We start from the raw sequence: 236,329 nt of genomic DNA, 5'->3' as shown, positions 1-236,329 counted from the left end.
CTACTACCAACGTGACAAAGCACTTTATCACATCTCATACAGCTTCCATTAATCTTCATATAACACTTGACATTTGAGTATCATCTCATGTGACATCTGTGAAGAAAATCTTGTGAAAAAGTACGTTATCTTCAGAATGCATCACACACGTTCTGTCCCACCACACTGTGGCCATCAACACCGAGCTCTTATAGACCATTACCGCTTTCTTTATGGCTGTGCGCATGAGAGAAAGACGTAAGATGGAAACCACCAGGCTGAAGCGACTGTGGCACTATTCAGGTTCTCTATCACATCATGTGACTCGAACTGTGAGGTGTCAGCAGATTATTCTCTCTCTCTGTCTCTCTCTCTCTCTCTCTCTCTCTCTCTCTGTCTGTCTGACTCTCTCTGTCTTTGCTTCTCTTTCCTCATATTTGTGCAAGGCTTCCTGTCCATTAATGTAACAGGGCATCTTCATCGGGGGGAGGGGGAGAGACTGTAATGTGTGCATAGTGCATATTACTCTGGATTACTCAAGAGTACTTGACATTACAATCACAAAAGTAAACAAAACATTAACAGATGAAACATCTGATTTGAGTTCGGTATGATTACAAAACATTTCATTTGAACTACTTCTTTTTTTTCTTCTTTCAAAACAAGCGTAACAAAGTTTAATACCTTGCAGTATAATCTCAAAATGAAACAAGACAAACTTTAAGCACTTACTTTCAGTGTTTTCTTTCAAAACAAGATTAGCAGAAAGTGTACACTGCTCTTTTCCATACAATGTGAAAGCGGATGATAACCAGGGGTTGTCAATCTCCAAAAATGACCAAATGCACCAGAAAAGTGGGCTGTATGAAACTGGGTCTTCTGAGGCTACGATATGCAATAGCTTTGCAAGAGCAAAAACCCAAAATGTAAGATTCTTTTCACTGATAATATTTTCCCTTATGCAGTTCTCAAACCTCATTCATGTTTACTGTATATTCAAACATGGCACATCGATCACAGGTTTAAGTCTATGCCATGGATATTTTCTTTATGTGTCTCACATTTGCGTGAAAAAGAGCTGTGTGAACATCTTGCTTATTTCTTTATTTGTATTTTTTGACTATAAATGATGATAGAATTTTCATTTTGGAGGCAATTGTTCCTTTAAATATCTGTACAAGGTCAGAAAAAGGGGGGAGGGGGTAAGCTTGATTCTGGGGACAGCTAAGGTACCAACAATAGCTTTATTCCTTATCTACCCTTAAAAGGTGCAAATTAGTACTTTAGAGTAGTAATATGTTCCCTTAATGGACCACTATTAATTAAGGCCTGTTCACACCAAGCATGATAATTATAAAGATAATGATATAGTTCTAAAAAGTGTTCTTAATATTAAAGAATAGCAGAGTCCACACCACAGCTATAAAGGCACAAAGCAACAATATTGTTGGGATCACTTTCAGAACAGCTGATGAATGATAAAAACACTGACACCCAATCAGAATCATTCCCACTATCATGACCTTGAGAATTTTAAGTTGTTGGCAAGTGCATGCTTGGAATAAACAGACAATATTTTCCGCTGGTGTGGACGATGTTCTAGTTATCTTTATAGTTATCATTCTTGGTGTGAAATGAGCCTTTTGAAAGGTTCAGGGTATACTGCCAAAATGACAAGCTGTTTTCTGAGAGAGTATTACTGTTTTCAGTGTACAGCTGCAATAAAAGGGAACTTGCTCCATCACGTCATGTTTAAAGAACTTTCATATTCTTGTACCTTCAATGTACATCTAATATACACCCAAATGCTGACGCATAGCTGAAGAAGAAGTGTGCTACACAAGTCACTTTCCTTTCAGGATCAGCGGTTTGGACAAAAAGATAAATTCATAATCTAGCTCTCAACAGAGCCTTTCACACTGTACATCTACATTTCTCTGCATATAGTTGACAATTGCATTGGTTGTCCTCTTCATACTTTTGGTTAGCTGGGTTAATTATTGATGTTGTATGAAAAAATGCACTGAACACTCCTACAATACCACATATACACCTTTTTCATCTCTTTTGTGGTAAAAAATAAGAGGTTTTGGGGCCGTGTGAAAAAGCCTGCTGTTCGGCCTCCTCTCTAGCTCACTCTCTCTGAGTTTTTAATGTGCACAGAATGAGGAAGTTCTCTCTCTTGTGTTTGTGGCAGCTTCCTTTTTGCAGCTTTCGCCCTTCTAACAGGAAGAGCGAGAAGCAGCGAGCCTAGAGCCAGACAGAGCAGGAGCGGCTATCAGTTCTAACAACGCCATGAAACAAAACATGAGACTCTAAAGGTGGCCTCATGTGGATCTGCTCTTGAAAACTTGCCGGGGCCAAAATAACCTGGGTTACTTCAGACCGAGGAAGGGAGAAGTCTTTGGAAAGGATGTTTTCTCAACAGCCATGGTACCATGGCAATATCACTCGGTCTACAGCAGAGGACCTCCTCTCCAAAGCAGGCAAGGATGGGAGCTTCCTCCTGCGGGACAGCGAATCCATACAGGGAGCTTATGCCCTCTGTGTTCTGTGAGTATTGTTGCTGTTCATCTCAGGTGGAGGGGCACATATGCTGTCGCTAATATTATAGATTCAAGTTTTACATCTTTAAATGTGTTCTAGTAGGTATGCCGTTTAAATTTGCAGTGTGTTTTGGACGATTTGCATGAGATGACAATTGAGTCAGTCATAAATGCATCGTATAAACATGCTCGGTTTTGCACCATTGGCCATGCAACCTTATTTGGATCATATATATAAATAGCTTTTGAAATCACATATTTTACAAAAGGCTTCCTCCTTCCTACTTTGTGTGCATATCGTCAAGTTAATTACCAGGTAAAATGTTCTTTCATATAAACTCTTTCCAGAAAACTTTAAACGTGCAAGCCTTGCATTTCAGGTTCGGGTGAAGTGTGATTTGCAAATGTTTTTTTAAATCATGCAGTGAAAAAAGTTGGCGTTTAAGCCCAATGTGATTCCTTGTATATTGAAATTTTAACAAACAGTGTTGACTGAGACTGAAGGAAGTTGTCAAGGGGTTTCCCATAATTGTTGCTTCTTTGCAAAATGGCTCTTTTCAATGTTTATGTTCAATTTGTGATTATGTATATAAGTGTGTGTATATATATATATATATACAGACACAAATTAATGTTCATTAATCATTCTTTTGCAGATACCAAAACTGTGTGTATACATACAGAATATTACCAAATGAGGACAAAAAACTATCAGTCCAGGTAAGAAATTCTCCATTTAGTACCTGGTCGAAGTAATTGAGAATGTTTCCTGCAGTTGCTCTGCTTTCATACTCGCACAGACAGGTGTTTCGTGTGCGCCGGAGGACTATTCTGAGTTGTGCACTGAGGCACTTCTGCTTGTGACGTCAAGTATTCGAAAGTTGCCCGAATGGTGCGTTTAGTTGTTTTAGTGAATATAAAGCTTTCATAGTCTGCCTGAAAACGTATTTGGACACTTTTGGAAGCATAATAAACAGTTTAAATTATGTAATTTCATTTATTAGCTACAAAATATCATATCATAAGATCTCATAAGAGATTTTATCAAATCTAACTTCACTTTTAATCCATTGTTCCACTCAATTTCACAAGTAAACCACCGGTGTGATTCATTACGTCTATGTTCTACTGAATTCTGACAACTCAAAAATGAACGACTGTGAATATATTGTTTATTAAATTATAAGGATATTGATTAGTTATTTGGAAGCTTCCTAAGTGAAATGTGCTGCTTTTTTGTTTTTGAAATCGCTATTTATCTTTATCTACAATTTACATTTATACTTTTTTTTCTTATTTGACTTAAGTGTTCAGTATTTATTTATTTCTTTGGTCAACCTATTTATTATTAGTGTATTTTAATTATTTGAATTTATCTACAACACCATTCATTTCCTGGTTGCACTAAAATAGTGAAAAAATAATAATGAAATAAAACCACGAGACAAATATAATCAACCCTCTGCTAATTATGTGCTGTTGTCATAGTCTGCTGGTCACCTGACAAAACACTGTCCATATTTGTGCCTAGTTGCATAGAACATCTGGCATCCTACAAGCCATTTACTATCTTGTGCTTGGTAATGAATGTGTGACCTTGTGACAGTTAGCTCTTCAGCTGCTGAAGACTCCCCGAGACCGTTGTGTAGGCGTCTTGTCTGTCAGGCTAGTATCTATTATGTCCACTGCATTAAAGCAAGCATTGGTGACAGTGCAGCTGCAAAACCAATGGTGGTTTTATTCGAACTGTTAAACATGTGACAAACGAAATAATGAAAGCAAAATGGGTGACCTTTGGGTGACTATAATTTGCATTGTTCTCTCTCAGCGTTACATTTCGAAGTAACCTGCACTCAAGGGACAGGGCTAAACCAAATCTGTAGGGTTGTACAATGCCCTTCAATTTCTTTCTACCACGGTTCTTCCTCTTTCTAGCCTGCGTTGCAGCAAGCCTCAGTTTTAAATTATCCATCAGCGTGGGTGTTAAGCAAGCCACAGGGTTCCTCTTACACTCTGCCTTGAATGGAAAGCTTTATATTGTGTCATATTATCGAATTAAATTTGATCAATTCGATTTAAATACACCATTTGTGCTGACCTTTAAACCATAGTACGAGAATGTGGGAGGTTTTTATGCTAAGTCTGCGCTTGTCGCCTGTTGTCAGTCGGACATCTTGTGATTGGCCATGCTAAGATGGATGACATGTTTAAATTATTTTGTGTGCAATGCTAAAAACGCTGCCATTTTCCCTAACATTTCTTCCCAGCCAAATGTATGAAGAGGGACTATAAGTTTTATTTTATGTCAGGGGCATTTTGTTTTTTTAATAAGAAAGCTTTCTATTGATGTATGGTTTGTTAGGATATGAAAATATTTGGCCAAGATGCTAATATTTGAAAATCGGGAATCTGAGGGTGCAAAAAAATTAATAGAAAATAAAATAAAATATTGAAGGTATATATTTACAGTAGGAAATTTACAAAATATCTTCAAGGAACATGATCTTTACTTAATGTCCTAATGTTTTTTGTCATGAAATAAAAAACTAAAATTTTGACCCATACTATTTATTGTTGGATATTGCTACAAATATAAATAAGAGATTTAAGACTGGTTGTGTGGCCCAGGGTCATAAATATGTCCTGAATTTTGATACTGTGTGATTTTCCACATCAAATACCAATTATTAGATCACTGTTTTTGGTAGTTGTTGTTACTTTGCATTAGTTTGTATATACTGTAATTGGGTCAAAACATTTGCTGAGCATTAAGACGTACTGTAAGTCAAATCAGGTGATTAAGAGCTTATATTCCAAAGTCCTTTGGCTTATTAAACCTACTCGGCTCCAACCAAGCACTTTTTGTAAGAGAAACCATGCAAAATGCAGAAATGCAATGTAATGCTCTTTGACAATGGAGGAGAGGAAGAAAGTCACTGGAAGTATTACTGGGGTTGTTGTGCATGTTTAAGCGATTGAGGATTTTGTAAAAGGCCATGAATCTCGTACATCTTGTACAGTCTTCAGAATAGCAGATCTTTCTTGTTCATCTTGTTGCAGGCTTCAGAGGGAGTGCCAATTCGGTTCTTCTCTCTGCTGCCAGACCTAGTGGAGGCATATTATAAGGAGAACATGGGTCTGGTCACACACCTTCAGTATGCTGTGCAGAAAGAGGAGGAGCCAGAGGAAGAGCCAGGTAAGTCAATCACAATAAGCTTTCACCATAGGTTCATGTCCGTGTTTTGAATTTTTCATTATTTTTTTATTATAAATGATTTCATTTTATTTTTCTTAGAAATTATTATTACAGACAATATTATTAGCATAACAATTTGAGTGAAAAGTTTGATGAAAGAATTAAATCATGTTTTTTTTTTTTTTTTTTTTTTTTTTTTTTTATCAGAATTAGTTTTTGACCCCATTCTACATTTGGTTACTATTTCCCAGTAAATGTAAGCTTTGAATTGAAATGGTCATTCAAGGACAATATTTGGTCAAATCTCCATTTCCACAGAGCCATTTAGTTTGCCGCCTCAGTTGCCACCCAGGAATATCACATGTAATGAATGTAAAGACGGCCATAGTGAATCGTCCAGAGGAACCGATAGGGGAACAGAGCTTGCCCGCCCCTCCATCTCAGACACCTATGTCCAGCGTTTGCAGCAAATCGACATATCAAAGTAAAATGAGATTGATCTTTATTCAGTACAATCCCTTGTTTAACACACTATGATTGAATGACTGTCAATTTAGAGTCACTGTTGTGAGTACTGTACTTTTGTTGTGGCGTGCTAATTATTTTGATGTTTATATCCAGTTTACCAGAGGACCATCAGAAGTCCATCCAGGAATATTTCCGCTCATCTCTTTGTCTAGATGCAGAGCAGGTGCATAATGGCAACCCGACTCTTCCCCACTTTAAAAAGCTCACACAAAGTATCTGCAAAAACCTAAACAGGTGCAAAAACCCTGAAAAATATACAGTGCGAATCCTGGATACCTTCATGAATTTTATCCAATGTGCATTTAATTGATTTTCCTACTTTTCTGTAGTGAAATTGCCCGCACACTTCCGAGTCTTGAGGTACTGCAGAAAGTTTTGGATCAACCGTTGTCTCCTGGAGTGGGGAGGTTAAGGAGTCAGGTCAGTAAGAATGAATCAAACCAGGACATTTCATTCCGGATTTCAAATGTCCAACCTCCCGAGGTGACAGTAGATGCTTGTAAGTCTCTGTGTAAAAATATTAAGAATTTACGGAACAAAAAAATAAAATAACTGGATGTAAGAAAATACAATTTATTTGATATAAAACAAGTACATCTGTGATTTAATGAACAACTGTGTGTGTGTGTGTGTGTGTGTGTGTGTGTGTGTGAGTGAGTGAGTGAGTGAGTGAAAACTCTCCTTGGTAGTGGGATAGCTTGTAACAACAATTTGCAATTGACCTTTTACAGATTTATACAGTTTAGGGGTAAATGGTAGATTTCAAAATATGTTCTGTGCGTAGCTGATAAATATTTGAATATTACATCCAGGTTTGAGTAATAAACCCCTAACACACTGCCATTTCCCCTGCATACAATAAGTAAAGAAATAATGCAACGAGAAAAAAAAACAATCATATTTAGTTTGTTATATTGAGTATTATTATTTTCCCCCTCCTAAAATATGTTGGTTTTACTTCTTTTTCAGCTTTCTGGAGATTCAACTCAGTCTGTGGCTTTCAAACTGGAACAACTGACTAAGCTTATATATTCAATAGAAGACAAGGTGTCATTGTTCTTTGTTTATGGATCACAACATGACAATCTAATATATAGAAATGAAATTCCTATTGAAAACTTTATTGTAGACTAACATCAACTCTTATTTACAGACCAAGAGTGCTGTGTTTGATTCTGTGGGATATGATGGAGGACACAGAAAGTCACTTATTCCTCCTGTGACATTCGAAGTAGGAAAATCAATTCAACAATACATAAAATATATAAAGGATTTATTTGCTTAGTAGATTAATATAAGCATATGCAAGAATGTATATATATAGAGAGAGAGAGCACTTTGATCACTGTACATATTCAAAGTGAAAGTCATAAACTGTTACTCCTTCCTGCTCCTCGTAATGATGTCATCATAACGAAAGCATTGACGTTTTCACTGCTACTGCTGTGCTCTCCAAAACCACATGCAAATTAGAAAAAGTCTAGTTTGCCTATGTACTAGATAAACGATGACGTTTGTGTTGGTTGCCTCTGCACACAGTCATCTCAGAGAACCTTTGTAACACTTTTTTTGGGTACAGCACAACAAAAATGCTGCACTCCGTTTTACTGATGTGTTTTGTTGTCCTTTTCTGTGCTAACAGGTAAAATGCGACTCCCTTGGTATTTCAAACAAAATGTACCTCAAAGTAGATGTGGAAGGAGGGAAGGTTTACTTCAAGAAGTCCAAAGATGGACCTGAGGATAAATATTATGTGCACAATAAAAGTACGCTGAACCATTCCATCACTAATATAACCACACACACAAATGAAATTAGTGACAGTGTTTTAATATTAATAAGTCAGCAGGCCTTTAAGGAAAAATTAAGGGAAACTATGGCTTCAAGTCAAATATAAAGTTTAGTAATGGTCGTTACACGTATTATTTAAAGGGGTCATATGACGTTGCTAAAAAGATCATAATTGTTGTAATGCAATGTGTTTGTGGTTTAAAGTTAAAAAAACACATTATTTTCCACGCACTGTACATAACCGTACGTGTCCCGCCTTTCTGTGTACATTTTGACAAAGCTCATCGTTCTGAAAAGCGAGGTGTGCTCTAACTGGCCAGCCTTGTGATTGGCCGAAAGTCTCAGGTGTTTGATGGAAATGTTACGCCCCTTAACACTGTGATGGCATCTCCCAGCACGATGAGACAAAACCAATAAAACCCATTACAATGAGGAATTTGTTGCATCCAGTGGGGACATTATTACTGATTATAATGACTTATACTGTGTTTTTAGGCATTGCATTTCATATCACGCTGCGTAAACATAAAACCATTTCTGCATTTGTGATCAGAGAAACAACAAGTGCTACTCTACACTGCTCAAAACTTGCGTTTGAATCATCAGTGGCAAATACTTTACATATAAAAACTTACTTCTGGAATAGTGCTGTAAATACAGCTTAACCACTGATTTCTATTTGTGTCCTCTTTTGGAAGGCCAAACAAAGCTTTGCTTTCACCACGAAACACGCAGAGTCTCCACAACATGGCATTAGCAGCAACAGCCAGAATAAAAGTTACGCCTTCTTTCTCTGCGTGAATATTTGGGCGGTGTTATGCAAATCTTCCCACACAGTGATGTAGACATGTGGGGGCGTGTAAGAACGAGACGTTTTAGGAGGGCGTGGTTGACTTTGAACTTTTAGAAAAAATATCTCTTTGGATTTGAAACTTTAATCTTTGCAATTTTACAGATCTTCTTTATGCACCAAGAGCTTGTAACACACCAAAGAGAAAGGAAATCTTGAAATCACATCATATGACCCCTTTAAACACAGAATTCTTTGATGGACCAATCAATTCCAAGTAATTCCTTGGAGCTGTGTAGCCAAAATTTGTGAAAGCACACATTAAGCAATAAATAATGGGAACATGCCGAATTCTTAATTTTCAGTCTTGCAGTTGGTGAAGTCACAGAAGATGCATAACAGACTAGCATTGGTGGTAGAGACAGAGAAGGAAAAAACTCAGCGCAAAGACTTTGTCTTTGATGACACAAAGGTAAAAATCCCACTGCTAATATGACAATTGTTACAATAGGGATGACAGGTTTTCACGTGGAAGTTTTTTAGAGAGCCATGATATATCCGTTCCATGTTTTGCATATGTTTTTAATGTGTCCTTGTGTGTAACTGTGTATCTCCAAATACATTTTTAGAAAAGAGAAGGCTTCTGCCAGCTTCTACAGCAGATGAAGAACAAGCACTCAGGAAAACCTGAGCCGGATATGATCACCATCTTTGTTGGCACCTGGAACATGGGTAAGATGCATTTAGCCTTACCTTTTAAATTTAGTCATTCCAACAAAGCTTCTCAAATATTCCTGAATTCAGACTCTTTTTGGAGCTGAAGCACAATTTTTTTTTTTTTTTTGAAAAAGTGTTGTTACACTTTTTTTTTTTTTTATCTCACTAGCCTATCCTTGTGAAAAAGAACAACACTTCAGCAGGTTTTTAAAAAGAGTGTTACTTAAATAATACACTAAAATGATATATTCAAATGTAAACTAAATGTAATATTTTTAGACACTTAATTGCATTTTATTTACAAATAAACAAAATGTATTATAGTTGAAATGTATTAAATGCAATGAGCTTAATGCATTTTTGACCCCCTTAAGCATATAGAATTACTACTGAATGTACTAAAAAGCATTTATGGTAAACAAAAATACAGTTTAATTGTGTTCATTTCTATGTTTTATCATGCATTTAAATATTTGTAGCTATATAGCTGCAAGTTAGAACATTTAAAATATATCACCTATAAGGTAATATCAAAAAACTATAAATAATAAATTTATAATAGAATACTTTACACATGCTTAAGTGTGTGTCAACACTTCAAATAAGTCTACTTCTTTAAAGCATGACAAAAGAATTTCATCATGATGATGATGCTGATGACTTTTAATTTGATGCTATAAATATAGACTATTTAAAAATGTAAATAAGGGTGTTACATAACTAACTCTCTAAAGTACACTTAGGTCGGCTTTTATTTCATTAATATTGTATTATCTGCAAATACGGTTATGTATATACTTTTAAGATTTCAAGCACACTACTAATAAAGTACAGGCCTTGTTTCTTCCTCTTATGTTCAAGTACCGACATTTGTATGGTCTAAAATTTGAAGTTTACAGTAACTAGAGATGAAGTGAAATGTGAACTGAAGTGAAGTTAACTGTCCAATCAGGAAATGCGAATCCACCACCAAACATCACTTCCTGGTTCCAGTCAAAGGGTCAGGGAAAAACCCGCGATGACACAGCCAGTCAAATCCCACACGATATCTATGTGATTGGGACACAGGAGGACCCATTGGGAGAGAAGGAGTGGATTGAAACAGTTAGGGGAGCCCTTAGGGATATAACCAACATTAGCTTCAAACAAGTAAGTGGCACAAAACCCCACAGGAAGGCTTCAGGTGCCTTATGTTGTTTGTGTACTACTGCACCGCAGACCATTCTTTGTCCTCTGTGGAGAAATGACATGTATGTTATGACACTTGACAAAATGTTTGAATGTGTCGAATGACCTAGCATATAAGCTGTGTGTGGTTTTTGACAGATAGCCACTCAGACACTGTGGAGCATAAGGATTGTGGTTCTAGCCAAGCCGGAACATGAGAACCGCTTCTCTCATGTCTTCTGTGACAGTGTTAAGACTGGCATAGCTAATGCTTTGGGTTTGTTTAAACCTCTTTTTCCTTTTTCAAAATCATTAGCAATTGTAAAGCTAGCCATTTACCACTCTTCCTTGTACATTGAAAGCTGATTGTGTGTGTGTGTGTGTGTTTAAAGGGAATAAAGGAGCAGTGGGGGTGTCTTTTATGTTTAATAGAACCTCCTTTGGGTTTGTCAACAGTCACCTGACCTCAGGAAGCGAAAAGAAACTGAGGTAAGCCACAACCCAAAATCCTGTTATTTTGACAAATGAGACATTGGCAATATAGGTTAATACACAAGAATGATAAATTATTAAGAACTTATTACTGTACCCTTTCTAGACGGAACCAGAACTATGTTAGTATTCTGCGTTTTCTGAATTTGGGAGATAAGAAACTTAATCCTTTTGACATCACACATCGCTTCACACACCTCTTCTGGTTGGGGGATCTGAATTATAGGGTTGACTTACCATCACAGGTAGGTTCAAATGAGTGTGCATTAATGCCCCCCCCCCCAAATATACTCAAACATTGCATGTTTTAAAAATGTTTCATGTTTTTTATTTTTGTATAAGTCAAATAGATAGCAAAGAACTCTTTTTAACTAATTATTTAATGCATGTCAAATGCAAACACAAGAAAAATAATCTGGTCATAAAAAAATATATAAAGCTGACATGTCTTGTAGTGTTTACCAGTTCTTTTATAGTTATCATGTTTCCTTATGTATGAATTGACAGAATACTTGTGCTTTTACTAATTCTTTTTTCACACTTCAGGACCATTTATAATGGTCTAGTGGAAATACTTTTATATATTACAACTTAGAAATAAAATTCCACTGCAATTCATTCTAAACCATATGAACAAGTTCCTTAGCATAGTCCTTTAGAATAAAGAAAAGAAAGTAGTCCCACAAAAATAGACGAATCTCTGCCATAAGCTTGCAAATCATATTTTAATACAATGTTTCTAAACGTTATGCATCAGTTACCCACATTGATACTTTGAGGCTTAAACTGCCTTTGTGGTTTGGAGAGCGAACTTCTATTCAGAGCAGGCAGTTCCTCTATTAAGACCAGAGCTGGCACGTACAGCAGCTCCTGACGTCAACTGACAGGAAGAGACAGAACTTTTGCATAGTTGTTTGCTTCTTGCAGGAAGCTGAGAACATTGTAATGAAGATCAAACTGCAGCAGTATCAGGACCTCCTGGCCAGAGATCAGCTGAACATAGAGAAGGAGGACGAGAAGGTCTTCTTAGACTACGGTGAGAGCACATGTGCATAATGGACCTGTTCATTTTCATTGCCAGAGATCCACAGTGTTTACACTTCCACCTATGAATGGCTCACTTATAGTTTCTCTACAAAGATGGGATGGAATAGGAGAGTATTTTAAGTATTTCAGTACCCAAAAAATATCACAAACGTTAACAGAACCATATTTTGAAGTTTAGGACCTTATGCTGTTAGCTGGAGGTTTAATAACTTTAATCCAAACCAGGCTTTGAGGATTTCTTATGTTAGTTTGTATTATCATTAACCACACTACCTAAGATCAAACTACAATATAGGTTTTTATCAACAAAATTCAGAAGGAACATACATTAGTTTGAGGTTGGTATTTTTATTTTTTAAGGGTACAAAACATACACAGTTTCACCTAATCTCATGTTAATCTTGAGTACCTATAGAGTAGCACTGCATCCTTCATATATCCGAAAAAGTCTTTAGTTTTATCACGTTTATAAAAGAAAAATACAGTTTTACATACAAATACGGAGCTCCTGGAGGCGTGCGTTGGGTGGAGCTATAATACTAGTTTTTCCATTAACATATATTCACTTATGTGCTGATTTCCAACAAAAGACAGAAATCTGATGCAATTGTACTTACATGAATGGAGTCTCCATGTTTTAATAGCAAACGATGTGCAAATCCAGCGTCGACCTGGGCCTTGTTTATGAAACTTTTGTCACTGAAATGACCAGAACACACAAAGCACTTGATACACTCCGTTGCTGTCCCGGAAAAACAACCTGCATCAACTGTTCATGTAAAGCTTGGTTCTTGGTGAAGCTGAACATGGAAAACTTTCCCTCACATCCAAAAACGCAGTTATTTGGAGACATTCTTGAACAAATCCTATGCAGTGCTGCCGATGATCTCCCGAGGAAGAGCGCTGATGTGTCTCGCTCTACTCTGGTGAACGTGTGCACGGCTGCGCTTTTCCGGGAGAAATGCTCATATTAGGAGTTCCGCTCTCGTCTATGTCATTAGATCCACGATCTAAAAAAACCCAGCTGAAACTGGTACCAACCCAAAAGTAAGATTTTCAGCACAGAAATTCTCTGTCATTCTTCTAAATTATTTTTTAAAACTTTGGCCATGTTTAGCATGAGAATCCATCTCTTTAACAAGTCAAGTCACCTTTATTTATATAGCGCTTAAAACAAAATACATTGCGTCAAAGCAACTGAACAACATTCATTAGGCAAACAGTGTGTCAATAATGCAAAATGACAATTAAAGGCAGTTCATCATTGAATTCAGTGATGTCATCTCTGTTCAGTTTAAATAGTGTCTGTGCATTCATTTGCAATAAAGTCAACGATGTCGCTGTAGATGAAGTGACCCCAACTAAGCAAGCCAGAGGTGACAGCAGCAAGGAACCAAAACTCCATCGGTGACAGAATGGAGAAAAAACCTTGGGAGAAACCAGGATCAGTTGGGGGGCCATTTCTCCTCTGACCAGACGAAACCAGCAATTCAATTCCAGGCTGCAGCAAAGTCAGATTGTGCAGAAGAATCATCTGTTTCCTGTGGTCTTGTCGTGGTGGTCTTCTGAGACCAGGTCTTTACAGGGGATCTGTATCTGGGGCTCTAGTTGTCATGGTCTCCGCTGTCTTTCAGGGCTGTAGAGGTCCTTTCTAGGTGTTTTGGATTTGGATATTAAAAGCATATTAGTACGTTAAATCTAAGCCACGTTAAAGAGATGGGTCTTTAATCTAGATTTAAACTGCAAGAGTGTGTCTGCCTCCCGAACAATGTAAGGTAGGTTATTCCAGAGTTTCGGCGCCAAATATGAAAAGGATCTGCCGCCCGCAGTTGATTTTGTTATTCTAGGTATTATCAAATTGCATGAGTTTTGAGAAAGTAGCGGACGTGGAGGATTATAATGTAACAGAAGCTCATTCAAATACTGAGGTGCTAAACCATTCAGGGCTTTATAAGTAATAAGCAATATTTTAAAATCTATATGATGTTTGATAGGGAGCCAGTGCAGTGTTGACAGGACCGGGCTAATATGGTCATACTTCCTGGTTCTAGTAAGAACTCTTGCTGCTGTTTTTTGGACTATCTGTAGTTTATTTACTAAGCGTGAAGAACAACCACCCAATAAAGCATTACATTAATCTAACCTTAAGGTCATAAATGCATGGATTAAAATTTCTGCATTTGACATTGAGAGCATAGGCCATAATTTAGATATATTTTTTAGATGGAAAAATCAAATAGCACACATAGGTTCCTTACTGATGACGAAGAATTGAAAGAGCAGCCATCAATTCTTAGACAGTGTTCTATGTTAATACATGCAGAGTTTTTAGGTCCTATAATTAACACCTTTGTTTTTTTTTTCAGAATTTGGCAGTAAGAAATTACTTGTCATCCAGTTTTTTATACCGACTATGCATTCCATTATTTTTTCAAATTGGTATGTTTCGCCAGGGCCGCGAAGAAATATAGAACTGAGTATCATCAGCATAACAGTGAAAGCTAACACCATGTTTCCTGATGATATCTCCCAAGGGTAACATATAAAGCCTGAAGAGTAGCGGCCCTAGTACTGAGCCTTGAGGTACTCCATACTGTACTTGTGATCGATATGATAACTATACCTCTTTATTCACTGCTATGAATTGATGGCGATCATATAAATATGATTTAAACCATGCTAATTCATTTCCATTAATGCCAACAAAGTGTTCAAGTCTATGCAAAAGAATGTTGTGATCAATAGTGTCAAACACAGCACTAAGATCCAGTAACACTAATAGAGATAAAACCACGATCAGATGATAAGAGCAGGTCATTTGTAACTCTAAGGAGAGCAGTCTCAGTACTATGATACGGTCTAAATCCTGACTGGAAATCCTCACAGATACCATTTTTCTCTAATAAGGAATATAATTGTGAGGATACTAACTTTTCTAGTATCTTGGACAGAAAAGGGAGATTCAAAATCGGCCTATAATTAACTAGTTCTTTAGGGTCAAGTCGTGTGTTTTTTTTTTTTTTATAACTGCCAGTTTTAAGGATTTGGGGACATATCCTAATGACAATAAGGAATCAATAATAGTCAGAAGAGGATCTATGGCTTCTGGAGGCAACTCTGAATACATGAAATACCTTTGTACCCCCCCTGTTATGTTTATGAAAGAAGTCCCTTATGCACATAAAGACTGCATTTATTTAATCAAAAATACTGTAAAAACAGTCATATTGAGGAATACTATTACCATATAAAATATTTTTTTTTTGTATTATAAAATGCTATTTATTTCTATAATCGCAAAACTGAATTTTCAGCAGCCATTACTCCAATCTTCAGTTTCACATGATCCTTCAGGGTTCATTCTAATATGCTGATTTGGTGCAAGAAATATTCATTGTTATTTTTATTATACATTTAGAAAACAGTTGTGCAGCTTTATATTTTTTGTGGAAACCATACATTTTTTCAGGATTATTTTTTTGAATAAAAAAGTGCAAAATATTTTTTGTAACATTAAAATTGTCAGAATAAAAGTATTTATTTACTTATTTATAATTTATTTGCCAAAAAAATTATTGCACCCATTTTTCTATTCCTCATGTTTTTACACTCAAGAAAACTTACCATCATTTTTAATCCATTTTTTATTTTACAGTGGAGGAGGAGATAACATTTGCCCCTACTTATCGTTTCGAGAGAGACACACGGGAGAGATATGCCTACACTAAAGCCAAAGCCACAGGGGTACAGTGTGAAAGCCATGATACATTTCAACAACCTTCCTCATGGAGCAGATATATTATAAAATAGAAATTTGTATTTGTCTCATTTAATGATGAAAATTCTGTTTACATGAATATTTGATCTCACAAACAGACAAAGTACAACTTGCCTTCATGGTGTGATCGTGTGCTTCGCAAGTCCTACCCTATAGCGCATGTGGTTTGCAACTCATATGGTTAGTTCATTTAATATAAAATCCAAGTTCCAGTAAACTATCAATGCAGTTAAAATTACATTAACCAACATTACTCTTTCACATTTCAGGATGCACCAATGACATCATGACCAGTGACCATTCCCCTGTATTTGCCACATTTGACGTTGGTGTGACTTCTCAGTTTGTCTCCAAAAATGGTATGATCTTGTAAACATGACAGGAATCCTCCCTTAATACATGTAACTGTTACATCCTCCCAGCTTATGCATTTTTTTGCTCTTTACAGATCTCTCAAAGGATGCACAGGGTGCTATAAAAATCATGAATTGCGTGGCTGTTCTTCTGACTAAATCAAAGACCAAGTTCTTCATTGAGTATCACTCAAGCTGCTTGGAGAGTGAGGAGCTATATTTGTTATTCTTTCAATCATTATATCATAAATGATCACAAATCATTTAAACCCTCCACCTTGTTCTTTGTAAGATCACATGAGCTACTGTAAAAAGATAACAGTGAAGTTAATACTTCCAATTCATTTTCTAGAATATGTGAAAAGTCCTGAAGGAGAAAACCAAGAGAACACGGAGGGCTCGATAAAAGTACGATTTAGCGGACAAGTTGAGGTAATATTTTATTTATTAAAACATTATACATGTTAAAGCTCAGCCACCATGTTTACATTGTGTTTTGTGAAATCGCTTTGCAGCTTACGCCCATCATTGCAGACCCAGAATACCTCCTTGAACAGCACATTCTCATCTGCATTAAATCTACGGATTGTGATGAGTCATATGGTATGTTGACCTAAAACGTGTGAACTCACAGTTGAGCTGGCGTGGTAGCTCTCATTATTGCTCAATGACCACTTTGCAAGCGCATCACTTTCTGAATATGGTTCATATTCTGTTAAATAGTGATGAGTAGTCGAGGTTAATGCAGAAAAGAACCATTGTTTTTGACTGCATCTAAAATCATTTACTTGATTACTCATTCTCCAATGGTGCATGGCAATTGATTGCACTAGGCTGTATCACTAGCAATGAACAAAATGAATGATGTATGTAATATCTTAAACAATCCTGTCCGAGCTGTTTTTTGCACCTAAAGCAAGAGAAATAATGAAATATGAATACTATTCAACCAAGGTTATTTCTTGTGACTTTTACCTCTGTAAAATGATTAGGTATTAGCAACATCTATTTAGCGATGTTGCAGGTAGGTAGCATTTAGTGTAAAATAATGATTGCAATTTTGTATTATATTTCTGATGCTGTTTTGATGCAAAATAAATGGAGTTGAGAAGCCGATTGAATCGACTCCTATGATGGGAATAAGGAATTGGAGTCGACTCTGAAAACCTGGAATCGAACACCCTTAGTTTAGAAATGTTTTAGGGAAACTATATTTATATGCACCACAACTACAGGAATATTCCTGTAAACATGGCATCCTAATATTCCAAATAAAGTGAATTAATGTTGAATGTTCAGTCAAGGCAAATATTGATCAGTTACCATGAGTATTCCGAATAATCTGTAAACTTGACTCAAAATTCTGATTAATGCTTCAGTATTACGCCATTTGTCATATTCGGATTCCAAGAAACTGGAATATTGACTTAATCTTAATAGCATGTGTGTTCATGATGCTTACATAATTTGCAATAAGACAATGTTCTGATTAGTATTGGAATATTCCTATGCATGTACACAACTACGCTGTGCTCTGCCTGTAGGTGAGGGTTGTGTGGCTCTGCGTTCTGCTGAAAGCTCTTACACTGAGTTCTGTATCAAACTCACACATCATGGTGAGCGCACAGGTCTGCTAACAGGGGGCATACAGCTTCCCAAATCAGATGGAAAACAGACAGAGAAGCTGTATGGTGAGTTCACAATTTGTTTCTGGACAGCAGTGCCTGTTCAGAAATGTTCTGTAAAGCTTTCAGTGTCGAGGCCGTGTTCTTTTCCTCAAAGTTGTTTCTTTATTCCAGATTTCATTAAAGTTGGAGATGACCCAGGAGCTGGTAAAGGCAAATCAGGAGATAATTCCAAAATGTAAAATATTTCATCTTCCCTCTTTGCTGTTCACATTTCTTCATTTATCAGATGCTTCTATCCAAAATGTTCTTTTGTTATTTTATTACTTTTTAAATCAGTTAAATGTTATATTTACTTATTTACTTTGACATTCTTCACAAAAATTAGATTTTCTTATGTTTATACAAAAAAAAATAATAATAATAAATTCACACATTCTTTAACAGATCTTCAGTCCTCGCCACTGACATTAGTAACCCCAGTTATATGGGAGTAGGCTACAAGAGCAATAACCAGGCAGACAGGGGCCCCAGCAACATTATATCCCCAAGAACAGGACCATCATCTGGGCATTCAACAAAGGACATGACGCATGGGAATATCTCCCCAAAAAAGACTAGTTACGACCATGCTACACCCAGCCCAACTACAAAGACATCAAACCCTGTGTAAGTATCCACATTATGTTTGATGTAAGAGCAGGTACAGACCTTTGCAACTTGAATGTGCCAGGGGCCTCCGGTGTTCTTCACTTCCAGTTATTTTTTGTGATACAAAACAGCTTGTTATGCTGCTTATTAGTGCGAACTAGTATTTCATATTATATTATTTGACTGTATCATCTTAAATGTAAACACTAGTTTGTAGAAGAAATAATTTTAGAGTTTATTGCACTATTATACTCGTTGTCATTAACCTACTGAAGTTAATGGAAATCTGACATTAGAAAAAAATTGCTTAATTTACAAAATAAGGTGGATATATAGACATATTTTTATCTCCTTTACTTCATCAATATATGTTTTTTAATTAAGTCAAATATAAGGAAGGTTATCTGCCCATATTAGAGATTTTTTTATTTATCAGTATCAGTTGATATTAGATATTTCATGCTCATTTGCTTTTTTTTTTTGTTTGTTTGTTTTTGTTTTGTTTTTTGCATTTAGACTATCTTTGCCACTATGTAACACGAACTTGGTCAATAATAACACTATAAAATTTAATCTTTGGCATAACTCAAAATTAATTATTTTTCATGTTGTATATTATAATGTTGTGATGCCTAAATTCGCTTGTAGCATTTAGAACAATTTACTTTAGTTTTAAGTGTTTACATTTTTAATTTCTTTATACAAAATAGTATAGAACTTTAAGATCTACCTTTGAATAGTTGTCAGAAAAAAAAACTAATGGTATAAGCCACAATAATAATAATGCATCCCTAATATTTTTGATGCATTTAAACTAATGTTTATACAATTTTCTGTTTGTTTGAATTTTGCTTTGTTATTGATAACAATTAAAATATTATTTCTTATGACAAAAAAAAAAAAGTGTAGGCCTACAAATCAACACTGCTTGTTATAAGAACAACTGACAGTTTGCATCTTTTAAAGCGTTTCTATACTAATCTACTAGATTCAATTTTGCGTGGTTATTTTTGCTTTAGATGTGAGGATGGGCAGACTCCAGAGATGTTTGACAATCCACTTTATGGCTCAATGAGTGCATCACGAGGAAGTAAAGACCATCTCCCTCCTCCAGATGCTCACTTCGCCTTTTCCAAAACAGACCTTGATGCTGACCGTCACCCCCCTGTTCCGACCCCTCGCATCCGCTCTTTCACCTGTTCAGAAACCAAACCCCAGCCATCATCAGCCACAAACACCACAAACAGTGGTTTACAACCCCAGAACATCACCAAGAAGCCAGTGGTGCCTTCTCGCTCTGAAGGGGGCATGATTGGGCCTAATAGACCTCCAGTGCCTATGAAGTCCCGTCCCGGTCAGCCACAAGAGCTTCAGCCAAAGCCCAGAGACTACAGGGACAGTTCTGAGCTCCCAGCCAAGTTTCGGCTACAAACCAGACCAGGCCAACCAAAAGATGGTATGATAACTATTGTTTGTTCTCCGCATTCCTTCTTTGTCGAAAACACTAGATCGGGCATGAAGATATTATAAGCTTAAGATCATGATTTTCAATGTGTGATATGAATAGCGCTATGTAAAGTTGTCTGAATATTTAACATTTATTGAAATATCGCAATGTCTGTCCTCAGGGCATAATGAGACGCCACAACTGAAGATGGGTCGGCCTTTAAAATGATTTCCTATCAGCTATCAACGTTGGTGTGAGCTTCATATCTGATACTTGAGACTCTGTAGTACTGGGCATAAGAATAAGTGTATAAAAAAATAGCAATAAAAAAACATGGATATTGATTTTTAAATGATGAATGTTTCACAGTTTGAATGTCACTGCATATAGTAACACAGAGAGCAATCATTTCTATTAGTCTCTGTTTAAACAATTTATTTTGCTTGAAATATTTTTATTAAAGGTAGAAGAGTGAAAAGTTGTAATCTTATAATAAAATCAAGTGTTGTACAGTCATTGAATTGTTCTTCTTCTTCTTCGTAAAATGCTTTTTATCAGTCAGTTTTACTGATATGTGTAATATATATATATATATATATATATATATATATATATATATATATATATATATATATATATAATATATATATATATATATATATATATATATGTATGTATGTGTGTGTGTGTGTGTGTGTGCGTGTGTGTGTTTGGCCTATGGTATACATATATATATACCAGCGGAACACTATATTTTTTCAGCACATTTTTCAGTTGCTAATACACTGCTTTCAAAACTGATAAAAGCACGTTCAAATCAGACAATGACAAACTCTGGCCATTTCTGTAGATATTCTATGGAAACAAAAAATCTTTGCAGAATCATTTACTCACTGATTCTTGAGAAGTGGGACAAAACAGGAAGCAAAATTGAAAAAAATAAAACCTTGTACACAGTCACATGAAACTACATTTATGCGTCTTGTATGTGCTAAGCTACAGAGCTATGCTTTATTCAAACTCCCTTTTCTCTTTTTTTTTTATTAAAATGTGCTTTTTTACCTTGGACTGTGCAATATAACTTCAGCTTTTTCTTTAACAGCAGTCAATATGTTTTTAACATTTCGATATACATTCTCATGTTAGCAGACAGATTACACTTTCACATGTGACTAACAATTCAATACAAATATAAAATATCATTATTAAATATTATTAAAATATTCAACTGACAGAGGTGACAGAACTGACGGTGGTGAAGAAAACCTGAACTGGTAGTCATTTTAACTGTTCAATTCAATTCGATTGATTGAATCAGTCAATTACTGCATTAAAACAAACACAAAAAACTGTATGTTATATTGTTTTTAAAGCTTTTATTCAAGAGTCACATTTAAGTATTTCGATATATCATTGGAACGCAAAATCTTATGGTTTTGACATCTGACTGTGTTGACAACTATGGCATTTCCTTCATAAAACAAATGTAGTTCATCTAGTCACCATTTAGTTTTTTTTCTGTTGATGCTAGATGCTAACAGAACCTGATTCAGGAGCATAAAATTATCGAAATATTTCTAATTATTTGTTGTTTGTGACACTGGAAATATTAACATTAGGATTTAAAATGTTCTAAAACTATAAAACTGACCAGAGCCTGTCTGACACTGATGTACTCTGACTGAGGTGAACTGTGGAAAGGTGGTCCTTTGGAGTGACAGCTGCCCCTGATATTCCCTGAGCTTATTACATCTTAATAAATGTCTGATGGTGTTATCAAAAAGTGGGGACACAACTTTGACACCTAATGAAACACGAATGTGTCGCTGAAAAAAACAACCTTTTTTTTGATAAGAGATATTTATTAAGAGTTTCTTTTGATAAAACAAGCTCTTTTTCCTCATCATCATCAAACAATTTTTTGTTTTAAATAATTTTTATAACATATGAATAATTGAACCCTTCTCTGTGGACACAATGTTTTAGATGAAGTGAAAAGACAATAAGTATCATAGATTTCACATAATAATGATAAATTGAATTAAAGGGAATGGTTGTGTTAAACACATTCTATTATTTATCCCCCATAACATTTGCAAAAAAAAAAACTAAATGAAGAGCACAAATTTCTGCGTATGCGTCACCATACTTGGCTACGCGTCACTTTCACTTTCACTTTCACATATGAGACTGGCTGCTACCCGTGCTTTTTTAAATATTTGCCCCCATCTGCTGGTGAAAGATGTGTATTACCAGAGATTCTCCTATTCAAGGATGGCCTATGGGAAAACGGTATGTAAGTTTGCTACCATCTGAACACAGTGAAAGTGCATTCTCTGGCATTAATTTCACACACACACACACACACACACACACACACACACACACACACACACACACACACACACATATATATATATATATATATATATATATATATATATGTGATTTTTAAAATAACATGTTAAAGATATTAATTTAAATAAAGATATTTTTTCTTAAATAGACCATTTCCTACAGTATTTATTACGCATTTGCGAGATGCATACAGATGACGCAAACATTCCTCCGCCAATGGGAGCGTTACGTCTTCATTCGTCTAGCCAATAGAAGCAGGAAGTTTTTTTTTTTTTTTTTTTTTTTTTTTTTTTTTTTTTTAATATTCATTTATTTTTTTAGCATACATTGCATAACATTTATCAACAATACATCCAAAGTCAACAGAACTAATGGAAGAAAAGGAAAGATACAAAAAAATAAAATAAAAAAATAAAAAAAATAAAAAAAAATACAGCAAATCAAGTATTAATCATTGTACAAGAAAGATCTCATCATATCTCCTCAAAAAAGAAATACATTTTTTGTTATTAATTATTCTTAGTGATTTAATTAAATATTCTACTTCACATAAGAATTCTATAAAATTAGGTTTTTTCTTAAGAATTCTTTGTTTGTGAAAATAGAATTTTGCTACAAGGATAAGAAAGTTAACAGATGATTCTAAAGATTTGTTTGGGTTTTCAAAAAAACAAACAACATCCTTAATGAGTAAATTACAATTCATTTTAACTTTAGAAAAACAGTAAACACTCAAATCTTTCCAGAAAAGTGATGAAACATTGCATGAGAAAAATAAATGGCAACTGTCTTCACTCTCTTTTTTACAGAAGGTACATATATCAGCTACATCACAGAATTTAGACACAAATGCATTGCAAGGGTATATATTATGCAGAATTTTAAAGTGCACTTCTTTCACTTTATTCGGTATGCAGTACTTATATGGTAATAACCATGTTTTTCTCCAATTAATATTAGCTATTTTAGAACCCCAAAAAAACTTCCCTTTTGGAGAAATTGAGGTTCGAGATTGAGAAAGTTGACGAATAAATGTATTATTACATTCTTTACTTAAAAGCGAAACTCCTCCCAAACATAACTGTGAGAGTTGTTTTGTGCATGACTCATAGGAAAGGGAAGCTTTCATTAGACACATTGAACCAGCAGGAATCATAGACAGTAAAAGAAATGGACACAGCGACCCCATTGGAACTCAATTGAGACAAATGAAGCCCAGTTTTAGCGTTTTTTAGCACTTCCGTTTCTGACGCGCAGACTCAAACGAAGCTTGACGACGTCAGCAACCTGTCTGACAGATGTAAATCTTCTAGTAGCTGTGTGTGCAAACTGCCATCGTTAATCTTGCAGAGACGGCGAGCTTGAGTGGGGAGTTCTTTGTCGTGAGTGAGCAGGAGTAAGTATTCTGATTAATTATTTTGTATAGTATTTTAAAATGTAACGCCAGTACGCCATATTAAGTTAATTGCCTGCGAGCTTCTCCACCTGTCTGTACGGTAATGCGACAGAGAGCCGAGTGGTTATGACGCAATCGTTAGCCTATTTTTTACAAAAACTGTTTATACGGGGCCATAATGTAACATAGAAGGTAATGGAGCCCTTTATACATTGTCGTGTATCTTTAGAAATAAATAATGGACAAACAGAGTCTTTAAACGCCTCAGATGTAAAGTTATTCGCTGTCAAAGTGACGCCAAAATGAATGGGAGTCAATGGGAATGCTAACGCAAGTGAAGTTCTGCTAAAAGATGGCAGCCCCCATCCGACTTCAACTTCCGGTCGAGTTCCTTGCCCCTTGGCAGGAATCGCAGGAAGTGAGGAACCCGGCAGCTCTTTGATGACGTATGTGATCTGAAGCACAAAACCGCGTGAAAATGGTAAGCGTTGTTATTTAGCAATAACAAACAGTGCTTTCCGTTTAAAAAAAAAAAAAAAACTTTGCAGAGACCTAATTAATCGGTTTGCAATATTTACAATGTATTATTGATTACTGCTCACTACTGTTGGTGATGCATTAATAATAGCCGCATCCTGCTAACGGCTAGCTAACCAGTCCAATCTCAGACTAATTTGTATTGTTATTTTTTTTATTTAATTCCAAACAGAAACAATTCCTTTTGACACCGGATATTTTTTATTGCTTTGGTATTTTTCTTATCGAATAGAGTAATTTATAGCCAATGTAAACTGCTTTTGGTGTATACAGTTAGATGGCTTCTCTCATTGTGAATGACGTTGTAGTGTATTTCACTACTTAAGTCACATCTTCATTCATTTGATGAACTTTTGTACTTACATCAGGCCTTAATTTGAATATAACATGCAGACCTTAAATTCCTCAGCTCTTCTACTCGTTCTTCAAGTCCTTGGTCGGCAAAGATGTTGTGGTGGAGCTCAAGAATGACTTGAGGTAAGCGCTTTGCTTTTAATCTGTCATGTACTTTTAAAACAGTAACGTTAAGTTACTGTGTGCACAGTATCATTTATGTGGTATCTCATTACATTTTGAATGTCAACTTTGCAGTATTTGTGGAACATTACACTCAGTCGATCAGGTATGGCTGCACATTCCACTTTATTCAAATGTAAGCAAATATTGAGTGAATTTCATTTAAAAATTAAATAACTTCTCCCTTCACAGTATCTGAACATCAAAATGACTGATATCAGTGTGACCGATCCAGAGAAATATCCGCACATGGTGAGAACAAGTCAAGAATGTTCCTTTATTAAAGATTAGAGACCGTTTAAACCTCAATCACTCAATAGATTGATAAAGAGAAGTAATACTTCAATAGCAGTGAAGGACACTTGTTGTTTGCCTGTGCCTAGTACCTCAGCCACTTGAGTCTGTCATGTGTGAACGGTCATATTGAGTTTGAGCAGGTGTTTAGCAGACGAACACCTTCATGAGATGTGTGTCTTTATGACTTTTAATTGTTTTGTTTTAGTTGTCGGTGAAAAACTGCTTTATCCGTGGATCAGTAGTGCGGTACGTTCAGCTTCCTGCGGATGAGGTGGACACACAGCTATTACAGGATGCTGCACGCAAAGAAGCTATGCAACAGAAGCAATAATGTTTACATCTGAGCATAGCTTTTTGTTGGACTGTTCAGAAGCATCATCTGTGGAGCTTTGTAGATTCAATGTTTTTCCCCCTACCTGAAGCTTTTATGTAAAGTGGTGATTTTTTTTTTTCTTCTTAATTTCCATTTTTACCTCTGTTGCAATGAGGCCCATTACGGAAAGGGATTTACTTTTTTTTAGTAAATTGTGGTTGTGTGCTTTTAATAATGGTTATAAGGTTCTGTATTGCATCCAGATGACTTTTGTTAGAAGTTCTTCAGACCTACTAATACAGGAATAAAGTATTTTCTTCCACTCTCTGCTTTTTGTTATTTTAGTTCAACCATTGACAAAATAACATGCTGGCTGTTTTCGAAATCGCGTTCTGTCTGAGTAAATATGTCCTTTGAATAAGTAATTACTTTATGACTTAAAAGATATTTTTCATGTCTTGGGTCTCCATCCCTGCTCCTGTGCTCCAGAGTTCAGCTTCAACCCCAGTCAAACACACCTGAACCAGCTACGCAAGGTGTTCAGGGTTATTTGATCATTGCAGGCAGGGTTGGAACTGAAGTCTGCAGGAAGGTAGTTCTCCAGGCCCAGGTGGCAGACCCTTAATATAAAACTTTTTTTTTTTTTTAACTGGTAAATCATATGAATGTATTCCAGATGTACAACGTCTGTTGTGTTTTCATTGTCTTGTGACCAAGCCGCGTCAGTTGGGTGTCCTCAGTGTCATTCACCAATCAAATCCTTTCCCTTGGCCTCATGGGATAGTTCAGTGTCACCTCAAAATCTCACAGTAGATTGCTTTTTGACTACTGCTTTATAAATACTCTGAATTTGGACATTTCATTTGTCTCACATACTGTTTTTCACATACTATATAGAAGGCAACTCTGATTTCAGATGTGACCAGAGTGTATGTTGCACAGCTTAAAAATGTTTATATACCGGTTAAGGTGTAGGAACTGTGTATGACAAGTTAAACATGGGTGTGACACTAAAGTTTTTGTATTTAATGTTTATTTATTTTTTTTGCTATGTGTAGTGTAGTGGAGTTCTGTAGCTATTTTAAATGGTGAGGAGCCAAGTCATTTGTGCTTTAAAAAAAATTAAAGTCATATGAGATCTTGTTTTTAAGTAATTTATTCATATAATGTGTTCATTCGTCTTTATCAATTTGCACTGCTTATCACAATGTTTTAAAACGAGCCACTAAAATTACTCCAGCGTGTCAATGGATAAGATAATTTTCAAATATTTTATGAATTCTCTTGCTACTAACTAGTTTCTACGTAATACGGTGAAGCATTTTGAACTGTATCTGACAAATTAAAACTAATATATAACAACATTTGGCTGAAATTAAGACAAATTGCTATCATGCTTGTTCCGTTTTCATTCCAGGTTTTACTGAAGCTCTCGCTGGCTATGCTTAAATTAAACAGATAACGGGTTTAATGAGAATGGTAGGTGTTATTTCTCCTTCTCATAACAGAGTTGGTTCTTTCAAAACTCGAAGACAGCCCGTTTTAACCCTCACGAGCGTTTCAAGTCATTTCGACCTCAGAACGCGCCCACGATGTCCTCAAAACTATATTTTGTATTTAATTAATTTTTTTGTAGTATTATTATTATTATTTTATTTATATTTTAATATGATATTATATTTTGTCTACTCGTGTTTATCAGAAAAGTTTATTTAAATTACCCTGTGTCATCTGAAAAGCATATGGGGGACTTATATAAGTCATGAATTGGGGAGTGTATTGAATCATAAACACTGAAACAGGGCTGTTCTTAGCTGATGCGGGTCCGGTGTGAGGTAGGGAGCGGGGCCCTCTCAGTCTGTTTGCCACAGGAGCCCCTCAAGTGCGGGGCCCTGTGCAGCTGCACTATTTTGCACCCCCTAAGGACGGCCATGGAAGAGCACCAGACGGGATCCAGTGCTAGTCTGTGTTTTCAGGAGAAATGCATGAATAAGAGCTTTGAAATGGAGGAGTGTTGCTCTAGATGAAAAGGTAATGTTTTCTAAATAGTGGCTTTGTTACTTTTTTTTCTTTTCTTCTGATATCCATGATTTTCTCTTGCTTAGATTTCTACTCCAAGGAAGAATCTTTAGATACTTGGCCCTGAGGACCTCAAATTATAATCTTTGTTTATTATTTTGAGATTGACAAAGCAGCCTGAGCTTTTGTGTTAATGCCTACATGGTTGTGCTTTCATCTGTGAATAAATATTGCAGGTGAAATTGTGTTTTTTAAATACTTTGTCACCTAATAGTAAGTTGTTAAAAAAAAAAAAGTGTGCATGCGCACGCATTCCAAATTATCCTTACTGAAAAAGTGAAACCTGTTGAACACTAGTGAGTCGGACTTTCCTAGTTTAAAAGCTCAGACTAACATACAGCATATTTTGGGGACAAAGTTATACCTAGATTTGATAAACTGAAGAAGAAGAAAAAAAAAAAAAATTAGGTGTGTCCACATTTGTAAAAACGGGATAAAATTGAAACAATGTGGAAGGTTTCAGTTAGGATTACATTATAGCCAGTATACATGAAAACAATAGAAGTTTATTGAATAGACCATTATATGTCGCTAAGTAAATGTATAGGTCTGTGAATCCGGTTTTGCCTGTATTGGCCGGAGCACACTACTGTCCCCACATAGAAAACTCACCAAACAATTTGAAAATGGGGAGAGGTTTGGTTGAGCAGATAGACAATGCTGGCTCAGTATAAAACCAACAGAAGTCAATGGAAATTCCCCACCACAGTAGGAAAAAAAAAATGTATGTTTGTATTGCATTCTGAGATATATTGTTGCATTTTTGTGTTATATTGGTTTTGAAGAAGGAAGCAAAAGAATCTCGGGCCTGTTCCAGAGTAACACAACAGGATCTGATACTTATATGGTTTGTAACTGCATTACAAGCCATAAAAGTTTGTAATTGCAAAAGCCCAAGAATGGCGTTTCAGGCTTGCACTATATGGCCTTGTTGAACTGATTAAAAACTTTTAGATGGATGATATCTGTATAATACTAGAGAGTATGTACAGAATAGTACTATAATGTGCGCACCATAGGTCTGAGCATTAGTTAAAATAATTTTGGCCATTACATTATATATGAGCATGTTGATGTCGTATATTTCTGGTGGTTGTTTTAGACGGTCTTGTTAGTCACAAATTAATTTGTAAATTAGTAGTACCTGTGTAAAATAAAGTAAATCTCAATGAAAACACTATATCTGAATTGTTCTGCAGTTGTAAACTCCTACTGTGGTTCATTCATTCTTTATGTTACTCTAATCCTGTTTAAGGAATTGATACAACAAAAGTATGGAGCTTCCAGCATCGCTTTTCACTACCCCAAGCTTGTGGTGATTTGGTTCCCTGATTTTCAGCTTGACTCTCTAACAATTCTGCTATTGTTGTAACATCCAAATCTTCCCATAATGCTAAGCTTATGTGTTCACCTGTGTGAACATGCCAAAGCCCTGCTGCAGGGAGGCATGAGGACTGCAGATGTGGCCAGAACAAGGTCCATAATAGAAGATGCTTAACAGAGAGCTGCAGGGAGACAAGAAAGGACAGTCGATCGTCCTTGCAGTGCCAAACCAGGTGTAACCATGTGTCTCCCCACACACGTCCCAGAACTTGCAAGTGTGTTGATGGAAGAGTGAGGAAACGCCTCACAGCGAGAACTGGCAGATCTGGTTTGGTCCATGAGGATGAGATGCACCGTAGTACTGAAAGTGACCACAAGATACTTACTGCGACCTTTGTTCAGGAATTTATTATTCAATTTCTGTTCATCAAATGCCTGTGAAATATGTTCCGTTTGTGTCAGTTGTTTAAAAACATTTGCACAATAAATTTGCTGGAAATAAAAGCAGTTTTTTTTTTTTTGCTTTTTTTGATCAGTTCAGAACAAAGAGGCTTTGCACAAATGTTAGACATAGAAATCCAATACTTTTATTATACATTCATACATCTATATTTTACAGTAAGCTTAATGCATTTCTTTTATTTATCAATTGTATTTTTTTAAAGCCCAATCCCAAAACAAGTCCTGAAGATGTATAGCTCACGCAACGGGTTGCATTTTTTTTTTTCTTGATGTGTGTGAAAAGCATTTATAAAGCTCACATGCGCGCACACACTCTTCTGTCACAAAAACATTCTCACAAGTTTTCTCGCTCAAAAGGGGAAAAAGGGACACATGTTGCCCTTCATTTGTACCTTAGTAGAGCTGGACTGAATGAAAAGAAATTCAGACACCATTGAGAAAGGCACCTTGAGTACACAGTGTATACACAGACAAAAAGAAAAGAAAAGAAAGACAATAGTATAACCTTTTTACGTAGCTTCTAGAACAACGACAAAACTGTAAACCTTTACTTGCAAAAAGAGAGAAAGAGGAAAAAAAAAACTTTTCTATACAAATACATCTGAAGCAAAACATCTCCTTGGTAATAGCAGTACCTTTTCTTTTATTATTATTATTGTTATCATTATTACTTTTGAATGCATATGTTACCATGTAATTCCAGATCGGCTCTGCCAGCAGAGAGCAATCTTGATGTAAAGTAATTACATTGACACAATATTTATGCAGTTGCCTAGATGGTGAAAGTTTATCAGTTGCGACCCACCTCATGCATGTTTTCCATTTGAGAGAGCAGCCATTTTTCTCAAAAGTACACGTCAAAAACCAAGAAAGATGTTCAATGCTATAGTCACAGTCAGGAGTTCCTCGTACAAGAGGTCATTCCAACATAGTGTAACCTTTACATTTACATATAAAAATCTATAGAGACACAATTCTTTGCTTTGCGAGAAATGTGATTTGACTTAAAATATTCCAACCGCAATCAAAAATCAACCTTCAGAAAAGTTTTTTTTGTTTGTTTGTTTTTGTTAGAAAATACTGTATTTTTCAAAAACTGGATTTAAATGTTTTACATTCCATCCTTCTTCCAACAAAATAAAGCTTTCATATATATATATATATATATATATATATATATATATATATATATATATATATATATATATATGTATATATACACACATGTATATATAATTCAAAACGTAAAAACACTTCCAACATTAATATATATATATATATATATGTATGTAAATATAAACAATAAAGTGACTACAAGAGACCATATTGTGGTTCTATATTCAAATGTAGAGGAAACCCGTTTAGACTGGCAGTCCTTGCCAGTTTTTTTTTTTTTTTTTTTTTTGTCCGAATAACACAGTGTGGCACACAAATTTTGAATGATTGTACAAGTCAGGTTGTATAATGCCATGGTCAGGTCTGCCACTAAGTGCCTGCTCAGCATGCCTTCATTAAGTCAGTTGGCAGGTCTGTCGAGGACATGCGATACTGGATCTTGGTGTTGGTGACTGCGCCGTGCTTTTGCCGCAGGTGTAACCGCAGCTGACTCTTGTGGCGAAAATGCAAGTTGCATTTCTCACACTGAAAAGCAAATGGGAGAACAGTGTTAAGTTAGGGTGAGAATGAACGCTTTTGCACTTTATTGATATAGTTGGCGTCGCTCTATATATGCTTACATGATAGGGCTTTTCTCCCGTGTGTATTCGCAGGTGACTTTTCAGTGTCTGCAAATGGCGGAAACGAGTGCCACAGATCTCGCATGGATATGGCTTCTCTCCAGTATGAATCAGAACGTGAGCCCGAAGGTGAGCAACCTGTGCAAAGAGATCATGTTGGTCTTGCAAATATTTTTTATATATATATATATATATATATATATATATATATATATATATATATATATATATATATATATATATATATATATATATATATATATATATATATATATATATTTTTTTTTTTTTTTTTTTTTTTTTTTTTGTCCAATTGACTGGAACTCAAAGCACTAACCTGCACAAATCTAGCGCCGCAGGTCTCACACTTGTATGGCTTTTCTCCTGAGTGAATTCGTGTGTGGGTTTTGAGGTTAGCTGGTCTGTTGAACTGAGCCCCGCAGATATTGCATCTATACGGTTTCTCTCCTGCAGCACGAATGAAAGGAGGTTAAGCAAAACATTGCAAGTTGCAGCCAAAGCGACATTTGTAGCAGCGGCGGTTTATTTTTTACCGGTGTGAACTGTTTTGTGACTGGCAAGGTTTCCCTTGTAGCGGAATGCTGCTTGGCAACGGTCACATTTGTATGGCTTGTCGCTGTGGACCTGAAGCATGTGGCGTTTCAAGGCTTCCTCCTCTGCAAACTTGGAGTCGCATTCATTACAAAAGTATGTTCCATTTTCTGTGAGGCAAAGGAGAAATGGTTTTAGGTTGGTTTTGGAAGACGCGAACAGGTTTTTAGGAATCTATTTAGAAGTGTCTCTCACCACAGCTGGAATCAGAGTACTCGGAGTGCATCTCAGACATTTCCTCGGCCAGACGTGAGGTGGATGTGTTGGGACAGACGTCAGAGTGCTGTGGAGACTGGGAGCCACAGGACGAGCATTTCAAATGGCTCATACAGAGCGAAGAGTGGCTGCCACTTTTCCTCTGCGATCCCTCTAGAGTTCTGCTGAGGAAAACAGCACATTTTAGGTCTGCATAGGAATTCACTCCAATTTTTATAGGATATTGAATGTATTTCACACATTTCTGCTAAGAGGTAAATCCTCTGTGTGCTCTAAGAGGATTGGAATGGATGAAGAAAAATTCAATCTGGGTTTGTGGAGGTGGAGGGTGAAAAACCGTTCCACAAAATGCTCACAAACCCGCAGTTCTGAACTTAAATGCATTGGGAAACAAAATCTTCTAACAGAGGATGACACTTTTTTGGTTGTTCGAGAGTCAGATTTCCTTTGGAAAAACTCACCTGTTGATGATGTTGTTGAGGCGACTGGCCTGAGGCACTGTGAAGTCCTCGCCTTGCTCGCTGATCTTCGTCGTCGCCTTCGAGTCGGGATGTTCAGAATCAACATGGTGAAGAAAAGCAGACAAGCCCGGCCTCTGCGGGGAGTGCATTCCAGGGTCATGAGGACTGGTCTCCTCCTCCTTGGAACTCTGATTGAGAACAATGAATTTGTATTTCTTCCAGTTACGAGCTTTAGGGTCTGGAGTACCTTGAGAGGTTGGGGGTTGCGAGACATGCGTAAGGGCAGCGTTTTTGCTGCTGCTCGATTCCGTTGGGGAATTGGGCTGGCAGTCTGATTTAAGGGGGCTCTGAGGGCTGCTCATCAAGGTCTTGCGTCCATTAGAGGACATGCCCATGGAGTAGTGTTGGTGGCTCAAATGTTCCTCTGCCAGGGAACTTTGCTCTTTCCCGGTCTCCCTCTGCTGCTCCTGGGTCACACTGATGAAGCTGTGCTTTCTGGAGCTCATCCCAATCGAATGGACCCCTCCCTCCAAGGTCTCCCGCTTCATTTCCTCATCTCTTCCCAGCTCTCTCGAGGAGTGTGAGCTGGCATGGCAAGCGGTGGCGCTGCGGGTGAAGTCGGCCAGGATGGGGTTGTTGCCATCAGCCGGCGAGCAGTGTTTGTGATGGATGATGGCTCCCTTTGAGAAGTCTGAGAAAGTGTTTTTGGGGTCTGTCAGCTTGCAAAGGGGAAAGGGAAAACCTTGCATGGGAAACTGACTGTAAAGGTACGAGCTGTTAGGAGCGCTGACCCCGTTAAACATGCAGACACCATAGGGTCTCCCATCTCTGAAAGTAGCTGACCGTCCAGGAACGTTTTCCATCACCTCATGTGGTCTGTAGCTGTGAACGTCTTGAGGTAAAAGCAGGGGGCTGACAAGAAAGTCCTCTCTGGAAAGTTTCATGGAGGAGTCACTGAATGGAGATACGGAGCAAATTAAAGAACATCTGCTTTCTATCATTCAAGTCTGGCATAATATCTAATTAATGTTGTATAATTGAGACCTAATGTGCCATTTATGAACAAAGGAAAACAATACCTGGACTTTATGAATCTGTGGCAGGTGTCAACAACGTGGTCCATCTGTAAATAGATGGCTGTGTTCATGATAGCCATGATGAGGCTCTCCTTCAGTGCGAGACGTGAAGTGTACATGAACTCCAGGAGGATTGCAAAACCCTCTGGGTCGACCTTAGGGTCCAGACTGATGGCGTTCAGGTTACATTTGTGTGAATCAGTAAAGATTGAGTAGAAGAGCCCACTGTGGAGAAATTATGATTTAAGTAAACTTCAGGGTTCTCAAATTAACATATTTCCACTACAAGAAAGCATGTGACAAATCCAAATAGTCTTAAATTGCACCTGCATGCCATAAGGACCGTTTTGTGTGCTCGAAACTGTTGCCTGTTGACCAGAATCGTGACATCTGTAAGGATATCTCTGCTACGCATTCGGTTCAGGTTGAGCAGAACATCACTTGCATGACGCGTGAATTGGATGCAGCTGTCGGCTGCACAAGTCATTTTTTCGAGATCTGTTAGGAAACAAAGTGAACCGTGAGTTATGTAATCGGTGCTCACTTATCAATATGCGCTAAAATGAGAAAAGTTGGGTGTTATTCTTACATCACAAAAATCTTTGAAACTCATATTAGCTGTTTAAAAACTTCAGAAACAGGGAATGCTGTTATTCTTTGCTTTTTTAGGGAGGCATGTCAAAACATCTGTTAAGAATATACTTTTTAACCCTGTTATGCATCAAAAATTTGTCAATGTGTACCTCCTCTGCCTTTCCTTTGACAAAGGAACACAAAAGGAGACGTTATGGAGAATGACAGCCTCAGTCGCCATTCACTTTCATTGCAACTTTATTATTATTATTATTATTTTGCATGCAATATAAGTGAATGGTGACTGAGGCTGTCATTCTGCCTGACATCTCCTTTTATGTTCCACTGAAGAAAGAAAATCATTAGGGTTTGGAACAACACGAGGGTGAGTAAATGATGACAGACTTATCATTTATGGGTGAACTATCCCTTTAATCTGAAAATCAATTACACGTTTAGTTCTCTAAACTGCCGCCAAATTTCCCGCTCTCTCCGGTAGGTGGCGACAAACGATGCAAATATTTAGTCAGAGAACTGACGTCCGTCCACGTGTAGTTCTGTCAGGTATGAGAATCATTTTGCTTCCTACCTAAAATAATCTTTTATCTGACAGCATTATCCTTCAAGTTCACAGTTATAAAGAACTTTAGGCACTTGGCGAGGTTAGTCACAGAAAAAGGTATATTTATCTTAATATGTACCAAGTTCACTGAAATGTGTGTGCGTGTGTACACACACAGTTCTTGCCTTCTGAAGAAAATTGCTTCTTTCTCTGAGATTTTAAAGACTTTATGTGGGGAGAATGAACTAGAATGAGTCATGGGAAAATGTAGTTAGGCTGTTTATTGCAGTGCTGTGGACCGATACACTTCACTATTGAGGAATGAGTGTAATAACAGACAAAGTGGAATAGTCAACAAACACAACCCAAGAATTGTTAATACGGTAGAAGCGTCTGTTTATTTATTTATTTTTATAGATTCATTTTGTGAAAACACATTCTCTGCTTTCCTAAGTTCAGATAGCCTACTGAATGATTCACCTCAGACGGTTTTCCCAGTCACATCTGGCGCCTTGACACATAAAGTTTCACTGGACGCCTTTAAATAGTTAGGCGAACATTTCTCACATGTTGAACATTCAGTATTCGCGATTCTGTTTCCATTTGAGCCTACATAACATTAATATCCCCGACCGCGAGCTGTCATGCTGCCAAAGCAGCTTAATCAGCCCCTCAACCTTTTGTAACGCACTTGTGTGAGGACGCAAACACGCAAATGACCAGGAAAGGGATCGGGATTTTAATCACTGGACTAACAAATAAAAATCACTCTCTCTCTCTCTCTCTCTCTCTCACACACACACACACACATAGTGTGAGAGAAACCACCATAACACCTGAATAAACCAGCTCTTCTGAAAATGTTTTCAACTGACCCAAATAACTTTTGTAGCCACTCTGGTTTCATGTTCTGAACAGTTTTATTGCGGCAATTCTTTAGGAAATCTCAAGTTTTGCTTCCACGAGATGTCACCCAGAGACCGTTTTGACCTTCAGCAACCCATAACGAGACCGACAGCACCTGCAACTCGCGTATTAAGTCACATTTGGCAATTTCCCCGGCGTTTAGCATCTTAAATCACTATGACTGTATAAACAACGTCAACTTCTCACGAACACAGAAAAGTGTCATATGGGACTGCACACGCGCTTTCTGTTGAGTTCTTATATGTCTCGCATTCTTGCTCTCGGTTTCCATCTTATTATTAAGCGTTCAATTGTATTTAATACTTTAATCCCATGTGACTGAACGCCATTAAATGTGTTCACTCCAGGACTAGAGCCCGATCCACAACACGCAAACAGCGGACGGAGAATTATGAGCCACTCGCTCAATGCCAAGCAGCACTATATTCTCTCTCTTTTTTTCTTTCTTTTCTTTTTTTATGTCTGTTTAACCATACGCATATACACTTCTTTCTAATATGACGCACTCCTGACGGGAGCATTACAACTTATTTTAAAACGAAACGATAAACCAATACAAACAACCAAACATACATTTAAAATAAAACACCTAGACTACAGAGAAACGTGTGCAGGTCTGCTGCGCTCGTGCCGTTACAACTGACAACAACCGTATAACGATACAAACTTTTCTGTTGCATCTCTACTGCCAACACTGCCAGATTTAGCTGAAGTACTATAAAATGTAACACTTCACGCACTGATCAAATAAATAATAATAATAATGACAACATCAGTGATGACATTAATGGGTTTCTGGTGCGTGACTGAAAAAAATAAATAAAACAACATATGGCAAACACACGCTCAACAACTGTACAACCAAATCAGAAACAATCTCTAAGCATAGGATGTGATTAATACCTGCATATACCCTGAAAACACAATGTACATAGCTTCTGGCACAGGACAACACAACCAAAACGTGAAGAGAAACAACGAGCGCGAGTGAAAACACCGATTTCTGAGCGAACTCCGGAGTTTAACACATGCACTGAGAGAAAAAGAGTGAAATCGCCAGCTGCCTCAGTTAACGCTTCTGTCTTTGTATCTGATCATACACTGCACAACCCCTGGTTCATAATCCTATTCCCCATGTGCCATTTAGTCAACTTTGAAAGCTGTCTTGTTCGGGGGGAAACTATTTTTTCTATCCCTCTGCTACATGCGCATACTATTTACAAGCCCACGATCCCGCAGCGAGGACTGACAGAGCAGTGTGGATCATGCAGGACGACCCAAACTCTCACAAGTATTTTCTCTAGAAGAAGAAAAAAAAACTATTCTCAATAGACAGCCCCACTACATAAACAGTCTACTGTAAAAACTCTCCGCAAAAACACCTAAAAATGAGCCGAGATAAACATTTAACCATAAAATCCAGTAAACAGCCTTAATGAACGTGTGAGTTATGGCAACAGCTCGCCAGAGTAAAATAATGTAAAAAAAAATCACCTGGTAGTGCTTTCCTAGAAACTTCTTGCATCACCACTTCTAAGAACCCCAGTTCTAAGAATCAGAAGAGCTCAATTCTCGGAATTTGAGCTGGCGACCATACCATTTATAAAGGACAGGGGAGTGAGATATTTTGCCCTAACTTTGTATTTCTTCGCTTATTGATTTTTTTTTTATTTCACACTATTGTAATTTAATAATTAAGTACTGTGTTATTGAATTCGATTTTTAAGATGTAAATTAAAGTATCCAATTAGCGTTATGATCGAGAAAAATAGTTGCATTCAGTGTTTAGTTCCTCCTTTCACATGGACGCGTCCAGACCGAGACGGTCACGTGGCCAGAGAAAGTGGCTTACGTACGTTGTCTCTTTAGCCCAGCCTCAAAATACTCAGAACTAATTTGCTATTCCATGACATAAGCAAAGTGTCCATTCGTTGCCTTTCCCTGTTTTAAACCCACGGCCATAACTTAGTCTATACAGAACATATCTGGAGCGCTTATTCACACGGACACAGTTGGTCTATTTATTGTTTTAGGTTTTTTTTTCTCCTTTCTTTTTTCCAGTGAATTTTTTCTCCTAATGTTATCTCTTCAGTGCCGTGGACCTGCTGGCCAGTGTGCATATGGGTTTGTTTGACTGGGATTATATATACATATACACGAATAGATTGTGGTTGAACCCTGGCATTATTTCACATCTGGAATGTGTTAATTTATTCGATTATTTTTACTTTGATTCTAACTGCTTTGTTCTCGTCGTGGTTTGTCTGTCACATGTTGTGTATAACCGGTAGTAGGCAACTGACGAACTGCCATTTGTAACGGTTTTCTGGCAAATAACATGTCGACAAATGTGTTTAGAAATCGATTTATTTAATTTTGCTTGAGAGAGGAGTATTGATGAATATCAATTGACCTGTTAAGGCGCTGTTAAAAGACTTCGTCTCGGAATTGTGCAGTATTAATGGTTTAATTGTCAGAAGGCAGCTGAGTTGTAAGTAACGTTAGAACCTCTCAGCGTCTGTGCGCTTAGTCTTGTTAAAGATGCAGTGACAGGCAGTTACTGACTGACGAATTAATCTCATTCTTACGCACATGTCCGCATTACTGAGCCATATTTATAGAGCCGCACGTTCTGTACGTATTTACTGATGTCACATTCTCTGCTGCTGAAGTATCGGTTAAAGACATCAGCACACAAAAACTGCAGTTCGTACAAAACACTTGTTGTTTAGGCCCACGAATATAGTGTTATTATTGCTTAATGAGACGTGGTGCGTCTAATTTATTTTTCACGTGTTAAACTGTTATTACGTTGCTTTCGGAGCAAAGGCTACATATTTAATAAGTTGTTCTTTAAAAGTGTCGAAACTTCTATAAACTGTCACTTGGGCGGCAACTGTAATTAATCTGCAAAATGTCAGCATTCACCCTCAGGCCTCCGTTTAGTAGCCTGTAGGTCACACATATTAATTTATGAATTTATTTTAATAGATATTTTATACCTTCTTGTTCAGACAATGCTGCGCAAAATAAATAAATAAATAAAAATTAAAAGTAACATAAATTCTGCATATTCTGGCATTGTCTCCAAAGTTTCACTCGTCTTTTTTAAGTTATTTATTTTTAAAAGTAACATAAATGCTGCATATTCTGGCATAGTCTCCAAAGTTTCACTCGTCTTTTTTTAAGTTATTTATTTTTTTATTGATGGCTAAATGGACATCTATTGTCGTTTATTCTACCATCTGGTGAGGCTGTGTTTTTGAGAAGCATCTGTAAGAAAGCTAAAGGAGGAGACGACGTGTCTGCATACTCTCTTCCTCTTCCAAGCGTACATGCCTCTCACTTTTCCCCGCATCTCTTAAAGTAGGCCTACTGAACGCGTACATTCTGGTCCAAACTCATGTAAAGCGTCCTGTAAAATCTCGCAAAATCAGGGACTCGTAAAATCTCTGTATAGCCTGTTTAAAAGTTTAGGACGGTTTCTTGAGTTTTCACATTCAGGGACAGCAGTAGTTCCTGCAGCGTCCCTTGAGACACAATATCACCTCATTAGACTCCCTGATAAAAAGGTAGGCTAGTTAAACTGACCCATCGGATGTAATGGATATACAGCGGTCAACGTGAATTATGTAATATACGGCAGTTTTTTTAAAGTTTTGTTAACACTGTATATAACAAGACGTTTTTGTTTTTTGCTCACATTTTACCATTAGCTTTTATTTTAGCAGATATGTCGTCTCTGATGTTTAATCACACGTTCTTGCTTTCTGGTTATTTATTTTTTATGGTAAAGTGCTGAGTAATTCTGTTGAACAACATTAACTCAATATGTGAATATTCCCTGGGGCAGTTAAAATCTGAAATTGTTATCGCTACAGCAATTCATTACATTAGTACATACAGTATATATGTAACATGGACTCTGGAATGCTAGGAACTTCTCCGCTGGGTTGTAAATTTTGGCTGGCTTGTAGTTTTGGAATTTGTTTTGCTCGGGACATTTTTACGTCTCAGCCCTGTTTGCAGCAGCACAGGGAGTAGATTTTGAGATAATGTTCTTTCATGGTGTGTCAGCATGAGTTTACATTAGAGTCATGATGAAGAGTGCTTGTAAAATTAGGACTGTGGGAAAAACTATTAAAACTTTGTAGAAGTTGTTGTTGTTGTTGTTGTTTTTAAAGCTTTTTCCTGCAACACGCTGATTTTGCTTTTGTATAAAAGATGTTTATAATAGCCATATGGTATTGTTATTTGCTCTTTGTATTGTATCCTACATCTTTTTGTTGTTGTTTGTTTGTTTTTTAACTGTGCTCCATGGAATTCCTGTAGATCCATATTGACAACAAGAATAAAATAGTTTTTACTGAATATTGATGTCAAGTCTTTGATTTGTTTACTCTGAAGCTAAGCTCCTATGTGCTGTATACAGACATAGGCGTACATGTGGGCATCTTATGTATTAAGACGTGAATACATAATCAGAAAATATCAGCTGAATATTCATAGTAGAGGGAGTAAGATCTCACTTTTTTTTTTTTTTCAAATTTTGAATGTGTCATAATCACTTTTACTTCTGTTCTGTAAAGCTAACTGTTTTAAGTTTGAGCAGTCAACAGATTTTCAGGATATTTGTATGTTTTTATTTATTTATTTATTTCTACCTAATAGTAGTTTCTTTTTAGTTCTTCAAGGAAAACATTAGGAGGAAATCCAACAAGTAAATATTAATATTTGTGGGAAATGCAACAAGTAGACAAGTTTTGTAGTGCATGATAAACTATGTGTAAAGGTGGATTGGTAGTTAAAATCAAGCCACTTGGCAAAATCACTAACTGGAACTTTTTAATCTTCATGACTTTATTGACTTCAGATTTATTCAGCCGGGTCTGAAGCGTGGACTGCTGAGTGACTCGCTTTCTGACTTGCTCACCTGGGTAGCTTGGTTTGTGGCTCCAGCTGGGGGGAGCTGGTCCGTCCTCCCTTGAGCCGTTTATACCCTGACAAAGAAGGAGCATCTGTTGGGCTGAAAAAAAAAAGAAGAATTTTAGTGCACGTTTCCCTCCCCCTAACAGATCTAGTGCTTTTGCCTGGATTTAGTCTTGATATCCTTCTGATTAATTTGTTGTCATAAATGACAGATTTAGGCTTAAAATGAAGCATGAAGACCAAAAGACACATTATTCATGAAGTACCGGACCTTAATTTGTTATTAGTTTTACTGATACACTGACTTTGTCTGTTTATGACCTAATTTCTGTTATTTGTTATTTAGATGTTTTTTAGACCCTGCACATCCACGTGTGCCATTTACCTGTCAACAAAAAATGACACTATACTTAAAAATGCATACATCAGTGCATCAGGGCAGAAATATGTGCGTATATTTAATAAACATTTCTTGACAGAAAAGTAATATTTGACAACTCTACTCTTAAAGGGGATTTATTTTTCTGCTTGTGTGAAAAGGCTTTGCTATTTTTATGAATAAATCAGAATGTAAATAACCTGAAGTGAAGAAGATCAGGTTTGCATTGCCATTTTTCCTACTGTGCGTCTCTGACTCAGTCTTTATGGGTTTCATTAGAGTCTTGCTTTCTGCTTTTGCATAGTGCTAATGCAAACATTTGATGTAATTATGTGTGGGGATTTTTTGTAAATGGGTCGGATAGCATCAGTGTCAACATTACACTGTTTGGGGACATGAAATGGTGGAACATCAAGAGAAAAAAATATCAAAAACTGATGAACTCTTGTGACACCATAGCGTGACTCAAAAGAAAAAAAAAAATCTCACAGTAGTGAGACGGAGATCAAATCAAGAAAGTGAAAAGGTGTCAGAAACTGAAATTATAATTGGAATTAATTTTTGACATTTTTTTCTTGCCATCATGGCTCCAATTGGTACCCAACTGATTCAATTTTTTTCTGTTATTCTTCATCACCTGTTTTTATTCTCATAAAACCTAAATGTTGCCACTCCCCCTGCATACCCCTCAAAATAAAGTTGAAGTTTGTTCACATAATTAATGGTTTTACACTTGCATCATGTAAATGTTGTCTTTAATATATCCAGTAATATTTAAGGCATCTTGCAAGATTTTCTAATCTTTAATAAAACAATTCTTTACCCCATAATTACCCTGAAAGAAATCTGCCGCTGTTGTTGAAGTGTATAAAACAGGAAAACGTGTTCCAAAAATAGTTTGCCTCTGTGGTACCTTGGCTAGTAGATTGTGTGGGCTGATATTTTAGATCAGAGGTGCAACATACCTACGAGATGGAACGCCTCTATACTTTCTCGTGAAGATCGGCCTAGGTAGTCATAATAGAAGCATAGAGCAACAAGATTATTTTTGACCTTCTCATGACAGCCCACAACGTACAATTTAATTTCAACAACAACCCACATAAAATGCATTTAGTGTTGTGAAGACAGAAGTCATTTACTTTCCTCAGTTTAACACTGATTGACCTACTTTGTTATTTTGGCCTGAGGAGAATATTGAATCAACGTAATGAATTGATTTTTCTGACCCACTAATATATTTTTGCCAGCTTTGATTGAAGTGTATTAGTTTAGAGAACATCTACTTTTTGTAGATGGAACAGGACATCTTAAGACAAACTTGTCTTGAAGGATTTCTGAAGCTGTTCTCACAATAGGTCAGATTTGGCAGAGATTTTCTAACGTGTTCAAAATATTAAACGCAGGGGCGGACCTCGGGCTGGCAAGCCCACTTACAACTGCTGCTTGTTTTTTTTGTTTTTTTTTCTTGACCAGAATTGCCTTTATTTAGATGCAGAATGTCTTTATGACCACATTAGACTTACAGACGCGCACTCGAACTTCACCTAAGAAAAACGGAAATGGTATGGTGACCACGTGGTGAAGAGGGAGTTTCAGTAGGCCTATAACAAAAGTTAACTTCGGTCAGACAAGATGTTGTCATGACATATGTCAGTAAATATGAATTTTCCTGTCCTGTCAGCCTTTATACTGTACTCGTAGGAAGCGCGTGCATTTCAGTTGAACACAAAAATGCAGTTGCACGCTGCCTGGATTGTTTCATATTAAAGCGCAAAAGAAACGACGAGCTTACAATGTCGTAGTTACGTCATCTGTGAAGTCATGAATATATATATATATATATATGAGTCACAATTAAGAACACTGAAATGCAGTGGTTTTCAAGGTCTCCCTCATCTAACAACTTGTCTGCCCTTTAGAGACTTTAATACCTGAAGTGGGTCAGAAAAGGTAAAGATATGTGAGAAAATACCATGCATGTCAGATCCACGTCATGTTCAGCAGGGTAGCTCTTAAAGAAGCCCAAATAACCTAATAACTCTGCTGCTGTGATGTCTGTTAAACATAGAACAAAAGAAAAAAAGAGGAAATCAATAACATGTGCAGCTCTATGGATTCACATATATATATATATATATATATATATATATATATATATATATATATATATATATATATATATATATATATTTCTGTTTCTATATAATTTCTGTATATTTCCTACTTGCTGAAAGGTACAGGTAAATATGAAATTTATTATATAATATATATTATATAAGTCTATTATAATGGGTTTATGTAAAGATTGTTTTAAAGATTGTTATTTTTCAAATCTAATAAATGTTAAAATTGATAGCTTTAGTTGAACTGTATTGTTGAATGTCTATGTTCAATGGTTAAATATTAGGGGGGAAAAACAAAAAACTATTTCATAGTGACATTAGTATTGTTATCAGTTATACTCACCAGTCATAAAAAAGAAGGCATTAAACAAATATTAAAAATAGACTGTCTTTATGTTGTTTCTACATTAATTTGAAGATTGAATGTGGAATTTTTGCAACACAAAAGTATTTTTAAAAACTTTTAATTATTATTTATTAATAATTAATCAATTAATCGATAATTAATCACAATTTAAAAAGTGATTTAATAGATTTTGTTGAATGATTAACAGCGCTATTAAAACATATTTAAAATTCATATAATATACTCTGAATTCATGCTGATTTAATAGTTTACTCACCACTTATATACAGTTTTTACATAATATATTTTAAAGTTTTAGTTTTCATATATTAGCATTGAAGCAGTTTTGTAAAAAAAAAAATTTTTTTTTAAATTATGCATCTTCAATACTTTGAAGTTTTTGTTTTCAAGAATGTATTTATTTATGAGCCTTTTTTCTTCATAGTTGTATTACACCAGCTTTATGCACCCCAAAAGGTACATATACAAATGAATTTTAATACTTAAATATTTTAATATTGTATGTATAAAATGAATTTTTTATGTATTCATGAATAAATTAAAATATGACATAACATGCCATTGGCCCCTTACTTCATTATATATAGTTATGGAAGGTGATTTGAGGTTTTCTGGCAAATTATGTTGGTAATTATTTACAGCATCTCTTGGATACCTTTTTTCCAGCCTTCTCATAACTGCTGTCTTCATGATGAAAAAAAAAAACTCCCTTTTCTTAATGGAATCATACAGACATCCACCCATCTGGATCCGCCACCCCACTAAAGACACCCCAGGTGTGTACTAACCTACAGGGGAAATTCTTTTAAATAGTTAAGGCCCTTCTTCACAACAAGCACCGATTCAGCACTGCCAAACAAAGAACATGTTGAGCTTCAAAACAAAGACCAGCGTCACTTTTATTTCAATCCACCGGAGGGTTGTTTAAGGCCCTCCGATGTGGTTTTGCATAATACAGGCCGTAAAAGCATCCAGGAGTTTGGAGAGAAATGTGTAATTTACCATGGCCCCCTGCAGTGCCCAGCCACATGTGCATGAGATAATTACTGCAAAACCTTGGCAAACTTTAACCAACAAATTCCACACAAAAATAAACAACCCACTTAGAAAAGCTGGGTGAAGAAGGGGAGCTTTTATCAATACTTTGTGTGTTACATGAACTACTGAGCAACAGCCACGAATGACACAATTACATGGTAGGATGACATCACTGGGGTGTTCCTGGGCCACTTTGAAGGATTTCTGTTTGTGTTAGAAAGGGAAACGAGCTAGTGGTGACAAGAGTTTACAAATACTTAATCATCAGTATGAGTCTGAGACTTACTACTATTCCAGTCTGTATGAACGGTAATAGCAAGCGGCATTGGCAGTGACCCTCTTTTCTTTTTCAACTTTTACTTACAAGTTGTAAAACAACTGTCTGATGATGCTGAGCGGGCACAATGTGCTGCCTATTAACATTAGCCTGAGTGCCGGAAACCACCCCACATTCTTGTCTACATGAGCAGCACATTTTTTACCCCATCTGATAGCAACTTTTTCTCTTTTTTTTTTTTTTTTGCCAGCTTTAGCCTATATTGTCAGCGAAGTCTTGAGCCAAGCGTGTTCATCAGAGGAATGATGCAACGAAGCTGTAACATGGTGCGGATCTGCTGTTAGCAAGTGCACCGAGGTCCTTTTAGTTCTTTAATATAAAAAGACTGCTTTTGGCTTGCGAAAAAAAAATTCTAAAGGAAGCCTTTTCTTTTCTAAATTTCCACAGAGAATAGAAGACGTCACATGGATAACCAGTTTTTAAGATCAGCAACTTAATGGTATCACACTTTACTGTAACACTTTACTTTTATATATATATATATATACAAACGATTGTGTGTAGGGCACAGAAATTGAAATATCTTTTCTGCAATACCACATCAAAATAGTTTTACTTGCATATGAAATGTGGCCTCACAATGTCAGAGACATTTACATATCATGTAACACTGAAATATGAGCAATATTATAAATGTAGTATCGTGGCACTGATGGAAAGTGTGATTAGAATATAGTTTCTCTGTATATGAATATGCTGTTGTGCAAACATTGAATTCCCTCTGTGCTATGCTCAACGATGCAGGAGATGATTTAGGTATTTTTTCACTATTATTTAAATTATGCTATAAGTACACTCATCATCTGCCCTTATTTTAATATAGATTTTATAATAATCCGCATTGTAGGAAATTATATCATCTGTTTACTGAACTCTTAGTCGACTCTGTGTACTGAAAGAAGTCTGGTGGATTCCTGTCAGTACTGTTATCACTCACTTTTGTATCCGTTTGACTTCATGTATTGCTCACAAAGCTATGAGAACCACATCGGTCTCCATAAACTGTAAATATGGCCTATTTTGCTAACATTTCTCCACATAACTTCAACACAAGACAGTATAGCACAATGCACCATTTTCATAAATTTTCATAAACATCTTCTATAAACATGAATTGGCAAATGTTTATAAAGGAATACACCATAAAATGTGTATTTTTAAAAAATCTCTGCCTATTCTTTAAGTGCACTTTCAGTCTGTGTAGACTCCATCTCTGTTAGCTGCACTTGAGAATGCTGTATACCAGTTATTAAAATCCTAGCATCTTCACATGACGAATATCTGGATGTTGCAGACTGTCAACACAGGAGTCGTCTGCTGTTCTTTACCATTTAACAGACACAACCAGAAGAGACAAAGCTGGTATGTATTTAACACCTACAGTGCTTCATACTCAACTCCTCAACTGTGGTGAGAAAACCAACCTCTCTGTGGTCTGATCTGATGTTTCGACTTTCTTACATCCCACGTCAAATTTACCATTCACGTTCTCATAGTTTATGAGAAGCTGGTATGATGATATTTTTGTTAAATCCAAAGACATTTATAGACATATTTAGTAGGTTAGTTTCAGGCAGCAGATGCATAATGCTGACATATATGAGGTAGATCAGATTTAGACTGAAGCGTGGGCCATGCCGTCTCGAGGTTTTGCATGTGAGCAGTTCAGCACAGGATGTCACAGCCCAGCAGAAGTGGGCGGGGTGGGGTGGGGTGTGGTGGGGGGTTTTGATGTAGAGTGGTGGAAGTACTGCTGCCTTGCCTACCTCAGTAACGTGTGTGTGTGTATGTGTGTGTGTGTGTGCTGTCTGTAAGCAGGGCCTGGCATAGGGGGTTGGGTGAAGGCACACAGCTGCCACATTGACGCCACAAGCGTCCTCATACAACCTGCTGAAGATGCATATGTCATGCTATAAAGTTTTTGGTTACTGATTCTTCATTATAACAGCCATTTATGTTTACTCTGTAAAAGGGGTCAATTGCAGTGGTCACATATTTAATTTATTCATTTGTATTTTGGTGTAATCTAATATATTTAGGTTGAATCAATGATGTTAAATTATTATTTGACTTGAATAAAATGCATTGATCTAGATGTTACCACAATAAGCAAATTTTTGAAAAAAAAAAAAAATGTTCAACACTTTTCGGACCAACTTAAAAATAAGTGTCTTTAATAAATATATATAATTTTTTATGTAATATGCATAGAGTAAAAAAAAAGAGCATCAGAATAAGTGGTCTAACAATAAGGCTTTTTAATATTACACAGTGTTTTGAAAGAGTTAAATTCTTCCTGATATGTAAGAGTGTGATGGTGGGATTTGATTAGTTGAATCGCACCTGGCATCTTTTTCAGCAGATTTGAAAATTGACTTTTTAAAAGGAACAAATTCATATGCAAGAGCAGCTGAAAACAGCAGCAGTCCTCAAGGAAATTAGCACAGTCACTTGAGGAAAGATCTTTAGTGACTCAGAGACAGTGGCAGGAAACTGGTTGCATCACACCTTGGTGGGCTAATAGTTTTCAAGTTTGACTTTATGAGGTGAGTCCGCCAAAACTCGGGTGGAAATTTTTCACATTAGTTTAGAGTAGGTTTTAGCTCATGCGATCGGTCGGTGATGAATATAACATGTTACAGTACAGAACGTTAGTGTGTGTTGCTGCAAGTATAAAAATTGTTTTACACTTATTTTTCTTCAGGAAAAGGGTTTAGTCACCTGCAATACCCTACACCTTGAGATAATGTTGCCATGATGACATCAGATTTATTGTCTCTGAATACTCTCTTGCTCGTTCACACTTGAGCACTTAATAGTTATTCTTAACTCGCCTTCACTGGCTCTATTAGTTTCTTTGGGAAAACCACATGCAAAAACAAAAACAACAACAACAAAAATTAAAGAGGCCAGTGCACAAATGTTTTGGGCAATTAAGAGATCTAGTATGGCAGGCTAAAAGCTAGATGTGCTTATAGAAAGATGAGCTGTTGAGGAGATAAACAAAAATAAAAAGAAAGGGGAAAGCACAAGAATGAGAGAGAGAATTCTGTGTTTTGGAATTTTTCTGTTTTTCCCCCTCAAGTAATTTTTTTCCCTGAGTCCTACGCCACCTGGTGGATTGCAAAAAAAAAAAAAAAAAAACATGTCAGGCATATCAGGTGGTGTATTTGTACAATGTTCACTATGTAGGTTAAGACTGAGCCGTGCTTCAGAGCGCCTGCTTCGTCCTCCAATTACAAACATCACATAGATCACGTGTAACCCTTGAAGCCTCCGTTTGAACAAACAATAATGACTCAATTTCTCCTTTTTTTGTGCTGCTTCAGAGAAAACAGAGCGGACTGGAAGGCGGGACACCAAAATGTGAAAATATGACTCCTTTATTTTATAATGCCAGCCCTTTAGCACCCTCTAAACCTATCATAAACTAGTTTTAGAAACAGCCCATTTGTTGTTGTTGTTGTCTTTAAGTGTCAAAGGAGCTGGTTGATCATTATTGAGCGTTCAGATCCACAAACCGAATGCCACAGACGCACATGCTTGAAGATGCGCTTATGGATTTGTTGCCCTTACCTTTTGCCTTTTTGTCTAAAAATATATTATTTCTGAAGGCTTAGCCTTGTGCTGTATGGTATTTTGGTTATGTACTCTCACTCCTCCAGAAGTAATTAGGCGTTAATCTCAAGGAGAAGATGTCTCTTAAACATTCATTTAAGCACCTGCTATTTCCTGCTATTTCTCCACACCTTGCCTTAAATTGTGGCGCAAGACTAATTTCTCGAACGGCCTAATCCCTTTAAGAATCGCTCTTGCGATATCATGCTCTCTTGTGGAATTGGGATTTGGGGAAATATGTTGGACTAAATTTTCGTGCCAAAAAGAGTCTTTTTTATCATTTGGTGTAAATGGGACTTGCTACAACTGGGAATAAAACTGCTACATGAATCTTTGAGCTCATCTGGAGGAGTTATGTGAGATCTCAATCATGCGCCATTTAAGTATTAACCTTGTGTGAAATGTTTCTCCTAAAATACACAAGAAAGAGATACAAGACATACGGTGCTAATTACATTTTTATGGATAGATCATTATGTCTTTGTAAAATCTGATAAGAAATTGTTGCTTTCATTCTGAAATCTGACTTTCGATTTGAACTGAGATATCAAAGGGCTCTTATTTGTGTTTTTTTTCCCCAAGGTAGCCTACATGATCAAATTATTGCTGATTTTTTACAAGTACGTTTCTAACCATTTAGATGTTCATGATACATAGGCTACATAAATTATAAAATGCATATCCTAATCCTATTTTATTCATTGGTTTATCAATAAGCATTTGCATTTTTCAAAGTGAGAAACATCCACCAGTACATGGTAAGATAGAGAAGGCCTAATTCTAAAGCAAGTTGGATACATTATTAAAACTGCATGTGTGAGCATGCGCAGTGCAAAAGTTTTTTTTTTCTTTTTTTTTCTCAAAGCTTTTTAACATGCTTTCATCCATCATCCAGTTGAAATCTCCTGCCAGTGCATGCCAAATCTCTTTATTTTTCATTACTGTTTAAGGCAGCCTTTTCATAGCTTACTGTTGGTTAAAGTGAAGAGTTTGGTTTGCCCAAACATTTCTTAAATCACAGAAGTCAGGATATCAGAAAATCCAATCTGGACTAAATGGCTCAGTGGAATATCCATTAGAGCTGTGGAGGGGTGTGGTTCTATGTTGCCTATTTTTGGCTCTCTCCCTCCATCCATCAGAGGGAGCAAATGGAGTGTAATCCATGATAACATGGATGCAGGGGCTTTTGGCCTGGATGAAAGCAATTCCACCCAGTGCCAGATATCAGCCCCTCTAAAACCTGATTTTACTTGGATGGTCTCCAACTTTGACTAATTCTACAAACCCAAGAGGTAGATAAACATGTATTTCCAAGACATTTTTAATAACGTATCAGTGTACATGGGATTTTGGGTGAGGATTTTCAGCAGTATATTTTGTTGGGTTGGTTACAAGAATTCCCTGCGAAAATGCTTATTTTTAAATGTATTTCTTAAACCGACGGCAGATCATTTTCTGTGCTTCCGCGTTTTATGCAAGGTTTAAGACAGTTTGAATTCCAAAAACGATCAGTCCAATGTTGACGCAGATTATTGTTGTTATTGTATAAAGGTATCACTTTCGTAAGACACAAATCTAAAACATAGGGCACGCACTCTCTGTTGCCAGGTAACTCACAACATATCTCTGTTGGAACTTGTTGTAATAGCAGCTCTCTAGTAATACAGTACTGTAGCTTATTTCATTTCCAACCTTATGAAGAACTTTTATCAGACATGTTGACTTAGAAGTGTCAAAGCATTTATCTTGTTTATTACTATGTTATAGAAGATCATGAAAAGTTTTGTTTTTGGTCCAGTGGATTAGAAATGAGTGCACTACCCTGAAAGAGTATAAATAAATGTTATCTATAAATATGAGGCAATTTGTTCAACTTTAGTGAATAGTGATGCTAGTGATCTGAACTTTGTGAGTTGGGTTAAAATGGTCCGAATGGAATCAATATGGATTTTGCTCTGCCAGCATTCAGATTCTGTATGAAACAAACTCAATTCAAGTTTATTCGTATAGCGCCTTTTACGATACGAATCATTACAAAGCAACTTTACAGTAAATTACATTTCTACAATATTTAGTAGTAGCCTATAAATGGTGGCTGTCAGTTTATGTGCATATGACTGGATTTTTCAGAAAAATGAATACAAGACGTAGTCAACCAGACGATGATCATTATTAACAGCAATTATTATATGATGCAACCAGACAGCCATCAACACTTACTTGTTCTGGATTTGACTCTTACTCATTTAAACTGCTCTGCTAAAGTGTAAGCATTACAGCAAATAGATCAGACAGAGTTAGTGTCACTTCTGTGAAGCTGCTCTCTTTTGGCATGTTTGTTGTATGTTTGATTATTATTGGAAGAGTGGTGTTGATTATCAACTACTTACAGTTACACCAGTAGAAGGCGACAGGTGACTTTCATTGATTGAGTCATTTGAATCATTTACTCAACCAATTTATTAAGCAACTCTGATTTATTCAGGAACAAAAACAGTAAGTAATTGAATGATTGATTCAACTGATTTGTTTAAAATATATTAACAAAATAAAAAAACTACTAAAACTACTGTGTGTTGCAATGAGCTGTGAATTTCTTTAGAACTATTCTTTAGGTCAAAAAATAAAGAAGTACAGTAACTGGCAATATTGTGTCTAAAATGTAAATTTCTGAATATGTTGTTGAATAACTTGTTGTTTATTTAAATATTTAAAAGCAATATAACATTAGCACACTGTGGCTACATTTACCATTGCTCCGAGAAAATTTCGGGGGCAAAATCCAGTCATTTCAATAGGAATTAGCGTGTTTGGGAGTTTCACATGAAGGTGCATGTCCACTGGCACGGAGGGAACTGGTCAGAGTGAGCATTTTCAGTCCGTTCTCCCATGGGAATTCAGTTTTTTTTTGTCTACTGGTGTGGAGATTGAGTGTTTTCAATTCATTCCAATGTTAATTGAGCTGTATGCTTATGCAATGAATTGTGGGATGAATTGAATACACTCAATATGTTGTTCTGTAACACATTTGAATATCTTTAGAGTATGATTTTTGCATGAAAAGTGCATAGCTAAAATCAAATATGTCTCTGGCCTGCCTCTGATCTCAAAAGATGTGGATAGTTTATCTGCATGCAGAAACAGAAATAAATTAATGTACATAAACCAAAGCTTAAGTGAGTCAGAAAAAGAAACCTTGTCTTGATATTACCAGCAAATCGTGGTCAAGCCAAGGAGAGACCATCCAAAAGTGATCATCCAAAATAGCAAACTCAAATCAATGTCAGATCTATGCTATGTTTGATAAGCAGCTGCTTGTACATTTGTTCAGCTGATGATATGCCACCTTGGCTGCTTAAGCATTCAGTTATTTTATTAGTCCCTGCAGAGAAATTTGCCTGGGCAAAACAAAGGTTCTGTTACAAATACTTTATTCAATAACTAAAAGAAAAAGAAAAAGAAAAACTTTAAAATGTATACATATTATTACTTTCTATACTTGTACTTTCCCAGTGGCATCAGCTTTTTACAAGAGATGTGATCAGGACCAGGCACAGTTTCCATAACCTGTCAGGAAACCTTGCTCAGAATTTGTCAACAGTATATAAAGTAAAATAAGCCTTGTTGACCACATACACTTATTATATGATGTTTGTAAAACAGAACTTTGACTAGTCATAAATGTAAAAATTCAGAGGGGTCATATCCACCATCTAAACTCAGCAGACCTTAATGCATCAGAGTGCACAGGGGTAGTCTTGTGCATGAAAGGTCCTTCAGGAAGTCTTTGTGAATGTTGTGTATGTTGGAGCAGCATTTCCGATGTGAGCACATGAGTGGAAAATGAGCTTTAACTAAGCTTGTAAACATGACCATCTCCTCCATGGCTTTTAATCAGCTTCACAACTGTCCCACTCCAGAGAATTAGATAAGAGATCTTAGTAGCTTAAATAGTGCTTTGCAAACAGATGTACATCAATAAGTGCATCTGGAGTGCTGTTTTGCATTCATATCTGTCTACAACATAAACTGTTTTACACACAACATAGAGTGGGAGCTGAATGTTTTATGGCTATTACATCATTATATCTTTTACAAATGTGTATATGATAAAGAAACATCCCATGCATACTTACCAAATAGTCTTAAATTTGTGATTCAAAGTACTTGCATAATAACTAATGCACACAGATTCCCGGTGCAAATTATGCTTATGGAACACTATGGTTATGTTGTTATGCCACTGTGGAAATGCATGCACATGCCTGCTATCCCTCTGATTTATTTGATTAGTTCTGCTAGAACATTCAGTTTTCACATCATTAACAAATTAACTAAGCTTGTGCATGTACAGAATATCTGTATTCAGAGCTTAAATATTTGTTCGACAGCTAAAATAGAATCTTTTTTTCCCCTCCCACACTTACCTGCGACATTCACTGTCATGTTGCTGGAACTTGAGATATTTCCGGTCATTATTCATAAGCTGTTATCATTGCACATACCAAATCATGTTGATTTCATTTTTCCAACAGTTATTCCATTATCTTTTGTGAGTTCATGGACCCCGGTCTAATGGTTTTTGATTTGTTAATTTATCACGGTAAGCAATGTTTTGAAATTTCCCTAAGCCTACTTGTAATAAAGTATATTTGGCAGAAAATATATGAAAGGGGAGGGAGCCTCTTTTGAAAATGATGTCAAATACTTGTGAATTACATCAGAATGAATAAATAAGAGGGTCAAGCATTTTCTCTTAAGACTGTGTGAGCGAATGCCAAGGAGAGAAAACATTCAATCTAAGATTAAGAGAGTGCAGAGTCCAAACAGCTTCAGGCACTTTCTTCCTATTCTCCGCTTCTCTCTCCTCTCTGGTGCCTACTTATTTTGCTCACACGCTTTACATTCTCATCATATTAAAAATTCATTTTATCTTGAGTAATGGGGCAAGCTCTGGCTTTTTCTTGTGAATTTTCCCAAGCGCTCATTTCAGGTAGTTTCTCTTGTAAGGGATAGTTCACCCAAAAATTTAAATGAAAACTCTCATGTTGTTCCAAAGCTGCGTGATTCAGTTTCTTTTGTGGGACACAAAAGAAGATGTTATGAAAAGAGACTTTTTATTTTATTTTATTTTTTATATATATACAGTGAAATTCAGTGGGGTTCACTGTTGATTTGGACCCCATTGACTTTCATTGTATACGCAAAAACAGTTCTTCAGAATGTCATCTTTTGTGTTCCACAAAAGAATTGAATTAATCAATACAAGTGCACAACTAATAATGTAAACACAGTTATGAAACAACATTCTAAGACCAAAAAGAAAAAAGAAAAAAAGCAAGCTTTGACCTGTAAAAAATTAAGATTTGGAACCCTGAGCTCTCCCAGTGTTTGAGTATTTGTTTACTGAGAGCGTTAAATAAGGAAATTGCTCTGCTTGCATGCCTTACGTTTTCTTCCCAATTAATGCGTTTGCTTTTTATTAATCTCCTTTGGACTATTAAACTGCAACCTCAGCAAAAAAAAAAAAAAGAAACACTGTGCTGCTGGGAGTGTGAGGTCACAGAGGAGAGCAAGAAAGTTAAAGAAAATTCTCACCGTGTTTCTGCTGCATGGAATGGTGCATGCTGGGAGCTGAGGGATCCTCTGCGGTTGTGAGGAACCCCCTGCTTCACCACGTCTCAAACTCTGGAGCAGGAAGTGGGACACCCCTGGACAGTCCAAAAGTTGACAATGCGAGGCAGAATTCTCTTTTTTTTTTTTTACATTCACAGAACTGTTATTATGGTGATGCCTTGGGGGAAGCGGAGGACATCCGGAGTTCAACGTGAAGGAAGAAAGCGGAGCAGTGACAGCTCTACAGCGGATCCCGAAGATCTGTGTTAGTGGAGCTCAGATTGGCAGGAAAGCTGGTACGCGGCAGAGGGGCTCAGAGCTGAGCGTGGATGCCGGCAGATGTTGAAGATGCCTGGCTGGACTGGGGAAAGCTAAGTAGGTGCTGATTCCTGCCGTCTCTTCCTCCTTCCGTCTTACAGGCAGTCAGCGGCCCCCAGAATATCCCGGCGAGCCGGAGCTGTCCCTGGTTGGATGCGTTTGCGAGTGAGAGTGTGGAGGAGGATCGGCATAGCAGAGATCTGAAGCAAGTTGACTGAGCGTGCTCAGCGCTACAGAACAGGTCCACAGGGCATCAGTGGCACTCTAAGCTGATAGGCCAACACTGATCTAGCGTATACTGTTTGGTGTGCGATGGCTTGGTACACTTTCCTTGAATGCTAAAATTAAGGGGCGTGCTTTATTTATTTTTTGGTGTGGAAGGGGGGAAGCCTACAGATTAAGTTATCCTAGTAATCCCAGTCTCTCCTTTGCTCTCTCTCTCTCTCTCTCTCTCTCTCTCTCTTTCTGAGTTGAAGTCTGAAATCTCATTGAGTCGCTTGAACTCTAGACCTTGCGATATTCCCATTAATATGGAGCAGCTCTTTGGCTCTGGGCCATCTGCTAGATTACAGTCTTTCATATACAGCTGTAACGCATTGTTGTATAAACTGAGCTTTTATACAACAAACATTTCAGTGTCCTCTAGCATTAATCCACCTAAGCTCATCTCAGTCCACCGAGCTGGATATTGCTCTTTATAACTCTTCTAGCAATGGAAGCTGATATTACATCACTCCAGATGTCACATTTCTTCACCCCTGCTATTCACAACAAGCATCTTGACTGCACTGGATTGAAAATTGGACAATAACTGTACAGCACTTTAAAGTGGTTCACACACACAAAAAAAGAAACTGTTTCATCATTTTCTCCCCCACATGTCTTTGAAAGCAGTGTGGTTTTTCTCTCTTCTATGGAACATAAAAATACTTATTTAAAGCAAAGTTCATGCTGCTCTTTTCCATTAGATGAATGCAAGTGGTGACCAAAGCTCTCTCCAGGCAAGATTTTCTGTGAATAATGACTAATATCCAACTGTATGCCTTAACAAGATTTGGAATATAGAGAAAAAGTCATATGGACCATATTTATGGTACTTTTTTTTGGTCTTTCATGGAGCTTGACATCCACTGGTCTCAACCCATTTTCAGTAATTTTATGGAAGAGAGCATCTCTAAATATCTCCTTCTGTGTTCCATGAAAGAAAGAAAAAAAGTAATGTGAATTTGGAATGACATGAAGGTGAGTAAATAATGACTAAATCTCTAATCACTTTAGTGATTAGCCATTATTCTCAGCCATGGGTCTGTAACCTGCCAGGGTTCCCTGAAGGTACACTAGGGCAGAGGTCTATAGATAGATCAATATAAAACGTTTACATTTATTAGCTAATTTTGTAGCTTTATGGTTTATACTTGGTTAGGCATTGCATAATTTAGCAATATAATGTTCTAAATAAAAGTTATAATTAAAAGTAAATTATACCTATACATATGTATTTATCAGATGCTTTTGTCCAACTTACATTGTATTCAAGCTATTTGTTTGATCAGTTCATACATAAGAATTGAACTCATGATCTTGGTGTTGCCAATGCCATACTTTACCGTTTGAGCTTCAGGAACATGTCTAAAAAGACAAAAAAAGTATATCTTCATACCGCTTTCATTTATGTCTGACTGATTTTGAGAAGAAAATAAATGGGATGGTGCTTGTTTGTGACGTCGGAAACAAACACACATCTAACATTTGAGTTTGAAAGTTCAGAGATGTTTCCAGATGTGCCTGGATCAGAAAACATGGCTTGCTTCAAAATGTGTTCTGACAGCTGCCTGTATCTCTTACGCATCTGATGTTCTGGATATTATTGATGTCCCGATGTCCTACCATATTTTTGTATTTTGTATAAATGTGTGCCTTTTTTATCATTTTGAGAATAATGCATTTTCTCTAGATGTCACTTTTCGGATGAATGTGTGTGCATTTATGCCTTGTGTTAGTTCTTGAATATCTGACCCATTTCTTTAGATTTACTCTTGTGACTGAATGTGACATCAAATAATTCTACATGTATAATGAAGATGTGGGTGTTCTGGATTCTGTATGTCAGGCATAAAAAATGTGTCAGTCAGTGGGTCTTTGAAGTTAGTATTTAAAAGACAAAATGACATGAATAGATACTTGCAATATATTTTCAGAGAGTTCTAAATTCCTTTGTTGCTCTCTAGAGCAAAAATAAAATAATAATCAAATTCCCTTTATACCTATTTACTTTTATTGATAAAATAAACATTTCAAAACAGACCTACTGTACCATGATCTTTGAGGTTGTTAAGTGAAATGATATGCTTTTAAATGTTTATTTGAAGAATTTCACTTTGAAATACTACATTTCCCACAATCCTGCGGCAGCTTCACCAATCCAAATGGCTTCCGCTATAATTGAGGCAATTAAGCTCCAATTGCCACCATAAAACAAATTACAAATTGTTATTATTCCTACATTCTCATAGATCAGATTTTTGTATTTTGTAACACTAATACCTACTTCAGATGTGGTATTTTATAATTATAAGCAATTTTTTATAGCCAATAGTTTTATTTTGCATCATCATTTCTGATTTATATCATTTGCAGTGATTCATACAGTTTTCAAGCACTTTTTATCAGCTTTGAATTGCATGTTGTAATGTTATAATTAAAATCAAGTCTTGAATGCAAAAAAAGTGCAGAGTCACAATTGCGCTTTAGTAAAAATCATTGGTGATTTGTGCCGTGCCATCCGGTGTGCTGAAAACTATTTTCTTCAGTACAGGTGTAATGAGAGAGACGGTGAACAAAGACAACAGCAGTCAATTTGATCTGCTCCTGACAAAGTTGTTTGCTGGTATCCCTCTTTTTGCCCAGGCATAACTGAGTGACTTTTGTGGTTTTCTTAATTCCGAAGTCTTATTATAAACCCCATCTTTTAAATATTTTAACTCCTTATGTAGATGTTGTGTGCGCGCACTGCAAGTCTAGAGACACTAATTAGTGCTGTCATAAACACTCCCACATGCCTGGGTGTTCACTTCACATCACACAGGGCGAGTGGGTGGCGCTACTCCCTCTGAGTCTCGGGTCTCAGACAGAAGGTTTGGCAGACTGTTTCCAGTGACCTTTATCAAATCATACAGTAATGAGTTTGTCAGCTTATGGTGCTTTACCATTGTATGTGAACTTTGTTTTTGTGACACCATGTATTGTATTTTGTTCCTTTTATTGATCTATTTCAATTAAAGTGATCATTCACCCAAAAATGAAAATTCTGTCATTTATTCGCTCTGAACCTATGAGACTTTTGCCATCTTTAAAACACAAAAGAAGATATTTTAAACGAAACAGAGAGATTTCTGTTCTTCCACTTAAGTTTATAAAGACATTGTAAATGTAATCCGTATGCTCTATATGTGTTGATCGATCTTTATTTGTGAATAAAAGCCTCTGTTCATTAAATAAAGCGATTATGTCTTTTCCAAAGAGTTAAAACATTAAACTGCTTCGCTCATTTGGATTACTTTTACGATGTCTTCAAAGTCTTTCAATAGAGGCTTTGTTAAAAATATCTTCAGCTTTGTTTAAAAGGTGTATGAAAGTCTTTTTTGCAATGATGTGAGGGGGAGAAAATTGGGAAAGAATTTCTATTTTAAGAGAAAACTCTTATTAGTCTTTAAAGTTATAGTTTATTTTGAAGTTACTCACCGTCATTTCATCCGAACCAACAGGCATATGTCTTTTTTTTCTTCCTTTCACTTTGGTTTATTGAACCTAGCACTTATTCGAGCCTGTTTACAAGTTAATATGGATGTTGTTGCAGTTTTTGTATGGAGCTGATGATAGGAACATCGATAAATGAAGTTTCGAACATAGGTTTGGGAAGAGCCTAATCATTCAGTCCTGTCAATCATCATTACGATATCATTCCATCGTCTCAGCATCCTTCTACCTCCCCAGCTCCTCTGTTTCTATCAATCTCCCTCTATGTAGAACTGCAGTAACCTCGGGTTCGAGCCTGCGTTGAGGACAGTAAGCTTTTTGTTTATCATGAACTGTTAAGTCTGAATGGGTAGGTGAACTCATGACAGAAGACAGCTGTGCAACCTCACCAGGATACATTTGAAACATTGTGTAGTGCATAAAAAGATTCAAATACATTTTATGTAATAAAATTTACTGAAGTTGTTACATTGTAATTATAATTTTTTTTTAAGTAAGATTCCGACTAGAAATGCTCAGAAACTTCTCGACAACACAAATCCTGCTTGTGGAACCCCATCAATGATTTTTTGTTGTTGAGAAAATTGAATCCGACAGTGAAACAAATGACCTTATCTCATCACCAGAAGGCCATTTGCTCCAACCAACAGTCTCTCTCTATCCTACAAAATTTAAAAGCTTCACTTGGTTTACGTGCTGTCTCGTCTTCCTCGCGATATCCAGGACCAACTCTTCATAGATCTGTGTGGTGAGATCACTCAGGTGAGTATAATATAAATGGAGTAATGTGCTGAAAGAAGGTAAGGAGTGTCTCATCAGCTCAGTGTCTCACTCTACCTGCTACATTTGCTGCCTCTTTTTACATGCAGGGAAACCACATTCAGCTTTTCATTGCAACAAGCATGTCAAATGCAGTTCTTCAGGGTTTTTCTCTAACTTTTTTTTTGGCCATTTTCTGCTTCTGACTCTTTTATAGGCCACACTAACAGAGCCAAACTTACAGTTACACTAGTTTTCTAAGCAGACATCATACATTACTTTCAATTCTTTTCTAGTTCTTTTTCTTTTTATAGACACCTAATCAACTGCCGTATAGTACAGAGACAACCCTTTTTTTTTTTTTTTAAAGGTCTCTTTACTGTCCTAAATTGTTGTAATTGTAAATGATTACAGGTGTGCCATCAATGAACACACACACATGTTTGTTTTTGTGAAAAGTGGGGACATCCCATAGGCGTAATGGTTTACGTTTACGTATATTCTATGGCCCTTCACCAACCCTACACCTAACCCTAAACCCTCACAGGAAACTTTGTGCATTTTTGCTTTCTCAAAAATAAAAAAATCATTCAGTATGGTTTATAAGCATTTTGAAAAATGGGGACATGGGTTATGTCCTCATAAATCACCCTCTCCTTGAAATACCTGTGTCATACCCATGCCATTATACAGAGTTCTTGTGTCCTGATATGTCACAAAAACATGCCCACACACACAGACACACACAGACACACACAGACACACACACACACACATACATATATATATATATATATATATATATATATATATATATATATATATATAAACAAGTATATAATATATATAAAGTGAAATTGTTTTTCTTATATTATGAACTACTTTATCTTAGATGACTCACAAATCTAATAAACTGAGAATGCAATAAATTATTGAAATAGACTGGATTTTGCCTGTAGTTTAAAGTCTTGAAAGTCATACAGTATTTAGACATTTGATCTGTTGTATTGCCAGTGAACTTTATTCTAATTTGCCCTCTGTCCGAACGAGGCAAACAAATAACAAAATTCGGCACTTTTCATGCCCAGAAATGGATTTGATAAAGGTCCTGACTTTGCACGATAAATGCAACTTTCTTTGCCATGCTTGAGAAAATATAACTCTCTTAGTGTCTCTAAAGCAAACACCAGTTCTTCTGTTCTGTGCTTCGAATCAAAAGCCACGGCCGCAGGCTTGTATCTGCTTCTGCTATCCTGATGAATATTTACATGCTTAAACACTCAAATTAGAGTTCATTATCTTGTGTAATCTTGGGTTTAGTTCTACATGTGCAGTTGTTTGATTAGTTGCTTGAGGATATGGGTTTTGTGCATGGTTTGTGGGCCTTCTACCTTTTCTCACACTTGCCTTTTGATGCTAATGTTTGGCAAACGATAGGCCTGTTGTGTTCGACTTAGCATATCTATTTGAATTGAAAGGATGTTTTATTTATTTATTTTAAGTTGTGTGATCCAGCCTCTTAATCCAATTTAGCAGCAGTTTGCTGAAAATATGCGCATCGTCTTGTGGTAACATGCTTTCGTACCGGACATATTGTAATAAATAATTTAAGAACAACACTGGATTTAGTTGAATGAGCACCTGCACATTAACCGGTTTAGCTTCGCCGTAACAGTGGGATTTTTACATTATTAAAGAGAAAATACAGCACGGCCGCCTTTGTCATTCTTGACATTTCCTGAAACCATCTTTGCTATTTGACAGCATTAAAGATGTACGAGAGGCCTACGAATCCACTCGAAGTATTTTATCTTTCCTCGAGGACTGAAATCTTGTGTGCGGCTTTGAGTTTGCGAGCTTTAAAAGGTAAAGTAGGTTTATTCTGTTTCTGTCCCGGTCAGCCTGCTGCGAAGCAGGTCACTGTCACGTTGACATTCTAAAACATGCTCTCTCTTTCCTCCACAGCTGCTTGAGGTTTATCTCATGCAACAGAGGAAGTGGTGCGGGAAGAAGAGTGCGTCGGTCCTAACGTTTTGTGTGTACAACAGGATATCCGACGCTGGGAGCGTTAGCCTCATGTCGAGAGGTGATATAAAAGATAGTCGTTTGTATTCTTAAGAAGTACAGAAACAGTTTTTGTATTTGTGTTTTTTTTTTTCCTTTGTCTTCTTCTCTTTCAGCACACCTGCTCTCTTTCACCGTATCACCCTAGTCCTCTTTTTGGAGTGCAGACGTCTCATTTCAGCTTGTTGCATGTAGTAATATGGCTCAAAAAAGCAAAACATTGCTTATCCGGAACTCGTCCCTTCTTATACTTGTAGATATTTTGTGTACTTAAAGTGTTGGATTTATTCGTAGGCAAAAACATTAATTGCCAGTTGACTGACAGCTGGAAAACACAGGGATTTCATGCTGGGGCAAAGGTAATTGTTTTCAGATTTGTTTTAGAGTGTCTTTTTTGATCAAATCTGTGAGAGAGCGAGTGAGAGAGAAGGAAAGAAGAAGGAGAGAGAGCCAGACACTACTCATGGGGCCCATTAGGAAATTGCCAGTAAGCAAAGTTGCAAATAAGCTGTCACACTGTACAAATGAGATTACCTTTTCAGTGTGCCCTGGAACCTGCACACGGGGGGATGCAGAACTAGTCACGGCAAAACAACGCACAATCGTCTGATTTATCTCAGCGCTTGATCTTCCGGTGGTGTTCTTTCTCCCACTGTTTTTCATGCATGGTGTGCAAAAACAGTTTACAAAGTGCTTGCAGCACAAGTTAATCAGTTGTAGCAAGCTCTGAAGCGAGTCGTCATAGTGTTTCAAGTCAGGGATTTCACTTATAGTCATCAGTGCTCATTTTATATGCATACAGAGAGACTTAGTTGCATATTTCTGTCTAAATCGTTTATATTTACTGCTCCTGGTTTTCGCCTTTTGATCAGCTTGCTGATGAATTAATGTTTTCATTTGTTGACGAGATATACATTTATTTAAATTAATATATTTTTCAAAGGTTTACATTAAAACCTTTTTACAGTGTCTTTCTCTATCTCCCTTTCTCTCTCTCTCTGTTTAGTTATAAAGTAAAAAAAAAAGAAGAAATAAATAAAAATTGAGGTTTGTTTTTCAATAAAATATTTCAGCCTTTCTACTTCCAAATTTCATACAATTACTTGTAAATTTACTAGCCATTTCTGAGTGAAAACTGTTTCTACACCTATTTTTGTTCACTATATATATCTGTTAAGGTAAGAATGAGTTTTAACAGCACCTTTCAGTTAGCCATATAAATGTATTCATTTATTAGTTTAGCAGCCACTATTTATATTTAATTGGCTTGAATGAGAATTATTGAAAATAATGAGAGTAATACAAGCAGAAACAATTAAATGCATTTTATTGTTCTTACATGAATGTGACCTTGAACTTGTTCACCGCAGGTTTGCTAATGCAAGTCATAATTTTCACTTGGATGCTAGTTATGTTCACTACAGAAACATAGCTGTCTGTCAAATACTGTGAAATAACTCCATATCATGAACTAAAGTGTGAATATTTATGAGTCACTATGATGAAGAGATAGATACGAGCCCTAAGTAACAGCGCTTTCACTATTTAAAAGCAAGAAATATCAGGCCGCTAGTGTCTTTGCCTGACAATATTTCTAATCATAAGTCTCATTCCAATTATGAGAATTAATAATGTTCTTTTTTGGTAACAATGGGATGCCAAAATAGAAATTTAGTTGAATTCCCTGAATTTACAGTATGAGTATCTGGGGTATATCTTGACTCAAATTTTGTAGTGTGGTATAAGTCTGTTTTCATTCTACCGAAACACCATTTCTTTAGACAACCAAGAGACCCTCATTAAATTCATGTCAAATGCTGTCATACCCACAAAACCCCTCTAGTTGCACTAGACCTATCTTACAGCTTGATCTTGTTTATATTTTGTAGGACTCAAAATGACTACATTTAAACTATTCTGGTGAACATCTGAATGAACCATGCTATTCAGATGACGATGAGGTTTATCTCATACTGTTACCTCTAGAGTGTACAGACACCACTGTCATCATCATTCAAAGCTATTTTGGTACATTCCCTAGCACGCAGAAATAAAAATGCAGAACCAGAGCACCGCTATGATATTTGCATTGACAGCTGAACATGCAAACGTTCAGATTTGAATGCGAACTGCAGTATGTGGTTGAGTGTTGGCGGGTGTTGAAGGGCGCAGGCCGCGTCTGAGAGAGTCAAGCGTCCCGTTGAGTGAAGTGTGAAAGAAGATTAGACTAAACAGATCATAGTCTTATCTGTGAGGTGTATTACTGAATTACTGTTACGTCCACATGTCTGGATTAGTATTATTTCTAGCTGATGAGTGCGTGAACAGGCTGCTCTCCCTCAATGCATTGACAATTTTGTCCCATTGGCCATCTTATAGGTTTTCCAGAGCAAGTTTAAAAAGTTGCAATAAATAAAGAAAAGATATTATTTAAAAAAAAAAAAGACAGAAAAAAAATTACTGACCCCAAATTACTGACCAGTAGTGTATGTTGTTATTACAAAAAAATTTATATTTTAAAACATAGCTTCTTTTTTTTTATTAATTTATTTTTTTTACTTTTTATTCATCAAAGTATCCTAAAAAAGTATCACATGTTCTGAAAAAATATTAAGCAGCAGAACTGTTTCCAACTTTGATAATGAATCATCATATTAGAAAGACTTCTAAAGGATCATGTGACAATGATCCTAAAAATTCAGCTTTGCACCACAGAAATAAATGATAATTTAAAGTATAATAAATGTAAAAACAATTATTTTAAATTGTAATAATATATCCCAATATTACATTTTTTTTCTGTATTTTTGATCAAATAAATGCAGGCTTGATGAGCAGAAGAAACTTCTTTCAAAAACAGTAAAAATAGTAATGTTTCCAAAATTTTGGTCTGTACTGTATATATATATATATATATATATATATATATATATATATATATATATATATACATATATATATATATATATACATATATATATATATATATATATATATACATATATATATATATATATATATATATATATATATATATATATATATATATATATATATATATATATATATATATATACATATATATATATTTCAGCAGATGGAAGCATGAAGTGCTCCAAAATCTCCTGATAGCTAGCTGTATTGACCCTGCCCTTGATAAAACACAGTGGACCAACACCAGCAGCTGACATGGCACCCCAGACCATCGCTGACTGTGGATACTTGACACTGGACTTAATTAGTTACTAGAGTTAACTAGATGATTCAGATGATTAGGCTAATAGCTCGTTTAGAGAACCTTTTCATGATATGCTAATTTTTGGGGTTTTCATGAGCTGTATGCCAAAATCATCAGTATTAAAACAATAAAATACCTGAAATATTTCAGTTGGTCAGTTGGCAATGAATCTAAAATATATGAGTTAATAAGTTTAATAAGTAATTTTTTTTGTTTTTAAATTTTTATTATTACATTATGGAAAATAATAACCTTTTATCACAATATGCTAATTTTTTGAGAAGGACCTGTAGTAAAACAGTAATATTGTGAAATAATTTATAATTGAAAATAAAAGTTTGGCTTTATTTACATGATGACAAAGCTAAATTTTCGGTACAATTACTCCAGTCTTCTGTGTCATAGGATTTTTCAGAAATCATAATATACTAATTTGGTGCTCAAAAAATATTCATATCAATTTTTGAAAATAGCTATTTTAAACATTTTTGTTTATATAAACGTAGTGTATGATGGTGACGTTAATATATACTGTAACAAAAATGGCTCAAATATAAATGTTCAACTTAATTTTAAGTGACCACAATGCACAAATTTTTCACAATATGCTAATTTTTTGAGAAGGACCTGTGTGTATATATATATATATATATGCTTAAAATGGTTATGCTTAAAATGTTTATTTACCCAAATTCAAACAAGCTCAACCTACCGCATGATGCCTGAAAACAAACCGCATTGGCTTTTGTGGAAGCTCAGGTGTGCTTGCATACCATGTGTTACATAAAACGTAATATTTAAATGTATAAAATAATTATTATATATAATTTTTAAAACGTCTATGTGTGTAGATTTGGAACCTCATTATTTTGTAACTCTAGGTAAGTATTTAATTTCTGTTACTTGTCATTGCCAGTTGAAAGCTTTTTTTTTTTTTTTTTTAGCACAGTAGCGTCATTCAGATTGACCAATCAGAACTAAGCTTTTCAAATTGGCTTTGCAGGTAAGTGTCCAATCACACGACTGTATGTTTTTGAGATGGTAAAATGTTTTTCACAGAAATCATCCCAGTTTTGCTTAATTTTATTTTCCTGACTAGAAAAAAACCGGGTCAGCTCCCAGCTCCTTAATGACTTAAATAGGTACTTAAAAGGTGCATCGCTAACACTTTAGAATATGTAACAGCAAGAATTGTTTGTGGATGTGGATGAGGAATGCTAAAGTTATATGATGTAACGTGACACTGACACATACTAGCTAGTTATATATCAACTATATGCACTGGGTATATGATTGCTTAAAGTTTAGGTAGTGGCATTTGTCTGTCATACAACAACTATAAAAACATTGTCCAATTGGCAGAAAGAATAATTTGTTGTCATTAATATATATATTTTTTTTTATTAAGATGAATTTGTTGTTTTTTCCTTAACAATTTGTAATTGTAACAATTGTAATGAAGTAAATGTTAAATATAAATGAGTATTTTGATGTTTTCAAATCAGCTGCTGTTGCAATACAAGGCTAATTGAAATCAGGTTAAAAGAGTTCTAATGCATTCTAATGCACTAAATTCTAATGCATTTTTATGAAATTATAATACATATGATTTTCAAAAACACCACTCAAAACCACTGATTAATTATTTTTCCTTTCACGGACCCTGTGTTGAAGCAGTTTTCAAAGACCTCAGTGTCTGAATTGTGAGCCCTCAGATGCAGAAAATGCAGTCGTACTCAAAGAAGAGTGATCATCCACTTTAGGATGACAATTGTGACATTTGGAATGTTCTGTTTCTTTCTTTGGTTTAGTAATTTGCATGCTTTGTAGAAAAAAAGAAGGATTCTTTTCACTTTGTTTTTCAGGAACTTTTTTTTATGTGTGTGTGTGTACATAAAATTGCATTTTTATTCAGTGATGGAATATTCATAGTGTTCTTTCCAGTCATATAGGTATGAAGTAATCCTGTAATAGCATTTCACTAATCTTTATTTACATTTATTAGAATTTATTACAATTATTTTAGGTTTTAATTATTAAGAGTTTGTATATGCTTCTGTACTTTTTAAATATACTCATGAATTTATTGTTAGTAAGTTAAACAAGATATAGTACATTAAAGTTTTCTAAATGTGAAAGTGTGTGTACATGTATGTCATGCTCATTTAATGATTTGTTTGTACTTTTTAAAATACCATTTTAGAATGCTGAAAAATAGCTTTTAACAAACTAACAGTCTGCTGGTAATGCATAATGAGCTGAAATGCTATTGAAAATGTACTAGAAGTAAATTCATTTTGAAGCTTAAAATATATTCTAACTACTTCAAGCGCATTTTAAATAATGTGAAGTACAATTAAATTACTAAAATATACTTTAAGTTGTTCAGTTTTAATACAGCTAAATATATAAAAATTTATAGCAATTATCTTTAAATTAATCTTAAGCATATACCATAAATAGAACTTAACATACTTAAAGTTGTTCCAAAATATCACGTTTATTACATTTACATTTAGTCATTTAGCAGACTTTTTTTTATCCAAAGCAACTTTCAAAAGAGGACAATGGAAGCAATCAAAAACAACAAAAGAGCAATGATATATAAGTGCTATAATAAGTCTCAGTTAGTTTAAACGCAGTACATGTAGTAAGGTCTTTTAAATAATATAATAAATAAAATAAAAAAAGAATAGAAAAAGAATAGAGCAAGCTAGTGTTTGATGTATTTATTTATTTTTTATATAAATGTATAATAAATGAAAACAAAATAGATAGAATACAAAAAGATTAGAAAGGCAGATTTTTTTTTTTTTTTTTTGAAGAATTGAATTACAATAGTGAGTGCTAAAGTTAGAGGATCAAATAAAGATGGAAGAGATGTGTTTTAAGCCGATTCTTGAAGATGGCTAAGGACTCAGCTGCTCGGATTGAGTTGGGGAGGTCATTCCACCAGGAGGGAACATTTAATTTTTAAAGTCTGAAAAAGTGACTTTGTGGTACTTTGGAATGGCACAATCAAGTGACGTTCACTTGCAGAATGCAAGCTTCTAGAGGAAACAAGTCTGAAGTAATAAATTTAGGTAAATGGGTGCAGAGCCAGTGGTTGTTTTGTAGGCAAACATCAATGCCTTGAATTTTATACGAGCAGCTATTGGTAGCCAGTGCAAATTGATAAACAGAGGTGTGACGTGTATTCTTTTCAGCTCATTAAAAATGAATTTTGGATTTTTAATGCATCGGACAGTTTTAGATATGTGGTCTGAGAAAGTTCTGATCATCAATCATAATTCCAAGGTTTCTGGCTGTTTTTGAAGGAGTTATGGTTGATGTGCCTAACTTGATGGTGAAATTGTGATGAAACGATGGGTTTGCTGGAACCACAAGCGGTTCTGTCTTGGCAAGGTTGAGTTGTGATGGTCCATCATCCAGCAAGAAATGTCTGTTAGACAAGCTGAGTTGCGAGCAGCTACTGTCGGATCATCAGGATGGAATGAGAGCTAGAGTTGAGTGTCATCAGCATAGCAGTGGTATGAAAAGCCATGTTTGTGAATGACAGAACCTAATGATGCCATGTAGACAGAGAAGAGAAGTGGTCCAAGAACTGAGCCCTGAGGCACCCCAGTAGTTAGATGTTGCGACTTGGACACCTCACCTCTCCAAGATACTTTGAAGGACCTATCTGATAGGTAAGACTCAAACCACTGGAGTGCACTTATAGTATAATTAAAATATAAGTGCATTTATATTAGTACAACTCATTATTATTCTATTTCAATACTGTGTTCAACATAAACATATCAAATTACTGCGACAGAAAATACATTTATGTAATTGGACTTGTCAATCAAAATCTTAAGTTTATAGGAAGCTCTTGAAACATATATATGACTGATTGAATCAAATTAAGCATTTAATTATATTATTTGTAGCAAAATGTAACATTGATGCCTTAAATTTATAGATTGCAGCAGACACAAAGAGGACAATATCCAGGCCTTAATAAATGGTCATCCAACATATGATAAATAATAACCCAATTCTTACACAGTTTGCACAATAAGATAAATACAGCCGTTATGAGGAAGAGATATTGCACGAGTGCTGGCTGAGACTGCCATACATGGGCAAATTTCTGTGTGTAAGTGTGTGTGCTGGAGGTTGGAATTTCGCCCTCTGACGTCACTGCCTGTACTCTCCCAGATTTGGGAAAAGAAGTTTCACTTTAAGTGGGGATTTGAAACTCTGTGATTCTTAGAAAGCAAGGTAAGAGAACTATTCACGCTTGCGATGGGCGGCTCCACGCGCTGAAACGCCGATCAGAGGCCCAAGTTAACGCAGCCGTGTTTCTGCGCTCGAGCTCTTCGGCTCAAATTATATTTGACAACTATATGTTCTTCTGTGAGAGATTCGTTGAAATGGAGGGCGTGGGATTGCTAGAAATGAGGGGGGCGAACTTTGTTTCGTGTATTTACCCCGCAGCCGAAACATTGGAGCGGACATATAGAAGGTGTCGGCGTACTTTGAACACGATCAATAGATACTTGTTGTCTATGAACCAAATATGATCGTGCTGTTATTCCGACAACATGCTTGCGCTGTTGTGTTTCTTTTTAAGAATGCGGAAGTAAATAGGCTGGAGGGTCTGTGTACTGGAGGAGCATCATAGTGCTTACAGACGTGGCTTCTGCTTACAAGAGCGACAGATACGAAATATTAGTGCTGGCCATGTGTTTTGATTGCCTTGTTATTTCAAATAGCATTGTGCTGCTTTACATCTTATAACGGAGTTCAGTGATTCAGTTTGTGTACTCGCTTAACGGTTAATACAGGGAATGCATGATTGTTACATTGACTTGGAGTGTGTTAAATTGAAAGGCAGATGAAAAAGTTGTGGGAGGTAAATGTTTTGCATTATGCAAATACTTTTATCTAAAGCAATTTACAGAACATTCATTCATTCATTCATTCATTCTGGTAGTGTTGACAGAGCAGAGTGTAAACTTTACTTGTGTAAAAGGTGTGTGTGTGTGTGTGTATATATGTATATATATATATATATATATATATATATATATATATATATATATATATATATATATATATATATATACTCTTCAATCAAACTCTTACCTTTGTTCAGGTCATTATATATTTTACATTATATACATATGTTTAAATAGATAATAAAGTGCTGAGAACCGGTGATTTTTAAAGGTAGTAAGTGATAATGCATTTTTTCTACAAAATATAGAGAAAAAACAAATGAAATGCAATGGAGCACATGGCAGATTTATGTTGTTATATTTACATATATCTGATATGTGTTTTTTTTTCCATGTCTCAAGAATTTAAAATATGTATTTTATACTCATATTTGCATTATCGAAATTTAATTTGAGTATAGGCTGAAACAGAAATGCACTTGATGGTTAAAGCATCATTCTGGATGATTTCTGGATGATTTAGATTGCATCTACTTCTAAAGCACAATGTGGAGGTGGTTAAGATGAGTATTGACAGTTTTTAGACTGTCTTGTGGCTCGAAGTTGAATATGCAATTAATTGTGAGTTGTGAGATTTATAGTTAACTACAGTGATAATATGGTTGTTTTTTTGTGGGTTTAATCGCTGAAATGGAATGTGTTTCTATTTACTATTGAAACTAAATGCAGTTTTGATTTTTGTTATGATTTATCTTTCGGTAAAGTATGAATCCAATGCTATATTCCAAGCATTTGGTCAAATATAGAAGACTGTTCTCTATTGTGTGTACAGATAAAAATAAGAACACAATTTATCTCTCCTAAAAGACATTTTCTTGTCAGAAAGAGGCAAATATCTCCATTTCAACCAAAATGTCTAGAATACAGACATTGTTCATCTTAAAAGTAGCTAAGCGCTAAATTATTTATCTGTTTCCTAACAAAGACGACATTCAGAATTCTGCTTTGATATGAATCTCTAATCAATAACATCAAGGCCTCCCAGCCATCAAACTGAATATCTCTGCCACCCCCCACCCCTGGCCTCCCCCAAAAAAGTTTTAACTACATCTCACCCAACAGCAGGAATTAAAAAAGAGGACATGTCTGACAGGCTAGTGATGCTTAAAGTTAAAAGATGAATCCTGTCTTTGAGTCTAGTCTTCCATGCTCACTCTTTTGACTGTCGTTTTGCCATTAGTGCAGACTTTCTATGAATATTGACTCTGTGCCGTATTACTGTAGGTTACTGCTGGATCAAAAAGGGTTGTGCCTCTTTCTGTTGCTATGGAGACTCTGTGATCAGGTGCTGTCTGGAACAAGTTTGACTACTGAAAGTTATAAATACGCCAAAAACAACTGTAGTGAGCATATCTGGGCAACAGTTAATACACCTTTTTTAAAGGGACTAATAATTTTAATAGCTAATATTTAGGAGAAGAACCACTCTGCTTTATGATCGAAAGACAATTATAATGTTACAAAAGTCTTGTAATTAAAATACTGTTTATTTGAGCTTTCTATTAATCAAAGAATCCTGAAATAAATGTATAATGGGTTTCACAAACATATATTTAAAAGTTTCTTAAGCACAAAATCAGCATATTAGAATGATTTCTGAAGAATGTGGACTGTAAGCAATGGCTGCTGACAATTCAGCTTTGCTTATGTCAAAATTCTGTTTGCTTATGTTTATTATTATTATTATTATTATAATTATTATTTAACTGGCATCATTCAATATTGGATATTTGATGTTCATTTTTGTTTCCATTTAGATAACCACTTCTGTAATTTAGAATTTACTTCTATTTAATATAGAATTACACAATTGAATATTTTTTAGCAAATTTCAAAATGATTATGCAGCTGTAATACTTTCAATTATAATGTTGTGATTCCTTATTTTACCTTTAGCATTTAAAAGTATTTTGTTTTATTATAAAAAAAAAAATCATAGACTTTACTTGTGGCATTGAAGCATTTATCTTATATTTTCTATTCACAAAATAGATATTTACCTATACAATTTGAATATCAGCCATTTATGAGTTATTTGTCATTACTGGCTTATCGGTATCAGCCAGAATTTTAATAATGACGCATCCCTTATTCTTTTGAAACTATTTTTATTTGTAGAGCACAAATAAATGAAATAACTAGCCATGTTTTGTCTGAAAAAACAGCTACAAAATTGTAACTATTGTACAAAAGCAATATCCCAAACCTACATTTCAGCACACCTGTGATTATCTTCAGCCTTGTGCCTACAGCTGATTAAGATTTGATTTCGCTCCATCTGAAACTCATGTCCGTTGAATTTGCTCAATTAACAAGCTTTGAACAAAGCTGTGATTTGCAATGCGTTTCAGTCTTGGATGACAAATTCAGTAGACTGATAAAACAGCTGCACCTCTTCTCAATTTTTCACTGTTGCACTCCCAATTTCCAAGAGTTAGTGAGGATGGATCTGTGTAGTTTAAGTACACAGGGAACAGGCATGCAGGATGAGCGGAGGATGAATGGGTGTACAGTGAGCATACACTGTCCTTAGGATGTGGTGTGGAACAGGCTCCGGACCGGATTTCTCACTGCACTCATTGACAGCAGTATAAGGAACGCTGCCCGACTTAAGTTCAACTGCACTGTGACTTTGATCTTCCTCACATCTCCTTCAAGTGCTCGCAAAAAGAAAGACAGATTGCCACATTAGCATACAAGGCTAAGAAGACACCTGCAGCTGTAAAAAGTTACTACGGCTGGACAGGCCTTCTGGATTTATGTGGATTAAATGCCTTTCCTCTCGTCCTAGTTTTGATTTATGAACGTTTTCACACTTTAGTTTTCTAGAACCTTCAACTTTCCTATGGCAAATAAGAATATATTGCCTGTTTCTGCCTTTTTGTAGTCTATGTCAAATACCAGCTCCTCTTAATCATGGCTTGCAGGTATTGCCTTGACTTTAGGCAAGGGTTTTGTCTGAAATTGCGTACTGTTTGAATAGTACTACATTTGGATTTGAATTTACTCCTCGACCGTTAAAAAAGTATGTTCTATATAGTATGAATATGGGTAGTATGAATGCAATTCAGATATGCTACATTCGCTATGTTGTTACTGTCACATGACCTTCCAGCGTCAGTTGTGTCACTTCACTGCCATCCTCTCCTGTGGCCTTATGGGATAGTCAAGTGTCCATTGAATGTGCACATCAGAATCCAATTGGAAGAAGGAGGTCATCGGGGTATTTTTTGCCTACTGTTTTTCTAATTCTGTTACTCTCCTCACATAATTTTTTCATCTACTATATAGTAGGGAAGTTATGTGAATTCAGACGCAGCAAATGTGTTTATTTATACGCATTCTGCCAATTATGTCATTGTCTCAGAATGGCTCAATTGTAGGGATGTCACGATGCACGGCGAGCCAGTTGAAAATTGACACAAATATACAATGATTCAAATAAAAATTGGATGGTATTTTCTTTTCATCTTACTTCTGTATAATGCATAAAGTAGTGTTCATAAGCACAGAGCTGCTTTGTTAACAGCAGTATTGCTGTATCGCTGTTGTCCCATAAGTGCCACCTGCTGTCAGATAGTGAATTTGCACCAAAGAAGCATTAGCATTCCACTAGAAGGCAAGCTTGCAACCTTTAGCCAAAAACGGGTAACGGTTAATGCTAACACTTCTGGTTTGCAGTATGTGGGAAAGGAGACCAGAGGCACTGATCTATAATAGAGAACTGGATTGGTCATGACGTCATAAAAGTGAAGCTGCCGAGCCGGCATATTGGTATTCCCTAGTATTTCCAAATCTATAGGAAATCATACAAATTTAATGAGAAACCATCACCCAACGAGGCTGCATTTTTATATCTCAAGTATATCTGTACATTCTTCTAACGCAAACCTTTTGAGCTTCTAAATGGTAATTTGTTTAATGTTTGGAATTTCCCTTGCGTATTAAAAAGTAACGTGTCCTATACATTACTGTAGCAAATATCTAATGAATGTGATGTACATCAGACGGACAAAAATCCACAACATTTGCAAATGACAAAGTGCTCATGAAATCTGAATAAAGATTTATAGGCCTACGCTTTGAGTTATGAGTATGAGTTAATTCACCTTGTACGTTCACGGTTTATGTAATTATGTTATTATCTTCTGGCTGTTGTGATTCATCCATCTTATTGTTTTAGATTTTTTTTTATTTTTTTTTTTATGTATCTTGGAAAGACAGTTTCAAATTTGCTAATTATTAAGATCTTGTATTAGTCATCAAATAGTATATACTTTTTTTACGGCCAGTCTAGAGGATATTATAATTCTAATATCTGTGAAGAATTAATAATAACACATGAGTTTATTTGTAATTTACTACTATTTCATAAATATAATATTCAGTTATTTTTACACTGGCTAAAAAAAAGTCTATATAAAAGCACATTTCATTCATAAAAATGGTGGAATTTAATAAATGTATTTGCTGATTTAGTTATTTTTTGTTGTATGTCTCTTTATATAACATTATGTAATTTTGTTCAGTAAGCCATGAGTAATGGAAGATGCTGATCATCTCAAATGAATATATATTGCCTGAAGTATCCGTCTGTCACTATATTGTACTGTATCAGCATGGGATCACATCACATTTAAAAAGGGATACTTCATGAAAACATGCCAAAAATGATCAAAATGCCACAGTTATGTGCTCAGTTGTGGGTTGGGCTGGCCAGCTCTCCTCTGAGGGAGTGCAGGGCCAGAGTTAATTAGGCATCATTAATCACCTGAAGTCACTCTCACTGACACAGTTTAACCCTCTTGTAAATGGGTTATTATTACTTCTTAAATCCCCTCTGTGGATTCAGGCATGAAAGGGCTATTTTAGCTCTGCAAAGTGAAATCCTGTCGAAATGCATAAGAACACCCCCCCCCCCCCAGTTATAAAGAAATACCATTCTCCTCTGTTCCAACCACCATTTGCTTTGTGTGGAATTAGTGAAGACTTCTGTTTTGTATAAATCTATGAAAGATTAGACATTTAGGGCTTGAATATGTTTTAATAACATTTGCTATCTTTATGTTTATAATATCACAGTGCTCTGCTCCTTTGTGAGACAGTCAGTGAATTGAATTTCATGATTTGAGGAATACATGCTGTGTTTATTCGTCTATGAATGTAGTTTTTATTTTTATTTTTACTTTCAAATCACAGCGATGCTATGTGGCTGGAAACATCTGCACATGAGTGACCACAATTCTATTAGGTGTCAATGTATTGACTGCTTTATAGGGTCAAATCTGGTCTTGGCTTTTTGTTACCTCATCACCCAAGCTCTCAGTTACAGCTTATCAGCAGAAGATGTAAAATGAGTCAACATTCTCAGAAAACACTCTGCCCTTTTAAACAGGATGCTCTATTTTCTCCAAATAGCTGATAATGCTAATAATCATCACACTACACGGAAAACAGGTTTACTCACAGGTCTAATAATGATCCCTGTCAGAAAATGAACAACTGTTTTGTACAGGAAAATGGGCTTTTAATGTGAAATAGATACACAGTTTTTAGGCTTTCGAGAGTGGCAATACTGCTTCACTGATTTGGATGGAGCACTTGAGGCATTTGGTCATAATGATAGTCTGCGCAGTTGTACATGTAAAATAGGCCTTCACATGCTTAACTGATCATGTCTGTGGACGCATTTTGAACCACAGTGTGATCTATTGCTTATGGGAAGCGATTGTGGCACAGGAGGATGTTCTCAAAAGTTGATAAAGGAATCTAGGTGATTTGCTTTTGTTTCATGAAAAGCTTTAGAAATAGGCTTCCTAGGTGCTCCAGTTGACTGAGCACCACCCTGATTTCCATTTTTGGTCAGTTCCTGCAGTCTGTTCTGTACATGGGAATAGTGAAGAACAACCATCCCTTTGCTTAGTGTGCAGACAAAACAAAGGAGTAATTCCATACTGACATATCTTAAAGGGATAGTTTACACTTACTCGCCTTCATTCGACAAACAGAAAAGTGGATTTTGTTTCGTTGACTCTCACAAGAAAATCTGTCATTATTTGCCTCAAAATATATCTTCTGATAATAATAACAGGCATCAGCATCCCCACAACCATCCACGCAGTTTGGAAGATGGACGGACATACTGATTGATAGATACTTAAACATTGTTTGATTTGATATATTTAATAATACATTTTTTTTTCATTCATTTAGATTATTATTATTATTTTATTTTGCATTTTTCAATTGCAATTTTTTTTTTTTTTTTTTTTATTGGGCCAATGTCATATACAATTAAATAAAAAAGTGGATTGGTAATTTTAATTCTCAAGTGCCAGAAACCACAAAATGTTGTTAAAGGTACACTGTAAAATTAGAAAAAATTTGAAGTTATAAATAAGATTGTTGTATTATTAGAGGTTATTGGAGTACTTCAGTCTTTGCTTCAACATTTTACATTTAATTCAGTCTATTACTTGCCATTTCATTGTAATTATTTGTAAAATTTACTAGCAATTATAAAAACAATTTCAAAGTAAATCCTACATAATTATTTTTTTCAGTCTTCAGTCTGAAGCTTTTTATATGGATTAGTGAAAAAAGAAAAGAACACTTAAAAGACAACATTGTTATTCATTGAACATTTATGAATCATGTTTGTTTACTCTACAAATATAAAAATAATATGATTTGGTGTGCTACGCGTTGATAAAATGAGTGTATTGGAATAAATGTTATGTTTCCAGCGTGTTTGTGTGGATCAGTGGCATAGCGCTGTCTGATGGTCTTGTGGTTCAGTTGTGTTGTCCTCTCTGTAGGCATTCGAGAGTACTTTTAGATACTGTGGTTTGTTTGCCCCCCTCTTAAATAACTCCCAGCAGTTACCATTGTTATTCTTCAAATGGTACGAACCACACTCTTGGCTTCTATGTGACTCTGGCCAGTGAAAAAGAGTGGCATTCCAGACCAAAAAAGCTGTTCGAATTGAATTTTGCCCCCAATCTTTCGCCTATTTTTATTTCCATATTTGGAAATGTTTACCTCCTCATGACTCCACAGTGCAGCAGGAAGAAGCACTGTGAGTCATTTTACCAGCATAAGGGCCTGGCGTTGGGTCCTCCTCACTGAGGGCTTCTCTAGTCCATAGACACACGGGATGCTGTGAGTATCCTTTTCTATTCTTTTCTATTCTATTCAGTTGTGGATGTTTTAGGACTTGTATACATATGAACCTTGCTGCAATCCTGTGCCACATCGCTCTACCCTTGTTTATAATTGCAGTTGTGCTCTTCACAGTGGAAGTATAGCTTAAAACAAATAATATAGCTGTTTATGGCCTTCATTTTTTGGGGTGCATTTGTTAGTAAGAGCCACCTGATATTTTCCTGTAGATTTTGAATTACTTGTGCTTGGTCATTCATACAATTGTTTAAAGGTTGCGCCGCTGATGTACAGTTAAAATTAAGTGGCTTGTTCTTTGCACAACATGTGTCTGAGCTTTATTTCAATCTGTGAGTTTAAAGAACAGCAGTCAGTGGGCTTAGAAACGCTTCCTCATTCTGCATACTAATACACGTCCTTCCTATTCTGTCGACCAAGGCTGGATTTTTATTGAAATCTAAAATAAGATATTTCATTGTGACGTGTGCTTTTTAGTTTGATCAGAGATGGCTTTGCATGTCATAGGTCTTTTTGTGTGGTTATGTGACTCTTTTCTGTGTTTGTTAATATTTGCTGAGGAGACATGTTTGTGGAATGTGTTACCCATGGTGTGAAGAACTACTGACAAGTATGTTGAGATACACTGCCTTTAAAGGGAAACTTGAAAAAGCTCAAGTGGTTGCGGGACAGTTTATTTGCATTTAGAAGGACTGAATTTTTTCATGATATGGCAGTGTGTTTCTCAAACCACATTTTGTGGCTACTATTCTATTGGGCTCTCAAACTCAAGTCTTCCTGTGGACCGATAGCCAGGTGCTGTTGTCCATGCAAGGTCCAGTGGAGCAGAACAAGTACAAGTGTTTTTTACAATCATCTATTTGAACTAAATACAGTTATTATGGACAGAGCTTTTCTGAGTTGGGCGTCTCATCTCTCTCATGTCTAGTATACTGCTCTGTCTGTTTAGTGGTGCAATGATGCGTAAGATTGTAAATCCTTCGTTAGTAAGACTACATTTTTCTCCTTGAACATTAAGCAGTTACCCATGACCCATTAAGAGACCAGAAACATCACAATCTGGTTTTAAAGTGAGGGTCAGAAGTAACAGTGAATAATAATAATAATTCATGGTTTTGAATATGTGTGTATATGTAATACAGACACAAACTTAAAATCATAAAACATTATTATCACAAACAAGTATTTTTATTGTTATAATCTTATTATTTTTTAAGTGTTATTTTCATGTATGGAGCTGTACGTTTTTGTCAAGAGGTGCTAAACCCTGACACTGAATTATTTTTCATTCAGGGAGGAGAATATCTTGGGCCAAAATATTCAGTTATCTTTGTTTGGCCATGCTATTTATGAAAAAACAAATGAAGCATAGTTCACAGTCAACACATCTTAGTATACATTCAGAATCGTACCAGTTTTAAGCCTCTGGAAGTTGGTGCAGTAAATCTACCTATGTTTGTGCTCAGGTTAATAGGAATATCTTTAGTTTAAGCACACTGCATCCCACCACCCTTTATTCTTGACCGCTAGTAAACCAACAGTTTCGCTGTTTACGCCTTCACATTCCCACACCATAGCTGTGGCAGGGAAAGGTAGACCTTAATGGAATTTTCCATAGCCGTGAGGTGTGATATAGTTGACTTTAATGATAGGACGATTCAATTCAATTCAATTCAAGTTTATTTGTATAGCGCTTTTTACAAAATAAATCGTTACAAAGCAACTTTACAGAAAATTATGTTTCTACAATATTTAGTAGTAGCTAGTAGTTTGTGCACATTTGACAGGATTTTAGAAAAAATAATAATAATAATACAAGACGTAGTCAGCTAGACGATGAACTATCAATATTATTAAGTTATTATATGATTCAGTCACACATTTAGCAATAATTGTTAGTTCTGTTTGTTGATTCAAGGTAGCATCATCTGGGGTCCTCTGAGGGTCAGCATCATCTCTTCTCAGGTGTTCTGGATCCAGACTGGAGCTTGTTTAAATCCTAGTTACCACGGGATGTAAATCCCGTGGCGAAACATAGAAACAAAATACAGACATCATTAGCATAGCTGCTGATCCAACAAAGTAAAATTAGTTTAACCCAAGCTAATGAATAAAAATGCAACTTTGAACAGATGCAACTACACTCACAATTAAAAAGAAACATTATTCGAATGCTTGGCGAAAGAGATGTGTTTTTAATCTAGATTTAAACAGAGAGAGTGTGTCTGAACCCCGAACATTATCAGGAAGGCTATTCCAGAGTTTGGGAGCCAAATGTGAAAAAGCTCTACCTCCTTTAGTGGACTTTGCTATCCTAGGAACGACCAAAAGTCCAGCTTTTTGTGACCTTAGGGTGCGTGATGGGTTGTAGCGTGGTAGAAGGCTAGTTAGGTACGCAGGAGCTAAACCATTTAGGGCCTTATAGGTAAGTAATGATAATTTGTAACTGATACGGAACTTAATAGGTAGCCAGTGCAGAGACTGTAAAATTGGGGTAATATGATCATATTTTCTTGACCTCATAAGGACTCTAGCTGCTGCATTTTGGACGACCTGTAGCTTGTTTATTGAAGAAGCAGGACAACCACCTAGAAGTGCATTACAATAGTCCAGTCTAGAGGTCATGAATGCATGAACTAGCTTTTCTGCATCAGAAACAGATAACATGTTTCGTAGCTTGGCAATGTTTCTAAGATGGAAGAATGCAGTTTTTGTAACATTGGAAATATGATTTTCAAAAGACAAATTGCTGTCTAATATAACACCCAGATTTCTGACTGTAGAGGAAGTAACAGTACATCCGTCTAGTTGCAGATTGTAATCTACAAGATTCTGTGTAGTGTTTTTTGGTCCAATAATTAATATCTCTGTCTTATCCGAATTTAATTGGAGAAAATTGTGTGTCATCCAATCTTTTACATTTTTAACACACTCTGTTAGCTTAGATAATTGGGAAGTTTCATCTGGTCTCGTTGAGATATATAGCTGAGTATCATCAGCATAACAGTGGAAGCTAATTCCGTATTTTCTAATAATATTACCAAGGGGCAACATATATATTGAAAATAGAAGGGGACCTAGGACGGATCCTTGTGGCACTCCATATTTTACTGATGATAAATGAGATGACTCCCCATTTAAGTAAACAAAATGGTAGCGATCGGACAGGTAGGATCTAAACCATCTTAGAGCCTGCCCTTGAATACCTGTATAGTTTTGTAATCGATCTATGAGTATGTCATGATCTATGGTGTCGAACGCAGCACTAAGATCAAGTAAGACTAGAAATGAGATGCAGCCTTGGTCTGACGCAAGGAGCAGGTCATTTGTAATTGGACGATATTATAATCTCATTGCTTTTCGCTCAACAGTACTGAAGGGTCTTCATATCCATTGCTGGTTGGCTTCAGGCAAAATTTACTGTAAACTCTTCAATGCTTGTCTTAATTCAGTTTGGAGCCAGTGCAAACAGCAGCTGGAGCACTTAGCATCAGTCAAAACGTTTTACTATTCATGAATCATCGCTCTGTTTTATCTGAACTAACAAAGTCTTTCTTAACTTTTGTTTTATTTATTCATCCCCCAAATGTGTGATGACTCCTCTTGTTAGGTGATGGTGAACGCTTGGATTTAGTTTTTAACTAATCACAGGGCAGTAACAAGTGCTTCCATTAAAACGACATGTTGGATTGCTAACTTTTCCTTTTAAAAGACCTAGGGGTTTGTTTTAAAAGGAGACCGGAACCTCCCTCGTAAACAAAGTAATTTTTTCTATTATGACACACTGAAATATGGTTGCACAAGCTACTCTAGCACTTCTGCGAGAATCCTCCTCCACCTTGTCTTTAAAAACTGGATTAAGATTTTAATCCGCGTGCACTTGCTTCTCAGCGCTGGCCTTTGTTTCCTAACATATTCTTGTCTCCAGTTTGAGAAATTTCTGGTGTTTGTTTTCAGTTAAATCAATATAACATATGGCCACTTGTGGCCTATTTACTTTTACTGCTTTATTTTTTAATTAAACGGCATTTGCTTCATATCATGTGAGTTTTGAACTTTTTAATATTTAACGGATACTTTATAGGTCTATGCAGAAAGCAGAGGTACATAATCACAGATTTTGAGCTTTGAAAAACTATGATCCATTAGCACTTTTTAATCTTTAATCATAGAGCCCTACAGTCTTTAGGTCAGATTAAAAATGCCAATTTCTAACAGTAATGTTATCATTATATCCCCTCTCTGCAAAGGCACAGTTTTGTGATCTGCCAAAAAAGGCATTATCCTCCACCTCTGGGGGCTCAGCCTCAGCCCTGTTCTTTTGGTATCATAGGTCGCTGGCAGATTAATTTCTTCTGACGCACAGGCTGTTAATGGAGCCCGGCTCAAAAGGTTGCATGTGCCAGTCTAACAGATGCCATTTCACTCGTCCTGTTATTTTGTTATGAGGGTTGTTGGCTTTAAAACAGAGCAACCCAAAAGCCTTGATCGTAGCCCCAGAGGAGAGGTAGATCTTGGCCTGTTAAATGATAGCTTGCTGAGAGACGCAGCTAGAGTAGCAGTGATATTTGTTTCTACATCAGCACTGTGCCAGTCATTCCTGTGGCTCACTGGCTTTAGGATGGAACAGCGAGTATGGGCCCATTTCTGGAAAGAAATGTCAGGCTTAAATCATGAATATGGAGCTTTTTAGAGCTAAAGAAAGTAGCAAATTCTCTGCTTTTGATATAGCTGTGGATTTTTTTTTTTTTTGAACCAGCCACATTTATTTGTGTGTGTGAGTGTATCCTATGGCTTTTCAAGAGCTAAAACTGATAACGGCCTGAAGCAAGCTTGAACATGATATTTGTGTGCTATAGCCCATGGCAGTTAATCAGTTATCTATGAATTAATTTATTAGTTTTTAAAAATGAATTAATTTAAAACAATCCTTTTTCTTAAAAGCTGAGTACCAATGTACCATCATACATGTACTGCACTAAAAAAAATTGAATTAACATGTTTAACAGACTTACAAAGTGATTTAAAGAAATGTAGATTGTTAAAACCGCTGTAAGAGCACCCATGTTACAGGCCCATCCGATTTGATTAGTTCAAACGCAGATTGCTGGTGTGCTGTAAAGTGTACAGCTGAATCTTTTTTTATTATTATTAATTTATTTAATGGCTAATAATAGTATTTGTCCATATTGAACTGTTTTTTTTATTATTTACATCACTCTTTTATAAAAGCATCTTTTTTCATAGTATTTTGATTTGCGCCTTCAATACAAGGTTAAATCTGGTCTAAACAAACTTGAAAATGATATTTGATTCAAATAAGACCTGTCAACTAATCCATTAATCAATTAATTATTATATATATATATATATATATATATATATATATATATATATATATATATATATATATATATATATATATTATTGTCATTCTAGAAATAATTTATTTGTATTTTTAGTTATGTTTTCATATCCTTAACCAATATTCAGTCATGTACATTCTGTTCTGACATAAGATATGCTCCAGTGGTCCGTTTATTTTGATCTTCTCAGCTGTGGATTGGTTTCATGGTCATCAAACGTTTTGAATATCTTTCTTCTTTCTTTCTTTTCTTGTGTGTGTGTTGATTAATTTAGGAAAGGTATTTTTCAGGTCATACGTGTCATATAGAGTAGAATGAGTCATAGATCAAGATTCTGCTGTCACTCTCCAAATGTCTCTAAACTTTGGATTGATTTAAAAGCCTCTTAAAGTGCAATCCTTATAGGAAGTGTTATTATTACAAAGTACAATCCCAAAAAATACTGGAGCCAGAGAGAAACTAGAAAGAGTTATAATGAGTTATTAAATAGAGGGGCAAAGTGTTCTGAGGTCTATATAGAGAATAAAAATAACCCTTTTGAGTCACCATTACTGGCATTTTAAACAAATCCTCTGTCCATTATTGGCTTGCCATCGAAAAGGCATAACATGAAAATAATCAGCTTGTTGTATCTAGCAGGATTTTAATACTGGTACTTCCCTAGTGCTAATTTCAGGTCTCTTGAATGAGTCTTTTTCTTCGCACACAATAATACAAACTAATTTAGCAAGTAGCCATGTGATAAGATGAATAATTTACATTCATCTGCTCATTGTCCTAAAATAACCCCCTTGGCATGATACGAGAGGTCCTGATCTTGCAGTCAGGGCTTGTTTTGTGATAATGACCACCTGACTGTACATGATTTCTTATGTTTCCTTCCTGTTTTTTGCTGGTTTCCCTAATCATTTAGAGATACTGGTGAAACGCATGACTAACACCTGCTATGTATATTATTATGTATATAAGTTATCAGTAATGAGTAATGTTTACAGTAAAGGTACACTACTATTCAGTAGTTTGGAGTTTGGAGTTGTTTTTTTTTTAAAGAAATGTATTTATTTATTTTAGCAAGGATGCATTCATCTGATCAAAAGTGGCAACTCAGCCCTCACAGGATTAAATGATATTTTAGAATATATTAAAATAGAAAGAGTTCTTGCAAACTGTAATAATTGTTCACAATATTAATGTTTTTAATGTATTTTTGTTTAAATGAATGCAACCTTGATGAGCAGAAGAGACTTTAAAGAATATGGGTGACAAAAACTTTACTGACTTCATACTTTTGAATGGTAAAATGTGTATCATAATATAGTTAGGTCAATGACATGACTTTTATTAAATCTAAAATACATTAAAGGGGGGGTGCAATGCTATTTCATGCATGCTGAGTTTTTTACACTGTTAAAGAGTTGGATTCCCATGATAAACATGGATAAAGTTTCAAAAATTAATTTGTACTTTTGATTTTTGTTCCAAAAATACTCCTTCCGGTTTGTCACAAGTTTCGGAAAGTTTTTTTCGAGTATGGCTCTGTGTGACGTTAGATGGAGCAGAATTTCCTTACATGGGTCCTGAGGGCACTTCTCCCAGAAGAGTGCACGCTCCCGTATAGCAGAGCACTGAGAGCACAACAGACATTCACTGATCAGAGCGAGAGCGTCGCGAAATGTCACAGAAGTGTGTTTTTGGTTGCCAGGGCAAGACAACCCTGCACAGATTACCAAAAAAAAAAAAAAAAACAGCATTAAGGGACCAGTGGACGGAGTTTATTTTTACAGAGCATCGATGGAGTTGTGCAAGTGTTTTTGTTTGTTCCCTGCATTTCGAAGATGCTTGTTTTACAAACAAGGTCCAGTTTGACGCCGAGTTTGCACATCGTTTATTTCTGAAGGATGATGCAATCCCAGCGAAAAAGGGTCACGATCGTGTGTTGGAACCACAGGCGGTGAGTAAAACTGCTTCAAATATCTCTGTGTTGTTAACTTAGCTATCGGCGAGTAAGCACATCAAGTAAACAACATGCAATGTTGTCATCAAACTGCACTTTCCACATGTACAGCTTAAAAAAAAAAAAAAAAAAAAAAAAAAGACTACATAAAGTGGAACTTAGTCATTTTCCAAAACCGCTAAGCAAATATATACAGTTTCAGTACATACCACATAGAGACGTCGTTTGCTGATGCTGCTCTTGTTCAATTTCAGCCTCTGGATCTGTGTCACAGCTTCCACATGCTCTCAACGCAAAAGCCTACTGGCGCTCGTGATTCTTTAGCTCCGCCCACACGTCACGCCTCCAGTCGGTCGTGTTTTTCCATGAAAAATAAATACAGACTATCTTTCTCTTATAAATATAATAAAACTAAAGACTTTTTGGAGTTATGAAGGATGCAGTACTACTCTATAGGTACTCAAGATTAACAGGATATTGAGTGAAAACGAGCATTTCACCCCCCCTTTAAACCTGTTATTCTTACATGTGTTAATATATATTTATTTTTCCTTTACTTAAAGTAAACACTAATATTTTGTAATTGACCCAGACATTTTTGCTGGAAATTAAATGACTAATTGTTATTAAATTGTATGAAGCTGGTTTTTGAATAATCCAGTAATTTTGCTTCGCATATTTGTTATTTGATTTTTCCCCCCTTCTTTTATTTGGAAGTTAAAGGAACACAAAGCAAACATTTGTATTGTTGCATGATATTTGCTGGCAAGTTGATTTGAGTGCACTCTTACCACAAGAGGATGCAAAACAGTATTGTAGTTTGTGTTTAGCATTGTCTCTTGAGGGGACAAAAATGCTCCTTGGCTTCCTTGCTGGAGCAGGCAGGCCCTCTTTCTGACCACCATTGCCACTGCACTGTGAACGTGTTCCCTGCTCACGTGGCTCACAGCCAGGATTAATTGCCACTGAGCCCTCTGTGATCCAGGAATGCAATTACCTACTGACCCAAATCATCTACTTGGCAGGAAGTCTTTATCCCTCACACCGTGCTGCCAGCACCTGCCAGTGGACACTTCTCTTTCCCATGTCTCTTTTTATTTTTTTCTCTCTCCCTCATCCTGCATCACACAGCTGATGTCTGGCAAGGGATGCTCTTATCAAAAGCAGCTTTTATTTTCAAAGCAATATGAGTGTTCATGGAACATGTGAATGTTGCAGAGTCATAAGCCATGAGACTCCAGGTGTTACAATGATTTTACCACAGGATTTACCAGTGGTAAAACACCTCTAAAGTACTCAAGTGACTATACATTTTTAATCATTTGAAGAATATTCTTGGCTGTACATGTATGTATGAATGTATGTATGTATATATAGACAAACACACACATACAGTTAAAAAGTTTGAGGTCGGTGAAGTCTCTCCAAGGCTACTTTTATTTGATCACAAATACAGTACAAATGAAAATACTGTGAAATATCATTATTATAATATGACATTTAAAATAGCTTATCTGAATTCTCAGCAGTCTACTACACTGCCGCATGATTCTTCAAAAATAATTTGAATACTTATGCTAACATTTTCATTGTTGAAAACAGTTGTTCTGCTAAATATTTGTATGGAAACTTTGATAATTTTTTTTCCCTTTGTATTCTCTGATAAAAAGAAAGTTCTAGAGAAGTTTTTTTTTTTTTTTATTCTATTTTTTTTTTTGTAAGAATGTAAAAGTATTTACTTTCACTTATGATCGAATTAATGTCTCCTTGCTGAATAAAAGTATTAATTTTTTTTTAAATAAAAACCTTACTGACCCAAACCTTTTACTTCTAAATCATAAAGTCTTTTATTTTTTCTTATATATTATATGTGCGAGTATAAGTGTGTATTGGAATATTGCTTCTCCAAACCAGATTTGACCTTCTATTAATGTTTTAAGTCCAAAGAAATAGTGATACTTGAGTAAATACTGGCAAGTCATCACTCATTAGTCAATAAACTATTGGAAATTTTTGGCTGCATTGACCCGAGTAAGGATTACCATATGAATCTGGGCTTCCCCTGGAGTCTCTTAGGAAAATGATTTACAAGTGTGAGGTTTGTTCTCTGAGCTTCATAATCAAATTTGTTTGGGCTCGTAGCCGCTTATTCGGAGTTACAGTGACCAGAACATTTTGTATTGGAACTGTCTGCCTCATTTCTGAATGTGCATTGGAGTCAAATGCAAGCGCAGACTTTGAGTTATTGAGAGTTGACAGTGATCATTATAATGTTTATCCAAAGGAGCTTTTAAATGTACATGCGTGTCGAAATCCTCTTTCCTGGACCACTCTTTGACGAAGTCAGTGGTCCTCATCCATAAACTTTGTGATGATTTTATATGGGAGAGTGAAAGTGGGAGTTATCATTCAATAGCTGTTCTGAAGATTCTCTTTATTTTGTGCTGTTTTGAAACCGAATAGAAGAGCTTTGGCTAGAGTCTTAGTTGTATCATCAGCGCCGGCAAGCAGCAATCCATCAGTTCTTTTAGTGTTAATGAATGAACTAAAGCAAGAAACATTTACTGTATGTGCCCCACTCTCATCTCATTATAGAGATCAAAGACTGGAAAAATGACCAGTGAACAAAAAACATTGTCATTCTGTCTTGTTGTTTTCAAATCATTGTAATGCATCAAGAGCCAGACTGTGAATTAGAGCTTATTTAGTTTAGTACAATAGTTTATTTTATTCATTTATTTTCAGCAAATTTAGGGAATCACTGTTGTCTAATTAATGGAAACAATCCTTTTTAAATATGATTTATTTATTAATTAGAACATTTAAAAAATAATATTGCAATGTTACATTATTGTATTGCATCTTACATTTTAATTTCTTTCCGTTCACTTCCCAATATTTTACCCTAAGATGAACACTGTGCCATTATTTACTCATGCTCATATCATTCCAAAACCAACTGACTTTATTTCTTCTGCAAAAAATAAAAATAAAAATAGAATGTCCATGCTGTTCTTTTTAATTAAATTAAATGGATACTAAAGGATAATCACATTGGGGAAGACAAGTGTACATTTAGCTCTAATCATCATCCAAAACTCTGAAATAGCATCAGAAAATTTGGATTTTATATAAAAAAATATATATATATATTTACAGCCCAAAGTCACCATTCACAGTCATTGTACATGGTTTTTGGGTGAAGTGTCCCTTTAATATATTATATTAAAGTAACATCATCTGTATTCAAAAACTTCATGGACTTTTAGCTTAATTTGCATGTTCATGTGATTTGTTTCCAATTTTTGTGCTTGGTCATACTGAGGCAAATGAGTCAGTAATGTGGCACCCCAGAGAAGTTTCCCAGTGTAGCCCCAGTCACCAAACATGGGCAGAAATAGAAGACTGTATTACCAGCTATATCAGGGGCCATGGCTGTTCTGTGCCATTATAAGCCTAAACCCTGACAAACAGGATTAAGCACACCAAAAATACAAATTCTCATGGATAGAGTTTTACATTTTCAAAGAACTCCTAACTGACGCATCACTGGATAGATTGGGATGATCCGTGGTATTCCCAGCGAGAGCTAAGAAGGATCATACTGAATCCAAAGAGCTCAGCAGTAAAAGCCATTTTCCTGGTGTGTTTGCCTGCTCTGTTCTAAATGTTTGGCTAGAAAGAGATGCGAGAGGGTGAGATTACTGCAGCTCGGCAGGGATGTTGTTTGGGGCCAGAGCTTCCTAGATCACTGCCCTTAATGCTATGCATAGAAATATCCAGCCTAGCCTCAAAACTGGTCAATTGCTTGTTATAGTTTATGTTACATCATCGTCCTATTCAGGATAATGAAAAAAAAAGGAGTATTAAATTGAAAACAAACAATAACAAGAGGTCAAACAAAGGGTTTAATGCATTGTCCTGTGGCATTAGTGTGCTAAGGTTTTTTTTTAAAAAGGGCTGAAAGCACAGAGATGCCATTGAAAGGAGAGCTGCGTTGGGTGGGTTAGAGTGAAATTTATTTGTAGCGTATAGCAGCTAAAAGGATAAAAGCCTGGATTGTACTGTTTTCCCTGTTGGAAAAACATTGATGACTCATGGTGGTGTTTTCTTTTGGGTTTAAGCATCCACATGTCCTATGACAGCCCTCTATCACAGTCATCCGGATATGGGACTTTTGGGGCTACATGGCCAAGCTGGAATGTTAGGGTCAAAAGATGTTAACATAAGCAGCTTTAAATAATGCATCTTTGCACTGCAATGGCAACACAGAAGCTGTTTCTGAACCAAAAGGTGCATTTATTTGGTCTGTTTAATGCTGCACCAGGGGTTCTGTGTGTTATGCAAACTGAAGGAATACTGAAGGCTATGATGGATTAGTAGATGCATCTATGTGATCTATGCCAGAGTTCTCCAAATGAGGGGTTTCAAACCTTCCGGGGTTCGTAAGTTGATGTAAAGCTAATTATTAAATTAAATGTAAAACATAAAAAGTAGTAACATTTTAATAATAATAATAATAATAATAAAAATAATAATAATAATAGACTTTAAAGAGTTCTTCTACGACAGCAATTATGTGATGTTTTATATAAGATTAAATCTAATGCTGCTGTTAAAATCATCATATATTTGACAAAATAATTACAATATTTATTATTAAAAAGAAATTGTTCAATTTGTGCCAAAAAATAAACAAACAAACAAAAAACTACAATTGATCAGTATTGCTTTACTAATATTCCAGATTTGTACTGTTAACAGATCAATTGCAAAATCAAAAAAAAAAAATTACCACCCATTGTTGATATATTAGGTTTTCTTGTATTTTGTATAAGTGAATGTTTTTATCCTCTTAAGGCTGTTTAAGCCTTTTTAGGCAAAATTTTATAGAATTTTAATAGAATAATCAGTAAACCAAACAATACCTATCAAGATTGATCAGAATTTTTATATTGCTTCATTCGTAATCAGTTTACTCCATGTTAAATGAGGAAAATCACATGTAAAGCTGGGGTTTCATGCTTATAATCTCTTCAGTGCTCTTGTGCTGCTTTTGTGGTGCTGATGATGAACGCTAGCCATGAGAGCTGTTGTCATTTTAGGTGATTTAGTTCATGATTCAGCTTCATCATGCCATTTAAATGAGTTATACTGGAATACAGATAAAGTACGGCTGTTGATCTACATTTAATTGAAATAGAAATCATTATAAATATTTTTGCTGTCACTATTTATTGATTTAATGCATCTTTGCTATTTTTTATATAATTTTATTTTTTTTGTATAAAAGTAACATTTAATCATGCAAATATAGTCAAGCCAGTTAGAATTAGATGGATCAGTGACACGGGAATTTTTACTTTCGTATTTTAATTTAGAAGGTTTTCTTCAGAGTCTTATATGGCGACTCGAGATAGATGGTATTTTTTTGTTAAATACTTCTTTGACATAGGTTGGAGAAACACAGGAGGAGGGTTGGATTTTCAGATCCTTGTGCTTTCAGTCCGAATATGGAAGGAAAGTTTCTAGTAGCTGAAAAAAAAAAAAAAACTAAACTGAAAATACCTTGCATTCTGGCCATTCCTGCATGCTCTTAAACTAGGATTGGACAGGTGGGTGGGGAGAGGGTGGGCTTACTAAATGTCCTGAACATGCAAGCCAAAAAAATAACCTCAAAAATGAGAATTATTAGTTTGTCCAGCTGTTTTAGCGTTTTATAAAGTCCTTGTTGTGATCCACAATCCTGCTTACCAGAGGGCAGTCCATCATGTTAATGGCTGAGGCTGATAGGATGTTTTATTGGACCGTGTGGAGTGAATTTGCAACGTGTCAGAGTGTCCCATGAGGATGACAGATGCTGATTTGATAAATTGCATTATAAACACCAGTCGCTTTCTGAGATCAGTGGCGGACTACATAGAAAGTCCTGCCCCATGGTATATAACGCTGTACAGTTAGTCCCCAATCTCTGCAAAACACAACACACACACCCACCTACTCTGGAATAGATCTCAGCCAAGCTATTCCTTAGGGTGTTCGCATCTGTGTGGTTATTGTTAAGGCAGTGCTAAAGCAACCTACTTTGGAGAATATAATACAAAACAAATGTAACTCCCTGTAGGCAGTAAGCTCTTACTTCTGACAGAGAGTAAATCAGGACTGCTTCGTATTGCGCTTATAATAAGCAAAGTTTTAATGATTTAGACACATTACTGTATGTGCATCAGTGCTAAACCAATAGTCTAAATAAAAGCATGCGTCTCCTGAAGGCCTTTTGACTTCAAAGGAAATATTGTTAAATGTTCGTACGAATGATTTAATCATGGCAAGACGAGAGACCGGCCAAGTCAATTGCACATCAATCATTCACAACTTAACATACGCCTGTCTAACTGAGTTTGGTTCGATGCAGAATATTCCCTGGAAACAAAGAAATGGCTGGAAAGTAGAGAATAAAAGAATGGGAAGACATAGGAAGAGTCACAAAAACATGTAGACAAAATTATGGGGAATACGACTGAGAATTACAGAGTAGGTAATGAGACAAAGAATGAGAATTTGGTGGAAGTAAAGTGAGCGCAGGAATAATTTAGGGCTCCTTAGATGAAATGCAAGTCAGTATTGTGGATTGTTTCTCACCTCACTTTATCACAAATTTGTCTGCTTGCTTGCTTGCTTTCCTCATTCTTAGGATTCAGAATGGTTTGTTTCTCATGGTCATCGTGTTAACAGCATAAAGCCAGCATTAGATGGGTTAATGACAAATAAGAATATCTACAATAAAGAGTGTGAAAAATGTAGTAAAAATATAAGATATTGTTTATAAACTTTGAATACACAGTTTAACACAATTTAATCATTTTTAAAATAAAAAATATATATAAATATATCACAATTTAAAAAAAAAATATTTTTCAAGGTAAAATTTACAGATTGGGACAAAAATTTGCATCATGTCATTGAACCCAAGTGCATAACAGATACACACATACCCTATATATATATATATATATATATATATATATATATATATATATATATATATATATATATATATATATATATATTAGTTTCAAATTGGAGTCACAGTTATTTCTGTTCTCCACAACACATCGTTATAATTCAAGGCACCTAAATGTATTTTTCTCAGGCATTGAGACATTTCTGGTCCCTCTGTAAACATACAGTGTGCTTCAGCATGGCGTCTGTCAGCTCTTATGACCATGTGAAGGTCTTCATGTTAACTGGACCATCTGATCCTCAGGTGCTCTGGGGATGCATTGGGTCATGGACAGTGGTCTTCTGGGCCCTGATCCAGCTCAGCTCAGTTTACTAAAAATGACCTTGCATGTGTACAATACATTATCCTGGGATTCCACAAAAGAGACTTACCGAACCACTGGAGGCTAACTGGAAATAATAGGAAGTTGAAGTAGGGATTGGCTCAACCATTCATTTTTATTAAACATTATATTAAACTTAACAGAATGTAAAATTAAGAGGTGACGTTGGTGTGAGAGGAAAAAAAGTAAATAAATGAATAATAATAATAATAATAATAATAATAATAATAATACAATTAATTATTAGTGATGCAGCAAATTTCTGAAAACTGAAATTAAAGTTTATTTAGTTGAAAACTGAAACACTTGTTTAATTTTGGTTCCTTACTATTATTATTGAATCATTATTTTCAATGATCCAGTCACAAGTTGAGTCAGTGAGTTTGTTTGGATCAGTTTGGAAAAGATCTGGATGAAAAATAAGGCATTAATCAAGCATTTTTGTGTTTTTGGCCCCTGACAATTCCAGATCCCATTCACTTTCATTATATAGAAAAAAAGTGGCCAGGATATTCTTGAAACATTCAAGCTTTGTTTTTCATGGAGGAAAGAAAGTCATACAGGTTTGGAACGACACGAGGGTGAATAAATAACGAAAAATTTTCCCCAATACAATGAGTCACATATTTTGCAAAGAGAGGCTTTCAAAATGTTCTAAGAAGAAGAAGAATTATTTTACCAATTACATAAGAGAGAATCCTCACACAGAGGTGAATGCAACAGATTTTTCCTCAGTTATGGATTGACTTATGGCCGCTGGCCATGAAGAATTTATGAGTCTATTTCATTTATTGGTGTAGTCATTCCAAAGGCACAGAAACTTTGCCAGCTTTCAACTAAATTGTTTTGAGCCGTATTTCACTGCTTGTTGGCTGCAGATTCTAAAAATCATGACGCTTTTCTCCTGCACTGCTTGAAAAATGGGGTTTTGAGGCAAAAGTGTCATGGGCTGATTTTGTTTTCCTTGGTTTAATTGCAAAATATGCCGTAGGAGCCAAAAAATGTTTTCTTAATGAGACAATGAAACCTTTATTCAGAATCTGGGTTGTTATCGTTAACTAAAACTAAACCATAAACAAACAAAAAACCATTTTCATAACTTGACGTAAAACAGACTTTAACAGAAATAAAATATAAAAACCTTAATCTCTGATTTCCTCTCGTTGCTGAAGCAACATTTATTTTCTTTCAGTTTAAGTATCAAATAACTATAAACTACAAAACCAAACCCTAATAAAGAAACATACAATGTAAAAAACAAAAACAAATAAATAATAATAATAATTAAGATCAAAACAGAAAATATACTAATAAAACATAATTCAAAAAACTAACAAATACTATATTAGTGTATCAGTGATATTAACGTAACACTTCAGAATACACTTATACTTTGAGGAATCGTTCTAAAATATTAAGAATAATATGCTTTATTTTAAAAGACAAAGTAGGTTTGTAAAAGAGGTTTCTCTATGGTGCATTCATCGTACTGTTCCTGGATGGCCATGAAATTGTTTTTTGTTGTAACCTTATACACTATTGTTCAAAATAATAGCAGTACAATGTGACTAACCAGAATAATCAAGGTTTTTCGTATATTTTTTTATTGCTACGTGGCAAACAAGTTACCAGTAGGTTCAGTAGATTCTCAGAAAACAAATGAGACCCAGCATTCATGATATGCACGCTCTTAAGGCTGTGCAATTGGGCAATTAGTTGAATTAGTTGAAAGGGGTGTGTTCAAAAAAATAGCAGTGTGGCATTCAATCACTGAGGTCATCAATTTTGTGAAGAAACAGGTGTGAATCAGGTGGCCCCTATTTAAGGATGAAGCCAACAATTGTTGAACATGCATTTGAAAGCTGAGGAAAATGGGTCGTTCAAGACATTGTTCAGAAGAACAGCGTACTTTGATTAAAAAGTTGATTAGAGAGGGGAAAACCTATAAAGAGGTGCAAAAAATGATAGGCTGTTCAGCTAAAATGATCTCCAATGCCTTAAAATGGAGAGCAAAACCAGAGAGACGTGGAAGAAAACGGAAGACAACCATCAAAATGGATAGAAGAATAACCAGAATGGCAAAGGCTCAGCCAATGATCACCTCCAGGATGATCAAAGACAGTCTGGAGTTACCTGTAAGTACTGTGACAGTTAGAAGACGTCTGTGTGAAGCTAATCTATTTTCAAGAATCCCCCGCAAAGTCCCTCTGTTAAAAAAAAAGGCATGTGCAGAAGAGGTTACAATTTGCCAAAGAACACATCAACTGGCCTAAAGAGAAATGGAGGAACATTTTGTGGACTGATGAGAGTAAAATTGTTCTTTTTGGGTCCAAGGGCCACAGGCAGTTTGTGAGACGACCCCCAAACTCTGAATTCAAGCCACAGTACACAGTGAAGACAGTGAAGCATGGAGGTGCAAGCATCATGATATGGGCATGTTTCTCCTACTATGGTGTTGGGCCTATTTATCGCATACCAGGGATCATGGATCAGTTTGCATATGTTAAAATACTTGAAGAGGTCATGTTGCCCTATGCTGAAGAGGACATGCCCTTGAAATGGTTGTTTCAACAAGACAATGACCCAAAACACACTAGTAAACGGGCAAAGTCTTGGTTCCAAACCAACAAAATTAATGTTATGGAGTGGCCAGCCCAATCTCCAGACCTTAATCCAATTGAGAACTTGTGGAGTGATATCAAAAATGCTGTTTCTGAAGCAAAACCAAGAAATGTGAATGAATTGTGGAATGTTGTTAAAGAATCATGGAGTGGAATAACAGCTGAGAGGTGCCACAAGTTGGTTGACTCCATGCCACACAGATGTCAAGCAGTTTTAAAAAACTGTGGTCATACAACTAAATATTAGTTTAGTGATTCACAGGATTAATAAATCCCAGAAAAAAAAAATGTTTGTACAAAATAGTTTTGAGTTTGTACAGTCAAAGGTAGACACTGCTATTTTTTTGAACACACCCCTTTCAACTAATTGCCCAATTGCACAGCCTTAAGAGCGTGCATATCATGAATGCTGGGTCTTGTTTGTTTTCTGACAATCTACTGAACCTACTGGTAACTTGTTTGCCACGTAGCAATAAAAAATATACTAAAAACCTTGATTATTCTGGTTAGTCACATTGTACTGCTATTATTTTGAACAATACTGTATGTATAAAAAAAATGTATGGCTGATGAGCGTTTAGACTGTTGTCTTATCTGGCAGGATACAGCTTATTCAATGATATGGATGGCTGACTGAACACAATGAGTTTTAGCACCCTCAATCATAGCATTGATATTAATGCCTGTGGAGACATTGCAGATAAAAACATGAAGAGAGTCAGTCAGAAGTGATACCAATCACATGTAGCAGCGCTGCTCCTACTTCTTTTTTCCCGGCGGTCTTCCTCATGTCTTGGCAACGTGGGGAACTGCCAGTGTCAATTTATCAGAGAACAAAAGAGACGCTATGTGGGTAGGGAGTGCATCTGTAGGCCCTCGGAGAGGAAACAGACCCCCCACCTCCTACCTGCACATGCAAACAGGATGCTGGATGCATCACCTTCCTCAAACAGACAAGTGGAACCTCATAATTAGCATTTTGGAACTTTTACTTTTGTTTGTTTTTCTTGTCTTCTTTTTAAATTTTCTATTCTTACTGTATTGAGTATATGCCCTCTATATTATTCTAGAGCTCAAGGACTTAGAACATTTCGAGTACAATTAGGGCTGGGTGGTATGACAGTATTTATTCTAAAAATTTTTGTTAATTTTGTCTATATTGCAGTGTGCAATTTAAAAGAAGGAAATATTGAAAAGAAATATGCATAGAATATGCAAGAAAATAAAGCATAGAACGTACTTAATGTTAAAAACTTAATTAATAGCAATAAACCATGAAAAAGAACTTAATACTCATGCTGTCGATGACCCAGAAACATGCCTAATAGAGAGCAATGGGTTACGTCTTATGTGAACTTAAGCAACTGGGAGAAAATCGAATTTGTATCAGCATATTAGATATGATTCATAATGTACAAACAATCCCTACATTGCATTCATATTTATATTCTGTATATACTCTGCTCAATACTGTATTTAGCAACTCCACTGTACATTCTGTATATCATAGATTCACTTACTCTGCACTTTTATGTATATAAAACACTGTATTCTGTATTCTTGCACTTCTGGTTAGATGCTAACTGCATTTCATTAGCTCTGTACTTGTACTCTGCGTAATGACAATAAAGTTGAATCTAATCTAATCTAATCTAATCTAATTTGCATTAGATCTTAAAGTAGTATCAGCCTAATATACCTGCTGCTATGCTGTTAATGTTAACCAAACAACAAAAAGAAGGTCACACACTACTCTTGACTGAATTACTTTAGTAGCTTTAATAACAGATTTATTTTTAAATGATGAGATGGTTTTTCACAATTTATTTTTTAAATCAACTTTTTTCTTTTTTTTTTACCTTCATGGTTCATTCAAAGGTTATATGGATCCGGCAAATATATGCATTTCGTTGTTAGTTAATTAATTTACAATGAACAAGTGATACATGTGGTTTAAAGATATGGTTTTAAAAATGTTATTTAAAATATATATTTTATATTTTAATTGTATTTATTAATATTTAATAAATGTTTTAATAATATTTTGTTATTTATTTATTTACGATACGATACTCGATTTCATGATTTCATGATTTCATGACCATCAAATCATAATTCAAATGAACAAAATGTATCTATTTACAATGTAAATTATTTTCCCCCTTTGTCACCGAGATGTCTTCATACATCTTTCTGTCTTTCTCGTTCAGGTCTGGGATCTTCTGGTGATTTGTTTTTGCTCCTGAAAAATAATCAGGTAAATATTGCATCCTTCATTTTTTTTTGCTTTCCTATCATTCCTAATTTTTCTAATTAATCTTAATTAAAAGTAAATAAAATTAAATGTATGCATTTAGCGGACGCTTTTATCCAAAGTGACTTTACAGTGCATTCAGGCTATCAATTTTTTACCTATCATGTGTTCCCGGGGAATGGAACCCCCTGTCTTGTGCTTGATATTGCAATGCTCTACCAATTGAGCTACAGGAACACTCATCTTCATAAAGTCTAACCTTGCATTTTAACCAGCACGGTCATCTACCTGCACCAGTTTATCATATGCTGCTTGAAATGACAGCCATTCAGAACATCTCTGACATTTCATAAGTTTTTGTGAGAAACATGAATTTAGACCAATGAGGTTTCTCAGTGGGCGGGGCTAACCGTTCTTTAGATATAAAATAGTAACTAAGTGTAAGAGTAAGTCATTTTAAAGTGTAGTTGTCTCCATTCATGTGCCTTTTCTTCTATCTGAGGTTTAAAAGTGGAATGATCTGGGCTTACGAGGTCATTTTGTTCTTTTATGTAACTTTTGGCTGCTTTATATTCCGTACACTAAAAGCTGCCTCAGCGTACTCCTGATGTAAGGACAGACAGACAGACAGAGAGAGAGAGAGAGAGAGAGAGAGAGAGAGAGAGAGAGAGGAGGAGGAGGTAACTTACATAAGCTGACCTGAGTGTCAGAGAGGCCACAGTGGCAGGACACAATGTCATTTCTTTGATGCACGGCCTAGTTCCCATCTCATTGCTTTTCCCTTCATGAAACAGACTCACATTTGCCCAATTAGTTTTAAAAACAAACAAACAAACAAAAAAACAAAAAACGCAGGACAGATGCATTTAGTTACATAATCAAATACTTGCTGACTTCCACCCAATTGCCCCTTCCACTTCACTCAAAGGAAGCAGTGTCCAATCGACTGACATGACGGTTTAAAGGACAGGCTTCATCCAGCACACTGTGCAGCCTTCTTCAGATCTCGAGAGGTGGAAATGCATCAAAAATACCAAACATAAAGAGAAATGTTAAGTGAAAATGTTTTAATTGCTCATTTGAGTTGCATTAGCCATTTGTAAAGTCTTAAATTTGAATGTGAAGTCCACACTAGTTTATAACTACCTCTGTATTTAAAGGATAGGTTTGGTGATTTTCAACCAGCTTTGTACTCTTTTTTTCATGTTACCTAGATATCCATGTTTTTTTGTCGGCAAAAGTCTGCCAGATGATGCAAAACGCATAATTTTGGGGTATCCATCAGTTTTTTTGACAGGTTCAGGCCTTTTCAACTACAGATAAAACATTTATATCTCTACAGATCATTTTTATATCTCTGCCAGTGGACTGTCAACGGAGGGGTGGTGCCAAAATCAAAAGTGCATTATGGGTGTTGAAGTTTTCCTTTTCCACTGTTTGCTCTAGATAAGTACAGATGTACATAAAAAGTGCATTCCCTGTTAAAGTATTTTTATATGCAAATAATTTTCAGAAACTCCATTTGATTTTTCTGCTTTGGCATCATGGAGTAATGCACAGAAGAATGTTTAGATCAGGTTTGTGCTGAAGAGCCGCTTGCAAGTGATTTATTCACATAATGTTCTCTTACAACAAGTGTAAATGATGCCATCATCATTATATGTCTATTTTTGAAGGATTTCTCAATAGAAATGTGAAAATTGTATTTCATAAAAGCACTGTTAAAGCTTATGTATTATTTGAGCTGTAAAGCTGCTTAATTTACAGTTGTTTTAGGCGTTTTGTTGTCATTTTAACAGAGTTAACACAGAGTTACACTGTTGAAGTAAAAAAAAAAATCACTAAAATGATGTGATGACATTGTTTACATCTTGTGGCTGTACTGTTGATGCAGTTTTAAAGAAAAGGAGAGATAAGTATGAATAGATTTTTGCATTGTCAACATTATGCCACACATTTTGACGATTCAGCTTAACTTATACTTAACCCCGAAAAATTCCTACGAGTTGTCTTGCATGGGAAACATGCAAATGCAGGCTTCCTCTGTAGGCAGTTCACTAGGTTTTGAAGCGGAGCCTTTAAGTTAATTTTAGATTTGCATGAAGACTCATGTCTATTATGATTCTCTCATTGTATGATAGATGCATTTCATATGAATGTTATGATGTTATGAAACGAATGCCAGTTATTTCACAGTCACAGTGAGATCTCTGAGGGCAGGCGCCTCCATTACACTAAATGAATTTGTTTTTGCATGTACTGATAGCACTAAACGCTTCTCATCTCTTAATTGATTTTCTCATTCATCTCCGGGGAATGTTGTTCACAGTCATGGATGCTTCTTTAGGAGCCATGTTTCAAACAGGCAGCAGTGCGGACAATCCACCCCCATCTCCACCCTAAACGAAGACATTGCCCTCAGAACTAATAATGGGTTTTAGCGGATGCTTCTCTGGTTAATCTGCTAAAACTATAAGTGCAAGCAGAACAAATCCCCGTAATGATTGCCTCAGGAGGGGAGCTAGCACCACGCTAAGTGTGTGTGTGTGTGTGTGTGTGTGTGTGTGTGTTTACCGGCTCATAGTGCCATTTTGCACAAATTATCTCCCCACTGTACATCTCCTCACGAACCTCTTTTCTGATTCATTCAGTCAAACTATGCTCTCCACTCCTGTGTAGTTAGGTTCCCGAGTCCCCACAGTCATGTGAAAAAGAACCGAAACCTTATAGAATTCAATGGTTTTCCGAATCAGGGCAGAGTAAAAATCACTTGGTCTTTGGGAGGGTCTACAATTTGGAAAATAAAACCTCAGATGAACAACAACACGTGACAAATCATTTTGAAAAAAAAAAAAGCCAATATGGAAAATCCATTGGTGACAAACCAAGGACATCCTATGATTCTTGCGTGTAGATCCACTTTTAGCAGCAGTAACTTGATGTTATCATTTTCTGTATGACTTTAGCGGTCTTTTATATCATTCTGGATCAAATTTGGTCCACTCTGCTTTACAACCTTGCTCCAGTTTATTAAGGTTGGTGGGCATTTGTTTATACACAGCTGTCGCCACAGCATTTCAGTCAGAATGAGGTCTGGACTTTGACTGGGCTGCTGCAACACCTCGATTCTTTTCTTTTTCAGTCGTTCTGTTGTAGATTTGATGGTGTGCTTAGGATCATGGGACAGCTGTGGCCTAATGGTTAGAGAGCTGGACTTGTAACCTGAAGGTTGCAGGTTCGAGTCTGAGTGCCGGCAGGCAGTGTTCGAACTATACCGTGTCCTTTGGGGGAGCCCACTTCTTTTTTGGGGGGGGGGGGGGGGTAGAGGTCGTGCACATGCGCATGCCTCAAATAAGGACTTACAACAGCTACAAGTGTATGCACTATTATACATTATCGACACGAGTGTCTCAAAAAAGGACATATAATGACTTACAAAGATACATAACAGCTACAATATGCACTATTATACTTTATCGACACAAATTGATAGGTCAGGATGACAGCCTTGAATGATGTTGCGCTCTCCTCCGTTAATTTAGAATTCACCTCAATTACTTTATTTGCCAGAATCGCCTTTTGCTTAGTCAATGCCACTTCAATGGCCATCTTGTGTGCAATGCTGTCCCTGTATTTATATATAATTTTTCGCGACTGGTTCTGAGCATTAATCATTAATCCACTCCTCAGACAAGTGCGTGCCAGGTACCTTTTCAGACAGAAGAAGGTTTTTTGCGTCCTTACAAGTTGTAACGAGTGGAAAAAAATGTGGCCCCTTTAAGAGCTGCGCGCTCCCTGTAAAACGGTATGCACTCTGTATGATAATGTATACAAGCGTGACTCGAATCCCCCATGTATGCGGGTAATCTCTGTTTGGAAATCATTTTGTTTTAATCTTGTTTGTTTTGTTTTGGTTACGCTGTGGACGGTGGAACATGGGACAGACAATTGCCCGAGTTCGATTGGAGAAATAAAACGAGTCGTTGTTAAATGTCAATCGCCTCCGTGAGTTTTGTCTGGCCTAATAACTTTGTGAGCTATCCATATTTTTTCCCCCTCCTGACACAACGCGTTACAAAGTGATATACCCCAAGCTTCCATCCTTAACACACAGCCATGTATATTGGCTCTTCCAGTCTCTCCACTGCTGGCTGTTCCAGTTTAACGCGAGAGAGGACTCGAAGCAAGAGGGGTTAGGATCCCAGAGATTACTTTTCTTCAGCTTCATGCGTTTTCACAGTGGGCTTGGCTTGAGGTTTACCAGTGCTTGCAGCAGGTGAATCAGTCGTGCGTTATCACTACACAATTTCTTAATAATACCAAAATTAATTGAACTACCTTGTTTTCTTTTTGCCCTGGCTATGATGCTATTACTGCATAATGGAAGGACTTTGCGCACGATAAATGGCCTCCAACGTTTATTTTTTTCTACGAACCTATGACATACTAACATGGAATTTGCAGCGCAGCGCCCCCACACCTTGATGCTGTGACGTCTTTAATCTTTATTGAAGTTAATTAGGTTTTAATCGCCGTCATGCATGAATGAATAATATTTTTGCCATCATAATCACATTACAAAACTGAAATTGCACTTAAAAATATTCACATTGTCAGTATTTTTTAAGACCCCCCAAAATTTCAGATTTCTCGTTTTCAGGGGAGCCCATGTCTTATTAAGGGGAGCCGAGCTCCCCCTAGCTCCCCCGTAGTTCGCACTATGCCGGCAGGAGTTGTACAGTAGGTTGGGGGAGTAATTGAGCTTCTTTCAATCTTCCACCCTCAGTACCCATGGCTGAAGTGCCCTTGAGCAAGGCACTGAACCCCCAATTGTTCCACGGGTGCTGGAGCAAATAGCTGCCCACTGCTCCGGGTGTGTGCTCACGGTGTGTGTTCCCTACTCACTGCTTTGTGTGTGCACTTGGATGGGTTAAATGCCGAGCAGGGTTACCATACTTGGCAAATGTCACGACTTTCATTGTCCCTGTCGCATGAACCAGTTGTGGCCGAGCATTAGCTGTCAGATGGATGGCCTCACATTTGACTTTAGCATACTTAGGTATACAGAGGAGTTCATGGTCAACTCAGTGATGCCTAAAACCATCAGCCCTCCACCAGCCTGCTAGACTTTTTGTGTGTCTTTTTGCTTTCATCAAACATTTCGCTGTGCATTACGGCCAGACATCTCCACAAGTCGTTAAAAAGTGTGTTCTGTATAGTACGAATGTAATGTATTTCATCCACCATGTTGGCTTTGTCATGTGACCTATGGCACCAATTGCATCACTTCACTGCCATCCACAGCTCCTTTCCCATGTTCCCATGGTCCCATCTCTTAGGAAGTAGCGGTTAATCAAATGCAAATCTTATTCGTCACACCAAATTTGAAGCATTGCATATTTTCACAATATGTGGTTTTATTAACAAAGTTCGGGAGAAGCACGATCAGATAATCATCTTAAATCTCGTTTAGCTAATCATCTTAAATAGCACACAAGCGTATATATATCCAGTCTTCCTTCCTCCTGTCCCACGACAGTTTTTTCGGCATCCCTCCTCCACCCCAACTCCTCACTTCTAATCTATTTATCCCAAATTGGGGATGGGGGAGTTATTTGGGTTCGGGCTGTGCTCCGGGCCCGGACCCCTCCCCCAGGACAGCACGCCAAAATATGCCTACTATTCGCCTTCAGATTAGATGCATGTTTTAAGAGTGTTATAAAGTTGAAATGAGCTAATGTTAGAATCAGCTTGCGTTTTTGGCCTTTTTTTTTTTTAAACACTTTATTGATATGGGAGAGGAAATAATAGTGAGAAGAACAGAGTCCGAAATGATACATGGCTGTAAAACATGTCAAAAGACATGTATTAACCACCAAGCCATTCTCTAGTTTTGTTTTTTAAAAAGACACTCTATCTTTACTCCAGTTTAGAAATTCCTAAAACACTATTTCTCACTTGAATTTACATTGACATTCCACTAAGACCTTATGTCAAATGATATAGTAGTTCTTCTCTCCCAGTCTGCCACGATACTGTCTGAAACATGTTCTTCTCAAACAGAACTGAGGCATCAGTACTTGCTCATGTGTCCGTGTGTTTGAGAGCTGACAATGCCCAGTGGTGTTTGTTTTTCGGGGCATGACTTGACCGCTGCTAGGAATTTCATCTCCCTGGCCATCTGAGAGAAAAGCTTCAGGGTCCTCGGTCACATTATCCCTGTACCACCGCTCTGAGCTCACAGATGAATATTTGTTTTGCTGTTGTTGCTGTTTTTGTTTATCTGTGGGGCTGTGGGTCTCAATGTACACAACACAGTCCAATAATACTAATAATTTAAAGTTTGACTTTAGTCATTCTACTCTGTTGAGTAGCTGTGCTATCAAAAACTATTTAAAGTAGTATTTATCTGTAAAGCCAGTACAGTACAGCTAGTAATAAGTAAAGATCACAAGCATTAAACATACATTTCACAAATAATAAAGAAGGCCTAAAATTCAGTACATGGAAAAAAAAACACATGGAAACGGTCGGTCACCCTTTCAAAAGGTTTATCTTTGTACCTTATTTATCCCTCAAGTGTACATATTAATACCCAAATACATTTTAGTAGCTTTTTAAAGGAGACCGCAGTGAACAGTGAATAGGATATCCATGAATAGTTGTTGTTTTTATGTATGAACCATGGATCTAATTGCGTTTTTTTTTCTCTTTGATGATTTTTTTAAACTCCATTGTTTATTGTGCTTGTTTGTAGGGCTGTACTACTGTATATCATGACTTTGAATTAATAATAATAATAATTATTATTATTATTATTATAAAAATTAAATAATAATTTGTATTTTCATTTTTTTACTAAATGAATATACACACAGTATAAATGCATACTGTAATTTCACTATAAATAAATTCTTGAATCTGAAAATTCTTTCATAATTTAATCTACTAATGTTGGTAGCCAAACAGTTGGCCTACCATGGCAGATTTTCCAAAAAAAAATTAAAAATAAAATTGTGTGGTCTAGAAACACATGGATTCCATTTCTATGGAATTTCTATGGCTACCAACATTAGTAGTACAGTAGTAGTACAGTACAGTAGTAGTACAGGATACAGGCTTTGGGGGTTATTTAGTTGTGGCATTGATGCAACATAATTGTATTCTGTAAAGTACTCAACGAATCTCACGTGAGTGGAAATGTACATTCGATTGAAACACAAATGACCTGAAAGTACCTTTTTTTTAAGAGAGTGAATCATAAACTGATTAGCAGGGAAATTATATGTGTTAACCATTCACCATGGGTCATTAATTTGTCAATTCATTCAGCAAAACTACTGGCTTTTAAAGCCATTTCTCAGGTTAAAAAACGATAGTGGATTAGGTACTCACAACACAAGCCACCTGAGATGTGTGCAGTCCCCAGACACCTATTGACTGAAGGAACTCTGACTTTACTTGAAAGCAGAACATTCCCATCGCTCTCTTTCTGTAGCTGTCATATATACTGTCAAAGAATGTTTACATTGAAAAATGACAGTATTATGTTAACATATCTAGTTGAAACTATGCCATTATAATGGGTTATTTTTTTGCAAAGCTGTGCTGCAGGTTTGAATTGAAATTATTCTCTCAGCAGAATGTTAATTTTGTACATCTGTATGTTATATATATACACACAGTTGCAATCAAAATTATTCAACCCCCTTGACTTGCAAGACAATTTGCTGTGGAGGATAACATTTTATGAAATCAGTAGAGTATTAGAGAAAGTTTGTTAATACAATACTTTTGAGTGATTCTGATCAATGGAACATTGATGAATTATGTTAAAATTTCGAATTGGCTCTAAATACTCATGTTCAAAATTATTCTTTTTGCAGAATCTTTTATTCTTTAAAATCTCCAATAACCGCTGTCTGTAAGTGTTTAGAAGCTTCTGTCACCTCTCTACTACAGTTTTGGCCCATTCCACACCTGAAAAAGCTTTCAGATCGCTGATAATCTTTGGTTTTCACATTGCCACTGCTTTCTTCAAATTCAACCAGATATTTGAAATGAGAATTAAGCCTGGAGACTGAACAGGTCATTTAAGTACATTCTATACTGATCCCTGAACCAAGCAGTAGTAGATTTGGATGTGTACTTTGGGATGACTGGCCTGCAGGAAAGTCCATTGATCATCAGCTTCAGTTTTTGCACCAAAGGCATCACAATTCTTGTCAAAATGGCCTGACACTTTAAAGAATCCATGATGTCCTTCATAAAGTCATGATTTCCACTTCATTCTACAGTTAAGAAACCCCATAACAGGATTGATCCACCTCCAAGTTTGAGGATGGAGATGGTGTTCTTCTGCTTATGAGCTTTGCCTTTTTTGCAGAAGACATAGCGCTGATCCATGGGTCCAAAAAGTTCCAGTTTGTTCACATCCCTCCATATTACATTCCTCCAGAGCTCCACAAGTCTACACAAATGAATTTTATCAAGTTTAAGTTGTCCTTTGTTCTTCTTGATCAAGAGTGGTATGCTGCAAGATGTTTCAACATAAAGGCAATACTTGTCTAGTGATCTTCTTACACACTGCTTTGAAATGGTTTTCCTCCTTTTATCGGGTCATCTTGCAAGTCTTTGGCTTAACATTGCAGATTTTTCTCAGTTGCTCTGATTAAACATTTTATGATATTGTGCTTTTTCTTCCACAACTTTAAAGTTTTTTTGGTAAAACACACTTTAAGCTAAGGAATAAGGCTGAGAGCTGTGTCTCTAGGAACTTTCAATGTCTTGGAAATCTTCGTATAGCCTTAGCCTTTCTAAAGTACTACGATATTTATTCTCTTTAGCTTTTGTGAGATCTCTGTTGACATTTTTGCTACTTAACTTCAACACATGCATGGGCTAACTGTATGTGTAACGGCACAAGCTAATTCTGTTTTTAATAGAGTTTCTAAAAGCTTAATTGTGTTTTTTATTCCCCGCCATGCAAATAAGTGCAAATAAGTGATTTAAAAACAGCAATGTTGAATAGGGGTTGAATAATTATGACATAGCAGTATTATAAAAAAATCTTATAACTCAAAAGTATTACATTATATATTGACAATATCACTTTTAATATACCAGTGAACTGTTATTGATACAATGTCAGGTGTGGTGAGTTTGCTGGCCAGTCAAGCATACCAACACCATGGTCATTTAACCAACTTCTGGTGCTTTTTAGGGCTGGGCGATATATCTAACGATACGATCATGATCATCTAGTCAGTAAATCTGGTTCCGTGATTAACGCTAAATCGCCATCACCTGCTTTCAAATGGAGGGGCATTTAATAGATAGAGCCGTAGATCACTGACAAGCTACGCAATATTGCATTCATTATCGTTCAGCCCTAGTGCTTTTGGCAGTGTGGGCAGGTGCCAAATACTGCTGGCAAATGAAATCAGCATCTTAAAACAGCTTGTCAGCAAAAGGAAGCATGAAGAGCTCCAAAATTTCTTGGTTAATGGGTGCGGTGACTTTGGTTTTAAAAAAAAAAAAACACCATGGACCAACACCAGCAGATGACATTGCACCCCAAATCATCACAGACTGTGGAAACTTAACACTGGACTTCAGGCAACTTGGACTATGAGCTTCTCCACCCTTCCTCCAGACTCTAGGACCTTGGTTTCCAAATGAAATACAAAACTTGCTCTCATCTGAAAAAGGACTTTGAACCACTGGGCAACAGTCCAGTTCTTCTTCTCCTTAGCCCAAGTAAGACGCCTCTGATGTTGTCTGTGGAACAGCAAAATCCTTGACACATCTGTGTGTGGTGGATCTTGATGCCTTGACCCCAGCCTCAGTCCATTCCTTGTGAAGTTCACTGAAATTTTTGAATCGATTTTTCTTGACAATCCTCATAAGGCTGCAGTTCTCTCGGTTGATTGTACATCTTTTTCTTCCACACTTTTTCCCTTCACTCAACTTTCTGTTAACATGCTTGGATACAACTCTGTGAACTGCCAGCGTCTTTGGCAATGAATGTTTATGGCTTACCCTCCTTGTGAAGGGTGTCAATGATTGTCTTCTGGACAACTGTCAGATCAGTAGTCTTCCTCATGATTGCGTAGCCTAGTGAACCAAACTGAGAGACCATTTTGAATGCTAAGGTAACCTTTGCAGTGTTTTGAGTTGATTAACTGATTGGCATGTCACCATATTCTAATTTGTTGAGATTGTTGGGTGCATTGGTGGGTTTGTGTTAAATGTGAGCCAAATTCATCACAATTAAAATAACCAAAGACTTAAACTACTTCAGTCTGTGTGCATTGAATTCAATACACAAGTTTCACAATTTAAATTGAATTACTGAAATAAATGAACTTTTCCATAACATTGTAGATTCACACTGAAGGCATCAAAACTATGAATTAACACGTTTCTTATCAATAACTTAACTAAGTTATTGATTGAGGTATAAATATGAATATAAACAATATAAATATAAAATATAATAGTCTCGATCAAGGCTAGCTACTACTTTTTCTTCTTCGTCTTGTCTTTGCTTCTGTTCACCTTTGTATTTGGCGGTTCCGCAGGAAGTTAGATAAACTAGAGGGGTCAAAGTTTATATGACGCCATAGATGGGCGACAAAACGGAAATAAAGAAACATGCCGTGTCTTCTAATTAAACTATAATTTTCTCCGGATTTGAAAAGTTTGTGGAAACTGTCGGGATATTGTAAGTACACAACTAAAAATATATATATAACATAGATATAGTGATTTCTGCTATTTTTAAAACAGAACAAAATACATATTGCGCCTTTTAAATTGTTTCTTAAACAATGAAAAGTAACAATTGGCGCTTTTCCACTGTGGGGTACGACTTGACTTGGCACGGCTTGGTTTGCATTTCCACTGCAGTTTAGGGCCGCTTATGATAGGGCGGGATTATTCACATTATTATTGCTCCGCTTCTAACATTACTGTCGCGACTCCTAAAAATCTTTTTCCTTCCATGTCGCCCTATCAAGCTCTCGCTGAATCCGCTCCTCTGGAATCAACAAGAGGAACATCTGTACTTCCTCAACAGACAACAGAAAAGCCATTTTTGGTTGTTAAAAAAGGTGCGCTTGTTCAAAGCAGTTGCGTTTGATCCTTAGCTGGCTGTGCCGATTTAAATCTAGCGGTTCTGTTGTGTTTGTGTCAGAAGTTCAGTAAGGCAGGTAGTAAATGTTCTCTCCAGCCAATCCGTAAGCAGAGTTTCCATGTCACGTTTTGGTAAACATACGGTTCACTTGGAATCTCAGCCGAGGTGATACTAAAAAAAGTACCAGATACCAGGTACTGTACCCAGTCAAAATCCCACAAAAGTGAACCGTAACGTGCCGCACCATGCCATGAAGCAGCAAATGAAAATTTTGCATCCAACCAGAAGTTCAAATATTAATATGTTTATAAATATATGTATATCTAGTGACAATGACAAGGAGTACAAATATAGAAGTTGTATTGTACTGAGAATGAGGTATATATGTTCAGTGATGATTGCAGCACATAAGATATCGTGAAGTAGTTATTTTAGTTATATTAAGACTACAATTTTCTTTCAAATTGAAAATTTCAGTGTGGAAACTCAGTTACATGTACGTTTATAGCCTCCTTGGTAATTTGCAGGCAAGTAAATATTTGTGAAATTCAGAGAAAAAAAAGTCCAACCATTCCTTGAAGCTTTTTTAGATTAATGTGATGGCAGGCCGAGTGAGCAGTATCAGCTGCAGAACATGATTGTGTGTAGCGGCAGCAGGAAGAAGGGAATTATAGCAAGTGTGTGCCTGGGGCCAGTGTGTCTGACAGGGCCTGTGCGGGGGGCTCGGTGCAGGGTTCCTTGTTTTTCTCTTAGACTGTTTGTTGCTTCTTTGGATTCCTGGCTCTAAGTTGTTGTTCTCGGGCCAAATTCTCCTGCTGCCAGCTGACTTTGAAGAACAACCCGAGCATTCCATGGCAGGCATCGCCATGACTGGTTCCCTGGGAGAGACGCTCTGAGGGGAAGCATTCTCCATGAAATGATAATGTTAGATACTTCACTGAGCTGGAGATTCCCATGCCATTGGTTAATCCATCATTTCCTTTCCTTAATTTTACAGAGAAGTAATTTGTCTCTTCTCACTTATTTTTTTTAATTCTGTTTAAGCTCTTTGCCTGCATCAGTCAAGAAGAATTGTAAGTGACCCTTTTTTGCTTAATTGATAGACAACTACAAAACACAGTGAAAATTTCTTTTTTTAAATGCTAGATATTTATTGTTAGATGAATTTTTTTTGTTGTTGTTGTTGTTTTTTCAAGTTCAACAATTTCTTTAATGTTTAATTTGCTTAAAATTTGTATTATGAGGGGATGCAGATGAATGAGAATTTACTAAATAAAATTATAGATAATTTTGATAAAATATTATTTATAAAATTTCATTTTATGTCTGAAATACCTCTTTTGGTAATACCTTTCTTTTTATGCAAGTTGGTTGCTATAATTTAGTTATACTATTTTCATAAATGATAAAAATATCACTTAAATTCTAATGTTATTCCTTGAATGTTAGTGTTTAAAGCTTTTAAAATGAATAATGTATTATCTTCAAAGTTGGCACAGAAGGAAGTGTCTGAAAAACATTTTTTCTCCCATCCATCCATTCATTTTTCACCTCTTATCCAGAACCGGGTCATGGTGGAGTAAGGATACCCATATGTCCTTTTCCCTGACCACTTCCTCCAGCTCTTCTCAGGGGAATCCCAACGCATTCCCATTCCAGCTGAGAGATCCAGGATGCATCCTTACCAGATGCCTGAACCACCTCAACCACCTTTCAATGTGGAGCGCAGTGTCTCTTCTCCGAGTCTGCCCCAGATGTCCCAACTTTGTACCCTGTCCCTCAGGGTTAGCCCAGACACCTTGCCAAGAAAACTAATTTCAGCTGCTTGTACCTGCAATCTCATTCATTACCCAAAGCTCATGACCATAGGTGAGGGTTGTTACATAAATTGACTGGTAAATTGAGAGCTTCGCCTTTAGGCTTAGCTCTCTCTTCTCCACGACGGCCCAGTACAACTGCATTACTGCTGCTGCTGCACCCAGTAATGCAGTTGTGGAATTTTTTATAAAAAACAAAATAAAAAAACAACAACCACTAGAACAGATGGAACAAGACAGACATAAATTCACTAAAATGCATAATAAATAAATAACTACTTAGTTTGATGTAACACAGTTCCTGCCCTGTTTTACTTGGAGAAACACGGTCTTGACAAAAGTGTGATTCATTTGTTGTGGCATCTATTACAGTACAAAGTGGCTGCACATCATTAACTTCGAATCTGAGTTTATTGGTGGAACGAGGCCGACAGTTCATTCATTCTTTCCTTTCTTGTACTTTCCCTTTCACATCCGGCACCAGTGACGCGTTCTCATTGAGTCTGATTACGACGTTTGAAAACAAATTCATTCTTTTCTTCTTCAAACCTGCCTTTCCAGATGAAGAACTCTATTAGATGGGGGGAGATGAAACGTGGCAGTTAAGAGTCTGATACGCTCAAACATACCACACTCTCTGCCATTTACTGTTTTGCATGTGATATTTATCTTTCAGATACTATTAAAATCAGATGAAGCGTTCTTTGACTGATAGACAGAGTGGCTGCGTGGCGTTAAAGCAGGGAGATGATTATCATGATCTGATATTGAAACCTCATTACGTTCGTACTCCTAAACAGAGGATGCAAAAAGTTTCTTTGTGCGTCAAAGAGCTTGCTGTGGTGGTGTTCTGTGCTCTTAACAGTTCTGCTTGAGGCGAGGCGAGTTATCTTTCCTCTGTATTAATAAAGCCATTTAGAAGGGGCTGTTGTGTCAGTGATGGTCAAATGATCAAAAAAGGGGTAATGGCTCATCTCTAACTTTACCTATCCATACAGATGCAAAAAAAGAAAATTACTTCAGAAGCTTCAAATAGTGTATTTGTAAGTATATTTTAAATTAAATCTAGTTCCTACAATATTTTTCAATGCATTGACTAGGTCTCTAACCTGCAATATGTACTTTTAACCTAAGACCTCAGATATCATAAAATAAGATTTTGGTCACCCAGCCCATTTCCACAAGTTTTAGATGTGTATCAGCTCTGAAATTGTTAGCAAATATTATTTCAGTTCTGACATGTCCACATCTACGATATCTTGGGTTGTACCGGTGAAGATTTCAGAGGTAAATCCCTCTGTCCTGCTATTTACTACAATTAGTAACATCCTCAGCATCCTCAGGCTCGACCCATGGTCGATACAGGACAGATGCTACTTGAGAAGTCAAATAAATTTGAGCATCACATTACTTTCAAATATAAAGCTGGATAAAATGAGCAGAGACATGATTGTTGGACTGAACTGAACAAACAAGCAGTAAATGTCAGCGGACAGCATGAGAGATTTAGAATATTAGATTACTGACACATGCCTAAGAATGTTTATGGGATGTGAGGGAAATCAGAGTAGATTTATTGCATGGATTATACATCTACAAGTGGGTCTAAGTTTGTTATGAGCCATCATTTAAGCTCTGACAGCCATCGGTCAATTAAAAATTACAGGCCAGGAAAACAAGCAAAGGTTTTGAACTTCCTCAATAATCCTCTTTGGCTGTGACAAAGGTCAGTGTACTGTGGAGTGAGTGATGATGGGTGAGGGATTAATATGGTCTCTCCCATTAACTGTGTCCACAAGTTCTCGGCTTTTAACCTGACATCTCAGACAGCTATCGCCGGGCAAGGCTTTGGGCTGCTTTCATACTTATTGGCTGATTTGAAAGACAGATGTATCACTGATGTCAAAAAATTGGACACATTTGGACTTACATCAGCACTTGCATTCTTCTGGTGATGACGGGTGTTTTCAAGCACTTTTTACCATTGTATATAACTGGCTCAAGTTTACAAATAGGAATGTGCATATACAAACAAACTGAAGAAATAAGTTAAACATTTTCAAACCGCAAATGTTTTAAACTGTGAATTTTTTTTCTGTTGCGATTTGAACTTGTTTTGTTTATCTATACTTGAAAATGTCTTACTATTAAAGGGGTCATATGATGCTTTTTTAAAAATCATAATTTTATGTATTTGGTGTAACATGCTTTAATGTTCAAAAACACATTATTTTTCAAATGCTGTACATTATTGTAGGTCTTCTATGTCCCACCTCTCTCAAATGCGTAGTTTACAAAGTCCCTCCTTCTGACAAGCGCAGTCTGCTCTCATTGGCCAACTGACTCAGTGCATTTTGATTGGCCGAACACCGCAAGCACTTGTCGGAAATGTAACACCCCTTTCCATAATCATGAGCAGTTAAAGACAGTTAATAATGTCCTTATTTTTACCATCAACTCAAGACCGAAAGGGGAACAGTCGTGTGACAGACACAGTGATGAAGCTCTATGTGTTTGCAGTACACAAACCACTGTTAAGACCGTTGACTCCACTGTGTGACCCTCTCTCTCTCACACACCCACAAGCAATGCATAAAACTCTGTATTTGAATATAAATAGCAAATATTTAAACTAATAACAAAACATACTTCCAGTAGCTGATTCAGAAGCGCCGGATTAATCTTAAAGATTCCTAAATGCATCTACTTTCAGAAGGCCAAATAAAGTGCATTTGCTTTCGCCTAGAAACACACACCATCCACTAACTGCAGATACTGAAACCACGCCTTCTTCCTTTGCGTGAACATTTGGGCAGCATTACACAAATATTCCCACATAGTGACATAGATATGTGGGGGCGTATTTGAATGAGCCGTTTTAGGGGGGTGTGGACAAGTCTTTGCAACTTTACAGATCTTCTAACAATAAAAAATTTATATTACTAGGGTACTAACGACAACAAAGTAGTGGGTTCAGTTACCAGGGAAAAACGCACACACACACACACACACACACATAGATAAATGGTCTAGTTTTAATTCTGGAAAATCTTTTCCATTTTTCAAAATAAATGCTGATCTTTTGACCATTCTATTAATTAAAGAATTGATTATGTTTCTACAAAACAATTAAGGAGCACAACTGTTTTCAACATTTATAATAAGATTTTTTTTTTTATTAAGTACCACGTCAGCATATTAGAAAGATTTCTGAAATATCATGATACTGAAGACTGAAGCCTAAAAGTTTAATAATATTATTCATTACACTACAGTTTTTATTGTATTTTATATCAAATAAATGAAGTCTTGGTGAGCATTAAAAAAATTTAAATTATTTTGAACTTATGTAATAGGGCTTCTTGTTTTCCCACTGGTCCATCAAGAAGATCATTGGATAAGCCACACTTTGTACAGTATCTGAGATCGGAACGAAAAAAAAAAAATGTCTTTACAAAAGTTATTGGTATAATTGTTAATAATTAATCTATGCATATTTTTGTTATTCACATTTTGAACTTGTAATCATTAATCAAAATTTCATAACCAGCTATTTTTGTGATCTGACTTTTTTCCTCTGACAAATTCAAGACCATGTTTTAGCTAGGCCAGATGCATTCAGATCTGGACTATGCAATGTCCTCCTTTTACAGTCCAGTCAACAACTGATGGGTAAAATCAAGCCCCACCCTACAATCACGATTTGGAAGGTACTGTATGTTGATTGCAGTTCCCTTTTCATGGTCTGTATGCCGGAGCACAGTATAAGCGATTCTTGGGCCCGGTACGATATGGAAAGCCCGGTTTTGGGTTCCCATTGTTCCTTTCTTATTGGCGGCCCTGTTGTATGATTTTTGGTACAGTGCATTTCTTCCTCCCAAACTGTGCCGTGATGTAGGGACATCATTAAATATCTGAGACCTTGTAGAAGAGGCCTTGAAGAAAGCAGAGGGATCCAATGGAGCTCTTCACTCTCTCTTGGCCAGCATTTCTAACACAAAGTGCAATGCAAGCCAGCAAAAAATCTGCCCATTAAATTTTTCTTGAATTCAGTCACTCTGTACTTTAGCAGTCTGGCTATGCTTCAGTTTTCTCTACTGCACTCAGATCTTCTAATACCAAGTGCAGATCAAAATCTTTTTTTTTTTTTTTTTAAGCTCAAATGATTCCCCCATAAGCCTGGTTCTTTCTTTCAAGAATATATTTCAACATTTTAAGTATTTCATGGTGAAGTCTTCTGTATTTAAGCATGAAGTAATTCAAGGAGGCCTTCAAGTTTACCTGGGCAGCACCTATTCTAAACCAGCTCTGTTCCAGCTTGAAATTGTCTTTTGCTTTTTCAAGAAACGCTTTTTTGTTGAAAAGTTTAGGGTGAACTAAATGTCTTTTGTGTACTTTTAAAGACTTCACAGAGCACTAAACAATCCTCGTTTTCTTGGTCTGCAGTATGTGGGTAGGAAGCATGACTAAATGCATTCGGATGGCACTTGTAAAGCATTGCGTTTCTCAAAATATCATCTGGCCTTCTCAGTCTGGAGGGAGTGATTTTGCTGTTGACACGGATTTAGCAGGACGATTCAAAGCAGTATATAACAGGGTGATTAAGGTAGTGTAATGAGGTTTAATTGAAATGATGAGGATGGAATAATGGGCTGTTTACCATACAGCCCTCTGCTGTTTTTCATGAGGCAGAGGCAGAAAACTGTCAAATATGAAGAGGTCCAAGGTCAGGATCTGGTATAAAAGACCACTGAATTAGAGAAGATCTGTATGTCACATTTCAACTTGTGTAATTAATGAAATGATCAAATTAATTCAAAACCATGAAAAACAAACAAACATTAAACGATTTTCCTTTCAATGAATGCCAGATTTTTAACGCACTCTGAATTGAAAATATCCAAAAACAAAGATCATTTATATGGCATTTATAGGCACGTTTCTCACATCTGATTCAGTAAACTGGCCCATTTCGTATGAGAGTCCTGATCTATTTGTACATGCGATGTCACCACTCATCCAAGCTGTCCGACATTAATCATTTCATCTTACGTTAGTACTGATTGTAATGACTGTATATGGAACCAACGGCAAGTTCTCTCACTTTCTTTCCAGTTTACTTTTCCAGTTCTTCATTGACAGTTGAATCCAACTGTCATTAACTAACCATGTATGCAACGAGTAACCAAGATTGAGTTTTGTGGTGTTCTGACTTCATGGCCTTTCTGCAAATAAATTTCATTTGAGTGAATGAATGCAGTGTAAGTGCTGTTGGTTTCCAGGTAATAAAAATAATTACCAATTACCAAACTGATTTATGGGACAAAAGACTCTTGATTTATTGATTTATTTATTTTTTCAATTGCAATTTTTTTTTTTATTGTTTAACCCACACTGTAAATCACGGTAATGCTGACAACCAGTAATAAAATGAATTTATTCTCACAGACTCATGACAGTTTGTGTGTTCAGGGTCACAGTGCAATTTCTCTTTATAATACTGATGTGTGCGTGTAGTTCTGGCGAGTGTGTTTGTTTAAACTTCCTTTATTGAAAAGTTGATCTAGTTTAGAAGACCCAAATTATCTTTAAAATAATTCTGGGTGGATCATGTCTTTTCACATGACCCTTCATACAGATTTCTACCAACTCCGATGCATACTTCCTCTTCTCACATCTCAGCATGGAGAAAGACTGATCTGAGTCATCTGAAAGCACACCAAGCCATAGCGAGAGAAGAACTCTCTTAGTATTAATAGCAGACTTCTGCTGTGAACCTGAGAAGAAACACTCAAATGATGTTCCCGGGCTGGGCTTTAACCTTTAATGTTTTAATCATTCCAGAAATGAGTGCAGTTGATTTAAAGATGAAGTCTGAAGCTCGCTCTGTACTCCCTCTAGTCAGAACAGGTTGCTGTCTAAATCATCTTTCTTCAAGATTAGCGTGTCAATCATTTAGAATGTCTAAACTAAACATGCAGACTTGGGTTTGAAGGATCGACAATACTATACATGTGGATATAGAAATTAAATGGGAAATCTTAACATGTCAATCAAATTTTGAAACATCTGTTATTTCGTAATCTCACCAAGCGTTTGAGGATGTAATTTACTCTGCAGGATTTCCCACTTTGGAAGCAATAAAGTTGTTTTGAAAGTGTTTTCGGTTGTGTTCATCACATTCCTTAAGTTAATAAAATCTATTGGAATTAGACATGACACCAGGGCTGCACGATACTAGATCTTTTTAGAGCGAGCTATTTTAGGCCATAAAAATGTAGATGTGCACATTTGGGTATACATGTTACAAGAACATGTTCAATGTTTGAAAATGAAGACAATTATGACATAAAAATGAGTACTGTAATTTTACAGTTGTACTAGAAAATAAACATTCATTTTCAAACATTAAACATCAAACCTATATTTTGACGGAATACCACAGGGAGCCCTTAAAGACTCTCCTTTGTTGACAGTTTTTTTTTTCTTTTTTTCTCTTAAAGAAAAAACGTAACTTTGAAACACGCAGTGCATATATTTATTTACTTAAAGGGTTAGTTCACCCAAAAATGAAAATTATGTCATTAATGACTTACCCTCATGTCGTTCTAAACCTGTAAGACCTCCGTTCATCTTCGGAACACGGTTTAAGATATTTTAGATTTAGTCAGAGAGCTTTCTGACCCTCCATTGAAAGTGTATGTACAGTATACTGTCAATGTCAAGAAAGGTAATAAAAACATCTTCAAAGTAGTCCATGTGTCATCAGAGGGTCAGTTAGAATTTTTTGAAGCATCGGAAATACATTTTGGTCCAAAAATAACAAAAACTATGACTTTATTCAGTATTGTATTCTCTTCCGGGTCTGTTGTGAGTGCGTTCACAACACTGCAGTGTAGTGATGTCCAGTTCGTTAACAAATCACTCGATGTAACCGGATCTTCTTGAATCAGTTCACCAAATCGAACTGAATCGTTTGAAACCGTTTGCGTCTCCAATAAGCATTAATCCAAAAATTACATAAGCTGTTAACTTTTTTAACGTGTCTGACACTCCCTCTGGGTTAAAATAAACCATATCTCTGAGTAATTCATTTACTCAAACAGTACACTGACTGAACTGCTGTGAAGAGAGAACTGAAGATGAACACTGAGCCGAGCCAGATAATGAACGAAAGATTGACTCGTTTTCATGTCAAGAACCGGTTGCATTGGTTTTGGGATCACCAGTAGTGATGGGAAGTTTGGGTCTTTTCGCTCACTGGCTCTTTCGGACAGTGCACTCTACGTAACGACGTCATTGACAATGATTGCCCTTCACTCAAGCCTTCGGTTTACCCGCGCTCATAACACTAGCACAGAATCAGTTCAGAATCAATCACCAAAAGAACCAGTTCGGTTCAGATGCACTGTGTGTCTGCTTTGTGCTGAATCACGCATGCACAGTATCTGCTACTCGGTTCTCGAATCGGACGCGTCAGACAGAAACGGTTCTCGGTTCAGTGTACTGGTGATCTGAAAACTGATGCAACTGGTTCTTAACTCGAGAACGTTATCTGGCTCGGCTCGGTGTTCATATTCAGTTCTCTCTTCACAGCAGTTCAGTCTGTGTACTGTTAGAGTAATTGAATTATTCTTGGACTTTGGTTTATTTGCATTTAGAGGGAGTGTCAGACGCGTTAAAAAAGTTAACAGCTTAAGTCATTTGTGGATTAATGCGTATTGGAGACGCGAACCGTTTTTTAAAGATTCAGTTCGATTTGGTGAACTGGTTCAATTGCTTCACTTAGAAGAACCGATTAAATCAAATGATTCCTTCGCGAACCAGACATCACTACACTGTGAACGCGCTCACAACAGACCCGGAAGAGAAGACAATGCTGAATAAAGTCATAGTTTTTGTTATTTTTGGACCAAAATGTATTTTCGATGCTTCAACAAATTCTAACTGACCTTCTGATGTCACATGGACTACTTTGATGTTTTTATTACGTTTCTGGACATGGAGAGTATACCATACATTTATTTTCAATGGAGGGACACAAAGCTCTCAGACTAAATCTAAAATATCTTAAACTGTGTTCCGAAGATTAACAGAGGTCTTACGGGTTTGAAACGACATGAGGGTGAGTCATTAACGACATAATTTTCATTTTTTGGTGAACTAATCCTTTAATTCATAGCTTTTGCCATGTGATGATGCCACTGAGCCATATTGCGAATTTTATTTTATTTTGATATATTGTGCAGTCCTAGTCTCTGTAAGAAAGATTTGGACTGGAAATTTTATGCCATTCTATCTTAGAAACCTAAATATACTTGTAGATCTTTCCAAGAGGATGTTTTTGTTCTATTTTTTTCTCTTTTTCCTTTCATACAGGAAATAGAAAAGACAGTGTGTGTGTCTTACACTGTATGTATTGTACACCACTGACCACAATGGCAAGAAATTTCCCAAAACAAGTTTTAAACTTGATTGGCCAATTTTAGGCAATTTCCAATAGTAATAGGCCTTGATTTTTATCAGATCACTTGGAAACAAGGTTTATATTTAAATGTGTTTATTTGCAGGTTAAAATTTTGGCTTTTACCATTTTTAAATAGTCTCAAAATGTCTCTTTTCCTTTAATAGTTTCTGCATAGATGTGAGGTTTTCGTTTCCTAACTACTTTTCATATCATACAGTATGTTGCATGCATAAGTATAAAATAAATATTTATTTACTATTCTGCTTTCAAGTAAAAAGCTGTTAGGTTTCATTCAGAAAGGATGTCCTGACTCATCAAGTCACTTTGTCTAATGCCATTTTCTGTATAATTGTTAGAATTATATTTGAATGCTCTTATAATATTCAAGCGATTCCACTTATCCTCCAGTGACCTATAAATGTTTATAACTTTCAAATGATTGCTCCCTCATTTATCTATGTTTGTTTATGGGTCGAAGTCAGATCACCTTGGGGTCTATTGAGGTGAATGGCGCTGACATGTGTCAATCTTTAACAGTCACTTTAAAGGTGGTAGGCACGAATCCCTAAGATGTTCTATCACACCATTGGCTGTCTCCAAAATCAAAAGCCGCTTATTATGCAAGCTGTCCAAATCCATTTGATTCCTTCCTTTGCCAATATGGAGCTGTCACTCTCTATCAAATACTGATATTTATATTTACCATTTTACTGTGAAACTCTGGATCCCTGTCACATGGGAGCTGAATTGGAGAGTCCCAAAAAGCCATGAATCCATAAAGGCACTTGAGAAACATTCTGACAAGCTGTGAAGCTTTGAAATTTGTATGGGTTTGATAAACATGTTTTGTTATCAGGGGAACTGAATGCATATGTTTGGAGGTCTCAACCTTTACAAATCAACATGGGGTAACGTGTCTCTTGATGTCCTCGCATGAAACGATCAAATGCCAACATGGCTTAAAAGTGTTTAGCAGGCAGTATGCTAAACATGGCGAGGGGCTGCCTTCGTCCTGATTTGCCTGGCGAACGAGGCCGTTTCCTTGTCTGACGCAGATGGAGGGGGAATTGAGATCTCCTCCATATTAGTGAGGCATTGTTTTAATCCCATTTGTAATGCCTATCAAACGGCATGAGCTTTCTCAAACGCTAGGCTAATTTGGAAAACAAATCAGTGGTGGCCTTGTCATTTGATTAGTGCTGGTTTTGTTAGGCTTCCTTATTAACCTAATAAGCTCTTTGTAAGAATGAGATATCTTCCCAGGGGATGTGGCGAGTAGAGAGAGTGAACTCCAATGCGACTGACCTTGCACCAGCTAAATGATTTCTAGCAGATGTAGAAGCCAACAGCCGACCCTTAGTGTGTGTGTGTATAAATGTATAACAATCAAGCAACCAGTTTTGGCTAAATTTGCGTATCATCGTTTTGGGGGTGATGATACGACCACTTCTCTAAATGTAGACAGCCAGACCCTCCCTCCGCATGTGTCAGATAATCTAAAGAGACAGTTTGATATTGTTATCTGCAGTAAACGCTGAATTGCCGGATGTGCAGATCTAATAGGCAAATGCACTGTTGGCCTGAGGTTTCCAGTACATGAAAATCATCTGGGATAACAGCGACTACAACTGATGGATAACCGTTGAGCTTCATTAATAGCAAAAGCCTGCCCAACAGGTCCAATCTCACTGTTTTATCTTGAACTGTTTTCTGTCACAGTTCCATCTTTGATGTTGGAGATTAGAGGACCAGACAGTAATACTGTTGGATATCTTATAAAATGGGGCTTTAGATAAGGAATAATTGAGCTTAAACAGTCTTCTATGTGTTCGGCTTTCGTTAGTACTGTACCTGTAGTATAAACAGTGACAAAACTATGGTGATGATAAGAACAATCCCAGCTGACTGAACTTGGTGGTTCTTATGTGTTGTTAATCATTTGTGTTCTCTCTCACTTTTGTCTCTGCGGGATTTACTGGAGGGATAAAGGTCAGGTAAACTTGATGAAATATTAATAACTTTCTCTGCGACCAGTGTTGGCTTCTGTCAGGGTTCGGGAAAATCACCACAACATGCTGCTGGTGAGATGCGGCAAAAAAAAAACAATAAAAGCTGATGTTGAGGACTCTCTTATTGTCGTTCTGGATATATATTTAAAGGGGGGGTGAAATGCTCGTTTTCACTCAATATCCTGTTAATCTTGAGTACCTATAGAGTAGTACTGCATCCTTCATAACTCCAAAAAGTCTTTAGTTTTATTATATTCATAAGAGAAAGATAGTCTGTACCGATTTTTCCCGGAAAAACACGACAGGCTGGAGGCGTGACGTGTGGGCGGAGCTAAAGAATCACGAGCACCAGTAGGCTTTTGCGTTGAGAGCGTTTGGAAGCTGTGACATTACCCAGAGCCGTTGAAAAACATATTTAATGGCTCTGACATTACCTTGAGGAAAAAAACATCATCCAAAATAAACCATGGCTAACAGTCAGATTCAGCCATTTATTTATGATCCAGAATCAGATCCCGAGGCTGAAACTGAACGAGAGCAGCAGCAACGACTCGCTCCGACTCACTCCATCCACTGGTCCCTTAATGCTGTTTTTTCTATGGTAATCTGCAGGGTTTTCTTGCCCTGGCAACCAAAAACACTCCTTTTGTGACATTTCGCGACGCTCTCGCTTTGATCAGTGAATGTCTGTTGTGCTCTCAGTGCTGTGCTATACGGGAGCGCGCGCTCTTCCGGCAGACGTGCCCTCAGGACCCATATAAGGAAATTCCGCTCCATCTAACGTCACACAGAGCCATACTCGAAAAAAACTTTCCGAAACTTGTGACAAACCGGAAGGAGTATTTTTGGAACAGAAATACTCCTTCAAACGTACAACTTAATTTTTGAAACTTTGTCCATGTTTAGCATGGGAATCCAACTCTTTAACAGTGTAAAAAACCCAGTATGCATGAAATAGCATTTCACCCCCCCTTTAATTTTAAGGGGTCGATTTTTGCTATTTAAAAATTATTTGTAGAGGTATTAACATAACTTGTGAAATAGGATTGAAGTTGCAAAGTGTATACAAATGAGATTAAGACAACTCAAAGAAAATCATTAAAAACTGTTTTGATTACATGGAGTAGGTCGCCCTTTAATAGGTCCCGTACGACCAGCTTCATCATGCAGTTCTGTAGATGTGTAATACACTTCATTCATCCAGGCCAGTAGGTGTCAGTATTAAATTCAAAACTACTGGTACTATTTGATCAGTTAAACTCGAACACAATCTAGTGCAGTGCAGCTATGTGTTGTTGTTTTTTTCAGTTGTCTGGTAGATGAAAATGGAATATGAATATGTAAAAAAAAAAAAAGCTCTGGCTGAGATGACAGTGTGGATTGAGAGAAAGCTGGACTTGTCCTCCTGCTCTGACTGGGCAGACCGGTATAAACGCTGCCATCCACTCTCCATATTAAACTTTCAACACTTGGAAGTGCTCCAAAGCGGCCTTTTGCGTTTATTAATATGTCAGCACATGGCAACGTAGTGGTACTCTCAAATATTTACCCCACATGTTCACGAAACATTTTCAGCTCCGTAATGCCCACTTGAACTCTTAACAAGGCCATGTTTCCAAACAGAGCAGTGTAGGGATGAGGCGATCCCTCGTCTGTATAATGTTGCATTAGCCCGCTCAACCGTTCAACCAGCTGTGGAAAGCAGAGAGCTAAGTGGGCTCTGCCGGGGTCCTGAGTACAGATGGGGAACTTTAATTTTTAAAGCTGTTATTCATGTTGCTGAGCTCTCTGGGTATTGTTTCACGGTACATATAAGTGCTAATTTAGCCCTGCGTCTCACTCCCTTGCCATCCCTGCTGTATTCACTCACTCCACAGAGACAAGAAATAATAACAGCCCTTCCCTGACCTCTGATGGCTTCTTCTTTGAGATGGTTTGCGGTTTGAAATGATAAAATCGGTCCGATTCAAACTCTTCATTCAACTCTTATTCCATTCTGATCTTACTCCATTTCTGTGATTTTTTTTTTCTTTTTTGTTTGAAGCTTTCATATATATATATATAGGGGGGGGGGGGACTAAAATATTGATTAACAATTTATTATTATTATTATTAATATTATTATTATTATTATTATAAAGGTTGTTATTGTATTATTTATTTATTGTGTTTGTGTAAGCTAGGGCTGTCGAGATAACCGCAATATTGTAATAACGCGCTATTGACAAGCAAACTGCAGAGGAAAGATAGCAACCGCAGAAACCGCGGCGACCGCAATTTTCAATTTTTTTTTATGAGGCTGTGGCCTTCTTGTTTTGTTTTTTCAATTTGTCACTGTGCATTCAATGTTAAATAAATTAATGATACAATATGGTTACAACTGTAATTTTCTCGCAAGCCGAGAAAATGGTGCTTTGTTTGTTTTGAATAGGCCGGCTGAAACGATGGGAGGCGCTCGATCTCGTCCCAAAACCTAATGTCACGTCGCCAGTTTGGGAACATTTCGGCTTTCAACCAAATGAAAAGGGCGAGCCAGCAAATTTAGATGAGCCGATATGCAAAATTTGCGGCAAAATGGTTCCTGTGACGTGGCAATACATCTAATTTGAGGTCATCGGGACATTCTAAAACGCTTAACGTGAAAAATGCTTAACATACTAATACAATGATATTAATGGACTAAACTCACTAAACATCATATTAATAAAGTATACTATCTACAAAAAAATCAGATGATCGCTGAATATGAATTCAACACGTATTAATTAATAACACGTTAAGCCTTTTCCTCGCATTGAAAACCATCATAAGGCTTAATGTGTTAAAAAACGATTTGCATTCATATTGAGTATGAGTTTGGTCTGTTAATATCACTGTCTTAGTACATTAAGCCATGTTAAGCGTTTTTCACGGTAAGCGTTTTAGAGTGTCCCCAGTCATCCAGAGCAGCTGCCCCCTCAAGCTTCAGATCGCGGAGCAACTTTAAAAAAAAAAGTTGCACGCAAATACGTGTAATACATGTTAGAACTCTTTGATTTCTTTAATTTTTTTTTTATTGGAAAATGCATGTTCTTGTTGCTGTTTGGCATTTAACAATAAACAAAAATGTTTTAAAACATGTCTCTCTGTCAGTTAAAAAAGCAACAATATACCGGTATGCTACATAACTCAACGATAGAGCTTTGTATGCAACAAAATTAGGATAAATTAGGTTTATTATAATAAAATAAAATAAATAAAAACGGCAGTAATACCGCATATCGCGCTGTTGAGCCACCCATAATAACCGCAGGGGAAATTTCTTAACCGCGACAGCCCTAGTGTAAGAGTCCTCATTCCATCATCTGTCCTTTTGAGATACAGGAAATGTGTGTGTGTGTGTGTGTGACTTTTTAGTCATGTCAGAGTGCAGTGTAGTATCTTGTTTATTCTCAAGTGTCTGTGGCGTTGTTTACGTGTCACTTGAACCTTCAGATCAGGGCTGGCTCTCGGTGTCTGTTGCAACACATGACCTGCCATGTCATTGCTTGACAACACAGCAAAGGCTGACAAATTGTCACAGGCCATTAAGATGGCTTCCATGGAAAAATACAGTGCCAGATAAAATGAAATTTGTGTTCTACCTGAAATGTCATCCTGTGTGGCCTCCATGTTCTGATCACCCTCAGAAAAGCATTTCATATCATATTGTTTTCATATTCCTTTCACACTAATACACTCATACACATGCTCACAGGCCTGTCGAGTATTTGTAAGTGTCACTGTGAAGTCTGGCAGTGGGAAGGTGGCAGGAGCTCAAGCTCAAGCTCATGTCTACAGTACAAACACATGGTCTAAGCTGTTTGATTAGTCAGCGATTGAATGCTTTGATTCTCCAGTGTCTCCCTTCGGACAGCTGAGCACTTCAACAGTAAACTGATCTTTTAATTAGACCCTGATGATAACAAAGGCCACCCTAAAAAAAAGTACAGTGACAGTAATGGTATTAATGGTATTTATTATGGTACTTAGGTTCCGAAACATTAATATATTCCCATGGTATTGTAAATACAATTTTTAAGTTTGTGTGTAATAATTAAAATATTAATTATTTAATTTTTAACAACCTTTCAAATGTTGGGATCTATGTAAGTCTACACACACAGTGTTAAAACAATAATATTGTGTAAAGTAAGAGTTTAAATAACTTATTTAACATATTTCAAAGTGTAATTTATACTTCTGGCAAAGCTGAATTCTCAGCCATTCATTTCATGCTCAAATAACATTTCTTACTATTAACAATGTTGAAAACAGTTTTGCTGCTTAATATTTTTGTGGAAGCCGTTTTTTTATGACTCTTTGATGAATATACATTTCAGAAGAACAGCATTCATCTGAAGTGTTTTTTGTTTTTGTTTTTAATTTTAATAATGAATAAGTAACAACAACAACAACTGATTACTATCACTTTTGTCCAATGTAATGCATACTTTCTGAATAAAAGTATAATTACCTTAAAAAAAACTTTTAATCTGTAATTTTTTACAGATTCTATTGTAGGCTATATAAAAAATAAAAATAAAATAAAAAAAAACAACAACAACGGTTCCACTGTACTGTTGGTGCCTTTTCCCTATGTGTAGAAATGACTTCTTGAATAAATCTCTTACAAATCAAAAAAGGATCTTAGGATCTAGATATTAATTTTATTTGGCTCCTCTTGCTTTTACAAAACAAGCGGGAAAGGATGGTCCCTTTGTACCTCTTCCCACTGACATCCTGTGTCTCCATCAAACTATAGTCTCTTTGATCCACGTTCATCCCCCTGCTCACTGTTTTCTTTTCTCACTGAAGAGGTCGGGGTTGAGGTTAAGCTGTGCTTTATTCTTTTCACACACACTCTGCAGGCATTATAATAGAGTCTGCAACAGAGGTCAGGAAATATAACACAACTTGATCATTTGTGAAGAATCGTGCTGTATAGATTCCTGTAGCCCGTAGCATCTGCTGTGAAACCATCTTTATCCAGAAAGTTCAGGTGTGTTAGAACCGTTACTGTGTGGGAATGTCCCCTGTCCTTACACTGTTCCCTTTTATGGCCATTGAGGTGTGTGTGAGCAGAATGATGGGAGATGGAGAGCTCTGACACAGAAGAATAAATGGGGAAGCTCGGTAAAGACATTCTGCCGTGTGGTGCGGCTAGACGATATTAGAAACACAATTGTGCGTGGGCTCTTTTGGCTCGTCCCTGGAGGGAAAATGTAAAGCCTACATCAGTCAGGTGCAGCAAAACAGCGTGCATGGCTACAAAGAGCAACAATGGCACCCACAAAAAAGACCAATGACAGAAAAAAATGAAAGATGTGTTGTTGAAATATTTCAAATAATGTTTCATTTGATTTCAGTACAGTTGCGATGGTGAAACAACAGCTATTAGAGACTTCTTCCAGTGAGGCATTCTTTTCTCTTTGTTTTTATTTCTGGTTTAGTGGCCAATTGGTCATTGAAGATATTGATACATTTGTATAAAAGGGTGCTTAAATAATATGCTGTGTTAATTTTTGTTAACATGTTATTCATTTTAATATACCATGTGCTTTTTTTTTTAGTTTTCAATTTATTTTTCAGTTAGGGTTTATTTTACTTTAAGTAACAGTTTTTTATGGTTTTAATTGTAGTTTCAGTTTAAGTGTCAGTTCAACTTTTTGAGCTTGACATATTGATGAGGAAGGGCCTGTGGTGTTGCAGTTATTAAACCATGAAGGTTATTCAGCAGTGAGTTTTGGTTTTGGACATTTTGTGCTACCCTTTTGGACTTTTATGTTAACCTTGCGATCAGGATGACCTGTCATCTGTTTCTTCTAAACAAATGCTTTATTTCATTTATTGCACCCTGAGGTGTTATTCATGATGAGGATTTTGTTACGGCCCATCAGGCCAGTCAGTTGCGACTCGATATACTGTATACCATATATATCATGTTCATAAGAACGACTTCATTTAACCTCAACCCTCCAGTTATCTCATTACGCTATACTCTGCAGAGAGTTCACATTACAGGCTAACATCAAACTTATTTGAACTACCAGAGCTATTTTGATCCCTGCATGCCACAGGTTCAGTCATTTGCACCTCAACACTTGGATCAAATCCCCCTGCGTTTTCAACAAATATAGCAAACGATTTTATTTATTGGATTATTTATTATCGCCGCTCACTTGCAGCTCATAAGAGGCCATGTAGAACCCATTTACTAATGAATAATTATTTGAATCGGTCTGCTTTAGAGTAATATCCTTCATTTGTAAGCAATAATCAAAATAATAATAATCCAAATAGGGAAGTGTTGAGATGTTACAGTTTTTAGAGTCAAAATAGACAGTAGCGGCCCTGCAGCTAAATTCCCAAGCAGGTAAACAACACCAGTTATGTAAATATGTCTGTCTCAGATACAAGCCGAACATAAATAAGAGTAAATAAGTTATTTTAATAACTTGACTAAAGCTGTGGCACAGCAGTTAGCATATACATGCTACTGAAGTTGTCAATAAAATACATTAGAAGTCATCAATATTGTCAGGTTGTTTGTTTCACCACATCAGTGAAAGTTGAACTGCTGTCATGTTCTCTGGCAGCTTTCTATGCTTCAACACAACTAGTACATCCCCAGTTCTTCATTGCGTGATGTATTAGGGTTTCATTTAAATTGATACACGGATAGCAACTGGTGGTTATTTGCTTCTAACTATAGATTGAGTCAGTGGTGTATGTGAAGCAAGGGATTAAATCAAATTACATAATCTTATTTGACACCTTTGCCCGTCCCAGAGAACTAGAGGAATGATTAGCATCTAATAATGATCCTGAGACTTTATGTTTTGAAATATACACTCTTAAAAAGGATAGTTCACCCTTATCAAGCCAAACCCATATAACTTTATTTCTTCTTTTAAACCAATTAAGGAATGTCCTGGCCACTCTTGTAAATAGAATAAAAGTGGAGGATCACCGAGGCTCTCATCTTACAAAATTACAAAAAAAGGCAAACAAAAAAGTATCATAAATATAATGGTGAAATCTTGTTCTCTGAGAAGTTTGTATTGAGTTGCACTTATGATGTCAAGTGTGTTCATAACCCTTTGGTACTAGAGAAAAGAGAGAAAAGGGGCTGTGGCATTTCCTTTTGCCAAAAAGGTATGAAAACTATAACACCCATAATGCACCGGGTTTATTCCAGCTGTCCTTGAGTTGGGAGACAGAAATGCAGAAGTATGATCTATAGTTTTCACAAAAGCCCTGGAGCTGTCAAAAATAAAGCTGATAAATAAACAAGGACAACTGGGTGCAGGTAACATACAGTAGAAGGAGAGTACCCATTGTTCATTACATTGTAACAATGGCCATAAATATATAAAGTACTGTATATTTCTTCAAAACTGTATATATTTCTTCAAAAAATTCTTCTTCTTTGTGTTTGTACTGACCTCTTTGTGGATGTACTGTATGAACAAATAGTTTCTTTGAGTTGGATCATTCATAAATTGTATTCATAAGGGCCATTTGAATTTCATATGTCACGACAACATTTTTTGGATGAACTTACCATGAAATGATGCAATAATCAGATATGATGCTACTCTGAACTTGTTCTGGTTCTTTTATGCCTGGTGTTTGAAATGCACAGTTTCCTTTGTAAAGTCCACAGCTAAGACCATAGAGCGGAAGAAGCCACCACTGCACAGTGCTCTAGGGATGGAAATAGGTCCCTGGTGAAAATAACCACAATGGCTAATCCACCCATATCTATGTTATGCATAAAAACAACTCAATTTTTATTGCAGGAATGTATCACTAGAATTCAGACAGCGCTACAATTCCTCACACATTGTGGGTATTCTGGGTGCTTTGGGACCTGTACATCTCAGTGCAATATAATAATGTGGTCTTGTTGTTGTTTTTTAGATTTCTTGACTCCAGAAATATGTGGGGTGACCATAATGATGGTGACCAGCAAGGTCATGTGAGTGCACGAATGGAGACGAGCCTACCCATGGGTACCACCAGTATTTCTGTATCCCAGCAACAGGCTCCTAAGAAGTTTGCTCCTGTTGTGGCTCCCAAGCCCAAGTTCAACCCCTACAAACATCCTGATGATGCAACACACGAGGGAGCTGGTAAGATTTATAGCCTTGACTTTTAAATTATTAGCATTTATACATATTTGCATATGACCGTGGTCAGAACACATTTATGGGTTTGCCAAATGTGTTTAACACTTGAGGATTGAGGACTAAAATGTGTCTTTTACCTATAAACTGTATAAAAATATGGACATAGTGTCCGTGAAGTCACCCGTAGTTTTCTGAAGAGTGTTTTTGAAGCTCAAAGTGGGCGGAGTGGGCCATCGCCATTTTGGCAGTGCGTCACCACGTGTCATTTCCCGGATAATCAAAAATGGGCAAAAAGGTGGGATCTGGTTGCTGAAGCCACGCCCACCTAGTTCGACAGCAGTGTCAGCAGTCACTCAAGTGGCCACACTCTTACTTATGTATAACTTTAAGGCTTAATATAATTTAAACGGATGAGTTTTTGAACCAGGTTGTAAACATGATTTTTTTTCTTCTGTAAGTTGGGCATTTTAACACGGGGAGCCTATGGGATTGACTCCCTTTTGCAGCCAGCCTCTAGTGGCCAGTCGATGAATTACAGTGTAAGTCACTTCCGTGTTGGCTTCATGAAAGAAAATGGAAGGTTGCCGCTTGCTTTTACCCGAAATCTCAAGATGCAAAACTAGCTTGAAATAGGGATTTTACTGGACCACGACTGCAGGACAAAATGACTCTTGGTCTGCCTTGCGTCATACTAAAAAGTCTTGTCTGGCTCTTTGAAGCTGTTGACTTGCCAATGACATTTTATTTTGGACCATGAAAGTCCACTTATGGTGGCCATTTATATGCTTGGTCTATCTTAGAACTTTAAAAAAAAAAAAAACACCTGGAAATACATACACACACACACACACACACACACACACACACACGCATGCATGCATTTAAATCAGACTGTTGGCTTTGTGGTATTTCTATAACTTCTATGGTATTATATTTCAGGACAGTGTATTATCCCCCAATATAACTGACATGTGTTTGCCAGTGCTACAAAACAACAAGATATATAGATAGTAGTTATACTTTGACTCCCAAAAGATATGAACTTAATCTAAGTTCATAAATCAAATGATCCAGGTAAAAAAAAAAGAAAAAAGAAAACAGTCCAAATATAGTTGAATATAGCGACTGTTCATTTTTAAATAAATATAGGACAAGATGTCAAAAGGGCATCCAATTGCATTTTTTCATTTGATCCACAAATGGATAAAGAAAATAATTTGGAATTACAGACATACATTACATACAGTATTAATAATAACACTTAACTAGCATTTTTAATATTAACTAAATGTTTGTTTATTTCTTTACACCAATTCAGCATCTATGGCTATGTTCATGGCGAGAACCAGTTAATTCATACAAAAGTCTTGTCTTTACACACACACGTCCGGGGACAGTTTAGGATGTTCAGTTTAACCTAACCTGCATGTCTTGGCTATGAGAGGAAGCCGGAGCTACCGGCCTAAACCTACACAGACACAGGGAGAACATGCAAACTCCACACAGAAAGGCCTCCTGTCCTGTCGAACCCGGGGACCTTCTTGCTGTAAGACAGCAATGCTAACCACTTGAGCCACTGTTTAGTTGTCAACCCAAACTATTATTGTTTGAGTCTGTTGGCGGTGAATGTGTGTTCATATGTAATCGCCTCACACAGTGGTCTAATCAGAACTCTATATGTGCTATATGTGAGAAGGTTTACAGTATGCATCTGTGGGGCCATAGGGGTTCATTAAAATATTAATATTATGAAATATTATTCAAATTATTATTATTACAATTTAAAATAACTGAAAACAGTTGTTCTGCTTAATATTGTTATGGAAACCAGCATTTATGTAAAAAAAAATAATAATAATAACATTGTAAAAGTCTTTAATGTTTTTTTTTATTATTAATTTACAGCAAAAATAACTATTGTGAAAATTGCCCAAAGCAGATGTATATTTTGAAAACAAGCAAACATGATTTTACAATGGAAGCAAATGATGGTGTTAAATGTATGTTACGGTTCGTTATGTTTTTGTTTGTGGTGGTGAATTTTCATTTTGCAGTCTGGAGGATCATATGGAAGCTGTTTTACATACAGTATGTGAAGATGCATTAAAAAGACAACATGAGAATTTCAGCTTTATCAAAACCTGAATATAAGAGTTTGGTCAAAATTATATCAAATCCTTAGAGGATATTGATGTTTTCTATGAGTAGTTTGTTATATAAGGTTTAAAAAGTTGCAGCCAGCCAGACAAATAAACCCAACAGGCCGTGAAGCTCAGTTTTACAAGAATACTCACAGAGTTGAATGAGTTATTGATAACTGATTACAGACACATGGTCCTTGAGCATTACGTAAATATGGGTGAAACCACAAAAATGCCCAAAAGTGTGATTTCTTTGCAGTGTCTACCCAGACAGGCATTATTATGCTTTCTGGACATCAACCAAGTCCTAGCTAATGGCATGCCCTGTGGCAATGTTTTACAAAAATCTTTAAGGGTATTATTGGGAATTTGTTTCTGCAATATAAGTACTCTTTTCTTGCATTAATTGGCTGATAGCAGCTCTATCAAATAAGGGTTTCCATGGTTACAGCACAGGCTTTCTGGACCCTATAAGCTATCTGATTAGAAATGTGAATTTAACTTAATCTCTATGGTGAATATTGTATTAATTAAGTTATTATATTTTTAAACATTTCACAGAAAAAAAAAAGAAGGATAGAGGACCTTGGGGGCTTATTTTATGCTGTAACCCTGCTGATCTTTGATAGTGTGAGAGCAACAGAGACATGTCATTGTAAACATCAATTTGAACACATTGTAACTGAATAAAAGCCAAATGCATTTTTATTCAGATTGACATTGCAAATGCTCAATTCTGTTCTGTATGATTTCTAAAAACTGATTTGAACCTCCGGAGCTGATTGAAACTATTCACAGCCGCAGAGCAAGTGTCTCTCTCTCACACACACACACACACACACACACACACACACACACACACACAAAAGTCCCTAGCAGACCACCTGTTTTTCAGTAAATGATAGAGAAAGACCCGGATGGCACAGTTAACAAAAGTAACCTCATTTGCATTCTTTGTGGTGTCAGTTTTAAAGATCATAAATGTTCACCATAAGTGCAAAAACCATTCATTCATAGAAGAAGGAATGACTGCAGTTTAGAAGCAAAAACATCTTTACAGTATGTGAAAATACTGTATGTCATTAAAGTGCTGGGGAAAGTTTCAATATTTAGAATTTCGTAATTTCAAATATCATTTCATTATTTCAACCTTTTGTTTAGTAAGGAGGAACATTCCCTGATAGCACGCGTATACACGGAGAGTGTTTGTTCATCTGCAATACGTCTATAGGATATTTCTTATCAGACATCAAATATAAAATTTAGTGAAAATGTCTTTAAGATGTTTATGATTTAGAATGGATGTAAAACTGACATCTTAAAAACGTCTCTCATATGTTTGTACACAGCAGATGCTGTCCAGATGAAGCGATCTTTAACAGGCTTCTTGCAGACGTACGTGTGCTTTCTGAATTTTGGTGTAGTTTAAGAATTACAGAATCTGTTCTTTTACTAGTAATATGAAACAATAATTAATCGGTTACATTGTAGGTAAGATTTCATTCCAGAACACCACATTTTATCCAGTTTTTTTTTGTGACAATCTTTTAATCGTGCACTGATCTTTTATTTAATTAATTCATTATTATTATTTATTTTTTTTATTTAATCTCACAGTTGCACAGAGGTCAGAGGAGCACAGAGGAGGAGTTTGTGCACACACTTGTGTCACGCTAGAAGGGCTCCCATGGGTTTTGCGGTTCACACTTCTGCAAAATTTAAGGTGTCTCTGTCTAAACAAGGTGCTTGAAAAACAGTATCAGACCTATATTATCCAATATTTGCCACAGGAAGTGGATGCGTTGCGTAATAATTCGTTTATGCTTCGGTGTATTACTGCCATCGTGCAGCTGCTCATGACAATGTGAAGTCAAGGCTATAAGCGACATAAAAACAAACCAGATGAAATACAGACATGGCTGCACAAGACTGACAGTGACAAACATGTTTGTTTGTATTCTATTTGGTATTAATTCAGGACGTTTCTTATGGTTTAGTTTGAAAAACAGAGCTGGGATGTTCGTTTAATGTTAGCCAGCCTATACCTAAGCCAATATTTACTGGATGGTTATTTTGGAGTGGCTTGTTGCATGTAATATTCTGTTCAAGGACCTGTTTAAAATTGGTTCAAAGCTGATGGGGTTATATATTCTGTCAAACTTGAATAAAACTGTTTCTTCAGACCCTTTGACTGTTGCGAGTCAAAAAAAATAAAATTGTATGCCCCTATATAGATTTGTTCATTCAGTTTTGCCGTTTAGTATTGACTACATGCTGTTGAAGAGTGGTCAGACGGCACACATTTCTGAAGTCTGCCTGTTATCGATGTTCGCCGCCGTCTGTTGTGTTCAGTTCATCAGGACTTCATGTCTGACTAACCTCTTGACTTATTCTGAGCTTCTGTCTGGAACATTTCTAATTGAAGGTTGAAAGGCAGATACAGAACATAAAAGCTGATTTAGGTCCTGTATCTCGCCGTGCACTTTTGTGTGAGAAAATATGCTGGAAGATAGAGTGAGTTGAGGCCTTGAATCGAAGACAGTTCATTAGGCCTCTATTACAGCGGATAAGCCCAATTCCTTGGCTAGCTAATTGACTTTTTATTAATGGAGATAAGTGAACGTGTCAATTATCTGAGCAAGGGTACTTTATATTAAGTAAAGAGCATCATAGGAGATAAAGCAAACAGTAATAGGGAATCATTGTAAAGGTGTCTCGTCAAAGTGAGGGTTTGTACAGGGCTAATGAGGTTTTTAACGCTGATGTTCACATTAAACTAATCTGATGGGAAATGTGGAAAAACCTAATTGTGTGTGAGTGTGTGGGTGTGTGTACAGCTGCGTAAGGTAGGAAACCCTTTCTGTTTGAGAAGTTATAAAATCTTTTAAAAAGTCACAACAGTAAAGAAATAATGTGCTGGTTTAATAAAGACAGAATATAAGTCCAAGACCCTTGAGCATACAGTATGTTTCTTTCTGTTATTTAAAACTTGCAGGCTAATTAATTAATAAAGGAATATGAATGAATATAATTGTCTTACCATCCTATGTCACCTATGTCATTTAAATAAATTAATTAATAAAATTTTGTTTTTATAGATTGTCATCACCACAAAATTTTATGAAATCCCTTTTCAAAACTCATGAACTATTGTCTATAAATAAATAAATAATTTGTTTTGTTGGAAAAACGCATTAAGCTGTGAAGTTCATGTGGGAGAAGCAGATTTCAAAGATCTCAAAACAATCCTGTCCACTCTATATATGTATAAAAGTCACTTTATTCTCTTTTATGTCTCCTTAATATCCATATTTTTATTAGCAGGCATCTATTAGCAAATACCAGTATTTATAGCCAGTAATACGTACATTTTCTACATTACAATGGCATCTTATGACGTGACGATCCTCAAAATGGCCTGTTATGTGTGCAGTATGAGTTTAGAGTCAGCTCAGCGCTCAACTGTTAAACACCTGCATTTCTAATTCACAGTGGATAGGCAGTAAAAACAGGAACTTGTTCACTCGGTTGTTCAAGAAAGCAAAAACCATACGAAAGAATGAAGGGCGTTTAAGCACCTGCTTTAAATAGTTTCCTGTCCTTTCTGCTTTTTAGTGAAACATTTATGTACTGTACTTCATCTGTATTGAAATTGAAAGAACAAATGCAGTGTTACTTGACAGACAGTCTGAACACAGTGGCCTCTGCATCTTATTTACCCGTTTTGGGGGGAACCGTTAGTCGCTCAACCAGACTGATACAGTACACACTTGCACAAGCTCACTTATACACAATATTTACAAACTTCAACACACAAACACACATTTACAGTAATTTCTGTGTAAGGAAGACCACTGCACTGCAAGAAAAATAATATCTGTGCAACTCAGAGAAAAGGTATATCAGCTTTCTTTTTTCAGATGCTGTTTTTAGCAATACTTAGGACCACCTGACGGGGTGAATGCCAATGACAGGGTTCAGTTTGCTTGTCCCCTTCCCACTACCATCACAACAGGCGTATGCCTGTTATTTAATTATTTTTCCCCCATTTCTATTAGCCAGTCTACAACTTTGCCATAACCTCTTGAACTCTTTGGGGCAAATCTGTTGTTGTATAAAGTGTGGTCCAACTAAATCTATCAAAATTTATAACATACGTCTCTTCAAGTGCTAGACACGGATCCGTAACAGAACTTTAGGGTTGTGTTGGGCTGCAGGCATCAGCACATGCCTCAGAGTCTGACATTTACTGTGACCCGCGGTGCCTGCTGTTTTTTACATCGCACCAAGTGGCTGCTCAAGTGTACACAGTTGGTTTGGTGAACCTGTTACAGACGCAATATTTTAAAGAGATAATTTAACCAAAAATGAAAATTTTGCCTTCGTTGCGTTAATTTAGTCAAATTAAGTTGCTTATTTATTTATTTAGATTTATTTTGGTTAACTAGAGATTTGGTGACCATTCAATTATATTTATGTGGACAAAAACAAACCAACAACCACAACAAATTCTAAAAATAATGTTTCTCAAAATGTTGTTTTCATTTTTCAGTGAACTATCCCTTTAAGATTTTTATTATAATTTTTTTAATCCATAATTTAGTTTAGAAAGCAGTATTGATTTGTGTTATCTCTTGTACAAGACCCAATCACGATAATCTGGTCTTTGAACAGTCAAGCACACGTCAAAACAAACCTTTGTTTCCAAAATAACTTATTATCTGTTTTTCGGCAAACATATGTTTAATACAAATGGAAAACATTGTTTAGCAGAGAGGGTAGTTGTGGATGAGCACATAAGATGATAAAGGAATTTGTGCAGTGCTTTCTGAGCTGTGTTGTGCAAGTATTCTCATATCAGTAAAAAATGTATGCTGTCGAATGGTCCAGGAAAATGCAAAGCAAAATAGTAGTTTCTAATGAAATATAGAGGGTTTGTGTTTGTGCGCTTGCCTTTCCTCTCCCTTTTTTATACTAAAGTTAAAAAGAAGTTCTCTATATAGAAATCCCATGGAGCTTTAGGTTAGATTGCAGTAGGCCTGTAATCCAAAAACTCATTTTGAGAAGTATAATCAAAAACAACATCACTGCTGTTATATCTCTTGCAACTTAATTGTCTCTTTTGATGTAAGAGGATCAAACGACCAAATATTTGGGTGGCCATTTGGAAACTTTACTTACAATAACATTTGCGTCATAAACAATTTAGTTGTCAAAATTAGTCAGGGTATTATCATGTCAGAGTGTTCTGAATGTGCATCTCTTTGACATGGTCCCAAATGTTTGAAACACAGAGCAAACATCTCTTTATTTACTTGACAGCACATCACTATAACCTTATTTATTTTCATTGATTTGGTCTAAGGATGCATCAATATAACAATTTTAGTTAATATGATAAGCTATTATGGTCGAAAACCAATAAATTGATGATATTAGAATTCAATAATTGTATTAAATTCTAGAATTATACTATTTCGTGAAACAGATTAAATGCATAAATTAAAATAATCATTTAAAATAAATGAAATACACTTGAATCTGGGTGCCACTATATATAAATATATATATATATATATATATATATATATGAAGAGTTCAGATGCAAAAACCTCTAAATGCCATCTGAAATTTTCATCTAAAATTAGGATTTTTATCTGTCTCCTATATTTATGATCAGTTATTTCACTTTAATAGCCTGGAAAAGGACCTGCACATTGCCATTAAAGTAAAATGACTCAACCTAAGCATAGGAGCTTGATAAAAATCCTAATTTTAGATGAAAATTTCAGATGGCATTTAGAGGTTTTTGCATCTGAACTCTTCATATATATATAATAGATATAGGTTGGTATGCATAAAACCACAGTACTTCACATATTCTGTGATTATGGTTACTGACAATAAACATGGTCACATTAACATTTACATTAACATACACAATGTTCAATCAAAATTATTCAGCAACTTTAGTTGTGGAAGGTTTGTGCTAGTTTGAAAGAATTGATCCCTTAGGCTAATAATATTTTATGATTTTTGGAGAGGGACTTTTGGAATTTTACACACATAACTGTATGACAGTTGTACTTTTTTTTTTAAATGCAATTATATTATCATTTCAAATGCTATATATACATACAATGTATTTGTATTATTTTACATGGTTGAACAGTAGTGGAAGACTACTGGCCTCTTTGCTTGTTATCAGAGGATAAGGGGAGATTATAGCTGTTTACATTAGTGTTTACTTTTTATATCAAACTGTGGATCTGATATAAAATTGTGGATTAGAACAAATGCATATGAGGGACTGCACTTACAGTACAGTACTAGCAAAAGAGCCCCAAGGCTCCCCAGTCCCATTGTGTTGTGAGGGTCAGATTTGGGTCACCAGGACCTTTGCCTTGAAGAGTGCTTTAATTGTGTCAGTTTTTCCAAACATGAAAATGTCTCATCACTGCACTGCACTGTTTTTGGTCTCTCTCTCTCTCTGGAACATAAACACTTACAGTACAATGGAAGCCAGCGGTCACTGGTTTTCGAGATTTTTCAAAATATCTTCAAGATACAAGGGACAGTCCATTCCGTGATAAAGGGTTTCCCTACTGCTGGAGAGTTTAAAACATGAGTCATTGTCACAGAATGTGTTCTTGCGTTCAAAAACAACTCGACAGAGTACAACTGAATGAATATATCGATTTCTGAAGCCCCTTTTGTAATGTCTTTTCAATAATTTACTCATTTGCCACAACTTAAATTTATCATTATTGTCTTCATTAAGGGGCTTTTCTCAGCAAATATTAATATGCACATCATTTAGCCAATTAATAATTAGGATTAATGGAAAAATAAATGGGATTCATTTGATTTATCACAATCTTGTCATAAACAAAAGAACAAAACTGACAAACAAAAAAGATCCTCGGGCAAAAGAAGTAACGAAAGGTCACACTAAGTAAACACTTGGTTGATCTCTGCATCAGTCACTTCATATTCATTATACCCTTCATGCACTTCTCTCCACTGAGTGTTAACACAACACAGGTCAAAGGTCATTCTCCTCATGCAGGCCACTGGGAGAAAGATTTATGGTTGGACTTATTATAGCTCAAACAATGCTGTGAGTTCTGTCATCACATGGCCGACAGCCATGGCTTGCACATAACGATGACCAAATAAGCCGTAATGCTTGGGTGACAGGAAAGGGAAGTGGCAGCCATACACGTCTGTCCATAATTATGCCACATATGATTAGGACAGTCAATCCTGAATGATTTAGTAAGGCCTTTGATGTTGGTTGAATACCCTTACTGTGTATTTATGGCATTATGATGTGTACTGGACTCAGAGACCAATATGATCAACAATATAAGACTAAGTACAGGAGCTATCAGCAAGCAGCATATGCTTGTGGTTTCTACGGGAATGTTCAGATTCTCATTTGTGGGTTTCCTGTCAGGTCTCCGCAGAGGGACTTATGTGGGGAGTCTGACATAACAGCCGGTCGTCGGTTAGCTGATGGCCAGCCAAATTTGCAGGGAGAGACATAAACAGAGCAAAAACACTGAGAAAATACAATAATGAAAAATCCATCTGCGTGTTGTGTCATCCTCTAGTTCTGAAGGAAAGATTCTCAGCAAGCTACTCAAAGTCTTCTAGTTCTGGAGGAAAGACTTGCAAGTGTTTTTTTTTTTTCCAACACTTTCAAGTGTTTCCATTCATTTCATCACCGACAGATAATCCTGCTTTATGATAATCGTTGGCTAGACAGCATAGTAGACAATATGAAAACAGCACTTTAAGCCACTTACCACCTAGAAACTGTGTAAATGTTTTTAACTGAAACATAAGTTGAAATTTGTAGGAGAATTAGATGCACATCCTCTTAGCAGTACTTAAGGGACATGTCACGAACTTTACAGATGCCTTAATACAGTAATCTCTGGGTATGATGGCAGTGGGAACTGAACTCAATAATATGACATATCTTTTTCAGTGACAGGCTGACGATTGCGCCGGTTTTAAAGATGGAAAATGAATATACAGTATGACATGCATCTTAAAGACATGAGGGTTTTTAGTCAGCTTAATTCAGGCCCCTGCTTGAAGTTTCATGTCTCACTTGAGCCACGCAAGGACATAAGGAGCCAAATGAGATTGTCACAAATGAAACTGAAGCTGTTTGATTTGTCCTAATTTTTCATAAACCTCCAACTTGCATGTATTTGAAAAGCAAATATGCAATCCAGCGATGTTTTTCGAAGGCTTACCGGCATAACAGAAATCAATTCTGAAAAATGAAAGCACAGATTAGCCGCAGGAAGTTAAGATGTAGGAATTTGAAAGATGTGTGTCAGTTTGCATTAAACACCAACAGGAAGAGATGTGCATTTTAGTTAGTACACACAATAAAACAAATACACATCATAGTCTATAACAGGTAAGTATTATTATTATTATTATTATTATTATTAATAACCAAATATGAACCAAATATCTCTGTATGAGCTAAAACATAAAAACAGCTGCACTATATACAGGTATTAATGTATAAAACCTTGTGTATTGTGTAAAAAATGAAATAAAATTGTGTGATTGTGTTTTTAAAACTTACATCATAATTATGTAATTTTACTGAAGCCAAAATAAATTTCTAAAATATTATCTGAAAAAATAATGCTTTACATATGCATATTATGCATATTACATTATTATTGCTTTAGATAACTAAAATAGAGATAGATAATGCGGTCCAAGTCTAAGATAACTTAGAATTGCTCTATTTTTATTTTGCCCATCAGATTCTATGTAGATACATGCCATGGTTTTGAAATCAACATCAAATGTCTTGACACTAAGAACATGTTATTACAGAACAGGACCACTAGCGCATGTGCCCTCTGTAAACTGTGTTTGGGCCTTGCCAATATGAATTCCAAGCAAATCAGAGAATCTGGCACCCGTTTGGGTTGTGTGTCCTCACATGTCCTCACATGAACCAGTAACCCCTCTTCATCTGCCATGTGACCTGCCTGCCTTAAATTACGTAGTAAATTCCCTCCACTTGATACAAACCCCTCATTCTCCTCCAGCCTGCATTCCTCTTTTATTTTCAGCGAGTGGACTGCACTGCTCTCTGCTGATCTCTTTAGCATTTTTGGACTGATGTTTCACTTTTCAAATCCCGTGTTTCCACTTTCACCGAAACCTCCATTTTGTCAGTTGCACTTTGTACTGAAGCCCCATGGTTCTAGACTGGAACGTGTTCTGCGGATTTACAAGATCCATCCCTGCGTGAGAATTAAAAATAAATGGCACTATGAGTTTCCATTTGGCTCTTTAAATCAAAATGATTCTCATTACAACCCTGATAGTTTTCATTTAAGTTCAGTTTTTTTTCACAGTGTTCTATTTTCACTGGTAGTAGAGAAATTATTCAGAATGGTGCTTCAAGAGGTCCTTATTATTGAAGATCACACTGCTGGGATTGTAGATTTTAGGGCAGCACCTCTCCATTGTACTTGTTCCATTTTTCCTGCACAATAGTTTAATCCTCCTTTTATGTCTCTAAATTTAAAAACTCTCTTTTCCATCTCTCCAATTCCTGTCAGATCTCCACAAACCAGCACTGTCGGCTCCTCTATACTTCGAGAGGGACATGTCCAAAAACCTTAAACTCAGAGTGGCGTTTCCAGCCAAATGAAGCCATAAATCAGTCTGTTGTATATTACAGTTAATTAAGAGCAGGACTGAACCTCAGAGCTGCAGCGGATGCTAGAGAGAATACGGAGGAGTAATTACAGATAAAATACTGCATTTAGGATGCCTCCCTGCTGTAGCACATTTTGAGAGCTTCTCCACAAAGATAAACCATTGGACATGTCACTATGGTAATTATAACACTTTATTCTTCTAGGCCTGTGAGGGATTATAGATTTATGTTGCCCATTGTACTTCATTTGTATTTGAATTTCTTCATTTATTTTATTTATTTATATATATATATATATATATATATATATATATATATATATATATATATATATATATATATATAGTATTTTAGTTTCTTTTAAATACAATTGAATTCTGCCCTGAAGGATTATATAATTAAATAAAATAAAACCATAATAATGTCAGTAATAAAACAGGTAAATATGAGTAAAAAAAAAAAATCAACTGTTTATAATTTGTTGATCATCAGTAAGCATTTTTTTTTGTTCATTTTGTTTGTGGTTTGATTTGTGTGTCTATTTTAGGGCAGGCTAGAGATGTTTTTTTTTACAGATGAGTTTCATGCCAGTTATGACTAAACTGGAGATCCTTGCTGCCAAATGCGCCCAGCCATTCATTTTGTTTACTGCGGTGTGTTTAAATGCCGGTGCAAAGTTGCTTCTGCTTGAACTTCTGCTGTAAATCAAATTCATTGGGGAATTTGGAGCGCAGACAAAAATGTCATGCATCTAAATATGTACCAAATAAACATGCAACGTGCTGCACAGATTACAAAAGTGACATTCCACGGAAAGCTCTTCTTGTTTTATGATTGCCAGTGTGGAGATTTTCATCTCATAATACGAGAATAGATGTTCTCTTGAAATGGTATCTTTGTCAGTTGATATTGTGTCAGTATTAATGCCTGATGGACAAAGGTTACACAGAGTTCAAACAGAGATTTGTATATTGCAAGATTAATTTCCTCTTGTCCACTTTCAGCCTCAAATAACTTCTGTGCATTTAATGAATACAATGAAACATGTTATATATATAGAATGACAAGATTATAGTCATCATTCTACTTTATTGATTATAGTTATTATATTACAACATTAGTTCTGGTTCTTCCTACGTAGTTCTTCCTTATGGCAGTCACCTTTATCTTGCTTAATGTGTGTTGTAAGGTAGTTTTCTTAGTAAAACTTATTTTTGAACTATACTTATTCTGAAAATAGCAATGCATTTGAATCGAATTGAATATGTTTCTCTTAAGCTTTATACATCATAATATATACAATGTTGACATGAAGTAAATATATTTTCAGGTAACTTAAATAATTTGTTTTGGATTTAGTACAATGAGAGTAAAATACAGTACAGTTTTGGAAAAACATGTCCATATAAAATTTATCTTCATATATTTTATATGAATATTATGTGTTTATATAGTATTTGCTGTAAATATACATTTTTCTTAAATGGGTACATGGAATATTACATGGAGATGTATAACTGACTTTATATTTTAAGACAGGAGCCCCTCGCAGGTGGATATCAAATTTGAGGATTCTTGCAATTGATACATTTGAAAACTTCTGCTGTAATTTTCTCCAGCAGTTTCAGACATAAAACATCTAAAAACAACAAAGAAAGCAAACAATGACAACTACAAAAAACTATTTAAGTTGTAATATTACAATTACAATATTAAGTACACAGTGACAGTAGAAAAAGCATCGGCATGTACAGAATTTTAGTACATACTGTAACAGTCAGGGTCGTGTTGGATCCAATTGCAGCTTTTATTCAAACAAAGAGCATAGTCAGACAGGCAAAGGTCGTACACCAGCAAACAGTATCCAGAGGGCAAGGCAAGAGAATAATCCAATACAGGCAATTGATAAAGGCAAGCAGCAAAAGATCAGAGGCGAGATAAACAGGCTAGGGTCAGAATAACAAGACTATGAAACAGAATACAAGGCTAACCAATACTGAGCACCTGAGCACAATACTGAGTGAGTGCAACCTTTTGGAAACAGGTGAGTGTGTAATCAGAGGGGATCTTGGGAAATTGAGTCCAGGGTGAATGTCTGAGTGGTGTGTGTGGTAACCTCTGGTGGTGAGCAGGGAATGGATCATGACACATACAAGTTCACGTGTGCAAATCCATTGGTGTCAGTGGGAATAATGCTCTGTAACTATTTTGTTGCCTTGTGCAAAATTGTGTGTTATGTACAGTAGGTTCAATATGTAGATTTTTCAGTCCTTGATTGATCTTAAAGCTACTCTGGAAGCGGTTAAAACTGCTTGCATTAGATACTGTAAAATTGAGTCAATAGCAAGGCACACTTTAAGTTTATAGAATAATCTTGACACTTTTTCAATCACCACCCTTTTCAGTGCAGAGAATAAAATTGTGGTGCAGGCAGTGTTAAGAAACAAGCATTTACTGTGTATGCAAACACATAATACATCTGCATAAGCACATGATTGGATTGGAATAAAACCCTTTTTTACGGATCACATCTGAAATGCACACATAATCGTCCCGTTACAGGAAGTGTATTTCATCTCTGCTCTTATGCTCCGCTGGCTTCATCTAGAGCTCGTTTTTCTTTTTCCTCTTTTTTTTGTTTTTTGTTTTTTTTTTCTCAGCCCTTAACAACATTCATATTCCTGATTATCAATTATACCTCTCATGGTCCTCTCAAATAACTTTAATTACTGATTAGAATTTGGCTCTCACAAAGCCGGTACTTGAGTGTAATTGCTCAATAAAGAGTTGAGTGGAAATGTGTGGTAATAAGTAGGTGTTCTTGCTGCTTGTCTCATTAGCGAGTAAGAACTGCCTTCGCTTCCCGGGCCGCATAAATGGAGCTTCTCTCATTCATGGCACGGGGCCCCCTGGTCTCCCTATAGCAGAACCAGCAACCAGACAACATGGCCCGAACTTGCTGACCTCACACCACAGACACCTACTGATCAAATATATAATATCCGTACTTGATTTACTTTACTTAGCATTAGCTGTGAGTGAATGAAGCCTCGTAGTTGTCAGGCACAAGTTGGCCATCATGTGATGTTACATGCTCTGTTGACCTGATGGGAGGCCATGCAAGTGTTACCGTTTGTTCTCATGTGCATCTGTGAGAGGAAAATAACAGGTTATAACTCTGCTTATCTGCCTTGCTGTGGCTGCCCATATAGACAACTGCTTTCTATAATATAGTAAAAACAATAATATTGTGAAACATTATTACAATTCAAATAACTTTTACATTTTATTATATTTTAAAATTATAATTCCTGTGATGGCAAAGTTGCATTTTCAGTAGAAATTTTCATACGATACTTCACAAATCATTCTGATATGCCCATTTGCTCAAGTAATATTTCTATTTTTAACAATGTTGAAAACAGTTGTGATGCTTAATATATTTTTAAACCATTATAGTTATTTTTAGTGTTTTCTTTGCCACCATTTTTCCACTGAGCATGTCACAATGCATTGTGGGATTGACTTCTGTGTGAAAGATATTGTGTTGCTGCCTTAGAAGGTGGCTAAAACAATGAATTAGTTTAGCTTTTATATCAGTCTTTGCATTGGGAGTGCAGATAAGAGAGGATACTTGTGTGGGCAGCGCACTAGTTTTTGGAACAGAGTTATTATAATATCATCAGGTCATCTCTATGATATTTGCTTTTTGAGTGAAAATGCATTAACTGTTAAACGTTCAGAGGTTACAGTGCTGTCTATCTAACAGTCATTATTTATTTAGTAAATCACGGTGTATTTATTGGTCCTTCATGCTTATAATTTTCTTAAAAATGTATGCTTTCATTTTACTCAAATGGAAAATAGCTGTTTTTTTATTTGGTTGGTGATATCTGACACTTGATGTTTGTTCTCAGCCATGTTTAGTTAAAGACTATCTTCCTCTTTCACTTTTCTCTGTATTTCGAGGCACTGCATGAGTGGTACTGTCCCACACCTCCCTCTCTTGGTCTCTCTTTGCCCTGTTCTTCCAGGCCTCCTCAATAAATCATGCCGTCTTTGAAACATTTACATCTCTCGTGTTGCCCTGAATTGAGAAATCCAAACATCATTGGATGTCGGAGAGACATAAGATATTAAGGAACTTAAGATATTAATTTTGTATCAACTTGCAACTGACAAGTGACTTTAGGATGTAAGCTAAGGCAGAGAAAAGTAGGAATAGAGATTTTATTTATTTTTTATTTTGGAATGCCTAAGATGCCATGGTCAGAGTGCTTACGAGATTTTACAGAGGTCATGAGGTTATTACATAAACTGTTCACGTAAAGTGCTCTTGTGCCTTTGGGGAATTTTTTTATGCCATGTTCACAGAAATATTACACTGTTCAAAAAAATTGAGTATGTGATATTTTTCTGTCTGCATTCACATTTCAGGATTGTAGACATTTCGAGACCAAATAATTAATTTGGCCAGTAGACTCAGGGTAACAACATTTATCACATCAATTAGATCAAAAAGACAGATAAAAACTTAAAATAAGATTGGAAAAAAATAGATCAAAGTATCTTCAAAGGCTCATCATGATACAGCAGTGAATTCCCACTGCCTCCCCTAAAAGGTTGTAATTTGAAAAGCTCATGTCAGGATTGGTACTTAGACGGTCAAATTATTCAGTCCTAAATTGGACGCAGAGCGCAGCCAAATCAGAATATAATTTAGAGAGCAAATCTTGATCCTGCCTGAAACATGCAGTGGATCCCAATCCCTGGATTAGCTGTGGACTTTACAACTCAGCGATTGGCTTGTTGCCATCCTCTTGGCTGGACAAATATCCCATCTCACTTGTTTTGAGCACAGTACTTAGATTTTCAATCTTTACAAACACCTACTTACTACAGCTTATGCTTAGTTAACCAAATGGCTGCTGTTAAATGCGTTAATCTATCAGGGACAATATGGTAAGAGTGTGTAAGCCTCCCTCCTTTCAATTTCTGCGCACACTAAGACTTTTAAGTATTTATTATACGGTATTTTGTAAGGACACTGTGTATATATATATATATATATATATATATATATATATATATATATATATATATATATATATATATGTATATGTGTGTGTGTGTGTGTGTGTGTGTGTGTGTATGTATGTATGTACTGTATGTATGTATATTATAAAAAAAGGTCTTTAATCATTGTGTTATGTCAAAGTATTATTTTCCGTAAAGCGTTCTATCTGTCATTCTTTGTGACATCCAGGTGTGTCAGATTTATGTCAGCTTGATCTATCAGATTTGACAAAGTTTTCCACCCACTCTGACCTGTTGTGATTTGATTCATCCCTGAGGAAGAGTTTTTCACATTGACTCATGGGGTGTCTTGCCTTGAAATGTATTTTTTGTTGTGTCTGGTTTTATTTTTATTTATTTTTTATTTTTTACAGGAGACTATCCCCCACCTCCTCCACCTGTCACTGACCCAAACCCGTCTCCATCCAGCTTCCCACCTCCCCCAGCAATGGATGAGGCCTCCCTCGGCTTTCAGGTGAGATTTGCTTAACCGCTCATCACAATATACTGTATGGTATGACCCTCCAGTGATGCCCAAAAGTCAATTTTGTGAAAATGTTCATTACATTGACATTTATATTACAAATGACATATTAAATAAAACAATGTCTTGGTGATAGCATTTAGTATTTAATATGTACTTAGTAATGAGTATTTAGAATGCCCCCCACCGCTCTGTTTTGTTTACATCATGCACTCAAGCTGGCATGAACTGCACAAGCTTTTGAAAAACAAACATGATTTGTTAGTGTTCCAAATGATGTGCTTCAGTGGAAGCAAATAAATATGAGCTTTTGTACAACATTCACATGATGAATTGATTAGTGACCTGAAATGAAAAAGTGCAGAATCATAAATGTATCTCCCTTTTATATATATATATATATATATATATATTCCAGAACTTTACTGTTTTAAATCAGATTTCTATAAATGATTTTCAGTGTGATCTCAGATCCCAGAATACAAATTTAGGACAATTGAAAGTTTCATATCCCTTTTCATGTGTTACCGGCAAACCGTCAAAACGCCGGCCAGATCTGTGTCTTTTTTTGTGGCTGTTTACTCTGCTTGTGTCCTAGTTTTTAACATCTCTCTTTAGTTCATTTGCCACTCATTTAGAAATGAGTGAGGGCACAGGGAAGGCTGACACCTATAGGTTCACCTGAGTCATTTTCTCCCTAAGGAATACTGTCCTCCTTAATAAACAAACAGTGATTGCCCATCCATTAAACTACAGTCTCAAAAGCTGTTTCTGAGTAATATTCATTGTAATTACACATTTTCAACACATTCAATACATACTGTCTATATTTCTATACCCAACGAATTCCCAGGAAATGCATGGACAGATAATAATGTGTATATATATATATATATATATATATATATATATATATATATATATATATATATATATATATATATATATATATATATATATAGATATATATAGATATAGATATAGATTAATAAGGCTGCTTTAACTGCCACTCAGAATGTGATTATACAGGTATGTTCTCTGCTCTGTTAAAACCCTCCACTGGATCTCTTTCCCACGAACGAAGGGAGGAAGCCTGTCCGGAGGGAATCAGCGCATTTGTTGATCTAGCTCTATGGAGTCAGCGGAGTCAGACGGTGGATAATTAGACTAGTACAGAAAAGACATCACATCAGACTGTAGCAGTGAGATCTTGATTCCTCTGCAATGAATGGCATTTTGGAGTCAGTTTAACCAGCTTTACATCTCAGACAAGAGGAGATCAGTGACAGAAGATGGTTTGTGACACAGAAAAGGTCGATGGAGACATTCGTTTTTGATTCTGATAATAGTATGTGCGTGTTCACGTGTTGTGGGTACTTTACCGAAAACGAGCGGTAATATGCTCGACCAGCAGCTTTCCCTAATTCCAGTTTTCTACATCTTTCATGAATGAAAAAGGGGATGTTGAATTATTTCTGCTCCTAAGCAGAACTAACAAGAGGAAGAGGCCGGAGTAGTGTGGTGAACATGAATAATCAAATGATACTTGGCCTAAATTGTTTTATTTCCCGTAACAGAACACGTAGCAACACATGCAGTCTTTATTTAACTTCGTTTATCTGTCTCTGTGGTTTTTCATTAAACTCAGCACTTAAATCAGCTTCCTCTCTTTAAACGGTGCTTACCAGAATGCAAAAGGATGGCTTACATAACCGATGGAAGTGCTTGATTTGATTGCTATAGTATGCCTTTTCTTTTCATCACACCATGTTCTGCTATTGAACCGACTGACCAGTTCTCCTAATGTAATTTATATAATTCACCTAAATGGCTCACAAATTAGGGGCTAAAGGGAAAAATGCTTACATGTGTAAGTGTGCATTTTCCAAAGGCTTTGTGTTATTACAGTATTTTATTTCTGTAAACTGTTTTTGATCTTTTTGTGGTGCGTGCATGACTCAATCTTGGTTGGTTGCTATAGGAACATGCCTAAAAAAAATAAAACGTCTTGAACCTTTTATAATTTGCAGCACACAGTGTAATTAAAAATTAAACTATACAGGGAATTGCACTGTGAAAATAGCCTCAGAAGGTGCTTTTGATCACATAATCATATGGGACTAACTTTGCATTTATTTCCCTTATTTACATAAACTGTTCTAAAACAGTTCTAAATCAATTCACTAGACATTTACGCAACTGTTGCATGTAGTTTGTCAATGCAATCTTTTTTAAACAGGCTCTGCATGTGCTGAAATTGTACTGCAGTATGTGTATTTACACATATTTTCTTAGGCACAAATAAACCTTCTTTTTATGTAAACTAAGCTTATTATATCTTGTGCATCTTCAGAAACCAGCATATCTGCCTGCCTATTTCTTTCAGTCATGGCAGAAGTTTTCCTGATATTTACATTTGACAGATGCTTTGTCCAAATTGTCATAGAGTGCATGTAATCAGTTCATGCAATCTCTGGGAACTGAACCTTGTTATTGTCAGCGTTATGTTTTGGGATATGGACAGGCTATCATCTGATCAAAATGATGGAGAAGAGCATTATAACTTTGTATGTGAGAATGGAATTGAAGATTGGGAATAGCACTATGCAAATAGCATTCAGCATTGTAACCATGTTTGTGCCCATTAAATGTTTTGCATAATTCATTTAGTGAATCTGTCACTGAACAACACAAACAGCAGGTGTAAATAAACTGCACAATCAGCAGGCACAATTCATTCTTAATTAATCCCCCCACCGCTTTAAGTTCAAGTTCACCTTAGTTCAGGACCTTAGCATTAATGATGCAAACCTCTGTTCGCCCTTTGCTCAGGAAGCAGGAAGCTTTTTAGGGCCTGTCCTGCTACAAATGGAGGCATGTTAGGGTTGTAATAGGTTGTGACAGGTAATCCAAACAGATAACATTATATCAAGAGTCAGTCCCTGATCCTGGTCTATGAGCTCTCCTCTCCTTTCCTGAAAGATGAGGGCAGACTAAAGTAAACCAAAAAATATAGAGCCAATCAGTGTAGAACAATATTAGTTAGGATTTAGCTCCACAAACATTTAGAATGCTTTCTGAAAGATCATGTGCCACTGAAGACTGTATTAATACTGCTGAAAATCAAAGGAATAAATTACATTTTTTTAATATATTACAATTATAGAAAACAGTTATTTTAATTTATTTTACTATTGTACTATAAAAGTGACTTCTTTCAGAAACATAAAAAATATCTTACCAACCCCAAATTTTGAACGGTCGTATATTATTCTGTTGCTTTTTCTCTTTGTTCAGCCAGAGAAGTACTGGGGGTGTCCCCTTGATTGCACTATATGCACAAATCATTATTATTATTATTATTATTATTATTATTTAAAAAAGAAAGAATGTTCCTTATTTCAAAACCACAATATATGTCATGACCTCACTGTTGAATACTTACAAACAAAAACTATTCACAAGCTATGTCAATGCACATGAAAGAATTTGATTTATCTGGTGTCATGTAAAGATGAGGGAAAAGAAAGAAGAAGCCACAGAGGATAAGAAGAGATATCAGTGTCCTTCAGCCATGTGGGGAGAAGGTTGTGCTCCCTTTGATGAGGAGCGAGAATGCTGTCAAATTCTGCCCCTCACACCCTTTTTTTTGTCACATAGCTGACATTCCTCAAATGTCTTCAAAAATTTAGTTCTTTGCTTCATCTCCGACATAAATGACAGGAGTTGGAGATTGCAGATGTATTGCTCATCCAAGACAGAGGGCCCTGTCATATACCCTGCGCAATGCGGCGCAAGGCGTGGCGCAAGGCGTGGCGCAAGGCGTGGCGCAAGTGTGTTTGCTAGTTTCAGTCCAACGCAGTTCTCATTTTCCCGTTTAAATAGCAAATGTTCTATTTCTTGTCACATGACCCGCGGTGCGCTTGCTGCATTCTGAAAAGTTGAGATGTTTTTAACTCGATGCGGTGCGGACGCGCCTGGAAAAAACGAGCCACGTCGCTTCCATTATGAGCGCGCATACCGTGCGCCTACATTGGAAATAACGAACTTGAGCACGCAAAAGACGCGATATGTGAACGGCCCCTTATGCTACCTATTTGCTCGTGCACAAGCAGCTCTGTTTCCTCTCTGGAGACGCATTCTGTCTTTGCACTTGCAAATTCCGCCATGTATATAGGAAATCCGTCATCAACTGGCTCTTAAAGGAATTGGGACTCTGATTGGTTTATTGCACTTTATGCCCAAAAATCACCCATTACTCATTAAGAGAACAGGGTCAACACATTTAGACCATGCACCCGGGTGCGCCAATCGTTTCCCATCGTTAAACTAGCAAAAATGGATTCCGACATGCCCTGAGTGCACCTGCACCATGCGCTTTACACCATGGACTTAGATCATTAAAATAGGGCCCTTAGACTTTAGAGTCAATTATTATATATATATATATAATATATACAGATTTTGCTTGAGAATAGTTAGGAGGACCTTAGTTTGCCTTACAGTATTTTGTATTAGAAACTATTGTCATTAATTTGCCCATTTACTTTAGTATCAATGTGGGCCACTGCTTGTTTGAGGCCACGGTTAATTTTAATTCATAATATATTCATTACATACACACACACACACACACACACACACACACACACACACACACACATAGTATTATTTATTTATTTATTTATTTATTCATTTAATATATTGAAATCACAGAGGAAAGCATCTTCATCCAACTTTACATTGGGACCTCTAAATGAAATGTTGAAAGTCCAGTATTGCTAGACTTATAATACTTGTAAGCTCACCACATTGCTATGCTTTTCATAATTTATAATGGCACAAAAGACTGTATTCTCATTCAGAAGATGTTGCATGCTTACCAGGAGACTTGGAAACACTTTGCACAACACATGAAACAAGTGAGTCCCAATATTTAGATTAAGTGAGGTCGGGATATTGATGTATTGATATGTCGTGCTACTTGAGTGTAAACATCTTTAAAAGAAACCTGAAAGTGTGAATAGAACTGTGAGAGTGAAGCTGTTATTGTCGGTTTGGGAGACAGTGAAACTTTTAAGTAGAGTGAAAACAGAGTGAGAGGGAGAGAGAGCTGAAGGGTGATTCAATTAATATGAGATGAGCTGTCTCACCAACAAAGCATTATTTGTTCTTTGTTTATTCTTTCACATCACTGAGATTTTCTCCTAAAGACGTTCTCCCAGACAATCGTCTCTTGTTGTTACAGTAATTCACTTTCAGCCAATTGTCTGAGGCCACGATTAATTTTAATGAACATGTAAAAGGCCCAAAACACAAAGACAAAAAAAATCACCAATTGCTCTAATGCTTAAGGTTTTGTGTAATAGTAGCCCACAGTGGATTATGTACCGTATTTGAGTGTTAAATTGCCTTCTTTGTGTATAGTCGTTTTAGTCGTTTTTATTTTATTTTAGCATGCTTTGTTCAAGTGTGATTAAGTGGGTTAGCCAATGTAGAGCAACCTTCTTTCTAAAAGACCTAATTTCATTACAGGTTACTGTGTCTGTGTGTTTCAGATAAAAGGACCTGCGAAAACTCTAGAAGAGAGACGTTCTAGTCTGGATGCTGAGATCGACTCTCTGACCAGCATCCTGGCTGACCTAGAGAACAGCTCACCATACAAACCACGCACACCGCAGGTACAGTCATTACACACACACACTACCAAACCACCTCCAACCACATTACATTAAAGACATTCTGAAAGCTTCACCAGTTTTAAAATGGTTGCATTTAATATAATATAGCATAACATTTATACAAATGCTCCGTAAATGTTACGGTAATATTGAGTAGCTTACATTTTTAACACAATATATATATATACACTGGTGGTGGATGAGGAGATACCCCCTGACTATGTAAGCGCTTTGAGTGTCTAGAAAAGCACTATATAAATGTAAGGAATTAATTATTATTACAATATTGCCAGTTACCATGTCTATTTCTGCTCCTCCAGTGAATATATTACCGATCTAAACAAAAAAAGAATCAACCGTTATGTGTCTCTCATGTAACCTGTGACCATTCATTTTTGAGGACCAAAACTTTTAATAAGATTAAATAAGTACAGATTATCCTAACAATTGAATGTGGTTCACAGCAAGTTTCTCCATTTTAGTGCAATTTAGTATGTATAACTCTGCTAAGTCAGTGGCTGAATTGGAATAGGTGTATACAGCAGAAATAATTTTATATATATATCAAAAATCAAAAATCACGGTTCGGTACGTACCTCGGTTTTAAAGTCACGGTTCGGTTCATTTTCGGTACAGTAAGGGAAAGAAATGCAAACATTAAACTGCAGGTTGTTAAGTACTATACACTTAAAAAAATACTTTTTAATAAAATATATATAAAATAAAATAAAAAGAATAAGAAATAAAATACTGCTGCAAAGTTCTCCACTAAACAAAATACTCTCAGTCTCAAACCAATATCATATAATAAAATATGATGAAAAATATAAATAAATAACTATGATTACATTGCAGCATTACCAATCCCAGTTTGTAGGCCTGCTTCACCAGAACCGTTCCGTGCCTGCTGCTGTAGGTGACAGGGAGACCGCCGACAGACCAGGATCTTGTCTTCATGACAACAATATCTATACTTCATGTTGAGCATAAATATAAAGCCTACTGATAAAGGACACCGTCAACAGTATTGACGGCAAAATAGACTATGTTTGACAAGTGCAATATTTGAAAATCGATAATTATTTATTTATTTTTTAAATTACATTTATATCTGAATTTATGTCAACCTATAGACTTTCAAACATCAAAGTGTCATGAATTAATATGTATTTGTGTACAAAATGACATATAAACATATTTTCCTATTCTATTTTGCCTGGAAATGCCTCCAACACGCTTGCGTGTCACGTGAAAAATAGGCGTCATTAATATGTACCTACAGTATGTTCTGTGCGCAAAATATTGCATTCCGTCATTCGGTACACACGTGCACCGTACCAAAAGCCCTGTACCGAAACGGTCCGGTACGAATACACGTACCGTTACACCCCTAATATATATATATTATACATGTAAAAAAAACTGAAGCAGATTAACTAATTTAAGTTGCACAACGAGACAGATGAAAATCAAACCGAAATGTGTAAGTGTACCAGTCATTTCTCATTTTTGGAAAGTGTTATAGTCTAAAATTATAATGACCCATATCATTAATAGATATCAAATGAAGTTAAGAGCAGACACTCAAGTTGAGCCCTAGGGCACTTTACTAAATGGTTCAACACACAATGAATGTAGGCCAGTGCATTCGGAATCAATGCTGTCGCATTTGGAGCAAGCACAAGTCCCTCCTGTTGGCAAACAGCACCACAGATAGATCTCGCCTTATTACATGGCTAAAGCTTAATAATGGAGAGTCCTTTCTCTGAACTAGAAACACCCTGCTTTTGGCAAGCGGTCTCTATTCCTCTTTTCGTCTCTGGGGTCAGAATTCCATTTGCTGATCTCCAGAGTCCTCGACAGGCATTCTTTTAAAATTATTATTGAGCATAAAGTCTGCACAAACACAGCTCTGCAAAAAACTCTCGCATAAATTGAGCTCTGTAAGTATTTGCAATATCCTGATAGCTACAGTAATGTCTGATCATGTCCATTTGTTGATATTTTGCATGGAAAGAAACTAGTTATTTCTACCAGTGGTGTTTACGCTCGTTATGCTTTTCTCTGCCATGTGTCTTTAATGTTGCCGATCTGACACTTCCTCTGTTCCCATGGCCTCATGGGATAGCAGTGATGCTGGCGGGCTATTGTTTGGCCACTGTATTATAAATACTAAGCTTTTGGAACCCTACTTATTTGATGTACCGCATTTTACACAAATTATAACAAATAAGTACATGTATCATGCAGAGAGAGAGGCTTTGAATCTGAGCCACAGATATGCCTAAGACACATAGTCATGATAGAGCATCGCTGCAGAAATTCCTGAGGGAATCCAAGTGATGACGGGTCAAGAGGTCACATGTCAGTGTCTGAGCCAATAGCTCTGTTTTTCTAAAGAGCAAAACTGGCTTTGACCTCAGTTCAGGCAAACGCAGAGGCCATTGATACAGTATGTTGCTCTCAGCAAAGTAAGCCTGGTATGCCAACAAGTACTGCAAATGTACACACACACACACACACACACACACACACACACACACACACAATGAGAAATATGTAGACTCACATTTAAAGCACACCAACAGCTACACTCACTGATAGGCACACATTTTTAAAGGTCATGCATCTGCACACTTTTGAAGTGGCAGGTAAGTTTTTCCTAAATAAAATATAGTCTAAGTGCAGATCTTTGTAAAAGTACTTTGTGAGAGCTACAAGTAACAGAAAGGAGTCTGAAAGCTTTTGTAAGTAGACTTGAAAAATTTATACAGGCAGGGAAAACACAGTGTTAGAGAGAAAAGTAGTTTCTGGTATCGGGGTTAAATCTCAGGATCAGTCTCAGTTGCTGTGATATCTGCCTGCTCATTTGGTCATTTATGACAGCGTGAGCGTGGGATATGTGTAGAAGAGTTTAAATCATCACCTAGTGGGCAGCTATTATGTAAAGACTTTGGTGTGTTTCCAGTGTTCATAGACTTTTTAATGACAAAATAAGAGATCACAAATTTACTGTTATTGTAGAAATATTTATTTTAAATGAACATTAAATTATTTGGAACTTGAAGATCTTAAAATTTTTGGATTTTCCAAATTTCCATGATGGGTAATTTGTTTCTCATAGGAGAATTTATTAATTAACTTTTTTTTTCTAACCAGAAATATGTTAGATAACATAATATTAATAATAAACATTTCAAGTGCCACCAAAGATTTTTTTCAAAGTATTTTCTATTTATATTTCTATGCTTTGTTTTTCTATACAGTATGTAAAGAATTAACTGTCATTATACATTTTTTATTTAATTTTATTTTATTTTCAAGAAAATGCATGTATCTGATCAATTCAGACCATCACACACACAAAGAGAGAGAGAGAGAGAGAGAGAGAGAGAGAGAGGGAGAAAGACTTTAATAATATAAAACAAAATATTTATTTATTTATTTATTTTTATATTTAATTAGTAGTATTAATTTTTTCACTTATTTATTGTAGTAGATCGCCAATATATACAGATTTTGGTGTTAAAATATTCTATAAAATTATTTTAATTCAGCATGGTGTATATTTTGTGGTGCTGTATAATAATCGGAGGTTAAAGGCGTGTTATTTGTTTCAACTGTGCTGAACCTACAATTTACAGTACTGAGAAAAAAAAAATTACATGTCAAGAAACAAATATACATAATTACTTTAATGCAAATGATTTTGGGTTAGCATTTGTGTAATGAAAATCCTGTCATTTCAATTCATATTCCAGTTCATACATTCAAAGTGTCCCTGTTTGTTAAATGCTGAATTTTGCTCTGTTGACACAAACACACGCGCACTAATGTACATTCCAGCTAATGTTGCTTCTGGCTGATTAACTTGATTTTAACTTTTTTTAATCATTCAGCAGATCCACCAGGCCTTTACTTTCACTGTCTATGATATATGAATTATAAGAGTGACTCTGGGCTTGTTTAATGTGCCAGATTTTATAGCTGAGGCCACTGGCACAGCCACTCTCTCTGTAATCTTCCACTTGTACAAACAGAGTATCAGCCTCCTTAGTTTATAGCACTCCCAAATCACAGAGCCTTCTCTCAAAAATCAATAGGAGTGCTCTTCCCCCATCCTTGTTTGAGCTTTAAGGAAAGGGACTTTATCCTAGAGAAACCTGTGGTTAAAGGACCTGCTTTGTGATCTTTATCAACTTCTGTGTGTGAAATGGCAGCTGAATTTGTTTCGCTGCTTTGATGCTTTCCAAACCTATCGAAAAAGTCTCTTTGCTTTAGTCTGTTCTCTGTGGGTGTAACAAGACATAATGAAATGTGATCATAATATAAACCCCATTTGCTTCCATCATTAATCTCTCCAGCCATACCCCTGTCCCCGCAACACAAACACACACTGGGGGACACACTAGAGGCAGTTCTGAGTTTGGCATACATTAGCTTAGATGTTTTCCCCTTTCACACCCACAGTGTTGAATCAGAAGTAGTCTTTATGGGAATATAATAAATTGCTCTCTTGGGAAGACATCTCATTTTACCATAGCTATTTTTACAAGAGAAACCTCTACATTATGCCTCTTCACCACATGGATGATACTAAATATTGAAGTTATATTGGTAAATGAATCAAAGAAGAATGTTAATTGATCTCAGAAAACATTATTGTGTATACATACATACAGTACAAACATGTGTCTGTGTGTATATATATATATATATATATATATATATATATATATTTAAATTTAAATTTAAAAATTAAATTAAGTGTATGCATTTAGCAGACACTTTTATCCATAGCGACTTACAGTGAATTCAGGCTAACAGTTTTTACCTAACGTGTTCCCTGGGAATCAAACCCACAACCTTGCCCTGCTAACAAAATGCTCTACCACTTGAGTCACAGGAACACTATAAAAGGTAATAAAATATATTAAAAGCAAATGTTGATGGTATGGTTAAAAAGTTTCTGAGACAGTTTGTATATGGTTCTTTATATATATATATATATATATATATATATATATATATATATATATATATATATATATATATATATATATATGTGTGTGTATATATATATATGTATATATGTATGTGTGTGTGTATGAGAAAAGTTGAGATCTGTGATTGTGAATTTGAATAATAATCAAAGCTAAAAAAGTGCACAAATTTGAAGAAACAGCTATTACCATGTTAACTGTTGAACTACTCCGTGGCAAAAACTCCCTTAGAGTTCATTTGAAAGGTGTAGATCCCACGGATCTATTTTTTTTCTTTTCCCCAAATGTTATGAAACATTACCTTCAAATATAGCCCAACCAATCTAGCTTAAAGCAGCAAGTAATCAACTGTTTCCCCATTTTTAGAGAAGACCTTTTAAAGACCCTGACCTTGTCAGCAGTTCTCACAGGCGTTCTCACTGTCAGCCAAGAATAGGTAGGGAAAGTCTTTGGTGCAATGCAAAATCGTAAAAGCTCAAATGTGTTTTGTAAGAACGTCTAGATTTAGCTTGTTCCTGTTCAAGATGTTTCAGGTCTGCTGTAGCTTCCTCACCTCTGTTACAGCCAATGAACAGTCCAAGCAAATGAGATCAGTTGAAGGAGAGCAGATAAGTGTCAAACAGAGAGTTACTACCCGAGGTGCAAAGGGACAGTCAATGAACTCATTATCCAGCAGTCAGGTGTCTGCAGTAACTTCTGTGATCAGGAGGACAATGGCTATATATATATATATGTATATATATATTGCCATTGTAAATAATATATACATATATAGTACCCTTTTATTTGTGTGTTTGTGTGTGTGTGTGTGTGTGTGTGTGTGTGTGTGCGCGCACATTTTCAATAAGTTCTTTGGCCTGATGCTTCTTTTGGTTATTATATTTTATGCATGACTGAAATTTCATAGAAATATAGCATGCAAAATCAAGTTTTTTAATGTTTACTTGGTTTTGGAATGACATTTTGGTGTTTTACTGTGGCATTGACCTCTTTACAGTTGCTTGTGGAGAAATTTTCCATCCCAAATTTGGCCTTTATTTGAATGTACATGCTGGATTCATTAAAGAAACTCTACCAAAAATCTCTTTTTGGAATTTTCTGTGAATGATTGGGCTCGTTTTGATATACCAAAACCTAAAAGACTGCCTGGACCATGAAAGTTTAATCTAACGAAGTAAGTCAGTCTGAACTACATTTTAAAATATATTAAAGATTTACTTTATACATTTACATTTTTATAAATTGTAATAATATTTTTGATCAAATAAGTGCAGCTTTGGTGAGCATAGGAGACCTGTTCAAAAACATAAACCATAAATAGTGTGTAAATCTTTTTTTTTTTTTTCTCAAATAGGAATCTTCACACACGTAAGATCAATATTCCCACACCAGATATCAATATTTTAGTTGGGGGTAGTGTTAGGGCTAACGCATTACAATTAACGCAAAAATGTAACACAAAAGTAATGTAACACAATACTTTCCATAAAAAGTTACTAAGTAACGTAATTAGTTACTTTTTTAATGAGTAACACGATATTGCATTATTATAATAATAATAAGGCGTTATAATAATGCATTACTTTTAAAAGTAACTTTCCCCAACTCTGACTTCACCTTATAATTTTGGGGAAAACTAATAAAGAAGACTGACTCTCAAATAGCTAATTTTCCCACCTCAAGTTAGCACTCTGCTATAAGGATCTAAAGTGGAGAGTAGTCTCAGTCACAGAATCGTTATCTCTGTTTCCATCCATGACACTTTGTTTGCTTACAAATTTTTGTCAGAGAGGAAGACATTAGGCCTGAAGGAGCCATCTCAAGTCATGTGAGCCCTATACCCTCTAGGACTCCTGCATTATTAAAGTCTTCCACACAGTTAAGCACAAGTTGAGTGCTTCCTCCGCCGCTGTTCCCCATGTATCATTCCACACAGGTGCTCTGGGCTCACAGCTACACAAGCACACCTGCTGTTGGATTGGTAGTCGAATCAGGCTCCTCGAATCAAAGCATCGAATTGTCAACTATTCGGGGTCACCCCTAGAGAGTGTATTTGTACATTCATACTATTTAAACGTTTGTGGTCGGTAAGAAAATGTTTTTGAAAAAATATTTTTTGCTCACAAAGGCTGCATTGATTTAAAATATTGTAAGATGCAATATATTTTGAAATATTGTTATGCAATAAATAAATGAATAAAACAGAAATGTATTGTTTTATTTCAGCATATTTTAAAATCAATGTATTCTTGAGATGTCAAACCTGAATTTTCAGCAGTTTTCCATGTTACATGATTATTCAGAAATCACTCTAATATGCTGACTCGGTGCACAGTGAAAATATTTTTGTGCAGCGATACATTATTATTATTATTATTTTTTATTCACAAGAACAGCATTTATTTGAAATATTTTTTTGTAACATTATGATCAATTTAATGCATCTTTGCTCAATGTAAGTATTAACTTCTTGCATAAACCAAAAATTGACTAGGGCTGTGTCCCGGCGGTACGTGACATCACACACTCAATCATAATACAAAGTTTTATATAAAAGTGTAATAAAAATAATACTTGCAATTGTTTTATTTATATATATATATGCGTCACCTGTGGTTGTTGGTCTATTACCACCACGGTGGTAAAAATCTGCCACCATCACAGACCTAAAATTGACCCCAAACTTTTAACCTCTCTCTACATCATTTTCTGAGCGAGTATTTCAAGTGATTTTCGTGTATATGAATGTAAAAATTCCAAGCAATGATAAAAATTCTGTTTGCCATAATATCATACGAAAGCATTAATATTCTGAAGCTATGAGAAAATCCCATGTTTGCTTATTTTCACAATATGTGTGTTGCGATGAACGAGGAAACACGGAATGCACAAAACTCTTCTTTTATTTATTTCAAAAACCTAAATGGGTAAACAGGAGCACAGGACACACATGAGTAGACAAATACTCTCCAACAAACATGAACTCAAAAGACTGGTGTTGTAAACTCAGGACAATTGGGGAAACACAGGTGTATGGAAATACACATGGGGAAGAAACTAGACACACATGTAATCAAACTAAACAAACCATGGAAGACAGAAACTGGGTCAAAGGGGAAAAAACACATATACAAGTCCATAGTTCTGACACTTATTTACTGTGTTTTAATTTAAATGTAACCTTTTCAGAAACTCCAAACTCCAATTGTCCATTAAATTTAAACTTTTTTTTCTCCTTTTTTTTCTTTTTCTTTACTAGTCTCTTGTTCCTAATTGTGTTTCACTTCTGAGTTAAGGAATCAGTTTACAGGCTCGGAAATCTATGGTTTCTTTCAGAGAGCTTTTTTTTCTTTTTTGGCACAGCCTTTTGGGATATTAAGAGTGTACACCGTGGTGCTCACAGCATTGTGAATCATTACCTCACATCTACATTTGACATCATTGAGAGTGCTTGCATCAAGGCTGAGCACTATTCTCTCAGCCGCATTAGTCTCTGGTGAGAGGCCACTCTGTTCTAGTCTCTACATTGTGTTTATTGAGCGAGTTACATCACTAGCACTCTGTAACAACAATTAAAGTGCTGACACTTCGGCCCACTCCAAGCTCTCCATTCAATTAAACACTTTCCCATCACTGTCTCCTCTCTGTCTCCCGCTCATAAACCTCTGTCAAGACTCTTCATTTACTCGGGCGGCGTGAGCTGAAGGACTGGATCGGGGACTGTAAAATCATGACTTGTCATTTGTCATTGCTCTGTTTCTTACTTCCTTTCCTGCCGCCTCCGTGAGAGGAGCCGCTCGGCTGACTTCACACTGCTTACGGTCCGAATACAGCTCCTTTCATACATGTCTATGTAGATGTTGTGGCCCCGCTGGGTCAGGCTGAGGGCATGTATCCTCAAGAGAGCATGTATGGGTTCTGTTGAACATTAAATTACATTAAAACATTTACAACATTGTAAATGCTCGTCCCAAGGCAATTTAATGTGATTGGGCCTTTACGAAGGTATCACATGACTCGATTACTGAGAAAGTAGACATTAAAATGACATTTGTGTAATCCATGTCACATGCTCTGCACAAATGTTGCACTTCAAAATTCAATTAAGTAGTCAAAGCAATATACTGTACATCTGGAAGATCCTGTGGTGTGTCACACTAAACTGTATCATCACCATGCAAAACTAAAAAAAAAAAAAAAAAAAGTTTGTTCAATCATTCATGCATTCATTTTTTTCTTTCACACCACAGGAACAAATTAGTAAAAAAAAAAGACAACATAAAATAGCGAAACAGGAATTTTGGACAGGGCATATCAAAGGACTTTTTTTGCTGTATGGTGTCAGAGTCAAAAACTATGATTTGTTTATGGTTTGTTGATGAGTCGGTTGCAAGTTTTATTAGGAGGGACATTCTCATCATAGAGAGCATCTGATTAGACAAAAACCTGTGTAGTGCAGGATGAGTCATAAATTTTGATAATTTTGGCCTGTTTTTACAGATAAGAAAATGCTATAATGGATACTGTATATCAGCTATAAGTCAGAACACCTAAGAGATACACTTTTCATTTAAACTCACATGTATATTTTCACCTGAAATCTTGATCAAATTATTTATGGATGTGTTATGCATCAGTTCACCATGTTTAAATACACAATGTAACACCGTATTCAGGCTATTCCAAATGTGCAGAAGGTCACAGAAGAACAGTAGTTGTCTGCCTTTCATCCTTTCATTCTCCCAATTTCCTGTTATCTTCTCTGTAAATAGAAAGGAAGAGGTGTGCGCTGCTTAAAGCTATTGTCAGCTTAGTTGCTACTCTGAGACATAATCCTATTGTCCGTCTCCTGCTAAGGAGAGCAAGATCTATTTCACATTACTGTTCGCTTCTATAAGAAATGGCAAAATGAATGCGTTTGTGTGATAAATAATACTGTTTATTGACGTGCTGTTTAATCCTCAAAATTGTTCAATGAATTTGTTCACCAGACAGATATACTGAGATAAAGAGGAAATAAGAGACATTTTTTTCCTTATAGACATTAATGGAGAATAATTTGAATACTTTCCATAACCATCATATTTAGGTTCCTCTTTTTGTTAATGCTTTATAATAACTTTCATTAATAAATCATTAACGATAATTATATAATGCTTAACTGTTCATTTGTTGTTATATATTCACATGTCTAGAAATATGAGATAATGTGCTTGTTAACGTTTAATAAAGTACTTATTAAATATTGCCTAATGATCAACAAGTTAGATTAACACATTACGTTATTAAATATAAATTGAAATGCTTACAAATGTCATGCACTTGTTAAAAATCTTCATATGATTTTGACATAAACATTATTTAATGCTTAACAGATCTTTAATTATTTTAATTAAATTATTTAAATACAATTCTGATTCATAAGTATAAGTGTGTTTCATAAGATTGTGTTATACAGTATGCTTTTTATCATGAATTGTTTGTTTGTTTGTTGACTAAAATGATAGTTCATCCAGAATCCATCATCATTTACTTACTTACATTCAAATCACTTTTGTGCCACACAAAATGGACAAAAAGGATCATAAAAGCATACCCAATAAACTTATACACAATATTCCAAGCTTTGTGTGATAAACTGACTAAAATGGCATGTATCTTGTTATTCACTGAAAATATCCTTGCCTTCTTTCTCTCTATTGCATCAAATGCAAGTCAAGAAGTTCTCGTGTGCATATTAAACAGAAGTTTCAGTGTATAACAACCTACATTTCGGCCTGCTTCTCACTCAGAGCTATTGGATGGCTTCAGAAGTCTTGGAATATAGTACATGAGTCATATATGCTATTTTATGCCACTTTAATTTTATGGTTAAAAAAAAAACACTTAAAAACAAACGTGTGCATTGCAAAACAATATGAGGTTGAGTAGATAATTTCATTTAATTAACTAGAAACATGGAGTTTGAAACCATTTGTACTTGTGTTAAACGTTCCCTCTGTGACTAAACAGGCTACAGCCAGCAAGACAGAGGAGAGGAAACAAGACAAAACGTAGTGACAGAGATGGAGATAAAATAATAGGAGGGGGCCTGTGGCAGCCATTGACCTTAAGGTCAACATGGTGGCAGGTTCAGAGTTTTGACAGGAGCAGCCGACTGTGGAGCATGTCCACTGGCAGTCCATGTAGCCAGTCATTGTGTGTTAGTCTAATAAACTGCATAATACCGCTTGTGTGTCTGTTTTACACGCATCTGACCAATCGAGAAGCCTGGATGTTGGTCGGAGATGCTGAAGCCATCATTGTGACCTGCCTTTTATTATATGACAGTGTTTGCCCTCTGAGTAACACTCTTAAACAGCTCATCCTCAAAAGCTCTTTCACCTAACATTAGTGAGAACTCCTCCTTCCCCCTTAGTGAGAAACATGTCTGACCTGGACATGACCTCTTGGACTGGGTATCAGGAGTGTGCATCCATATGTTTGTGATAGTCAGAGCTACTTAGAACACACACACACACACACACACACATACGCACACAAAACAGTAACTTAGAATTTTGTCTTGTCTTCCAGGAATATTATCTAAACATCCTTAGAGCAAGATGCATTTCCCGGAGAAGAAAATAACTCCTGAGAATATTTTTAGACAAGAATAGATACTGAATTTGGGATTTTCCTTAGTTGTCAGTTATAATCATCAAAATTAAAAGAAATAAAAATGTGAAATATATCAGTCTGTGTGTAATGAATGAATATAATATACAAGTTTCACTCTTTTTGATGATATTCCTATTATATCAGCACCTGTACATTTTTAATAAACATAAATTATATTTTTTCCCAGTAGAATTACAGTCCATAAAGATCAATAGTACAAGATACATTTCCTGGAGAAGAAAATGTTTGCAGGGATTATATCTCAAATTAAAATGAATTCAATTAATTACAAATTAATTAATTAATTAATTCATAATTTCATAATTTTTTAAACCTTTGGCTATTTTTTCAGCATTAACCTTGACCTGTATTCTAGTAGAATTATCTAAAGATTGACAGAACAAGATTTTTAATTCAGAACAATAAATTATTTTCAGAGAGTTTGCCAGCTGTTATCTCAGAATAACTCAGAATTACTACATAGCATATACATGATAGGCATTATAAATGGGTCCTGAATGACTATTCAGAAAGTGCTGTACATGAAATGCAGTGTTGACTCCTGTGGTGATAATTATGGCTGTTGTGTTATCAACATGGGAAGTTTTAAAATACTGCTAACTGAATATTAAATTCTCAGACATGACTAATTATCTTGAATCATAATTCAGATAGCAGTTAACACTGATATCATCAGTATTATTAGTTGCAGTATTAGTAATATTTCCCTGAAATCATGCTAGGTTGGTAAATGCACACCATATTCAAATGCAGTCCTCCTCGTTGCTTTGCCATGACATCTTTGATGTCTTCGTATCATGGTCACACATAAACCCTCTGAAGAATACTTTTTTTCTGTCTGTAGTTTCTGTGAAACTATTGAAGAATATGGTTAGGCGAGAACCAAAAGCTCATAATGAAACAGAAGAGAAGAGATGAAAGCCCCCTATGTGGAATTTCAAAAAAACAAACTCCTACTCAAATCGTGTAAATGAAAGATTTTCTGAGAACAGTGTCTTTGATGGACAGTTTCATGATTGATATTGTGTGTGCCTCAGTCACAATTACAGCTTCCTGGTAATACCTTCACTTGGCTTATCTGATTCAGAGAAGGAAAAATGGTTGAAAATGAAGACAACGACAGATTCAGATATCAGATGTCTTCAGATGAACAGACAAAATGAAAGCAGAATCATAGTAGGAGGCAATAATCTGTCAATCAATTAAATAGTTTTATCGAATTATTTACACAATGTGTCAATTAATTAATTAAATTAATTGCATATTAATGGTATATCAAATCTGGCTGAGAAATTACCCACAAAAGTTAATTTAAAGCCATTACTGTGTTACAAAAGCATAAATTAGACATTACAAAAAAAGTTATTTTATTCTCTTCATTTTCTGTTTTCTTTTTTTATTTGTAATTTTGGGGTCAATTATCCATTTAATTAGTTATTTTAATTAATATGGATTATTAAGTAATGTGTAACTATGAAATCATTTCTTAATGAAATTAAAACTGCCAGGAGGTGCTGGTAAATGCCTTAATTAATAATTAATTAATTCCATATGTTCACATGACTGATTGATTCAGGAATTAAGTAAATGGCTCTCTTCATGAATGTGTTGTTGAATCATCGGTTCACCCGATTCATTCAAAGCGCAGACTCGTTCAGAAATTGTGTGTTGCTTTGAGATGTACAGCAGTTCTTCTGTGGCTTTAATAGGTAATAATTGCATTAACAAAACTGAACAGAAACAGAAAATATTGTGTCCAAAATATAACACAGTGTTAAGTTCTTATTTATTAAACTGTTGTATAAAATCAATATTTGGGACCATTTTTCGAGACAATATTCTCTTGAATTTTAGGGCCATATATCTGCATTCTATAGGCTACATTATGCCGTGAGTTGTTGCTTTGTATTTGCCTTGTTTGTCAACATCAACTGTATAGGTGTGTTCGACTTGTAGCAGCACCACGCACTGCGCACAGACTGATTGGTGTTTGATATAAAAGCACCAGGAGAGATATAGGACCTGTCCTAAATAGCACCCGAAACCCTAGTGGTCTTCCTCTGAGTCTGCACTTTCGTGACGTAATGCTGCTTTGACTGTCGGGTAGAATTCTGCAGTGGAACTTGCCCCAGTGCGGGCTTGGCAGAAGTGTGGATCGAGGGCGCATAACAGCAGCAAAAGGGTGCACTTGCAAGAGCCCTTCTGAATGCTAAAATGACAAATGGGTCACCCTGCGGTCTCGTGGATTTAACAGACACGCACACACACGCGGCAGCCATTGTATGTCTGTACGACCGCCAGTGCACATTAATTGTTCCATTTGGGACAGGGCCATAGACAGCAAACTGCTTCCTATGCTTTCAACTCACTCTCGCGGTACTTTGATGTCAAATACCGATTGATATGTGCAGCGCCACTTCAAGTCGAACACACCTTATGAAATATAAAATGACATAAGTGCGGGGATGGGCGCATTCATTGAAAATGTGTGCACTATTTTTTCCATAACTAATTAATTAGAGTGACGCTTTAAATTGACAGCCCTAGTTTAAACTTTTTATGCAATTTACCAGATAGAAAAAGCTAATCAAGGTTTTACACCACCTTTTTACGGTCTTGGGGTTCCAGGCTCTTTGGAGGGCCCCTCCTCACTTAATTATGAGATAATGTAAGATGCAGTGTTGGTCATCTTACGTGAAAAAAGTAATTAGTTACAGTTACAAATTACAAATTACTTCACCCAAAATGTAATTGAGTTAGTAACTCAGTTACCACATTGTAAAAGTAATTAGTTACTCAGCAAAGTAACTGTGACATTATTTTTTATGTTCTATAACGCTATTACGTCCTATAACATCTTTAATATGTAAGATGCTGATTAACTGATTGAAGAATAAAAACACTAAGTATTTTAGAAAATGTTGAATTTATTTGAACTCAATAGATTGCAGCTTGCCATATGATATGCATAGAAATAAAAACATATAAAAAAATAAATATTGAAAATAAAATTCAAGTACAAAATTAAGACAAACTAATTTAAACTTTAAGAAAAGAAACAAAGGGAAACCTGGCCATTAGTGCAAATCTCTGTAACTGTGTATTAGGCCTAAAGTTACTGCACAATAAACAGAACACTATCCAACTCTTATGGTGCGTTCACACCAGATGCAAATAGAACATCTGGCACGAGTGATTTCAATGTTAAGTCAATGCAAAGGAACGAATAGACAACCTCTGAAAATCGGCGAAACACATTTTTAAATAAACCGCATATTTGAGTTTAAAACAACTACATTCTCGCATGAAATACTTTTAAAACTACATTACATGACACGATAACAGTAATATTTAGAAAATTATCTGAATAAAAATGGTGGTTGAAAATGCCACGTGAACTCAACTGGCGGAAGCCTCCATGTAGCGAATTCGCTTTGTTGTGAAGTTAATTTCACGCGCGACTTAAGCGTATGAACTCAAAATGTTCAAGCGTCCAACTACGCGCGAATAGCGCAAGTTATTCGCGCAAGTCGCGTCTGGTTTGAACACAGCATTAAATATTCAGTACAGTAACATGTTAGCATGTGTTGATGTGAGGTGGTTCATAAAATTTGAGTTGCTTGAGGCAGACGTATATAAAGTCTTTTTTCCTGGGCATACCGTGCATGCTACAGAAACATTCTTGCCTTTAATTTCCGGTACTTCCAGATCGAGAACGCCATTATCACTGATGCCGTCTTGTATTTAGTTTAGTGGTTGTCAGAGCGTGCAGTGAGACAGCGTGAGCAGGGTACCGCCCACCCAGCCAATCATCATCGGATTTGCAACGGTGTCAGGCAGCTGATGTGTAGCCACTAGCCAAAGCATGACACCTCGCGCTTTATTCAACCAAATTTTAGTAACGTGACACTTTACATTCTCAGTAAAGATAACGGCGTTGCAACGATGGGAAAAGTAATTAATTAGATTACTCCATTACTAAAAATTAAACTCCATTAGTATGCCGTTATACTTAAACGCCGTTACTCCCAACACTGGTAAGAAGATCAGTTGAACAAGCCTAATGATTCAATGAAACATTCACAAAGAACCCTTTACTTCAATCCTGAATGAATCAGCCATTTGAAAGAATCAAACCAATGAATAAATGACTCGATGACTTAATCATTAAGACATTTAACAAAACCTACTGGCAGTTTTATTTTATTATCTAGAGTATATTTTCATTAAATAAATAATTTAATATTTTCATAGTAGTAATAAGAAAATTAAGAAAATTAATTATTAAAGTTATAGTTCACACAACCAAAAATGACAATTCTATCATCATTTACTCACATGGTCAAAAAGAGTATTTGTAATAAAATTTTATCAAACTAAATATTTCTTGCTGAACCTACTTTTTGTAATCTCTTTTTGATGCTTTGCACAACGACTTTAAATTAACTTTTCAGAGTAATTTCTCCAAATTTATATATGTGTGTGTGTGTGTGTGTGTGTGTGTGTGTGTGTGTGTGTGGTGTGTGTATATATATGGTTATAAGTTTTAAAATATACAGGCACAAGTATACCAACCTGTAATACTGTCATCTATTTGCATTAGTTTATACTTGTATTATATAAATACATTTACAATTAAATAAATATAAATGTATGCCTTTAGCAGATGATTTTATCCAAAGCGACTTACAGTGCATTCAGGCTAACAGTTTTTACCTAACGTGTTCCCTGGGAATTGAACCCACAACCAAATTATATACATAATTTGTCTTTACTTGCATGTTTTTCAGCTTATTAAGCATAATCATTACATAATGTAAGCATCTAAATGCACTCCATATGTGATGATGACCTTTCCCCAACAGTTTTGAGACATTTACTTGAACTTACAGGCTGTTAGGTTGTTTATAATATCTGTTTAAGATCGTGTATGTGACTCTGCCCAGTGATTATGAAACTGTTCTAGCTCTGTGGAGAGTCCAGTGCAAAGATTTCCTGTCAGGCTCAAAGGGACATAATAAACTACTATTGCCTAAATGGATGCTTTTGTTTCATATTGTTTGCAGAGGTTGACATTTGATTACTAAAAGAATTTCCGCTCTGTATTATATGAACTCTTCCAATCAAATGTATTTAATATTCAAATGTAAAAGAGTTCAAAACCACAGGAGGCCTTTTGTCAGTGGAACATCTTGAATCATATTAAATATGACTTATCTCATCCTATTTTCTAAAACGAGTGCCCAGAACTGCCTGAGTGTAGAGAGAAGAGATAGTTTTTTAATGTGTGTGGAAGGAGATAGTCGCATTACTCCTTGCCCGATTGCCTTTCATTGTGCAAGTGCATTGAAGCCCTTAAAAAGAAGACAATTACTATGTCTCGCTGACTTTGACTATGACACGAATGAATGAAACTGACCGAATGTAACAAAGGGCTGGGGGACACAGACCTGCTCTCGCCGACGGACTTCCTTCAGGATCTGTATCAGAATCAGATTCAGAACTAGCTTTATTCACCAGGTGTGCGCAAACACACTAGGAATTTGTTGTGTTTTTTTTTTTTTTTATCATGAAGAGAGCCAAAGGGGGACGTTTCTCACGTTTGTTCAGACTCAAAGAATACGCAGAGAGTAGAAAGAGGTTGAGAGAGGAACTTCTCTCTTTGTAGCGATGGGGTTTTTCCCTCTGTGCTGTACAATCTCGTCCACCACCCACCCACCCCCCTCCCATCCACCCTCTCAGTTTGAAATGAAAAGTTAACAGATTTACCCATGCCCTCAAGCCCGGCATGCTCGCTCCTAATCTATTCTAATGTGTCAAAAAGCCTTTCCTTGGAGTTACAGACAAATTACACACTCAAGTTGTTTGTTAAAGTCACTCTGAATCATGAGTTTTAGTGGAAAAGTAAGTTTAGTAAGTAAAAGACTGTTCAGAGATGCTACAGTAGCTGGACTACTGGTTTACTTCAAACATAACAGCACAGTTAATTCAGATGAATTAACATTGAGTAAGTTTGTTTGCAATATCCATATTAGGTTGGGTTAAGGTTAAAAAAAAAATTGAATGTACTTTAATGTAGGTAATGTTAATGTCCAGTTGTTACCATGAACGGAGGTGTTACTGGGAGCTTTGAACAAAAGTGTTCCAGATCAGCCAAGAAATTGAGATTTACTTAAAAGGATAATTCACCCAGAAATGAACATATGTTTATTATTTTGTCACCCTCAAGGTGCAGCCACACTTACAGTTGCTTGGCAACATTTCTAGGGTGAAGTCCATTAATTTAAATAGGAATCTGCGCAATTGGGAGTTTTCGTTTAGGAGCTAAATTTTATAGTTTTTGATGTTTTGTTTTTACTAAAGATGTTTAATATCAGACTTTCACAGTTATCATGGCCAAAAGAATTTGCAAAAAAAATAAAAAAAATAAAATATTACTGCTATAAAAGAGATTGCTATCCCCCAACTGCTCTACTTGTGACTATTTTTTTTGTGTGAGCTTTAGATCGTCATGTCCTTCAACATGACGAGCTATCTCCTTTTTTCCCAGTTTATGACGGAAACCAGCGTCAAGGTGCAATACTGCCACCTACTATGTTGTGTGTCAACCAGATATTACCATATGTGTAGCATTAACAGAAAATAATTTTTAAACATAACAGTTATCATCAGTACCAGTATATTGTGATACCATATTTTTTTATTTTGAAAGTTTTCATTTTCATTGTATGGCAAAAAAAGTGTGCATATTTCCTTGTTTATTATACGGCTGACAAGGTTACAATCATGTCACTTTGCAGAACTTTAGAAGTTCATTTTAATATGAAATTGGAAGATCCTGATCACCCAGAGACTATGAGCAGATGTGCATATTTCATGGGTACATTCACAAAGTTTAAAACAGAACTTTCTTAATTTGTTTGCACAAGGAAATCTGTGATGTGCCATTCCATACAAATCTTCTCCTACCCATGATTTCACCCTCAAATAAAGGAGTGATTTCCTCTTCTTTAATCTAATGGGTGTAAAATTTGCCGTGACAATATAATTATTTTTAGGGTCCTATTTGCATTTCCAGCACTCTCCTAAATGTTAGGGTTTAAGGTCTTTATAGATAAATTAATAATATCAAGTATTTAAAATAGCATGAAACATTTAAATTGAGTAATTTCACTTCCTGAAGGGCACGTTTAGGGTATTTTACATTTGCATGCAGACAGATACATCAGCCCTAATCACTGAGACGGAAGTTGTAGTTAAAAGTGTGAAATGTTTCATGAGGTCTTTTTCGAGTCTGTCTTACTTTTGTGTCTCAAAGCCTGAGGTATCATTGTTAAGATGATAAAACTCGCATCATCTTTCATTTTTCCTCATTTCGAAAGTCACGGCTCAAGCACATTAAGATGACTCAAATACAGCGTGTCCTTCATTAACACAATCGTATCCATAAGATTTTTTTCCCCTGCTGTTAAATGTAAAGATGGAATGTGACCAAGAGCTTGAGTTACCACTCATCTGAATTTGCTCTGCTAGGTTAATAAAGCTCTGTGATTGGTTACCTTGATTGGTCATCGCATGAGCTTTCACCCAAACCTCTTCCTGACTTTTTCAATAGAGCTGTAAGCCGTAATGACAAGCCATATTTATGTCTTTAAAGAAGATACCTCTGCCTCAGGCATGTAGGTTCAGTCTCTTCATCATTCGATAGAGACAGTAATTGATTTCTCATTTTCTGTCTTAAGGCAATAACCTAAAAAGAAAAGCAGAGCTTAATGACAGCTAGTTTGTAGGTCATTAGAGAACACTGGTGATCTATTTGAAACAGACTATTAGACTTTGATTTTGTAATATGCAATTGAAAATGCCACAGTCACCTTTATGGAGTCATTTACTTCTGCCCTCTACTTTAGCTGTATAGTATATGTACAGATGATTATACAATTATCAGCCAATGAATACTATTTCATGTTTTTGTTAGGCAATACATAGTCTCGCGAAGCCAGACTGATGGCTGAAGGTCTGGAATCCATGGGAGCTTTCATTGGCCAAGGCCCATGAGGCTGTTTGACCGACATTTCAAAAAAACAATCAGAGTTCGTTTCATTCAGCGTCACGTTTGGGGCAATGGAAACGTCGCCACAATAACAGACCAGTGTGTAAAACTCTTTGACGTATTTGAAATATTCTATGCCGCAAACTTTAAATATTTCACATAGTTTTGAAAATCCAGCGTTTACTTGATCCTGATAAGCGCTCATAGTCACAGTTGTAAACACGACGGTCGTTAAAATATGGCAGTTAATTAGATTGTTAAAATAGGGCCCTTTGTGTTAAGTTGACAATTCGTATTGTTTATTTTCAGAATAGAGGGAAGTATTTGAACAATTTTATCTTCATTTCATTTATCATTAATTTAACATGCATACATACATATCTGTACTGACATTTCAAAATTCTGATTTTTTTGTAAATTTTTGTGATGATAATTATAATCATGTCCAAAATAATGTTTTATATATATATATATATATATATATATATAATTTATATTCACACTGTCACTTCTGTGTTCATAAAAAATATTAATAAATACAATTTATAGTAAATTAAATGTTATATTTTACAACCAATAATTATGATTTTAGTTTTTAATGGATAAGCAAAATGGATAAGTAGCAAAATGGATAAGTAGCATGAATATTTTCAGATCGTGTCAGAATTATATATAAAATATTAAATAGTTATTATAAGCCCTGTAGAATAAACTATGCTGCGTTTCCACCAAAATTACCCGGAACAATTGTACCAGGACCTTTTTCCCCAGGAACTATTTTCCCCCCCAATCCGGTTGCTTTCTGCATTTCCACCATGCTCTAAAGTACCGTGAGGATTAGGCAAATAGTCGGGTGACTTCAATACAAAGTACGCAAATTTAGCACTTGCATCCTCGATAGTTTGGACTTTCCCAAGTTCGACTTGGGAGTGTGAACTCCCACAGACTGGATGACGCAAGTCCAGTAATTCTGCAAACAGCAGCGTACTTGATAACACTAGTCAGCTCGCCTTGTCTACTGCAATTTACAATAAGACAAAATAGGATATCAAATACCACTGTCTCCTTTCATTATCATTTAAACATGTTAATCAGCCAACCTTGGCTCAGTGCCCAAGTCCCGCCCCTGAAAGTTCCAAACATTTGAAAAAGTACTACCTCGCGTCATTTTATTTACTCAAACTTTATATAAATCCTGGTTCCTGCAGTGGAAATACACGAAGTACCAGCCGAAAGTCCCTAGTTCCTGGGTAAAGTTCCAGCGGTGGAAACGTGGCTCTATACTATACTAATTTACTAATTTACAAAAACACATTTACCTTAAAACAAATCTATAGGAATTGTGTACATTGCAGTCTGACTTTTTGCCTTCTAAAAGTATGTGAAAATATCTGTCACCACATTTGTTTAAGAAGTTGGTTTTAACCATACTGTATTCTTGGTTTAAAAAATGTATTTCTGACCCGCTTACTTCAGCAAGCCACCTTAACCATGATTCCCATCTAAAGTGCATGATGCAACAGTGTATTCCCTCGCTCAACCAAACACTTTGAATTCATGAAGAGATGGGCATCACCACAAGATTAAAACATTCTTATACGCACATTCACTTCACAGACGTGTTTAAAACGTGCAGTTCTGCTTGAGGCAATGATGTGCTATCATGAAGTGTATTACTGAATGTTTCATCATGAAATTAAAGTTTCTTTGGTCTTCATTTAGCTGGTTAGTTATGACAGAACAGCCTTGTATAGATGAATAAAATCAGCCAAATATTATAGAATGGAAGTATCTCTTTGGTCTTTTAATGCAATCAGACAAACACCAAACGCTCTACAGCTAGGATTTATTTTGATCTTTGATGGTTGTCACGGGGTTTGTGCTTATTTGAATTTTCAATAATCGTTTTACATCTACAAAAATCAAGTCTGTCCTCAGGCTCTGTAACACAGCTATTGTTGGACACTGAATAGATTTCTCTGCATAGAGCTACAGAGCCAAAGCACCCAGGAAACCGAAGAAACAAATCTTTCTGATTTTGCCTCCATCCCATGCGGCCCGCTAGCATCAGCACAATTGTCTTTATCCTCTTCCGGCTGCTCATCACTTCTCTCTCTAGATCAAAATAATTTATATCCTCCTGTTGACTCTAAATCTCAAAGCTTTATTAGCCATAGTTTACGAGTGGATGTGGTCTGGGCACGACTAACTGATGGTTGTTGCACTTGCCCTGTGGATTGATCTGGCTGCATAATTACTGTACTTGCGCTGTGAGATGCGGGATTATTCAGTTGTGGTGTTCTGAAGTTTCTAAACCCCTGGAGGTTCATTAGGACCACCTCTTACTGTAACATGTCCATCCCATCATTAATGAACATTAGCCAGTTGCCAGGCTGTGATGGATAGTGGTTTAATGGTTTGGGCTGTTGTATAACTTGATGTCAATCAAGGTTTGGCAAAATTCATGACTTAGTAATTGAAACTGAATTAGCCGTTCCCCACAGGAAACTGAATTAGCATTGATTTGAACTAATAGGAAGTAGAATACTGTACTGAAAATTTAAGATTTAATAAAAAATAACAATAATAATAATAATAAAATCAAATCAAGAAGTAATGAAATTGTGGTAAATTAAGTGATTTTTTCAACCTGGTCTATAAAGCCTATAAAACCTTTGAACTTTAAGACTTTTTAAGGTGTATTTATTCATTTATTTATTTATCTGACTATCTTTCAGAAAGTCTTTCAATTCAGCATTCAAAGTTTGTGTTGATAAACTTCAAATGTTCTGTTATATATGTATATCAAGAAAGATAAACATTTTGTTTGATAATCAAAACAGTTAATAATTTAAAAGAATGCATGTAAATTTATGCCGATGTGGTTGAATTTCAGTTCTTTTTATTTCTGCTTCTTCAAATTAAAAAATCAGTGAATTGTGTGTGTCCATCATGCAGCAATATTAAACAGTTTTCTTTTGTCCAGTGGACAAATAATCGTAAATTGGATTTCTAATTTAATATTTATTTCTTACAGAATTCCTCAAGCCCAGCTGCGACAGGCTCCAACGCCCCTGTTACAGGCTATCGGCGCATGGTCATCCCACCTCAACCCCCTCTAACCGCCACTAAGAAATCCACCCCAAAACCACAGACCCCTCCAACCGTCCCTCCTCCGGCTTCATCTTCTCCACGGCCCCAATACCAGCCTGCTCCCCAGCCTGTCCCAGCGTCCTACACCACCGCCTCTACTCCTAGCCAGCCCACCTTCAATGTTCAGGTCAGGGCCGCCCAGCCTGGGCCCCAGCAGCAGCCGGTCCGCGGTCCAGCCCAGGTACAGTACATGCCGGCTCAACCCAGAGGCCCTGATTTTGCATACGGGCCTCCGCAGCCAGGATTCTGCCCAGCACCGTCTGGAGGCTACCAGGACCAGCACTATGGTGGAGCTCCTGCTTATGGAGGTCATAACACATGGAGAGCTGAGCCTAGTCACCATGCTGCTCCTCCACCCAGCCAAGGGTTCCAGCCCGCTCCCCCGAAAAAAACCTACATCACTGATCCTCCTGCCAGCCTGACACCCTTCGGCGGTGGCCATCCTGCTCCTCATAAGGTAAGGGCCACATCTACAGTATGTTCAAACAAAACAGTAGAACAAACAAAAACAGATGGAGGAACAAATCTCTGAAAAGCTTACTTAGAAAAGCAACCGGCTCTATAATCAGTTCTCTCTTTTTATTGAATTTATGAAATTATATTCTCTGCAATACTTTTTTAAAGCACAGAAACGCAAATTGAATTATTTTAATATGGCATGCAATCTTTGTGTCACCAAATGAAAACAAATGTCCTTTAAATGATAAAATTGTCATATAATCGGCTGCTAGCTGTGGATAACTGTAATAACTATCATATTTTCTGTATAAAAAAAAACAGAGATCATTATTCAGGTATTGAATCTGTAGGCCACAAGGAACAAAAAACAAAGAGAATTTAAAGAATTAAAGGAAAAAAAAGGTACAAGATTAAAAAAAAAAATTCAATCTTATAAAACAGAAAAAAACACTTTTAGCATACTTTTAACAAGAGAGCTTATTACGGAAATAGTATACTTTAAAAGAATATTCTTAAGTGCTTGCTTGGTTAAAAGGGTCATATGATAAGATTTCAAGTTTTCCTTTCTCTTTGGAGTGTTACAAGCTTACTGCATAAAGAAGATCTGTAAAGTTGCAAAGACTACAGTCACAAACCCAAAGAGATATTCTTTATCAAAGTTAAGACTCATCCACACCCTCCTAAAACACCTTGTTTAAACACGCCCCCACATGTCTACATCACTGTGTGGGAAGATTAGCATAACACCGGCCAAATGTTCACGCAAAGAAAGAAGGCACAACTAGAATCAGTGGTAAGTTGTATTTACAACACTGTTCCAGAACAGTTCAACCCAAATATTCAGATGTGTGCTGCACATTTTATGGAGGACTGATTCCTGATCCTGGGAAAGAAATTTACAATGCCAGCTCTTCATATGACTCCTTTAAAGTGTACTGCAGAATGTACTAACAAACATTTATACTGAACTAAAATATACTTAAATATCATCATTTATATTTAAACATATATATATATATATATATATATATATATATATATATATATATATTTAAATAGTTATGTAATTACACTTTTTAATGTTGAAGTTGCAATTTAGTATATTTAAAATATATTAACTTTAAATGTAACATTCAGTAACGCATAATAGTTAAGCCCAAGTCAATCAATAATCAAGTAGACGACTTTGCATGTGCTTTTGTATGTTAATCAACACATTAAAATACATCTACTTCTTTAAAGTAAGAAAGAAAATTACTGAAAACAATGATTTGAAATTATTAATCATTAGGTGCACTTTTTATAAGTGTGATCAAGTTTGTTTTAAATACACTTAAATGGCCTTTTATTTAACTAACATTATTTTATCTGCAAGTACAGTTTTTGTTGAAGTTGAAGTACACTGCACAAGTGCTCAGTTTTATCCTAGAGCAGACTTGATAATGGAAAGGTACACACAAGCACATGGCTGTCCTTATTCTGTGCACAATGAAAAATTCATGAAAATATTTTGAAAGTGTGTGTCTATGTTTGTGTGCGTGTATGTATGAATAATACATTTGTGGTAATTAATTATCTGTGTTCATGTCCTATGATTGTGTGTTTAAGCTAGCTTGTGTATTTTATGATTTATTGATTGTGCATGAGAGACAGAGAGCATTTTTAAAGGCTGGTTACCACACAAAACATGCTCCTATTTTAAATTAAACCTTGAATCTTTACACAGTCATAATAGCTGTGTTAACGTCACAGAAACATACTAGGATAATGAAGCTCAACTTTTCCTTTTACAATAATGTGTGTGTGCGTACAGTATGTGTGTGACTCATAAGTGTGTATACTACTTAGTGTTTGTGATTTAATTGCTTCAGTGGCAATACAACAGGGAGTTTCTTTGCATCCTTCATCGAAATCTTCTGAAAAAAAAAAAATGTAACCTTTATGATGAATTTTTAAAGCCGCTTCTCTGTAGGGCTTTACACATTCTTGAATATATTTGTCTGAATAGAAACTGAATGTTTATCTTATCTCACCTCACACATTCACACATCTCTCTCCCTTTCTTTTATTTCTCTCTCACTTTCACTCTCTCTACTCTTAGTATGTCTTCATATTTGACATCTAGTTCTAACTTATTTTTTATTGATAGAGGGAAGAGGATCGTGATATAATTTTTTAGCAACAATGTGGAAATGTCACTGTTTTTGAAATCTTTAAATTTAGAGCCGTACAATTAGTAGAGAGATGCTGCATAAACACATTTGATTTTTTACTTGATTTTACTTTAGATCTAACAAGCCATGAATAAAATAATAATAAAAAAAGTAACTGTAATTTTTATCCACGCAGTCAATTTTATACACTGCAAACAAAAATGATAATTTTACCTTGTATGGTCTGCCATGTGTCTACATATGTGTTAATGAAAAGCACTTTTACCTTTCTCATTGGGGTTTTAAGGTAATATTTAATAGTCATATTTAAGAAAAATATCTTAATATGAAGTAAATATTTTCCAGTTAATAATTAATCATTTCTTTTTTTATTTAGCACAATGATATATAAAAGCCAGTTGTTCTGATGATCTGTGATCATCACATTTTTTTTTCTCATACAGTGTAAATGAGTCTTGATACACAAAACATATAGCTCTCTTTTTGTTGTAGGAAGGGCATCCCTTGAAAGGGGAACATCAAATAGTATTTAGGATTCAACACATATTTTCTTAAAGGTTCTTAGGTTTAAAATCGAGCTCCTTGCTTTAAAACTGTGCATATCTTAGCAGCTGGCTTTCTGAAATTCAACCAGGCAAGAGAACATCGGTCAAAACTTGAGAACAAACAAGGTGTTGACACCGAATGCCACATGGCAGTTCCCATCTTATCGCTGGTCTTCCCCCTCGGCAGAACTTCTAGGTCACTACCTTGGAGTCCTCTGCAAAAAGACAGCTTGAGGCGCATGCGAATCACTTTCTCTTTTTAAAATTCCCAAGAATATCTGGTAATGTCTTTCACAATCAGCCCAAGGATGTAAAACATCCAGTCCAATTATAGTGATGCAATATGCTGTTATTAATATATAAGAGTGATGGAATGATAAGTGGCAGGCGCTTGGGATGTGTCTTTTGCCTTCTGTTGTTGTAGGTCCTTCCTGGTCCACACAGATTCTAGTGGCCTTTTAACCAGAAATCATTTCGGAGACTGGTTTATTTACTGTGAAGCAGAAAATATGCAGCGCTTTGCAAAAGAAATGCCACACTCAATAACGTAATGCCATTCAAAAATTCAAAAGGACAAATATTATTATGGAAAAAGGACTGTTTTTTGGAGTTGCCTCAGAGAACCATTAAACTGATTCATTTTCTACTGGCTGCTCCAGTGAGATGGCTATTGCGGTCTCTGCACACACACTCTCCATAGCCACAATCTGGGGAAAAGAACACACACTTGAGCCCGCACTAATTCAAGGATTTTATGCACTAGTACAAACAACTGCAGCCCCAGCCTTTGGGAATAGCTCATCAAGGACTGTGTTTAACTAAACACAAAATAAATACCACATTGTAGGGAGCAGCCTCATGAATTAAGAAAACAAATTAACATTATTCGAAACACAAGTACATTATGCTGTGAGATGGCAGCTCTAGTCCCAAAATAGTGCATTAAAAACCAAAAAGATGATGTTTTACAGGTCTTCCAATTTCTCTTTGAACATTTGAACACATCTTTGATCTTGTATGATGAGGAATTATCCCATGGATCTTAGTAATCGTAGGTATTTTAATAAAGGCTACTATGTTTTCATACTGTACTTTTGCATAGACACCAAATAGACAAACATACACAATATAATTACAAATTCTTTTGTACACACAATATTTTCAATACGTTTTAGGTGATTGCTACAAAAGATGTTGAGCACTAGAACTTGAATACTAAAGAACCTTAAAAGAAATCCTTTCCCTTTGAAGGCATGCACTTAGAAAACACAACAGTGCGGTGACCTCTCTCACAGCACAATGCATTTGATCCTGATGTTTTCCAACTCAGCTGATTCCTTCGTTTTAATGAGAAGCTTTTCCTGCCCTTTTAGCCGTAATCTGTTTATTTTTCTTTTCGTCAGTATTGCCACACTTTGATCTTGAATCTCTGAATGGAACGGCGGAATAGTATAAAAGCCAGATTAAAGTAAAAGCCAAAGCTGTCAACTTTGTCTTTACCGATGTCAATCTGTCCAGATGTCATGTCAGGACTTTTCCATAACCCTCCACACAATGCAAAACCGAGTCCGCAAACTAATCTGATGCATAAATAATCTCAGATATCAACCAAATAATAGATGGCTTAAGAGCAACAAGCAATGGCCATTTCCTGGCCACGGTTCATCGAGAGGTCTGTGTTTTTATATTTGCTTCCATTTGCTCTGAAGGGGATCTTTTGCTTTGTGTCTCTTGTCGCAGCGATCATTAAATGTAATTGAGAACTGTCACGGAGGGTCAATGTCATTATGCGTCTGTAATCACTTCCCGTCCAGTTGTCCTCGTCGCTTTGTGCTGATTGGCTGAGCTCCTCAGGATGTCATCTCTGATTGGTTCGTGTCTTTGGTATTAGAAGTAAGGTGTAAAAATGAAGGCTTTTTACATCAACGCAACTCAAGGACTCTTAATTAAGCAAATCTGTCAGCGAACGATTGATCTCGTTTTTCGAATGGAGGAGGAATTTCATGGCAGCTGGTTCATTTAGCGATTTCTTCAACTCTCTCCTTCTTTTATGATCTTCCTCTCCTCCTCTTTCTCTTGCCGCATCTCTTTCTCTCTCTCTCTCTCTCTCTCTCTCTAAATTGGGGAAAGGCTAAGCTGGATGATAGCTTGTGTTATTGCTGAGCTTGAGTGACAATTGACAGGGGGAGGATTATTTTCAACTGCTCAACCCCTACAGGCGGCTAAAGCCCCCTAGAAGGTCAGTGATGGTTTCAGCTGACAAATATGCAGCTTTCGTATGTTTGACGTTATGCTCCCCCACCCCTCTCTCTCTTGTTCTCTGCTTTTGGTGGGGGTCGTTTTCTTTGACTCACATATCAACATTTCCATGGGTCCTCGTCAACACCTGCTCAAAATAACTCATTCCAGGACAACATTAAGGGGCTCGCTGACCTCACAAACTCTTTATTCATTCCCCTTTTGGCATTATTCCTATTGTGGCTTGGCCCATTACCAACATGTCAGGCCCTTTTTGGTTTTATACATGGATTATCGGTCACATTTAATATTAAACATGATTAATCTTTGAAATGAATGAAAATGAAAATTAATCTTAACTGCTGAAAACGAACACTTTTATTCATCGAGGATGCATTAAGATAATCAAAAGTGATGCAAAAACGTTCTACTCATCAAAAATTCATGGTTTCAACAAAAATATTAAGCAGCACAACAAAAACAAGAGTTTTTTTACATTTTTTTTTTTAGCAGCAAATCCACATAGAATGATTTCTAATGGATCGTGTTAGAAGATTGGTTAACTCCCGATAAATCGGCTTTGCCATCAATAAATTAAATTTCTAAAATATATTAAAACAGGAAAAAAAGGTATTTATATTGTAATAATATTTTAAAATACTACTAATTGTATTAAATGCAGCATAAGAGAGCATAAGAGACCTCTTTAAAACATCTAAAAATCCCCAAACTTTTGAACAGTATTGTAAATGTTGAATAATTAAATATTTGTTTGTACTGAGAAAATTTTTTTTGGAAAAGTTTTGCATATAACTCTGGTTTGGAGTTAAATAAAAGGGCCTTTGAGCTTACAGTTGCCTTGTCTGACCTCTGTCATTTTAACTAAATGGTGGACGGATAGTGATAGCAGGGTATCTAGGTGTGTGTTACAGAGGTTGTACAGTAGGTTCCCTTCAGTGCTGTAAACATTACATAAAGCCATGTTTAACAAACCCCAATTAAACAAACCTGAACCAGTCAATGAAGGTGTTACTAGGGATACTAGAAACTTCCAGGCAAGTGTGTTGAGGCAAGTTGGAGCTAAACTCTGCTGAACACCAGCCCTCCAAGTCTGAGTTTGGAGACCCCTGACATATTGCACAACATTCACTGCAAAAGAAATCATCTGCTTTCACTCTCCTCACAATCACATGCAAGTTATCACACATTTTACTGATGCTGAGAATCCTTTATTATTTAGCATTTTCGTATACACTACCATTCAAATTTTGAGTGCTGATAAGATTTTGTTGTTGTCGTTTTGAGTCTTTCAAAAGGCAGTATTTGATAAATTTACAGTAAAACAAGTGATATTGTGAAATTTGATTACAATTTTCTTTTTAAAAACATTTTTAAAATGTCATGTTATTCCTGTGAAAGCTAAGATGAATTTTCATCAGTCATTACTCCAGTCTTCAGTTACTTATTCTTCAGAAATCAGTGTAATATATTATTTGTATAATAGCTTTAATACATACTGTGTATAATGTTAATTATCATATTATCATTGCATTTCCTTTCTGAAAGTTGTAAATAATTTTAGATAGTTATCCATACAATATATCAATTAATGAGGAGCAAAGCCTGCTGTGATGATAGAGCACACAGCAGGAAGTGAAAACAGAGCAGCCAGTGTTTCAGTTGTTTTACACAAGTGGATTTCCTCTGCCCTGTGCACGCTCACACACACACACAGAGAGAGAGAGAGTTTAATCTGTTCCTGGAGAGTAACTTCTCTTGTCAGTGTCAGCTGCCAGCAAACTGAATCAGCTCTCAGTGTTCCAAATAGTGCTGAACTCTCGCTGCTCTGTTGTCCCTCATCAAGAATTTGGAAGATTTTGTCTGGAACAAAAAACTCTAATATAAGAAACAGAGGCAGAGTAAGTAACTAAAGATAAACAGGCCCTGCTGACAAACAGAAATATGATTTTTTACATTCTAGAAACATAGATGCTCTTGGACCTGGCATGGCTCACTTTGAGCATTGGAAGCTCAAAGGGTCTAGTTCTTGACATTGGCATCCAGTGCTTCTGACCTTATTCTTTATTCACTTGTGAATTTGGAGAGTGACAAGCCATTGAATTTGATTGACAACAGGGTCGGTGTAGTTTCAGAGGTTCTGTCAATGGGACAACAACCTTCCCTTCCAACCTTTCAGTTCTATATTAAAGGGGAGGTGAAATGCTATTTCATGCATACTGAGTTTTTTACACTGTAAAAGAGTTGGATTCCCATGCTAAACATGGACAAAGTTTCAAAAATTAAGTTGTACGTTTGAAGGAGAATTTCTGTTCCAAAAATACTCCTTCCGGTTTGCCACAAGTTAGGGAAAGTTTTTTTTCGAGTATGGCTCTGTGTGACGTTAGATGGAGCAGAATTTCCTTATATGGGTCTTAAGGGCACTTCTCCCGGAAAAGCGCGTGCTCCCGTATAGCAGAGCACTGAGAGGATGAGCACAGACAATCACTGATCAGAGCGAGAGCGTCGCGAAATGTCACAAAAGGAGTGTGTTTTTGGTTGCCAGGGCAAGACAACCCTGCACAGATTACCAAAGAAAAAACAGCATTAAGGGACCAGTGGATGGAGTTTATTTTTACAGAGCATCAACGGAGTTGTGCAAGTGTTTTTGTTTGTTCCCTGCATTTCGAAGATGCTTGTTTTACAAACAAGGCCCAGTTTGACGACGGATTTGCGTGTTGTTTATTTCTTAAGGATGATGCAATCCCAACGAAAAAGGGTCATGATCGTGTGTTGGAACCGCAGGCGGTGAGTAAAACTGCTTAAAATATCTCTGCCTCCTTGTTAGTGCGTCCCCTCCCATGCCGGAGACCCGGGTTCGAGCCCAGCTCGGAGCGAGTCGTTGCTGCTGCTGCTCTCGTTCAGTTTCAGCCTCGGGATCTGATTCTGGATCATAAATAAACGGCTGAATCTGACTGTAAGCCATGGTTTGTTTTGGATGATGGTTTTTCCCTCACGGTAATGTCATAGTTTCCACATGCTCTCAACGCAAAAGCCTGCTGGCGCTCGTGATTCTTTAGCTCCGCCCACACGTCACGCCTCCAGTCGTCATCTTTCTCTTATGAATATAATAAAAGTAAAGACTTTTTGGAGTTATGAAGGATGCAGTACTACTCTATAGGTACTCAAGATTAACAGGATATGGGGTGAAAACGAGCATTTCACCCCCCCTTTAACAGAAGAAGAAAACATTCATATTTACATTTACAGTAGATTCTGGCCATAAAAAAATAGATGAGGGCTTCCTAAGCTGTGCACTATTTCTGATCTTGTGTATCGTTTTAGGGGTCTTCTCAAAAGAAGAACATTGAATGATAACAACCTAAAAAGGAAAGTTAAGTTTGCATAAATTATTTGGTCAGCAATTCGGCATTGTATGGGAAAACATGAAAATCTGGTTGTTGTTGTTTTTTTTTCAGTTTAAGAGAAACTCAAAATGGAAACCAAACTGACACTTTCAGGGAGACAAGATAACATTTAAAGGTCAACTTTGTTTGTATAATCAGTTTTTCCTAAAAAAAAACTAACAGAAGCAGCTATCTAAATTATCTTTGCACTATGAGTTAGTGTAGGTTTAGTATCACGCAGGGCTCACAGTAAGGGAGGTGGGTTTTTTTTTTTTTTTTGCTGTTCAAGTCAGTCATGTAGTTTTTGGTTTTTACTTGCCCTAGCACATTTTATTGGCCTCACTATAAAATAATAATCCGTTTTTATTTATTTATTATTATTTGCTAGAAATTATATTTAGATTTTTTCATTAAATGTTATCTTTTTTTTAAATTTTTGTTCTTCACAGAAACATTTTTAATAATTTGTTATATATATTTAAACTTTCTATATAATAAAATTACAATAAATAATAAGAATTGATTATATTTTTCTTCTACATTTTGTTCTACAAATGATTTTGTTCTTTTTTACCCAGGAAGTGAACCCATGACATTGGCGTTGTTGGTTTTATGCTGTACATGAACAGTAATTACATAATGACAGATTATTACAAACCATATATATATATGGTTTATGTAAGCCTAACTTTAAATTACCTAGAGTTCAAAAGTCTGTTTGCAGACGTTTTACTGACACCTTCTCACCTTGTCAGTGTTGAGACAGAACTCCCTTACTCTCATTTAGCTGATCTCTCTGGTTAATGATACTCATACTCAAACCTGGTGACAGGTGATCAGTCACATTTTTTGGGACTGCATTTGTGAGATCTAAAATTGGTTGGTCACTGATGTAGCTGTGGGCCTGCACAATTGGTCTGTAGTTGCTAAATGTTTGAAAGTGTAAAGGTTAAATGGCCAATTTGACAGGATGCTGGAAGGATGTCTATGAATCAGGTTTCACTTCTACCCCAACTTTCTCCCCTCACCCTATGGTGTGCAGCTCTGAAGACCCCCAACATCCTACTACATCCCATCCATGTCCTGATCCAGTCCACATTTATACTAGTAATACTAAACTGTTCACCTTGTAAAAGTTTGCATATCATGTCCTTGTAAATCTCAAGTATCCGTTTCATTATGTAATCACCAAACACTTTGTAATGTCAATCACAAGTGCATGTGTGTGTGTGTTTATATAATTAATCTTTCTATTTTTCAGACAATGTATTTATTTATTATAATCAGCATCTGGTCTGGACTGGATGCTGAAAATTCAGTAAAATAACTCATATATCTCAATTTATATAGAACTTTGAATAGTAGTGTATACTCTTTCAGTTTTCCCATTAACACGTTTAATGGCTTGATATTCTGCTGTAGGTTCACTTGTTTTTATCTTTGCTCGGCTCCATCTGGGCTCTTCGGAGGGAACTTGAGGTCAGTGTCTGCACTGGCTAAGCATGGATGTTTAGTAGAGGAACCAAACTGCTGACATCAGTACTGCTGCTTTCATTTGTCAGAGTGGGCTCTCTGTATATCAGGCGGGCCGAGCCCTGCGCTGGCTGTTAATAATAAAGCACTGACACTCTACTGCTCCACGGTCCTAGAGCGAGCACTGCCGGTGCAGTAAATTACAGCTCAGATCAATACTTCTCCGTCTCTTTCTGAGAGAGAGAGAGAGAGAACGTTGCTCTGCCAATCAATCTGCATCTATATTGCGTGGTTTGTTTGTCAGCAATTTCAGTATGGAACACAATGGGACTTGTAATCAGTTATATTATTACATACCGTTTGTTGTAGCCAAGTACATACTCTGAGGAGCCAAGGAATCGCTATTGTTAAGTCGAGTTTAAATGAGATTGAGAGAAGCTTGTTCATTTAGTCCTGTCAGTCATCTGCAGTTTAAAGTGAGCTTTCACAGTATGAGGCCAGACTAGAGATCTAGGATTCAAGTTTTAATTTATAAATGGAATTTCTCTTTGCTAGTAAGCTAGTAATATCATTTGTTATGGAAGGATCATTTTTTAATTTATAAAAATGCAGTGTAGTAGCATTTTCACTTTGAATCTTACTATGGATATTTACCATCCTCCTGTGATGTGCGCTGTTATTCACCAGGATTTTCATTACTTACCTTTATAACTCTCAACATTTCCTTGGAAATGGAATCTTTATTCCATATTCTCATTTATTGATTGATTGAGTGATTGGTTGATTTTTCAAATTCCTTTCATATATAGATTTTATTGTTTTGCCCTTGTCCAAGACCCAGACTTTCAAGCTTAAAATGTGAAAATTAATCAGAAAAGGATTATTATAAAAATGTATGATAATTTAAACTAGTATATTAATCATAATCAATATAATAATACAAAAATCATATTTATTGTTTCCAATTATTTATATCAGTTATATAAATTTTGTTTCATTTTCATCCTTATATATATATATATATATATATATATATATATATATATATAGGTAACAAAATAGTGCTTATGAAAAAAACTTTACACAAATAATGAAATCAGACTGTAAATAATGAAACTGTGTAGTTGTTTATTACGCTCCTCACCAGTGTTTAAATATATAACTATGTTTAGTGATTTTAGGATTTTTTTTTTTGATGAATAGAAAGCATTTAATAATAAACAGCATTCGTTTGGAATGGGATATTTGTAACATATTTTTATATGTGTCACTTTTGATCAATTCAGTGTACCCCTGCTGTGTGAAAAGTGTGTCTCAAGAAAGTTTCCATTCTAGAGGAAGAAAAGTGCCCAATATATCCTTTTGGCCTCTTGCCCGTGTCATCAAGATTGTTGTGTTTGGGTGTCTGGGTTTACTGTATGCTACTGTACTATCCTCCCTGCATAACAGCGACCCCTGCTGAGCGGCATCTCTTACAGCAGGCGGTCACTTTCCAGCACTCATCATGCTCTAGTTCCCCTCTGTGCTGAACCGCACTGTTTTAACCCTCAGTCTCCCATCACATTCTGTGTGTATGTGTGTGTGTGTGTACAGGTGAACACACGTAGACAGGAAGCATCGCGCTCATAGTTGGGTGTTTTGTCTGTGGAGCAGATAATTTGGCGTGCTGGTGTTTGGACAGAAGATAACCTTCAGACCGTCATTCAGATCATCTGTCATTTTCCCAGAGTTTGTTGTCAGTCGATGGGAAGGACTGACTCCTCTTCATGCCGCACAAATGATAGGGAGTCCAAACCAGAGAATCACAAGGAGGAAGTGCAGGAGAGAGCCAGGACACTGATTTTTAGGTGCGAACCTGTGTAGTTGTTCATTACGCTCCCTGCCAGTGTTTAAATATAAATAAATGGCACCTTTACAAGAACAACATAATGACCAGCAATTACAGCCGCGCTGAAAGAGCACAAGAGGATGTGTTTAAAGACAATGTTTATGATTTTGTGTGTGTAATGCTAGGTAAAAAAGAACAGCTAACTGTCACGATGAACATCTCTTATAACCCATACGCTACTTCTCCGTGTCTCTCCCTCTTCTTCTAGCTGGCTTTCTTCTTCTAGGGCCGCTCTTTGCACTTCAGATTTGCTCTTATCTGTTAGCATGGAGATGTGTCAGTTCCCAAAACCTGACCTACTTTTAAACACACACACGCTCACCTCCGTCATGCAGCGAGAGAAGCATCATATATTACAGGTTACATACGTCAAGGCGAAAAGTGATTTTCTGGGAGCAGAGCGTTTTCACATGCTGTTCGTGTCAGTGCGGACTTCCAATAGTGGAAGCTCCTTGATCTTTCTTTTTAATTATTATCAATGCCATGTTTTCTCGGTTCATACAGCTCTCCATCATTACGGTTTCTTTCTTCAGACTTGCCTGTTGTGTTTTTCCTTCTTTTTAATTAGAGCTGAAAACAGCATGACCCATTTTATTCAGAGGCAAATGTATATTTTCTGAGTGGAAGAGTGTGTGTGTTTGTATTTCTGTGTTTGCTAGCTTCTCTGTAGTTGGCCTTGAGCTGGTTTTTGCCTCTATTGTTTTTTCTTTGCTTTCTCCCGCTCTGCAGTAAGCAGACTGTCCTTTGCAGGTGTATTTTATTTATTTATTTTTGCGCATATTCACTTAATGCCACATACCATAGAATATGACAGATATCTGTGGTATGTTCGCACTCCACATTTCCATATACCACACACACACACACACACACACACACCATACTATGGTTCCAAGTATTCTAAACAAGGTCAGAATGGGAACTAAAATGCCAAAATAATTGCAAATCTGCAGAATACTTGCCTTTAATTTTACTGTAATGCATTCAAATCTTTTAAGACATTTTTATGCATTGAAAAGGAGTACACTGAAAAATTATTTGGTATAGAAACAATTTTTACTCAGAAACTGATAGTAAATTTCCGAAATATTTACAAAGTAATGGCAATTAACACATTAAATTAAACATGAAATTTGGAAGTAGAAAGACTAAATAACATTTTCTGGTAAACATACTCCAATAATCTTTGAAAAGAGTGTATACCATAAAGATAAAATAATAATAATAATAATAATAATAATAATAAACTAGTTTAAAATATATTTGTATTCTTGTTGCTTTCATGGGATTTAAAAAAAAAAAAGGTTTCTACTTTTTAGTAAAATAATAATTATTAATTATAACTAATATAAATGAGTATAAATAATAATAATTATTGTTTTCAAGGTACATTTTTCTTGCACGTCAAAATAAATATAGTGTAAAATATCATGAATTATTAATCATGAATATTCTGAATAAATAAATAATCATTATTTAAGAAATGCCATGTTTTTGGGAAGTCATACCACATGTCATTTTACAAACTGAGGTAACCGTCCCTTTATTAAAAGGTCAAATTATTTGACGTTTTATAAGCTTTATTGACCTTGACACACAGTTATGAGGGTCTACAGGGGTCTTTTTCCTTCAATTTATTTATGTATTTATTTATTTATGTGGTGCAAGCAGCAAGCAAAGAATAATAATAAATAACTAATGATAATCATAAAAATGTATAAATCATTTATTTTTCTTAGAAAGTAAGTGTGAAGTATTAAAGTATTGTATGTGTGAACTGCATTAGAAGCATTTCATAGTTTAATTTAACCATGTATGATCTACCATGTTAAGTCCTTACATTTGCTCTCATTGTTTAGGTAAAAAAAAAAAATAAGGCCCCAGGTCCCTTAAATTGTCAGAATACTCCATTTAACCTGATATTATATAATTGTTGAATTATAATTGTTCCTACTCGAGGAGTGTGTGTCTTGTTCAGTCTCTCATCCACTATTTGTCTGTTTGTCTTATTATCATCCATGATCGTGATAAACGCCAGGCATGAGCAAACAGAATGAAGGTGGCACCCATCATTATTCTAAAGTCACCTCTTAATCCTCACTCAAATGGGTTACAGTGAGAGCTGAAGGCATTTTTCTGCCCTCATGTACCATGACAGAAGGGGACATTTTACATGTAAGTGTAGAATTTCTTTGTAAAGATATAAGGCATCAAAAGGTTACTCATTGTGATACACTGAGTATTTTTTTGAGTAAGTTTTTTGTCAAATTGAATCAATAAAAGAAGCCAAGATGTTTCATTTTAGTTGTCCGCAGAAAAAATCTCCCCTTTCGCTTTTTCTAAAGGGTGCTGGCAACCCCAAATACTAGCAGAAGGTATAAAGTTCCCAAAAAACTTTTGTTGCAGATTTTCTTTTCCTGCTTCTAAATATTCTGTCATGGAGAGCTAGGGAATGAGAGATAAGGACTGGGAAATGCCGAAACTGATGTTCAGCTGAGGGTAAAGGCAGTTTGGTGCAGTAGGTGGGGGTTTGGGGTTGGTGTTTAGTCCATGGCCCCACTGAGCGTGCTCCCTGTGGGGGGCAGCAGGTGAACACACACCAGCAATGTGGTGTGTAATGGCTCCTGACAGAATGCCAATAACCCAGCATGAGAGTCGAGGTTTATAGCCTCAGACTGAGTCTTCTCCTCATCCTTCCCTCCTTTCCTCCACCTGTGCCCCCCTCTGGCACATCACCAAGTCGTTATACATCCCCTTTCTACTTCTGCTCACATCTAAACAGACATTATTCTATCAGACCTTCCATTTAGAGGGATTTTTTCTCAGTTGAACATATATTATTAGCTGATTACATCTTAGTAAAGCACATTAAAGGGATAGGTCACTCAAAAATGTTAATTCTGTCATTATTTGCACACTCTCGAGTAATATACTCTCTCCAGACACATATTTTTTGTCTTTTATTTGCAAAAGACAAGATTTTATTTAAGAATCTCTCATGTTATAATAGTCAATGGGCTCCAAAAGTTTTAAGCTCCAGGAAAGAAGGATGTACAGGAAGTATAAAGTAATTCATATAACTGCAAGTGGTTTAATCCAAGTCTTATGAAGTTAATTTCTTTGTTTATTGAACATGACAAAATTCTAACTACCTTTGAAAATTTTGGGGTGATTCAAGTTTTTAATGTAGTGTCCAATGTTCACCAATGCTCAATTTATTTGAGGGGGGGGGGGGGTAACTAAATAAAAACAATTTCTATTTCAATATTAAAATGTCATTTATTTCTGTGAGGCCAAGCTAAATTCAAGATTCTTTAATTAACAAAGTTAGATTTTTTTTTTTTTTTGCAACATTATAAATGTCTTTACTGTCACTTTTGATCAATGTAATGCATCTTTGCTAAATAAAAAAATAAAATAATAAAATAATAGAATGATATTGTAAGTGATTATTCACTCTCTAATCTGATGGAAACATTGATAAACTCGTGTACAGAGCCTTAATCAAATATGGCAACACATCATTAATATCATACCTCAATGGTTTTTGCATGCTGACATCATAATTAGGTTAATAATTAAGTTGACAAACAAGAACCAATGAGGTTAAATGTTATTGTCAGAGTAAATGATTACATCATATTAATTTTCGGCAGAACTTTTTTCTTTGAAATATACTAAGGAAGGTGTGCCATGGTATTGTCAGAGTGAACAGAATGTGTTCATAACTGATTAATCAACAAAAAGATTATGTCAGCTTTTATTAATGGGGGGATTAGTGGGTTGCCAAAGGAAACATTCATTGAGTAACTACCTAGTCTTTAGATTACAGTCATTGTCCAATAAAAGCAAGGGAAATCACATCTTTCAGAGGCACATGAACATCACAATCATTTGTTCCTTTCGGAAGAAGAAGAGGAAATGACTCTTTAGGGAATCATTTTTTTTATGGGAGAACAGTGACCTCACGCTCGCAGAAATGCAAACCCTAACCATGTTCTTGAAAGACCAGCACAGAGCGCTTTGAGCTTGTGACAGATGTGCTTTTATAAGTGAGTATTTCATCAGAGTTGCAGTGCTGTGATTCTATATTCAGTAAAATTTTGTTCAGAAGTTTTTACAGTTCTGTTGTTCTGTTTATCACTCTCTCTTGCACTCCCGTCTTGATTTTAAATCAACTCACAACATGAAAGAATGGCCATTTTAACTAAACCGTTAGGGTGAGCGTTACTTTTGTGTGTTGTACTTCAATGCAAAAATGTGTCTTTCACTAACCTTCTGCAATCCAGTTTCAGCCGCCAATAAATGCAATGGCATTTCAGTTACTGGCCCCAATTATATGCACACAATTTTCTGTTTAAGGTCCACATTCTGGTTGAGCCTTTATTCAGAAAAATATGCCGCTATTGAAATATTCAGCATATTTTTCATATAATTAATTTTTTTCAGCTTTTTAGTAATATTGGACTGTAATTGAATCAACTCATTCATACTCATGCATGTTTGTAACAGTTTGCAGATATTTAATTGTAAAATTCCATGCAATCCAAAACACATTTCTTCAATAGCTTGATTTTTTTTTTCTTTTTCACAATAGTCTATAACTAATCTGTACTACCCAGGATTACATTTTTTTTTTTTTATTAATTAATTAATATTTTAATCCTGCCAGAATGCATTATACTTATTAAAAGTTACATTAAAGACTGATGTAGATCATTCCTTTTTGTACGGAACATTTCTACATTAAATATATGCTGTTCTTTTAAACTTTATGAAATTGAAGCAGTGCGACCATTTTCAGCTGTGATAATTGAACAAAATCCGCATATTAGAATGATTTTTGAAGGATCATGTGACACTGACGTTTCTGAATATTCACCTTTGCCATCACAGGAATAAATGACATTTTAAAATATACATTAATACAAGAAACAGTAATTTAAATAATGTTAATGTTTTACTGTTTTTTTTTTTTAATCAATACTTATAAGCATAAGATCATTTTTTACTGAAACATTAAAAATCTTACCAAACTTTTGAATGGTAGTGTTTAAATATGCACAGAAAACAATAAATCTTTTAATATAATAAAAATGCCAGGACATCAATTGTGCTCTGTGTTTGAGGGGTATAAGTGTATGCATATGTGTAATTCCCCCAGCCTTAACGTTTTTTTTTCTTTAATGTTAAATATAATGCATACGCTAACCTACATATATAACAGTTTATTATACAAGTTGTACATATGGAGAGATAATTACACACAGCACTCTTTTTAATTAGTTGTTTTTCTTGCCCACAATAATCCACTGTGCCCACTCAGACTGTTAAATTACATGTCAAATTGTCATAAACAACATGGAACGATTGAGAAACTCAAATGAGAAACTATATACTTCATAGTTCTTGAAAACATTGAGGCCCCTCATTCTGTGAAGGGAGACGGGTCCACCTGGATACCCAGACACAGGTTAACAAATAGATCTGCAGAAAGTTTCCTGAGCACTTGATTGTTTGCATCAATCCACAATATTCTGTGTCCATATACAAGTAATTAACCCCCACCATAATAATTAGCTGTCTACAGGAAGTGGAGATATGTTGAATTAAAAGTTTTGAGTGGGCTTTCGCCACATGAAAGTTTTCATTAGTTTGCCTCCCACCGTCTGTGTGAAATGCTGTCACTGGCTCTGTATCTTACTGACAGAACGTGTCTAACAGGCCTGACAGCGTGCAGATTGGTGCAGGAACTTGTGACAAGAAATAGAAAACCACTCAAACTTGCCATGCAGGAAGGAATTGCATGAGTGAATGACTTCAGGGTTGATAAAGTTGTTGCTAAACTGAGGCAGAGCGAGTGTTTTGTGTCTGTTGGTCAGTAAGAGGGAACCAAAGGTTGTGATTTGTGTATGTAATTGGTGCTTTCATCTGAGCTCTTCTCATATTGGGATATCCTGTGTTACATCAACACCAGAGGCATCCAGACCACTGGCTCTGTTTTTCTTTAACCCCGGTGATTTGCAAAACTGTGTGTTTTTTGTAATTGAACACATTGGTTTGTGTTTGTTTTTTTTTAGCGGTTTCCTGTTTGACCTTATTTTGCACCGGTAAATGGTCATTGTGTGATCTTTAATGGTTTTGGATGCAAAACCCCTGGCATTTGGTTAGGATTCTGATTGTTTGTCAGTCTGTCTGTGAATCACCTGGCTTAGTCATTTTTATCGTTTGGTTAAACAAAATGTCAAACAGAGGCTTGATAATTTGTGTAGTACTGTACCTATTTCTGCCTAAATTATAGCTGTAATATGTCATTTCTTTACCACTAGTATACACAGTAAACTGAAATTTCTTGACATCCTCCACAGAAGAGATGAGATTTGAACATGCCAATTGAAAGTGTTTCCACTGCCGCCGTGTCTCTCAGACATGCTCAGGCACAAACAGAAAATTGTGACTCTTAAGATGTGATTTGTAAGGTAAAGTCTTCCTTGACCTCAAGACTTTTAACCACTGTCATGTGTTATTGCAGTAAAGATGATAATGAGTCAAGTCTGCTTTATTGTCAATTCTTCCACATGTACAGTACATAGACACAGAGAATCGAAATTGCGTTATTCTCAGACCCGCGGTGCATACAGATAACATTTACAGTAGAGCCTAAAAATCTAGATAAATATATATAGGTAGTAGAATGAAGTCCGTTCCATGGTGAATGAGGTGGTGAGCAGACCAATGCTGCACAAAGTGACTGGTGCATGCCATTGTATATTAGTGGTGGGGGGGGGGCTGGGGGTGTGGGATCTGGGGGGGGGGCGGAGGGGGTTGTTCATAGTTCAGTGACGGGGGGCAAATTTCGGGAGCGAGTTTGCTAACTTATGCAAGTTCATAAGAGGCAGTAAAGACATTTACATTACAAAAGACTCAAATAAAATGCTTTAAATAATAAAAAAAACATTATATTAAATAAATAAATCAATAATCAGTTTCCACAAAAATATATTGCAGCACAACCATTTTCAACTATGATGATGATAAAAAATGCTAATTGAGCATCAAATCAACATATTTCTGAAGGATCATGTGATACTGAAAACTGGAATAATAGCCGCTGAAAATTCAGCTTTGCCATCACATGAATAACAAAATTACTAATTGTCTAATTGTAAAATGTATAAAATAATGATACGTTTGTTTCAATTAATTAATCAATTCTAATTAAAATTCTTTCCACTGGCCCAAGTAACAATGTGACCATGTAACAAAGTCTACATGAATGCAGGTATTTTCAAAACCGCCGCTTTTTCTATGTGGTTTGGCCACTTGTCCACACGCAAACGCAGTAGCAGGTCATTGAAACTCAATCTTTTTGAAAACTCCTGTCAAGGAGACAACCAGTAATAACCTTTTTTTTTATTTTGGGGCTTATGATTGGCCAACATGGCTTTACGGTTAGGGTTATATCGCCACCTGTTGGTTTGGCATGCTCTTGACAGCATTTCATAGTGTGTTTTTGCTTCTTTTGGGTGAGATTTATTAAGTAAAGGAGAAAAAAAGTATATTTATAAAAATACGGCATGCACATGTGGACTACTGTAAGCCTTCACTTTAACTTCTGAAACCTCAGCAACAATCTCAACATTTTAGTTATTCGTTAGACTGATGATGTCGTTAGGCTGATGATCCTTCTAATTAAAAGATGCTTGTGAAAATCCATGAAAATCTGTTGCATCAACTCATCATTTAATTAGTCTGCATTACCTTGTATGGTAAACAACACTGTGTTTTATTTAATATTTGTGAGATTTGTGCTTCTGTACATTTTGCCTGCAAGCTGATTAGCGTGATTGAAAGTGTGCATTATGTATAACCCCGGTGTGTATCTTTGTTGTGTTTTAGGGTCGTCCCGAGGAGGAACTGGACCGTCTGACTAAGAAGATGCTGTTTGACATGGACAACCCCCCCTCTGAGGAGTATTTTGGTACGTGACCAGTGCACCTCACACAAACCGTACATTGATTTCTCTAGCAGTGGGGCCAAAAAAGGATGTGGACACTTTCTGGTTGTCAAACTTGTTCACAGTTAATGTGAAAGCATAACACTGAGCAACATTTGTGTGAACGTGAAGAGAACTGCCTTCTTATGGCCATTAAAAATAACCATGTGCAAGTTTTTGTATATACTATATGTATTTGTAAATCAGGATGACCTCATGTCCCCTTTTTCCGGGTCATGTCCTGACTGGGATTTCTAAATTTACCTAAAATTTCTGGATTGTGGCATTGTTTCCCTACTGAAGTGCTCTCTACTACAATCCTCATACATTATATGTTCAAGTATTTTCATTGCTTTCATTGTTTACTGTTCTTTAATCCCACCTTCTCACAAGCCAATATTGGTTGATTATGTACTGTACAATGCCTGGTCAAACTTTTCAGTCGTTACCTTCAGCAAGTATGAAAACAATAGGATAACAGAGTCTGAAACTATACATTTTAGACAATTTGGAAATCCTGGCTAGTAGATTTCCAGGGAACATATGGTCAACCTATTTGAGCTGTAGATTTGTGTGCTTGTGTGTATGGCATATGTAACATATCCATCATGATTGGAATGGATGTGGCAATGATGTAATTTTGTCTGTACATTGACCCTAGTTCTGTGCTCTTTACATGAGGACACAAGCAAACATTTCCTGTATTTTTGGGAAGCAGCTGTAGGCCATGGTTCCCTAAACCCTTTCCTGGAGAACTACCTTCCTGCAGAGTTCAGTTCCAACTCTGTTTTAACAAACTGGTCAGCTTAATAAGCTGGTTTAGGTGTGTTTGATTAGGGTTGGAGCAGAAAGGCAGATTTCTTGGAATAGGACTGGGAATCCCAGATGTAGACTGTTTGTTCTTTTGCAGAAGTGTGTTCAAGTCTAAAGTATGTGTTGGAGTGTGTGAAGGTTTTGCTATATTCGCTTTCGTTCCTCCACCTCCAGCAGTATGCGCTTCCCCCTTTTTACCGTAAGTGTCAGAAGACATTCCCTGCACTTCTTACCACCAGCTCTTACTGTCAGCTTCTATTTTCACTCTTTAGTTGGGAAACTCTGTTTAACAAATCTATATTACTTCCTCCACTGTCCGAGAAATCAAATTTACATTTTTTTTATTTATTTTTTTTACTAGTAGTAGTTTAAGGTGCTGTAAGTAGGATTGACACCGAGTGGTTGAACTAGGTATGGCAGTCCAAATTCAAAATATTGGATAGTGTTTTTTTCACCCAGCCCCTCCTCCTCAGACTTGACGCAGACAGGGGTTGCCAGATTGACCACTCCAACAGGAACGAGCGCACTTGACCATGAATGAAATTAAATACTTTGTGTTTTCAACCAACTGACAACCCGGGGTGCCAAAATACAATTGGGAAAACTCAGTGGGCGGGTTTCACAAACCAAAACATTTTCCATTTTCAAAGGAGAATAACTGACTGTAAAATTGTTTTTCAGATAAACAAGTATGTTAACTTAGCATTTTTCTTAAAGGGGGGGTGAAATGCTATTTCATGCATGCTGAGTTTTTTACACTGTTAAAGAGTTGGATTCCCATGCTAAACATGGACAAAGTTTCAAAAATTAAGTTGTACGTTTGAAGGAGTATTTCTGTTCCAAAAATACTCCTTCCGGTTTGTCACAAGTTTCGGAAAGTTTTTTTCAAGTATGGCTCTATGTGACGTTATATGGAGCGGAATTTCCATATATGGGTCCTGAGGGCACGTCTGCCGGAAGAGCGCGCGCTCCCGTATAGCACAGCACTGAGAGGCTGAGCACAGACTCACTGATCAGAGCGAGAGCGTCGCGAAATGTCACAAAAGGAGTGTGTTTTTGGTTGCCAGGGCAAGACAACCCTGCACAGATTACCAAAGAAAAAACAGCATTAAGTGGATGGAGTTTATTTTTACAGAGCATCAACGGAGTTGTGCAAGTGTTTGTTACCTGCATTTCGAAGATGCTTGTTTTACAAACAAGGCCCAGTTTGACGACAGATTTGCTGTCGTTTATTTCTTAAGGATGATGTAATCCCAACGAAAAAGGGTCACGATTGTGTGTTGGAACCACAGGCGGTGAGTAAAACTGCTTCAAATATCTCTGCCTCCTTGTTAGTGCGTCCGCCTCCCATCGGAGACCCGGGTTCGAGCCCCGCTCGGAGCGAGTCCTTGCTGCTGCTGCTCTCGTTCAGTTTCAGCCTTCACAGCTGTCACAGCTTCCAAACGCTCTCAAAGCAACTGGCGCTCGTGATTCTTTAGCTCCGCCCACACGTCACGCCTCCAGGCGCTCGTGTTTTTCCGGGAAAAATCAGTACAGACTATCTTTCTCTTATGAATATAATTCATAAGTTTGAAGGATGCAGTACTACTCTATAGGTACTCAAGATTAACATGATATTGAGTGAAAACGAGCATTTCACCCCCCCTTTAAATATCTGCAAACATATTATGGTATTTTTATGCTTTATTAGTGTCAAAAACTTACATACAGTACCTTTAAATAAATAAATAAATGTATCTATCTATGAGCTATAGATTTATGTTTTTAAAAGGAGTGTCTTCTATTTGATCCAAAATACAGCAAAAACAGTAATTTTGTGAAATATTATTACAATTTAAAACAACTGTTTTCTAATTGAATATATTTTAAGATGTAATTTATTCCTGTGTTGGCAAAGCTGAATTTTCAGCATCATTACCCCAGTCTTCAGGGTCACATGATACACTGTAAAAAAAAAAAAAAAAAAAATTATATATATAATTAATGTACAAATGCTTTAGATTTTATTATGTTATATGTGGTATATTAATACGTTTGTATATGATTGTATGATTAAAAGCTGTAACATGCAATATTGACACATACTTATGTTATAGCATGTTTAAAAAGCTGGTCTGCATGAAGCAAAGTGTAAGGGTTAAATAAAATAAGAGAGAGGGTGTCTTGGGCTGATGTGTCCTGCTTTCATCAGAGCATGTGTCAGCAGCGAGTGGCCTGGAGTAAACGCGTGGCACGAGTGCACATTGCTCATTGTCACACACACACACACACACACACACATATATGTGCAGTGTTTGCAAACTGCCTTAATGGCTATGGGGAGGTTGAATGCAGGCAAGTGAGCCTGTAAATGGGTCTGTGTGAACCCAGGTCAGCCAGGCATACCCAGTCACTCAGGATGTCACACACAACCACAACATCTAACCAAGAGTGCAGCACTCTTGGGATTTAAGAGAGGGGATGAAATAGGAAGAAAGCCAGGGGTGTGATAAGGTTAAAGAAAGTAAAAGAGAGAGGAAGAAGCAGCATTGTATGTGACGGTCAAAAACCCCAGGAAATTATGGCTTTTAGTTTATGTCTGTTAGCTCAGTGGACTACTAACAGTTGACAAAACAACTTTTAGCATATATACATCTTTAAAATCTCTACTGGGAAAATAGCACTTTCCCAAATGCACTTGCTATTAAACATGCTTTTTTTCATTAGCATCAGAAACACAAATCTCAAATGTCTATTGCTTGAAGTGTTAGACATCTCAAACTATTTAAAAAAATAAAATAAAAATAATACACCATATTAAAAAGTACACTGTAAAATACAGTGTCAAAAAATTACACTTAAAAAAAATTACAGACAAAAGAAAAGAACTGGCAGCTGTGGTTGCTAGAATGATATAGTAAAATTAAAAATTTTTTATATAAATAATAATTAATTAAAATAATTAAAATAATTAAAAATTAAAATTGTATGTAAAGAAAATACCATCAAATGTAAGTTGTCATCCAGGGAATTCAGTTTTTCCCTGTATGTATGCATCTTTGTTAATGTTAGTTAATGAAAATACAGTTATTCATTGTTAGTTCATGCTAATTCCCAGTGCATTGACTAATGTTAACAAGCACAACTTTTGATTTAAATAATGCATTAGTAAAAATGTTTAATTAACATTAACTAAGATTTATAAATGACTTAGAAGGATTGTTCTTGCTTAGTTCATGATCACTAATGTAGTTAGTGAACCTTATTCTAAAGTGTTAACAAAAATATTTTTATGGGGTCTTTAATGACAAAACAGAAACTTATTACAGAGACACATAAGGCATCAGCACACATTTTAGACCAAGATTGCTTCCTTTCTTAACTCTTCCAGTGCTGCCTCTCTTCCACACACATCTCCTTCCCCTAAGATTTCTCTTATGATCCTGCAGGATGTCATCCAGAGCTCCTCTGAAGATCTGCATGTAAAGAGGAGGATCCCTCCGAGTATAAGAAACTCTGTAATTGCTACCCATATGATTGCTTTTTCAAGGCCTCCATTCCTTTTAAAAGGGCAGGATAGGGGATAGAGCGGGTGTTGTGAGTGACTGCTGAATGGAACCCCAAGGCTAATAATTAACAAAATTATCAGAGTCAATGCCATGATCTCTCCCGGCTGGATGCTTAGAGCTCCCTCAATTGAGGATATTGTAGTTTGTACTGCTGGAACAGAGGACTTGGGGTCTCCAGAGACAGACATGATTCAGTTTCCTTCTGTTTCTCATTCTGAATACAACACGCCTTAAGTCTGAGAAAAGAATGAGGTGAGAAACATTGCTGTAATTATTAGCAGAGATTGGTTACATGGTAATTCAGTTGTACTGTTCTAGAACATAATCCGTCAAAAGACAAGGAACACATAATGGTTTTCACAGTTGGCTGCATTCATCACAGTTCAAGACAACACACACAGCACTTCCTCGCTCCATTATGTGGTATTTTCATTTCTTAAGAGCACAAGCGGGACACAGAACTGAATAATGCAGACTTTGAGGCACACTGTATGTGTCGTGCAAGTGAATCACTACCAAAACTGTCTCTGAAGTTTCTTATTAATTGATATTTCTATCTCAATATACTCTGTTTTCTGTGCTCTGAGAGATTGCGTATGTGTAACTCATTAGGGATCTCTCAGAAGAGTTTAGATGAGGAGCTTTTCCTTTACTCAACAGTTTGGCTCTTCACAAACTTCTCGGGTGCCAATATGGATCAGATCAATTTTCAAAGATTTTGAAAAAATCTGATTAAAGATTTCGAAAGGCAAATGACTCAACGGTCAACCAGAACTTTTTTTTTTATCTTTGTGCTGTGGTCGGGAATTGCAGCATTTTTCTAAAGTTAGCTGGAGATGCCCTCATAATTTATGAGACATCTTGCCATGAAAACTTGATGAAGAGTCTTGGAAGAGTTTGAGATTTTTTTTTTGAACACATAGTATAGAGCCAAGACCCCAGACATTGGACTGTTGTAAATGGGTCAAGTGGCATTCAGCTTTGTGTTTCAAATGAAACAGTATCAACACTAGCATTGTGCATTGTCCTAGATATTCTGGTTGAACATGTACATATTACTCACTTGCCCTTAGTAAAGTCTCAGGAGTGTGCTTTAAAGTTCACTCCCACTTGTGTGCATGAAAACATGGGATTTGTGGCATTTTAAAGTGCTGTAACCCTAAAACAAGAACTGGACTGACTCTCGCTGGTGAAGTTTCAGTGCAGGACAACATTTTTCCCCAAAAACACTACTACTCCATCCATTAAAGATCCAATATAGTCACAGCTATACAAAATCACAGCTTCAGATTTTTTTGCATTTTCCCATAAGACATTTTTATAATGGCACTTAAATGTTTGTAACATTTAAGGATGCACAACAAAGGCCCACTTTGTTTGTGAAAACTTGAGATCACATTTCTTATACACAGTATACTCACATAAACACGTATACATGTACATAATATAGTACATGGCGTGCATACATATCTTTGTGTTTGTTTTAGTGTCAGATTCAAAGAAGTATGCAAATAAGGCACAGCACAAAAGTTCTGACCAAATCAGTGCTGAATTTAATTTGCTCAGCACTATATTAGAGAATTTAGCTCCTGGTTAAAGTGGATTATGGGTAATTACTAAATAAATCACAGATTTAACATGAAACAAAACATAAAAACAAGTTCTATTCAGTTATTGATTTTATCTACTTGGTAAAGTGAGTATGTACTGGAGAAGACCAGCTGAAAAAAAAAAAAAATTCTAAATTCTTTTGTTGTTTATGTCAATATAATAATGTCAATATTTTAAGTATTCATATATGAGCAATATCACATGAGTAGCAGTGTGACATGGCTGTATATTGGCACAGCTGTGATTTTGTGATCACTTTAGATCTAGTAACAAAGCAACATAGAGTTGATTCATTGATTCATTTATTTTATTACTGTATTAAAAGCTCACTGTATTAGGTGGAGTCGAGTATTATTTGAGAGAGATGGACTGAGTGAGTGTGATTTACCTACATCTGATACAGTTTACATTCTTCAGCTCAATCTCAGATTCACAATAAAACGTTAGTTTGAAAGTTCAATTCCTTTCAAGTTTATTTGTATAGCGCTTTTTACAATACAAATTGTTAGAAAGCAAAATTACGTATTTAGTAGTAGCATATAAGTGGTGACTTTCAGTTTATGTGCGTATGACAGGATTTTTCAGAAAAATTAATACAAGATGTAGTCAGACAGAAGATGAACATTATTATCAGCAATTATTATATTATGCAATCACACTTGTAGCAATATTTGTTAGTTTTGCTTGTTGATTCAGGGTTAGCATCATCTGTGGTCCTATGAGGGTCAGCATCATCTCTTCTCAGGTGTTCTGGATCCAGACTGGAGCTTGTGTAAATCCCGTGGCAAAACAGAGAAACAAATAGAAACATAATTAGCATAGCTGCTGTTCCAACATAGTAAAATTAATTAGTTTAAAGAAAGATAAAGTATAAGAATGCGCATTTGATCAGATGCAACCACAGTCACAATTTAAGAGATACATTATTCAAATGCTTGGCGAAATAGATGTGTTTTTAATCTAGATTTAAACAGAGAGTGTGTCTGAACCCTGAACTTTATCAGAAAGGCTTTTCCAGAAAAAGCTCTACCTCCTTTAGTGGACTTTGCTAGATGAGCCAGGGGTGGTGGCATGTGATGCGGTACACCTGACGTAAATGGATCCTCATCACCGCCGCGGTTTAAATACGTGATGAGATTTTACCCTCAGATGAAATGATTTGCTCTTGAACAAAAAAATAGATTAATAAGACCAAAGACTGCCCGTTAGATTTAACCAAAACAAATTTACACCAAGAGACATCAGGGCCAGCAGCAAATTACAGAAGACCTGGCCGATGTACGGCTGCTCTTGGCAGGTTCATGGGCGCTGAATGGACACTGACGCCCTGGAGCTCACATCATTGAAAACATCAAAGCAAATTTTCAAGTAGACATTATCTTTTGACTTTATTTACGTTATCTTTATTAACGTTATCTATGTGTTCCCGTGGCTCAGTGGTAGAGTATTGTGTGAGCAGTGCAAAAGGTTGTGGGTTCAATTCCCAAGGAACACACATAATGGTAAAAAAATAAATAAATAAAAAACATATATAGCCTGAATGCACTGTAATCGCTTTGTATAAAAGTGTCTGCTAAATGAAAATGCATAAATTATATTAACAAACAACATATTTGAAGTCTAAACAAGTGTATTATTGTCCAAAAGACTCGTTAAACTACATTCTGTGTCACAAAACCCATAATATTTATAACATTATAGTGGATTTGAGAAATCCACTATGAGAAATACCACAAACGTAGAGAAACAAACCGTGAAATGGTTGGAGCTCTGTTATCACTACAATATTGCACTCCTCTCAGCTAATCAGATTCGAGGACCAGAAAGAACTGTTGTATATGAATACATGAAAACATAACTCAATTGAGTGTTTTATTGTTTTAAATGTAACATCAAATCAATACTAAAAACAGACATAGTTTCACAAAATGTTTTATGTTTTATTGGCATTTGGAAATTTGTAATACACTTTCCCACAAAGGACTGCAAGAATAGTTTTGTTGAACTACGAGAAGCAACAGCCTATTGGCCTGCATGCTTTGTTTACAAGCTGCTAGTGGGTTCCCGCTGTGATTCTGCAAAAGTAAAGCTTGTGTTTAGCTTTGAATCAAAAGGAAAAGATCCAGACCTTGCCTGCCCTGGGCAATGTGAAGTCTCTGGTTAATAAAATAGACAAGCAACAGCCAGAAGCGAATGAGAATACAAACACTGAAACTTGGCTGAGAGCTGATGCTCCCGACTTCATAGTTGAACTAGTTGGGTTTTTCCTTGTTTATGTGTAAAAAAAGTAAAGTAATTTTGTTTTTATTAATAACTAGCACAGCCTATGACATACAGTATCAAGGGGTAAAGCACAGGTTTTACATGCCACAGGATGATTCATATTGAGAGGACTTTGCAAATAGGAGGTAAATAGTACGAAAATCTAATTACACACAATTATACATTTACCTACGAATAATGGCATCCCCACAAAAACAAATACTTTTCTCCAATATCAGTCCAATCCCCATAAACCACCATAAAAGAACCAAGTGAACAAAACAAGAAGGTGTTCATGTCTGGATAGGGAGGACCTGGAAAGAACTGCTAAAAAAACAACTTTGAAAAAAGAATAAAAGAAAAGTCTACAGGGAAGATCTGATACTTTGGCCAAACAGTGGTGTGGTTTAGAATGAGAATCACAGGATACAAACAGGTTTCTAAAACCTGGTAGTTCAGGTAAAACTTGGATCAGATTAATCTGTTTGTTTGTTTTTTAATCTCTGGTACAACTCTGATCCCCTGTATTAATGATTGATAGGGACTCAAATATAACCCGGTATATACATGTATTTAATCCTCCACTATCTAGATTTGACTCTGTTATACCTGTATATATTTTATGTAGAATATATTTACTAGATATGAATATCTAAAATAACTCTTTATTTATTGTAAAGGCAGTGCAATTAAATTACACAATAAAGAAAAATCTGCAACGATAAAAAAATGTTTATGTGGTCAGACGAGATTCATAATGAGATTACAGTGTCCTGATTTTTATTCCTGGGTGATTAGATGACCTTCTTCCCCTTTATGTTTGGCTTCTAGCAACTGAAAGGCTCATGAGCAGACAGATAGCAGCAGAAATGGGTTGGATCATGTCAATACAGCAGATGAGTCAACACTTAGGCTGTATTATGTCCTTAATGAGCTGGCGTGACCATGTCAGAACATAGTTTTTCCCCTTTTAATATCTGTATACTTGTATGGAACTAGATATTACTTTTATTTATTTTTTTAAGTCAGCCGACATGAAAAGTCCTAGTGCTTCATATGACCAGTCGGTTCCTGTCCCCAATAGATGGCTTTTATATTCAAAGTAACTGTGAGAATTGGCATTAAAATAATTAAACACTATTTATTTTGTTATAGGGCTGTGCAAAAAATCGAATGCGATTTTCATGCTCATATTGTTGTATGAAATAATGCCGCTCCACCTGAACCAGTGTTGCCAAGTCCACGGTTGTTTTTCATGTCCGCGGGTTGAAGCGACCCCAATACCAATAACATGAAGCTTAGCCCCTAAAATGAAAACTTTACCAAGGCAACCCTGCCAAAAAACATGTATTTTAACCCCGGGACGCAATTTTTAATCTGGGAACCTCATGGAAATGCGATTGGACTAGTTTTGAGAAGCAAGTGGGGAGGATCTGGCAACTCTGATCTGAACGCACGTGCTGGAGATGTACTTCTAATCACAGGAGTGCCTTTACTGACGAGATGCGCATGAAAATCGCGTTTGATTTTTTGCACAGCCCTATTTTGTTATTCCAATTTCAATAAGTTTCAATAAATCTTATTTTCTGCTATTTAAAAATAAAAATCTTTTTTTTATATATATATTAATAATAATTTCTAAACACACACACACAAAGGCTGCAAAATACTTGTAATATAGAGTAGCTCTCAAGTTCTATGAACTACTTTACAGGTTTTATTTTTATTTATTTTTTTATCATTTTGGAGTTTCACAGTCTTCATTCATGTTCATTATACAAAAAAAATGCCCAAGATATTTTTTCAAAAATTCATATTCATGGAAGAAAAAGTTGGGTTTTGAACAACATAAGGGTGAGTAAATCATGACACAATTTTCATTTTTAGGTGAACTTTCCTTTAAATAATGTAGTTATATCCTTGTCTGGATCCTGCTGTTTCCTTCCAGACACACGTGTGTTGGCTGCTTGTTTATTCTTGTATGCTGTGTTTATGCTTCAATTCTTCAAGACCAAGGACATGCTGCTTTCTAGTCTTACATCAGAGTGTGGTGTGCCACTTAAATCTGTCTTTCCTCTATCACTCTCTCTCTCTCTTGTTCTTTTCCCCAGCACTCATTCTCTTTCCTATCCCAGCTCATATTTCAGATGGTCAGTGAGGGCTTGTTTCCCGTGATAGTTCATGTGAGGTGATATCATCTAACACATACCTTCATCATCGGAGAGTGCGGGTCTGCGATTGTGCTTCGTTGAGACAGCTCCACTGAGGCTTGCAAGATTGTCTGCATGGAAGGCCTAGTTTAAGGAGCTGGAGGGCTTACAATGAATCATGTTGCTAGATTTCATTTGTGGGTGAGCGTTTGACCCCAAGAAAGAATGTTTTGTCCCACACAAACTTACAGTCGAACACATTTGTTTACCTCCATACTCCAGGCATCTTTATCTCTCTTTCTCTCATTTTGGGTTCACCCTATTTACACCTTGGCACCTTTCCATGTCACAGTTCCCACTTCGAGGACATATGACCCACAAGCTTCCCCCACACCCCCTTTGTCATCTGTACGCTGCCCCGCAGGCCTGACACACTGAGAGATAATGTATTGTGGCATGTAACCTCCCCTTTCTCTCTGCTCTGGAGTCACACTACATTCAGCTTCATCATTTTTTTGCTGACATGGGAATGAGATTACAGGGGTTATGGATAAGCGGTGCCACCCATTCCTTCTGTCATATGAAGTAAAACCATTATCATATAGCTACCTAGAAGGCCTTTGGAATGAACACACACAGAAAAGACTGAAAGAGAAAATAGGGTAAATATAAAAAGATGACAAATTTGGAAACGAAACTACAAAGTGTAAACCTGGAGCTTTTGCAGCCATGTGTTCTGACTATCTACGTCATTTAGTGCTTAGTGACCTACAGTATGAACCTAGAAAAGACTGTACTAGAGTAATATAGAATGTGTTTATCCAAAGCGTCTGCTAAATGAATAAATTATATATATATATATATATATATATATATATATATATATATATATATATATATATATATATATATATATATGAATAAATTATATATATATAATTTATTCATTTAGCAGACGCTTTTATCCAAAGCGACTTACATTGCATTCAAGCTAACAATTTTTGCCTAACATGTGTTCCCTGGGATTCGAACCCCCAACCTTGTGCTTGCTACACTATACTCTCTCTCTCTCTCTCTCTCTCTCTCTCTCTCTCTCTCTCTCTCTCTCTCTCTCTCTCTCTCTCTCTCTCTCTCTCTCTCTCTCTCTCTCTATATATATATATATATATATATATATATATATATATATACTGTATATAAAATATTTTGTTTAGAAAATTATATGTTATATGCAGTATATATTTCATTTGGAAATTATTTGTAGTTGAGATTCAATATAATTTAAGTTATAAATTTGAGTTCTTTTTATTATTATTATTAATTTATAAATCGTATATAGCATCACACATAGCATTGAATCATTTATTTATTTATTCATTCATTTATTTACAAACTAATGATAATAATATGAGATTGTCAAACCACTCAATATGGTAAATATAAAACTACAAACATACATACATATATACAAACATAATGCATGAACTTATGTACATAATCAAAGAGGTGTATGCAAGTGAACTTTACTTAATTTGTTTTTATATATATAAATTAATTTATAAGCCATGAAAAAATAAGCATCAGAAGCATCATTGAACCCTATAATATTTGTTTGCAACCCTAATAAATAAATATTTGGCAAGACTTTTTACCTTCTTTTTTTTAATTCTCTGCAAACAGATCCTGTCACAACAGATTTATTTTTCTCCTCATCTTTTTGTGTGGAGATAAAAAACAGCACCAACAACAACAAAAAACAAGTGTGTTTGGTAACATTGTTCTGTAATAAATTTGTGAATTAGAACAGCATAATTTACTAGAACGGAATGCAGATGTTTTTTTTTTTTTTATCATTCCATTTTTTTTCCATGCCAGCTGCAGGAATGTGGTGTTTGCTATTGTTCCTAAAAAACAAAACGAATATATCTGTGGGAATCTGTGTTCCATTATTGCTACTATTTCTGACTAATAATGCTCTGTTGTTTACACCGCAAAATATTCTTTCTGAAGCAACAAAGTTCTTGCAAGCCCAGAGTATGTGTTGTGGATCTGTTGTGTTTATTTGTTTACATGCGCGTTGTCACGATGTGCTTTGTCTTCCAGTACTGAGAAGGCTGTGTTTCCTCCTTAAAGAATCGCACCTTCTTTTCTTAGCGAGTCAGGAAAGTTTGGCCTTCCACAAAAAAGTTCTTTGCGTTCCCTCTTTACATGCATGATCTTTGATTTCCGGCGATGTAAGATCAAAATTGCTGCTTGCGCTCGCGCCGCCTTTCATACATCCCTCTTGCATCGCAGCATGAGAAAACAAAGAGCGGCGAGACGGAGATGTGCAGGAAATCTTAGCAGGCCTGCCTCTCAAAACATCCACCATTGCCAAACAACGGCATCTGCCTGCCACCACAAATACATTAGAAATCAATTATTAATGGAACGCAGTCAAGAACTCTTTAATCTTCTCCTTTTATCCAATTAAAATGCCTAACTGCTTTAAGCCTTTCACAAGGCTTGTGAGCAACACATTAAGCCTCTTTCTTCTTCCTTCATTCCATCCTTATTATTTCTTCTTTTTTTCTGAGGTTGCATATGAGAAAGAGTGGAGGCTTCATAGAGATGGTGAAGACAGAAGAGAAAGTGTATAAAGTGTAAATGAACTCTTCCACTCCTACCCTTTCTGGTTACAAAGGAACTATTTGAAGTTTTAATGTGAAGACTCGCCTTCCATTCCCAGAGCAGGGGACACAGGGGAAAGCAAAGGCTCTTTCATGAGCTCATTCTGCCCAGTGTTACGAGGGAGATTCAGATCCAGTTGAGGTCCATAGAGATGTGCAAATGCCACTTTCATTATGCAGGAATCTGGTTGCGGCCTTTTATCGCAAATATGTTAACGTTGTGCACCAGGATCACTAGTTTTTGGGTGCTTTCACATCTCTAGTTAAGTTCATTTGGTCCGAACCAAGGGCAAACAATTATACATTGTAGCATTTTTCAGCTTTTTTGGTTCCTTTTCACATCACACTGATTGCTTTGGTTCGAACCAGTTGAAACGAACCAAAATGCAGTAACATGAAAATATCCACATCACTCATTGGCCATGCCGTATTTCCTAAACTGTTTTTTGATTGGTCAGAATTTACTTGCGGGAAAATTCCAACATAAGTATACACCACAATATGCAAACAATACATTTCTGTAATGAAGCGCGGATGCAGCTTGAAAATAACGTTCTAATGCGCTGCAAACGGCGAGCGGGCATCGCTCGTAGCTTCAAGCGGAGGTGTGCATTAATTCTTCTTAACTCTGACATGCTCATGGTCATCTGACCAAATTTCTATGAGGCTCCGCACCTCCTCACTACTCCAAGTTTGTCCACGAGCTGCCTTGCTAAAATGCAAACTGTCAACAAACACTTCCTCATCCCATAATGCACAGCACAGCTTACTACAGCAGCTGGTTTAGTCCAAAAAAGATCAGTACTTTTTGAAATTGGGTCTGTTCGAGTTCGGATCACATTCTCACCACAAACGAACCGCTCCAGAGTTCGTTTGAAAGCGTACCGAGAACACAAGCAGGTCTCGGTACGCTTGTTTGGTCCACCTTTGGTGCGCACCCGATTGGGATTGCTCCTTTCACACCCTTTGACAGTACTTCATTCATTTTGTTCTGTTTTAATCACATAATCCAAAATGGCATTACACATTTCTTTGCAAAATTACACTTACTGTTTCTGTCATCTTTACTTGATGACTAATTCAAATCTGAGGGTTTTGTGGCCTTTATTTCTTTAGGTCATTTAAATGCTACTGTACTACTGAAGATTTAAACAAATGTAAAATTCCTCTCGATCTTCCACTATATGGGTTTGTGTCTGGTTAAATTCTCTTTAATTATCTTTGTCCTTTCCCATAATATTTGCATCTGGCATGTATAATATAGTTCAAGGCTATGCTATGTTATGTTCAGCCTTTTATTATGTTCAATTAGTGATTTTGCAGTGCTACATGATTCCTCCATTGGTGAGCTGATAGTAAAAATGTGTAGATTCATTAACTGAAAAAGAAAGTTTTTTCTGTTATTCTCATTCAGAGAGTGACTGAGTCACCAGAAATGTTTGTGGCTACAATCGAGTCAAAGCACATTTAGGTCCCATATTTAGAGAAACGGTTGTGAGAATGTGTTTCTGATCTCCTGTCTGTACCAATTAGGCTTCACATAATGTTAGTGTGTGTGTGTGTGTTTGTGTGTGTGTTTGACTTTGTTTGTGTCTGCAGAGATTTCTTTGCAGCTGCCGATGTAATTATTGTGGGTCATCATCCTGTATTCCCTACTGACTTTAATATTGAGAGAAATGTGACTTAGAGCCTGTGGAAACCGGATTGATAATACAACACTAAGATAAAACAACTTTGACAGACCTAAAAATAAATCAATGCTCTGTCATACATGGAAGTGTATATTAGGGATGCTGAAAATAGTTTTCTGCTTAACAGTTTTGTTGAAACCGTGATGCGAAACTATTCAAAGTGTGGGCTACTCTTCTACTGGTTATTCATGTAGCAATTCATATATTCATTATAGCAAGGATGCATAAAATTAATTGAAAGTTAAAGACATTTTAATGTTCTTTTGAACCTTCATTCATCAAATAATACTGAAAATATATGTATATACAAAAATATTTATCAGCAAAAACTGATTTCAACATTGAAGAAACTATTATTAAGCACCAATAATATCTGATAACAATTGAGCACAGTAAGCAATTACATTTGAGCATATTTAAATGGAAAACTGTAATTATAAATTGTAAAAATGTTTCACAGTATTACTTTTTATTTATTTATTTTTTATTAAATAAATTCAGCCCTGATGAGCATAAAAGAAAACAGAAAATGTCTTTCAAAAACATTAAAAAAATAATAATATTACAAACTTTTGTAGTGTAAGGATGTGTGTGGGGGGCGGATATTCAGCTCATTTAGAAAAATATTCAGTAATAAATATTCAGCTCAATATTTATCTTTATCTGTAAAAGAGAGGCTCTTTAAGATAAGATATATATATATAGATATCCGATATACAAATGATAGTTGTACACTGCTCGTAGGTTATTGTTTTGAGGTCAGAAGTGCAGATTTTAGTATTTTTACTGATGAAGTGCTCCTTCACCTGATAGAAATGACTTGAACTGCTCTAAAGGCATTTAAGGATTTCTTTCTTCTCACATCTTGTCAGTCCACGGCACACACTGAAGGGAAAGAAGATTTCCGAACAGTTTCCTCCACTCAGACTTTAAGGGTGACCTGCGCTTTTTCCTTAGCCGCATTTCTCACTCACGTCCATTCTTTTCTTTCTCTGCGCTTGTCTCGCTCACACACTTGTTTGGCTCAGAGGGGCCTGTGATCCAGAGCCGCTCTTATTTCAGCCCATCTGAAGTGATTACCTTTAGGAGCTGAGGAGCTGCGGGAGGCAGACGGCTCCACTTGATTTCCTCCGCCTGCTCTGTGCTGTTCCTCAGCAGAACCCAACTGCAGGTACAGCTCAGCGGGGTTTGAGTGGAAATGATCTAGAGATCAGTGTCAGTGAAGGAGCTCACATTAGTTTTAGTGACAGTTCAACATGGGGCTCACAACATAGAGCTCAGTGGTAATTATGAATCAACATGACATTTTGTTGTTTCGTAGACAGGTGTGACAGTGCATGGAAACCTTGTGTTGGATCATTTCAAAGTGCCTTTAACTGAAGTTATTCCAATACCCACAGAATCAATCATTAAGCGCTTTTGTCTCTACACACTGCAAAATATAATTTTCTGTAAAAAAAAAGAATAATAATAAAGAAAGAAATAATCCTAAACCATTCAAAGGTTTGTGCTTGGTAAGGTTATTTTTATGTTACTAAAGTCTCTATATGTTCACCAAAGCTGCATTTATTTGATCAAATATTGTGAAATATCCTTAATTTCAAAATAACCTATTTTTGTATATTTTCAAATGTTATTTATTCCTTTGATAGCATAGCTGAATTTCCAGCAGTCTTCAGTGTCGCATGATCCTTCAGAAATCGTGTTTGATGCTCAAGAAATAATTATTAAATTAAATCAGTATTTTGAAATTATTAAATAATCTTAATTACTATCAGTGTGCTCATAAGAACAGCATTTATTTGTAATATACTTTTTCGTAGCAATGTAACTGTCTTTACTGCCACTTTCGATCAATTTAATCCATCCTTGATTGATAAAAGTACTAAATAAAAACAAAACAAAAATCTTACCTTAATCTTACTTACCCCAAACTTTCAAATTGCAGTGTACATTTACAGCGCCTACTGTAAGAAGTAAAATAGCTTAATATCAAGGATGTTAGGACTTGTTTTTAGAGAATATAAATTATATTTATCCTTGTTTACAGCAGCAAGAAGAACTTAATTTAAACTGCCTTCTTGTCTCTTTGTCAGTTTAGCTTCTCCAGTAATTTACCTTATTTAAAGGGTGGGGTGAAATGCTCGTTTTCACTCAATATCCTGTTAATCTTGAGTACCTATAGAGTAGTACTGCATCCTTCATAACTCCAAAAAGTCTTTAGTTTTATTATATTCATAAGAGAAAGATAGTCTGTACCGATTTTTCCCGGAAAAACACGACCGGCTGGAGGCGTGACGTGTGGGCGGAGCTAAAGAATCACGAGCGCCAGTAGGCTTTGCGTTGAGAGCATGTGGAAGCTGTGACATTACCGTGAGGGAAAAACCATCATCCAAAACAAACCATGGCTTACAGTCAGATTCAGCCGTTTATTTATGATCCAGAATCAGATCCCGAGGCTGAAACTGAACGAGAGCAGCAGCAGCAACGACTCGCTCCGAGCGGGGCTCGAACCCGGGTCTCTGGCATGGGAGGCTGACGGACTAACAACGAGGCAGAGATATTTTAAGCAGTTTTACTCACCGCCTGCGGTTCCAACACACGATCGTGACCCTTTTTCGTTGGGATTGCATCATCCTTAAGAAATAAACGATATGCAAATACGTCGTCAAACTGGGCCTTGTTTGCAAAACAAGCATCTTCGAAATGCATGGAACAAACAAAAACACTTGCACAACTCCGTTGATGCTCTGTAAAAATAAACTCCATCCACTGGTCCCTTAATGCTGTTTTTTTTTTGGTAATCTGTGCAGGGTTGTCTTGCCCTGGCAACCAAAAACACATTCCTTTTGACATTTCGCGACGCTCTCGCTCTGATCAGTGATTGTCTGTGCACAGCCTCTCTCTGCTCTGCTATACGGGAGCGCGCTCTTCCGGCAGAAGTGCCCTCAGGACCCATATAAGGAAATTCCGCTCCATCTAACGTCACACAGAGCCATACTCGAAAAAAACTTTCCGAAACTTGTGACAAACCGGAAGGAGTATTTTGGGAACAAAAATACTCCTTCAAACGTACAACTTAATTTTTGAAACTTTGTCCATGTTTAGCATGGGAATCCAACTCTTTAACAGTGTAAAAAACTCAGCATGCATGAAATAGCATTTCACCCCCCCCCTTTAATGATCATCATTTATTTATTTATTTTATTTACTGGAAAACAAGATAAAAGTATTGATTAAAAAATGACTTTTCGCAGTGCATCGACTGAATTGAAGAGATATCATTTAAGAGATGTCTTAATCCACATGTGTGAGGAGAGTTATCTACGAATAAAACTTTGTTGAGAAGAGGTGCTCATATTCAGCTTGGCTTTGATATCTAATCTGAAGAGCGGAAAAGTTCAGTCTGTTTTGTTGATGGCGCTGACAGCTTCAGCGGTGGAAAGGGGAGCGTGTCTGATATTTCTCCTGCTCACTGCTTTGCCTTTTGTCTGTGACAAGCTTGAACTCTGGCTGTCATTGCAGTCAGAGAGTGTATCATTTCTAACAACAGGCTTAAATGAAGCACAAAAGAGAGAGAAAAGAAAAATGAGGAACTACTAAAGTTAAGTAAATTAATTCATAATATCTCACATTCTCTCTCTCTCTTTTTTTTGAGATCCTATCTGTCCTCAGATGTGTAAAAAAGAAAACACCATAAGATATGGCTTTAAAGCGGATTCTGCTAATTAAACTGCTAGCGTCATTAATTGGTTTGAAGATATCTTTGCATTGAGTTGGAGACATCTTAAGCTCAATTAAAGATAGCTTCGACTCAATTTCAGATATCCAAATGCTGTGTCCCACGATATGCAATCAGGATCTTTTTTCCGTGCAATAGCAGATGCCCTGTAACACAAAGATTATGCTCTTTCCACTTCCAAAGTTTCATTTTATCATGAAAAGATTGAGTGTGTGTCAATGTGCCAATACGTTGTTTAATCCTATTCTCATCCCATTAGAGATATTATATGTGGCTTTATATATGTGGCTACAGGAATTTTGATCTGAACAGAGGTTCAGTGGAATTTGATAGTGATTCGTTTGGATATGAGCTGCTCTTTACATGTCTGCCATCATCTGAGTGAGAAGTTGCACGTGTTTTCACATTTGATGAGTGAGTTGATTTATGGTGTGTGGTATTTGCGCAAGTGGTGATGCATTGAGCTCCATTTTCTTCACAAAGGGAAAAAAATCAGCTCACTATACACCCTGTTAAGTGACTGACCTTATTAAGCGCCTTAGATTTCTACAATTGTAGGGCAACCGATTACTTTGCCCTTTTTAAAAAGAGAAATCCAAACACTTTAAAGGGGTAAATCCCCGGGAGATGCTATCAATCTAACTTTAGAAATGCTCCTCATATTCTGGTACTTTTGACATTGACTCTTTTAATTCTTTTTATCCACAAGCCTTGCAATTACTCAGTAGAGTAGATTGTGATCATTGGTTGTACCTCAAAGATGTGTTGGCTTGAAAGAGGCAACAGACACACTGTTTATTCAAGATAATCTATGAATCTGAAAGCTGAAGTATTAGTTTTTTTTATAATTGTAAATCTCATCTTCTTTGAAAAAAAATAGATGAAGAAACCTTGTGGTTTGTGGGAGAGCAAAGGGTGAATAACCCATATCACCACTTGAAATAGCTCTTCTTAATTAGAATGCTTTCACATGAAAGTGGCAGATACATATGTGTTTAACTTTTACATCTGCATTCTTTTTAAATGTCTCTCACACCATATGATGTTTGTGTTTTATAGTATTGAATATGTTTGTTATAGCTTATGTCATTTTCGCTCAGCATCTGAACCATTATTCCAATGCTGTATTTTGCAGGTCGCTGTGCAAGCTGTGGGGAGAATGTGGTCGGTGAGGGAACTGGTTGTACCGCCATGGACCAGGTCTTCCATGTGGACTGCTTCATCTGCATGACCTGTGGCTCAAAGCTCAGAGGAAAGCCCTTTTATGCTGTGGAAAAGAAGGCTTACTGTGAACCCTGCTATATCGTGAGTGTAATCCGCTCAATGCGCTGTATGCACACACTGGGTCTCCTACACTAATAGTTGAGTACAAGTGTTCTTAGTCACACAAAATATCTGCTAGATGCACAACAGTCATGCATAAATATGTAATTATAATATACATATTATTATTAAAATTAAATGTACATTTATTACATTTATGTATATAGATATATATACACACACATATTATTTGGCCTTATTACATTAGGTTGGTGAACATGTGAAAATAAAGTTGTTGTTTTTTTTTCTGTTTTTTTATAATTTTTTTGTATGTACAAGTTAAGTTAAATTTAATTAAGATGAGAATTATTGTAGCAGAAATAAAAATGTTTTTATATATTTGATTTCATTTAATGTTTATTTTAAATAACACATCTTTTATGGTTTTGTTTTAGTTTCATTTTTAGCTATAGACAACTATAATTTATATATATATATATATATATGTGTGTGTGTGTGTGTGTGTAAAATTATTTATTGTCACTTTTGAATGAAAGTATGTATATAAACAAAAATAAAATAACTTTACTCACATTAAAAAGAAAAATAATTATACTTAATTTTTATTATATTTAATAGTTTTTCTTATTTGTGTCAAATATATATCAGTATATGCATGTGTGTATATATATATATATATATATATATATATATATATATATATATAGATAGATAATATATATAATATATATATAATGATACATCGTGACCTCATCTTTTGTTGTCATACAGTACTGTTAGTTTACGTGCCGCTCAGCACATTTCTACACACATATCCAGGAGGAAATACTTCAACGACACTAGTTTGCATGCTCTTTGATGCTCTAGTTTCCTTCATATGAAGCTAGCTTCAGCTCTCATTAGCTCCATGTTCTGAGGACTTGTCTAAGATCTGCCAGGAGCATCTGGCTCTGTAAAAGCTGGATTTAGGTTCTTTCAGAAATGTTACCCAAACCATTGCTCTTTTCATAATCTTTCACCTATTCCTGTCACATTCCTCATTCTTCCCTGATAAGCTGCTTCACAGTTGTTAGCTCGGTAGTCAAATCCATAAGAGGCATAAAGATTAGACAAACAGTGGCCTCGCATGCAAAGGACCAAGCGTCATGTTCAACTCCATCTCATACATCTGATAAGCATTCACATGGGCAAATCACACTTGAGGTGTATCACGAGTATTAAAATCACATTAGACTGCCAGATAGGATTACTTTCCTTTGTAGATTGCAAACCAAATCAGGGCCTCCTTTTTCTACCTTCACCATCCACCTTCGGTTTTTTGTTTCTGAAAATATCTGTTGAAAATTCTCTTATTTCTTCAGGCGAATGGTAAGAGAAAAGGAAATTAGTGACAGTTACAGTAAGAAATGAAAATTCACATTTCTCATCGAACTAGAGGTTAGGAGTTTCTTGTCAAAAAAGCGAACAAACTTTCTGAGCATGTTTTCCCACATCTGAGAGCTGTGCAACATCTACCTACATGTGCTGGTAGACACTGAAAGTCTTGAGAATCATATTTGGTTTGTGATTATTACAAAACATGTAATAATATGTTTTTAAATCCTGTTTGGAAAGCACTTTTCAGCTACTCTGTGTAGGAGACGATTACATTAAGAGTTTTAGAGTATTACGTTCCTTTAGTTAGCAGTTCTGAGTAGAGGTCTCTAATAGTGGGACATCGCTGGCTATTCTTCCCATTCTAATTTTACACATAGCTAATTTTGTAATGGCTGTCAATGGAAAAAAAAAATGGATTTTAGAACAGATGGTGTAGTTCTAGCCAGACGTTGGGGCCAGAATGATCCAAAAATCTATTTTAAATAAAAACCAGCAAGTGCTAAAGGCTGTAATGCCACAAACTCTTTCACACAATTTCGACAACCACATTTTTTTTTGGAAGACCTGTCAATCAAATTAGTTCACACTTAGCCGCTAATAACCTGGTCTGACCTTTCTCATCCATGGCTCTTTCTATGTAAGAGAGCAAGCTCTGGGAAATATTGTTATAAAAGGAATCTCTATTTGATTGTGGTGTTTATATAGAAAGAATGGATCACATACTGACTCATTTCCAAGCTGGCAAAAGTGCAGAAAAGGCCATTTCTGTTTGATCGGTCTTTACTGTAAGCATAATATTATGAAACCAGTCAGTCGGTCAGCACCAAAAATAAGTATTAGTCCAACTCACAAAGAAACCAGGCCATTCCTCAAACTGCCTTTTATTTCATCATTGTTTCCCGTTTGTACTTGTGTTATTTCCATTTCCAGTTGCACATGTAGCCTACTTACGTTTCTGTTGTGGCCGTAGTGTTTCCCTATTTCCATTTTAAGCAACCGCTGTATTACTGAGCCAGCACTTTCTTTCGTGTTCTTCTCTTTTAAACAGACAATGCAAATTTCAAAGAAGCCAGAATATCGTTAATATTGGTCAGGTTTGTTTAATCATTTAAATGGTCTAAACCAGAGTTACACTCAACTATATATCAGACATTTTTTTAATTTACTTATATTCACTAAACTTAAAAGCGAAAACATGTAAAAATATACGTTTTTGCTCTATTTATACGCCTCTTGTGCTATGGCATCTTTGACCAAATCTAAGGTAATTATGTGGGCCCTGGTTTGGGCAGCTTGAGATGCTTGAGATGCCCTGTTGACCAGAGCAACACTGTATGACTGACCACACAATTTGTATTAATAACTCAATATTGCATATATACTGTAGTCGACCCCTAAACAACCATTACTAGGGCTTAAGCAGATAATACAAAAACATAAAAATGTATGAATTCATATGATTTAGCCACCAATTTGACAAAATATAACATATTTTAATCTAATCTGTAACTTTTTACCTCACTCTGAGTTTCTGTGTTCTTTATATCTGGACCAAACAAGAAAAATAGTTAAACGTTTTCATATTTAGGGTGATGAGGGTCACTTTGGCTACTTGAGAGCCTTTGTTGCATCATAGGTAGTTGATATTGTAGGAAACGCCAAGTTCTCGAAATTGAAACATTTATCCCTAACACTGAGGTTTCACAGCTTTTCTTTGTTGCCCACTACTCAAAGTGGCTTAGAAAAAATCCAGAGAAATTTCCAGCACTGTCACAAAAGCCAAAACCACCTTCCCACTCGGTAAACCCTTACTAAATCATCTACACTTACCGCTGTGACTAGGGCACAGAGCCAGCTTGGAGTTCAATTGAGGTCACAGTTTCCCAGAATCATTGCTGAATATTCAAGGGAGCATAGGCGAATTGGAAATTATACATCTTTAATGATGAATTTCAACACCATAGCAGTGCAAGTTTTTTGACTGCTGCTGGGTTTTTTTTAGCTATTAAAGGGATAGTTCACCCAAAAATTGCATTTCTGTTATCATTTACTCACCGTCATCCAAACCTGTATGCTTTTTTTCGTCTTTTGCAGAACACAAAAGAAAACTATTTCATTTTGGGGTGAACTGTCCCTCGATGAGTGATGTCTGACAGTGGTTTTTCCCTGTACTTTAAGCCACAATGCAATATACAGAGAGAAACAGTTTATATATTTCTTTCACTTCGCTCTGTATTGCTGAACCTCAAAATGGAAATAGGAAATGGGAAATAGGGTATAAGTAACAAGAGTGCAATGCAGTCCAAAGAACAGCGTCAGACTATTATGTCTGCTTGTGTACTTCTTCAACAGATGAATCACATAAACTGCTGAAGTATCGGTGACTCAGGCCATCTCTTGAATCACCCCCACTACACCGATAGCTCTCCAAATGATTGTACTTGTCTTCCTCTGGAAGTTTTCCAACTTGGATCCATGCGCTAAAGAGGGGCCGGGATAATTTAAGAACTTTATTTATGCATTTCATCAGCATAAATGTTCTTCTGGCACAAGATCAAAAGGATGGAAGAAATCTGAATTTCTTAATGAAAGTAATTTCTTCTTCTTTTCTCCTCATCCTCAGGGTCAGACGCCTCTGTGCGATTAGAGAATGAGCATGAGACTTTGGTCTCTATAGAGACATGGCAGTTCCCCAGTGAGCTGGGGGAAAACTTCAAATGAGGCCAGCGAGTCAGTCTAGGAATCTTTTAAGATGGAAAGAATGCACATTATACATTATTTATCAGTTTATTTATCTGCAGAGAAAGGATCATAGCATTCATATCTTCATTGCTCCTATATAAACATCTCATTTACTGCTCTGTTTGCCACTAGGGAGATACAATAGGGAAAAACACCTGTTATGCATGTATTGTCATTTACTTTGTTCTAAGGAAAAGAGACTAATTGTACTGTATTGTAATCTTCTTTTCAACTTCTTGGTAAACTGGTCACGTCTTCTTCAATACGTCTTCCTTTTTCTTGACTTCCAAAGTAATCTTGTCATCAAAAGACATCTTGACATCATTCTGTAACTATTTTTTCTCCTCCTTTCTTTAAAAGGATCAAATTTCACCAAATCACCAAAACAGTAGTTAGAGTATGTGTGTGTGTGTGTGTGTGTGTGTGTGTGTGTGTGTTATTTGAGCAAAACATTTACATATAAAAAAAATGCTGTTCTTTTGAATTTTCTATCATCAAATCATTTTGCCAATTAAAATATATATATATATATATATATATATATATATATAGTAGGCAGCAAAACTGTTATATTATAAAATAATAGTGGGACATTATTCTTGAGCAAGATAATGATAAAATAGATTAAAATAGAGAACAGGTATTTTAAATTGTAATAATATTTCACAATATTGCTGTTTTTACTTTATTATTAAATAAATGCAACCTTGATGAGCATAAGAGACTTCCTTAAAAAAGAACGTACCCCAAACTTTTTTTTCAGGGGTATAATTATTACTATTATTGTTTTACATATATTTTTGCATATAAGAAGCAAATATTTTAATTTCAAAAGGAAGCTGAAGTGTTAGATTGGAAATAAAGGCTATCAAACAGTGACATCCAGTAATCTTTCTCTATAGCATCAAACAGGAAATACGAGACCATTTGTTAAAATCTCTTATTTTACATATTCTTTGGAACAGCACTGATAGCGTTAGCATGTTTCCGCCTCTAGGCAATAGACAACAGAACTTTTGAACAGTGCAACTAGATATCATTCATTCCTTTCAGTAATAGACAGGAAGGCTGCCTGCTGGAGATTCTCTGTTATCTCTCATCTGCTTCCTGCTCTCCCGTCGTCTTATCACTCGTGTGCTCCCAGCATCGCAACTGATCCACAAAGCACAATAGCAATAATCAGCCTTTGTGCAGTGGTTTTCCCTGGCTCCACCCATCAGCGACTTATCATTGCTTGTTTGAATATGGCACAATACAGCTAAACTTATTCACAGCTAAATGAATCCTGCTTTTAGCATGAAGTGGTCTCTAATCCTATTAATGTGACATGGCATGTACCCTTTCAGCCAGAGCTGGGCCATGTGTGGCAATGATGTCATGGCGTTTATCATGAAAAACAATATGAGGTCTGATTGTTGGTGGGAGGAGTGTGGCTCAGATCAGTCCAGTGATATGTGGCCCAAATCATGGAATTTACAGCAGCCATTACTCCAGTCCTCAATGGAAAATGAAGCTTTTTTGTTAGTTTGGTTTGTTTTTTTGTTTTGTTTTGTTTTTTGGAAACTCGGGATTCGTTTGAAGAACAGCATTTATTTGAAACAGAAATCTTTTATAACAATTGCATTATTTACTTTCAGTTTTGATCAATTGAATGCACCCTTGCTTAATAAAAGTATTAATTTATTTTTTTTAAATAATGCATAAAACTTACTGACTATAAATTGGACAGTAGTATATATTATTCAGTATAAAAAATAATTCAGTTTTTTTACTCTTTTTATTTGATAATTTGACTTAAATCTTAAACATCATTCATTTCGGGGAAAGTCACACCAAATGACAACCTAATCTAAAGAGCATCACATCATTAACCCACATTTTCTGTGTAGCATGGCAACAGTTATTCATCAGCTGATACAGACGAAAACATGCCACATTGTGACAATCTGCTGCATTCTCCACAACCTAACACTTAGAACTGGCTTGCAGACACTGGATTTGCATAATTCCTTTAATGAATCGGTGCTAAAGCAAATATATATATGCCACTATCTGCAGGCAAAATGCATTCTGAGAATTCCCCTTTAAGAAGTTTTGTAATGGTCACACAAGTCATGCTTTCCCATGGTTTATGAACACATAGTACAAAAGATTGCACAGCTGAGGCCAAATTTATGTGTCCCCTCTCCAAATGAGTTTGTAGGATGATGCTCATTATCATAAATTAAGAGCTTTGTACAGAGAGTGCTAGTGGGGGAAGTGCAGTTTGTGGTTCTTTCCCCTAGTGCAAGATCAGTTTTGACATGTGTTTACTCCTCTACATAAATATTTAGGAACATAAAAATTCTCTCTGTCTCAAATATTTTGCTCAACTCTTTGGTCAAGTCCCCCATGGGCCAGTGTCTATGTCACAAACTGTTATTCATATTTATCCGCTCAGCCTGATTGCTTCTTTTGGCCTTCCAGCTTCCGTTTTGGACTGATCCACTATTTTATAAGGAAGCTTATTTTACTTAGAAATAAAAGTTTTTTGTTTGTCATGGAATTAACAATTTTTCTCAAAATTGTTAGTTTATATCTTTTTTTTTTTTCACCACAGAAAATAAATGAATAAATTAAATATAATTGTGACTTTTATTTTCACAATTCATGCTTTTTTCTGGCAATTGAACTTTTATGCCTCACAATTTCTTATTCTTATCTTATTCAGAACCGGTTCTGTTTATTTGAAAGAACCGGAACCGTGAGCGATTTCTAAGTTTCGGTTCTGAAAACGGTTTTGGTGTGACACGTGACCAAGCGCTGTCAGCAGCCTTGTGCTGGTCTTCTGATGATTCCCTGTTTCCTGTAAAGGATGTCACAAACCGAATAACAGAAACGCTGCCCTGCCTCTTTAATTACTGATCACATTGTTTCGAATGACGCGCACTCCACAGACTCGCCGCGATGCGTAGTGTGCCGAGTACATTAACTGCTGAACACAATTTTTCTATGACTGTACGCGCCATGGGCGTAGGTTTGGGGGGGGGGACGCTAGGTAACAGTCCCTATCAATATTTTGAGATGACAAATTTGTCCCCACCAATATTTAGCAAGCTCCTTTGAACTGCTATTTGGATCTTTGCACTGCTATTTGGATCGATTCTAACGGCCAGGACGACGATAGTACAAGAAAAGCCGTTATTTGATTGGCGGCGGGGTATCTGACAGGCTACATGCGCAGGCCGGGACTACTTTTGTGCTTGCACTAGCAGCGAGCAGGTGTGTTTGCGCGCGCATGTTGACAATGCCGACGGTAAGTTACCAGGGCTGTCTCTCTGCCACATTCAAAGGCCAGAGTAAAAACATTTTAATATTCCAGGGTTTTTTGCCCCTTTTTGTACTTTGTAGATGCCACCCAAAAAGAAGAAAGGGGACATAAGAAGCTTTTTCATAAAACAGAGTCAGAGTGTAAGTAGGCAAAATAACTAGCTAGCCACAAAAATAAACTAGCAGTAGTGTTATGGGGGGTTATGGGGGTGTCCCCACCAAAGCTGAGACCAAACCTACGCCCATGGTATGCGCACTCGCGCCTTTGATAACTGTGCACGTCGTTTATTCTGACTGTACATGTACCTGCAGCACGCTGCACCTGCCGCCACTTAATAACATTATATTTGACCCATATTGTCATTAATATACATACTGACTTCAACTTGGACCACTAAATACAAAGACTGCTGTTGTTATGTAAGTATGAGGTATATATTATTTAGTGTACAGGTCATTTCACGAGTGATAAACAAAGTGATAGCAAATATTTATATTCACGCATGTTAAATTTTTAAAAATGTGGAAACCACTCATTGCATTACACCATCTCCTGACTGCATTATTCTTTATAATATAGGAAAATTATACAGCGTGTGTATACATGGTTCTAAGTAAAACAGTTTGTAGTTTATTAATTTAGGGAAATGAACAAGTGTCTCAGCCCTCAAGGGACTATTTGACCAACCAACTTATTCCTGATTGCAAAATCTTATTGATAGTGTAAAAAAACATCAGCGTTGAAGCACATGCTGATTGATGGACTAGCGTTACTCAACATTACTTACTACCTTCCAGCAACACTACATACAACAAAGGTAAAATAGAAAAACATATAATAATAGTTAATTTAAATTGAACCGGAATCGGAACCTGAAAATTTTTATACGGTAATAAATGTTGAATTTTTAAATTACTTACTTTTAAATTAAGTTGACAGTAATTAATAAACAGTATTGAGTTGATGAGTATTGTGCATTTTTCTTTACTACAATTTTTATTTTTATTTATTTCTTTTTTTTTATGCTTTTAATGGAACCGGAACCGGAACCGTTAGGTGAAACCGGAACCGGAAAATTTCTAATGATTTCCAACCTTACTCACAATTGTGACTTTTATTCTCAGAATTATTGTTAATTATAAACTTGTAACTCAATGTAACTCAAAGTCAATTCTGCAATTATTTTTCTCTTTATATTTTTATGTTTTCCGCCACAAAATACATAATAATTAAATACAATAAAAAAAAAAAAAAAAAAAAAAAAAAGATAATTGCAACTTTTCTCTTAAGTCTCTTAATTGTGAGTTAACATCTCACAGGCCAGGGAAAAAAAAGTTAAGAGTTCTGCGATTTAAACTTACAATTGCAAAAAGCGTTTATACTGTTTAAACTGAGTTGCTATTTTTACAACTGCAAAAAGGAAAAGTCAGAATTGTAGGGTAAAATGATGCAGTTACACATAATTATTTTTTTTTTTACTGTGGCACAAAACAAGCTTCCATAGTTTCAGGAACCGATTAACAGTGTTAATAATCAGACTACAGCTGAACTGAACTTTTATAGCTGTGACTACCTGAAATTGAAAGTGAACTGCTGTCAGAAGTCAAAGTACAGAGTACTAAATCTCTTAATACGAGATTTGATCAGATTAACCAAATTAAGGGGTTCAGCAGATCAATCTTGTCTTGATCTTATTCACTAAGCTTATCCTTAACCATGATGTTAAATACACAATAACATTTTAACAGCCAATAAATTAGTCCTTAATCCAGGATCAGCGGAGGAAATGGCCACCCTGCTGTTGAGCAACAAGAGGTAAATACCTTCTTGTTTCATGTAAATTGCCCGCTGCTGATCAACTCAACAAGACTAATGGCTGAGACTGCTTTCATTTGTGAGATGGCCCTGTTTTTTGAAGCAGGCAGACTGCAGGGCTGAATGGCGTTGAGGTTAATTATGTTAGTAAGGTGCTATGTTTGTGGCACCCTGCAGATCTCTTCCCTGTCGAAACTGCTCTCTTCCTGCCAGGCGGCTCGTGTTACTACTGTCAGAACACTTAATTGCCTGGAGCACTTAATTAAGTGGAGATCATAATTTCTGGTAATCAGGCGTGCTTAACGTGGTCCCCCTTCCCCATCTTTCCTCCTGGACTTTTACTGTATGATTATTCCGATCCAGACAACTTGTTGGATGGAGGCTGGTTTAGATAAATGGCCAGGTCCCTATGGCCTGCTTCATTACTGCCTGATTTACTGCACACTCTCTCATAGAAAATATGGGGAGAAATGCAATCACCATTATGAGATTGCGCATTCCAGAGAATTTGATTTTACTGTTTGGGTCAGTGACAAATATGAGTGTCCAAGACAAGGAAATCTTTTAAAAAGTGTAAAACAGGTTTTCTCAGATATGTACTCTATACATTCATGTTAGTTTCACATGATTTTGAAAATTATTTTCAAGGAAAGTTTGGTCACACTTTATTTCAAGGTTCAATTCTCAGTTAACAAACCATTAATTACAATTTTTGCCTCAATAAACTCCTAATTGGCTACTTATTAATAGTTAGTAAGGAAGTTGTTAACTTTAGGTGTTGGGTAGGGTTAGGGATGTAGAATATGGTCATACAGAATGTGTGCTTTATAATTACTTATAAACAACCACCGTGTTAATAATAGGCATTTACTAGTTAATAGTGAGAATTTCCCCTATACTAAAGTCTTACCTTACGTTTATTTAAATTACTTTAAAAAGGCCATGTAACCTTCAAGCAAAAAGTAATAACAGTTTCCAGCATACATGTGAGTGTACACATCTTAAAGCGATAGTTCACCCAAAAATGAAAATGATGTCATTAATAACTCACCCTCATGTTATTCCAAAACCGTAAGACCTACGTTCATCTTCAGGACACAGTTTAAAATATATTTTTAATTTAGTCCGACAGCTCTCACTCCCTCCATTGAAGCTGTGTGTACGCTATACTGTCCATGTCCAGAAAGGTAATAAAAACATCATCAAAGTAGTCCATGTGACATCAGAGGGTCAGTTAGAATTTGATGAAGCATCGAAAATACATTTTGGTTCAAAAATACACTGCAGTATATATATATATATATATATATATATATATATATATATATATATATAATACACACATACATACACACACACACACACATACAGTCATGGGAGTGACTGGGTACTAACCTGGTGAAATCAGTATCATACTAATTAGATTGTAAGAGCACTGATTGCAATAAAAGGAGGGAAGAAGCGCTTCAATCATTGTGTTCTTGTTACTGTAGCAATGGTTACCTCCAAAGAAACACTTGCAGCCATCATCGCTTTGCATCAAAAAATCATACCATAATAGCTAATTTACTTTTAGTGTTTCTATATAAAAGAGCCTGCAGTTATTCAACAAAAAGACATGTGTGGTAATTTAAAAGAGCCCATACAGTATAATGGAACCACAAAGGCCATTTTTCAGGCTATGTCCGAGACATTTTCCCAGGATGGCCCAGTGAGGTACATTTTGCCATGTTCAGCGGAGGCTTCTGGTAACAGATGTCCTCTGCACCATGATGCAAGCTTCCCATCGGCTACACTCTTCCACACTGCAAGGTTCCACCCACTTGGCTGGGCCAGCAGTCATGTCTGTCATTGTTCTGGAGGAAGGTGATAACACACTAGAGTTTGAAAACAAAGCTCCTCAGCAACATTTACATGAGCTCTTAATAAAGTTCAAGTGGCGTTTATTGACCGAGGTTCAAAGACTGTTCGAGGTTGCCATAAGTAAATTTTCATCAGAATTACAAGAGCACTAAAGATCACAAACGGAAGAAATGTCTTTGAGCTTTCTTTTATATCCTGTCTTCCCTTTGTGATTGCGAGTGACACTGCTTCCCACCTTGCCTTCAGCCCGATCTGATAGATGTTAAGGGTAGGGAACAGGGAGAAATTCACACCAGCACCTTTCTGGAGCTGCCCTCACACCGGCGCAGCTGGTGTACGTCTTGAAAGAGTTAGCGCTGCCCACGCTCTCCCATCACGCTGAAGTACAGAGGGTGATGGAGACAGGTGAATCCACCCTGCTTGTTTTGCTTGATGTTAGAAGTACAGCAGCGAAGCATACGTTCGAAGCTCTCTGCCGTCGTCTGCTATGAAATATTTATATCTGTCTGCATTAGCATTAGCAAGCTACTAATTGAGTTCTGTGTATTCAGACATGATTAACTGGCTGGCATTCCTCAAAGGAGAGACCCAATTAGATAGCACTTGCATGGATTGTGTTTCAACTTCCCTCCTCATGCTGTTGTTCCTGTTTGTGTGTATCTATGGATCAGCGCTTAATTTCCATTTACTTGCGTGTCTCACCTGTTATGTTGTAACCAGGCAGAACATGTGACCATTTGAAGCTTTCTTAAAGTCAAACTTGCATCACTTCCTTCATAGGAGGAAAATATGTGACCCCAAGCTGACCCGATGGAGTGTCAGTTCAAGTGCTGCCTGCTGTATTTTGGCTCCAGTATAAGATGGATCTGGAGCCATGTGTCTACAGCAGTCACATTCTGCTTTCAAGCTGATGTTAAGGTGGGCAGACAGCATGAATACTGATTAGGAGAGGAAATGAAGACAAAGCAGGGGACCAGACAAAGTTCATTGACAAGTTCAGTTTTTTTTTTTTTTTGTCCAGATCTATTAATTTGTTCAGAATAGATTAAGAATTCCTGAATTAAATGGTTAATTATTGTCTGTTCAATGAATAATTCAAAGTGGCTGGGTTTGTATAGTATAAAAACAAACTCTTTTACTTGATGGTTATACGGCAATACATTTTTACAGTTTTTGTGAGCTTTTTCTTTTTTATAATGTATAAAAGTTTTTAAAAGGCATATGAAATCAACATCAATACTACAAGTATATTTCTAAGAACTTGCCCCATGTATTTCAGACTAAAACCTTTTTTTTTCTTTATCAAGGACACTCATTTTTTTGTGATTGCCCAACATCAGAATCTTTTACTTTAAAATTCCTTTAATAAGCGGATGCATAAAAGTGCAAGTATAGCTTTTAATAAGATTGTTTTAAAAATAAATTCCACACAGAAAGATGTTTAAGAAATATTTGGATATTCTACAGTAACAGCGAAACCGTCTGAGGTAACTACAGTACCACAGTGAAGTCAGTACAGGAATGTCTCTGAAATATAATGGCGGGGTGATGTCTTGGGAAAAGACTCTGAGAGTTCTTGGCTCAGTGCCTCTGCATTCATATCCAACCCCCTGTAGCTCTCTTTCCTTTAACTCTCTTTATTTAAGTAGTTCAAAAGATAGTTTCCCTGAGCACCTCACAGTCCCAGGGATCCAAAGCGGCAGTTTGGTTCTAGTCTGGTTTTCTGTCTGCTCAATGCTAATGGCCTTCTGTCGACCTGTCACCCATTACCGTCTATCAAGACTAGTTAAAGCTGTCATCCTCATTCTTAAGCCCTATATCTATATTTATATGCCTGCAATCTTAGTTGGCTAATAATTTAATGCATTTTTCTTAATTTAGCCTACTGACCTTTGACCTCTCAGCTACAGTCAGTGAGTTCATAGGGTTTGCTTTTTCAGTTTTTTATTTCTTGATCCACACAATTTCCCTAGTTATTTTATGTATTTATTTATTTATTTTCTGGACAGCGTCTGTATATTTTCATATCGCGTACAGGTGCTCTTCTGTGAAGTTTTCCTATTTACATAATAAAACGGTGCTGACAGATAATCAGAAAGATTTTTGTGAAATGCTGCATGATATATTTATAACGACTCAGGGCATTGCTTGAAAATTAAATATAAAAGCCCATTCTGGTTTTAAAACTATTTAGATTTGAGAAGATATTTGGATACAGCTTCTAAGGTAAATGCAGTTGGTAGGGTGACATTGAAGGGTACAGGTGTTTTAATATTCTGCGCAAAACAAATCCACGCCACCAAGCTAACTGAGAATAATGTAAAATTGATAAAGCCTCCTATCAAAGAAGACACCCAGTAACTTCAGAGTGTTTTGCTTTAATTCACAAAGAGCACAATGAATTGGCAGTTGATGCTTACAGTATACACAGAGTGTGTGTTATTTTCCTTCATGAATATTGATTTGTTCCTCACTATTTTGTTCTTCACATTTCACCTTCTTTCATCGCATCCTATCTAGACAGTCTGCTTTCTGTTTTATTTACGTCAGTCTTCAAATAAGTATCATCATTCATTTACATTTAGTCATTTTTATGTCCAGAACTATGCGAAGTTGTCCTGTTAGGGCATTCTTTGTTGTGTTTAGAGATTAGCTTTGCTGCACCCACAAAAAGAAGAGTGACTGGAAGAAAGAGAGAGTGTTGGAGCACTTTGTCAGGAAATCGAAAAAGCAACAAGGGAAAGAAGAGGCTACAATTGACTTCAGTGCTCTCCACTCACCCTTTCGTTCAGAAAGACCTGTCTGACCTAAATTCATTCTACCTCATCTGCCTAGACGTTTGTTTAGCCTTCTGGGCAAACACTTAGAGATAAGTATGAAGCTGAAAAAAGGGGAATATATGTGAATATATTACACTCAGGCAGAGCAGAAGAGTAAATTGAGAGCATGAGTAGACGTTTAGTGCCCTCTAGTGGCTCTCCAAGCCATTATTCTTCCACCAGAGAAGCCATTAGCGGTGCTCTGTGCAGATTTTCCTAAACCATCTTTGAAAGTTACCGGACAGTGAATCCACAGCATGTAAATCAAAACTGCTTTGACGTCAAGATAAAAGCTGCAGCAAAATGAAAAACTTGGGAAGAGAGCTCTGACTGACCCAGACTTCACTGTCGCGCTGTTCATCCGATGACTGTGGCACAACGTATTGTGAGAAATCTTCTCTGAAGTGTGAAAGCAGCCTGTTTTTAAACGTTTCTTCAGAAACCTGTGAGCAGCAGGGATCCAGACTCTTGTTCAATCCATTAAAAAAAAAAAAAAAAACGCACAAAGACTCAGGTTAGGCATTACACTGTGTTCCTAAAGGCTATATACAGACTGTCTGTCTTTCTGTATTTCCCCTCCCCCTCTTCCTTGCCTCAGAGTTATGAGACAAGCCTCAAGGGTTCTCAGCAGCAAGCTTATTAAAGGCTTTATCCGTTTCCAGGATTTGCAGAGGATTGCGGAACGGACATTGTTTGTACACAAGTGTTGCTCTCGGAAATAATGTTAATTTCTGTTATGCTCGTGAAAGAAATGACACAAATTAGAAACGTGTTTACCTTCTTGAGCCTTGGCGACCCCTCAGCAGTCAGTCTTCTCTGACACACCTGTTCTAAAGCTGACTTGATCGAATAATGATGAGCAGATCGTAGGAGCTCAGGGCCCAGTCCTTTGACCCCAGCGTCAGCTTGCCGGTGAAACGAGAGCATGGGGAATGATCCCAGTGCACAGGCAGTGCAAACAGGATTTGGCTGTGTTGATACATGGGACTCTTTCCAGTAAATTCTGTCCATGCAGCTGAAAACTCTATATACTACAGATCTGTTCCAAGTGACGGATATATTCATAAGTGGATTTGTAACACTGTACAGTACATTGGCAGGAACACCATGTGTCACATAACTGCCATTCCTCACACAGTTTCTTTATTAGTATTTAAAAAATATATTATTTTTATTAGAAATTATCACTTTATCCTCCAACTGGGTAAATTTTGCTGTGTATGCAATGCTACAGTAGCTTATAATTTGGCTAGAACTAGTGACCTTACTTTGGAAATACCATTTCGTAGTGTGTAAGCTGATGTTATCTAGTATGTTACTCATTTTGAAGGAAAAAAAATTGCAAAAACAAGTCTTGAGAGTGCATGCTTTTCCGCAGTATGCAGAACGCATTTTGTTTTATTTTTAACAACCCTATAGTGGTCATTTATTGATTAAATATAAGAATTTGGCATAAAAGACGCATACAATTAATATGTTTAGAAGAAAAATGCCCCGGGAAACCAATTTACAGGGGCAAATATGACCCCTCAATGGAAGATTTATGTCAAGAAAATGTCAGTTGTCCACTATTGGCCTATATAACCAGCCAAGATACTGTATCAGCACAAAAACACCCCGCAAATGATCATCAAGTAATCATTATCGACCAAATCCCAGAAAATAGAGATATCCTTTATCATCAATATCACAAAGTCTTAGTGTGAGCAGATATCCACGATCATACTGTCAGCCCTGATCATCAGAGCTCATTGGTGCGGCAAACATGATGGCTTATAGTGTTGCCACACATGCACATACTTTAGGCATGGAAGTCTGTGTTTGAAAACAGTGCTGAGTGGCTGTGCCAAAGAGACAGGCAGCCAAAGAGGACAGCTGTAGCCTGGAGTACTTACACATACTGAGATGTGTCAGGGCGAGCGAATCCCGAATGGAGAAATCCAGGAAATATTTGTGCATCATAGCGTCTCATGCGAAGACAGTCTCACACACATGCTTTCGAAGAGAAAGTCATCCTGCAATTGATCACACACCGATGATTTCACCATCCTTTGCTGTAATTGCTCGGCAGAAGGGGAGGGAGGGGGATAGAAGATTATTTTATATGAAATATCGAAATAACAAATCCAGGGCTCGGGGTGGACATTAATAAGAGGAATGTGAGCGAAAAGTCATCAGCTGGCCCGTGGCCCAGTATCCGTGGCTGTGGAAAAGCCTGCAGTCATCAGAAAGTGGACGTATTTACTGCTGCGCCTCTCGCAGAATGAAAGCGAGAGTGAATAATGACTTTGTTTGTGAATCAGAGAGTAGCTAATCAGATCTCACTCTCATTCCATTGCGCACTATATATGCTTTATATAAGAACCTCCCTCAGGCATTTGAGGACAGAGATACACTTGTGTTATTATCCTAAGGAAATCTATTAAATGTTGATAGATAACGGATTTAAAGGGTCTGTTCAGCCAAAATATAATCTGCTATAATCTGTTATCATTTACTCACCCTCTTTCCAAACCCATTACCCTGTTTTTTCCCATGTGAACGTTGTTCAACATACAGTAAAGTACATACAACATATGACAGAAATCTCTCAGGTTTCATTCAAAATAACTTTGTGCTTCAAAGATTAATGTAAGCAATATGGGTTTGGAATGGCATGGGGTTGATTAATGACCATTTACATTTTTGGCTGATCTAACCCATTAAAGCTGCAGTCGGTAACTTTTGTAAAAATATATATTTTTTACATATTTGTTAAACCTGTCATTATGTCCTGACAGTAGAATATGAGACAGATAATCTGTGAAAAAAATCAAGCTCCTCTGGCTCCTCCCAGTGGTCCTATTGCCATTTGCAGGAATACATTGCTCCCGTTTAGAAATAACCAATCAGAGCTGCGGTCCGTAACTTTGTTTGTGTTCAAAATGTAGAAAAATATATATAATAAGCGAGTACACCATTTTCGAACCCATTTTCCAAACCGTGTTTTTAGCTTGTCCTGAATCACTAGGGTACACTTATAATAAGTGTTTATATTCGGACTATTTTAGATTGCTTCGGGGATACCGCGACGGAGTAACCCAGTACCTTTGTGATTCTTCATAGACATAAACAGAGAGAAGTAGTTCCGGCTACAATGTTCTACCGCAAAACGCAAGCAGTTCTGTTTATTAACCACTAGAGCGTCAAAAGTTGCCGACTGCAGCTTTAATGGTGACAAACGGCCGTTAAAGAGTTAAGAACAGTAATGGAAATAAATGTGTTCTTTTGAAAGTAAGTCAAATGTGTTCGAAATTATGACCAAACTTTTATTTTTGGGTGAAATATGCCTTAATGTGTATGTAAGCATGCATTTGAGCATGTTTGATCAATGAAAAAGAATGGAAAGTAGTCATAGAAACGTTTGTTTTCATGTGTGCTTCTTATCATTATATAAATCAAGCATATCTTCAGTTTTGCTTAAATAAAGGTTATTCCAACTGCCAAGCCACGTATCTCACTATCTCAGCTTGATTTGTGTGCTGATATAAATCTATCTCAGGTTGCTTTTAGAACTTTGTTTCTCTGTGTTTGATTTTAGAACACCCTGGAGACCTGCAACATATGTAGTAAGCCCATAATGGAGCGCATCCTGCGGGCAACTGGGAAGGCCTATCATCCCAAGTGCTTCTCCTGTGTGGTCTGCCATCGGAGTCTGGATGGCATTCCCTTTACTGTGGACGCCTCCAACCACATCCACTGCATCGAAGACTTCCACAAGTATGACCAGGCACGCTTCATACAGTATATCCACCTACAACAATGCAGGATTTATGCAAACCCATTTAGTACATTGTTATTTCAATCTCAATTACATGAACGTAAACTTAATGAAATACCAAAAGCTATTTTAGGGTTCAGATAGGACCTTCAAAATAATTTCACATCTTATTTACAGGAAACATGACTTTTAAGTAGTCTGTTCAGCTTGTTTGTATGTAATAAGGAATTGAAAGGTTTCACAAGGAATATGGGACTGTGAGAATATGATCACGACAGAAATGCCATTGTGTCGAGGAACAGTTGGGCTGTACCTGGATTGTACTCATTGTTACTATTGTGGTGTAATTAGGCCACCATCTGCTGAACTTCCCTCTTTTTGCCGTTTGTTGGTAAAACCCAATGAAGCCAATCACCTGACACATTTGCTTTTGTGTACACATAATCGCCTCGACTCTTTCTGTTCCTGTCCTGGGTTCTCAAATTGCTGAACACAGAAATGTATCCATTGTGAAGCTTTCTAAAACAGTTTGGGTCGGTAGGATTGTATTTATATTTAAAAATGTATTTATATTTCTTGTTCTTAAGTTCTTGTATGCTCACCAAGAACGCATTTATTTGATTAAAAATACAGTAAAACAATAATACTGTTTACAATAATATTATAATTTAAAATAACACTAAAATATTTATATATTTTAAAACATAATTTTTCCCAGTGATTGGAAAGCTGGATATTCAGCAGTAATTACTCAAGTCTTAAATGTCGCATGAACTTTCAGAAATCATGCTAATATGCTGATATGGTGCTCAAAAACATCAGTTATATTGCTTTCTATTTTTGTGGAAATCAGAATATGAATTTCAAAAGAACGGCATTTATTTGAATTCATTTAGAAAGCTTTTGTAACATAATAAATGTCTTTACTGTCACTTTTGGTAAATGTCCTGTGTCTTTGCTGAATGAAAGTACAGGTGCATCTCAAATAAATTAGAATGTCATAGAAAAGTTCATTTATTTCAGTAATTCAACTCAAATTATGCAACTCGTGTATTAAATAAATTCAGTGCACACAGACTGAAGTAGTTTAAGTCTTTGGTTCTTTTAATTGGGATGAATTTGGCTCACATTTAACAAAAACCCACCAATTCACAGTCTGTGTGCATTACATTTATTTAATACTTGAGTTGAATTACTGAAATAAATGAACTTTTCCACAACATTCAAATTTATTGAGATGCACCTGTATTCATTTAATTTAAAAAAAATCTTACCAACCAAGTTTTGAATAGTGTATATTATTTAATTTGATCAAATTCACTTGTATCAAAAGTCATCATAAGCCAACTTTGAGCATCTATGTCCTAGAGAGATTTGTTTTATGATCTCTCTTTGTTTATCCTTCCCTTTTTCAAGGAAATTTGCCCCTCGTTGCTCTGTGTGTAAAGAGCCCATAATGCCAGCACCTGGCCAGGAGGAGACTGTGCGTATTGTGGCTTTAGACCGTGACTTCCATGTGCAGTGTTATCGCTGTGAGGTGAGAGAAAGCCCTTGGGGTGGTTAGTTAAAAACAAATCCTTAATGTCTTCGGAAATAGAAGTTTTGTACTGACAGTTTTGACCCTTTATAAAACGAATTTGTGTGTCCTTACTATAGGATTGTGGCTGTCTTCTCTCTGAGGGAGACAACCAGGGTTGCTACCCTCTGGATGGCCATGTTCTCTGCAAAAACTGCAACACCAGTCGCATCCAGGCCCTCACTGCCAAGGCTACGACTGACCTCTGAGTAACACACATATCTACGGTACATGCAGGTCCCCAATGTTCCTGCATTTATCGAAGCCTGAGAAACACCATATCCTTTCACATCACTGCACACACATATTTATGGTCAGACAAATGCACAGGTACACATAAAGCTTGTCAGTCCACTTAAGGGGCCACATACTGTGCCTTATATTAAAATTGCACTCATTTTTTCTGTCCAAGCATTTTTATTTACAGATATGTATTCACCAGTGCCCACTACAGCTGCTTGTAAACTCCTAAACGAATTAGGCCTTAACATATAGAGCAAAGCTGTTCGATTCTAACTGACGTTCACAGAGCTGGTTAATCAGGAAGTGGGACTTTGAGAAAACCATCACAGAAAATGATAGAATCTGCCTCTAAAAAGGGACCATGCTGTCTGATCGCTATGCATTCCAGTAACCTACAGCTGTTATTTTATTTTTCATCTTGCCGTTGTATTGCCACAGTCCAAATACACTTTCACATAGAGCTACTAGTCACACAAGTATACATTCTCTGCAGCTGCTTCATGAAATAATCTGAAGTTTTCATTACACATCATTCAAGCATATCTCCTTATGGCGGCTGTGATATTGGAGGTTTCATGTTTGATAAGGTACACAAGTCAGTTTAGAAAGACCTGGATCTTCACCTTGACTCATGCATCACACCTGCTTCATCGGTTCATGTTTTTGTGTACATACTGTACAGCTGTATGTGTGTGAATCCATAGCCTTTCGATTTACATTTCTGAATTCACCCTTTGAGATGAAAGTTACCAAAGAGCTACATTTACTTTCTCTGGGACAGTGTGTATGTATATTATTGTATGCTTATGAAATCTAATGGGAAGAGTGTTTTATCCTTTAAGGACTGTGAATGACCTTCAGTAGCTCAGAAACCTAAACACGTTGTGGTTCACTGAGTGTGGTTTCCTGTTTCTTCCTAAGTGTACCGCTTCAATTCAAGTGAATTTAGCAAGAAACATTCTGCGCTTTGGAACTTCTTTGTGGTTCGGTGGTATTTTTTATTTTTTCTTAATTTTTTTTATAATTGCGCTCAGTTATTTCATCTATTTGTATATCATGAGTAAAAATAGTGAAAAGGTCTAAGGATAAAATATATGTATTTAGATATGCACAGTGAATTGTGCAATAATGTCATGGCAGATTATTAAATTAAAATTCTCAGAGGAAAAACTGTCAGATTAGATTTAAAGTGTGACAATCAGGGCTGAAAGGGTGTTGGAAATGTGTTTTATTTGATCTTATCTCATCTAAGACTTTAAGGGCTGATGAGAAGACAATATCTGAAATATCCTCAAATTGTGAATTTATTGTATTAGTATTAAGTAAGCTAGGTAGAGATAGACGTGAAAGTATTATTAAAAATAGGACAACCATTTAGGGAGACTAATATTTCTTTCGTAATTTTTGTACATGCACAATATCATTATGCAAATTTCTTCTTTGTTGTTGCATTGACACTTTACTAAGCAGGATATGCAGACGGTTTTTTATTCGATGAGAAAGTGTTCAAGTTGTTCTTAAAGCTACAATGCACACAGTTTGGGAAAATCTGAAATTATGTACAGTATATACAGTATGTCTACAGAGTGCCATTTAAATTTCGAGGTTTAGAGAGTCAACACCTCAGGAAATTTCCGCTCATATCAGTGTGCTGCAGTGATGCCCCAGGGATCTTCCCCCTCTGGTTGAAGGGTAAATTCAGATGTGAATGCTATGATATATATGCAAACTGGATAGAAATACATGGTTACGTACACCTCTCGATTTATTATGACAGTTTGCTGATTTTGGGTGTAAAATGAAATGCGCTAGCTTTAAGCCACAAGGGCTTCATTAGTGCTGCAGTGCTTCAATCTGTACCTCTCTTTCTTAGTACTTTTTCTGTATGTGCCTTTTCCAGCTTGTGTGAAACTGAGGTGGTGGTGTTTGTGCACAAACACAGCTGTGGCTTGTGGCTGATGTTTCGTGCCGAAGGAGATGATGTTTGAATGGTCTGTTTTGTTTTTGTTGGGGGTTTTTTTTCTATTCACGCTACCTAGAGGCTATGCATGTTCGCTACTTGAAACCATCTTTATTTCCAGGTTTTATATAGAAAGACCAAATATTTTAAGACTTAATTCGATATTTCTTTGTATTATGTCTTTAAAAACATTAAGTGTTATATGAAAGAGAATTATAGTTGTATAACTTGGAACATTTAGTTTGTCCTTCCTCTCTTTGGCTTTACTGTTTATTCCACTAAACCCATCTCAAGTTCTTTTAATTCAGACTGCTTATAGATTTGCTTCATCTGTTGTTGTTCAAATTGATTTGTTCTGTTTAAGTATTTGATCAGGATGCAGTTTAAAACACTTTGTACTAAGTTTCCCCATCTGTAATCATTACAGTAGCAATAACCTGATGATTATATGAAATTGTTGTTGCAGCAGATGCAGAGTACCAGCATTCCAGTGCCTTAAAATACATGGTATAGGCTACTTTAATTGTCATTTAGGGCACTTTGATGTTTTTTTCATGAATAATTATTACATAAAACAACCTAATCTGTGCTCTAGTGACATGCTAAGTAAATACATGGATTCTGTTCTTACACTCTGTTGTTTTTGATCACATACAACTTCCTCTATAATTAATAAACCTTTTGAAAAACTCCATAATGATTACTCGCTTCTTCTTTTTGTATGCTCCTGTTAATTCATATTTCAGCTCTTTCCAGCTTTTGGCAGGTTTCCCAGGTAACAGAGACAGATTTTCATTGTACTCTTTGCACAACCTAAAGGAGAATTCATTTAGCATGCTACATGCTGATATCAGTGATACATTCAGCACATGCTTGGCTACTTTAGGTGGCATCTAAAAAGACAATCAGCACAGTATTATGATTTAGATGAGCTCAAAACCTTACCGTCTGAGAGCATTTTTCATCTTTTGTTGCTTAGATATTTAATCAGTGAAATCATGAGGATGGAGTTGTTAAAATAATTTCAAATACTAAAAAGAAAAGACCGTTTTCTTGGGCCCTCTTGAGTCCCTGCTTGATTTAATCCTTTCAATTTGTCACCCCGCGTTCCAGGAACCGGCAATAAGCCACACAGTTCTTTTATTCTTCACAGATTGCTAAATTGGAGCAGCACATCCACAATATTGGAGCGGAGAGTGATCCCAGAGGAATGCAGAAAATGAATAATAGTTATAAAAGGAACAAACAGTATAAAACAGTGCAAGGTTGCATGTTTGTTTTTTATTGCAGGCAGAAATGTAAGGGTATTATTTGGGTCTTTGGCAAACCAACCGAATCTCTTAATTCTATATATTATTTGCATTATATATCAATGGTCTCTCGTTTTTCTTTCTAATCATGTGATTTAGAAACAAAAAAAGAAAACAATCAAGTTGTTGTGGAATAAAATTGTACAAAACAAAAATGTATCCTTCTGGTGATATAGAAGAGAAAGAAACAACAAAACTGAGCTTTATAAATCTATATA

The 236,329-nt window shown here is 36.2% G+C and overlaps 4 protein-coding genes across 7 annotated transcripts; 3 read left to right on the top strand and 1 right to left on the bottom strand.

The window, feature by feature from the left end:
- The first annotated feature begins 2,164 nt into the window (after positions 1 to 2,164).
- On the top strand, positions 2,165 to 20,623 carry inpp5d (inositol polyphosphate-5-phosphatase D). Its single transcript, XM_026213784.1, has 27 exons — positions 2,165 to 2,532; positions 3,182 to 3,245; positions 5,586 to 5,721; positions 6,040 to 6,205; positions 6,343 to 6,483; positions 6,579 to 6,669; positions 7,219 to 7,296; positions 7,403 to 7,480; positions 7,892 to 8,015; positions 9,196 to 9,302; positions 9,460 to 9,562; positions 10,500 to 10,696; positions 10,874 to 10,991; positions 11,107 to 11,203; positions 11,313 to 11,451; positions 12,134 to 12,242; positions 15,909 to 15,997; positions 16,130 to 16,211; positions 16,301 to 16,390; positions 16,480 to 16,590; positions 16,737 to 16,816; positions 16,900 to 16,987; positions 17,929 to 18,075; positions 18,184 to 18,247; positions 18,457 to 18,678; positions 19,680 to 20,116; positions 20,289 to 20,623. The coding sequence occupies exons 1-27, from the start codon at positions 2,393 to 2,395 to the stop codon at positions 20,333 to 20,335; spliced, it is 3,345 nt and encodes a 1,114-aa protein (XP_026069569.1). The 5' UTR covers positions 2,165 to 2,392; the 3' UTR covers positions 20,336 to 20,623.
- A 3,641-nt stretch (positions 20,624 to 24,264) lies between these two features.
- Positions 24,265 to 25,851, top strand: LOC113050615 (U6 snRNA-associated Sm-like protein LSm2). The gene is made up of 5 exons (XM_026213783.1): positions 24,265 to 24,342; positions 24,808 to 24,875; positions 24,990 to 25,020; positions 25,107 to 25,166; positions 25,417 to 25,851. The coding sequence occupies exons 1-5, from the start codon at positions 24,340 to 24,342 to the stop codon at positions 25,540 to 25,542; spliced, it is 288 nt and encodes a 95-aa protein (XP_026069568.1). The 5' UTR covers positions 24,265 to 24,339; the 3' UTR covers positions 25,543 to 25,851.
- Positions 25,852 to 30,720: 4,869 nt separating this feature from the next.
- On the bottom strand, positions 30,721 to 37,134 carry LOC113050614 (B-cell lymphoma 6 protein homolog). Of its 2 annotated transcripts, none has more exons than XM_026213780.1 (9): positions 37,046 to 37,134; positions 33,816 to 33,987; positions 33,493 to 33,714; positions 32,414 to 33,367; positions 31,932 to 32,116; positions 31,679 to 31,846; positions 31,462 to 31,592; positions 31,125 to 31,262; positions 30,721 to 31,029 (listed from the first exon to the last, which is right to left on the bottom strand). In XM_026213780.1, exons 1-9 carry the CDS (start codon positions 37,074 to 37,076, stop codon positions 30,886 to 30,888), a joined length of 2,145 nt encoding a protein of 714 aa, XP_026069565.1. In that variant the 5' UTR covers positions 37,077 to 37,134; the 3' UTR covers positions 30,721 to 30,885. The 2 variants fall into 2 exon arrangements, with proteins under 2 accessions (XP_026069565.1, XP_026069566.1); XM_026213781.1 differs by having other exon boundaries at positions 31,932 to 32,113.
- A 31,063-nt stretch (positions 37,135 to 68,197) lies between these two features.
- On the top strand, positions 68,198 to 235,495 carry LOC113050613 (lipoma-preferred partner homolog). Of its 3 annotated transcripts, none has more exons than XM_026213777.1 (11): positions 68,199 to 68,362; positions 95,779 to 95,825; positions 127,197 to 127,408; positions 144,709 to 144,809; positions 150,377 to 150,499; positions 173,274 to 173,846; positions 193,470 to 193,551; positions 213,188 to 213,357; positions 230,843 to 231,021; positions 232,439 to 232,559; positions 232,679 to 235,495. In XM_026213777.1, exons 3-11 carry the CDS (start codon positions 127,216 to 127,218, stop codon positions 232,805 to 232,807), a joined length of 1,671 nt encoding a protein of 556 aa, XP_026069562.1. In that variant the 5' UTR covers positions 68,199 to 68,362; positions 95,779 to 95,825; positions 127,197 to 127,215; the 3' UTR covers positions 232,808 to 235,495. The 3 variants fall into 3 exon arrangements, with proteins under 3 accessions (XP_026069564.1, XP_026069562.1, XP_026069563.1); XM_026213778.1 differs by lacking the exon at positions 68,199 to 68,362 and adding an exon at positions 75,886 to 76,263; XM_026213779.1 differs by lacking the exon at positions 95,779 to 95,825 and having other exon boundaries at positions 68,198 to 68,362.
- Positions 235,496 to 236,329: the final 834 nt, after the last annotated feature.

This window comes from Carassius auratus, chromosome 31, assembly GCF_003368295.1.
Source record: "Carassius auratus strain Wakin chromosome 31, ASM336829v1, whole genome shotgun sequence".
Lineage (NCBI taxonomy): Eukaryota > Metazoa > Chordata > Actinopteri > Cypriniformes > Cyprinidae > Carassius > Carassius auratus.
This window is presented reverse-complemented; position numbering and strand designations above follow the sequence as displayed.

Excerpts from the sequence above, each read along its gene's own strand:
- inpp5d (XM_026213784.1), top strand. The coding sequence starts at position 2,393 with ATGTTTTCTCAACAGCCATGGTACCATGGCAATATCACTCGGTCTACA. Across the intron at positions 10,992-11,106 it reads TGGCATAGCTAATGCTTTGG|GGAATAAAGGAGCAGTGGGG; the intron begins GTTTGTTTAAAC and ends GTGTGTTTAAAG. Across the intron at positions 11,452-12,133 it reads GGGTTGACTTACCATCACAG|GAAGCTGAGAACATTGTAAT; the intron begins GTAGGTTCAAAT and ends TGCTTCTTGCAG.
- LOC113050615 (XM_026213783.1), top strand. Across the intron at positions 24,876-24,989 it reads GAGCTCAAGAATGACTTGAG|TATTTGTGGAACATTACACT; the intron begins GTAAGCGCTTTG and ends TCAACTTTGCAG. Across the intron at positions 25,021-25,106 it reads CATTACACTCAGTCGATCAG|TATCTGAACATCAAAATGAC; the intron begins GTATGGCTGCAC and ends CTCCCTTCACAG.
- LOC113050614 (XM_026213780.1), bottom strand. The coding sequence starts at position 37,076 with ATGCAAGAAGTTTCTAGGAAAGCACTACCAG. Across the intron at positions 33,715-33,815 it reads ACGGTCCTTATGGCATGCAG|TGGGCTCTTCTACTCAATCT; the intron begins GTGCAATTTAAG and ends ATTTCTCCACAG. Across the intron at positions 32,117-32,413 it reads CTCAACAACATCATCAACAG|CAGAACTCTAGAGGGATCGC; the intron begins GTGAGTTTTTCC and ends TGTTTTCCTCAG.
- LOC113050613 (XM_026213779.1), top strand. The coding sequence starts at position 127,216 with ATGTGGGGTGACCATAATGATGGTGACCAGCAAGGTCATGTGAGTGCA. Across the intron at positions 173,847-193,469 it reads GCCATCCTGCTCCTCATAAG|GGTCGTCCCGAGGAGGAACT; the intron begins GTAAGGGCCACA and ends GTTGTGTTTTAG. Across the intron at positions 193,552-213,187 it reads CCCCTCTGAGGAGTATTTTG|GTCGCTGTGCAAGCTGTGGG; the intron begins GTACGTGACCAG and ends TGTATTTTGCAG.